Source organism: Camellia sinensis, chromosome 5 (assembly GCF_055761805.1).
Source record: "Camellia sinensis isolate YWXY chromosome 5, ASM5576180v1, whole genome shotgun sequence".
NCBI lineage: Eukaryota > Viridiplantae > Streptophyta > Magnoliopsida > Ericales > Theaceae > Camellia > Camellia sinensis.
The window spans coordinates 203,606,014-203,894,371 of NC_138965.1; the positions used below are offsets into that span (position 1 = coordinate 203,606,014).

At 37.3% G+C, this 288,358-nt stretch overlaps 1 protein-coding gene and 2 pseudogenes across 2 annotated transcripts; 1 reads left to right on the forward strand and 2 right to left on the reverse strand.

Moving 5' to 3' along the window:
• Positions 1–52,033: 52,033 nt before the first annotated feature.
• Positions 52,034–242,843, reverse strand: LOC114312371 (transcription factor MYB106 pseudogene; annotated as a pseudogene).
• Positions 163,592–166,280, forward strand: LOC114287980 (high mobility group B protein 6-like; annotated as a pseudogene).
• Positions 242,844–265,775: 22,932 nt separating the features above from the next.
• On the reverse strand, positions 265,776–279,615 carry LOC114287229 (uncharacterized). Of its 2 annotated transcripts, none has more exons than XM_028230509.2 (4): positions 278,960–279,615; positions 276,475–277,522; positions 270,317–271,175; positions 265,776–266,266 (listed from the first exon to the last, which is right to left on the reverse strand). In XM_028230509.2, the coding sequence occupies exons 2-4, from the start codon at positions 277,441–277,443 to the stop codon at positions 266,220–266,222; spliced, it is 1,875 nt and encodes a 624-aa protein (XP_028086310.1). In that variant the 5' UTR covers positions 277,444–277,522; positions 278,960–279,615; the 3' UTR covers positions 265,776–266,219. The 2 variants fall into 2 exon arrangements, with proteins under 2 accessions (XP_028086310.1, XP_028086317.1); XM_028230516.2 differs by having other exon boundaries at positions 278,837–279,170.
• Between the last annotated feature and the right edge of the window lie 8,743 nt (positions 279,616–288,358).

A 288,358-nucleotide genomic window follows, 5' to 3' on the forward strand; every position in this document is an offset into this window, starting at 1 on the left:
ACGAATGACAGTTTGACACAAATAACAATTTGACACGAATGACAGTTTGACACGAATAACAGTTTAACACTAATGAATTAGGCTTGAGGCCGTATGATGTGTTTGGAACCGCAGTTACTTAACTTACATATGTCTATGTATGTATGTATTAGTAGAAATCTAAATTGGGTCCAAGGCTGTTTGATGTATATTGTTCCAATGTATATTCTTTATTTGATATTATTCACTGGGCTTTTACTCACTCTCATTCATGTGTTTGTAGGTGAGCCAAGAGAGGTCCAGACCCAGCCTCAGTGAAGTCTGTTTGGAACAACCTAAGTTTGAAGAGTCAGCCTTGCGTCTCACGCACGAGACACGTCTTCGCCCTTCTACCATTCTATGTTATTTTGTCATGTTGGCGAGGACTTTGGTGTACGTCTGTATATAGCTTTGTTTTGGCTGACTTAGATTTGAATGATCCTGTCTGTATAGAACTTTATGTTACTATACTTTCTGTTGTGAGTTATTAACATATGTATGTTTGGAATGTTATGATGTGCATATAAGCACGGCTCTATGGACAAAGTTTTAAAATTGCTTCTGTTTAGCCCCCGTTAACTCTGTTGAAATACGCCTGGTTTGGTTTGAGGCCGTAGGTAATCTTATGATTACTGGCCGGTTATGTCCTTAACCCACAGGGGCGGGTTCGGGTCATAACAGAGTGGTATCAGAGCATGAGTTAATAACTCACAGACTTGTCCAAAAGAGCAATAAGCGTCTAGATAAGATCTAGGATGCATTCATGTGATAAGTATGAAATTGGAAGCATCGAAAGCATACTTAAATGTTTTGATATCAACGATTATGTGCTATAAGTTTGTGAATTGCTTACATTGCAAAATATTTGAATATGTATGCTCTTTAGTATATGCATACCTGTGAATCTTCTACATAAAGTATAATGCAAGTTTAATCAAATGTTGAGAACATGTGATTATATGAGATATGAAATGTTGCACTAATGTGTACAACAAGTTTGTCTTATTAGAATGCACATACACGAACATATGAATCATGAAAAGTTGTTTATGTGTATTCGATTTTGCAAATGGGTGTCTATGTGAAATATGAATATGATTTGAGTACGTGATCACTTAGTAAACGTTCAGCGTGCGATATACGATAAGTATGCGATCATCTGTTACGTATGTGATTAATTGTGTCTTGACGATACATAAAATGAGAATATAACAATGCACCTATGTGTATCTGTGTTTATTTCTGTATTGGGCGTTCCAATATTTGGCAAGGCTTAATAAGAGTTTGTGTAGAGTATGGGTAAAGTAAAGGCATACGGGTTGGAAGGTTTTCCACAGCCCGACTTGATAGATGGGAAAGAGTAGTACAAGAAATAGCGGAGATCTTAAGACAACAGCATCAGCTGTCGCTACGGTAAGAACCTTGCCACCACCAGTGTAAGAAACACCGAGGAGTTGTTATCAGATTTTTGGGGCTTGTTATAGGTATGGTAAAGTGGACCATACGGTAAGGAACTGTCCCCGAACTGAACAAATGTGAATAAATCTTCTACCTCAGCTAGATTCGTACCAATGGTAGGAATTGCTAATCAGGATAGAGTAATCACACTCATCCTAGAAAGCGCTCTAATATCGCGACTGTTATCCTAGGTACCTATACTGTTTATAAACGAATGCTTATGTATTGATTGATTCTGAATTAGTACATGTGTACATCTTTGCTTGGGATATTATTTGACTCGGATCAGCATGTTCTTTCATACCTGCTGCATGTGTATCTAGATTGGTTAAACCCACATGATCGAGACCGTATTTATTGAAGGTATATGCCCTGTTTGAGAAATTGTAAAATACGTATTGGGATATTGATTGACTCTCTACATGCACATGTACATCCAAACCTATACTCAGGGTGATTTGTTATATCACTATCCTCAATGACTAAACCACTGGAATTATAACTTCGTGATTGTGTGGCCGAGTTGAGCACCATAAATAATGAACTCTATGAATTGTGAGGTCATGCACTTTGATCTGTAGAAAGTTGATTGGACTATGTGATTATATTGAGCTCGACTCGTAAACCTATGCTTTTGTGACTGATTTAGAACTTTTGCATAACATACCCTATCTTATGTACAACCGAGGAATTTTGTTTAATGTGTTACTGTGCACCATGTGCTTGCATGTAGGACTTATTTGGGAACTGCTGTATTAACTATGATACATACCTCTCGATATGAACAACTGCATGCATACGCAACTACACCTGAACTTATGTGAACAATGCCGTATTGTACATGACTTGAGATATTTTGGTATAAACAGTTTTGATGAATGACTTGATATGACTTCGAGAATTGATGAACTTAGGACAGTTGTGGAATTATTAACCATGTACCTAAGCAAACGAAGTATGCCTTACAGAACCAAATGTACCCTATGTGAGAAAACTTTGATATGATTCGATCCGATAGAACCTTGTCTAATTTGGCCTGATAGAACCCTTATTGGATATAATTTGATGAGACCTTTGCCTGATTTGATTTGACAAGACCTTTTGTGGGCTATCAACAGATTGATCTAACCATGAACACCATTGAGAACCAACCTTCAACTATTGAGAACATATGTGTTATAAATGAATCGAATTGTGCAAATCCAGTGATTGGGAGTTTTAAGGAACAATGCTTGTGCGTTGTCACATTCTTGTTTGTTTGATGCTATAGGAACTGATGACGGCAGATTGATTTGACTATAAGCAGTACTGAACATTTATCTTTGACTGATCATAATATGTTTTGTATGGGAGAGTAGTTGCTTCAGTGTTATCAAATTTTGGGAAATCATGTTATGGTGAGTGGTATTGTGTTTGTTTTTATGACATTCTTGGGACGTCCTTTTGTGCTAGGGGATGTTAAGCCTACGTAGCACCTTTGTTGAGATATCTCTTTTGCCACCGACGGTTTTGTACGGGTGGATTTGTCTAATCGATCTCGGGTTGGCCACCGACGGGCGTGAACGGGTGTACTTTGATTCCGAGACGATTATTCCTTTGTTTTGTCCGAAATGTTATCCTTTGGTGTTAAGTGAATGTTATTAACATCTAAGAAGATTTTAAAAACCCTGATTGTCCGTAAGTGTGTGAATTCAGTACGCCATGTGAATAACTGCTCATTGCCATTATATTCTATGATTGGGGCTCTAAGGATGTGTAAATTGTGTTTAACATGTGATTGACTGTTTTTGAGATTGTGTTTGATGCCATGGGGATTAATGTATGAATTGCCTTATGCTTTTGACGACTACCAGATAATGTGGAAAGACTCGATGGAACAGAGAGTTGAATATTAAACCAAACTGTAAACTGTAAACTGTTGAATGGATTGAGAACACGTGTATCATGTTAGAAGTCAACTACTTCGATGTTATTGAACTTTGTAATTGGTACTATGGGGATATATGAGTTACGTCTGTCGTGTGGTTGATTGTTTCGTTGTTATCTTTGTTGACTCGGGAATCAGTGTCCGGATTCACTTTAAATTCCTATAGACTTTTGATTGACCTTGGATAGCTGTGATGAGTCGCTGAACTAAATACCGAATCAGATTGTGAATTGTGAAATTATTGAAGAATGAATCGAACTTTTGTGACAAGGGAATAGACCGAACTCCTATGATAAAGTTAGCTGGCATCTGAAATAAACATGTTGGTAACCTACCTTGAAGAGGGCAATTGGTGAAACTGTGTCTAAATATTTTCGGTGTTAACAAGTCAAAGTTGAATATCAGATATTGGCGGAACTACTTCGACCTCTTTCTATTTCGGAATGGAAATAAGGATATGTGACTATGAATTTCATTATGGGACTACCTTGAGCACTCGAAATGTAAATCCCGTTTGGGTTATTGTATGTAGAATTACTAAATTACTCATTTCCTCCCTGTAAAATTTTTGTGTGATGCTTGTAGACCAGCCATTGTTTACATCAATAAGATTGCTCGTCTGCATGAGGTTCCAGTATCTATTGTTTTAGACAGGAACCCTAAAATGTGTTTGAGTACTGACAAGCCTTCAAGAGGCATTGGGAACTAAATTGTGATTCAGCGTTGCTTTCCATCCATAAATTGATGTATAATCAGAAAGAACTATTTAGACTCTGGGAGAAATGCTCCAAATGTGTACTTTAGATTTTCGGGGAATCAGAAAAATCTATCCATCGTTGGCAGGCTTTGCTCATAACGACGGCTTACACTCTAGTTTCGGTATGGCACCATACAAGCTTGGTGTGGAAGAAATGGTAAGTCTCTGACTGATTGAGAACTGAGTTTTGCTTAATTTTGGGACTAAGTAAATGACTATCAAAAAGGATTGGAACCGTTAAATGAAAAGTGTTCCGAATTGTTTTCGACCGAAGGTGAAATAAGTTTGGAGGACCAAACTTCTTAAAGGGGGGAAGACTATGATAACCCTGTCCCGAATTATGTTAATTGGTTCTTATTATGCATATGATTACGTGTTTGATACGATTTTGTGTACCATTTATGTGAATATATGTGGTTTTGAATTTCTATCTGTTCATCGTAGGAATATATGTTTGATTGTCTGCTTTGGGAATTAAATTGAAGGATCTATCGGCCACCAAAACTGAAATTGACTACACCATTATGATTAGCGTAATTTTAGAGCCTACGGTGAAATTTAATTGGAAATTGATTCGGAATGAAATAATTAGATTCGAAACGATTAAATTAGCCCCAATTACTTAGCCTTAATTAAATTGATTAGGCCAAGGTATATAAGTGGCCTTATATTATTGTTATGAACTCACTTTCTCTCATTTGGCTGAGATTTCTCTAGAGAGAGAGAGAGGGCTGGTTTAAGAGGGAGAGAAGGAGGAATTATGCATTTTGGTTCAAGTTTGTGAGACTGAAAGGCTAAGCTCAAAGTTTAATTACCATTTGCGAAGATTAAAGCTCCTAGGTGAGTAAATTCATGAAATTGAGTTTGTAATCATGTAAATTCAAAGGGAATATGTGATCAAGAGCAAGAGTTGTGTTGATTATAATGAATTGGGAGCCTATATGAACATGCATGTGCATAATTGTTACAATTTTGTGTGTTCAAGCATGTGGCATGTTAAATATGTAGAATGGAGCACCAAATCTCACATGCATGCGTGGTTTTCCTAAGTTCCATGATCATAAGCTTTATTTGTACCATTTGAACTCAACTTGGAAGCCTAGCCTACATGCATGTTTGTTTTTTTTGAAGAATTGGAGCTCATGTGAAATTTGAAATATATGGGTTTTGTTCTTGCTAAGGAAATGAGAGTTGTTTGAAGATTAGATGTTGATTTTGAATAATTTGATGTAATAACCTTACACTCTCATGCAATGTAATGTTTTTATATGTTTTTGGGACCAAAATCATGAGTTGAAGCCTTTAGACATCGAAATTGAAGCCCAAGAACAATTCTGGGTTTTCCAGAATTTTGATGTCCGCTCGAGCGGGGAAATCGCCGCTCGAGCGTGAATTTCGTGCTTTCAGCGTTTTCTGCAGACATGGTGTCCGCTCGAGCAGGGAATTACACGCTCGAGCGGGGAGCTATGTAGACAGACCTTCCGCTCGAGCGGCCGAGTTCACGCTTGAGTGTGGATTTGACATAACCAGAACTTTTGCAGACCTCATGGGTCCGCTCGAGTGGGGGAGTCCACGCTCGAGCGGGGACCTTGTTTTCTGAAATTTTGAAAATGCATTCTGAGTTTTGTTTTCCGTCCTCTTTCACTTCTAAGTACTCTTAGGCATGCATTGAGTATTGTAATTGAATTAAAAAGATAAGAATGAAGCCTAAAGAGGAATATGTGATTTAAAGAATGAATTGAATTATTTGTGACCCATATGTGTTATGTGATATGTAGGGTCAAGCTCCAGGGCAAATCCACAAGCCGATCACTGTGAGTAATATCGATATTTTGAAGTTTGTCAATTATCCAATTGCTTATTTCTTTACAAGTTTGCTAGTTTGAATTATGGACAACCGATTGACATAAATGATTGGGCCAAAGGCCGATTGACATGAATGATTGGGCCGAAGGCCGATTGACATAAATGGTTGGGCCAAAGGCCGTTTGACGCAAATGAAAGTTTGACATGCATGAATGGGCCAGAGGCCAGTTTGACAGGCATGAATGGGCCAGAGGCCAGTTTGACATGCATGAATGGGCCAGAGGCCAGTTTGATATGAAAGTTTGAAAGGCCTAAAAGGCCAGTTTGATATGGAAGTTTGAAAAGGCCAAAGGCTAGTTTGACACGAATGACAGTTTGACATGAATAACAGTTTGACACTAATGAATTGGGCTCGAGGCCGTATGATGTGTTTGGAACTGCAGTTACTTAACTTACATTTGTCTATGTATGTATGTATTAGCGGAAATGTAAATTGGGCCCAAGGCCGTTTGATGTATATTGTTCCAATGTATATTCTTTATTTGATATTATTCACTAGGCTTTTGCTCACTCTCATTCATGTGTTTGTAGGTGAGCCAAGAGAGGTCCAGACCCAGCCTCAGTGAAGTCTGTTTGGAACAACCTAAGTTTGAAGAGTCAGCCTTGCGTCTTACGCACGAGACACGTCTTCGCCCTTCTGCCATTCCATGTTATTTTGTCATGTTGGCGAGGACTTTGGTGTGCATCTGTATATAGCTTTATTTTGGCTGACTTAGATTTGAATGATCCTGTCTGTATAGAACTTTATGTTACTATACTTTCTGTTGTGAGTTATTAACATATGTATGTTTGGAATGTTATGATGTGCATATAAGCACGACTCTCTGGACAAACTTTTAAAATTGCTTCTGTTTGGCCCCCGTTAACTCTGTTAAAATATGTCTAGTTTGATTTGAGGCCGTAGGTAATCTCATGATTACTGGCCGGTTATGTCCTTAACCCACGGGGGCGGGTTCGGGTCATGACAAAAATTCAATCTGAAAAACTCAAAGGACTTTCACGAGCAAAAAATGCACCCTTACCACTTATTGAATAAGTAACCGTCACTACAACATAGGGGTGCAACTCAGATGGACTCAATCCGAGCAACTCGTGCCTAGCCTGAGTTTTTTAAGGCTTGGGTAACAATATATTGTAATCTAGGCGGGCCTGGGCAAATTTTTGATACCCGAATTGTAATTTAAGCCGGGCTTGGGCAAATTTTTATTATTTATTATAAAAATTATACAATATATGTATAAATAGGTGGCCCTTAGATTTTATTTTGTTGCTGGGCTTTGACGCTTAGATTAGAATCCTATATTTGGACCATTAGATTAAAAGTAAAGACTAAACCCTACCTATTATTTTCTTCCCTTTCTGTGTCTTAGACTCTCATTTCTTCCTCAATGAGTTGAAGAACGGCAGAGAGAGAAACAAGGACCACGAAGTTTAATCAGGAAAGGATTCCATCTATGTAGATGTTCCTGCTCTTAAGGATTCCAAGTAAGCAATCTAATTATACTCTTGTATCTTGATTAATATTTTACTAGTCTGGCTTGTATACTGATAACAGACTGCTTATCCTAGCCTTCATCCATGAATTGCAATAGTTTAATCATGAAGATGCTGATCATTTTGGACTATGGTTTAGATCACTGAAATGCACCATTGCCAATCCTCTATTTTAGATTTGGATGTATTCTACTGCTACATTTGTGAAAGTTCGAATAATGATAAAATTAATTGCTTATTACATTGTGATGGTCAATGCTTAATCAGGGTATGCATCTATACAAATCATGTTCAACTTAAGTTTTTTTTCTAGTTTCTCCTATTAATATAAAAGGATAAAAAAGGGGCTTATTGTTGTAATATCATCATATTTTTTGTGAAATTTGGGCAATTCGGGCTAACCTGAACTTAGATTATGAAGCTTGGTCCAGGCTTAAGCAACCAAGCTTGGGTTGATGGTCGGGCTTGAGCGGATTTGGGTACTGCCAAACACAATTCAGGTTGGGCCTGGGCAACCCTCCAACCTGAGTGAACCCGTCCGAATTACACCCCTACTACAACATATAAGAGTTTGGTCTCTAAAAATAAAAAATTTTGTTCCAAAAGATATTTAGGGGCCAATTTCTATAGTCATGAGGATAGTCATTAAAAGGTCGTCTCGAAAAATAAAAAATAAGGCTTTTAGTGACAAAATTTTGAAAATATCACTAATAAATACACTTTTAGGGACAAGATAATTTGGTCTCAAAATAGTTTATTTTTTAAGACAAAAAATTTAGTCCGAAAAAGATAATAATTCATCACTAATGTCTAATTTTCATTACTAAAAATATAATAACGATACTTTTCGCAACAAAAATATTTGGTCACTAAAAATAATTTTGTTCCTAAATTTTAATCTCTAAAACCTTAATTTTTTGTAATGCATAAATCGGTAAATGAAATCTGAAATTTTCATTCTTAAAAGAAAATCCCAAAATGAAGATTGAAAACTTTTATTTTACTGTAAATAAAACTTTTTTTTTTTCTTCCCCAAGGGGTTGCATTTGTTGACAACTGATTTCCTCTGTTATTTTGGGTCGTTATGCTTTAGTTTGGCCCTTGTATAACTTGTTAGGGGGAAATTACCCACAGGTCCCATGTAGAATATGTGGATACCATTTAATCCCATAACTTTTTGAGTACACCCAAAAGTCCTTTCCTCTCTCTCTCTCTCTCTCTCTCTGTTTTTTGCTTCCCTTCCTCTCTCGTTTTTTTTTCTGAATTTTTCTCTCATCGTCTTTGTCATGGACGACGACCGGTGATCATGTCTTTCTCCATTGATCGGGGTTCACTGATAACCGCCAACCATCGAAATCAACTCGTGACTTCACTCTCACCGACGACGAAGATAATATATTTCCGACGAAGAAGATGAATGGATCTACTCAGATCTGTATCTGAGTAGATCTACATCAGATTTGGCTAGATCTAAACAAAAAATAGTTGCCGGAGTACAATCCTCTCTCTACATGCGCCTTTCTCCTTCGATCTCTTTTTTTTTTTCTCTGCTATACACTTCTGTTTTTCTGTTCTAATAGAGAAAATTTTCGAATTCTGAACAAGTAGTTTTCGAGTTTTAGTTACAGGCGGTGAAAACTGTAAAATTTTGCAGTTTCAAATTTTTTTGGTGCTGGAATGAATCATGGTATAAAACTGTAAAATTTTACAGTTTCATAATATGTTTTTCAGTTTGATTAATAAGAATAAATGCTTAATAGATTTTTGTTTTGAAACTGTAACATTTTACAGTTTCAAAACTTACTTTTCAGTTTGATCACTATTTAGAGATTATTTGCTTGAACCTTACAAAAATTAAAAAATAACATATATTTTTCCCATTATTGCTGTTTTTTGTCGTTTCATTTTTTTTCCTTTTAGTTTATCAATATTTAGCACATTTTGCTATGTTTTTTTTTGCTATAATTTATCCATTTATTCTTTTTTTTTTTTCCGGCAATATTCTAGACATTCCGGTGAGTCTCCAGTGATGTTCTTAACGTCCAGTGAACGTTCTGAACATTCTGGCGACTTCCATTAACGTTCTTAACACTCCGGTGAACTTCCGGCGAAACTTCGGCGACTTCCCGGTGATACTCCGGCGATTTCCCGACGATGTTGAACATTCCGACGAGTCTCCGGCGACCGTTTGACGGAAGTCCTACGGTAGTAAGATGTGAACAGTGTCTGTAAATTAAAAAAAAAAAAGAAGATTTTTTGGTAACAATTAAAAATGTATTGGACTAATTGGTGCAAGTATTTTGTTTTGGGATTAGCTGGGTTTTGAACTTGGTACATGGGACTTATCAGTAAGTTCCCCATTTGTTTTTGAAGGATTAGGAGTTAGGATTGGACTATTAGTCCCATTGGACTAATAGTCCATTGTTTGTTTTATTTTTTTGCTTCAGACTAATAGTCCATTGTTTGTTTTATTTTTTTGCTTCGGACTAATAGTTTCCCTGGACTATTAGTCTCACAAATATGGGACTATCCTATCCCATGGGGGGATAGAACCCATGGGATTGGTATCCCATGTGATTATTTTATGAAATGTCCATTTTACCATCTATGCTATTACTTAGCAAACAATTAGAAAATGATAAAATAGTCTTTTGAACATTTATAAATTATTTTTTTAGTGTTGTTAATTTAAAATTATATACTAAATAAAAAAATTTAATTAAAAATTAAAAATTTAATTTAATTAAAAATAATAAATTATAAATTATGGCCTTATAAATTAAATTTTTTTAGTGTTGTTAAAAAAATTAAATTTACATATTAAATTAAATTATTTTTTTAGTGTTGTTAATTTAAAATTGTATATTAAATAAAAAATATAAATTATAAATTAAATTTATTTAAAAATAATAAATTATAAATTATGGCCTTATAAATTAAATTTTCAACAACACTTTGAAAATTTAATTTATATATTAAATAAAATTATTTTTTATTGTTGTTAATTTAAAATTATGTATTAAATAAAAAATATAAATTATAAATTATATATTTAATTTAATTGAAAATAATAAATTAAAATAATTAAAATATTGTGCAAAAAATAAAATAAATCAAATTTTTATTTAATCTAGTTAAAAATGATTAAAATGGTAAAGCTATGTTTGATATTGCTATTACTTAGTAAATAATTGAAAAAGATAAAATAGTCATTTGAGCATTTATCCTTCTCCATAATATCCCAAACAAACATTGGATAACTAAAAATAGTTACATCTAATCCTATGACTAAACAAATATATGATACAAATTTAGTCCAAATGTATCACAGGACTAATAGTCCCGGGACAATGTATCCCAGAACTAATAGTCCGATAGATTACAATCCCCCTTATCCAGTCCGTCCAAACAAACGCACTCAGATTATAAAATTTTACTTCTCATGTTAACGGGTTAAATTTTACCAAGTTAAAATTAGTTTGGAGTTTCTTCTTCTTCTTCTCCTTCTTTTTTCTTGTTCCCACAATTTTATAGCCAATTGGATTATGTTTGATAAATTTTGATAAAAAAGATTCAGAAGTAGTAACATTTTAAAGTTTGAAAATCAAGTTTAGTAAATAAAGGTATTTTAGTAATCATGATGTATATAGCATATAGTGGCAAAATTTATTACCATATTCTTAATTTATCGAAATCTTACTATAAGAGATTTATAAAAAAAAAATTTCCCATGTTAACAATTCGATTAATTTATTTTATTAGTTCTTTTGAGTTAGGCTTTCTTTTAAAAAATTAAATTGACCCAATTGCAATTGTTGGACCCCTTTTTTTTTCGAGGCCTACTTTGAATATTTTAATTTTGGGTCATGTATAACTCAGAGTGCAAAATTTTACTATTCAAGGAAAAAAACGAAAAAAAAAAGAAGCTAATGGTTGAAATTTTACTGTTGACAAAAAATGTACCCTCTTGCTGTTTTTTTTTTTTCCTTCCAAAATTTCGTAGTTAACTAAATCTTATTTAATAGATTGCGATAAGAAAATTCAAATTATAACATTTTAAAGTTTGAAAATTAAGTTTAGTAAATAAGGATCTTTAAGTAGTCATGATGCATAGTGTATACGACAAAATTTATAACCGTTTTCTTAATTTATCAAAATCTTACTATAATAATAATAATAATAATAATAATAATAATAATAATAATAAACCTCTATTTTGATGATTCAATTCATTTATTTTACTGATTATTTTGCGTAAGTCTTTCATAAAAAATAAAAAAAAATTAAATTGACCAAATTATCATAGCCATTTGATTTCATCATATTTATTTTTAAAAAACAAATAATTTATTTGATATTTTTGCAATTATCAAATCAGTTTGATTTTTTTATTAAATAAGTCTATTTGAACATTTGAACGAGTGGAGTGGACACACACGGCGTCCACTAGACCTGTAGTTTTAAACTAGAGGAGAGCCTCCTGACAAAGAACTGGAGGAAAAAAAAAAAAAAGAAAAAAAAATTGATATATGATTCAAGTTCGATTATTACATAAAGGGAACTACACTTAAAATAAATTTAAATTATATATTTTTTATTTTAGCTTTTCGATATTTTTCTATGTTTAAGATCTTAATTTCTAATATTACTGAATGCCTTATTAGCTTTTAATAAAATATCACTTTTTGTTAAAAAAAAACAAAAACCTTTTTTTTTTTTTTTTTTTTGTCTTTATGATTTTTTTTTTTTTCCCTTTCTCTTGTCTTTTATGGTGTTTTCTACCTTTAATTCGTTCAACAACTTTGCAAGTTGTAAATTAATATGCACTCTCTAGTAAAGGGACTTGTAGAGACAGCTCAAACAATGCCATTTTGATTTCATGGGTAAACTTCACTTTTCACCAGTAGAGTTTTGTTGAAATTACTTGGGTCTCTATTATTTTAATTTAAACAATTTAGTTCATACTTTTCCCATTTTAATTTAGTCCTTTCAATCAAATTTTCATTATTTTTTTTTTTCCAATATGTATATCTCAATAGACTGACAAGTATTTCAAAATTATTAATTTTAACATTCAATTTGAATGAAATGCCCAAATCGAAATTAGATGTAAAGTATAGGAACTAAATTGTTCAATTTAACCAATAAGATGCAAAGTGTAAGAGTTAAAAATTTAACTTATCCTAAATTCATTTATGAGTTTTGCTACAAACTCAAAAATAAAATATACAAAAAAAAAAAAAAAAACAAAAACAAAATAAAACAACGTCCAAATAGTATACATTAGTGTGTTTGGGAATGGAAAAATTTGGTACATATTTAACCTTTAACATAATAAACAAAGTGATTGCTCCGAAACTTAAACTAATACCTCAAAATTATTAGATCAAAATTTTCTCATTGAACCAACGATCACCCTAATTACAGCCATACAGCTGTTTTTATGGTCACAATATGCTAAAACATTATGGATATGTAGAATTACTCATTCATTTACCCTTGTGGTTAATTTCTTGTCGTCATGTCCTTCCTTGCAGTTAGTAAATAAAGAGACCTGAAGCAAAAAGATGGTGACTATTCAAAGGGTGTGTTTGATTGGACGGACTGGAAAATGGAGGATTAGAATCCATCAGACTTGAGCCCTGGGACTGTGAATCCCCTGGACTATTTGGTCGGATTGGATATGTATGCTGTGTTTGTTTTTTTATGGGATTAGATGTCTGGATAAGACTATTTTCAGTGAATCCAACGTTTGGTTGGACGGACTGGATAGGATAAATGAACAAAAGACTATTTTACCCTTTTCAATTGTTTACTAAGTAATAGCAATATTAAACATATCTTTAATATTTTAATTATTTTTAATTAAATAAATTTGTTTTTTTAAATTATATAAATAAATAAATAAAATATCAATAAAATTTGTTTTAAATCATTACTGTATAACAAATCATTATTTTTTTTACATGCAAAACTTTACTGTGTTTGTTTATTTACACAATAAAATAAATTTATTTTTTTACACAATTAAATAAATAAATAACCACTAAATTTGATTTAATAAAATACTGTATAACCTGTATAAAAAATTTATATTATTTTTTTAATTAAAATTTTAAATAAATTTTAAATAAAACACCTATTAAAATTTAAATAATGAAATTAAATAAATTATAAACAAAATTTTAAAATAAAACATCAATAAAATATCTATAAAAAATTATTTAAAAAAATTAAATAAATAAAACATCAATAAAAAGTTAAATAAAATTATTTTATTTTTAAATTGAGACATTTAAATTTTATTGAATTTTATTAAATATAATACATAATTAAATAGTAGAGGGTCAAAATGGTCATTTTCGCATCTAATCCCAACAGTAGATATCCCCCCACATTCTATCCCACCCCTCCCAGGACACAATAGTCCCCCATATGGGGGACATGGAGTCCGGCCGGACTCCATGTCTGGCGGACTAAAAAAAAATCAAACGGCGGATAAGAAACACTATTTGGATTGCAATCCAAATAGTGGATAGTCCCCCATCCCCCCAATCAAACATGCCCAAACAACGTTATTTCGGTACCAAGGCATTGCCACCAAAAATAGAAAAAAAAAAAAGAGGAAGAAGAATATGTCCTTCCTTGCACTTAAATGAAGAGACCTAAAACAAAAAGATAGAGACTACTCAAACAACGCTATTTTGGTACCAAGGCTTTGCCACAAAAAGAAGAAGAAGAAGAAGAAGAAGAAGAAGAAGAAGAAGAAAAGGAGGAGATAGAGAAACAATCAGTGTGTTTGGTTTTAATTTTCTGAATTCAATTTTTTAGAAATTGAGTTTTTTACTTTTCGTATTTTTTTGTTTTTAGTGAATATTTTTAAAATTTTATGCAATTTTTTTACTTTTTTAAATGCACCTTACTTACGTGTATCTAAAAAATAAAAATATTTTAAAAAATCAATAAATAGACAGGAATATGAAAAATGTACTGAATTTTCTTCTTTTTTTTTGTATTTTTTGATTTTTTTTTAAATTTTACTTTTTAAGTGTATTTATATTAAGCGTATTTAAAAACTAAAAAAAAAACTACTTAAATATTTTAAAAAATAAGTGAAAACAAAAAATCAGAAAAATAAAAAAAATTAATTTTCCAAAATGTGAATCATGAAAATAGGAACCAAACAAGCTTAATGCAATTTTGGTACAAGGCATTTTCACCAAGAAAAAAAAATAATAATAATAATAATAATAAAGACTTTTGGTACCAAGGCATTGTCAGAACAAAAGAAAGGAAAGCAAAACGAAGCAAAACCGACCAAACCAGGAGCAATTGTTGATCGGCTTGCAAAGATTGATTACTCACGTGGTGTTTCATATTTAATGTAAGGCTGAATTTGATTAAGATAAAAAAGGTGGGAACTAAAAAAGGAAAGAAAAATATTTTTTTCAAGTTAATCGAATATCGTTTATCCATTCATCCACACACATTTGTATCTACAAAAATAAATAATAATTGTAATTTAAAGTATTAAAATGAATAGAAATATGAGTGGATGAATGAGTAAACGATATACGATTAACTTAATTTTTTATAAGTATATTTTACTTGATATATTCTAAAATATGAATAATTCGAATTATCAAAATGAACCCTGAAAATAACTTAATTAACTGCACAGCAGTCTGCTGTGCATCCCGCACAGCAGCCCCACCAATTCCTTTATAGGTTCGTGTTGTGACAAAAGGAGCAAAGTTGACGACTGTAATGGGGAGCACCACTGTGTACGTGTGTGTACATTGCGCATTTGAGTTTTGGAGAGTAGGATGGGACTAGACGCAACGTGCAGTACTATTGGGAATAAATAGTTTAGGAGTTTGTGTGTAAGGGCGAATGATATGTGTTTTTGTCAATTAATTCAATTATTTTATTGGGTTTGTTACTCATTCACTGAGTAGTGATAATTCTTTTTCCTTTTTACTCTTTTTATGTTATTGTTAGCACCATAATGTGTAATTTTTATTATTTATTATTTATATAATTACAGAACATGTGGCATCCTCGTATTCATTTGAAAGTTAAAAGAAATTATAGAGATAATGGAGAATATGAAGGACAAAGTGGATGAGTGGGAGGACAAAGTGGATGAGTGGAAGGACACATGGCAAGACAAGAATGAAGATGGAAGAAATGGGTAGTTACTAAGTAGTTATTGCTGTATTTTTTCTTTTATAAATAGTCATTAATGGCTACATTGTAAAAGATCCAGAACTTAAATCAAAGACAATTGATTTCAATATTTCTTATCATTTTCTTTATTTTAGGAGTAGTTTAACATAGATTTATATTTCGAAGCATTTATTTTCAGCATTTCCATTTCGAAGCATTTTATGCACTTTCTTTTCGAAGCATAGGAGTAGAGGTAAGTATTTATTACTTTGATTGTTCACTCAATCATTTTTCTCCGTCCCTTTTTCTTCTTTTACTTTTTCTTTTCGCTACACTTGACAAATTTAAAGTCCTCTTCGTTGAGGCAAAAGAACTGTCAACACAATCGCTTGATAATTGGCTTGAATTTAATCTGTAAGGATTTTTCAATCCTTGCTGGCACGCTTGCATTTATGATATTTTCCTTCGTAGGAAAAATAAGCCAACATTTTTTGGCACGCCCAGTGGGACAGTCAAGTGTAAGAAATGACAAACTATTTGGATTTTGCCATTCGAACTTGTCAATATGAAATATATTGGCGTGAAAGAGAAATTTTGAATTTTCAAGAAGAGATCCATTTTCTTGATAAAATAAACTTTCATCCCTTACAATATTATTTGGTGGAAGAAAAAAGACACCATTTAATCGGAGAAATTCATCAACTTGATATGAAAATTCGCCAATGGAATGATGAGTTATCAACTCTCACTACCAAGTCTTTAACTGAGGCTTTAATGGCCGGAATTGGTGAATTTTTTCAGAATTTTTCCATGGTTAAAAGTAGCAAAAGCAAAGAGTTGATTTCATCAATGGCTTGGAGGGTTCAAGAGTCCTTTTTAAAATAGCCAAATTATGAAATTAACACAACAACAAAGCATGCTCTTGAGCCAAATTTGGCTAAGAATGATGTTCCATGTATGACTCGGGGGGTCAAAAAACCAAATTTTAAAGAGTCAAGTCATGAAAATAACATATCTATGGGTGATTTTCATAAGCCATTAATGACTAACATGGAAAAACAACCCACTTTGCCAAATAATTATGAAAACCTATTCGGCAAAAATCATGTTTTTAAAACAAACATGGTCAAGAATAATGAACAAGCCACTGTTCATGAATTCAAAATTTTTGACATTTTTCAAAATGTCAAAAAGTATGAGTTTTCATGGTCACACCATACCATGACTTTTGGTGTTCAAAATCCTTTTTGGATTTGTGGTTCACATCAAAATATAATTTTGATGATGTGGCTAATAAAATTAATAAATTGTTCTTATGAGTTCAAAGCACTAAGAACAATGGATGACCATTTAAAATGCATGAATTTGGTTAGAAAAAGCTTGTGCATTTAAATAAATGGTTGAGAATAGCTTATTTTTCAAATTGATGGCTAGTTGTTTTTATGTACACAATCAAAGTATCGAAGATACATTCGAAGCATCAAGAGTTGTTTCGAAGGTTGATTACTTCACTTTCGAAGCTGTATACAGCTTTGAAGATACATTCGAAACATCAAGAGTTGTTTCGAAGGTTGATTACTTCACCTTCGAAACTGTATAAAGTTTTGAAAACTTTCGAAATGCGTATATCTCTTCAAATATATGTAAAATGACAATTAATTAGTTGTCGAATAATGCCTGTTTTTGGCATGATAAGTTGGTTCGAAGAACAACAGTTTTGATGTCTTCGAAGAATTAATAACTGGTTCGAAGCACAAAATTAATATTTTCATTAATTATGTATGAACCAGAACATACAAAATGTGAATAACTACAATGTTGGCCAAAAGCTGCTTCGAAGGCTCTTTTACCATAATTTTGTAAGCTCCAAAGCACTCCATCTTGCATTAACAGCTTCGAAGAAACAATAATGGTGGTTGTGAACCTTCGAAACTTTGCCGAGTATTTCTAAGGATGTAATTTTTCCTTTGTCGGCACTTTCAACCTTCGAAAGATGATTTTGGCCCTTTGTACCACCTTCGAAGCTTGTTACTAGTACGTAATAGCTAGCATTCGAGACATCTAGTCATAATGTCATACTCATTCGAAATACTTCATTGGTGTTATTATATCATTCGAAGGACTTTGTTGATATTATTCGAAGTATTTTATTGCTTAGATTAGTCATGTGCTTGGTTCGACCCTTCAAAAATTCAAGTAAATATCATTTTTAAGGGCCGCGGGGGTAATGTTAGCACCATAAATCTGCAATTTTTATTATTTATTATTTATATAATTACAGGACACGTGGCATCCTCGTATTCATTTGGAAGTTAAAAGAAGTTATAGAGATAATGGAGAATATGAAGGACAAAGTGGATGAGTGGGAGGACAAAGTGGATGAGTGGAAGGACACATGGCAAGACAAGAATGAAGATGGAAGAAATGGGTAGTTACTAAGTAGTTATTGCTGTATTTTTTCTTCTATAAATAGCCATTAATGGCTACATTGTAAAAGATCCAGAACTTAAATCAAAGACAATTGATTTCAATATTTCTTATCATTTTCCTTATTTTAGGAGTAGTTTAACATAGATTTATATTTCGAAGCATTTATTTTCAGCATTTCTATTTCGAAGCATTTTATGCACTTTCTTTTCGAAGCATAGGAGTAGAGGTAAGTATTTATTACTTTGATTGTTCACTCAATCATCTTTCTCCGTCCCTTTTTCTTCTTTTACTTTTTCTTTTCGCTACACTTGACAAATTTGAAGTCCTCTTCGTTTAGGCAAAAGAATCGTCAACACAATCGCTTGATAATTGGCTTGAATTTAATCTGTAAGGATTTTTCAATCCTTGCTGGCACGCTTGCATTTATGATATTTTCCTTCGTAGGAAAAATAAGCCAACAGTTACATCTATTTTGACAGAAATTAAATACAGAATGAGACACAACCCTCTCATAATAGGCGAGGCCCACATGTGTGGGACTTACATATATGTGAGATCCACTCTTTATAAGAGGGCTGTGTCTCATTCTATATTTATGTATTTATTGATAAATTATTTCTTTTTATAATGAAACCTATGCACCTAAGGAAGTAAACTCAAGGTTATAACCCTATGTACATTTTATTTTCATTTTTTCTGTTTGGATAAAAATTAATTAATTAATTATTTTTTTTTTGGACTTTTTTTTGAACAAATTCTTACAAAATTGCATTGTGGGGGTAGAAAACTATAACGGTTTTTCATCTAAAATAACTCTAAAACATTAATCTAAAATTTTTAAAATTTTAATTCTTAATTTTAGTAAATACACATGGCATAGGAATATTGGTCCATCTAACAATATCTATATATTTAAAAATTTAAAACCTCAAAATAAAAAGTCAAAAACAAAATTTAGCCATTTCTAACTCATTTCTAATTTGAAAGTAGGCCAAGTTTGAGAATTTGTAAAAAAGTTAAAAAGTTAAAAAGTTACTCAAAAAGTTAAAAAGTTAACACTATTCACCAAAAATCAATAATTATGGCTGCACAACTCCCAATTCGAATTTTTCCCTACAAATCAATTTTTACAATTTTTTATTAGACATTTTTTCATAAAAAGTCAAAAAGTTAACCCAAACATCCATATTTTCAACCTTAATTTTTAGTCCAAAAAGACAAAAAGTGCACTTATAGGACACCCCAAACAACCCCAAAACTTTTTTAAAAAGAAATTTCAATCAGTGTGTTTGGTTTGAGTTTTCTGGATTAAGTTTTTTGAAAACCGAGTTTTTTTTATTTTCGTATTCTTTTGTTTTTAGTGAATATTTTTTAAATTTTAAATATTTTTTTACTTTTTAGATGTATCTAAAAAGTAAAAAATTTGTGAAAAAATATTTTAAAAAATTAATAAACGCATAGAAATACAAAAAATGTACTGAATTCTTGTATTTTTTTTTGTATTTTTGATATTTAGTGAATTTTTTAAAAAAAAATTTTTATAATTTTTTTACTTTTTAGCTGTATTTATGTTAAGTGTGTCTAAAAAGTAAAAAAATTACTTAAAATATTAAAAAAATTCAATAAAAATAAAAAAATAAGAAAGTCGAAATTTCTGAAAAATATTTTCTGAAAAATGAAAACAAGCAAGCTAATGTAACTTTAGTCTTAAATAATTTCACATTTTAAAAATATTTACTTCTAAATTTTTTGTTATATTTTTAAAAACTAAATAATACATGTGGCGTCTAAACAATTAAGAACTTATTAGGCGTCAGCATATTTACAACACATTTATTAATTAAAAAACAAACTTTTGCATGACACATATAAAAAGAAAATTATACATATATATATATGTTCAGTGTATATTTTTACGTTACATAAAAAATTGCATGGGTCAATTCAGTGCTTAAAAATACATTAAATAATTTTTGAGATATAAATATACTTTAATATTCATAAAATAGATATTAGACATATTTTAAAATTAAATATATAATTTCTTAATTAAAATTTTAAATTTTTCATAAATATACCAAAATAATATATGTATATATATTTTCTATTTATGTTATAAAAAAATATTTAAAAATATACTTACAAATTAAAATTAAAATAAATATATTGGCCAAATAACTTGTCGATTGAATATAAACCAAGATAATTCTTTAAGGATTAGGCTTGAACCAAGTGTTGTTGTCATAAAAATTGGCTCGAACTTGGTTTTTAGGCTATTTTTAATATTTAATTCAATACTGAAACCCCCAAAGAAATTCAAGCTCGTCACAACTTGAGAAATTATGATATAATGTAAACATAAAGTTCAAATTTATTATTATCAAATATTTTTACTAATTAACTGATCAATTTTTTAGATTAGTTGTAAGGCTAGGGTTAGAATTTGGTTCATAATTTAGGGTATTATATAGCTTTTCAACTAACTATTCATTTAATAGTTCTAAGCATAAATATACATTTTTTTTACCCAAGTTCAGTTTTTTTTTTTTTTTTTTTTTTTTTTTTTTTTTTTTTTTTTTTTTAATAAAGATGCATAAACGTGTAAATATTTTTATTTTTATTATAAAAAATATTTAAATTAATAGATCAAATGTTCATAAGTTGGACATATATCAAAATAATATTTTTTATGATTAAGTCAGGGTGAAGTTGGCAAAATCGACTAACTTAAGTCAGTTTGTAATATCTAGCCTAACTCTACAAGCCAATCCTAATCCATCTATACCTAAAAGTTATGACATGAGACAAATTATAATTTTATGTCTAAGAACATCTCTAATGATTGTTGCTATAATACCATTTTTATTGCTATAATTTGACAATGAATAGTATTATTTTGCCAAATTATAACAATGATGCTCTAATGGTCACTTATTATTTTGGCGATTCTCAACCAACTTTCCCTCCTAGTCTATAGGTGTTGTTTGGTTATAAGTTTTTTTGTGATTTTATTTTTGTTTATTTTTTTGTCTTTTATGACCTTTTTTTAGCTATTTGTAAAAAAATATATATATTTATATTATTCCCGACTAGACAAATATAAAAAATGAAAAAAAATTGAAAAATTAGAAAAAATAAATAAATATAATTCAATTTGAAAAATTAGATAGAAAAATAAAATTTGAAAAATTATTTGGCTTTCTACTATTTCAATTCTGTTTTTTCAATTGAATTTGGAGCCACAAATATGTTCATATTTGCTGATGTGGCATGTTTGGCAATTGCTATTTTACTTACCAAATTTGAGAACATATATGACATATGCCATATTTGACAAGTAAAATAGCAAGTCATTGGAGACCTACTTTTTATTACTATTGCTAAATTATAGTTTTGGCAAGTGTTTTGAGAGCTCCATTGGAGATGCTCCAAGTACGTAAACTTTTAAGCTTTACAAATAAGACAATGAGCAATTAGTATATTGATAAATATGATTTATTATACAATCAAGTGAACTCTATCATAGGATAAGTTAAAATTATAAAACTCATAAGATGAATTTTGTTTATATTTTATCATAAAAATGTAACGTTTGCAATTTCTTTAATTTTTACTCATTAAACTATGACATGTATTTTTCATTAAGAATTTAGAATACATATTAACAACATAAGAATAAAAAAAGAAAAAACTAATTTTTGAACAAATTTTATGTTATTATTTAATTTAAAAAATTAATTTTTAATTATTTATCTATACCCATGCATAGTGCGGGGTATTATGCTAGTTTAAATTTATTTATAAAAGTGATTATTTTCTTCCACTCTTCTTTTTACCACTTTCACTTTCTACCATTTAATTCTCTCTAACCATGACTAATTTTCGTTAGGTAGTTGAGAGTTAAGAGATGACTTAACTAATATATTTTGTAAGTTTTCATTTGTCTATATTTGAAAGCACAAGTAAGACAGCAAAACAAACCAATCTAGTTGTGTCATCTTGTTATAAGTTCGTTCGTGATCACCTCGTCATGTAAAAAAATAAAATTTGAATACATTGGAAAACTCAATAAATTTTTAAATTAAAAAACTTATAAACATTGTAAAAAATCAAATTACATAAGTTCAAATCCTGTTCGATTTGTTAAAAACTCACTCAAAATTGGCTTGTTATATAAATAAATTAAGCTTAAATATGATTTAAAACCCATTCAATTTTCAAATCAAACTTAAATAATCACTACACAACTAGAATATATTTATTTATAACCCTAACCACAATACTACCATAAGGGTTTGTTTGGGAAGTGAGTTGGCTTTTTGACTTTTTGATTTTTTTGACTATTTTAGCCTAAGGCTAAAAAGTCTCGTCTGGAAAGAATTTTTGATTTTTTTAACTTTTTTGTGAAAGGAAGAATGTAATAATTATGAGTTAAATGTGATATTTTATCTTATTAGACTAAAAATTTTATTTTATTTTTTGTGACTAAAATAACTAAAAAAAAGCCCCAAACTTAAACTTCTCAAACAAAGCCTAAAAAATTTCAATTGTTTGGCCTAAACAAGTTTGCCCCTTTATTTATACGTTCACAAATAACGGCTTGTGTCTCTTGTCTTGACCCCTTGCTGCGTAGTTATTGGGTGCCTTAGAAGATATTTTATGTGATGTTTTTTCAATTTTGATTAACAACAATGATTCATTCCCCCTTTCCTCCCACCCCCTTTGACCCCCTCTCTCTCTCATTGGTTACATTTTCTTTTTCTTTTTTTTCCTACTCCTCCAATCACCACCCGCCATGTGACAAAGGGGGTGAAGGGGTGACCCCCAAAAGGGGGTCCCAAGCATTATTCTTTGATTAATTAATATGGTGGGATTCAGTGGCGTAGTCAGGAATTTAGTGAAGAGGGACTATAAATTAATGACAACATTAACTATTATTTTTTCATAATAAACAAAAATGAGATATTACTAAACTTAAATATTAAGAGTTCATTTGAATAAATGTGAATTTTAAATTAAACAATTTTAGATTAAATTTTATACAAATATTGGGGAGTAACTATTTTATAAGTGGATTGAAAAATTAAAAAAGAAGATAAGTTGAGATAGAAGATATATTTTAATAGAAAAATTCTATAAAGCATACTGCAAAAAAAGTATCTATCATATGTCGCAATTATGATCCTCATGGTCTTTAGTTATAACACATTATAGTGTTCGATATAATTTAGTTATAACTTCTTGTGGTTGTTATTTTGGTTATGACTATATATCATGTAATAGTTAGTTATGACTCATTCTGATATTAGTTATGATCTGATGTAATTTTTTTTATTTATTTTTTATTTTCTATAATTGAAGATGTGTTGCTTGATTATAATTTATATAATGGTCATTTTAGTTATGCATGGAAAGAAACACATGGAGGATAAACTCTACATGGAGGATAAATTTCATATGTCAAATGTAACTAATAATTCAATAAATTCTATATCTTTATTGAAATTAATTATGTTTGTATGTCAATAATGATAAGCATCACCATTATATTGAAATTTTCATAAATAATAATATGACTTATTATAGTCTCTTTATTTTCAATCAAAATAACTATTATTATTCTCATAATTTTAGAAATGTCATTGGCATTTCACTTTAAATAATATTTTTATAATTTTTTTATTTAAAATGTTTTCTTTATGTTAAAAAAAAAAATTCCCAAAACCCAGGAGGGCACGTAACCTCCCTGGGCCCTACATAGCTACGCTCGTGGCATTATATTTCTATTGATAAAAAAAAAATGAAAAATCAAGATGTAATATTTAGGGTGTATTTGGTAACGTTTACGTTTTCAGTTTATATTTACAAAAATTTTATAAACTAATTTTTGTTTATTTTTAAAAAAAACATAAACTACAAACGCGTTTGGTATTTGACAAAATGCTTAAAAAAATTTAAAAATATAAAAAAAAGTGAGAAATGGCAAGTGATGGCAAGTGGCGGTGGAAGACGGTGGTGGAAAGTGGTGACGGTGGGTAGTGGGTAACTAGTGGTGGTAGGTGGTGGCAGGTGGGTGGATGGGTGACAGTGGCGAGTGGTGCGTGGTAGCGAGTGGGTGGTGGTGGTGGCGGGTGGTGGCGGCAGGTGGATGGCGGATGGCGGGTGGTAGTGGTGGTGGGTGGGTGGGTGACGGTGGCGGGTGGTGGGTGGTAGCGAGTGGGTGGTGGTGGCGGGTGGTGGCGGCAGGTGGGTGGCGGATGGCAGGTGGTGATGGGTAGTGGTGGGTGGGTGGTGGTGGGTGGTGATGGTGGGTGGGTGGGTGACGGTGGCAGGTGGTGGGTGGTAGCGAGTGGGTGGTGGTGGTGGTGGTGGTGGCAGGTGGGTAGCGGATGGCGGGTGGTGGTGGGTGGTGGCGGGTAGGTAGCGGGTGGTGGTGGTGGTGGTGGTGGGTGAGTGGGTGACGGTGGCGGATGGTAGGTGGTAGGTAGCGGGTGGTGGTGAGTAGGTAGCGGGTGGTGGTGGTGGGTAGATGGGTGACGATGGCGGGTGGTAGGTGGTAGCAAGTGGGTGGTGGTGATGGTGGTGGTAGTGGTGGTGATGGGTGGTGGTGGCAGGTGGGTGGCGGGTGGGTGGTAGGTGGTGGATGGTGGTGGATGGTGGGTGGTGAGTGGTGGTGGTGGCAAGTAGGTGGCGGGTGGTGGGTGGTTGCGGGCGGATGGCAGGTGGGTGGTGGTAGTGGTGGCGATGCGTAGATGGTGGTAGTGAGTGGGTGGTAGGTGGCAGGTGGTTGGTGGCGGCGGCGGATGGTGGCTGGTGGGTGGTGAGTGGTGGTGGCAGGTGGGTGGTAGGTGGTGGTGGCGGAAGACGGTGGTGGAAAATGGTGGCAGGTAGTGGCTAGTGTTGGGTGGTAAAAAAAAAAACTAAAAACTCAAAATGGAAACACATTTTTTGTGTTTTTATTTTTTGGCCAAATTTATAAACTGAGACCACTGATTTATAAATCAAAAATTTTACCAAACAAGTTTTTATTTGAGTTTTTTAAATTTTTGTAAATATAAATAGAAAACTGAAAACGTAAGTGTTACCAAACGATACCTTAGTGTGTATTATAGTGGGTATTTTTTGATAAATCTTCTTTTTAAGTATTTTATTTCATGTAATTCATATTTTTTTTTAGTATTCTATTATGTTTAATGTAATATGATCAAATCATCCTTTCTAATTTTTTGCATATATTTCTATTTTGAAACTAATATATAACTATAGTCACTCATTTTATGAAAAAAATTTATCTCTCATTCTAAAGAGAAAATCTTTCTCTTATTCCATAAAGAAAATCTCTCTCATATACTAAGGAGAAAATATCTCCCTATTCCATTAAAAAAATCTCAAATTATAAACTTTGAATCTTTTTATAATTTGAAAATCTTAAAAATAATGCAGCAAAAAATCTGAATGAAAATCAAGATATAATGTGAATATTCACAATAAATAACAAATATATAACTAACTTTTGAAAAAAATAAAAAAATATACTAAAATACAATGTGAATGTTCACAATTAACAATAAACATGCAACTAACCTTCGAAAAAATAAAATTCATACAAAAATACAATGTGAATGTTCACAATTTATAATTAACATACAACCAGCCTTTAAAAAATAACTCATACCTATATAAACATTTACACTGCAACATGAAACATAAAACAAAATTAAAAACAGTGAAAATCGACACAAAAATGATTGTTCAACTAACAAGTACAGTAACAAGAACAACAAACATATAATTAACTTTCAAAAAAACAAAACTTATATCAAAATATAATGTGAATGTTCACAATTTACAATTAATATCCAACTAGTTTTTTTTTTTAAAAAAAAAAAAAAAACTTAGACCAATGTGAATATTCACACTACAACGTGAAAACATAAAATAAAATTAAAAAAAAGTGAAAATCAACTATTTTGATTGTTTAGTGGTAAAAAAAATGATTGTTTAACAAACAAGTATAGTTAAAAAAAAACAACAAAATACAACTCTTTTTTTTTTTTTATCAGCAAAAGAACAAGAACTTTATTGATGAATTAAGAGGTTATTACATCAATAAAGGAATAGGGAGGATGAGTGCAAAAAGTATCATAGTGAACCAAATCGATCCCAACTAGGTTGGCACCGATAAGGCCACCAAATCATATGCTACCACCACATCAAAAGTTGATAAGAAACCAACCACAAACAGAACTACAACAGCAATTTACAACCCAAAACCAACCCACAACAGGTTAGCAACAGCAAATATAATCTAATCATAGCTAAGATAAAATTACAACCCAAATCTAACAAACAACAACACAACAGCACATCAGTAGAGAAACTCAACAGCAACAGCAACCTAAGCAGATCAACAACAACAACAACAAGACCCAACAGCATCCAAACAGAGCATCAATAATAGATCGACACCAGTACACACGTCCCACATAGATTAGTAGCAACCCCAGCAGAGCGGCATCACCAAAGCATCACCCATTATACATATATCAACCCAAACAGAGCCTCCTTTAGACCTTAGATAATATTCCTCACATATTTTATGTTTGAAACAATCTTTTGAATGGAGAAACAACACCCCACATCAACAGACTTCAACCACCTGGCCACTCGAATTTTCATAAGCTCACATAAAGCATCAATATCAGGTTGAGTATTATTAAATAAACAATCATTTCTATACATCCACAATGACCAAATGACAGAAACAAAAATAACCCTTCACACTCTCTTTTCCTTTTTCCTGAGTTTCCACCCCAACCATCATTGCATTAAGCCTTCAAAAGATCCAGGTAACACCCATTGAATTTCCCACCAGGCCATGATGTTTGACCAGATATGCCACACAAATGAACAGAATAAAAAAAATATGATTAGAGGTTTCCTCCTCAACTTTGCACAGCACACACTGCCAAGTCCCATTACCTCTCAAAACTCCAATTCTGCTGAGGAATGCAGATGTTTTCAACCTACATTTCCAAGTGAGCCAAGTAATGAATTTAGCCTTCGGAGGAGCAAAGTTATTCCAGACGAACTTTGGATAGCTGAGGATAGACCCATCACTTTGTTTGCACCAATTATACACAAATCCAACTGTGAAAATCATCGACTGGTTAACTTTCCACCTGATTGAATCCTTTTGACTAGCCACAAGTCATGGTCCTACTCCCAGCAGATTTGACAACCTTAGCACCTTATCTTCTTCCCATTCAAATAAAGGCCTTCTAAAGTTAAAGCACGAATTATTGCTATTATCTCTGCAACCAATCTGCATCTTCAAGGTGATCTCCTTATTTAAACTCAATTGATACAACCTTGAAAATTGAGACTTAAGGCTTAATGTTCCTAGCCAAGCATCCTACTAGAATTTTACCCTATTCTTATCACCAATTCTAAGCTCCACATTTTCCAGGAAAAAATTATACAGCCGAGGATTTAAATAAGACACAACAAGGACTTGTCTCCAGATAGCAGAAACAGAAACCAGAGCATTCACTGGAGGAAACAGTGGCCCCCCGATACTCCATACTTGGCACAAATCACAGATTTCCACAGAGCCTCATCTTCAAAGGCATATCTCCGCCACCACTTAAGAAGTAGACATTTATTTGTCAATCTAATATCTCTAAGACCAAGACCTCCTTGTTTCTTATTCATCTGCACTACTTTCCATTTTACCAAATGAATTTCCTTTTAGACTCATCCCCTCTCCACAAAAACGTTGCTTGAATCCTATCAAGTTCCTTAATAATGCACTCTGGTATCTTAAACAAGGATATATAATAAACAAATAAGGAAGATAACACCGCTTTGATGAGAGTGACCCTACTAACATAGGATAACAACCTTCTCTTCCACCCAGCTAATTTCTATTTATACTTGTCTACCACTGGCTGCCATGTTTGCTTCCGACCTGTGTTGGCTCCAAGTGGTAACCCAAGGTACTTTAAAGGTAACTTATGACTCCGACAGTTAAGTATGTTTGCAAATTCCTCAACCAACCCATTATCAACTCCCATCCCACATATCATGCTTTTATGAAAATTAATCTTCAACCCCGAGACCATCTCAAAACATCTTAAGATTCGTTTAATAGCCACAATGTCTGCCCTTTCAACCTTACAAAATATAACAGTGCCATCTGCGAACTGAAGATGGGATGCGATGACCTCACTGTTACCCACTGCCACTCATTTTCCTCAATTCCTTAGCTCTTGACAACAATATGTTCAAGCCTTCAGCAACAACATTGAACAAGAATAGGGAGAGAGGATCACCCTGTCTTAACCCTTTCTGCGGACAAAATTCAACTGTTGGTGAGCGATTTACTAATATGGAAATTCTAGCAAATTTTATACACTCATTCATCCATTGAATCCATCTAGATCCAAAACCAAAACTACCTAACATCTACAACAAATAATTCCAATTAATAGTGTCATATGCCTTTTGAAAATCCAGTTTGAGAATAATACCTTTCTTCTTAGATGTTTTCCACCAATCCACCACCTCATTAGCTATAAGCACACCATCTAGAATGCTTCTTCCCCCTACGAAAGCAGATTGGGTCTTATCAATCACAGTAGGCAGGACTTGTTTCATTCTATTGGCCAAAACTTTAGATAGCACCTTATATGGGGAATTTATCAAACTAATGGGTTTGTAATCAAGAAGAGAGGTTGGATTCTCCTTTTTGGGGATAAGAGCAACAAAAGAGCAATTTACCCCATACCCTAATTAACAATTGCTATAGAACTCCTTCATAAATTTCATAATGTCATTTTTCAAGAACTTCCACCTTTTTTGAAAGAACATCATATTAAACCCATCCGGGCCTGGGGCTTTGTTTCCATCACACTCTTTTACAGCAGCCCATACTTCTTATTCTGAGAATTCTCTCTCCAGAATAGTATCTACTTGATTAACAACAATTTTCTTAAAATCACCTCCAATACTTGGCCTAAACCACTAATGTTCAGTAAATAAATTTTGGAAGAGATGGCAAGCTGCATGTTTGACCCCAGTAGTTTCATTCACCTCAACCCCATTAACCAAAACAGAAGTAATCAGGTTTCTGTTATGCTTCTTGGTGGCCATAATGTGAAAAAATCTAGTGTTTTTATCTCCTTTCAAATCCCAATCCAACCTCGATTTTTGTATCCACAACCACTCCTTTCTTTAGCTAAGCTTCCATATCAAACCCCTGACTTCCTTTTCTCAACCCTCTTCTTCCTCAGTCAACTCCCCCACTTCAGATTGTAAATTCATAGAATGTAACTCACATTCAGCTTCTTTCAATTATGATTCTATATCACCAAACACTTCCACATTTCATTTTTTGAGAGCTACTTTTAGAGTTCTTAGCTTTTCCATAATTATATAACAAGCTCAACCATTTACATTGGATGAATCCCAAACTTTTTTTGCATCACCAAGGAACTTAGGATGTAAAACCCAAGCATTGATGAACTTGAAAGGCTTCGGGCCCCAATTCCTATCATCTTCTATCGGCAAAATGGGGCTATGATCCGAAAAAAGTCTTGGTAACCCCCAAACCTTGTATCTATACTATTCCAGCCACTCTGGGTTAACCAAAAACCTATCAATCCTGCTCCAACTTTGAGAATTACCCCAAGTATATTTCCTGCCTAACAATGGAATATCTATCAATTCAAGATTGCTAATAAAGTTGCCAAACTCACCCATTCCTCTGTCTCTTTTTATATACCCTTTTCTTTCACTAATATTTTTTTACTTCATTGAAATCTCCCCCTAGGCACCAAGGATTAGGAAATATCGACTTCAAATTGGATAAAGTACCCCATAACCTTCCCGTATTCAAATTTTCATTAGGAGCATATATGTTACCAATTACACAATTAATAGAAGAATGCATAATACCTGCCAAAATGATGAAATTTCTGGAATAGCAGCACTCATGTAGTGAGAAAATCATAGGATTCCTGATGCACAAAATCCCACTTGCACTTCTCTCCGCGCCCACTTCCATGGCCACAGAGACCTAACAACACTTTCATCAATATTTGATCTTTTTGTTTTTTGCAACAAAGCCATATCCACATTTTTTAGCCTCAGAAATTCCTTTACCCTACGCTTTCGATCAGCCCTTCCCAAGCCGCTCACGTTCCAAGATAGAATCTTTGTAAAGATACAGGTATACACTAGAACCTCCTACCATGTGCTATAGTTAAGCACCTGGCACCACCCCTTTTGCCCTCATTCTCTCAATATCTTCAACTTCAACTTCTTTCCTATTCATTGCCAGTCCCAAAGTCTTACCCAACTGCACTGTGGCCTCTGCTTCCTGTCTGATTCTCTTTTGTTTCCATAAAACGTTACTAATAGATAAAGATGATGAGGATGCCATTGCTGCAGCTCGAATAAAAGCACCTCGTTGAAAACCATTTCTGAATGATATTCCTTTGTGCCTTTTTCTTTTCCAGATTTTGCCCAACACTCTATTTTCATTGAGCTTGACCTCTTCTCTGCTAGCCAAACATAATCACTAGATTGATGCACTTCCCCTTCTTCTTCACTTAGGCTTGACTCATCATCTATACTATCACTTGCCTCAGCTTTTTCATTTGGGTTAACCTCCTCAACAACAGTGGCCTTTGCATTTTCAGGCCCCTGATGATTCCTATCAAAATGGGCTTTATCCAAAACCACTTCTAAAGATATGTTGGGCCTATTTAAATCCCCCACACTTAAACTTCTGATGAGCCCATTGGGCCCATTAGATGTCTCCAGTACCACACTTCCTCATCTGCCACCCCTGTTAACCTCCTTTACTAATGGTGCCTGTAAACAAACATTAGGTACTGGATTAACTACATCATGATTACAAATTCCCAACTCAATACCTGTTTCATTAACCATCGATATAGAGTTTGAAGTACACGTGTGCTTGTGACCTGCCCCCACTACCATATCATTAGACTTCTTGCTATTTGCCATGTAATGTCTTCTCTCCACATCAGCCACAATATTTTCCACGTCATTACCTTCATTCCTGCGTCCATGGTAAGTTGTAGAACAATGGTCACCACCGACCATGGCCATAGGCGACAGCTCTCCAACTTCGACTACACGAACAGAGTGGGTTCTACCATATTTTTCCAGAGCAACCAATATATTAATACGGTCTAGTTGAGATGTACAGATTCTGATTTTTTCGCATTTCAGAGACTTCATACTTAATACATTATGATCAAGCTCCACAACTTCACCACAAACATCATCAATTTTCTTGAAGTTATTAACATTCCAGAGATTTGGAGGCATACCAAAGCAACTTAACCAAACTAACCTTTCATTATCCAACCTGACATCTTTGTTCCACTCAGTGATGGAATCACACCACTCCAATACCCAGTCTCCTAAACTGTTCAGTGATTGTTTCATATCTTCTTTGAATTTAAAAGTGATAAACGCATTTCTCCCTTCGCCTTTTCTGAGTTATATGTCCTTTAATCCTCTATTACGACATTCAGTCTTAAAACCATCGAAGTTACAGTGAGCTTTAAGTTTGATTACTGCACTCTATAATAACTAGCCAATGGCATATTCATCTGCTTTAATTATGATATGATTACCACTTTCAGACCTCCCTCCTTTCAGAACCTCCGCATAAGAACTTCTCCCTCCAATACCAGCGCCAATTAGTTTTGAGACCCCATTTGGTTTATGTGCTCCTAGTCTTAGATGGCTCTGATCATTTTCTTTTTCAAAATCAACCTTTTTAACCGTCAAAGATTTATTACCACATCACACTCCATTGGCTTTCTGAATTGCAATTCTCGCTGCAACAAGACAGTCATATCGTACAAAACCAAATCTGGTTTTCGTCGCTTTTCGCCGTTTCTCTGGGATGTACACATCTTTAACAACTCAAAAGTTTGAAACACATGGTGAACAAACCTTTAAGATTCATCGAGTCCGGGATCTCATCAACAAAGATCGTGTGGAGGTGTGCCGCCCCTCCGTGTCTATCTTGTCGACGATGGAATACCGGATTCCACCCACCTTGCTGCCGCTCCATCTAACTAACTTTTAAAAAAACTTCCAAAAAAACAAAAAACTTATACCAAAATATAATGTAAATGTTCACAATTTACAATTAACATACGACTAACCTTAGAAAAACTAAAGTTGCGTTTGGTAGAACTTTTTAAATATGATTTGAGGGTAGGAGTTGTATTTTGAGTTTGTGAGTTTTGAAATTATGATTTGAGTATGAAAAATTTGTTTGGTGAAAGAGTTTTGAATTGAGTGGGAAATTTTTGATGTAGCATATGATATTTGATACAAAAACTTACAACTTATAACCAAACACACAACTCAAAATTTTATTAAAGCTCATAAAAAATTTTAAAAAATTCGAAAAATATATTTTTCGAATATATAAAAAATACATGTGTGAATTGTAAAAAAAAAAATATTTGCACTATTCCGGTCAACCGGCCAGATGACCGGTGGGATGTCCGGTGGGATGATCGGTTAGCCCAAATTTTCCTCCCTTCGACCGAGTTTTCAAAATTGAACGTGGAATTAACTTTTGAAAATTGTAAACAAACGTCATGTGCGAAATAAGCTCTGGAACTAACGTTCCAGAATTGTACTAAACACAACCTAAATTCATACCAATGTGAATAATCCCATTGCAACATAAAACAAAATTGAAAGAAAAAAAAATGACTTTCAATTGTTTAATGGTAACAAAAAATGATTGTTCAAACAACAAGTATAGTTACAAATAACTAATAATATGTGAATATTCACATCTTGCAAAATATATAATTATGTTCATATCTATATTCCAACACTTATTTCTCAAACTTTCAAACAATGTGAAATATGAACATTCACACTGATTAAAAAAAAAAAAACTTTAAAAATAAAAAAATATCACCCACATCATCATCTTCATCATTATCTTTATCATTATCACTATTATTAACAATTTATACAATTTCACCATTCCATCAATCCAAATCAAATCAAACCAAACCCACATTTGAAGAATATATTTATAACAAATTGATTGGATATAAACAGAGTTTCGACTTACAACAATGGAGAAACATAAAGTTTCGAATACAGAGTAACAAAAGACGAACACTGAACTTTGAACACAAAGTGACAATGGAGGAACACAAAGCTTCACCACTATAACGGAGAAACATAATATTATTTCACTACCATATGTAAATTAGAGTTTCTAAACCCTATCAAATAGAGAGTTTTGAAACCATAGCACAATGAAACAATACCACAAATGTAAATGAAACTGATCAAAAAGGTAAAACATGAATAATGGTAACTACCAAATTAGAGGTAGCAACAAAAGGGAAATGTATATATCATTTTTCTATGTAATATATATCACCAATAGACATAAGGGTATAATAGTCTAACAAACAATATAAATCAAGAAAAAACGACCTCATGGAATAAAAGTACAAATATATGAGACTAACTAGGTTATAATTTTTCTTGGTGGACTTATTGGATTAGAACACCTCTAAATAGAATTTATCAATAAAAAAACCCATTATAGACACTTATTTATAAATCTCTTTTCACTTACTTATATTCTATTTAGTCTAAATTATTATTTTTTATATTCTAATAAGTCCCATGAGTGATATAATTATCAAAATACTCCTAATAATAATATGCACATTGATAGTGTGAATGTTCATATGTTCACATTGTCATAATATGAATATTCACACGTCAATGTGAATATTCTTATTGTAAAATATGAATGTTCACATTACCAACTTGCAAACCGTTCAAAAAATATTTGTAAGGACAAAATTGTTCATAAAATACCTTAAATATAAGAATTAGGATTTGGTGGATCAAATGTCTAAATAATATGACTTATTGCAATATAAGAATATGTTATGGACTAATTAGGATACAAGTATTTGAAAAATTATTTCTTGATAAATCTCTCTATTAACTGAATTTGTAATTGCTTATGCATAAGTATCTATGTACACCATCATGACCTCACAACCTTGCCATCACTACCACTACTACAACACATTTCTACCGTCGCCATTCCCACAGCCCACACTACTATTGCTATCACAACACTTCCACAATTACTGCTACCATCACCCATCCACCATCACCACTACCTCTACATTGTTGCCACAAGCGTTACCATCATTTTATTACCACCACCACACTATTACATCGATCCTCACTGTCACTACCACTATTACTACCACTACCACTATATTTCCATCACAATTGTCCATGTAGCTCCACATTCACCACAATCTTTCACATTTCCTTCACACTTTTATTTTTCTTTTCAAATTTTTTACCTAAATCAAAATTAATAATTTAACTTATTGATTTATTATTGAAATTAATAGATTAATTGCAAATTAAATTTATTATTGCACCACAACTCCTAATATTACTTTTTGTTTTATCATTATACTAGCGTATGCCCGTGCCTAAAGGCACGGTGTAAATAATTTTAAGATTAAAATGTAGTTATAATTTATACGTATTATGTTGAAATTTATAAAGTTTGTGTCATTTTTTGTTAAAGATACTGAAAAAATATATTGAAATATTTTTCTTCTTAAAGAACTTATAACAATTTTGCTTGTATTACACGCTCTACAAAACTCAAATAAAATAACAACTCTCCCTAATCTTAATGCAAATTAAGAAACAATCATATAAGATTTAAAGTTATATTGCATATCAAAATACAAAAGGCAGTAAAAAAAAGTGTAAACACTGAATAAAAAACAGAAATAAAGTTATACTGTCATACACCAAAAGGGTAGGTTAAAACTTTACAAAAAGTGGGTTAAAGCTTTACAAAAAGTGGGTTAAAGCTTTACAAAAGATGTATGCTTTACAAAAGATGTGTCACTAACATGTCATACACCAAAAATTATATTGTCATACACAAAAAATATGTATGCTTTACAAAAGATGTGTCAATAACATATCTTTAAATATGCGTTTGCCCAAACTTCCTCCACATTACTTTTTAAAAAGTCTTTGTATCAACTTTTATGTATCCCCAATGAGGAATATGCACAACAATCTGGTAATTTGTGGAAACAAAAAAAATATAAATTAGTACATTTGTTGGAAATATACATGTAAAAATACTTTCAAATTGAAATTACCTTATTACATCCCCATCGAAGCAAGGTAGTCGTATTTCTCCTTTTAAGCTCCATGGATTTTTCGATCCAATCCTACAAAAGTCCAAATTTCAAATTATTATTAAATTGAAATTTTTTAAAAAGTTATATAATCAACAGAAATAAATCTACGTGGTTACCTTCTAAAAAAACGTCATTTAATCTGCATAGAATACTACAGCAATACTTCAAGATAAACAATATTTGTAGTAGAATCCAAATTATCTTTAGGGAGGAGAATACTTATACGATCAAAGGATGTACATCTACACAATGCCACATATAATTGCCCATGGCTAAACACTGGTATACGCAAATCAACCCCAACAAATTTCACAGATTGTCCTTGAGATTTATTAATGGTCAAGGCATATGCCAATTGGACTGGAAATTGACGTCTTGTCATTTGGAAAGGCATTTCTGAAGAAGATGGTGTCAAAGATATCCTTGGTATGAATGCCAAATTGCCAAACTTTTCTCCAGTTAAAATTTGAGCTTTAATTATGTGAGTGCCGCACCTAGTAACCATCAATCTTGTACCATTACATAGTCCATCTTTCGGTGCAATGTTTCTCAACAATATTATAGGACAACCCACTTTCAACTCTAACTTAAAAGTTGGCAACCCAGGAGGATCCAATGGATTTAAATATTCATTAGGATATCTATTTGTAATGGTAGGATCAATTTCAATATCTTCAGACATTTTATCTGCTGCAAGATAAGTATATAATCTCCCTGGAAAGATATTCAACGCAGTAGTATTAATGTCACTGACATCATCGTTACGCGCAGACAGAATTGTGCGTTCAGTTAAAAATGTTGGGGTTGACGTCTCTATCATATTCAATTGTGGATAAACTGTAGAGAGTAATTTATTCAAATCTTGACATTTGTGTATTGTTGATGGAAGGTTAACGATTTCTTGAGGATTGGTCCCAATCTAGAAAAAAGTGAAATCAATAAAAAAGTAAGTGTAAACACAATTTATTAATTTAAAATAATCTATATAATACAGGTTAAAGTAGTGTTACCTCCATCAAGAAATTTGCAAAATTAGCATTTTCATGGCCTTCATGATTCAAGCGCATATTCAAATCCAAAGTCAAGATATATATATGCTTCCATAGAACAGAGTGTCTTAATGATGCATTCAAAATTTGCTCACGAACTCTTTTAGGTATAACTGGTAAAATTTGTCGAAAGTCTCCTCCAAGAACAACAGTAATACCCCCAAATGGTTTTTCACTATCACAAATATCCCTCAATGTACGATCAACCGCCTCAACACAATGTCTATGTTGCATAGGAACTTCATCCCAAATTATGAGTTTTGTTTCTCTAAATAACTCAGCTTGTAATGATTGTTTGCTAAACCCATAAAGTGAATTTTCCAATACATCTAACGGAATGGAAAATGTTGGATGTGCAGTGCGACCTCCTACCAATAACAGTGATGCAATTCCAGACGAAGCCACAGTAACAATGATATGCCCAATGCTACGACATTTTAATGCAATCGTATTGTATAGAAATGTTTTCCCTGTTCCTCCACCCCCCATTCAGAAAGAAAACAGTTCCTTTATTTTGGAAAACTGAAGGAGTGATTGTATTATAAGCATTCCGCTGTCCATTATTGAGACAATCAATAGTAATTTGTGGATCTTCATGTTGTGCCTTACTCTGCAGTTGTTGATGTTCAACTATCAAACGATTACCAACTACTGCACTCCAATTTGCAGTAGGTTGTGGCATGGGTGGGAAGTCAATTAAACTTTTTCCTGATTCATGAAGCATTTGATTCAAAAGACGGAGACCATAATCTTCAATTTGAGCCTCAGTTGGTTTAGAAATGACAAACAATGTACAAATCTTATGTGCAAGATCATCACATATATGCGTTGAAAATTGATTCCATAATGCACATGGATTTAGTGGAGAACACTGGGTGAGAATAATACTAAACAATCTCCTCAATTGATATCCATTTTTTATGACTGCAGCCTCTTTCAAGCATTGTATCCATTCTTCATCATCTTCTAAAAGCCCCCTTGCAACACATGCTAATTTAAATGTATCATGCACAACATTATCGACCGCGCTTAAAAACTGAAACGACTTTGGTCCTTTGACAACGGTTAGTAATAAACGTAGATAAAATCTTTCGCCACAATTAGGGCTAGCAAAGTACATTCTACCAATTGCATATCCCCTTTCTCTTGATTTCCATCTCTTTTCTGACTTGAGCCAAACAAAATGTTGTGGAAATTCTTGATAAGTGAATGGACATTCATCTTCACTAGCAGCACAATATGCAAAGAAGCTAGTAAGAGTTGACATTTGTTGACCAGCTCTAGGTTGAATTGTTTGTAATGACTCTTCTTGGTTAAAAACAACACGATGCATTCCAGGTAAATGAAATGCTAATCGTACAACTGTTGGCATCTCTGCATGCATAGGATGACCAAATATTCACCAAGCAGATTCTGGAGGTCCAATATACCTTGTATCGAGATATTGTTGAATCTCATTTATCATTCCTAACACCATCGTTGTACGATCATAACCCTTATAAATGTACTTATGTATATACTTGACACATCTCATTCCGGCACAAACTTCCACATTTATATGACAGTTGAAAAGTTTTGAAAGAAATGCATTGTATGGTACGACATCCCTGTTATCAACTTCTTGCCCTCTCACAGTATGTACTTGACCATTATTGCGACGACGATAGATAGGGTATCCATCTTAATCCATAATTTTTGTTTCTGTGAATGCTCGAGGGTATCTCTTAGTGCATCTACCATTTTCCATACATGGTGCTTGCAGATTTCGAGCACCACATGGTCCATGTCCCATACAACATTTGATAGTTTCAAAAAGCATAGGATCATCTTTTCGGTCTGGAAATTCTGCACAGACCAATTTGTCTACTTGAGCACATGTCCGAATTTTGTCTGGACTCTTGAGAAATAAAAGTGCATGCATATGAGGGAGGCCTCGTTTTTGAAATTCAATTGTAAAAACATGTGCAACTTTATTTCCAAACACTTTATTTGTTTCTATCTTCTTCATCAAACATTTTCTCTTCAACTCAAAAACACGGGCAATTAAATCAGGATGATCAATAGGTTTTTGATATGGTAATAATGCTGAAGTAATTTCTGGCCAATTGGGATTTGCAGTCATGGTAAGAAAAATATCTGGGTGTTGGTTGTATCGTGTGATAGCCATTGAATCTTGAAAGATTTCAAACATATGTCTAGGACTACTAGTAAATGAAGATGGCAAAACAAACCTTTGACCAATTTGTCTAGGTCGCACATAATCTGGATCCATATCTGACAACTCTTGGTAAAGCTCAGCCCGAAGTTTTCCTTGATTAAGCTTGTAGTATGTCAATCGATTTTGCTCAGTTGCAGCCCAAGCATCTACCAAAAACTCTTGAAATAGTTTCCCACCTCTCAAAATTGTTGAATACTCTGTGGGTCATTCAAACAAACGATAACTATAAAAATTCATTTGAGTAAGTCGATCAGTTGAAGGTCGATCATACTGAACATTCCACAATTTTAACTCAGGTTCCCATCCAAGCTCACCATATGGAAATAATAGAACAAAATGTAATGGCAAGTATGCTGGGTGACATTCATTAATTTTCATTAACTCATTATTTCCTCGGAAATGTAAAATAATATCTCTCATTCCATTTACCTCTGTTCCATCACCTGGTATTACAATTGCAATCTCATCTGTAGTTGGTAGGTTATATCAACGTCGATCAGTTGTTGAACTGTAATGAAGATGAGCAGGTAGATTGTGTCCTGCCGAGTCTAATTGATATAAAATGGCATGAGCCTGGCGATATTTATCTACAAATGCATTGACTTGCAACAAACTATCCTGAATAGCTTTGAGAACATCCCTTCTCAAGTTAGGATTTCTACGATTACAAATTTCTAAAGCTGAATAAGGGTCATAGATATACAGCTGAGCATAACTCGCATCCTGCCCTGGTTGTGGTTGTAGTGATCCTGTTCGATGTTGCAATTCCCCATGAATTGTGAATGATGTAGGGCCCCTTCCACTGAGTACTCTAGGATCTAATGTAGCACCAAGACTCGTAAAAGCATTGGCTGCATTGTACACTCGAGTATAACTTCGAAAGGATTTTGATTGATCATTATTCCCATCATACAATGCCTGAAGTGGTGGAGGGGGTGTAACAAGTAAAGGTAGCCTAATCTTTCCTTCCAAACAGCAAGTTCCGAATAAGGGACGCTTTATAGATGATTTTGTCAATTTTTCATCCATCCAATGTAAGGTTGAACAATAAGGACATAACACATCCATCTTGCCAAGATAATGGCGGCAAGAATCTTTGTGTGCCCGGGCCTCAATTGATATACTCGTAGGCAAATCTTCTAATTCATCATCAGTACATAGATCTTGTTGAAAAAATCGATTTATAGGAGTAGACCTACGAATATTTGTGTATAAATAAGATTTTGTAAAACAAAATGGTATGAGTAAAAGTATGTATTTCAAGATTAGACATAGTAGTTTATCAATTCCTTTTTGAATTTGAAGATGTGCTTTGGCATAGAAAACGGACATGTAGAATGATGGGTAACCATTGTTCGTTTTTGTGCCGACTGAGAATCTTCAGTTATTGTTTCCCACTCCAAGTGAGTGCGATCGCGACGAATTGGTGTTAAAGAATGTTGTCTTAGTTAAACACATTCTTCTAATCCCTCTTGCTCTCGTTGCAAGCATTGAAATTCAATTTTTTCACGCTCTCGCCGTGCCCGTTGGGCCAATGCAGCTTTTGATATTACATTATCATTTTGTGCCTAAAAAGAAAATATTTTATCATTGAAGCAAAAGATGTGAATATTTTGTGCTTAAAATGAAACTATCTTCTTATTTCTTCCCTTTCTCTTAATTTTGTTTTCTATTTTATTTGTTTTCTACTTTTAATAGTGTTATCTTTATTACTTTTTTTCTTATTTCTTCCCTTTCCCTTTCCCTTTTCCTTTCCCTTTCTTTGTTTTCTATTTTATATATTAAATAAGAAGTAAAAACCTATCTTATTTAGTTTCTCCTTTCTTTATATATTTTTTCTTTATTTCGTCGTTTCTTTTTTCCTATTTTCTTTATATAAGTAGCAACTCATGGATGGTACATTATAAATGCACATGTATCCATGCAAAATAAGAATAAATAAATTTGAAAAACACATACAAATAATAACAAGTTACAGGAAAACATATTACAATCATTCTACAAAAACAACATAATACAATAAATTCATTTTATACACTCATATATTTTAACTATTCAAAATTTTGATTAGTTTTGCATCATATTTTTAAAAAAGAATATATACCACATGACATGCATTTGTCATTCTCTTGCCGGAAGGAGCCATCTTTTCTTTTCCTTTAGACATTGGGTTGACATTTTCTTTATCTTTTGCCTAACAAATATAAATAAAATATTGAAAAGATTAAAAAAATCTTATATAAATAAAATACATATAATGTTTGACTTGATTTTGTACTTGCCGCACGAACACGGATAACATTAAGGTCGTGCTCATCACAGATGACCACACCAACATTTCTACATGGAGTTGTAGGAGGAGGCCTACAGAAATAGATTGTGAACAAATTAAAATCTATATAATAAAGTGGTAATAGTAAGAGTAAAAAATTCAAGATTGTCTTGGGTAAAAAATTCTTTTTATTTTTACCAATTTGGTGTTAAAGAAGGTTGTCTTGGGTTAATACATTCCTTCGATCTTTCTCTTTCTCGTTCTCGTCGCGGGTGTTGTCCCAATTGGTATGCAGAACATGGCTATTGATTTTTTTCACGTTCTCGCCATGCACGTTGGGCCAATGCAGCTTTTGATAAAACATTATCATTGTGTGCCTAAAATGAGAATATTATATAAGAAGGTGCATAAAATGTGAAGATTAACTAACTTACTTCCCTTTCATCATGTATTTTTTCTTCCTTTTAACTAACTTTTCCTCTTCACTCGGTTAAGTTGTTAGTCATATAAGAACCAATGCATGTATTTATGAAATTTAAAAAGGAAGGGAAAAATAATTTGAAAACACATTAAGCACACAAAACTGCAAACTCACTATGCACACACTTATTGATTTTAAGACACTACCCATCTCTTTACAAAATGTACGTTGAAAAGGTAAATATTAGATCATTGGGTACATAAAATGTGAATATTAGCGTGTAATATCTTGTACATTCCTTTTCTCTCTTTTTGTTGTTTCTGTTATATTAAAATACATTTTTGTCTTTTTCTTCTTTCCTTAAGAACTTCTTATAAGAAAAATAAAAATTAAAAAAAATTCTATTATGTAGTTTCCTTTTCATCACATATTTGTTCGTTCTTCTTATTTTCCTTTTTCGTTTTCTTCTATTATATTTTTATTATGCTATGTTGTAGATGCAACATATTGTACAAATGCAACATATTTTTATCATACAAATAGACAAACATATTAAAAATTCAAATTAATGTTCATACAAATGCATTAGCATGTTGTACAAATGCTTACTTTAACATGCTTCAGAAAAACATTTCACATTCAATAAAAAGAATTGAATAAATTTTTGAAAAAGAAACTTTTGAAAAATGTACATAAAAAATAGTATATGACACTACGCAATTCTTAAAAAAATCTATATAATATTCGAAAAAGAAACTTTTAAAAATTGTTGAGAAATCATACCATGAGATGTGCATTTTCCTTTCCTTTGCCATAAGGAATAGCTTTTTTTGTTTCCTTTGATATTGCTTTGTCTTTTTCCTTTGCCTTTGCCTGTAAAAAATAAGTAGAATATATTTATAAATTATTTTTAAAATGATAAGAAAATACATGTCCAATGTTCAAGTGACTTTTATGCTTACCTTATGAATGCGAATAGTATTAAGGTCACGCTCATCGCGAATAACAACATTAACATTTCTTTTTTGAAGAAATCGAACCTATACATACAAAAACTTTAGAGTAATAAATAAAACTTTATACACATAAATAAGAAAATTAGTAAAGGGAGGAGATATTACGGTTCGGTGTAAGTCCCCATCCACCTATAAAGTATGAGGAAAAAAAATAATTAGAATAGTGATGTTGTCCATAACTGTTGTACTTAAATTTATTAGAGAGGTACTTAAATTTATATGAAGAGAAAAAAGAAGAAAAAAAACTTACTTGACCAAAAATAGTGATATTGTTCATAACTGTTGTACTTCAACCTAAAAATTTTAGACACAAAGAAACAAAAAATTAGCAATAATAAAAGTTAACATGGATTTCATTGGCAATGAAATGTTATTTCCAAATATGTTGCTACCAAATCGAATAATAAAATTCAAAATTTTATTTAAATAAATAACTGCCATGAATAGAAAATACTTAACGGGTTACAATCAAGAGGAAAAAATATATATATATATATATATAAACTTCTAAGAAAAAGAAAAAGGTCAACAGATACCAGAGGCACGTACCTTCTCTATTTAGAAGGGTACAATTTTTTTTTAAATTTTTTTTATAACAAAATGTTAAATACATTTGTTTGGGTTAAGTTAAATACTCGGTGAATTTGATTCAAAACAAAAATCCTTATGTTAAATACTTGCGTTAAGTTAAATACTTGTAAGTTTAATACATTTTTTTTTCATGAAGACAACTAAAGTAATACGCACACACATAAGGATTGACCAGAATTATATTCCCTTAAAAAGGTGCAAAAAAAAAAAAAAAACATAGAATGTTAAATGAAAAATAGAATATTACACATAGATTATTCTATGTTGTGTTCATGAAGAATATTATGTTGAGTTTATACCAACATAGAATACTATACTCCTTTAAAACGGTGCCAAAAAAATAAATAAAATAAAATAAACTCTCTCGCCATATTACACATAAATGTTAAAATGGCAAGTCTTTCAAATTTTTCTTTTAATTAGGAACTCTAGATATTCACAAAAAAATTAAATGAAAAATATTTATCATCTATACATTAGAATCACACAGCAAATAAATATTACATTTGAATGGTACAACTAAATAAATATATTGCAAATAAAATGTTAAATAAAATTTTCTGAGTGTCAATTTAATTTTTTTGTTGCAGGAAGATCAACTAAATAAATCACCCTTACTTTCTTTTTAAATAGCTCCAAACAAACAGTCCCTTCCCCCTCCCCCTCTCTCTCTCTACATTCTTTGCGAAACCCATAATCAAACTCACATTTTCTGAGTCAAACCAGCATTTAGAATAGATGTTTTTTAACAGTCACATTAAAATGATAAATTAAAACTGGAGCACAATAAAATGGTCTAAATTTGAACTTTTCTCTTTGTTAACTGACTTCAATTTTATAAAGATGAAATTAAAACCAAAATCACACAACAAATATATTACATTTGAATGGTACAACTAAATAAATATATTACACAGCAAATAAAATGTTAAATAATTTTTTTGAGTGTGAGTTTAATTTTTTTGTTGCAGGAAGATCAACTAAATAAATCACCCTTAATTTTTTTTTTAAATAGCTCCAAACAAACAGTTCCTTGCCGTAATAACCTATCTCTATATCTATCTCTCTCTCCCTACATTCTTTGAGAAACCCATAATCAAACTCACATTTTCTGAGTCAACCTAGCATTTAGAATAGATGTTTTTTAACAATCACATTAAAATGATAAATTAAAACTCGAGCACAATAATTGTCCGAATTTGAACTTTTCTCTTTCTTAACTGACTTCAATTTTATAGAGATGAAATTAAAACTAAAATTAAAACCCATTATAATCATAAATATTTTGAAGTTCACCATTTATGACTTGGAAACTCCAAACATAAATTTATGCAAAAAAAAAAAAAAAAAAAAAAAATCACTACATAAGAAAGCCATTTTATAAGCAACAAAGTAATACACACATATGCATTGACCAGAATTTTTGAAATGCAACATATTCAATTATACTCCCTTAAAAAGGTGGAAAAAAAAAAGGAACATAAACTCTCTTGCCATATTACACATAAATGTTAAAATGCCAAGTTTTCCAAAAAAAAAATTAAATGAAAAAAAATAGTCCCTTTCTTTTTAGAATGGTACAATTTTTTTTTTTTTTTTACATTTGAATGGTACAATTTTTTTTTATAACAAAATGTTAAATACTTGTTTAATACATTTTTTTTTTCATGAACACAACTAAAGTACAATACTATACTCCCTTAAAATGGTGCAAAAAAAAAAAAAAAAAACATAAACTCCCTTGCCATATTACGCATAAATATTAAAATGCCAAGTCTTTCAAATTTTTCTTTTAATTAGGAACTCTAGATATTAAAAAAAAAATATATGCAAAAAACAGTCTCTTTCTTTTTATAATCACACAACAAATATACTACATTTGAATGGTACAAATTTTGTTTGAATTTTTTATAACAAAATGTTAAATGTTACTTACACACATATATACATTGACCAATTTTTTTTGAAATACAACATAGAATACTATGCTCTCTTAAAACGGTGCCAAAAAAAAAAAATAAATAAATAAACTCTCTTGCCATATTACACATAAATGTTAAAATGCCAAGTCTTTCAAATTTTTCTTTTAATTAGGAACTCTAGATATTTAGTACCATAAAAAAAATATGCAAAAAATAGTCCCTTTCTTTTTAGAATCGCACAACAAATATACTACATTTAAATGGTACAAATTTTGTTTTTAATTTTTTATAACAAAATGTTAAATACATTTTTGTGGGTTAAGTTAAATACTTGGTGAATTTGATTCAAAGTAAAACGGATTATGTTAAATACTTGCGTTAAGTTAAATACTTGTAAGTTTAATACATTTTTTTTATCATCTTTACAAAAAAAAAAAAAAAAAACATAAACTCTCTTGCCATATTACACATAAATGTTAAAATGCCAAGTCTTTTAAATTTTTCTTTTAATTAGGAGCTGTAGATATTCAAAAAAAAATAGTTCCTTTCTTTTTAGAATCACACAACAAATATACTACGTTTGAATAGTACAATTTTTGTGTAAAGGTATATCGTAGTGATGTCTCTCTCTATATCTTGCATACATGTGTGACCTATTAAATGAAATGTTCTTTCATTAAAAGGGTGACTAAATCATGGTTGATTGCATCTATTTTTGAAAAATTAAATTGAGCATGTAGAGTTCTTCAACTGAGCATTCCAGTGATTAATGATGTGCTTGATGGTTTAATAAGTTGAATAGAAATGAATAATGCCTTTTTGTCAAACAATCGTATGGGCGCCTAAGCCTAGGTTTTTATTTTGTAAAGAATAAATAAATAAAAGGGAGAATAGAAGATTTTCAATAAACAAAAGATATCATCACATAACTACGATGAAGCAACCCGACTATGCCTCACTAAGGGCACAATGCAAGTAGCAGTGCACACATGATTTTCAATATCAAGTTAATCTACAAAACTACCCACTACTGCTATATCAAGCACTCAAGCCTCCAAGAAGAACCAAAAAATAAATAATTGTGAAGGTCCTTGGGTTAGGGTATGAGAGAGAGTACTTGACTTCTTTCTAATAATGCAGCAAAATTGACCAAATTTAAACAAATCTTGACCAAATTTTAAAAATTTAAGATAGACCAATTTTATTAATAGCGACGTAATCTGCTAAATGTTTTATACTTCAATTTACCCACCGGAGTTAGGACAACCAATCCTAATCCAAGCTTTAAGTTATAACAACAACAATAAGGAGTCAGGACAACCAAACCATGATGGTTATGATTAGTAAATTACTTAACTTACTCTCTCTCTCTCTCTCTCTCTGTTCATCAAATTTGAGTGAAAATTTGATTAAAAGCTTGATCTGATATGAATACTCCAATCCTTACTCTCTTTGCATCTTCAAATCTTTTCAAAAAAATTCCAAACTTATCCTAAAAACCATCTCCTATCCATACTCTATTTTAAAATTTTATCAAAAAAGATTAAAAGTATTATTATTGGAGATTTGGTGAAATTTTTTGTTCATCCTTGAGACCAAACCAAATTTCTGCTTAATAGTTCAAATAATTGACAGTAATTCTTTGATGAAAAAATAATTTCTGCTTAATGTTTTTTTTTTATTAAAAAAATTGGCAATAATTCTGATTAAAAATTGACAAAAATTTGGTGATGAGAGACATTTCCTCAATGTTTAATAGTTCTGAGAGAAATTTGGTTCACAATAATTCTGCTCAATGTTTAATCAAAATTGACAGAAGGCATGATGTAAATAATTTTAAGATTAAAATGTAGTTATAAAAAATATATTTAATTTTTTTTTTCTTAAAGAACTTGTAACATTTTTGCTTGTATTACGTGTTCTACAAAACTCAAATAAAATAACAATTCTCCCTAATGTTAATGCAAATTAAGAAATAAACATATAAGATTTATAATGTTCACCAATATTGCAAATCAAAATATAAGAGCAAGCAAAAAAAAATTGTAAACACTGACAGAAATTAAAGTTATTGTATACTAAATCTATATATTAAAGCACATCAGTATAATGTAGGCATTCAACTCATCTTGGTAATGAAAAAAAGAAAAGAAGCAGAAATATGTGATATTCTACCAAATTGCTATCAAAATGCTAGCACATATTATGTCTATGATACCAAGAACCCTTTTATTTACTCTCCATTTGATACTGTCAAGTGTATTAAGGGCCTGAAATGCAAAAAAATTTGTAGAGTGATTCCAATTTCAAGTGTAAACATAACAAATTGGTTAGACCAACTCCCCGAAGCTATTTGAAATGAAAATCATTCAAAAGCACACAACACCTCAGAACTAAATACTGTCAAGAAAATGTAAATAAATTAAAACCCATTTAAAAAATAAAACCCATCAAGTATTAATTCAAATTCAAAACCTTTTAAAAAATTAAATCCATTTAAGAAACATAATGTTAAGATTAAATTGGATAAATTACATTTTAATCTAGATTATAAATTACATTAAACTGGAAAAATCTATTATTGCAGATTAATCTATCTATTATTGTAAAACATTTACAAATGATAATATTAAATTTTTTTTATAAATAAATCGTAAACTAAAAGCAAATTGAATAATTTAATTCCCAATGGAAGCCAAACAACATATTAAAGAAGTAGGATACCTTTAATGGTTTAGCCAATTTTCTATGAACAACAGCTGATTAAAAAAAAAAAATCAAATAGATCTTTGTGTAAGATCTATGTGTAAAATCAAATAGAGAGAGGAGCACTAAAGATCTTTACAATTTTCTTATTTGTATAATCAATTTTGCTCCCCAAAATTACTATATGTGAGAGAAAGATTTCAGTCAACACTATTACAATGAACACACAACAGGTTCTAATTTCTTATTTGAAGTCCTTTGTTGTTCCAATTCTACGTGCACTGAACATATAAAGCTGATCAAGAAGGCTTATTCTTTCCAATTTTGGCTACTTGTATTTCAAGCATCTCCTTAAATATAGCTAGCTATGAGACCTAGGATGGTTTTGAGTGGATGTTTTTTTTTCCCCTCCATTTTAGCATTGGATGCTATCATGAGCTAAATTTATATTAAAGAACTGGTAGTTTTGGGTCCAAAATATAAAAATACCATATGGAGGTGGAGTGTGATCATAGAAAGGGAAAACATTATGGAGTATACAAACAAATCAAATTAAGTAAACAAACAAATCAAATTTTTTAAAACTGAATTTATGCACAATTTGTATATAGAGAATCTTTTTATATAATATACCTAATATTTTCTTAGTTGATGATTCAAATTATTATTATTATTATTATTATTATTATTATTATTATTATTATTATTATTATTATTATTATTATTATTACTTACAGTGCTTTTTGAAGAAAATGAGAATCAAGAATTCTTATTCTATAGTTTGTCTATAAACTGAATTCAATGCTTTTCCGCACCAATTTTCTACGCCAATTTTCTAGTGTATTTTCTGTGTACTAAAGCACATCAGTATCTGTAAAAAAATTGACCTTTTTTTATTAACCTTTTTTTATCTGTAAACACAAAACTAATGTGTATTAACCTTTTTTTTTTTTGGAACACCAAACAAATTTCTGCTTAATGTTTTTTTAGTGATAAAAAATTTCTGATTTTGGTGATGAACAGTTGACAGTAAACACATTGAGCAGAATTTTTGTCTCTCATCACTGATTTAAATAGTTGACAATAAACACATTGAGCAGAATTTTTGGTGATTTTGGTAATAAAAAACAGAGCCAAATGATTTTGGTGATAAAAAACATAGCCTTTGCAACTACAAAAAGCATATACCATGATATATCATCCATAAAAGTAAACCACAAATTTTAAAGAGCTCCATAAAATGTGCAAACAGATTAACAAAAAGAACATTATAGACCTCTTTGCAGGTTCATAAATGTTTTCAACCATGAAAATGTCATACATGATATGACCTAATTAAGTTGAGACTTACTTGCATATCACCTATAGAGCATATAGGTTGTGAATTTACATAAAACAGCAACACGTATCCACATGCTTCTTAATGGAAACTTGTTGAACCTTGTAACTGATTAATTTATGTCATAATACTATTGGGCATTGTTTGTAATTGGAGGAATGGGATTTGCCACACACACACACACACATAAGAGCATATCACAAATCAAGCATATATGTATTGGTGATCAAAGTTTAAAGATTATTCTTCTAGAACCTTGATATGGGAACAAAGTAATTATTCCTCTGTGCTATCAGAGAAATATGTTATTGCTCTTCTGTGTGTGTGCTATCAGAACCTTGTTTGTAATTGGAGGAATGGGATTTGCCACACACACACAGAAGAGCATATCACAAATCAAGCATATATGTATTGGTGATCAAAGTTTGAAGATCATTCTTCTAGAACCTTGATATGGGAACAAAGTAATTATTCCTCTGTGCTATCAGAGAAATATGTTAGTTGCCTAATGTCATACCTTCGTAAGGTAGTGTCTACTCTTCTTCAGTTTTACTCAATAGCAAAAAAATAACAAAAGAAATAACAAAAGAAAAAAATTCACCTGTATATATCAGTTGGCTCAATAACAAAAGAAAAAAAAATAAGAAAAAATAAATGAACAAAACAGTCCCTTTATTTTTGAAAACCATTGATAACATCTTGCCTTTAACAGTCAATTTGCTTTTTATTTTTTATTTTTTTGAGAACATCTTTTCTTTTTGTTGAGGTAGGAAAATCTATATCAGCAAGACAAAAAAGTGAGTGTGAATATTTACTATGATGTCAGATTGAAATTAGGACATGAAAATGTAGTCTGATAAGGGGAGGGAAAAAGATGTTAAATAAAGAATCAAATCTCTATTACACCCTTTGTTACTTGTCACTAAGTAGATTGATGGTGGAAGGAAATGAAGTTTGTACAAAGTGCTTACAATCCCTCTAGATATAAATGTAGAATATACATCTTTTATCTATATATTTGGGATGATAAAGTAGGAGCTTGAAATGTAGATTTAATGAATTTGGATCCATACCTGTTATATTTGCAACCTATATATATGTTTGCATATAAAATTTACTAAAATTTAAAACCGAAGAAAAAAATGGGAGCCAAACAGGGGTGGTTAATATCAATATGCTTCAAGGATTATATAGAAGCTTAGCTTCAAGGATTATATGCTGTCTTACACCAGTATAGAGAACTAATTATAGAAGTATAGTGGTCTGTTGAATATTTTCTAAACTAACCGAGCAGGATGTCGAGCAGCCGAAGTGATGTCACAGCCGGAGTGAACAACGGTAAGAGTGGTCAGAGTGATCCACAGGAGCTCTGATGAAGGCAAAAGCTGAGAGAGGAAAAAAAAAATTCAAGAAGAAGTTAATAATACTTTTCCATATATCTATAGATTGGTCTGTGCAGAAGTTAAAAAATTCAAGAAGAAGTTAATAATATTTTATGTTTGAATTCAAGTAAAAGAAAAGAAAAGAAAATAAAAGAAATTTTGCTGGAAAGAAATTCTATAATATTCAAGTTAACTGCTGGAAAGAAGTTAATAATATTCAAGTTAACTGTTGGAAAGAAATTCTTAACTGTGTAAAAGAAAAGAAATATGTTGATTTGCAGAATTTCTTTTGATTTGCAAAAAAGAAATCTGTTGCAAACCGTATAGCTCAATAAAATCTGCAAACACCATAAAATCTGCAAAAATCTGCAAACCGTATAACTCAATAAGCATTCAAGATCCAATAAAATCTGCACACACCATAATAACTCAAATCTGCACACACCATAATAACTCAAAAATAAAATCTGCACACACTAAAATCTGCACACACCATAATAAAATTTGCACACAATAAAATCTGCACACACGGGTAATCCAAATCCAAACCGTATAACTCAAACCATATCACCCGTATAACTCAAAAACACAAAAATAGAGCAAGGAAGACAGATGGCAGACATAGGGTATGGGGGAGACAGAGAGTAGATACTGATACAAACACAAACAAATCAAATGAACTGTGTTGGGCGGGAACACCCATTGATCTAAATCTCACATTTTCAAAAAACTTTGTGACTTATTATATAGATAAGAACAACACTTTGATGACTACAGAATTTGATGAGTTATTAACACTTTGATGCCTTAAATAAACTCTGTCTTTCAATGGATAACAAACTAAAAACAGGAAAAAAATAGCAGCCAAAGTGATTAACACAAAAAAAACAGGAATTGTTAACATGAGTTATTAACACTTTCTTTAAAAAAACAGGAAACAGTTGCCAATAAGCAAGATGAACTAACCCAGCCGGAGTGATGAACTAACCCAGCAGCCGATAAACTAACCCAGTGCCAAAGTGAAACAGTTTCCGATAAACTAACCTAGTGCCAAAGTGATGAACTAACCTAGCAGCCGAAGTGATGTTGAGCCGGAGTGAACAACGGTGAGAGTGGAACGGTGTAAGCTCTGATGAAGGCTCTGATGAAGACTGTGATGAAGGCAAAAGCTGAGATTTTAAAAAAAAATCAAGAAGAAGAACGGAGAGGAATAGAGAGATAGAGAGGGTAGGCAGAGAAATAGAGAGGGAAGGTGGGTAGACAGAGGGTAGATAGGGAGGCAAATCATTTGTGATGGGAAGACAGAGGTTAGATACAGAGGTTAGATACTGAGAGAGAAGCGTGGAGAAACAGCCATGTTGGGCGGGAAACAGAAATGTGGAGAAACAGAAATGTGTAGAATTGATCTCAGCCATTGGATAGATATTACAATTGATCTCAGCCATCGGATCAAAATATATCTCACATACATTTGAAGACATTTTCAAAATCCCTCTTGCCTTATTATATAGATTAGGACTAAACAATAATACTAGAGCAAAAATTCTAACATAGAAAAATATTTTTAAAAAAACAACTTATCACTTAGATTCATTATTTATATTTTAAATAAATCTAAATTACACATTATTTTTATTATTATTATTATTATTATTATTATTATTATTATTATTATTATTATTTTATGTTTGAATTCTCGAACCCTAATTACTCACAACTAAAAAACGACGGAGAACAATTAACCACATTCAATGTGCTGTTCCAGTAAGTCTTGTTCTCTTCATACTTCGAATTCTCATGGAAGAGATCAGTAAGCCCTTCCATGAAATTCAGAATCAATATATTCGCATTCTTCAAAGTCTCTGCAACATAAACATCATCGTTCGAATACGCAACCATGTCATGAACCTCCACTGCGGCACTCTCGATTCTCTCTTTGATCTCCGGCAAATTATTCGATTTGTTCACGAGTTGATCGATTACCGCTAACGAATTGTTAGGAAACGATCCAGTGTTTATGATCCGAAATGGGTTTTCCGCGAAATTCAACGTGGATGTCGGCAACTCAAGGCCGCCGGAGACGGCGTTATCTTTCGGTGACTTTAACCATGTCCCTTTCCAGGCTGTTAGTACGTCAAGACAGACTGGCGGAGACGGAAGTGGTGACGGCGGCGACGGAGCTTTGTTGAGGAGGAGGTGGTGGTGGTGGTGGAGATGGGTTTGGAAAGGGTTGGTGACGTGGAGTTTGGATTCTCGGACGAGTCTGGCTTCGGCTTCGAGCCGGGCACCCTCCCACTGAGCCATGTGGCTGACGTTGGCGGCGCCTTTAAGCTGTCCTGAGTAGAGGGCTTGGCTCTTGGGCTTGTGAGTCACTGGATCAATACCCATTTTGGTTAGTCTTTTTTAGAGGTGTGTTCCAGTAATTTTTGATTTCGTTGTCTGTTCTCCTAGCCAAGTGAGTCGCTGTGGTTGACCATCTGTTCAAATTGTCAATCAATTTAGAAATTATTAGAATGAGGCTACATATATAAATACATTTTTTATTAAAATAATTTATTACTAAATAAAAAATGTCACGACCCAAACCCGCCCCGAGAAAGTTGGCATCGTAACCGGCCAGTAATCCTAGATTACCACAGGCCTTTCTATACAAAACATACATAACCGGGGCTTGCGGAAGCGAAAACAAAACACTAATAGTCCAGAGAGCTGTGCATTTATATGAACATACATTACATGCCAAAAATGTTAATTTACCCACTACATTACATCACATATAATCAAAAATTCATGTACAAAACATAGGCTCACGCCACATGTACAACCAAAACCAAGCTTCCTAACGGCCTTCGAGGCCTAGCCCCATCTCGGAGGCACCAAAACACTGGGTAGGCTTCAAAACGGCGGCTCGGCTTGGACTCCGCCTAGGCTTGACTCCCAGAGTGCTCACCTATAAATACATATATACAAACAATGAGCTAAAGCTCAGCAAGTAACATTAAAGTAAAGGAGTAGTGAACGAATTCCACATTTCATATATCCATAAAATAAATCATTCATAAACATAATCATCTCATATCAGAACATACATAATGGCATACTCCATAGAACATAACATTTGTCGTCCAACGACTAGAGTAACCGGTCTCGGACACCGATTAAACACATACCGAGATCTCGTAAACTGGTCCACTTAGGACTATCTATGGATGCCATACTAGATTCGCAAACTGGACATTCGTTCACAGAAAACATTTATCATTTCAAAACCATAGCATAACGTAGCACTTTTAAATATAGATCATACAAACATATCTTTACAGAAATGTTACTCACAGTGGGTTTTCAAAACCGATTGCACGGTCTTCGCCTCCTGACCTGCAATTATTAACATTATAACACATTTCTTCAATACACATTATCATTAAATCACTTAATTCATGCCATTCTATTCTCCCCTTATTAAATTTCATGTTCATGAGGTGCCAAATGATGCCAATAACATGTGCAAATCATGTAATTCAACTTCTCAAAATTTCCTAAAAAAAAGGTCCCCGCTCGAGCGGCGAAACCCCCGCTCGAGCGGACAGCAGACTGTGATAAAGATACTGGATGTGCGAAATCCCCGCTCGAGCGGTAAAACCCCCGCTCGAGCAGACGGCGACAATTTGGGTGAAAAACCAGTCCAAAAATCTGCTAAACCGTGAGTCTCCCTTTAGCAAAATCAATTTTCCAAAATCATAAAATTCAAGGCTTAAACACTTGAAGAACAACTTAATTTAAGCTTCAAAACTAAACCCACGTGAATCACATAAGAGATCAAGCTTTGAATTGAAATGAAAATTCATAACTATGCACCCAAAAGCTTCATTTCCCAAATCCATGGAGTTTCCTCCCCAATATGCCAAATATAAACATGAATCATAAATTTATGCCTTGTATGCTCAAATTAAACATAATTTCCCCTTCAATCCATTTACTTGCCATGAGATCAAAGATGATTCAACCTTATTTCAAGAAATTAGAGGGAAATTCTTACCTTAATCACTGAATTGTAGAAGATTTAGCTTGATTCTCTTTTTTCCTCCTCTTCTTCCCCTTTCTCACGAATTCCCTCTCTCTCTTCTTTCCAGATTTTTTCTTCTCTTTTGTTTTTGAGTCAAACATAGGTCAACATCCTTATCTTAAGTCATATTTAAAAGATTGTGCCATAAACTCAAGCCAAACGGGGCTTAACGAATCAGACGAAATTCAGTCCTCAATTTATCGTCCCAACGGGTTCTAAAAATTCCCGGTATCACATAGGCGTGTTCAATTTCGTTTTCCGAACCCATTATGGCCGTCAATTTCAGTCCCGAAGTTGTAGTCTCAATAGATATATATATATTTTTTTTTCCAATTCAAACAGATATTCTTCAATTAATTTCATATGAACACATAATGAAATACGGATATTTGTGACATGCGTTTCGGGGTCATTACAAAAAAGCAGTGTGTTTCAAAAAAAATAAAAAGAAGTGGTGTCCACATTCACGTTCCATCAGTTGAAAATATTTTTTTAATAAAAACTTAGTAAGAAAATAATTTTCTGTGGAGAAATGGTTTGGAAATACTCTTCTGATTCTGGGGGACGTTCGTGATCCGCTGATAGTCACCTGAAAAGGAATAAACACTCAGGTCGGGGGTGCCGGAATTAGCACTCCGGCGGACAAGTTAGTCTCAACACTCAAGGTTACTTATATTCTAAATTAAGCACAACAATTCTCACATACCTTTCTTAGTCTATTGTTCCTTTATTTATACTCGTTTCTTGGGCCTCGAGGCCAAGTCCACTTTTTACTCATTATCTTTTTATTTACTCGGCTCCATAGTTCGGTATCTACTCGGCTTATCTACTTTACTCGACTTCTTGATCGTGCAGGAAAGAGCCGAGTAATATCTGTCTTCTAGAGTACTCTTCTGATTCTTCCAATTATCTGGCCCCCACAATTGCCCCCCAAACACTCCTACTAGCACCAGTTAGTCGGTGTGTTTGGCTTCTAGTTTGGGAAGTCAAAAATTCGACGGTTAATCCTCTCCCCGATACGTGTCAGAATGCGTACATGCTTTTTGATCATTATAACGCTTTTCCGCCTCATTCGTGCTTCTTTCGCATTTATCACGATTTGAAACGTCAGTCCCTTCAAATGTACGCTTTTTCGAATATTTGAGCCCCCTTATAGCGATCCCGGGTTTACCCTTGTTGTACAGTGATCCGGACATGTGTCCGTGGATGTTGGTTGTTGTTTATTATCATGTTTGTATCCTCTTTACTTTGTATATTGAGTTATAGGATGTGTTGGGCAGGTTTGTGACAGGTGGGTTATGTTCGGGAGCCTAGTGTTGCTGCCCAGAATTTTGGACCTTCGCTCGAGCGAGGAGTTGGTCGCTCGAGCGAGAGTGGGGTTCGTGTTTGGTGGGTCGAGCCAGAGTGGCTCGCTCGAGCGAGCGGTTGCATCTGGTTCTAAACCTGAGAGCTGTCTTTCTTGGCTCGAGCGAGCTTCCTTCGCTCGAGCGGTCTGGGTTTTTCTTCGCTCGATCGAGAACTTCTTGGCTCGAGCGAGAGTTTTCTGTGTCTGGTCGCTCGAGCGACCAATCCTTCGCTCGAGCGAGCGTGTTTTATATCAGCGTACAGCAGCGTCTTAAACATCACTTTTTCACTTCTTTTCTTTGATCTAACCCTTGATCCGAGTCTCTCTCTCTCTAAACTTGCACTCTCTCTAAGATTTGATCTCCCTAGGGTGTGAATCTAGCCTAGGGTCTTTGTTAAAAAGATAGAGGGCGTTGAGAGCTTCGGTTTAATCTGAAAAAGTTTGGATTTGGAGCAAGTTGATCTTCGAGTCTTCATCTCCTTTTTGGCTAAAACTTCAAGGTAGGGATATCCTACTCCTCTCTATGGGTTTTGTCTTTAAATTTTGGCATTTTGAGATGATGGGGTTGGTTTGGTAATTTTGTGAAAGTTTGGGGCTTTTGTGCAATTTTACAAAAGTTGGGGTTTTAATTCATAATAAACCTAGATGCATGTTTGGCATAGAAAAATGGAATGATTGTTGAATCATTGATGAAAATGGGACCTAAGGGTTGAAATGTTAATTATGGGAATTGACCTAATTACATTGTTTAATTAATTGGGATAATTAATTAGGAAGAATGAAGAAATGAAATGTTGATTGAATATCCATTGTGCATTTATTTTCTGTTTAGAAATAACTGCTTTGGGCTATCGGTGGAGGATAGTCGTGATTGTTGTAGACAATGCATGATGATTAGGCAAACTGAAAACTAATCAATGAAATGTGTCATGGAACTTGACGGTTGATAGAATACATTAACTGTATGTATTGGGTGATGTATATAGAACCATTGTGTTTGTATACGTTATGTGTAGAGGAGGAGATAGGGGATGTACTCCGCGGTTTAGGGGAAGATAGGGGATGTACCTCTAAACCGGATAGTGTTGGGAGAAGATAGGGGATGAACTCCGTAGATACAGCTCATATGCTTGTCTAGAGAAGTGAAGATAGAGCTTATATGCTTATCTTTGTGAAGTGTGGATATAGCTTATATGCTTATCTGTGGATATTGTGGTTATACATATCTGTGTAGAATGTGGATATAGCTCATATGCTTATCTGTGAATGTGGATAATGTTTTTATACATATCTGTTGAAATGATGATAGAGCGAGCATGCTTATCCGTTGAAAAAGGAAAAAAATGAAAGGTAACTTGGACTCGTAAGTTGTATGACATAAATGTGTAATTTATGTGAATGTATCTGTGTTAGCCATCTATCAATTGCTAATATTTTAGTCATTGTTCATGGTTGGTTTAGTGTGTTTCTACTGGGCTGTGGCTCACCCTATATAGGAATATCATTTTCAGGTACAGGTAGCATGCCACCTCCAAGGACATAGCTGGGAGGCTAGAGGCGGACATACTTTTGTCGCTTAACTTTTGATGTATTACATGTAACTTCAAGCCTAGGGCTTAATGTGTAAACGAGTTAGTACTCTTTTGTTGTAACCAAGTGTTAACTTGGAAAGCTGTAAGCCCGTAGGGCATTTTGTTTTGATGTTAACATGTAATACTTATGTAATGGAACTCTAATGAATAAAAGAATGTGGTTAGTTTATATGTAAATGCATGTCTTATCTGATGGGTTTAATGTTGTTATTTTGAGGGCGTTACACCCCTGGACTGCCAGTCGGTATCTCTTCTGTGACTCACATTTTCTGCAACTCCTCTCCGTCTCTTTTTGTCTCCTTTGCTTTTCGTAAGTTTTCTTCTCTTTTCTTTGTAATCCTACTTTCCGTATTTATTTTTAATTTAGAATATCCTTGGGTCCTTACGAGAATGGCTAAACATTAGAAAGACCTCCTTTTCGAGGGTCAAATTTCTGGGTTCCGACGACATTTCTCTATCCCTGACGATGTCCATCTATCTCTAGTAACGGACAATACCCTTGATATGGAGAGAGAAGACCAAAATACCATCATTTTTCCTCTCATTTCCATTGCGGAGGGTGGGGTTCGTTTTTTCCTTCACGTATTTCTTAGGGCCGTCCTCTGCCATTGGTGTATGATTCCTTCCCAACCCAATGTGAACTTCTTTCGAATCATAATGGGAATCGTAGTGTTGAACCAGCGCCTTAGGATCAACCTTGGCATTTCAGCGATTCGACACTGCTACGCTTTAGCCAAATCCTCCGGTTGGCTCGGGCGCTATTTTCTCAGGGCCAAGGACACCGACCATCACTTGGTTACTATGCTTGCCAGCTCTGGCAAACGAGTTGATGATGTAATGGTCAATGTCCGTGGCAACTGGGAATTCGGCAAGGGCGAAGATCGCCTAGACCCTATTCCCAGAAAGAGGGGCGAACCAGGTTGCCGTGTAACCCCTTGTGTTTATTGATCTTTCTTTTATTCGGCTTTTTCTTCAAGTATAATTCTTTGTTTTTGCAGGCAATAAGTTGAAGACGATTTTGACCTCGGCTGACGACACAGTCCTTGCGGAAATTAGGACTGCACTAAAGTATTTTGGCCGTCTAAACGTACAGAATCAAGGAAGATCCGCCCATATACTCTTGCGGTACGAGCCTACTTATACTACGTTCTCGGCTGCAGACAACATTTCGATCCCGACCGGTGAACATCACCTTACGACTCTAATCTTCCCCAACTTCAAGACCCTTAGGCAAATTGGTCTCGAAGCTTCTGATTCGGAACAAGACGTAACGCCGGTGGTCGAGGTAGTTGCCGAACCAACGAGAGAGTTTGCTGCGGAGGCCGAAGAGGTTGACGAAGCTCTAAACTCAGCGTTCGAGGCAGCCGGTCTTAACCAGCCTAACTCGCCGTCCACTTCAGGTCGGGCGAAATTTTCTTTCGGAGATATTTTTAAAAATTTGAAAGACCTACCTGGCTCTTTTTCTGAAGGTATGGCCGGGGAAAATCTTATGCAGATGGCGTGAAAGAGAAATGCCGAACGAATGGCCGCCTGAAAGAAAGCCGAGGTCGCCCGTTCCGAACCTGCCCCGATTGAGTCTTCACAAACCGTTATTGGAGGAGAGATGGCTCAAGTTATTGTGGTCGAGACGGAGAAGGAAGTCGACCAGCAGTTTACAGAAGAACGGCTGATTCCAGAAGGGCGGGCTAAAAAACGTACTGCCGAGGGAAAAGTCAGCTCGGAGGATAGCCCTGCTAGCAAACAGCCTCGATTAGAGGAATCGGACGTGGTTCCTTTCGTTGTTCAGCCAAGGATAAAAAACACGCCGATCTCTGACGCATCCGCCATGAAGGATCCAGCCATAGCGTTGAGCTTGGCCGCCTAAGTTTCGTTGCCGGCTGACAAGACCACATTTTGAGGAGAGTCGGATTTGGTAGCTATAGCGTTAGTTGCCCAGTCGGCCCTTCTGGTATGTGACTTTTTCTTGTTTGGTTTGGTTTTCATACCATATTTCTTGGTATGTGCTGATCCCAACTGTAGACGTCCCCCGAACGCCCCGGGAGGGTTAGCTCCCGTTCTGTTCATTAGGGGTCACTACAGCTCGGACTCTTGAATGTCACGGTTCCTAATCTGAACCAAAGAGTCTAAATCCGGCAAATCATTTTGAGAAACTGATTTTTGAAAAAGTAGTGCCAAACATGGACTGCTTTGCCAGATACAGAGTCGCCACCTAAATATTTTATTTTGGGAAATTTAGGAAACCCTGACTCGGTGCCAAAAGGCCACGTGTCCGTCATCACCAAAGTTGCCTCGGCTTGGGAACTTGGGTACGATTGGGGAAGGTCACTTCGTGAGCACCCCCGCTCGCCCGGTCATAGACCGGCCTCTACTAACCATGATATCAATTTTTGAAAACATTGTGAGTTCTTATTCCGGTTATTAGCCTAGGTTACTATGTGATGCTTACAGCATATAAGTATAGACCGGGTCGCCCAGATTGGAACAAAACATTTCATGCTTGTTTTTGAAAATGGTTTGCTACCCGCAGGTAGGCTTGAAACATTTGATGATTTATTCCAATTCAGATAACCCAACCTTCACCCACAGGCATTCAGGCAGTTATATTACATAAGCACATAGCCTCATGGTAAGCATGCTATTCATGGCAACACTCACACGCATGCAAGGATGCTAAAGCATAAAGCTTACCGAGTACTCCTAGCCAAAATAGAAACCACATTAGAAATCATGCATGATCCTAAGTATACAAAAATGCTTAATGCAACACATGCAAAAATGCAACCTATAGTAGGCTCGGCTATTCTAAACATGGCATATGGAATGCTACAGCTAACATATATTCAATTTGGAATTGAAAATACAATGCAGTTAGTATGATGCGCCGAGCCCGAGGCATGCAATACAGATGAATGATGCAAACATGCTGTCATACTGTATGCTAATTGAAATATGCCCTAATCTAACCATCATAAGCGGATAAATAAAAGGGAGAAAGACGTGGGGTTGGAAGACATACAACACACTCACGCACACTTATTACAGTTGTGCCCTCACTCGGAGGGTCTGAATAAATAATACAGTCCGAATATTACAGTCCCGAGTAAAAGAATATTACAGTCCAAAATATGACAAAATCCTAATTAATTAATGAATTAACTAAGAAAGTAAATGAAACTGGCGTGCAGGCCAGGGACTGCCTTGCTTCTGATGGATGATGCCTGTCCGGATTGTCTTGCGCAGAAATCCACCGGAATGCCCCAATTAGCCTCTGTTTACACTTGTTCTTGAAATGCGTGTCAAGCCCCAAAAAGTTGCTGATTCCTGATTTTGCTGCAACAGAGAGCAGGAAAGGGGCATAGCAATGTATTTGCACAGATATATGCATGTCTCGATCCTCGTGCCACCAATCACGCATACCGAGGCATGATGGCCGAGGAATCGAAATGCACAACTCAATATAGAATGAATGCACATGAAACTATAGCTAAAACCTAACTCCATCATGGATAATCCGGAGCGTCGGTGACTGGGGAATTGAGACACATTCCGTCACTCGGAGTACGAAATGTACCTCGTTTCCCGTGCCCGGGCTAACTCTTATTCCGGACATGATGCAGTATGCATGATATGCGTGAAATGCAACTAAGATACAATCCTAACATATACAATGCTCTGGAAATGAAACGCCTCGAAATGCGTGCACACGGGCACGCAAACCAGATGCCTCGAAATACGTGCACACGGGCACGCAAACCGAGATGATACATGAATGCAATGAAAATGAGATGCCTTGAAATGCGTGCACACAGGCACGCAAACCGAGGCAATGGTAAATGCAATGAAAATGAGATGCCTTGAAATGTGTGCACACGGGCACGCAAACTGAGGCAATGGTAAATGCAATAAAAATGAGATGCCTTGAAATGCGTGCACACGGGCACGCAAACTGAGACAATGGTAAATGCTATGAAAACACAACATGGACTTATAGTAACATGAGGGAACCTCAGCCACACTCACATAAGAAGCCGGTTGATGAAAATGAAGTGCCTCGAAATGTGTGCACACGGGCACGCAAACCGAGGCGATGGCAGAATGCAATGAAAATGAGGTGCCTCGAAATGCGTGCACACGGGCACGCAAACTGAGGCGATGACAGAATACAATGAAAATGAGGTGCCTCAAAATGCGTGCACACGGGCACGCAAACCGAGGCAATGGTAAAATGCTATGAAAACACAACATGGACTTATACTAACATGAGGGAACCTCAGCCACACTCACATAAGAAGCCGGTTGATGAAAATGAAGTGCCTCGAAATGCGTGCACACGGGCACGCAAACCGAGGCGATAGCGGAATGCAATGAAATGACATGGAAATGACAAATGGGCTTATACCAACATGAGTGAGCCTCAGCCACACTCACATAGGATGCCGTCGGATAAAAAAGAAGTGCCTCGAAATGCGTGCACACGGGCACGCAAACCGAGGCGATGACAAAATATGATGAAACGACATGGAAATGACAAATGGGCTTATACCAACATGAGTGAGCCTCAGCCACACTCACATAAGAAGCCGGTTGATGAAAATGAAGTGCCTCGAAATGCGTGCACACGGGCACGCAAACCGAGGTGATGACAAAATATGATGAAATGACATGGAAATGACAAATGGGCTTATACCAACATGAGTGAGCCTCAGCCACACTCACATAAGAAGCCGGTTGATGAAAATGAAGTGCCTCGAAATGCGTGCACACGGGCACGCAAACCGAGGCGATGACAAAATATGATGAAATGACATGGAAATGATAGCAATCATTCTAATGGAATTTCAGCAGTAAAATATGGAGGAAAACAGTCCCGAAATGAAGCGAAATGACATGAAATGCATGGAATTGTCCCGAAATGCAACATTAGGCACCCGAAATGGCCTATAGCTATGCCAAACATGCACAATATGGACATGCAATGCAAAGACAGAAGCTAGACAGTCCCAAAAAAGGCACTTTCACAGTTATAAGCATGGCCAAACAGCAAGCATAGGTATGGCAAAAATAGCATGCAAGAATAAGGGCCAAAAGAGGGGTAATGAAGCAAGTGATACAAGCAAAACCCAAACTGAAAACTTTCCTTCTACAACACTGAAGAGGGACTAAAAATATGAATATTTACAGTATATGGCAGACCTCAAATCAGTATACAAACATGATAGAAATGTGATGCGAAATAAGGCTCGAAAGTGGCTATAACATGAGGTATACAAAATAATCACCAAAAAGCCAAAGACCCTTAATAAAACATGTAGAATGGACCAAAATAAGCACTTTTATAGAACCGTAAAATGGCCAAAAACAAAAGCATGGTAGGCTAACTAAACATGCAAGAATGGGGAATAAAAGAGGGATATAACATGAAGTGACCTATGGAGGCCCCAAACCATGAAAGGACCTAAATGAAACATGAAGTATGGACCAAAATAAGAACTTTTTCAGAACTGTAAAATGGCCAAAAACAAAAGCATGGTAGGCTGCCATTGCATGCAAGAATGGGGAAGAAAAGAGGAGTATAAAGGTAGGTACAACATGGAAACCCCAAATGGTGTTGAGCCCTTCTTCAATGTTGAAGAGGGGCTCAAAATAAGCCTAATATCAGTTTACAAGATGCTCGAAAATAAATTTCTCATGGGCCAAAAATAGCATGCAAAACTATGGCATACAAGAGGGTCAATGAAGCAAGTGTATTATGGAGGGCTCAAACAGGGTTGAGCCCTTAATGAAAAGTGAAGATGAGCTCAAAAGAGGGCCCTTTTCAGTTAGGGCCGGAGCTTGAAACAAAAAGCAAGTGGGGCTTAGAAATAGATCAAGAAAAAGGGTCAAAAGGGTAAAAGTATTACTTACCCTTGAAGACTCAAACTTTTGTTGCTTCTTGGATGAATTTGCAGCTTCTTTGGCCTTTGAGAAACCTTCCTTGTTGCTGGAAATGAGGTAGTGGTGGTAGAGCTTGGTGGTGTAGAAGGAATGATGGTTAGGGACTTAGGGTTTTTCAAAGAATTGAGAAGGATGAAGATGGAGTTGTGTATGGAGGCTTGAAGGAGAGTTTTTCCAACCCCAACAAAGGAGGCCACCAGCTGGTTATAAGGGTTCAAAAGGGGGTGTAAAGGTGGGGGAAAAGGAGAGCAAAATTCCCCTACAAAATATCCCCCGGGTAAAGATCTTTTCTGGGGGATATTGCCCCACAGCTGTAAAGTGCACAGTGCAAGGAACACGGCCGGCCTAGACTTTTGTTGCAGGTGGCTGGCCGGCCACACCCCCTAGCCGGCCGGCTAGGGGTCAAAAGGTTCAATCATATTTTCTGGCCGGCCAGCAACTGGTGAGGTACTCCTATGTGTGTACAACACAACCATGTGGTTAAAATTCCAAGAAAGTGGGTCCAAGGGGTTCAACATTGGCTCGGAAAGAGGGGGTCAAAAGGGTCAAGTTGAATTACTGGCCGGCCATGAACTTTTAGGGGCCTCTCATGTGTGTAGATCACAGATATGTGGTTGAAAGTTCAAGAATGTGGGCCCAAGGGTTTCAACATTAGCCCGGAAGAAAGGGGTCAAAAGGGTCAGGTAACCTTAATGGCCGGCCACCAACTTTTAGGGGCCTCCCATGTGTGTAGATCACAGATATGTGGTTGAAAGTTGGCAACATTAACTCCAAGGTGTTCAACATTAGCCCGGAAGTTGGAAAAACGGGTGCCGGGAGGCTCCGGAGGAGAGATAACTAGTTGCTGCAACAATTGCTGGCCTCCCACCCTTTAGTGACCTCTCCAGTGATAAAACAGAGGTACCTGCCAAAAATGAACGAAAACCGTTGCAAAACGAAAGCTCGGGGACCAAAACACGCAGTTCGGGGTCCCGAAAATGGGCTGTTAAGCGCCGAAAGTGGTATTTGACCACGAAGTGGGTTTCTCAGACCCCAGTGTCCCTCAAAAGGGAGAAAATAAGAAGTATGCCAAAAATCAGAGCAATAGGAGATGGTTAAGCGGTCCCGAACCGAGGCACACGGCCTACGGTCCCGAAAACCGGGAACCAGACTCCGAAATGGGCAAAATGGCCTACGACCACCAAATGTAGCCTACGGCCACTGAGAGATGGTCTACAGGACCTCTCCCTTCCCTCAGGAAAAGAAACAGAGAAAACCGAGTCTGGTTCGCAAACCGAGACAAGGCACAGAAGAGGGTTCGGAAGTCCGGAGGCAGGGCTCACGGCCGCGACTCTGAAACTTCTGAACGAGCACATTATGCAATATCACCAAGCACTCAATCGGTGACGTCTGAGTCTTAAGGTCGGTCAAAAATGGGGTGTCTACACCAACTCCTTGTTTTGCAAACGGTTGGAAGGATAGTCGAACTAGGCCGTCGGCATCACAATGCCATTGAAAGAATTGACAGCTTGAAGTCTGAAGCTGAATGTGAGAGAAGTAGGGCTGAGTTTGAGACGATGAGGGCCGCAATGGAAAGTGCTCGAGTCGAAGCTGAGAAGGAGAGGGCTCGGACTGCTGACCAATTAAGATCCGAAGCCGAGGGTAGAGCGAACGCGAGCGAGGAATCGTTCAAGTTAGTCAAGGAGGCGCTTGCCAAGGTGGAGGCCGAGTTAGAAGTGTTGAAGAAGGCCAAGGAAAGAGCCGATTCTGAGGCTTCTGTAGCGTTCGAGGCTGGAAAGAGCGCCGCCTTTAAAGATTACGTAGAAGAAGTCCCCAAATTCGAGAATGGGGATTCAAACATGGGTGGCTCAAGGCTCTTGCTGCCGGTGGAGTTACATTGGCCTTGCCAATTCCATACGAGCAAGTGGACGTTGAGCTACTTGAGTCTGATCCCGAGGATTGATCTGGGAGACACTCTAATTTTATTAATTATTTTCAATTTCAATGTATGTTTTTGTTTAGTGGATTTCTGTTAGTACAAGGTAATTTTTATGTATAAATTAGTTACTTCTGCGCTCAATTTGTTAATGAAAATTTCCTTTCCATTTCACTATTACTTGTACGCAGTTTTTGATATTAATGAAGAGCTTTGCCTTTCATTACTGTGGCACCGAATAAGATTAGTTCATGGGCATTCTATTAGTAAATCGACTTATGGGGCGGCTGGGGCGCTCAAGCCGAATCGATTGATGAAGCTTCCCTTGCCCCAGCTGGTTCATGAACATTAAACGCCGAATGACACGAGCTTATGAATATTGAGTCGCTTCATGACTGGGCACTCAAGCCGAATCGATTGATGAATCTGCCCTTGCCCTAGCTGGTTCATGAACATTAAATGCCGAATGACGCGAGCTTATGAATATTGAGTCGCTTCATGAGGCGGCTGGGGCACTCAAGCCGAATCGATTGATGAATCTGCCCTTGCCCCAACTGGTTCATGAACATTAAACGCTGAATAACATGAGCTTATGAATATTGAGTCACTTCATGAGGCAGCTGGGGCACTCAGGCCGAATAGATTGATGAATCTGCCCTTGCCCCCGTGAGACAGCAAACTTAAAAATCGATTTAAGTTTATGGATTTGATCTACTTAAAATGAATTCATGAGGTGCTGAATATTATACTGATGAATTGATTTGTGGAACGGCTGGGGCACTCAAGCCGAATAGATTGATGAATATGCCCTTGCCCCACTTGGTTCGTGAACATCAAACGCCGAATAACACGAGCTTATGAATATTGAGATAAATCTGCCCTTGCGGACGTTAAGACTGCCGAATAACAATTTTTGATGGGAGCACATGACTCGATCGGCGCTGGGCCATTGAGGTTTTCAATATTAATGAGATTGCCTCGGAGGTGCTGCCCTCGTAGGGAATAAATGAATGGACGTCCTATTTATGTGCTCATTGAACAACTCAGCCCAACTCTTTAAGGAAAATTAACCAAGTGCGAATGTCGAATAGACTCTTTTTTAACAACAAAGGGGAAGCGAGGACGCTAGTTGAGCTGGGAGGAGACATGGATCAAAGTGGCAATCCTTCACGTGCGGGAGGTAGGATTTCAAGGGATCGGGAGAGACGCCAATCCCCTCGTCGTCGAAGTAGGTCGCCTAGGAGGGACAAGTAGCCACATGGCAAATCCCCGTAACCCCATTCTGGAAGGGAGCCCGACGCGAAACCACGCCCATTGAGTTTTGTAGTCTTTATGGGGAATAGACCCATGACAGAGGCGGACTCGATCATTTGAGATCCAAATATGGTAGTCGAGTTTGCTCAATAGATTTTCTCATCCGAGGTCCAGCAGTCGATAGTAGGTCGGCAGGACTTTGAAGTATTTTGTAAAGGCATTCACGGTGCGGTGAAGGGGCTCTACATCGCCTACGAAATCAGCATGCGTCTCCGTGCTGCCCGCTGAGAAATAGAGAAGAAGGATGAACGCATTCGAAGCTTGGAGGCTCGCGCGGAAGCGGCCGAGTAGGAGCTAAGAAAGGTCAACGCCGTTCAGACACAATCCGCTGGACAGGCTAACCAAATCGTGGACGAAAGGGTTACCCAAGCGGCTCATCAGTACCGCGCTTGCCGACCGCGATACGACGAGCATGTTCGCAATTGAAAAAGGCTTTCACGAAAAGGGGAGGGCCTATGAAAAGGGCTTTCACGAAGGCTGGAAAGTAGGAATACAGAAAACCAAGGAAAAGCTTGCCGAGGAAGTTTGCCGATGTGAAAATCGTGGATTTAAGCACAGTTGGATCAAGACGCTTCAGGCCGAGGAAGCCCTCCGAGCAGCGGGCATCCATTCGACATTGCCACTCTACCAACGTAGCCATTTTCCGTTTTCCACCTTTGAAGTCGAGCAGAGTGAAGATGAGGTCGAGCAGAGTGAAGATGAGGGCAACGCCGTATAAAAACACATTGTAACGTTCGAACGCAGAGCGCGTTCAAAACTATGTAATTATTGCCTGATTGAATAAAATGTTTTATTGTAATTTTCATTCAGCACTCCCGTGTTTGTATATTGTGTTTCATTGCATAAATTTTTTGAATAAATGTATAAACATTGAATATTTATTCGGCATACATGTATTTCGTGTTTCATTGTATAAGCATTTCATTCCGAACGTTTACATGCTTTAATGTGTAAACAGGTTTTGCCGGCTTGTCATGAGTTCTTCATCAAACATGGTTCCGAATTCGGGGCATTTTATCAGTTCAAAGTCGTAATGCGCCAACGAGGCTCCGTATAGGGAGGCTTAACCGGCCCAAAGGTGTCATGCACCAGAGGGGCTCCGAATCTGGAGACTTGTATAGACCAATCGTGATATCCACGAAGGGCGCTCTGAATCCGAAGGCTTAATCGGCTAATTGTGATATCCACGAAGGGCGCTCCGAATCCGGAGGCTTTGTCGGCCCAAAGACGTCGTGCGCCAATGGGGCTCCGAATTCGGAGACTTGCATTGGCCAATCGTGATATCCACGATGGGCGCTCCGAATCCGGAGGCTTAATCCGCTAATCGCGATATCCATGAAGGACGCTCCGAATTCGGAGGCTTAATCGGCCAATTGTGATATCCACGAAGGGCGCTCCGAATCCGGAGGCTTAATCGGACAATCGTGATATCCACGAAGGGCGCTCCGAATCCGGAGGCTTAATCGGCCAATCATGATATCCACAAGGGCGCTCCAAATCTGGAGAATTTGTCAGCCCAAAGACGTCGTGCACCAATGGGGCTTCGAATCTGGAGACTTGTATTGGTCAATCGTGATATCCACGAAGGGCGCTCCGAATTCGGAGGCTTAATTGGCCAATCGTGATATCCATGAAAGGCGCATCAAATCCGGAGGCTTAATCGGCCAATCGTGATATCCACGAAGGGCGCTCCGAATCCAGAGGCTTAATTAGCCAATCGTGATATCCACGAAGAGCGCCCTGAATCCAGAGGATTTGTCGGCCTAATGACGTCGTGCGCCAATGGGGCTCCGAATTCGGAGACTTGCATCGGCCAATCGTGATATCTACGAAGGGCGCTCCGAATCTGGAGGCTTAATTGGCCCAAAGAGCTCATGAACTGAATCACGCGATAAAGAAATATGAAACTTCACATTGCAGAAGTGAAATTTGTACAAATATCAAGTCCCACAAGTCGGGTCAATGATAGAATTTACGTAAATATATTGAATTCAAAGGCCGTGGGAGATACCGTCCTGACATATCTTTCAGCCGGTACGTCCCCACTCCCAAAATAAAATCAATCTGGTAGGGGCCGTCCCAGTTTGGACCCAGTTTTCCATCGGTTGGTTTCCTGTTGGCTAGAAGCACCTTCTTCAGGACCAACTCTCCTGGTGTGTAGCGGCGCAGCTGAACGCGTTGATTATATGACTTTGCCAGCTGTTGCTGGTATCATGCCATGGACGCAAGGGCTCGGTCTCTTCGTTCTTCGATTAGAATCAAATCCAAAGCTAGCATCATGTCATTTCGGCCCGTATCAAAAACTTGCGACTTGAGGGTCAGGTGGCCGATCTCCAGGGGTAAGATCGCCTGGGTTCCAAAGCATAGGGCAAACGACGTTTCTCTGGTTGATCTTCTTAGAATAGTTCGATGGGCCCACAATACGCTCGGCAATTCTTCGAACCATTTGCCTTTGGCTTTCTCCAGTCTCTTCTTGATGCCGTCCAAGATGGATTTGTTAGAGGCTTCAGCTTGACCATTGCTTTGGGGATAAGCTGGCATAGAAAAGTAAGGCCGGATACCATACTTGCTGCACAGCTCTCGGTACACGCCACAATCAAACTGGGTGCCGTTGTCTGAGATAAGAGCTCTTGGAATGCTGAATCGTGTTATGACGTTTCTCCACACAAAGCGCTTAACATCAGCATTCCGAATGTGCGCTAATGCCTCTGCTTTGACCCATTTCGTGAAGTAATCTGTTGCAACGATCAGGTATCGCTTGTTCCCTGGGGCCCTCGGCAATGGTCCTACGATATCAAGCCCCCACTGGGCGAACGGCCAGGGATTGGTGATAAAGTTCAACTCTTCAGCAGGCATATGGTTTAACAGGGAGAACTTCTGGCACTGTTCACACTTTTTTGCATAACATTCGGCGTCCGCTCTCATTGTTGGCCAATAATACCTCTGCGTTGCAGCTCGATGGGCCAAAGAGCGTTTGCCAGAATGGGCACCACAACTGCCTTCGTGTATTTCAGTCAGAAGCTCCTGGACTTTGTCTAGGTGCACACATTCTAAATATGGGCCGGAGAGGGATTTTTTATAAAGCCTTCCTTGCAGATCCAAGTAGTATCGCATGGCTTTGTTTCACAGCTTGTGCGCTTCTTTCTTGTCCTCTGGGAGTTGTTCAGAAGATAGGAATGCAACGATGGGATCCATCCAACTTGGTGCAGATTCTATGACATTGATCTGGACTTCCTCCGAAGGGCCAATGCTTGGCTCTAGAATAAAACCTATTTCGATGGTCTGTTTAATCTCTGAGTTGATTGCGGAGGCTAGGCAAGCCAAGGCATCTGCATGGGTGTTCTAATCACGTGTTATTTGGTTCAACTCATGATGGTCAAATTTTGCCAACAAGGAATTGGCCGTTTTCATGTAGGCCATCATACAGTCATTTCTTGCCGCGTACTCCCTCTTTAGCTGATTGATCACCAGTTTTGAGTCGCAAAACACAAGCAAACGTCGAGCACCCAGGATATGCGCATTCCGCAAACCGGCTAGAAGGGCTTCGTATTCGGCTTCGTTATTTGATACTTCGAAGCCGAGCTTGACGGCCTGCTCAATTATTGCGCCGTGGGGCCATGATTTCAACTCCGGCTCCACTGCCCCGCTGGTTGGATGATCCATCACAATACAACTACCAAATGTCCCCAACATAAATCCTTCAATTCGGCTTCGGTCGAATTTCATTAGACTTGAAGTCGGCAAGGCCCCCAGTGAATTCGGCGACAAAGTCGGCAAACACCTATCCCTTGATTGAGGTTTTGGGTAGAAACTGAATATCGTACTGGCCGAGTTCTAGTGCCCACTTTGAAACACGTCCAGATGCTTCCGCACTGCGTAGTACTGATCGGACGGGGTAATCTGTTAGCACCCCAATGCTATGCCCCTGGAAGTAATGCATCAACTTTCTTGCCGCCATGACTAGGGCTAAGATGATCTTTTCCAGCGGAAGATAGCGTGTTTCGGCATCAACCATTTCCTTGCTCACGTAATACACTGGCCGTTGCTCCCCCAACTCTTCCTTTATCAGTATGGCACTGACGGCTCGGTCAGAAACTGCCAGATACAAAATGAGTGGGTCGCCAGCAGAGGGTGTTGTTAGGAGTGGTACAGAGCGGAGGTAGGTTTTCAGGCCGTTGAAAGCGACTTCACATTTGACGGACCATTCAAAAGCCTTGCCCTGTTGTAGTGTATGAAAGAATTGTCGGCAGCGACCTGTGGACCGGCTGATGAACCTGTTGAGTGCGGTGGCCATCCCCATCAACTTTTGAACCTTTTTTACTGAACGAAGGGAGCCGAGCTCCAGGATTGCTGTGATTTGCCTTGGGTTGGCTTCGATTCCTCTGTGGTTGACAATGTAACCAAAGAAACCAGAGCCGATACCAAACGCACATTTGGAAGCGTTCAACTTCATTCCATATTTGCGTAGGATGCCGAATGTCTCTTCCAGATCAGCTATATGATTCTACTCTTCCTTGGACTTGATCACCATATCGTCAATGTACACTTCCATAGTGTTGCCGAGTTGCTCCTTGAACATGGTGGTGACTAGTCTCTGGTAGGTTACCCCTGCATTCTTCAGCCCAAAAGGCATAACCTTGTAGCAATAGGTACCTTTTGGGGTGAGGAATGCAGTTTTCTCTTGGTCCTCCAGATGCATAGCGATTTGATGATAACCTCTGTAGGTATCAAGGAAGCTCATACGCTGATGACGTGCTGTAGCATCTACAAGTTGGTCTATCCTGGGAAGAGAAAAATAGTCTTTGGGGCAGGCTTTGCTTAGATCCGTAAAATCGACGCAGACTCGCCAAGTCCCATTTTTCTTCTTCACAACCACAATATTAGAGAGCCATGTGGGGTAAGTCACTTCCTTGATTGCTCCGGCATCAAGTAATCGGTCTACCTCTTCAACGACGGCGGTAGTGTGCTCTGCGGCTGATTGTCAGCTTTTCTGAATGATCGGCTTGTACTTAGGGTCAACATTCAAACGGTGCTCCGAAACAGATGGGTCTACGCCCGACATTTCATATGGAGTCCACGCGAATGCATTAAGATTGCTGAACAGGAAGGATACTAGCTGCTGTCGGTCGGCTTGACTCAAGGAGGCGCTGACCATGAAGAACCTCTCTGGATTGCCGTCAATCTCAACTCGGTCTAGGTCTTTCGTGGCTTTCTCATTTAGGAGTCGCCCAACATCGTCGAGGCTGTCTCGATCTGGCACCTCAATGGAATTAACTTGCAACTCCTTTGGCGTCTTTCCGGAAAGGAGATAACATGCCTGTGTCGATTGTTGGGAACCACAGATTTGCTCAATGTCGTGTTCTGTCGGGAAGCACAGCAGCTGATGATAGGTGCTTGGAACGGCACAAATTGTATGCAACCAAGTTCACCCCATGATGAGATTATACGGCGAAGGAAGCTTGACGACCAAGAATTCCACATCCACTGTTCGGGAGCCCCCTCGAACGGGTAGTGTGATTTTCCCCAACGGATACTCTGGATTTGCGTTGAAGCTGAATAGTGGACAAGGGCCCGGGGACAGGTCTGATTCGTTGAAGCTGAGTTCGATGAAGGTCTTGTGGTACATAACCTCCGAAGTACTCCCCTGGTCTATGAGAACGTGCTCAACGGTAAATCGGTTTACGCGTAGTTCAATGACCAGTGGATCAATATGGGGGACTGTTATGTCGATAAGATCAGAATCGTCGAAGGTAATACTCGGAGCTTCACGTGGCCTTTTTGCTGGCATTAGTTACTTTTGGGGTATTGGGTGTGGCTGAATTGCATGCACGGTTGGAGGCGTTGGCAAGCTATATATCATATGAATGACGCCGGGCGGGGGCGAATCCTGTCGCAGTGCAACTGTTTTGGTTGCACTCTTTCGGGCATGTTACTAGAGCCGACCATCTTGTGCCAACTCCTCAAGGTGGTCTTTCAAAGTAAAGCAACTGTCGGTGTCATGACCGTGATCTTTTTGATATTCACACCGCCTATCTAGTCTTCTCGTATCGGGAGGTCCCACCACTTTGGACGGCCATTTGAAGGACGGAAGGTGTTGAACTTTGGACATGACTGAGCTGGTTGGTTCGTCCCTTTTTCTGGGCTCCGGGGATAATGAGTCGGAGTCGCTATTAGCGTCTTGTTGTCAGGCTCGAGGTCGTCGACCACCTGCTTCTAGAGGTCGTTCCGGATCTTGGCGCACGGCTTGTTTGGATTTTGCCACTTCCAAGGCCAAATCCTGACGGAGACGCTCGTTCTCAGTGATTATATTCTCCAACCTTTGCTCGTTTTACTTTGCCTGTTCCATGATCGCTTGCATTGCCTCATACTCTGGAGTCGAAGGTGAGGCGAAGTGCAAAGCGCATCTTGCTGGGATAATCTCCAGTCCATGCATGTGTTGTTAGAGTGAAATCGTCCATCTGCGTGGTTTCATCAGTGACTATTGGAGGGTTCTCCGTCACGCCCGCCATGGATATGCTTGAGTATTCCCACAGACGGCGCCGGTTGTGGAGAAATGATTTGGAAATACTCTTCTGATCCTGGGGGACGCTCATTATCTGTTGATAGTCACTTGAAAAGGAATAAACACTCCGGTCGGGGGTGCCAGAATTAGCACTCCGACGGACAAGTCAGTCTCAATACTCAATGTTACTTATATTCTAAATTAAGCACAACAATTCTCACATACCTTTCTTAGTTTGTTGTTCCTTTATTTATACTCGTTTCCTGGGCCTCGAGGCCAGGTCCACTTTTCACTCATTATCTTTTTATTTACTCGGCTCCATAGTTCGGTATCTACTCGGTTTATCTATTTTACTCGGCTTCCTGATCGTGCAGGAAAGAGCCGAGTAATATCTATCTTCTAGAGTACGCTTCTGATTCTTCCAATTATCCGGCCCCCACATTTCCTAAATTTGATTTTTTTTATTATTTATTACTCAATATCCAGCTCAATGAATAGAATAATTCTGAAGAGCAATCCTACTCTTTAATAGCTGGAGACCAATTAAAGTCATGGCAAAAAATTTTATGAACTAATTCTAAAAATTATTTATATTTCAGAAATTTTAAATTTGAAAATATAGAAGGAGCGCATCCCTAACCTGAGGTGAGTAACAGCTTTTAAATTAATATATTAGCAGTTGTACAAGTGGTGGTGGTGGTGGGATACAAATCATTATTTATCCAAATCATTATTTTATCATTAACTATGAAAAGCATTTTTTGTTTTACAAAATACTAAAAAATATTTGTTTACCTAAACCACATCTTTATATCTACTAGTAAAAAAATTAAGTGAGAAATTCCTTAATGGTTGTAGTGATAGTGGTTTGGTGTGGTGGTGGTGGTGGTGATAGTGATTGTAACTGTGGTGGTAGATGTGGCAGTGGTTGGGTTGGGGGAAGGATAGTACTGGTGTAGATGGTGGCCATGGTGAGAATACAGCAGCCCATGTCGATACTTATGCATAAGGAATTATAAATTCATGAATTATTTAGGAAGTTGGCTTTTTGTCCCAAAAAAAATCCAAAGAGCCAAAAAAAAGCAAGTTATACTTCTCAGTCATTCACATTTTTTATGTAATTAAAAAAAAAAAAGAGTTATTCTTGCCAATTTGGCAATTTGGCTTTTTTTTTAGCGATTATTTATTTATTTATTTATTTTTTGAGATGGAAAAAGTTGGTGTGTTTGAAATTATTTTTTTAAGTTAAACAGATAGTTATGAGAAAAAAATAAATATGATATGATATTTTTCCTTTTTAAAACTTTTTCATAACATTTTTAACAAACAAACAAAAAAAAAATACAAACCAAACAAGACATAAATTGTTTCATTTTATAAAAAACTAAAAAAGTCAAACTCCAAACCACACCTCAGTCAGCTTTAAATAAAAATTCTGCCACTTAATATTTTTTTAACATTTAACCTACATTTTAAGAGGTGCTACTGCTTTTACGAATTGTAATTTAATTGATTTTTATTTAATATATTCAAGCTGAATTTTTTTTTTTGTTCGGCAATATTCAAGTTGAATTGACATATTACACATCAAACAAAGAAAAAAATATATGAGTATACTTATATACTTACATTAAATTATTGTCTATGGAGTTATGTGAATTGATTAATAACTTACTTTATAAAATACTATACAATTTAACTTCAAATGATATGAACTCTTCAAGATTATGAGTACGTAGCATTACTAAAAGAAAAAAGAAAAAATAAATTGCATAAATCTTAGTAATTTTTTTTTTTACAAGATAGTGGTTAGTATGTTAATAGTTAGATTATAATACAGTTCAACTTCTCTTCATATATTCGAATTTGAAATCTCATTCACCGTAACACCTAAGTACTCTCTTTATGACCACTTAAACAACTAGGCAAGATCAAACTCTAGTGATTAGATGGTCATGATCTTCTAAATCATTTTTGGCTTTGTTTTTTCTTTTCATTATAAACTTGACTCTATAATCATTAATTGCGCCATAGTAGGGTTAGCATTCATGGTAGTCAAAAAATGTCCTGTTACTACTCATGTGTTCTAATATTTCTCACGCAGTCTCTCTGTACTTAGGAAACACATGCATTAGATCAATGGAACCATAAATAGTGAAAAGGCCACAGACTTGAATATAACTATGAAGAAGGAATTAAACCAGCGTAATTCTGAGGTAAGATGTAAATGATATACACAAAGATACTTTGAAGCAGCACTCACACGCTTCGCGAAGCCAGCTATTTGAAAACTCATGATCATGCAAGATGATGCAATAAGCAATAACAGATGCAATAAGCAAGATAACGAGATAATAACATACGAACGAGCAGCTTCAAGCTTAAAACCAACACAGGTTCCTTGCAACAAGATCTAGAACACACTTTAACCACGCCAAAACACGAGACGAGGAAAGAAAACACCGCTCACGGTTGCGCCTCGTGCGTCTTGAGAAACTAAAAAATGAAAACCGCTCGGGGTCGTGTTTCACACGTCCCGAGATAAAAATCACTCAAGGTCGCGCTTCACGCATCCTGAGAAACAGAGGAATGAAAACCACCTGGGGTCGCGTTTCACCCATCCCGAGGTAAAAGCCACTCAAGGTCACATTTTACACGTCTTGAGAAATAAGAAAAACCGCTCGGGCTCGCACTTCACGCGTCCTCAGATAAACATGCCCAAGGCCACGCTTCACATGTCCTGAGATACAAAAAAAACCACTCGGGCTCCCGTTTTACGCGTCTCGAGATAAAACACGCTTAGGGCCATGCTTCACGTGTCCTGAGAAACAAGAGAAACAACTCGGGCTCGCATTTCACGCGTCCCTAGATAAAACACGCCCAGGGCCACGATTCACGCGTCTTAAGAAACAAGAGAAACCGCTCGGGCTCGCGCTTTATGCGTCCCGAGATAAAACACATCCAGGGCCACACTTCATGCATCCTGAGATACAAGAAAACTGCTCGGGCTTGTGTTTCGCGTGTCCCAAGATAAACACGTCCAAGGCCACGCTTCACGCATCCTGAGATACAAGAAAACCGCTTGGGCTCGCGCTTCACGCGTCCTAAGATAAAACACAGGGGGCTGAATGTGCGAGATATATGCACAAAATGAATAAGTGTGATAGATGCACAAAGTGAACATGTGCGATAGATGCACAAAGTGAACAAGTCAATACAGTGACAACACATATTCTACGCAACATAAACAACCGACGTATGATATTAATTGAAAATCATGTTCTATGCAAGAAACAAAAGCAACATCACCTCTAAAACATCAATAGTAGCAGCATCATTCAGAAATCAGCAACCTCTATGTATTACAAAATCAGCTGGAACAAAGTTTGACCTGGTGCAGCTTGAAAATGATTTCAGTCACTGAGTAGGCCAAACTTGAAGATGATGCTTTAATCCACAATGCAATTCTCACTATCACCAGATCACAAAGATCATCTAAGTTAGGCTAGGCATTATTGAAAATAGAATCATTCTTTAATTTCCATATAGACCAGAACACCGCAAAGGGGATGATTCTCCAGATCTTCTTCTCCAACTTTTTCAGCTAACTCCTGCCCAGCAAACTAGCAGGGCATCCATTGATCCTGGTATAGTCCATTGAAAACCCCGCCAACTCAAAATCTTGGACCAAAGTAACCAGATAAAAAAACAATGCAAAAGCACATGGTTATCCATTTCCACTTCCACAATACAGAACACACAATGTAGATTACTAAGGTTGTCCAATATACCAATCCTTTGAAGATAATTAGATGTCTTGATCCTTCTCTTCCATGCAAGCCAGCTAAAGAATTGAAATTTAGAGGGGGCCACATTCTTCCAAATAAGGTCTGTCACCCTGTAGATAGGACCAAATGAGAATTCACACCACTAATAAGTGGATGAGACCGAAAACACTCTTGAAGAATTCGCATTCCATATCAATTTATCAGGCACATTAGCCCTTAACTCAGGGGCAGTAAACAGCAGCTCTTTCAATCTACCTACCTCCTTCATTTCCCATTCAAACAAGCTCCTTCTAAAAGATGAATTCTTGTCTTCATGTTGAACTCTACATCTCAGCGTAGATACATATTCAAATTTATGTTTGGCCAGAAGAAAAAGTCTAGGAAACTCATCTTTAAAGCAAACATTACCTGCCCATTTGTCTAGCTAGAACCTTGTCCTCAAACCATCACCAAGGACAAGTTTAGAATTAGATTGAAAAAAGCCCAGCACTTCAGGCTTGGATAATATAACACCCACAATATCTTCCCATATTTTAGACACCCTGCCCCCTCTCACAAGCGCAGGTGACCAAATATCACTAAACCCATAATACTTTTTGCAAAGCACCTCTTTCCAAAGGGGTTTGACCTCTGCTCCAAACCTCCACCACCACTTTAAAAATAAACAAACATTCATCAAATCAACTCTTCTAACTCCCAACCCACCTTGCCTTTTACTTAGAGTAACATCACCCCATTTGACTAATTGAACTTTCCTTCTAAGGTCCGAACCACCTCAAAGAAAAGTTAATTGAATTTTATTGATCTCCTTGGCTACCCCTACTGGTATCTTAAACAAAGAGAGGTAATAGAAAGGTAAGTTGGACAAAACAACTTTTATTAGAGTTAGCCTACCTGCAAAAGAAAGGTATCTTCTTTTCCAAGAGGCCAATTTTATTTTAAACTTCTCAAGCACAGGCTGCCAAGTCTTTTTTCTACTAGGACTGGCTCCCAAGGGCATCTCCAAATATTTCAAAGGTAATTTTTTATGAAGACAATGTAATTTGGAAGCAAACTCTTGACATACAACTGTAGGTATACCCACCTCGCACACCACACTCTTATGATAATTGATTTTCAGGCCCGACATAATTTCAAAGTATCTTAATATTCTTTTGATATTTAAAACCTCACCCCATTCAGCTTCAAAGAACAGAATGGTGTCATCAGCAAATTACAAGTGAGTGATCTTAAGATCACTAGATCCCACTGATGCACCCCTAATCAAACCCAACTGTTTCGCTGTCTCCAACAATATATTAAGGCCTTCTGCCACAATGTTAAATAAGAAAGGCGATAACGGATCGCCTTGTCTGAGCCCTCTTTGTGGTTTGAACTTAGAAGTTGGGGAACCATTCACCAAAATAGAGATCCTTGCTGAGGTCACACATTCTTGTATCCACCGCACCCACTTAGAACGAAAACCAAAATTAGATAGCATTGAGAATAGAAATCCCCAATTTACTGAATCGTATGCTTTTTCAAAGTTAAGCTTTAACAGTATCCCCTTTTTTCTGTCCTTCTTCCACCCATCAACAATCTCATTTGCAATCAAGATCCCGTCCAGAATATTTCTGCCTCCTATGAAAGCAGACTGTGAATCACTGATTATCCTAGGCATGACTTTCTTCATTCTATTGGAAAGCACCTTTGCAAGGATCTTATACAAAGAACCAACTAGGCTGATGGGTCTGTAATCTGTAAGACCAGAAGGGTTATCAATCTTTGGGACTATAGCTATAAAAGAACTGTTTATACCTTAAACTAACTTAGCATTCTGATGGAATTCATTCATAAATTGGATCACATCAACCTTAATGATAATCCAGCATTTTTGGAACATGGTGAGATGAAATCCGTCTGGACCAAGAGCCTTATTACCCTCACAATTTTTAACTGCTGCCAACATTTCAGTTTCAGAAAAATCTAATTCCAGAAAATCTAAAATTTGGTCCTCCCCAATGGTTTCAAAAGGGCTTAATGGCCTAGGCCTGATACACCAAGAATCAGAGAATATATTGGGAAAATGATTTTTCATTTCAGCACTAACATCTTACGGATTCTCCACAACAGAACCATTAACCAAAATAGAGCATAAGGCATTCTTGTTCTTTCTACTATGTGCCATAATGTGAAAAAACTTCGTGTTTCTATCACCTTTACTTGCCTAATTTAGCCTTGATTTCTGGAGCCACACCCACTCTATCATTTTGCTCAGTTTCCATGCTTCACCTTTAGCTTCCCTTCTTCTAGCAGCCTGTGATAATGATAGTGCCCTTGCAGCTTTTTTAAGCATTTGAACCCAGCCCAGCCATTCAACATTGATTCCAACCAGCATTTTTCCACCACTTTCATGAAACTTGGGTGAAGGATCTATGCATTAAGAAATTTGAAGGGTCTAGGGGCCCAGTCTCTCTCATCCTTTATTAGTAGGATAGGGCAGTAATCTGACCATTTTCTAGGAAAACCCCACACTTTGAAATTAAAGTTATACAACCACTCTGGTTTTACAAGGAATCTATCTAACCTACTCTACCTCTCCCTTTCTTGTGAATTACCCCAGGTGAATTTCCTTCCAAACATTGGTAAATTAGCTAACTCCAATTGGTCAATCATTTCATTAAACTCCCTCACCCCCTATCCCTTCAGAGCAACGCTATCTTTCTGAAATAATCCTGATCTCATTAAAATCTCCCCCTAGACACCAAGGGTTTGGAATTTAGTTTTTTTGTTTCAATAAATTCATAGATTCTAGTGGCTACCTTCATGTTTTAATAATTCTCAAATTTTTATTTTTGAAAAAAAGGGAAGTGAGACATGGCACACTCTATCTACTTTGTTTTTTATGCAATTTCATGTCAAACTGAATAATTTTGGGTTGAAAATCTACCATTGCTTTTAAAAATATTTTCTAAGTGATTCATCAATTTTATATAATTCACTATAAAATGGATTCAGTTAGTTGAAAATCTACCATGGCTTTGAAAAATATTTTTTTAAGTGATTTACCAATTTTATATAATTCACCCTATAACGGATTCAGTAGTGAAGACAATTGAAAATAACTTATGCATAAAATGAAACATTAGGTCTATGTTGGACTATTATGTCACATGATTGATTTAATACTAATTTGTGCCGGCATTCAAATGAAAAAAAGAAGTTAATTATACTTTTGATCCCTGTAGTTTGGTTCAAATTTTATTTTGATTTTTTATACTTTATAAATCTAATTTTAATTTGGTTATTCTGCTTAAATTGAAAGTTAAAATTAATGATTTTGAATTTATCAATCGTGCAAAACATTAACCAAATTTGAATAGAAGGATTAAATTGAAATTTGACTTAAAGTGTATGTTTCTTTGTTATTGTTTGTCTAATTAATTTTTTATACTTCTAGTGTTCACCTCACTGTAAGCTAAAATTTTGATTGGAGTAATACTATAAAATAAATAAATAAGAATAAATTTAATAGTTGTGGATAACCTACTTGTTGTTGTGTTTTTAAATAAAAGGTTGCAATTGTAAAAAAGAAAACAAGAAGCACTGTTCCAGACGTTCGGGTAGATGACAAGCCAATATTGGGTATTAGTATATATAGATGGGTTGAGGACACTTGAGGGCATTATAGGCATTTTAGTGTTTAGCTTTGATGACATCATCAGGTTTTGTGAAGTGTGTAAATGGCAGTCAAAAAATGGGAGAATCTTGACATTGTCAGATAAAGTAGGAAATGTTACTGTAATTATTGAAATTACAGGGGAGGTCTCTGTATATGTCAGAAACCTCAGGAGAGGTAAGTGTAATATAACCAATTTTTTTTTTTTATGTATATACACTTAAGGGTTAATTTCATTATTTAACTAACTAATTTAGAAGTTGGCTAAGTCCTCCCATTTCTATCCCACACCTCCATGAGTTATCCCATATATTAGGGATTACTAGTTCGACCAGACTATTAGTTCGGCCTTCACAATTTTAACCAAACATTGGGCTATCCACTTTGTTAGACATGGAGTTTAATCCCATACATTAATCCCACCAAACAAACACCCCCTGAGATTGTTTGGTATAGTTATGAAATTGTTTATATATATATATATAATTTAAAAAATTTGTGTCAAAATAATTAGTTTATGAGACAGAAATAAACTTGAATAATTTTTAAAAGAAGTTGATTATTAGAAAGTAGTTGAACTTGCTAGAAATTGTAACAAAGAGACTTATAGATAACATGGTGTAATGATCATAATTTGAGGGTATTGAGGTCTTTTAATCAACTAATCTGAACATTTTTCAATCGGTTAATTCTGTATTACATCCCCTGATGAGACTCAATAGTCTTCTTAAATATATAGCATGAGAAAATTGTCAATTCAAAGACTCATTTTTATATATGAAGTTGGAATTTAGAATTGACTCGACACAAGTCTATTTTGGAAAGTAAGTTAAAAATTAATTTTTTAATTTTTTTGACTTCTTTTAAAAAAAAAAACGTATAAAAAAAATAGAAAAGTGATGTGATTTAAAAAAATCAAAAAATCAAAAAACTAACTTCCAATCAACTTCCCAAAATAGGCCATAGTTTAATCGCATGATTTTATATCCCAAACTAAATACAACAAATAGCTAAGTCTTTTCCAATTGAAGACTACTACTAGTCTGTTTGGTGTAGTTTTTAACAAGTTGAATGCTGAGAATCATATAGTAGAATTTAAATAGACATTTTTTTCTACTTTTCAATATTCATATATATATATATATATATTAATTTATTTAAGCTATTTTTCCTTAACAAACCTATATTCATGAGACTCAATAATAAGAGTGGTGCTACATCCCCTAATATATCATCTCCATATTGACCTCTAATGAGATGGAAGAGAGAGATAGAGAGTGGAGGAATGAGGAGTGTGAGTCCCTCGTCATATGGTCATTCCATGTCATTGCGGGTAGATTAGGAATACTCAATTAGAGTTTTCAAATATTTTTCTTATAATAATAATAAGGAGAAAAGGAAAGAGAAAAACATGGCACACCATATCTACTTTCATTCTTATGCAATATTTTGTCAAACCTAATAATTTTGGGTTGAAAATCTACCAATTCTTTGAGAAATATTTTCTAAATGTTTTACCGATTTATATAATTCTACTAACAAATAGATTCGGTAAAAAGTCAATTGAAAATAATTTTAAGCATATAATTAAATTGTGTGCCTATGTTATATTATTTTATACTTGTCGGATTACCAATTTAATACAAATCAATGATATTGTAGGCACTCAAATGAAAAAATAAAAAATAAGAGAGAACCTCAATAGTTATCCTTATATTGAGATGGTCTGCTTAGAAAAAAAAATATTTAAAAAATTACTAAGAATTTAAAATGTGTTGAGTTTTAATTTTTAGGTATATTTTTTAAAATTCATTATACAAAACGTTTTCACATGAAAAATATTTAGAAAAATGACATTATTTAAATGTATTGTGAGGATAGAGAGGGAAAAAAAAGTGATCAAAGATAGATATCAAACTATCAATTTGGGTGAATTAATGTATTGTACAATAATCTTTTTAAAGACAAAACTATCTTTTTATTCTTTTCTTTTTTAGAAAATATATCATCCGTCTCAACAAATACAAAAGACGAGAAACAAAGAATATTTTTTGAATAGAAATAAATTAGATGATATTATGACATATTATTACATCTTAACATGATAGTTGTTGATTGTAATATTGTGATATTAAATGTATTAATCAATTTTCATTTGAGTTGCACTGTGGAAGGTGGCTGCGAAGGTAGTGGCATTTGAGCTGCAAGTAGAGAACCCGCTCGATGAGGTGACTATATAGGATTTCTTGAACGGTGGTCATGGTGGCACTTGAGGAGATGACCGTAGCAATATGGTACTATTTGAATCCAATTAGTTGGCCATTGTTGTACTTTATTGGTTGATTGGAGTTGTTGCAATAGACTATAAATTTGTTTTGGTTTTCTCCTATATCTCATTCCTCTATATTTAGATTTTGTAAGGTAATTTGTGGGGAAAAAAATAAATAAATAAACAAAAAAAGTAAACAAAAATTTATTTAATATTGTATTCACTTCTCTAACTTTTTATTCATTTCCCTCCACAAATCTTCCACAAATTCAAAATATAAAATTAACAAACATTAATGCCTTATAGATTTACCCAAAAAAGCAACTAATCTTAACAAATTGCATTTCAATAACCAAGAAAACCCTCCATTTTTCTACATTGGAACAGTTCATTTGCATTGTCTCCACATTTAAAGAGCAAATATAGTTATAAAACATTTAAACCTTATTATGAGCACACAAGATTTGTGTGACTAACTAGTTCATGTGAATTAGACCTCGGTTAGTTTGACTAATTAACCCCAAATTATTTAGTGTTTTATGATCAATACAACTCTTTTAATTTTGTCAAGTTAAAAGAAGTTGCAATATGAAATATGAACTTCTGAAGAACCTAAAATACCAAAAAGATGGACAAGCATGAGAGAGTATGGCCAATAATTGGTTTCATAAAAATAAAAATAAAGGAAAAATTTTGATATACAAATAAATTTTTTTACAAAATAATGTCATAGATTTGAATTCGTTCATTTCAAAAGAAAAAAAAGAAAGAAAAAGAGACCAATATTAAACTGATTAATTATTTTAAAAATTCCGTTGACATAGACAAAATGAATCAATATATGATAACGACATTTTTAAAATAATAAGTTAGGTCATTTGGTTTTAAGTCAGTGATACAAATTTGCATGACATTTTTAAAATAATAAGCTAGGTCTTACAGTTTAAAATGAATTGATATAAATCTCCAAAATCATATTCTATATAAGTGATTTTTTGTTTCTTTTTTTTTTTTGGTATACTCCTTATGTTTCTATATTTGTCCAATATACAAAGAATATAGGATATCAAAAAAGAACATAGTAAAATCGATTATGGATTCAAAATTTATTGATTTAGTTCCACTATGAGCTAGTTGGTATTTCAGCTGAAAATGAAAGGATAAAAAATAATACATCAATATAAATTTTTTTAAAGACCCATTTTTATATCTGAAAATGGAATTAAGAATTGACTAGATACATAGTCTAATCACATGATTTTATATCCCAAACCAACACAATAAAATAGAATTGTAGCTAAGACTATTTCAATTGAAGACTATTATCACTATGTTTGGTGTAAATTTTAACATGTTGAAACTGGATAATCAAAAAATATGAATAAAAATCACTTTTTTGTTTTTTTGTTTTGCTTTTCAAAAACTATATTTTTTTTCATTTTATTCAAGCTATTTTTTTTTCTTGTGAAATGTAAGCAAAAGTGACACCAAAATTCTTGCACAAATTAAAAAAAAAAAGAAAAGAAAAGAAAAGAAAATTATACTAGGTAGCCCATAAATTGCACCAAATCGTTCCAATATGAGATTCCAATTAACAATGGGTTGATGATGGCATCTTTAGTTGTATGTATTATTTCTATCAATAAAATCATGTTCTTTTATTTGACAAAAATAAAAAATAAAGTCAGTATTTGTAAACAATATTAGGAAAATTTAGCCAAAATTCTCTATGCCCAACATGTTACTGTGTAAAGGACAATCTAAACTATTTTATTTCTTAAACCTCCTGAACAAGAACCATGTTCTTCATAAAAGACAAATTAATATTTTTTTTTCTAGACAATTTTACCCTGAATATATATGTCAGAGATTTGAATCAAATCTAATAATTATTGATGAATGATCATTGTTTTCCATTGTTCAATGATCAAATCTAGACCACAAGGAATAAATTTATCTTTGAGAATACTATTCCAAACTAGTTGGCCAGAGAGAGAGGGTCGCCGGAGTGGAAGGGGGACTACTGGAGAATTACAAGTAGAAAGTGTACGGGAGGAGTGGAAGGGGGACTATTGGAGAATTACAAGTAGAAAGTGTACGGGGTGAGGTTCAAAGGATATATTTGAGATTATGGTAGGGGTTAAAAGAAAATTAAGGAGGGAAGTAATTTTGGTGATGGAAGGCCAAAGAAGCAGGAGATCTACAATAGAAAGGTAAGGGCATTTAGTAGCCCTCAATTTTTACTGATTGACGTTTTCAAGTGTAGTTTTTTGAATTTTCAATTCATATATTTTTTTTATAGTGAACACTTTTTTATTTTTTTAACCAATTTTTATTTATTTGTTTAGTTTTTAAATTTTTATATCTACTTGAGTCAGATCAAAAAAATTAAAAACTTAATCACAATATTAAAAAAATTTACAAAAAAAATGAACTAAAAATTTTAAAAAATATTTTTGGAAACTCAAAATATAGAGTACTTTTATTGATTTTTACAAACAAATAAATAAATGTCACAACATATGAAGATGTATCTAATTTTGCTGTATTTAACAAAAATTAATTAAATATAAAAAAAATTATTAAAGACAAATAAAAACTCATTTAAAAAATTAAACCAAACACAATCTATATTTTTTAATATCAGTGAAGGCAATGTGAATTTAGGTACTAAATATTGTTTGAAATAATAATAATAATGTAATAAGTAAATGAAATGTGAATGCAATGCAATGTGACAACGACCAAAAGGATCACACAATGGTCATCCTTTTTTTTATTTCTTCTTCCATGATTCACAAATGTCATCTTACAAATATTAAATTCTAAAAAAAATAAAAATAAATCTAACATCATTCAGTGCCAAAGCCATCTCTCTCTCTCTCTCTCTTTCTCTCTCTCTCTCCCCCCCAATTATGGGTTAGTTTGGAATGTAGATTGATTTTTTGACTTTTTAGTTATTTTAGCTTAAGGTTAAAAAGTCTCGTTTGGGATAGACTTTTTAAATTTTTTGACTTTTGTGAGAGAAAAAATGAAATGATTATGGGTTAGATATGACATTTTATCTTATTTAATTAAAATAACCTATTTTGTCCTATATGACTATTTTAGTCCAAACACTCATCCCATACAGGACCTTTATTAATTAGTTTATGGTACCTTTTAACAATAAGTTGTTTTATTTATGTACATAGACTTCAATAAAAAATAATTAAATATAATTATCTTATATGAAATGAGATTAACACATTTTGTGGAAGAGAGTTGAGTTTTTATCCAGTTTAGATTTAGATGGAAACGTATGGTTCAAATTAGTTTTAATAATATGAATAATGTTTTTTTTTTAAAAAAAATTCTTTCATATGCATCATTTATAAAAAAAAAATTAAATCAATTCACAAGTTCATTTCTACTTTACTAGTCCATTAAACCTCTCTCTTTTTCCCTCCGATTCATTTGTGCTACCACCTTATATTTGGATACATGTAGTCTATAGAAGGCATCACTTGATATTATCACATGATATTCTACATTAATTATAAATTTTCATTCTCCATCAGAATTCGAGGTTAATTTTTTAATTACTTTATTATTGACTCTTTTTCCGTCTCTAATGAGGTTGTTTTTATTTTTATTTTTTAAAATTTACCTTCTTAACTCTACTTGACTAAAAGAAATCCCCCCCCCCCAAGGCCAAAATAGAGAGTTTTTAGTTTTTTTTTGGGGGGTGTGGGGGGTGGGGGGGGGGGAGGGGGTTGGATTCTTCTATACTAGAAAGAATGGAATAGCAAAAATTTCAACATAATCTTTTTTAAAGAAAAAAAGAAGAAGAGAGAGGATGAATTACATTAACCTCCCTGAGATTTGGAGAAAATATAATAAGACATATAATTTTGGATTAATCACACCCACTCCCATTTAGTGAGGCTAAAAAGATCATAATTAATGTAAACAGTGTGTAGACACAAAAATAAACAAAGTGGAATATGCATTTAAGTGTAAAATAGATAACAATAATATCATTTTTTTCATTCATATGACTAATAAATTCATAATGAAAAAAAGGTTAAATATTAATAAATTAAAACTTTATGGGAACTCAATGTGATTATGCAAAACTTGGAATGTAACGCCCCAAGAAAATATACATGATGATAACATAACATCCATTACTCCATATGACAAACCGAAATAAATCCCCAATGTTTGCATTAAAAGATCATGAGGTTCAAACAAAATAGTTCCACATGCGGATATACATTCAATGAATTCTAGCACATGAATCTATAGCATGTAAAATATTTAGTCAAAAATAAATAAATGCCCTCATGGGCTTACAAGTTCCAAGGCTTAAGCCCGGTTACACAAAAGATGGTTTCTCGAATCCATACAATTATAGCCCTTGGCTTACAAAAAAATATAGTCATAACAAAAATAGAGCCTTGTGCTCTCAACATATACATCCACGCCCTAGTTTGGCGGATTCACCATGTCTTTTCCTGCACCAAGATTCCCATAGGGTAAGCATAAAGCCCAGTAGAAAATTCTTAACAAAGTATATACATTTTATACAATTCTCATGAAATGGAATGCACATGCCATGTGATGCCTTTAAAAGAAAATTTCATCTTTATTCCTTCAAAATCCATATGCACAATATGATATTGGAATTTTAACAATTTCATAGTTTTACATCAAATTCACGGGGCGGTAAATACGACTCAGGTAATCTCTAGGTTGGTGTTTGCAAGTAGGCATAACTAGCACTACCAAATCCCCACTTTACCGGTAGCTAACTGGAAGGCACATGGTACCTACTTCGCGCGTGTTTTCAGTTTTTCACCCTGAATACTTAGGCCAACTTAATCAATTTCATCTACACCCCCTATCCGGACTTACCAATGTATTTACCCCACAACAAATCAATGAAATCTCATTTCACAACATTTCCCTTGTCAAATGCAAACTTTCATTTTCTTTATTCAAAAATTTGGAATAACTAAAAAGATTGAAATGTCAATGCAACAATTACCCATGCAACGTATCAATTATCCATGCAATGCAACAATCTTACATTTACAATACTTCCACACAAGTCTTTCATTCGTGATCACAATTTCGATTCCCCCTTTCCAATGCAATTCACAAGATCACCATATATCCATATAAACCCATTAAGAGCAATAAAATTTCCACATTTAAGTATTCTCAACAAATTAATTATTTCATAGTTATGGGACTTTAACGACAATTCTCAATCAACAAACCCTTTTACACTAAGAAATTCCTCATTTCAACATTCATCAATATTATAACATCACCATATTTCTCAAAAGAAAATCTCTAATTTTTTAGGGTTTCCATAAATGAGATTTCCTTCTCATAGACATTTTATTATCTCAAGAAAACATTTTCCAATAATGACATAACCCAAAATCTCAAGGTTTCACATAAAACATTTTGGAAACCCACATTAAAAGAAATATCATATTCAACTTATGAGTTAAAAAAACAAAGTTTCCATACTTTCCAAGGTTTGTTCTAAATCAACAAAATCTTGCAAAAATGTATATATAACTCTAAGAAAATCCCTACCTGAAATTTGAAGAAGAATGAGATGAAACCCTGAAATTCAATCGTGTTGAAACTTGATCTCCATGCCCAAAACGTAGCCCTCGAGAAGTTATCCAACTTTGGTGAAGGAACAAGGATCAAAATCCCAATGGATTGGAAAGGATCAAGAGTTTTTGGTGTTTGGTGGAGGCTTTTAAAGAGAAGGGAGAGGAAATGATATTTTTAGAGAGAAAGAGAGAGAGATGTGTAAAAAGTGAGCTTCACTCAGCCCAAGAAGAGAAAAAAATAGAATTTTTCAGATTCAGCGGGGTCCCGTAGGTACGACACTCACCCCTGCACATGCGGCACTCTCCTGCACCTCCACTCCGCACTTGCATATAATGTAGTAGCCAGACTCAGAAACCCCCCTCTTACTGCACGTGCGGCCTTCTTTCCCGTACGTGCGGCCCGTCTTCCACACATAGGGTTCTCACCCCGCACGTGCGGCCCTGGTCCTAGGTAAAAAAATTTCAGCAACTCTACTCTAGACACCTCGGATCTAACCTCGCACCTCTCGAAGCACGTGAAACTTAGAATCGAAGTAAATGAGAATGAGAATTTTGAGAGTAAGTTTAAAAAAAAAAATAACAACCCAATGGTTAATCAAAACCTTGCACTAAAACCCGACACTATAACGGGAGTAAACCCAACACAATTCAAGAGGGCGAGACGAATAACGTACCTGGTCATCACATGGAAAACTTATTTTAGTTTTTTCTTTTGGGTTGAAATACCAATAAATTCCGAATAGTGATCTTATGAACTGTTTGGTTCTCATTTTTTTTCTTATAAACCTAAAGGTCCGATTCTAGTCTGAAAGAGCCAAAATGTGGGTTTTCTCATAATGTTGAAATTATTAAACGTAACACTTTAAAAAAAAAAAAAAAAAAACTCCCTAGTGTAATTTTTCCAAACATAACACTCCAATGTAACACATTAAAAAATTCTCTAGTGTACTTTTTCCAAATGTAAAACTCCAATCAATATAACACATGAAAACTTCTTAATATACTTTTTCCAAACATAACACTCCAATGTAACATATTAAAAACCTTCTTAGTATACTTTTTCCAAATGTAAAAACTCCTTAGTGTATTTTTCTCAAACATAACACTCCAATCAATGTAACACATTAAAAAAACTCTTTAGTATACTTTTCTCAAACGCAACAACGTAACATTACAAAAAAAAATTCTTAGTGTATGTTTTTCAAACATAACATTCTAATCAATGTACTTGTGTACTTTTTTTCAAACTTAACACTCTAATATAACACACTAGGTGCTCGTTTGGCAATGACTTTTGTAGTTGACTTTTTGACTTTTTCGACTTTTTAGCCTGAGACTTTTTTGTTTGTTTCGTTTTCTTGTTTGTGTCATGCCCCAAATTTTCATTACTTGAAAACATTACCAAGAACCTTAAATTTAGGTCCATTTTTTTAATGAAAAATATCTATTACCCTTGAGTAATAGAAACATAATAGTACATGTTCTCTCTCATGATGAATACAACAATAATAATAATATATGCCAAGCTCCTGCTACGGATTTACAATTAAATAATTACAAACATCAAAGTATAATGAGATTACACACAAGAGATACATGAACTTCCTAATCCTTCAACCAATTAATCCGAATTCTCTTGCTGTAAAAAAAAAAAAAAAAAAAAAAATGAAACAACAATGGGTGAGCACAATTGCCCAGTAGGAATCTCATAGTTCTATAACAATAACCATCCTATAGATAGAAATGATCATGTATGCAGGGTGATACCATATAGTAGGTGACGTTTTGTAATTTGAAAATATCATACGTAGAGTACCTTTTCCTCAAAGTTTATTTGAACATTGTAAGGGAAACCTTCAACCATCAAAACTATCCCTTTTTATCAAAAACACTATAAAATCCTTCTTGAAAACAAATATATTTAAGGAACAACATCATTTTAAATTTGTTAACACATTCCAAAATATTCCTCATTTAATTTCCATCTTAACATTTCTCTTTTTACTAGTTACATTTATTATAACTTCATAACCTCAAGTTCAAGTTCCTTTAATACTCCAAAACATCCCACATACATGCTATTCCCACCAATCTATTCATATTTGCTATAACTACTCAATGTAGAAATCCAAATCTCCTTTATATTTAATAATTGTTATCCTACACTCAACTACTACACATCTAACAACTACATCACATCCACACTTGCATCAGCAAGTATAATTCAATATATCACAACTACATCATATCCACATGTGTGTTATCAATCCTAATTCAACATATTACAAGGATAATAAACCCTTTTTAATTCAATTTCTTCAAATAATTTCTATATGCATTCCCTTTCCATGCCAAATTACATATTAATTATAATTTCATAAGTTCATCTCAATTCACACATATTATCATCGACTCAACACATTTCTCAACACATTCCATCTTTTGCTGACTTGATATGGCGGGACAGCGGGCACCCAATCCATAATACTTTCCACCTTTTGCCGGCTATTATACGACGGGAAGTGAACTCCCAAAAACCATTTTCTCAAAAGGCATTTTCTTCCAAAAACCACATTTTTCCAAAAACCATTGTTCAACTTTTTAAAACCATCTCCCACATTTGTCGGCTATTATACGGTAGGACTGTGTGGACACACAAAAATCATTCTTCCACTTTTTCCGGCTATTATACGGCAGGACTGTGTGGACCCCAAAAACATTTTCCCACATTCGTCCAGCGATAAGCCTAGACAGGGCAATTGGGCATCTTGAATTGAAACTACCCCCACATTTCCCAGTTATTATATGTGTTCGGTCCCTTTGTTGTCAAATCCGCGAACAAACTCTGTTTTATAGAGTTGTAATTTTCCCTTGTTTTTTGGTATTCCCGCTCGAGCGGGACCATTTGCGTTCGAGTGGAATGTGCACTATCTCAGTAGTTGGGCGTGTCTGCAAAAATACTAGGAAATGTATTTTGCACTTAAGCTTGGGTTCCAACGCTTGAACGGAAACCTATTTATTTGCACGCGTGTTTTAGTGAACCCGCTCGAGCGGAATGTTCTATGCTCGAGCGGAGTACGCGGCCCATGTTTTCTATATATATGTGTTTAAGTCTTATTTTAGGGTTAAGTCTCCTAGATCTATTTTAGGAGCTCTAGGGTTTTGTTTTGGGGCTTGTTTTGCTAGTTTTCCTTGATGTTTTGACTGAGTACTAAACTCATGTTTTGACAAGCACACATTAAGGAGGTTGATTGTTCATATTCAAGAGTGTTCTTTTTCGGTGGAATCTGAAGATTCAAGCGTGGAGTGTCGAAGGAGTTTCATATTGTGCGTGGTCGTTGTGTCATGACCCGAACCCGCCCCTATGGGTTAAGAACATAACCGGCCAGTAATCAAGGGATTACCTACGGCCTCAAACCAAATAAGACACAACTCATCAGAGTAAAGGGGCCATACAGAAACAAATTCAAAGACTTTTGTCCATGGAGCTGTGTTTACATGGCACGTCATAACAATCCATACATATACATGTTAATAACTCACATCAAAATATGTAATAACTCAATGCATGCTTCAAATCCCGATACATTTTATTGTTACTCGGATGCATGGCAAACACTGATTTATGGGCTTCATCTAGAACTCTCTTCTTTAGTTCCGGTATATCCGGGACACACATTCGGTTTCGAAACCTTAACACTTCATTTTCAACACTAAACTTTGCTTTTGGACTTGTCTCAAATTCATTAATCACTTTCTTGAGGGATTCATCCTTTTTTTGTTTCTGTTTAATCTCATTAATGATTGTCGGTTCAGCGAAAATAGCGGCTATCAATCCGCCCTGTTCACACAGTATTACTTTAATCTCAGACTTCTCAAAATCCTGCAAGATCTCTTTCTGTTCAGTAAGCAAACAAGCCATACTCCCCATTGATTTTCTACTCAAGGCATCAACAACTGTATTGGCTTTCTCGGGGTAATACTGGATTTCAAGATCATAATCTTTTATTAATTCAAGCCACCTCCTCTGTTGCATGTTTAACTCCTTCTGTGTAAAGAAGTATTTCAGACTTTTGTGATCCGTGTAGACTTCACACTTTACCCCATACAGATAATACCGCCAGATTTTCAAAGTAAACACAACTGCGGCCAATTCTAAATCATGTGTTGGGTAGTTCTTCTCATGGGGTCTCAACTGTCGAAAAGCATAAGCAATTACTCGACCATTCTACGTTAACACACAACCCAAACCTTTATAAGATGCATCACTGAAAATCACAAAATTTTCCGTACTTGATGGTAGTGTCAAAACTGGTGTAGTGGTCAATCTTGTTTTCAGTTCATGAAAGACAGTTTCTCTTTCGTCATCCCATTCAAACGGTTGCCTTTTACGTGTTAGTTGGGTAAGGGGTATAGCTATTTTTGAGAAATCCTTCACGAATCTCCTGTAGTACCCGGCTAAGCCTATGAAACTGCGGACTTTTGTCACATTGGTCGATGTAGGCCAATTCACAATTGCCTCTATCTTCTGTGGGTCTACCGAAATCCCCTCTTTGTTGATCACATGTCCTAAAAAGATGACTCCATCCAACCAAAATTCGCATTTCTTTAGTTTAGCAAATAACTTCTTTTCTCTAAGTATCTGTAACATAGTCCTCAGATGTTGTTCATGTTCAAGTCTATTCTTGGAGTATACCAAAATGTCATCAATAAAAACCACAACAAATTCATCAAGTTAGGTTTTAAAAATTCGGTTCATTAAGCCCATAAATGCTTCCAAAGCATTAGTTACCCCAAATGGCATAACAAGAAATTCATAATGGCCATACCTTGTTCGAAACGCGGTTTTCTCAACATCTTCTGCTTTCACTTTCAACTGATGATACCCAGATCTCAAATCAATTTTAGAAAATACTTGTGATCCCTGTAACTAGTCAAATAGGTTATCAATACGAGGTAGGGGATATTTATTCTTTATTGTTACCTTGTTCAATTCTCGATAGTCGATACACAAACGCAAGGTTCTATCTTTCTTTTTCACAAACAACACTGGAGCACCCCATGGTGAAGTGCTAGGTCGGATAAACCCTTTGTCAAGCAGGTCTTGCAACTGTTCTTTCAGTTCTTTCATTTCAGCAGTAGCCATTCTGTAGGGAGTTTTAGAAATAGGCTGGGCTCATGGCATAATTTCAATCGTAAACTTTATCTCCCTGTCCACCAATTCCCCGAGTAATTCATTTGGAAACACATCTGGAAATTCTCTAACAATAGGGATACTATTCAATTCAACATTCACAGATTGTTCAGATAGCACACAACACAATTAACCCTGGCATTCTTTCTTGATTAATTTACATGCTTTCATTGCAGATATCAAATAAGGTGGAGGCACTACCCCGTTACCCACAAACACAATTTCTTCCTGTTCCGGTGGTTTAAACACAACCCATTTTGTTACACAATCAATGGTGGCACAATATTTAGTTAACTAATCCATGCCCAGAATTATATCAAAGTGCCTAAAGTTCAAGGGCAACAAATCCACATACAAAATAGCATTCCCAATTCGCATGTCACAAAAACGATATACAGATTCACACAATACAGATTGCCCGGATAGAGCAGATGCACATAGCAGATATGGCAAAAATTCAAGAGGTCTACTCAGTCTAGATGCAAATGCACATGTTACGAAAGAGTGTGTTGATCTGGAGTCAATTAACACAAAAACATCCTGGTTACATATAGACATAGTACCTAAGACAACTGTGTTAGCATTCCGTGTATCGCCTAGAACAAGCACGAAAACTCTCCCTTGCCTCACGGTATCTCCGGTGGTAGTAGATCTTATAGTATTTCCCGGCTTCGGGATTGATGCAGTTGAGCTAGCAGCTAGCTTTCGACTGTTCTGATTACAATCTCTGGCCATATGCCCTTGTTTACCACATTTAAAACAAGCTCCTGACATACAGTAACAAACCCCACGATGCCTTTTACTACTGGGATGTATCTCGGGAAGAATTAGAAGTACTCGAGGAGCCTGTATTCTGCTTCTTCAGAAATTTCTTCTTCGAAAAGAAGCCTTGTCTTTTACTACGTTTCCAGTCTGTTGTTGATTTAGCCTATCTAACTATGTTAGCTTCTGATATTATGGCCCGGTCTAGCACCCTAATATAGATTTCCAACTTCAGGACATTCACCTTTTCTAAAATATCGCTTCGAAGCCCACCTTCAAAATGCCTCGCTTTCTTATAGTCAGTATCGATCACATGTGGTGCAAACCTGGCCAATTCAGTGAATTTGGCCTCATACTCAGCCATAATCACACTGTCTTGTTTAAGTTCCATGAACTCCGATACCTTCCTGTCACGGACACATTGTGGGAAGTATTCGTTGTAGAAAATTTCCAGAAATTTCGCCTAGCCCACTTCTTTATGATTCTCACGCATTAACATCGACCATCTTCTTGCCTCATCTTCTAGTATAAAGGTGGCTAGAAGCACTTTCCGTGTCTCCGAACAAGGGAACGCTTCAAATAGCTTTTCGATGCCGAGGACCCATGCTTCGGCTTTCAATGGATCTAATCTGCCATGGAACTGTGGCGGTTTCATTTTCTTAAACTCTTTGGTGAGGGCTATTATTCGGTCATCATTCTGTAAGTCTGGCACGGGTGGTGCCGGAGGTGGAGGTGGAGGATGTGGTTGCTGCCACTATTGTTGTTGCCTCAATGTTTTTGCCATTTCCTGAATCAATCTTTCCATTCTATCCATTCTGGCAGTAGAGGATTCCTCTATCTCATCACCTCTTGTTCTCACCATCTGATTAGACATGCATTATTCTTTATACAAAAGTTTCACAAGTATGCATATAATAAAGAGCATACATATTCACATAATTTACAATGCAAGTAGTTCACAAACATATAGTGTACAAGCATTTATCACAAAGCATTTAAGCACATTCTTGATGTTTTCAGATTCATACTTATCACATGAATGCCCATAGATCTTTTCTAGATGCTTATTGCTCATTTGGACATGTGTGTGAGTTATTAACTCGTGCTCTGATACCACTTTGTCATGACCCGAACCCGCCCCTATGGGTTAAAGACATAGCCGGCCAGTAATCAAGGGATTACCTACGGCCTCAAACCAAACAAGACATAACTCATCAGAGTAAAGGGGCCAAACGGAAGCAAATTCAAAGACTTTTGTCCATAGAGCTGTGCTTACATGGCACGTCATAACAATCGATACATATACATGTTAATAACTTACATCAAAATATGTAATGACACAAAGTTCTGTACATGCAGGATCATTCAAGTCTAAGTCAATCAGTCCCAAAGTTTATGTACAAAAGTAACCCAACGTTTTCGCCAATATAACCAAACCATATCAAAAGAACAAAAAAGCGAAGGCAAGTCTCGTGCGTGAGATGTTTGGGCTGACTCTTCAAAACCTTGACTATTTCTCACATACTTCACTGAGGCTGGGTTTGGATCTTCCTTGGCTCACCTACAGACACATGAATGAGCGTGAGCGAAAGCCTAGTGAATAATATCGAACAAAGAAGATACATGAACGGTATTTAGAACAACATACATCAGACGGCCTTGGGCCCAATTCATATTTCTATCTAATATATATATATATATAGGTTAAGTGAATGCGGTTCCAAACACAGCATACGGCCTCAGGCCCAATTCATTCATATCCGACGGCCTTCGGCCCAATCATTCGTATCAAACAGCCTTCAGCCCAATCATTCGTATCAAACGGCCTTCTGCCCAATCATTCGTATCAAACGACCTTCGGCCCAATCATTCATATCAGATGACCTTTGGCCCATTCATTCTTTTATTCATGTCAAACGGCCTTTGGCCCATTCATTCATGTCATACGGCCTTCGACCCATTCATTCTTTCATTCATGTCAGACAGCCTTTAGCCCATTCATTCATGTCATACGGCCTTCAGCCCATTCATTCTTTCATTCATGTTAGACGGCCTTTGGCCCATTCATTCATGTTATATGGCCTTCGACCCATTCATTTTTTTATTCATGTCAAATGGCCTTTGGCCCATTCATTCATTTCATACGGCCTTCGGCCCATTCATTCTTTCATTCGTGTTAGAGCAAACATTTGTCCACAATTCAAATTAATAGACTTATAAGACTTATAGGGAAATAAGTAATTGGACAAATAACATACTTCACAATATCTTTACTAAGATATTACTCACTGCATTCTTCCGGTGGATTCACCCTTGAGCTCGACCCTACACATTACATAACACATATGGGTCACAAACGATTCAATCCGTTCTTAATTCATACATCCCTCTTAGGCTTCTTTCTTATTCTTTTAATTCATTCATAATGCTCAATGCATGCCTAAGAGTGGTTAGAAGTGAAAGAGAACGGAAAATGAAACACAAAACACTTTTTCAAAATTTCTGAAACAGGGGTCCTTGCTCGAGCGTGGGTTCCCCCGCTCTAGCGGACCCCGTGGGTCTGCAAAAATACTGGTTGCCTCATTTTTACGCTTGAGCGTGGCTTCAGACGCTCGAGCTGAAAGTCATTCTACATAGCTCCCCGCTCAAGTGTGAACTTTTTTGCTCGAGCGAACATCAATGTCTGCAAAACGTTCTGGGAGCTCGCATTTCACACTCGAGCGGACATGCCAAATTCTGGGTTTTCCAGAATGGTTCTTCAAGTCCAAACTCGACCTCCAAAGGTCCAAAACTCACATTTTTTTGTACAAAACATGGAGAGGCATTATATAATATAAGAATACAACCAATGTGAGGTTAATTATTCAAAATCATGATCTAATCCTCAAATAGATCAACATTTCTCTTGCATGGTCCAAACTTATGCACTCTAACTTCATACCAATTTCATAACTTCATCAATCATGCATGCATGTCAATTTTTGACTTCATTTCTATTTCAAATGGTGCAATGGTGTTCAAAATCATGAAGCTACACAAAATTACTCATGCATGTAAGGTTTGGTGCTCAATTCTTCATATTCAACATGCTTCATGCCTGAACATACAAAATCATAACAATTATGCACATGCATGTCCATATATGCTCCAAACTCAACAAATTCAATTCAAGTTATGTTCTTGACCACAACTAACCCTTGAATTCACAAAGTTACAAACTAAAATTCATGAATTTACTCACCTAGGAGCTTTAAACATCCAAATTCTAGTCAATTCTTGAGTTAATCTTCAAGATTTCCAAGCTTCTTGCTCAAATCTCCAATTGTTTCCCCCTCCCTCTCACTAGCCGACCCTCTCTCTCTTTTTAGAGTAATCTTAGCCAAGTTGAATAAAAAGAGAGGAATTGAGTGTAAAATGGCCTTTTTAATAGCCCCTTTTAATCAAATTCCATGAACACTAATTAATTGAGCACTATTAAATTAATTAATCTAATTAATCTGATCCGAATCAATTTTCAATTAAATTTCATCGTAGACTCTAAAAATTACGCCAATCACAATGACGCAGTCAATTTCTATTTCTGTGGCCGATAAGGCCTTCAATTTAAATTTCAAAGCAGAAAGTCAAACAAAGTTTCCTACAGTGAGCAGATAGAAATCCAAAACCACATATATTCATATAAATGGCACTTAAAATCATATCAAACACATAATCATATTCATAACTAAGATTAATTAGCATAATATGGAACAGGGTTATCACACGTTGATTCGACAATAGAAGTTGTGGATTCAACTTCAACCTAATCAATTCTGAGTCGAAGGTTGCGGTGAAAGATATACAAAAGATTTGAAGACAAATTGAAAGCGTTTGGGTAATTTGTTTGTTATCTTTGTTATAGCGATCCCGATTTTTCCTCGACATTTATTGTATTTCGAACTCGAGTTTCCGTGGTTGTTGTAGTTGTCTATGTCTTATTTCCATCCTTTAATTCCTTGTATTTGAGTTGTGGGATGTGTTGGGTAAGTTGGAACAGGTTGGTTGTGTGTTGAAAAAAAAAGGTTGCTGCCCAGGATTTGGCTTCTTCGCTGGAGCGAGGCTTTTTGCACTCGAGTGAGCCTTGGGTGTTTGCTTCTTTGCTCGAGCGAGTGTTTGTGTGCTCGAGTGAGTATTGTGGGTTTTCAGGTTTTTTCTTCAGACGTAGTTTTCGCTCGAGCGAGCTTTCTTGCGCTCGAGCGAGCCTTGTATCTTGTGTCTCTTCATTCGAGCGAGCAATATTGCGCTCGAGCGTGCGTCTGCATCTTTGTTAGACCTGAAGGATGGCATTCTTCGCTCGAGTGAGCTTTCTTCCGCTCCTCGCTCGAGCGAGCCCTGTGTTGTTTGTTCCGTCGCTCGAGCGAGAACTCTTGCGCTCGAGTGTGCGTCTGCGTTGGTTCAGACCTGAAGCTTCTCATTGTTCGCTCGAGCGACGACTTTTGCGTTCGAACGAGGTCCTTTTGTGCCTGGTTGCTTGGGCGACCACTCCTTCGCTCGAGCGAGCCCTGTTTATATTAGTTCGCAGTAGCGTGATTCTATATCACATTTTCATCCCATTTCTTTCCAAACCCTAAATCCAGCTGTCTCTCTCCACACACACACACTCCCTCTCTACCAATACACCTTGTTTTAGAGGTTCTCTACCCTAGTCCCTTCGTATAAAAGTTAGAGCTTGGCTTGGGCTATCTATTGATCCGAAAAAGTTTGGTTTTGGAGCATCTTCAAGTTTCTCTTCCTTCTCCTTTGAGGTAGGGATAAACTACTCATTTTTATGAGCTTTAACATAAATATTGGTTATTTTGTATAAATGGTAGGATTTGGAAGGTTTAGGTGAAGTTAGGGTTTGGGTGTTGATTTGTGAAAGAGGGGTTTTCAATTTTTAACTCCATATATTTATGTGGGTCTTAAAAATGGGATTATTGGTGTATAATTGTTGAAATGGTGAGATTTGGACCTTTGGGTCAATGTTTTGGGATTTGGGGGAAAACGCCCTAGTTTGGAATTAAATAACTAATTTGTATAAATAGTGAATTCATTGTGGAAATATGAAATTGGTTTGGAAATTATGACATTGGGAAGAATTGTTTTTAAATGGTGTGGTTGGATTGAATAATCACCCACCTATGGAATAGTTGATGAATTATCTGTTTGATAAATTTATTTATCTGTTTAGAAATATCTGTTTTGGGCTATCTGTGGAGGATAGCCATGATTGTTGTAGAAACTGAATGCAGATTAGGTAAATTGAAACTAATCAATTGGATTATGTCATTGAATATGATGGTTGGATTACAACGTCGAATATGTAAATTGTTGGGTCATTGTATATGCCAACATGTTAATACATATATATCTTTGTATGGGAGGAGATATGGGATGTACTTCATTGTGTGGGAGGAGATAGGAGATGGACTTCATTGATAACTAAGTTGGTCGGAGTGTCATGGGTGAAAATACCGAAATCTTATTTATTTATGGGTGTCGGTTCCCTTGGACATAGTTTCGTAAAATGGCAAGTGAATGGAAGTGCATGATTGATGTTTATGATTGAAGTGTTAATAATATGAGTTGTAGTCTCATTTTAAATTGATTTGGATAAATAAAAGGAAATGGGTTGAAATGTGGATGTAAATGTTGATTGGGTATGGAAAGTGTATAAGTTGGTCTTATGTGTTAAACATTTATCGGATGCTAATGTTTTAGTTAATTCTCATATCCTGTTTAGCATATCTCTACTGGGCTTTGGCTCACCCTACATGGGACATAATTTTCAGGTACAGGTGACATGCCGCCTCCAAAGTCATAGCTTGGGAGGTCTTGGGGCTAAAGTTTCTGTTTTGTTGTTTTCATTTGATGTATAAATGCTTTTCCTTCCAAGCCGAGGGCTTTAAATTGTAAAGGGCTTCTGACCCTCCTTTGTTGTAACTAAGTTATACTTGGAAAGTTGTAAGCTCGTAGGGCACATATTTTTCGTTGTTAAAAGTTAGAATTATATGCTATAGTTTCAAGATAAACATTTATGAAAGCGTAATGCATGTAATATCTTTTGTAGCATTAACTCTGATGAATGAGAATAGAACCTTTCTATCATGTCTTATGGATCTTGTGAATGGTTTGGGTTATGTCATATTTTGAGGGCGTTACAACTTGGTATCAGAGCGTACCGGATTTGAATACTTTGGGTACGTGGGAAGTGGTTAGTACCACAATGGGGTTGTCTCACTTATTAGAGACTTAAGTGTAATGTTATGTGCTTATGTGATAACATGTTTATGTGACTATATGGGTATGAGATTTAGTTTCTAAGATGTTGACCGGGTCTATGGGTTTCTGGGAGCCCTGTTGGAAAGGCACTTGATCACTGCCGTTTCTAACTGGAACTCTAGCAACGCCACGGGACGGTCACTATCCGAAAATAAAATTCGTAGGTGTTTATGTGATTATGTGCTTAAGTGGAGTGAATTACAGTTGTCCATTGTATTAGGTTATAGCAATTCCGGGTTTACCCTTGTTGTATAGTGATCCGGACATGTGTCCGTGGTTGTTGGTAGTTGTTTATTATCTTGTTTGCATCCTCTTTACTTTGTGTATTGAGTTATAGGATGTGTTGGGCAGGTTTGTTACAGGTTGGTTGTGTTTGGGAGCCTAGTGTTGCTGCCCAGATTTTTGGACCTTCGCTCAAGCAAGGAGTTGGTCGCTCGAGCGAGAGTCGAGTTTGTGTCTGGTGGATCGAGCCAGAGTGGCTTCGCTCGAGCGAGCGATTGCGTCTGGTTCTGGACCTGAGAGTTGCATTTCTTGGCTCGAGCAAGTTTTTCTTGGCTCGAGCGGTCTGGTTTGTTCTTCGCTCGAGCGAGAGGTTTGTCGCTCGAGCGAGCTTCTGGGTGCAGACCTGAGGGTTTGAGTTGTTGGCCCGAGCGAGAGTTCTTTCGCTCGAGCGCACTTCTGAGTTTTTGGCTCGAGCGAGAACTTCTTGGCTCGAGCGAGAGTTTTCTGTGTCTGGTCGCTCGAGCGACAAAGTCTTCGCTCGAGCGAGTGTGTTTTATATCAGCGGACAGTAGCGTTTTTGAACATCACTTTTTCACCTTTTTTTTTATCAAACCCTAGATCCGAGACTCTCTCTCTCTAAACTTACACTCTCTCTAAGAATTGATCTCCCTAGAGTGTGAATCTAGCCTAGGGCCTTTATTAAAAAGATAGAGGGCGTTGAGAGCTTTGTTTTAATCTGAAAAAGGTTGGATTTGGAACACGTTGATCTTCGAGTTTTCATCTCCTTTTTGGCTCAAACTTCGAGGTAGGGATATCCTACTCCTCTCTATGGATTTTGTCTTTAAATTTTGGTATTTTGAGATGTTGGGGTTGGTTTGGTAATTTGGTGAAAGTTTGGGGCTTTTGTGCAATTTTACAAAAGTTGGGATTTTTTTTTCATAATAAACCTAGATGCATGTTTGGCGTAGAGAAATGGAATAAATGCTAAATCATTGATGAAAATGGGACCTAAGGGTTGAAATGTTAATTATGGGAATTGACCTAATTACATTGTTTAATTAATTGGGATAATTAATTGTGAGGAATGGGGAAATGAAATGTTGATTGAATATCCATTGTGCATTTATTTTCTGTTTAGAGATAACTGCTTTGGGCTATCGGTGGAGGATAGTCGTGATTGTTGTAGACAATGCATGATGATTAGGCAAACGAAAACTAATCAATGAAATGTGTCATGGAATTTGACGATTGATAGAATACATTAACTACATGTATTGAGTGATTGTATATAGAACCAATGTGTTTGTATACGTTATGTGTAGAGGAGGAGATGGGGGATGTACTCCGCGGTTTAGGAGAAGATGGGGGATGTACCTCTAAACCGAATAGTATTGGGAGAAGATAGGGGATGAACTCCGTAGATACAGCTCTTATGCTTGTCTAGAGAAGTGAAGATAGAGCTTATATGCTTATCTTTGTGAAGTGTGGATATAGCTTATATGCTTATCTGTGAATGTGGGATATAGTTTTTATACATATCTGTTGAGAATGTGGATAGAGCTTATATGACTATCTGTTGAAAAAGGGGAAAATGAAAAGTAACTTGGACTCATAAGTCGTATGACATAAATATGAGATTTATGTGAATGTATCTGTGTTGGCCATCTATCAGTTGCTAATCTTTTAGTCATTGTTCATGGTTAGTTTAGTGTATTTCTACTGGGCTGTGGCTCACCCTATATGGGAATATCATTTTCAGGTACAGGTAGCATGCCACCTCCAAGGACATAGCTTGGGAGGCTAGAGGAGGACATACTTTTGTCGTTTTTACTTTTTGATGTATTACATGTAAATTCAAGCCAAGGGCTTAATGTGTAATGAGTTAGTACTCTTTTGTTGTAACCAAGTGTTAACTTGGAAAGCTGTAAGCCCTTAGGGCATTTGCTTTTGTTGTTAACATGTAATACTTATGTAATGGAATTCTGATAAAATGGAAGAATGTGGAACTTTACATATCAATGCATGTCTTATTTGATGGGTTTAATGTTATTATTTTGAGGGCGTTACATAGGTTGTGAGTGAAATAGCTTTGGTACATTTGTGAATGTGCTAATGTCTTTGTTACCTTTATTAGGATGTCAGGATGAGGTTGTGGTGGTAGGCGTGGTAGGCCTAGGAGGCAAGAGATGCCTATACCAAATGAAATTCCGACGCAAGAGAAGGGAGTTGGTCAGGCCAACGTGGCCGAGCCAGTAGGTTAACAGGCTATGGGCGCCTTAGCCTGCAAAATGGCAAGAGCATTGAGGGAATCTATGGACATTCTCAAGGTTGAGAATCAAGTCCAGGCCCATGTAGCTGAGGTAGGGCCGTCTTTTTTGAAGAGGGGAGACGCAGGTTTGAGAGCCACTGAAGGCTGATGAGTGGCTAGAGCAGATGACGAAGATGTTTGAGATGCTTGGCATCGAAGATGGGGGTTTGCGAGTGACCTTATCGTCCTTCCAGCTGAAGGGAGATGCGGGTCAGTGGTGGAAATATGTGCAGGAGCGCATTAAAGGGACTTGGGAAGCCTTTGTTGAAGCTTTCCAGGACAAGTATCTGTCGGCTATTGTGAGGGAAAAGATGAGGGGCCAGTTTTGTCAGCTCATGCAGTTGAATATACCAGTGGAAGAGTTTGAGGCCACTTTTACCAGCCTATCTAGGTTTGCACTAGAGTTAGTGGTGACTGAGGAACGTCATTGTCTGGAGTTTGAGAAGAAGTTGAGGACCAGACTCATGTTTCGAGTTGCCGAGTCCATGATTAGGGATTATGGGCGCCTTGTGGAGGCTGCTGCCCATCTTGAGACCATTATGCATGCAAAAGAGGAAAGGATGAAGGGCTCCAGGAGGAGTGAAGATGGCCAGGGGGACGGTAAGAGGCAGATGGGTTCTAACCTTCAGCAGCCCTAGGGAGTGCATTTGAAATCTACCTTTCTAGTACTGAGTTCGAGTTCGAGTTCGAGTTCTGGGAGGGGCGGTCAGGGAGACATCACTTGTTACAAATGTGGCTTGTTGGGCCACAAGTCTCCAACTTGCCCAGAGAGAAGAGAAGGGCAGCGAGTAGCATCATCTTCGTCCCGTTCTCAGGGCCAGAGTCACAGCAGAGGTCAGTTGCTCACTTGTTATCAGTGTGGGCAGGCGGGGCATCTGAAGAGGTTTTGCCTGCAGTAGGGTGGCACACCTAGTGCGTCTGGTTCGAGGCAGACACAGAGTCACCAGCCAGCACAGTCAGTTCAGGCCTCGAGGGCTAATCAGGGAGCCTCTTCGGCTTAGTCTGTGCAGCGGTCTTTTGCTCTGAGGGGTGAGCAGGTGGATCAGAGGCCTATAGGGCACGTGTATGCTGTTACAGTGCCGGATCTTGTACCTGCTCCATCAATAGTGAGAGGTACCTTTTTGTTTTGTAACTCGATTGCTAATGTGTTAATTGATACGGGTGCATCCCACTCTTTTATATCTTCTGCATTTGCATCTGTTTTGGGGTTGGAGTTGGTGCAGTTAGCATCTCCTATTTGTGTTGTATCACCCATTGGGGGCGAGATGGCTTTGAAACAGGGGTGTCGGGTCTGTGATATAGAGGTTGCCGATCGCCGACTTCCATTTTCTTTTGTATTGATGGATATGTCTGGGTTTGATGTGATTTTGGGTATGGACTGATTATCGTCATATCAGGTTTGTTATAGATTGCTACCGTCAGAGGATTACTGTATGTACCTTGAGTGGTGATTGTTTTCATTTCTTAGGAGATCGGGTTGGTAGGGTTTTACCACCAGTGTATGATTCGCGAGGGCGGAGTGAGCTTAGTTGTCTTCTCGCTAACTTTATGAGTAATGAGTGTGACGAGACCTGGACTGAGTTGCCAAGGGTGATTTGTGAGTACTCGGATGTCTTTCCCGAGGATCTTATTAGTTTACCACCTCATCGAGAGATTGAGTTCTCTATTGACTTAGTGCCTGGCACGGCACCAATTTCCATGGCATCGTATCGTTTTGCCCTAGCCAAGTTGAGTGAGTTGAAGATTCAACTCCAAGAGTTGCTAGATAAGGGTTTTATTCGCCCTAGTACTTCACTGTGGGGAGCACTGACCCTCTTTGCTAAAAAGAAAGATGGGGCTTTGAGACTTTGCATTGATTACCGAAAGTTGAACCGGGTTACGGTTAAGAATAAGTACCCTATGCCTCGTATAGATGATTTGTTTGATCAGTTAAAAGGATCCCGTTGTTTCTCTAAAATAGACTTGAGATCGGGTTACCATCAATTGAGGGCCAGGGAGGAGGATATCCTGAAGACGGCATTCCGTACGCGGTATGGCCATTATGAGTTTCTAGTGATGCCTTTTGGGCTTACCAATGCACCAGCTATATTTATGGATTTGATGAACCGGATATTCCGGGAGTTCTTAGATTGCTTCGTAGTTGTCTTTGTGGACGACATTATGATTTATTCACCTTCTGAGGAGGAGCACGAGGAACACTTGCGGGTGGTGCTTGAGCTGCTTAGAGCCCATAAGATGTATGCTAAGTTTGGGAAGTGTGAGTTATGGCTAAGAAAGGTTAAGTTCTTAGGCCATGTAGTATCCGGGGAAGGGGTGACTGTAGATTCATCCAAGCTAGAGGCAGTGCAAGATTGGGTACAACCTAAGAATGTCTTTGAGATCCGTAGTTTCTTGGGGTTGGCCGGGTACTACCGTTGATTCATAAAGGATTTCTCCAAGCTAGCTTCGCCGTTGACTAGATTGATACGGAAAGGGATGAAATTTATGTGGAGTGAGACTTGCGAAAATTCATTCCAAGAGCTTAAAGTTAGACTTACCACCCGCTCCAGTCTTGATTATTCTAGAGAGGGGTTTGAGTTATGCAGTGTATTGTGATGCCTCACGAAAGGGTTTGGGTTGTATGTTGATGCAAGGGGGGAAAATAGTAGCCTATGGCTCGCGGCAGTTGAAAACACACGAGAGGAACTACCCTACTCATGACCTAGAGTTAGCAGCTGTGATATTTGCCTTGAAGATTTGGAGGCACTATCTTGATGGAGAGAGATTTGAGGTGTTCTCAGACCATAAGAGTCTGAAGTATCTGTTTACACAGAAGGACTTGAATTTGAGGCAGAGAAGGTGAATGGAATTCATAGAGGATTATGACTTCGAGTTGCATTATCATCTGGGAAAGGCCAATGTTGTGGTTGATGCCCTAAGTAGGAAGTCCATTAGTGATGTAGCTTGTATTGCTATCCGGGAATGGGAGATGTTGGGTGCTCTTAGCAAGTTCAACTTGTTTCTGGGTGAGTCAGTTGAGTCTACGGCCTTGTTTTCTATAGTTGCACAACCTATGCTTGTGAATCGAGTGTTAAAGGCACAGAGGGGTGACTTTGAGGTAGAATTCCTCCGGGAAAAAAATCTCTAGTGGGAAGGTAGAGAAGGGTTTGACTGTGTATCCTAACCTGAGTGTGAGGTATCGAAACCTCTTGTTTATGCCAGAGTCTTGCCGAGAGGAAGTACTCCGAGAGTTTCACCATTCACACCTTGCAGTGCATCCGGGAGGCACAAAGATGTATCATGATCTGAGTCGCCAGTTCTGGTGGAGAGGGATGAAGAAACATGTGGCGGTGTTTATGTCAAAATGCCTTACTTGTCAACAAGTGAAGGCCGAGCATCAGTGGCCAGCGGGTTTGTTGCAACCCTTGCCTATAGTCGAGTGAAAATAGGAGCACATCACGATGGATTTTGTCGTAGGCCTTCTGAGGACTCAAAGGGGTAGTGATGCCATTTGGGTGGTAGTTCACCGGTTGACCAAGTCAGCGTACTTCATTCCTATACGTGTAAGAGATTCGGTAGATTACCTTGCCGACTTGTATATTCGGGACATAGTGAGGTTGCACGGGGTCCTAGTGTCAATTGTCTTCGATAGAGACCCGCGTTTTACTCCTAGGTTGTGGCACAGTTTGCAGAGTGCCTTGGGCACTAGATTGACTTGTAGCACGGCTTACCATCCTCAGACTGACGGGCAGTCCGAGCGCACTAATCAGATCGTTGAGGATATGCTTCGAGGTTGTGTCCTTAATTTTAAGGGGTCGTGGGAGAGACACCTACCCTTAGTGGAGTTTACCTATAACAACAGTTTCCAATCAAGTATTGGTATGGCACCGTTTGAGGCCATGTATGGCCGACCGTGTAGATCTCCAGTGTGTTGGGCCGGCCGGCCAGCCGGCTATTAGTTTCTTTTGCAGATATTTTGTGATAGTTGTGCCAGCTATTTGCACAGATGCATGCATTTGCACCCACATGTAGGGTTGGATATCCTTGTAGGGAATTCATGTTTTCTATATATAGGAGACCCCTCTCTCATGCTTTAAGGTTAGAAAATTTTGAGATCAAAATTTTTCCTCTCTCTCTAGCAAATTCCTACACGTTTGCCTACAAATCCTTAACCTTTGCCTATACACCCTTAACCAAACCTTCTTATCTTTGAGCTGAGGTACTTTTGAGGTTGGTTTGAGCTCTTAAAAGGTGTGTTGTCTTGGCTTTGTTGCTTGAATTTCTTATTCTCTTCAAAAGGTATAAGGCTTTACCTATTTGCTTGTTTTCTCTACTATTATTCTTGTTGTTTTCTAACTGTTTTTGGGCTATAAAAACTTTATTTATGTGGGCTGAAACTTGGGTCCTAAGGCCATTAAAGGTTAAGGGGTGGTTTGCCCTTCTTTATGCCTTGTTTTGGAAGCCTTTGCCCTTGTGTTTCCTACCCTTTTACTATCTTTTTCTAAGCTTTTAAACACTGATTTTCAGAGCTTTTCAGTGGCCAAAATCATGTTTTGCAGTCCAAATTTGGAGGGGTTAGCCTTCCCTTCTTGTGTCTTTCTTACTAGCCTAGTTTGTGCCATGTTTTAGCATGTTAATCTAGACTTTTTTAGCTCAATTTTAGTATGTTTTAGGACTGTATTAGACCTATTTTAGCACTATTTTGGGCTGTTAGTTGCATTTGAGCTTTGTTTTGTATACTTGTAGTGTAATAGTCCTTATAAGTTTGGTGTTCTAGGCCTTAGACACCATCTCCTTTAAGTTGATAGCATTTATTTATGCTTTTCTCATTTATTTTCAGCACTAATAATTTCTACAACCTCCCTCCTTTCTTGGCTTTTTGTTTTGTGTTAGAAGTGGTTCAAACAACTTGTTTGTTAAAAGCATGAGATTGAGATGTCATGCTTAGTGGTTTAAACCCTTAGGGGCTTCGTTACCAACGGTACGATGTCTCTTTCATGCCTAAGACAACTCTTGGTTTGAGCCTTCTCTCCATTAGAGGACTTAAACTCACCCTTTGGACTCAATTGGTTAAAGAATGGTTGGTAATTAAAATGGAGCAATTAAAATTGAGATTAACATGGTGAAAAATAATAATTTGGTTGTGTTCAATTGGACGTTAATTGCACACATGGAATGTGGACCATTTCATACTTGCTAGTGATGAAATGATTCAAGTCTCCAAGGGCATCACTTCCCTTGATCTTTCATGATAGGGAGATGGTTTTAGAGTCTCATTTTGTTTCATTTACTAAACTTGCACACTTGGTTTCACAAGCCATCATGCAATGAAGTACACCCATTGATGGTTTGTGAACCAAACTTGCTACTCCTTTGATTTGTTCATGAAAATGAGGGGTAAGTTGTGCAAACAAACTCTTGAAATACCCTGTATATACTATGTTTTTCCTCTGTTGCAGTAAGGAGAACTAGGCAGCAGTGGCCAGTATGCCACTTTCCATGGCCGGCAGACCACCATTGATGGCTGGCCGGCCATCACTGGTGGCCGGCAACCTTCATCACTGGCTGGCCAGCCACTGATGCAAATTTCAGCAGAATGTTTGTGAGGCAGGGCAAAGTAATTCTGGAAGTGGGCAACAGTGTTAGTGTTCTATTGGGCAACAGTGTTAGTGTTCTATTACGCAACAGAGGCTCTCCGGAAACAACACAGTGACTTTTCGGGTGGAACCGAGCACGTGCATGAGCATCCCTCGCATTCCAAGCCTATCTAAATTTAAATACTTAGCTTAGCTATCCATTATAACTAATTAATTGTAGCTAGTTAATTTTTCCAAGTGTTGTAACTAATTAGTTAGCTAACTAATTATTCAATTTTGTTTTGTAATTAGTTAGTTAACTAGAATAGTTAGTTGATTCATTTGTTGTAATAATTAGTTAAGTAGTTTAGTTAGTTTCATTTGTTTTGTAATAATTAGCTTAGCGTTAATTAGTTAGTTAGCTAGCTCATTCGGACTCTCCTTCGTGAGAGCGTAATGTTGTAATAATGTGTATGTCTTCTAACCCCACGTCTTTCTCCTTTTTATTTACTAGCTTACAATGGTTAGTTTAGGGACATCACGTTTTGTTTAGCATACTTCATGTTTGCATCTATTTGTATTGCGTACATCGAGGCTTGGTTCATCATTCTAATTGCATTAGCATTGCTTGGAATACTAGGTGGGCCTTTACTCACTTTAGCATAATTGCATGAGTGTGATTGTTGGTATGTTTAGCATGCTTGCATGAGGCTAAATACTTAAATGCTATAACTGCTTGAATGCCTGTGAATGGAGGCTTCTTGCTTGAATTGGAATAATTTGAGTAATGTTTATATACGATCACTTTTTCAAGTGGTACATATTCGAAACAATTTTCAAAACAAACATGAATCGAAATGTTCCAATTCTTGCCAAATTAGTCTATACTTGTGTGTGTGCGCATCAAAATTATGCATGCATGTAAACTTTGGTGCACAAATCTTCATGTTTAATATGCCTTATGCTAGATCATGCAATCTCATGGAAATTCTTGGCAATTCTATGCATGCATGAACATATGGACCTCAAATTCTTCATAATATCTTTGAATTCACTCAACTATACATTTACACCCATGGTTTTGAGTTCAATTACTCACCTAGGAGCTTCAACTCTTCCAATTATAGCCAATTCTTGAGTTAATCCTCTTAGTTCTTGAATTCTTTTGCAAAATCTTCAAGAATGAGCCCCTCTCTCTAAATTCAACTCACTCTCTCTCTAGAGTGTATTTTTCTGATTTTGAGCTCCAAGAATGGTGAGCTTAATTGTAATTAACCTTAATTAAGGCTAGTTAATTGTGTCTATTTCCATTAATTTAACCTAATTAATTTGGTCCAAATCAATTTTTAATTAAATTTCACCGTAGGCTCTAAAAATTACGCTGATCACAAAAATCCAGTTAATTTCAGTTTCTGTCGCCTCTACGGCCTTTAATTAAATTTAATAGCAGAAAGTCAAACAGATCTTTCTACGGTGAACAGATAGAGATCTTAAAACACATATAATCATATAAATGGCACTCTAAATCATATCAAGCACATAATCAAAATCGAAAATAAGATTAATTAACATAACACAGGACAAGGTTATCACAATCTTCCTCCTTTAGGAAGTTTGGTACTCCAAACTTATTTTACCTCTGTCCGGAAATAAATGTGGATAGCGTAATCGCATCTCATCCTCTTTTTCCAGTGTAGCGTCCTTTCCATAGTGTTCTTTCCATTCTACTTTCATGATTGAGATGGACTTATTTCTCAGCTGTTTTATTTGCCGGTCAATGATTTGTTCTAGCCATTCTTCATATTCCATATTCTCATCAAGTGCTATCCGCTGATATTCAATTAAATGGAATGGATCTCGGAGATAACCCCTCAACATTGATACATGAAATACGTTGTGCATTTGTTCGAATCCCGATGGCAAAGTAACCCTATAAGCAACTGGACCAAGTTTTTCAAGAACTTGAAACAGCCCAATGCAACGAGGTGATAATTTGCTTTTCTTACCAAACCTTAATTGGCCTTTCATCAAAATCACACGAATGAATACATGGTCGCCAACCTCATACTCAAAAGGTTTTCTTCGAATATCCGCATAATTCTTTTGCCAGCTCTGTGATGTCTTGAGCCTTTGTTAGATTATTTTAATCTTCTTCGAAGTGTCTTGCACAATTTCAGGTCCAAGTAGAGCCCTATCCTGACTTCTGTCCAACAAATTGGTGATCTACACTTTTTACCATACAAGGCTTCGTATGGTGCCATGCCAATGTTGGAGTGGAAACTATTATTGTATGCAAATTCTGCTAGTGGCAAATAATCTTCCCAACTCCCTTGAAAATCCAAGGCACACATTCTAAGCATGTCCTCTAAGGTCTGTATGGTCTGTTCTGATTGTCCATCTGTTTGTGGATGGAACGCGGTACTAAATCTTAGTTCTATTACCATAGCTCTTTGCAAACTTTTTCACAATCTAGATATAAATTTCGGATCTCTATCTGAGACAATTCTCACGACCCAAACCCGCCCCTATGGGTTTAGCACTATAACCGGCCAGTAATCCGAGATTACCGAAGGCCTGCTTAACAGTAATACAGTAATACAGAGTACAGGGGCTGGCGGAAGCCAATACAGTAAATAAACAATGCCCAATGAGCTGTGACAGTCTGTATGCAAAAAGACTTTTATTCAAAGATATATACAGTCAGACAAAACAGTATGTGCATATATACAATCATTCAGTCAGGGACATTCAGTCAGGGACCTAATCCCTATTATACAGTACAGTAACAGTCTATACAGTTATGCAAAACAGATACAGAGACAGACGGGGAGATTAAAAACACCCCTAAGCCGTAATTTGACCGGCTCGGAACCTCGCATTGAGGCACATAGGTTGGCTCGACAAAATTGGAGTTTATCCCGACGCTTCTAGTTGCGGTCTGGTGCCTGTACACCTACATATATATGTGAGCAGTGAGCTAAAGCCCAGTGAATAACACAATGCGTAAAGGGGTTAAGAATGAATGTCCTTACAGTAATGAAAAGAGTTCATTAAATCAGTATTTCAGTCGTTCAGTCAGTGCAGTCATATGTGGTACATCCATTAGCATAACAGTACAGTAAACAGTAGGTCTAAAAAGACCGAGCAGTAAATGATGGTCATCAATCAGTAACAGTAGTGGTTCCAACGAGGGAACCGATAGAGATCTCTGTAACAGTAACAGTAAACAGTAGGTGCCAAGGATGCCACAATACAGTTCAATATACAGGACATACATTCATTCAATTAACAGTATTCAATTCAGAAACAGTACAGTTCAGTTGTTCAGAAAATAATCATTTTTGAACATATCTTTACACAATTGTTACTCACAGAGTTTTGGGCTACAGTAAAGCTAGAGCGCGTGCCCAGTCGCCAACCCTACACAGTTGGGAAAGATAACAGCTTAATCCCTAATGCCTCGGTGTGTTTCTACATCTATATCCTCCTTAAGATGTCTTAAACTAGGCCTAAGGATGCTTAGAATGAGATGCGGATGTAAATATGCACTTTTAAAAGCATTTTCAGACTTTTCAGAAAATAGGGGTCACGCTCGAGCGTAGGTTACTCCGCTCGAGCGGACATGCAGACAAAGGTTTCCACTCGAGCGTAGACTTACCCGCTCGAGCGTTCTTCAAAACAGTCAAAAGTGCTGGATAGGCGAAAATCACGTTCGATTGGGCGCTTGACACCCGCTCGAGCACGAGACACAGTTTCCCGCTCGAGCGTCACTTTTTCCGCTCGAGCGGACTTGAAAACAGAACAAAAATGCTGGGAGCATGATTTCCACGCTCGAGCGCCAGTCACCCCGCTCGAGCGTGAGTCCAGATTCTGGAAATTCCATATTCGAACCTCAAGCTCAAAACCAAGTTTTCAAGCCATAAATTCGATCCTCTTGGGCCAATTTTCCAGAAAACACATCAAAACTCATACTTTAACATGATTCAAAGCTCAATTTGTAAAATCAAAGCCCAATGGTGTTTCAAATAAATCCAATTCGAAACCAATTTTCATGAACAATATTTCAAACATGACATGCATGAGTTTAACTCAATTCAAAGCTTCAATTTCATGCTCTAGTGAGCCAATTCTTCCAAGGACAAGATGAAATCATGGACTTAAACACAATATGAACATGCATGTAACATTTTACCATGAAATCAACTCACAACTCAACAATTCAAACATGCATGCATGGAATGAGCTTCAATTTGACATGCTAGGACTAGAACATGACTCAATTCATCAATTTAGATATGAACAATGCAAGAATCCACTTAAACACAACAATGAGAGGTTGAATTCCTCACCTAGAGCTTCAATTACAAGTATAGAAGTCCAATTAGGCAATTCTCCTATGATCCCTTCAAGTCTTCCAAGCCAATTCTCTAGAACAATTCAACTCTCCCTCACTCTCTTCCTTGGTCGGTTGAAGGCAACAAAAAGGCTGATGAGGTGTGTTTTGATACAAAGGAATGAGTCTCAAGAGTGCTAAGCTAGTGGTCCACTAGTGGTGGCAAAATGGTGAATAAGGCCAACTATGCAATTAAGCTCATTTTAATCTAATTTAATCATACCTAATCAGTTTTCAGGTAATTATGCTATAAAATCACATCAATTACGATGATCATAAAACACTAATCGATTTCCGGTTCGGCCGCCGATAAGGCCTTCAATTAGCTGTTCAAACATAAAAACACAAACAGATAATCAAACAATCAACAGATAGACATACAATTGAACAGATATACTCAGTCAATTCAGTTTCAATTTTAGTCAGTCAGTTCAGTAGTTTATTCAGTTCACTCATCAGTCATAATTAGTTCAGTTTAACGGTAATCAGTAGTTTATCGGTAAACAGTAGCGAGGGTTGTTACAGTCTCCCATCCTTAAAAAGAGTTTAGTCCTCTAAACTCGAGTTACCTTCATTCTAAAAGAAAACAGGATTCAGTGGAAACAGTTCAGGATATCTTTTAGCCATGTTATCTTCCCTTTCCCAAGTGGCATACACGCCACCATGGTTTTGCCAGTCGACTTTCACTAACGGGATCTCTTTGTTTCTCAACTTTTTGATCCGTCGGTTTACAATCTGAATAGGCCGTTCCTCAAAAGTGTAGTCGTCACTCAGCACTACACGAGTTGGCTCTATTACATGGAAAGGATCCCGGAGGTAGTCCCTCAACATAGAAATGTGGAAGACGTTGTGCATATGCTCCATTTCAGGAGGAAGCGCAACTTGATACGCCACCGGATTGATTTTCTCGATAATCTCGTACGGTCCGACATATCTCGGGGCTAACTTGCCTTTGACTCCAAAACGAGTCTGGCCTTTCATCGGTGTCACTTTCACAAAAACGTGATCACCCACTTCATACTCTCTGTCTCATCTTCTAACATCAGCATAACTTTTCTGTCTGCTCTGAGCGGTTTTCAGTCTCTGTTGTATCAGTTTCACTTTCTCAGTTGTTTCATAAACAATCTTGGGCCCAAGCATAGGCCCATCTCCAACTTCTGCCCAGCAAATCAGAGATCTACATTTTCTGCCATACAATGCCTCGAAAGGCGCCATACCAATACTTGAATGGTAGCTGTTGTTGTAGGCGAATTCAGCCAATGGCAAATGACTTTCCCAGTTTCCTTGAAAATCAAGGACACACATTCTCAGTAAATCCTCCAGAGTCTGGATGGTTCTTTCTGACTGGCCATCGGTCTAAGGATGATAAGCACTACTCAATTTCAATTCAGTACCCAATGCAGTCTGTAAGCTTTGCCAAAATCTCGACGTAAACTTCGAATCCCTGTCAGAAACAATGGACACAGGCACTCCGTCCAGTCTAACAATTTCATCAATATAGAGTATAGCCAACTTGTCCGCATTATAAATTGTCTTAACAGGTAAGAAGTGAGCAGATTTAGTCAGTCTATCAACAATAACCCAAATTGAGTCCATACCTTTGCTAGAGCGAGGTAATCCAACGATAAAATCCATGGTAATATGTTCCCATTTCCACTCTGGTATCGGTAAGGGCTGCAATAAGCCTGTGGGTCGTTGATGTTCGGCTTTGACTTGTTGGCAATGAAGACATTTTGACACAAAATCGGCAATTTCTTTCTTCATTCCTGGCCACCAGAAATTCAGTTTCAGATCTTGATACATTTTCGTGTTCCCTGGATGGATAGAAAATTTTGAATTGTGACCCTCTTGCAGAACTCTTCCTTTCAATTCAGTATCATTCGGTACACACAGTCTTTCTTGAAATTTCAGTACATTATTTTCAAATTTGAAACCCGGTCTTGGTTTAGTTTCCCCTTTCTTCGATGATCTTCTTCAAGAAGTCATCCAATTGCTGTTTCTCTTTAATCTCTTCAATCAGTGCCGGTTGAGCAGAAATAGCAGCTAAGGTTCCACCTTGTTCTCGTATAACAATTTCAATTTCAGATTTTTCAAGGTCACAAAGCAATTCTTTCTGCCCGGTAAGCAAACAGGCTAAATTTGCAGTTGATTTCTGACTCAATGCATCGGCAACGGTGTTGGCTTTTCCCGGATGGTACAAAATCTGTAGGTCATAGTCTTTAATCAGTTCTAGCCATCTCCGCTGTCTCATGTTCAGTTCTTTCTGTGTGAAGAAATATTTTAAACTCTTATGGTCAGTATATACTTCACATGTTGCCCCATAAAGGTAGTGACGCCAGATTTTTAGTGCAAATACTACTGCAGCAAGTTCCAGATCATGGGTCGGGTAGTTCTTTTCATGCGGTCTCAGTTGTCGGGAAGCATAGGCAATTACTCTCCCGTTCTGCATTAAAACACACCCCAAACCCTTGTGAGAAGCATCACTAAATATGGTATAACCATCCGTACCTGAAGGTAAGGTAAGAACTGGTGCAGTCACGAGTCGAGTCTTCAACTCTTGGAAAGCTGATTCCCTTTGGTCAGTCCAGTCAAATGATATTCCCTTTTGTGTCAGTTGAGTTAATGGTAAGGCAATTTTGGAGAAGTCTTTGACAAATCTTCTGTAATACCCGGCTAGTCCCAAAAAGCTTCGGACTTTTGTCACATTTGTCGGTCTAGGCCAGTTCACTACAGCTTCAATTTTCTGTGGATCAACAGAAATTCCATCTTTGCTAACAACATGCCCCAAAAACATAACATGATCAAGCCAGAATTCGCATTTAGACAGTTTAGCATAAAGTTTCTGTTCTCTTAGGGTCTGTAGGGCAAGTCTCAGATGATGTTCATGTTCTTCTATACTTTTGGAGTAAATCAGTATGTCATCAATATATACAACAATAAAGTCATCAAGGTACGGTTTAAAGATTCTGTTCATTAGGTCCATAAATGCAGCAAGTGCATTGGTAACTCCAAAAGGCATAACTAAAAATTCGTAATGTCCATACCTCGTTCGAAAAGCAGTTTTATTAATGTCTTCTGGTTTAACTTTCAACTGATGGTATCCGGATCTGAGATCGATCTTAGAAAACACTTGAGCACCCTGTAACTGATCAAATAAGTCATCAATATGTGGCAATGGGTATTTATTTTTCACAGTTACCTTATTCAGTTCACGGTAATCAATGCACAGTCTCAGTGAGCCGCCTTTCTTCTTCACAAATAAAACAGGAGCACCCCAAGGCGAAGTGCTAGGTCTAATGAACTTCTTATCTAACAGTTCCTGCAATTGCACTTTTAATTCCTTCAGTTCAGTTGGAGCCATTCGATAAGGAGCTTTAGATACTGGCTGCGTTCCCAGAATCACATCAACGGTGAATTCGATCTCTCTATCAGTCAAATCCCCTGGCAGATTATCTGGGAAAACATCTGGAAACTCTCTGCAGGAATACTGTTCACCTTAGCATTATCATCAGTAGATACAGTCAATACAGAACACAGATATCTCTTACACCCCTTTCTAATTAATTTTACAGCTTTCACAGATGAAATCAAATACGGAGGAGGTACTACTCCAACCCCATTAAACACAAATTCGGGTAAACCCGGTGGACGGAAAACTACTTATTTCGTTACACAGTCTATGGTGGCATGGTATTTCGTTAACCAGTCCATTCCCAGTATTACATCAAAATGATCAATGTTTAGAGGCAGTAAGTCAATAAACAAATGTGCATCACCAACAATAATTTCACAAGCAGGGTACATATATGCACAGGTCATAGATTCCCCAACGGGTGATGATACAGCTAACAGATAGTTCATAAGTTCTAAGGGTCTATTCAATTTTCGTGAAAAGGCATGCAACACATATGAACGCGTAGACCCCGAATCAATCAGTACATAAGCATTTTGGGTGCAAATAGAGAGAATACCTGACACAACGGTCTCGGTATTCTGCACGTCTCCCGGGACTAGGGCAAACACTCGGCCTTGCCTCATGGGCTCTTTTCCGGTAGCTCTGGGGTTCGGTTTTCGTGCAACAGTTGATGCTGCCACGCTTGGTGTAGCTTTACTACTGGCCTGTGGAGCAGAGGGGCAATCTTTCACGATGTGGCCTATCTTGCCACACCTATAGCAAGCTTCAGATATTTTGTAACAAACTCCCTTGTGATTTTTACCACATTCAGAACAGGGCAGTATTGAGCGGTTTCCTTGACTGGACGTAGTCGTTGACCCCGTATTCTGTTTCTTATTCACTGGGTTATGCTTGCCTTTCTTAAACTTGAAACCCTGTCTCTTACCACGCCATTCAGACGCTGGTGTTTCAGTTTTCAGTGTTTCGATGTTCGACTCAGCCATTAAAGCTCGGTCAAGGACATTCACATAATTCGGTAATTTCAAAACATTTATTCTGTCAAGAATTGCAACATTAAGGCCGCCTTCGAACTTTTTGGCCTTCTTGTAATCGATATCCACCATATGCGGTGCGTATCTCGCAAGCTCGGTGAACTTTGTTTCATATTCAGCAACGGACATTGTGCCCTGCTTCAGCTGTTCAAACTCAGTCACCTTTCTATCCCTAACACACTGAGGGAAATACTTCTCGAAGAAGGCTCCCTTGAATTGAGCCCAAGTCATAACCGTATTTTCATTACGGATGAGCATCCACCACCTTCTAGCTTTTTCTTGCAGAGTAAAGGTGGCCAATAGCACTTTATGTGCTTCAGAGCACGGAAAAACCTCAAATAATTTTTCAGTCTCAAGAACCCATGCTTCAGCCTTTAACGGTTCAAGGCCTCCCTGAAAGGATGGCGGTTTCATTTTGCTGAACTTGTGGGTGAGAGCTATTATGTCCCCATCATTAACGTTAGTATTCTGTTCCGGTACAGCCGGAGGAGGATGTGGGGGCTGTTGATTCTGTTGCTGGTCTAATCTTTCAGTTATCTGTTCCATCATCCGTTCCAGTCTGGCCATTCTGGCCTCAGAGGATGAGGATTCAGTTGCAGTGTTTGCATTATCCATTTCACTATAAGCAGTTGTCACAATTATCAATATAGGCAGTCATTGTTTACACAGATTCATACTTTAGCATATATTCAGTCAGTCATATCACACACTTATCATGCTCATGTAATGCCCTAATCACTTTTCTAGGACATCCTATAGCTCATTTGGACACGTGTGTGCGGTATAACTCGTGGTAAGTACCGCTCTGATACCACTCTGTCACAACCCAAACCCGCCCCTATGGGTTTAGCACCGTAACCGGCCAGTAATCCGAGATTACCAAAGGCCTGCTTAACAGTAATACAGTAATACAGAGTACAGGGGCTGGCGGAAGCCAATACAGTAAATAAACAATGCCCAATGAGCTATGACAGTCTGTATGCAAAAAGACTTTTATTCAAAGATATATACAGTCAGACAAAACAGTATGTGCATATATACAATCATTTAGTCAGGGACATTCAGTCAGGGACCTAATCCCTATTATACAGTACAGTAACAGTCTATACAGTTATGCAAAACAGATACAGAGACAGACGGGGAGATTAAAAACACCCCTAAGCCGTAACTTGACCGGCTCGGAACCTCGCATTGAGGCACATAGGTTGGCTCGACAAAACTGGAGTTTACCTCGACGCCTCTAGCTGCAGTCTGGTGCCTGTACACCTACATATATATGTGAGCAGTGAGCTAAAGCCCAGTGAATAACACAATGCGTAAAGGGGTTAAGAATGAATGTCCTTACAGTAATGAAAACAGTTCATTAAATCAGTATTTCAGTCGTTTAGTCAGTGCAGTCATATGTGGTACATCCATTAGCATAACAGTACAGTAAACAGTAGGTCTAAAAAGACCGAGCAGTAAATGATGGCCATCAGTCAGTAACAGTAGTGGTTCCAACGAGGGAACCGATAGAGATCTCTATAACAGTAACAGTAAACAGTAGGTGCCAAGGATGCCACAATACAGTTCAATATACAGGACATACATTCATTCAATTAACAGTATTCAATTCAGAAACAGTACAGTTCAGTTGTTCAAAAAATAATCATTTTTGAACATATCTTTACACAATCGTTACTCACAGAGTTCTGGGCTACAGTAAAGCTAGAGCGCGTCCCCAGTCGCCAACCCTACACAGTTACAGATTAACACACACTAAGCTACACAGTTGGGAAAGATAATAGCTTAATCCCTAATGCCTCGGTGTGTTTCTACATCTATATCCTCCTTAAGATGTCTTAAACTAGGCCTAAGGATGCCTAGAATGAGATGCGGATGTAAAGATGCACTTTTAAAAGCATTTTCAGACTTTTCAGAAAACAGGGGTCACGCTCGAGCGGACATGCAGACAAAGGTTTCCGCTCGAGCGTAGACTTACCCGCTCAAGCGTTCTTCAAAACGGTCAAAAGTGCTGGATAGGCGATAATCACGCTCGATTGGGCGCTCGACACCCGCTCCAGCACGAGACACAGTTTCCCGCTCGAGCGTCACTTTTTCCGCTCGAGCGGACTTGAAAACAGAACAAAAATGCTGGGAGCATGATTTCCACGCTCGAGCGCCAGTCACCCCGCTCGAGCGTGAGTCCAAATTCTGGAAATTCCATATTCGAACCTCAAGCTCAAAACCAAGTTTTCAAGCCATAAATTCGATCCTCTTGGGCCAATTTTCCAGAAAACACATCAAAACTCATACTTTAACATGATTCAAAGCTTAATTTGTAAAATCAAAGCCCAATGGTGTTTCAAATAAATCCAATTCGAAACCAATTTTCATGAACAATATTTCAAACATGACATGCATGAGTTTAACTTAATTCAAAGCTTCAATTTCATGCTCTAGTGAGCCAATTCTTCCAAGGACAAGATGAAATCATGGACTTAAACACAATATGAACATGCATGTAACATTTTACCATGAAATCAACTCACAACTCAACAATTCAAACATGCATGCATGGAATGAGCTTCAATTTGACATGCTAGGACTAGAACATGACTCAATTCATCAATTTAGATATGAACAATGCAAGAATCCACTTAAACACAACAATGAGAGGTTGAATTCCTCACCTAGAGCTTCAATTACAAGTATAGAAGTCCAATTAGGCAATTCTCCTATGATCCCTTCAAGTCTTCCAAGCCAATTCTCTAGAACAATTCAACTCTCCCTCACTCTCTTCCTTGGTCGGTTGAAGGCAACAAAAAGGCTGATGAGGTGTGTTTTGATACAAAGGAATGAGTCTCAAGAGTGCTAAGCTAGTGGTCCACTAGTGGTGGCAAAATGGTGAATAAGGCCAACTATGCAATTAAGCTCATTTTAATCTAATTTAATCATACCTAATCAGTTTTCAGGTAATTATGCTATAAAATCACATCAATTACGATGATCATAAAACACTAATCGATTTCCGGTTCGGCCGCCGATAAGGCCTTCAATTAGCAGTTCAAACATAAAAACACAAACAGATAATCAAACAATCAACAGATAGACATACAATTGAACAGATATACTCAGTCAATTCAGTTTCAATTTCATTCAGTCAGTTCAGTAGTTTATTCAGTTCACTTATCAGTCATAATCAGTTCAGTTTAACGGTAATCAGTAGTTTATCGGTAAACTGTAGCGAGGGTTGTTACAACAATGGACACTAGAACCCTATGTAGGCGAAAAATCTCATCAACATATATAGTAGCCAGTCTATAAGATTCAAATGTTGTTCTAACAGGTAAAAAATATGCAAATTTAGTCAGTCTATTAACTACAATCCAAATAGAATCCATACCTCGAGGACTTCGAGGTAGACTAACAACGAAGTCCATGGTCACATACTCCCACTTTCATTCTGGAATATGGAGAGGTTGAAGTAGACCGCTTGGTTTCTGATGTTCAGCTTTAACTTGCTGACATTGAAGGCACTTGGACACATATTCTGCAATTTCCTTCTTCATTTTGGGCCATCAATAGCTTTGCTTCAAGTCCCGATACATTTTCTTGTTACCCGGATGCATAGCAAACATCGACTTGTGAGCTTCATCTAGGATTCTCCTCTTTAGTTCAGAAATGTTTGGGACACACATTCGGTTTTGAAATCTCTACATTTTACCATCAATGCTGAATTTTGATTTCGGATTTGTCTCAAACTCATCAAATATTTTCTTGCGGAACTCATCCTCTTTTTGTCTTTGCTTAATTTCATTAACAATTGTTAGCTTAGCTGAAATGGCGGCTATCAATCCAGCTTGTTCGTGTAACACAACTTTAATCTCGATTCTCTCAAAATCTTGGAAGATTTCCTTCTATTTAGTAAGTAAACAAGCTAAACTCCCCGTCAATTTTCTGCTCAAGGCATCAGCAACTGTATTGGCTTTCCTGGGGTGATACTAAATCTGAAGATCATAATCTTTTATTAGTTCAAGCCATCTTCTTTGTCTTATAGTCAACTCTTTCTGAGTGAAGAAGTACTTCAAACTTTTGTGATCCGTGCAGACTTCGCATTTTTTCCCATACAAGTAATGCCGCTAGATTTTCAAAGCAACTACAGCGGCCAATTCTAGGTCATGTGTCAAGTAATTCTTCTCACGCGGCCTCAACTGTCGAGAGGCGTAAGAAATCACCCTTCCATTCTGTATTAATACACAACCTAAACCTTTATAAGAAGCATCACTATATACCTCAAAGTTTTCCATACTTGAAGGCAATGTCAAGAATGGTGAAGTGGCTAGTCTCATTTTCAATTCTTGAAAGGCAGACTCCCTTTCATCAATCCACTCAAATGGTTGTCCTTTATATGTGAGTTGAGTAAGTGGTTCAGCTATTTTCGAAAAATCTTTCATAAACCTTCTATAGTACCCAGCTAAGTCCATGAAACTACGGACCTCTATTATATTTGTCGGTGTAGGCCAACTTACAATTGCCTCAATCTTCTGTGGGTCTACCAAAATCCATCTCTGTTAATGACATGCCCTAAAAAGATAACTTCATCCAACCAAAACTCACATTTCTTTAATTGAGCAAACAATTTCTTCTCCCTAAGTGTTTGCAAGATGGTCCTCAAATGTTGTTCATGCTCAAGTCTACTCTTTGAATATATTAGAATATCATCAATGAAAACTATAACAAATTCATCGAGGTAAGGCTTAAAAATTCGGTTTATAAGATCCATAAATGCTACAGGGGCATTAGTTAGTCCAATGTCATATCAAGGAATTCATAATGACCATTTTTTAGATAGGCTGAGTGCCTGGCACAATATCAATAGTAAACTCTATCTCCTTGTCAACCAATTCTCCTAGCAATTCATCTGGGAATACATCTAGAAACTCGCAAACAATAGGGATACTGTTCAATTCAACATTCACAGATTGTTCAGACAACACACAGCATAAGTAGCCTTGGCATCCTTTCTTGATTAATTTACATGCTTTCATTGCAGATATCAAATAAGGTGGAGGCACTACCCCATTACCCACAAACACAATTTCTTCATGCCCCGGTGATCTAAATACTACTCGTTTTGATATACAATCGATGGTGGCACAGTATTTAGATAGCCAGTTCATGCCTAGGATTACATCAAAATGTCTAAAGTTCAAGGGTAATAGATCTACATACAAAGTAGCATTCCCAATACGCATATCACAAAATCGGCATACAGATGTACACAACACAAATTCCTCGAATGGAGCAAATACACATAACAAATATGATAATGATTCTAGAGGTCTACTCAATCTAGATGCAAATGCATAAGTTACAAAGGAGTGTGTTGATCCGGAGTCAATTAACACAAAAGCATCCTGATTACATATAGAGATAGTACTTGAGACAACAGCTTTCGTGTTCCATGTATCGCCTGGAACAAGTAGAAAGACTCTCCCTTATCTCACGGTGTCTCCGGTGGTAGTAGGCCTCATGGTGTTTCCCGGTTTTGGGATCGATGCAATTGAGCTAGCAGGTGATTTTTCACTGTTCTGATTACAATCTCTGGCCACGTGCCCAGTTTGACCACACTTAAAACAGGCTCCCGATACACAGTAGCAAACCCCACGATGTCTTTTACCATATTGGTTGCACATTGGGGACGTATCTCTGGAAGAATTTGAAGTGCTTGAGGAGCCTGTGTTTTGTTTCTTTGAAAAGAAGCCCTGCCTTTTACTTTTCCAATCAGTTGATGATTTAGCCTACCTGGCTATGTCAACTTTTGATATTATCGCCCGGTCTAACACTTCGATATAGGTCTCCAGCTTGAGTACATTCACCTTCTCTAAGATATTATCTCGAAGCTCTCCTTCAAAATGCCTCACTTTCTTGTAGTCGGTATCGACCATATGTGGTGCAAATCTAGCCAACTCAGTAACTTGGCCTCATACTCAGCTACGGTCATGCTATTTTGCTTAAGTTCCATGAATTCTAATGCTTTCCTATCACGGACACATTGTGGAAAGTATCTGTCATTGAAAATTTCCAAGAATCGTACCCAACCAATATCCTTGTTACTTTTGCGCATTAACATCCACCACCTTCTTGCTTCATATTCCAGTGTAAAGGTGGCTAGCAGTACTTTCTGTGTTTCTAGACAAGGAAACACCTCTAACAATTTCTCTATGCCAAGGACCCATGCTTCAACCTTCAATGGATCCAATCCCCCATCAAACTATGGCGGTTTCATTTTCTTAAATTCTTTGGTGAGAGCTATTGTCCGATCATCATTCTATATATCTTGTACAGGCGGTACCGGAGGTGGAGGCGGAGGGTGTGGTTGTTGTCACTGTTGTTGCCTTAATGTTTCTGCCATATCCTGCATCAATCTTTCCATGTTATCCATTCTAGCAGTAGAGGATTCCTCTAATTCATTACCTCTTGTTCTCACCATTATCTTATTAAACTTGCATTATTCCTTATGCTAAAATGTTCACAAGTATGCATATATGAAAGAGCATACATATTCAAATAATTCACAATGCAAGTAAATCACAAAACATTTAGCATAGAGTCATTCATTCCGAAACATTTAAGCATATTCTTGATGTCTTCAAGTTCATACTTATCACATGAATGTATCCTAGATTTTTTCTAGATGCTCATTGCTCATTTGGACAAGTGTATGAGTTATTAACTCGTGCTCTGATACCACTTTGTCATGACCCGAACCCGCTCCTATGGGTTAAGGTCATAACCAGCCAGTAATCAAAGGATTACCTACGACCTCAAACCTGATTAAGCATATTTTCAATAGAATAAGGGGCCAAGGCGGAAACAGACTTAAAAATTTTTGTCCAATGAGCTGTGCTTATATGGTAAAGTAAAACATTTCATAAGTAGTCCATAATAACTCACACATATAGACAGAATTAACATCTTGTACATCCAGGAACTTCAAACAGGTAGTCACCCAAGCAAAAGTTAATGTACATAGGTGATCCAACGTATTCATCAAAATAACAAAAGGGAGTAAACAACAGTATAAAGACAAAGTCTCGTGTGTGAGACATTCAGGTTGACTCCACATATAGCGATCCCGATATTCCCTGTTGTTATTGAACTGTAATCCGGACTCGGTTTCGTAGAATTGTTGTTGTCTTATCCTCTTTTCCGTCCCTTACTCTTTATCTTAGAGTTTTGGGTTGTGTTGGTCTTGTTGGGAATAAGTCGGTTGTGTTCAAAAACCTAGAATCTTTGCCCAGTTTTTAACCTCTTCGCTCGAGCGGGGGTTTCGGAGCTCGAGCGGGAAAATCACCTTCCCAGTATTTCCTCTGTAGTGTTGGACGCTCGAGCGTGAGGTTTGACGCTCGAGCGGGAGTTTGTGTGAGACGCTCGAGCGGGGAGTTGGACGCTCGAGCAGGGGCCTGTTCTGCAAAACTTCTGGATGGTCGTATCCACCGCTCGAGCGGGGGTTTGGCGCTCGAGCGGGAGTCTGTGAGTGAGGCTCGAGCGGGGGTTTCCACGCTCGAGTGGGGAGACCTGTATAACACACCGAGATTCAGCTTTTTGAATCACTTTTTGATTTCCTTTCTCTCTCTTACTTTTCCGAAAAAGCCATTGGAGAGCACCTCACTCTAAAACCTAACTTCTCTCTTAGGATTGATCTAGCTAGAGTGTTTTCCTCACCTTGGGCCTTTGCAACAAATGTGTTGATCGTCGAGGGCTTCGTTGTGATCCAAGAAATTTGGGATTTGGAGCACTTTGATTTCGGGTCATCTTCTCCATTTGAGTTCTCCATTTGAGGTAGGGATTTCCTTGTTCTTTTTCAATACTTCGTCTATAGATAGACATGTGGTAGTTTTGTATTGCATGAAAACCATACCTATGTTGGGTTTGTTTGAAAATCATGAGGGAACCTAGAGTTGGTTGATTAAAAATGGATTTATTGTCTTTGGGTGTTCATTGGACTATTTGTGGCGTGAAATAGCATGTTGTTGTTGAAATATAGAAAAAACCTAACTTAATGATTATGATTTAATTTGCATAATTAGTTTGGAAGGTTATGGAAGGAATGGAATTGATTTTGGGAAAATGAGAAAAGTGTTTTTGGAATAAGTGGTGGAACATATTGATTTGGAAAATTATGAAAGTTGATTTTGAAAGTGAAGAATGAAACTTTAACTCTATGTGAGTCATGGAAAATAAATATGGGAATTGAATTGTCGTGTATGCATTATACCATTGTTAATGGAACATCGTATGTGATGAATTGTTAAGATACATTAGATATGTATGCTTGCTTGGGAAGAGGTAGTTATGTGTTCATATACTTTAACACATGGTTTGCATCTGGATGGTTTATGTATATGTGTTATACATGTTAGTTGTGCCTTGTTGCATTTGGTTGGTGGTGTTATACCCTGCGCTTAAAATCAAAGGTACCGTTACCTTCCAGCTAGCGCCTGGAGAACTGTCTGCGCTAATAATCGAAGGTACCATACCCCTCCAGCTAGCGCCTGGTAAACTGACTTGTTGTTGTAAAAGGTGTATCTTTGGCTTACTATGCACATAGCTAGTAGAGCAAAGTTTGGTTGTTGTTGTAGTTTCAATGTATTTGAGAACATCATGATTTGTGTTGGTTACAATCTTAGAGGACCGAGTTGCCTCATTGGTTTATCTTATGCATGTATAGTTATGATTGAATTGGGAATGCACCAAAATGCCTTTTGTCTTTTGGTAACGTGAAAGAGACCGAACACCTTAGAAACTTGTTTTGAAAAAGGCGCATCTATAGTATGTGTGGAAAATGGAAGTGGGTAGTGGGCTTAGTGAATTTAATCCCTAAGGAATTGTTAATGCTATGAAAGATTGGGAATGAGGTTTAATGAAAGGAAAAGAAAGATGAATCATTTATAGCATTGAATGAAATGGTTTTTTTCGAGAAAAGTTTATACGTATATATATATTTTGTATAAACTGTCACATTACTATTCTTGTATGAGATTGAGCGTTCATGATCATAGCTATCTGTATGTTGTTATTGTTGAGGGCCATGTTGAGATCCCTACTGGACTATATGTTCATCCCACGTTGTTGAATCTTTTTCAGGTATTAAGCAGGTTGAGCTGCAAGATTTGGATCTACTTATTTATTGGCCACGGGGCCTATGTTTGTTGGCGGAATGCCATTGTTGAAAAAGGGTTACACCCTTCGTCTTGTACCTTAAGTGATGTAAGCCCAAGGGCAATTTATTAAGTGTGTTCATGTAATATTTATTTTGCATACGAATGAGAGCATTGTTAATCACTTCTACGGATTGAATGTATGAGTTTATTTCCGCATGTTATCCTTGAAATTGAATTAAGTTAATGAATTTGGTAATGACTTCGAGTAATAAAAAGTGGGGCGTGACACCACAAAACTGACTTCCTCTCTTTTTCTTCACTGAGGTTGGGTTTGGACAACTCTTTGCTCACCTACATGCATATAAATGAGAGTGAGCGAAAGCCCAATGAATAATATCAAAATAAAGAAGTTACGTGAATGAAATTCGTAACAAACATATCAAACAGCAATAGGCCCATTTATGTTTCTATCTAATACATCAAACGGCCTCAGGCCCAACATATCAAATGGCCTCGAGCCCAATTTATTATTATCAAACGGGGCCCAATTCACTCATGCCAAACGGCCTTTGGCCCAATCATTCATGTCAAACGGCCTTTAGCCCAATCTTTTATGTCAAATGGCCTTTGGCCCAATCATTTATATCAAACAGCCTTAGGCCCAATTTATCATGTCAAACGGCCTTTGGCCTAATCATTCATATTTGTGCACATTTCATACTTGAGATCATAAGCGTATCATAATCATAATCATATTCCAATGGCCTTATTCATTCATTAGCACAACGAATATTTGATTCAGATTAACAAATCCATAGAACTCATACAGAAGTAAGCATTTGGAAAGTAGCATACTTTAGCACATTCTTACTAAGATATTACTCACAATGTTTTGTCGATGGATATGCCCTTACGCATGACCCTACACATTTCATAACACATTAGGTCATAAGTGATTCAATCCATTCTTAATTTGTTTATTTTTCTTAGGTCTCTTTCTTACCCTTTTAGTTCATTTACAATGTTTAATGCATGCCTAAGAGTGCTTAAAAATGAAAGAGAACGGAAAACAAAACGTAATGCAACTTTTCAAAATTTCTGAAATAGGGCTCTCCACTCGAGCGGACTCCTTTGGTCAGCAAAAGTACTGGTTGCATGTGATTTATGCTCGAGTGAGATTCTCGATGCTCGAACGAGGAGTCTTTGCAAAATAGGGTTTGCTCGAGCGTAAAGTCTGCCGCTCGAGCCACTGTGCAATTTCTACAAAACTTCTGGGAGCTAATTTTTCACGCTCGAGCGAGACTTTCCTCACTTGAGCGGACTGGTCAAATTCTAGGTTTTCCAGTAAGCTGTTTGAGCTTCAAAACACAACCCCAAACGCTCCAAAGTTTGCAAATCAATGCCAAAACACAGAAAAACATTGTATAACATAAAAACTTAGATAATTTGAAACCAATTGTCCCAAAATCATGGTCCATTTCCAAATGCTTAGCCAATTTTAAGACTTTGCATTCAAGCTTCATGAATCATGCATGCATGTTAATTATTGACTCCAATTCTACTTCAAATGGTGCAAATAATGTTCAAAATCATGAAGCTCATCAAAATTATGCATGCATGTAAACTTTGGTACACAAATCTTCATGTTTAATATGCTTTATGCTAGATCATGCAATCTCATGAAAATTCTTGGCAATGAACAAATTGACCTCAAATTCTTCATAATATCTTTGAATTTACTCAACTATAGATTTACACCCATGGTTTTGAGTTCAATTACTCACCTATGAGCTTTAACTCTTCCAATTATAGCCAATTCTTGAGTTAATCCTCTTAGTTCTTGAATTCCTTTGCAAAATCTTCAAGAATGAGCCTCTCTCTCTCTCTCTCTCTCTCTCTCTCTCTCTCTCTCTCTCTCTCTCTCTAAATTCAGCTCACTCTCTCTCTCTAGGTTATATTTCTCTGATTTTGAGCCTCAAGAATGGTGAGCGTAATTGTAATTAGGCCCATATATATATACTTGCCTAATCAACCTTGATTAAGGCTACTTAATTGTGCCTATTTCAATCAATTTAATCTTTTTTAATTAAATTTCACCGTAAGTTCTAAAAATTATGCTGATCACAAAAATTTAGTTAATTTCAGTTTCTGCCGCCTCTAAGGCCTTTAATTAAATTTTATAGCAGAAAGTCAAACAGATCTTCATACGGTGAACAGATAGAGATCTAAAAACACATATAATCATATAAATGGCACTTAAAATCACATCAAGCACATAATCACAATTGAAAATAAGATTAATTAACATAACATAGGACAGGGTTATCACAATTACCCTTTGATAGTACATTTTTTGGAGAATATCAATGTCATAACTGTACTTTTTATGTTGTTAATGAATTTAAAAGAAGGGTAAAATAAGAAATTTATATTATTTTTGTACTTGAATTTTGAAAAGAGACTAATATTTTGGGATAATGAAAAATTGGATAAGGGACTAATATTTTGAGATGAAGGGAGTATTAATTACCAGTGAGTTAAAATTTTAAGGAACTTAATTTATTTATCTAAATCCTAAATTTAATCCTATTTAATTGTGTTTGTGTAACTTTATAAGTGCATTTAATTTTTAAAAATTACTTTTACACAAAAAAGAAAAGGAAAAAAAAATACTCTACTCTAAAAGTAGACTTATTTTTTTAAAAGCTAAATGATGTGTTTTCATAGATCAGAGATGAAAAGTACAATCACATGAAGTTACTCAGACTTGGCTATAATAGGACAATATTTTCTAGTAAAAATTGAAACACAACAGTTTCTGTTTTCGAAAACATGAAAAACAAAAACGAAACAAATTAAAACACAGAAACTACCAAACATAGTATAAAAAAAAGTACTTGGTCATTCCAAAAACAAACCTGACGTAGACTCATGAGGACTCAAACTGTGATGATGAAGATCAATAACCAAAACAAGACTCAAATTCTCTGAAACACACATAGGTTATTGGACTTTCTTAGTTATGTTGTTTCGACTCTTTTTCTTGTTCCCAATCTTCGATTCACTCCCTGTTTCCTTCTGATTCACATTCTTAACTCCACTTTTTTTGGCTCTCAAACTTTCACAAAGTTGTCCCTGAACAACAACCTTATTCTTACGATCCAAATTAACATTGTCAACCTTCGAAGAACAATTTCCACAAACCCTGTTTGGCTGATCTTCCTTTCTCCTAAAAACCTTCCTGGGGTCTGGGAGCGAGTCTAGACCCATGAGTCTTGCAACTACTCCTGGGGTCTTCACTTGGGTTTTGAAATCTTTTTTTGGGTTTTCGAAGGTGGTGGCGGGGTCTTTGATGAGATCAAACTGGTGGGTTGGGAGGCTGTCAGTGCAGAGGAGACGGCGGAGGATGCCGGAGTACCACTTGGAAGTGGAATTTCGTGACTCAATCATGTTTGAGAGAGAGAGAGAGAGAGAGAGAGAGAGAGAGAGAGAGACTATGTGGAAAGGCGGCAAAAATTGTTGTGTGTTTTGAAAGAGAATTAGGTAAAAGGTGGTAGGGGTGTCACCAAAAGGCAACAAAACTATAAAGTGGTACAATATGGAAGGAGGAGTGATCCGCGGAGTCTATCCTAATTTCCATAATTTGAATGGTTCTTATTTTAAGACTTATTAGGTAAAATATTTATATAAAAAATTAAGATGATTAGATATTAATTGTTATATATTTAAATTAAATTTATATTATAAAAAATAGATAATTATTTTTAAAATTATATTTGTCGTCTATTTTTTTTAAACAAATATGTTTTAAATATATACCTACTGATATTCAATTATCTTAATTTTTTATATGAATATTATAATTAAAGACTTTTAAAAAATGAACAGTTCAAATCATCGGAATCAATTATAAAATAGGACTACTAAATCCAAACGCTCTCTCAAATTAAATAACAACTTTAAAAAAAGCCAAATCCTTTCTAATACTATGACATGGCTTATGTGTTAATTATTTGTACACAAAAAAAAAAAAATTATAGATAAAACATGTTGAGTTATTTTTTATAGGTAGTTAAATAAATGTATAAATTGTAAATACACATCCGAGATTTATTTAAAATACGAATTATTTCATGTGATTTTAAAAATTATATCACGTCCCTTGAAGTTTTTTACTTCATAACAAATGGTCATTTTACCAATATATCATTTAGTCACAGCTATTATTGATGTCAACAATATATTTCAATAAGTAATTCAACCAATTTTATTATTATATGGTAGATATAGCGATCCTGGATTTACCCTCGTTGTACAGTGGTCCGGACATGTGTCCGTGGATGTTGGTAGTTGATTATTATCTTGTTTACATCCTTTTTACTTCGTATTTGAGTTGTAGGATGTGTCGGGTAGGTTTGTTACAGGTTGGTTGAGTTTAGAAACCAAAACTAGCTGCCCAGATTTTGACCTGTCCGCTCGAGCGGGGGTTCTAGAGCTCGAGCGGGAATTGCACCCGTCTAGTATTTCCTGTGCAGGGTTGGACGCTCGAGCGTGGAGTTGGCCGCTCGAGCGGGGTTGTGTGAGTGCCGCTCGAGCGGGGAGTTGGAAGCTCGAGCGGAGACCTGGTTTTGTAAAAGTTCTGGGAGTGTGTATCCGCCGCTTGAGCGGGATTGTTGACGCTCGAGCGGGAGTCTGTGAGTGACGCTCGAGCGGGGTGTTTGACGCTCGAGCGGGGCGACTAGGTTTAAGTTCCATGTTTTGACTTTTCAAATCACTTTTTCACTTTCTCTTCTCTCTCCTACTTTTCCAAAAACACCATTGTTGAGCCTCTCACTCTAGAGCTCTACCTGCTCTCTAGGTTTTGATCTAGTAGGAGTGATTTGCTTATCTTTGGCCTTTACAAAAAAGTTGTTGATCGTCGAGGGCTACATTTTAATCTGAAAATTTCAGGATTTGGAGCACGTTGGGTTTTGTCGTCTTCTCCCTTGGGGCTCCGAATTTGAGGTAGGGATATCCTACTCCTCTCTACGGATTTTGTCTTTAAATTTTGGTATTTTGAGATGTTGGGGTCGGTTTGGTAATTTTGTGAAAGTTTGGGGCTTTGTGTTATTTTACAAAAGTTGGGGTTTTATTTATAATAAACCTAGATGCATGTTTGGTATAGAGGAATGGAATAAATGTTGAATCATAGATGAAAATGGGACCTAAGGGTTGTAATGTTAATTATGAAAAATGACCTAATTACATTGGTTGATTAATTGGGATAATTAATTGTGAGAAATGAGGAAATAAAATGGAATTGTTGAGATTGGGAGTGCATGGGGTTAAAGGGTGTAGTTGAATTGTTTATCACACACCGAATTGAAATGTTGATTGAATATCCATTTGTGCATTTATTTTCTGTTTAGAAATAATTGCTTTGGTGGAGGATAGTCGTGATTGTTGTAGACAATGCATGATGATTAGGCAAACGGAAACTAATCAATGGAATGTGTCATGAAATTTGACGGTTGATAGAATACATTAACTGTATGTATTGAGTGATTGTATATAGAACCAATGTGTTTGTATACGTTATGTGTAGAGGAGGAGATGGGGGATGTACTCCGCGGTTTAGAGGAAGATGGGGGATGTACCTCTAAACCGGATAGTATTGGGAGAAGATAGGGGATGAACTCCGTAGATACAGCTCATATGCTTGTCTAGAGAAGTGAAGATAGAGCTCATATGCTTATCTTTGTGAAGTATAGATATAGCTTATATGTTTATCTGTGAAAGTGGGATATTGTTGTTATACATATCTGTTGAGAATGTGGATATAGCTTATATGCTTACCTGTGAATGTGGATATTGTTGTTATACATATCTGTTGGGAATGTGGATACAGCTTATATGCTTATCTGTGAATGTGGGATATAGTTTTTATACATATCTGTTGAGATGATGATAGAGCTAATATGCTCATTTGTTGAAAAAGGAAAAATGAAAAGTAACTTGGACTCATAAGTCGGATGACATAAAATGTGATTTATGTGGATGTATCAGTGTTGGCCATCTATCAATTGCTAATCTTTTAGTCATTGTTCATGGTTGGTTTAGTGTATTTCTACTGGGCTGTGGCTCACCCTATATGGGAATATCATTTTCAGGTACAGGTAGCATGCCACCTCCAAGGTCATAGCTTGGGAGGCTAGAGGCGAACAGATTGTTGTGGTTTTAGTTCCTTTTTGATGTATTACATGTATATTCAAGCCGAGGGCTTAATGTGTAGATGAGTTAGCACTCTTTTGTTGTAACCAAGTGTTAACTTGAAAAGCTGTAAGCCCGTAGGGCATTTTTGCTTTTGTTGTTAACATGTAATACTTTTATAATGAAACTCGGATGAATAGAAGAATGTGGTTATTTCATTTGTCAATGAATGTCTTATTTGATGGGTTTAATGTTATTATTTTGAGGGCGTTACAACTTGGTATCAGAGCGTACCGGGTTCGAATACTTTGGGTACGTGGGAAGTGATTAGTATCACAATGGGTTTGTCTCGCTTGATAGAGACTTAGATGTAGTATCATATGCTATGTGCTTGATTGATAACATGCTTATGTGACTATGTGGGTATGGGATTTAATTTCTAGGATGTTGATTGGATCCTTGGGTTTCTGGGAGTCTTGTTGGAAAGGCACTTGATCAATGTCGTTTCTAACCGGAACTCTAGTAACGCCTCGGGACTATCATTATCCGGAAATGAAATTCGTAAGTACTTATGTGTTTATGTGCTTACGTGGAGTGAATTACAGTTGTCCATGCATTAGGATGTGAGTGTTTGGTTTTGGCACATTTGTGAATGTGCTAACGTTCTGTATCACCTTTATTAGGATGTCAGGACGAGGAAGAAGTGCTAGGCGTGGTAGACCTGCGAGGCAGGAAGTACCGTTACCGGGTGAGATTCCGGCAGTGCAGGAGGGAGTTGGCCAGGCCAATGTGGCCGAGCCAGCGGGTCAGCAGGCTATGGGTGCCTTGGCCAGAGAGATAGCAGGAGCTTTGGGTATTCTTAGAGCTGGGAATCAGGCAGCTGAGGCAGGGCCTTCTTTCTTGAAGAGGGAGTTTTTCCGGTCTAATCTGGATGAATTTATTGGGGATCCGAAGGAGCCACTGAAGGCTGATGAGTGGCTAGAGCAAATGAGTAAGACGTTCGAGATGCTTGGCATCGAGGACGGAGCACTGAAAGTGACCTTGGCATCCTTCTAACTGAAGGGAGATGCGGGTCAATGGTGGAAGTACGAGAAGGCTTGTGTTGGTGGTACATGGGAGGCGTTTGTGAATGCTTTTCAGGAGAGGTTTTTGTCTGCAGTAGCTAGGGAGAAGCTGAGGGATCAGTTTAGCTGGCTTAAACAGCAGGGCTTGTCAGTGGCCGAGTTTGAGGCTACTTTTACCAGTCTGTCCAGGTTTGCACCTGAACTGGTGGCGTCTGAGGAACGCTGTTGCTATGAGTTTGAGCGGAAGTTGAGACGGGGCCTCAAGTTGAGAGTTGGTGGGTCTTACATCCGAGAGTATAGACACCTGGTAGATGCCGCTGCTCATATGGAAATTATGATGCAGGAAGAGGAGGAAGAGCAGAGGGGCTCCAAGAGGGGCCAAGATGGCCAGGGTGATGGCAGGAGGCAGAGGGGTTATAACCCTCAGCAGTCTCAGGGAGCAGTTTCTAGATCGACCTTTCTAGTGCCGAGTGCAGGCTCGGGGAGAGGCAATCAGGGGGAGTTTGCTTGTTACAAGTGTGGCCAGCTGGGTCACAAGGTTTCAGTTTGCCCGCAGAAGGGTAGGGGTCAGAGAGCTGCTTCTTCTTCAGCCAGACCGCAGAGTTAGAGTTTGGGCAGGGGGCAGCCCTTGTCTTTTTATCAGTGTGGACAGCCTGGGCACCTGAAAAGGTTTTTCCCGCAATTGAGTGCCACTTCGGGAGCGTCTGGTTCTAGACAGACGCAGGGATTTCAGCCAGCTCAGTCTGTGCAGGCCTCGAGGGCCAATCCGGGGGCTTCGTCGTCCCAGTCAATGCAACAGTCGTATGCTCCTAGAGGTGAGCAGGTAGACCAGGGGCCTACAGGGCGCGTGTATGCTGTTACCGCGCAGGATTTAATACCGGCTCCATCGGTAGTGAGAGGTACTTTTCTGTTTTGCAACTCGGTTGCTAGTGTGTTGATTGACACGGGTGCATCTCATTCTTTTGCATCTGCTGCATTTGCATCTGTTTTAGAATTGGAGTTGGCACAGTTAGCATCTCCTATTTGTGTGGTATCGCCTTTGGGTGGTGAGTTGATCTTGAAACAAGGTGTTAGAGGTTGTGATATAGAGGTCGCCGACCATAGGCTTCCTTTTCCGTTTGTTGTCATGCCCATGAAGGGTTTTGATGTTATTTTGGGTATGGACTGGCTATTGTCATACCGGGCTGTTATCGATTGCTACCGCCAGAGGGTCACGTTATGTACCTTGAGCGGGGAGTGGTTCCATTTCTAGGGAGACCGGGTTGGTTGTGTTTTACCACCGGGGTATGATTCGCGAGGGCGAAGTGAGCTTAGTGGTCTACTTGCAAGCTTTGAGAGAGGTGAGAGTGGTGAGACCCAGCTTGTATTGCCGAGAGTGGTTTGTGAGTATTCGGATGTCTTTCCCGAAGATCTTGTTAGTTTGCCACCTCACCGAGAGATAGAGTTCTCTATTGATCTAGTGCCCGGCACGGCGCCGATTTCTATGGCACCTTACCGTTTTGCTCCAGCAGAGTTGGTTGAGTTGAAAGTTCAGCTCCAGGAATTGCTAGATAAGGGTTTTGTTCGCCCTAGTGTTTCACCGTGGGGAGCACCGGCCCTCTTTGCTAAAAAGAAAGATGGTGCCTTGAGATTGTGTATAGACTACCGGAAGTTGAATCGGGCTACAGTTAAGAATAAGTACCCTATGCCCCGTATAGATGATTTGTTTGACCAATTGAAGGGTTCCCGTTGTTTCTCTAAAATAGACTTGAGATCGGGCTACCACCAGTTGAGGGTCAGGGAAGAGGATATTCCGAAGACGGCATTCCGTACGCGGTATGGCCATTATGAGTTTCTGGTGATGCCATTTGGGCTTACCAACGCACCGGCAGTCTTTATGGACTTGATGAACCGGATTTTTCGGGAGTTCTTAGATCGATTTGTGGTTGTCTTCGTGGACGACATTCTTATCTATTCGCCTTCTAAGGAGGAGCACGAGGAACAATTGAGAGTGGTGCTTGAGTTGCTTAGAGCCCATAGGCTGTATGCCAAGTTTGGGAAGTGTGAGTTTTGGCTGAGTGAAGTCAAATTTTTAGGCCACGTGGTATCCGGGGAAGGAGTGTCTGTTGATACATCCAAGGTAGAGGCAGTGCAAGATTGGGCATAGCCTAAGAGTGTGTTTGAGATCCGCAGTTTTCTGGGATTGGCTGGGTATTACCGCTGGTTTGTGAAAGAATTCTCCAGGTTAGCGTCACCGTTGACTAGACTGACTCGGAAGGGAGTCAAGTTTGTGTGGAGTGAGACTTGTGAAAAGTCATTCCAAGAGCTGAAGGTTAGATTGACCACCGCTCCGGTGTTGATTATTTCGGAGAGAGGGTTAGGTTATGCGGTTTATTGTGATGCCTCACGAGAGGGTTTGGGTTGTGTGTTGATGCAAGAGGGGAAAGTGGTAGCTTATGGCTCACGTCAGTTGAAAATACATGAGAAGAATTACCCTACACACGACCTAGAGTTAGCGGCTGTGATCGTTGCCTTGAAAATCTGGAGGCACTACCTTTATGGTGAGAAGTTCGAGGTGTTCTCGGACCACAAGAGTTTAAAGTATCTGTTTACACAGAGAGACTTGAATTTGAGGCAGAGAAGGTGGATGGAATTCATTGAGGATTATGATTTTGAGTTGCATTATCATCCGGGAAAGGCCAATGTTGTGGCCGATGCCCTTAGTAGGAAATCCATTAGTGGTGTAGCTAGTATAGTCATCCGAGAATGGGAGATGTTGGGTGCACTTGGGGAGTTTGATTTGCTACTGGGCGAATCCGTTGAGGCTGCGGCCTTGTTTTCTGTTGTTGCGCAGCCTACACTTGTGACACGAGTGTTAGAGGCACAGAGAGGTGACCTTGAGGTGGAATCCCTCCGAGAGAAGATCTCCAGTGGGAAGGTTGAGAAGGGTTTGGCGATGTATCCCGACCTGAGTGTGAGATACCGAGACCGTTTGTTTGTACCGGAGTCTTGCCGAGAGGAAGTACTCCGAGAGTTTCACCATTCGCGCCTTGCGGTGCATTCGGGAGGTACTAAGATGTATCGGGATTTGGGTTGCCAGTTTTGGTGGCGGGGTATGAAGAGAGATGTGGCTGTTTTCGTATCGAAGTGCCTTACTTGCCAGCAAGTGAAGGCCGAGCATCAGAGGCCAGCGGGTTTGTTGCAACCCTTGCCTATTGCCGAATGGAAGTGGGAGCATGTCACTATGGACTTCGTTGTAGGTCTTCCGAGGACTCAGCGGGGTAGTGATGCTATTTGGGTGGTTGTAGACCGGTTGACTAAGTCGGCGCACTTCATTCCTATGCGCGTGAGAGATTCGGTAGATCATCTTGCCGACTTGTATATTCGGGACATAGTGAGATTGCACGGGGTCCCAGTGACGATCGTCTCAGATAGAGATCCTCGTTTTACTGCTAGGTTATGGCAGAGTTTGCAGAGTGCCTTGGGCACTAAGTTGACCTTTAGTACGGCTTACCATCCTCAGACTGACGGGCAGTCCGAGCGTACTATTCAGATCCTCGAGGATATGCTTCGGGGTTGTGTCTTGGACTTCAGTGGGACGTGGGAGAGGCGCTTACCCTTGGTAGAGTTTGCCTACAACAACAGTTTTCAGTCTAGCATCAGTATGGCACCGTTTGAGGCCTTGTATGGCCGACCGTATAGGTCTCCAGTGTGTTGGGCCGAGGTGGGTGATGCACCTTTGTTGGGCCCGGAGTTGGTTAGGGAGACGACGGAGAAGGTTGAGCTTATCCGTAGGAGGCTTGTTACAGCCCAGAGTCGTCAGAAATCTTATGCTGACCACAGGAGGAGGCCTTTGGCGTTTGAGGTAGGTGATCATGTCTTTCTGAAGATATCACCTAGGCGAGGCTTGATGAGGTTTGGAAAGAGTGGGAAGTTATCCCCTCGGTTCATAGGTCCTTTTGAGATTCTTGAGAGGATTGGTGAGGTTGCTTATCGGTTAGCCTTACCACCGCAGTTGTCCGGAGTGCATGACGTGTTTCATGTGAGTATGCTTCGGAAGTATGAGCCGGATCCATCGCATGTGTTGGATTGGACCGATTTAGAGGTAGATGAGGATGCCTCGTATGAGGAGAGACCGGTTCGGGTCTTGGATAGGCGGGATCAGGTCCTGCTTGGCAAGACCATTCCTTTGGTGAAAGTCTTGTGGAAACATCACGGAGTAGAGGAAGCCACTTGGGAACGTGAGTTGGAAGTCCGCGAAAAATATTCGGACTTGTTTGTTGATATGTAATCTTGTATTTAGATTTTGAACTATTGTTGAACTTAAGAGCTTTTATATATATCTTAAGTTATGAAACATTGAAAATGTTTGGTTTATTGGAAGTATGTTTTGGAACTTGCCTTATATGGAAGTTGAATGTAACACTATATATGTTGAATATATTGTTGAAATTGGAAAGGAAATGCGTAATGTTGATGCATGTTGAAAGTACATATGTTGTTTACATATTGTGAAATGCCTCTTGTTAAAGGGATGGAATAACTGGCAATGGGTCGAATTGCTGAATGTTAAAATGTAACATTGTTTAAAATGGAGGAAAACTTATTTTTGAAAACTTGTGCTTAATCTCGGGGACGAAATTCTTTAAGGGGGTGAGGTTATAGCGATCCCGGATTTACCCTCGTTGTACAGTGGTCCGGACATGTGTCCGTGGATGTTGGTAGTTGATTATTATCTTGTTTACATCCTTTTTACTTCGTATTTGAGTTGTAGGATGTGTTGGGCAGGTTTGTTACAGGTTGGTTGAGTTTAGAAACCAAAACTAGCTGCCCAGATTTTGACCTGTCCGCTCGAGCGGGGGTTCTGGAGCTCGAGCGGGAATTGCACCCATCCAGTATTTCCTGTGCAGGGTTGGACGCTCGAGCGTGGAGTTGGCCGCTCGAGCAGGGTTGTGTGAGTGCCACTCGAGCGGGGAGTTGGAAGCTCGAGCGGAGACCTGGTTCTGTAAAAGTTCTGGGAGTGTGTATCCGCCGCTCGAGCGGGATTGTTGACGCTCGAGCTGGAGTCTATGAGTGACGCTCGAGCGGGGTGTTTGACGCTCGAGCGGGGCGACTGGGTTTAAGTTCCGTGTTTTGACTTTTCAAATCACTTTTTCACTTTCTCTTCTCTCTCCTACTTTTCCAAAAACACCATTGTTGAGCCTCTCACTCTAGAACTCTACCTTCTCTCTAGGTTTTGATCTAGTAGGAGTGATTTGCTCATCTTTGGCCTTTACAAAAAAGTTGTTGATCGTCGAGGGCTACATTTTAATCTGAAAATTTCGGGATTTGGAGCACGTTGGGTTTTGTCGTCTTCTCCCTTGGGGCTCCGAATTTGAGGTAGGGATATCCTACTCCTCTCTATGGATTTTGTCTTTAAATTTTGGTATTTTGAGATGTTGGGGTCGGTTTGGTAATTTTGTGAAAGTTTGGGGCTTTTGTGTTATTTTACAAAAGTTGGGGTTTTATTTATAATAAACCTAGATGCATGTTTGGTATAGGGGAATGGAATAAATGTTGAATCATAGATGAAAATGGGACCTAAGGGTTGTAATGTTAATTATGGAAAATGACCTAATTACATTGGTTGATTAATTGGGATACTTAATTGTGAGAAATGAGGAAATGAAATGGAATTGTTGAGATTGGGAGTGCATGGGTTTAAAGGGTGTAGTTGAATTGTTTATCACACACCAAATTGAAATGTTGATTGAATATCCATTTGTGCATTTATTTTCTGTTTAGAAATAATTGCTTTGGGCTATCGGTGGAGGATAGTCGTGATTGTTGTAGACAATGCATGATGATTAGGCAAACGGAAACTAATCAATGGAATGTGTCATGAAATTTGACGGTTGATAGAATACATTAACTGTATGTATTGAGTGATTGTATATAGAACCAATGTGTTTGTATACGTTATGTGTAAAGGAGGAGATGGGGGATGTACTCCGCGGTTTAGGGGAAGATGGGGGATGTACCTCTAAACCGGATAGTATTGGGAGAAGATAGGGGATGAACTCCGTAGATACAGCTCATATGCTTGTCTAGAGAAGTGAAGATAGAGCTCATATGCTTATCTTTGTGAAGTATAGATATAGCTTATATGTTTATCTGTGAAAGTGGGATATTGTTGTTATACATATCTGTTGAGAATGTGGATATAGCTTATATGCTTACCTGTGAATGTGGGATATTGTTGTTATACATATCTGTTGGGAATGTGGATATAGCTTATATGCTTATCTGTGAATGTGGGATATAGTTTTTATACATATCTGTTGAGATGATGATAGAGCTAATATGGTCATCTGTTGAAAAGGGAAAATGCAAAGTAACTTGGACTCATAAGTCGGATGACATAAAATGTGATTTACGTGGATGTATCAGAGTTGGCCATCTATCAATTGCTAATCTTTTAGTCATTGTTCATGGTTGGTTTAGTGTATTTCTACTGGGCTGTGGCTCACCCTATATGGGAATATCATTTTCAGGTACAGGTAGCATGCCACCTCCAAGGTCATAGCTTGGGAGGCTAGAGGCGAGCAGATTGTTGTGGTTTTAGTTCCTTTTTGATGTATTACATGTATATTCAAGCCGAGGGCTTAATGTGTAGATGAGTTAGCACTCTTTTGTTGTAACCAAGTGTTAACTTGGAAAGCTGTAAGCCCGTAGGGCATTTTTGCTTTTGTTGTTAACATGTAATACTTTTATAATGAAACTCTGATGAATAGAAGAATGTGGTTATTTCATTTATCAATGAATGTCTTATTTGATGGGTTTAATGTTATTATTTTGAGGGCGTTACAGTAGATCATTTAGAAATTTTATTTTTTACGATGATTGTTTCTTACTCATTAAGTTTTTAAAATTTATTTAATTATTTCCCTTTTAAAAATCAATATGACAAATTTTTAAAATTCATATATTTTTATTCTAAAATAGTGAAATATTAGAATTATGTCATTTTTTTATTTATAACAAAGCATAATTTTGATTATTAATTGTTAATACAATAGTTTTAATTTATCTATACTATGTGTTATAGTAAAGGAATATTTGAAACAAACACTTAAACTTATATATAAAATTTTATTTACAAGAGACAAAATATAAGAAATTTAAATATAATTATCGTATTTTTAATAAATTATCTATTATTTTATCTCGCGCATAGCACAGGTGGTATGCTAGTTCTATCACAACGCAATTCATGTTATCTCTATATGTAAATCATTTATTTTGTAAAATTTATCGAACAAATCATTCGTGTAAACAATTAAATTAATAGAGTATTGGTAGATGATAAAATCATATTATTATTATATAATACAAGTAAAAGTGTTGTAGCCTCTTTGAAGTTGAAAGTCTCACTCTAATTTTCTCAATTTTTCTAAATTTTATAACACTTAAAATACACATGTCATTCTATGATTAGCTAAAAATATAATTTATATAAATTAAGGTAGTTTTTAAATCCTCTAAATCATTACCAAATTTATTAGTATTGCTTCCTTAAATTTTGTGATTATTATTCCTAGAATGACCTTATTCTAATTGGAATCATAATCTATATGATTATACATACCAAACTTCAAAGACTTCTATAATTATATTTAAAAAGTTTAGGAAATATAACAATGGGAAGAGTGCTGCATATTAGGTCCTCGATTTTTGTTTTTTTTCTTTCTTTAAAACACAATCACAACATAATTCTTCAAGTATATGCGGAAAAAATAGAAATACAAAAAGAATTATTCAGAGATTTTATCTTGAAAAACAAGCGAATTGTGCAAATTAAATTATGAATATGATCCACATATTTTAAATGACGCATGGATATTCATATTCTCTAATTAATACGAGTTGTTGTTGGGTTATTTTAGCCAATTTCTTTGTATATATCTTTTTTTTATTTTAATAATTTTTTTTTATATTTATTGTTGTATAAATGAAAAAAATGCAAAATACAAAAAAATTATTTTTATACCAGGCTAAATCTAGCTCTGGTACAACAAGAGCACCAAGCTCCCTCCTAAAAATAAAACAAAAGTGATGATAACCTTGGGTTTGACATCTTTATAATAATGATGTAAGGGAATCCTAAGGAATTTTAACTACAACGTAAGAGGAATCGAAAAGAGTTTTTACTATCAATATAAGAGAATTTACTTAGTATTTTTACCGATCATGTGGCTATTTGAAAATCAAAATATGTATGTGTATTTTTTTTTCTTAGTTTAAGTAATTTTTTAAGCGAAGACCAATCAATGGAGTACATTTTTTTAGATTGGAAAAAAATTATAAAATGGAAGAGACGTGAAATTTTTGTAACGTTATGTCTATATAAATTTGGAAATAGTAGAAGGAGTAATTGATTAAGAGTCAAAATTAATTAAATTAAAAGTGCAGAGAGCAAAATGATATATGAGATAAAATGTAGGGACTACTAATATAATTTGTTTCTGTTTTATTGATTTCTTATTCATAATTTAACTTCTTTTTAATGTTTTTTTCCCCTGTTGTCTAGTGGCCTTTTATATTCGGCAACTATTGCAAAAAGTTTTGAACGTATGAAATGAATGCAATGACATTTCATCATCAAACAATTTTCATTATTACTTTTCATTTAAATGGATGAAAAATTAGTGTATATTTAATTGCAAGGAAATATCATTTTGCCCACTAAACTATCACGTGTTTTTCACGTAGACCCCCATACTTTGATTTATTTGAATTTAGTATCTGAACTTTCCACAAATTGATCAATTAGACCCCTGTCGTCACCTTTCGTCTACAATTGGATGGAATGTGCCTACGTGACATTTAAAATTTCATTTTACCTCCCAAACTATACCTTAAAAATCAATATACTTTAAAAATTAATTTACTCCCCACATTAGCACATTCTGTCCAATTGTGGACGGAAGGTGACGACAGGGGTCTAATTGATCAATTTGTGGAAAGTTCAGGTACTAAATTTAAATGAATTGAAGTATAGGAGTCAACGTGAAAAACGTGTGCTAGTTTGGGGGGGAAAACGATATTTCCTCTTTAATTGCACTATTATTTGGATTGATTTGCATTTAATTTTGAAATAATTTAATTTGTTTAATTGATTTACAATTTATCATTATATTGTCAATGTTTCACATAATTTTTAATCTTTTGTGTTTATTAAGCACTATACAGTGATTTTTATTGTATTTTATTAAGATAAAATGAATATGTCAAAAATATATATGCATTAGCCATGCAGATCACGGGCTTAACACTAGTTAATAAATAAAGTAAAGGGTAAATTGCAAGCATACCCTTGAGATTTACTTAAATTACAAATTACTCCCTATAGTTCTACAAATTACATTATAGCCCCTAAGGTTTTTAATTTCATAACAAATAGGTCCTTTTATTAATAAATTATCAAGTTAATTAACAGTTTTTAATAATGTTAAAATTTTATTTCAATTAATAATTCAGATAATTTTATTATTGTATAGGTTTACAGTTAGAAATTTCACTTTTTCAATTAATTTTGTTAAATAAAAAATTATGACAGGGAGGTATATGTAATTTTCCAAACCACAGGAGGCAATTCATATTTTAAACAAACCTCAAGAGGTGTATTTGTAATTTATCCTAAAGTAAACAACAAAAATTAAGTTGAAAGGATACAACCTGCACGGTGAAATTTGTCTATTGTGAGCTTATTTCGATAATTCAAATCATTCATCTTGTAAAACCCTTCGAGTAGATCATCTATGCCAAAAATCAAGTTAATCGGATATTAATATCCATACGATCGAATCACATTTTAAAAAATAAAAAATAAACTGTCAATTCTTGAAATGATGCATGACATACATTTTTCAAAAAAAAATTTGTTCCAATAATGTGGCAAACAATATTCGATTAACTTAATTTTTTTGTATAAATTATCTACTCAACAGGCCTTGTAACATAAATAATTCAAATTATTAAGATAGATCAACAATAGGCAAACTACAAGATACATTATAGAGGAAAATCCTTTTGCTACCCAAACTATCACATGTTTTTCAATTTGACCCCCATAGTTCGATTTATCTCAATTTAGTACCTGAACTTTCAACAAATTAATCAATTTAACCCCTGCCATCACATTCCGTCTACAATTGGACGGAATGTGCTAACGTGACACCAAAGTTCATTTGGAATTTCATTTTACCCCCTAAACTATACTTTAAAAATCAATTTGCTCCCCAAATATAAAAAAAAAATTAAATTTTAAATAATATATACTTTGCAAAAAAAAATAATAAAAAATATATAAATTCTCATTTTGAATTATTTTGAGACTATAAAGCATAGATAATTTGACAAACATGTCGCACCCATACTGGATGCTTACAAATAGAATTTAATTATATGATTAGACATGTCTCTTTTTTTTTAAACGTAAAAAAAAAAAAAAAAAGGATATTCTGAGGTGTCATCACTGCATCGGTGGACTCATGTCCCATGGTAACTAGTTTCCAGCCTGATTTAACCCAACTTAAAGGAAGGGACTCACCGCCTAACACCAATGCAATTCAACCATATGCCACAAATAAGTTTAAAATTCAATCGAAAGATTTCTACATAGCGTCACTAGAATTACCCAGCATTAGCCATGTCCTCTAGATTAATTTTAACATGAATAATTGGCTTCAAATCTTAAAAGTTAGATGGAGTGGACCCCATGAAAAGGCCGCGTTGAACCTAATGGACTTGTGATACAGTGTTGAGTTCATTAGTATAATACCAAAAAATTATAGTGAACATCATCAATGGAGGAATTTTTGTGTTAATGAAGAGGCATTTTGTGAGGTGGAAGTGATTGGCTTTTGTCATGGTTTGGGATCTAATTAATTGCTTTTTTATATTGATAAATTAAACTATTTCTTTTGAGATTTTAAAAATAAAGAAAAATTTACTCACAAATCTCATATAGGGGAATGTTGACCCATTTAGTTCTAAGAGTTTTCTTATGAACCAATTAGTCATTTTTATTTTAAAAAATTGTATTCGTTTGATATGATACCATTTGAGTATAAGTAAATGCCTTTTTATGATCTATTTTTCTAATTTTTCCAATTTATTTTTGGAATGAGAATGGAAATGTGAGGTGTAAAAGATTCTTTTTGAAGGAATTGGTAGCTGAAGTGTTGGTGTTGAACATGGAAATATACATTTCTGTTAGTGTGGTTTTTCGGTGTTACATTGGAGTATTATATTAGAGTGTTACGTTTGAAAAAATACAGTAGGGAGTTTTTATGTGTTACATTGATTGGAGTGTTGCATTTGGGGAAAAAAATACACTAAAGAGTTTTTTTTTGAAATGTTACATTGCTATGTTTGAGAAAAAGTACACTAAGAAGTTTTTTAGGGGTCGTTTAGTTTTTGAATTAGGTTAAAAAATCACAAAAGGACAAAAAAAAGTCAAAAAAGCTAAAAAGCCAAAAATCACAAAAAGACAAAAAAGAAATTGCCCAAAACAAAGCTAAAAAGCCAAAAAGCCAAAAAAGCCAAACTGTAACACTCGTATCCTTTAATCCATTGGAGAGTGTATTTAATTCCCTTATTTTCATTTTTGGGAGTCTTTGGAGTTGTTGAATGCTAGTTTTGGAGGAGTATGATTCGATTTAAACTCGTTGGGTTTGTTTGTTTGCGCTTGTTCTCGTCAAAAAGTTCCTTGGGATCTTAGAAATTTTATTATGGGGTCGACACCAGCCTTGGTGGTGTCGACACTTGCCTCTTGTTGCTGTCCACAAGGACCGACACCAGTTTGGGAAGGATCGACCCTTGTATATTGCAGAATCTGGATATTAGTTGCTAAAATTTAGGGTCGACCCTTCCTGTCCAAGGGTTGACACCTTGCTTGCTGCCAGCATTGTATTTTCTTGCTGAAAGGTCGACACCACCACACCAAGGGTCCACCCTTGCGTGTTTATTTTCAAACTTGTGGGTCCGAATGGGCCCTACCTTTGGGAGGTTTTGGGCCTATTATTTTATTGACCTTATGGCTATATTTCTACTACTATAAATAGACCCTAACCACTTCTCTCTCATTATTTTTTCTCTCCTTCATCCTCAAGGCCGCGAGTTCTCTTTTCTCTCTAAAACTCAAACTTTTTCACTTAAATCTCTAAATCTACACACCTAGAGTGATCTTTTCACCTTAGTTCTTTGAGAAAGGTTATAGATCTTGTCAAGGGCTTCCTTTTGGTCCAAATGGTTCATGGTTTCATCGCCATTGATTTTTGGGTTGTCATCTCTTGGCTTCAAGAGGTATGGGTTTCTAGTTCTCTTCCAATACTCTCATATATAGATAGATTTGTGGTATTTTCTTTGTATAAATATAAAAGTTTATATTTTTATGTATATTGTGATTAATCATGAGATTGGGGGTTAGGGTTTGAAGAGTTGGGGTTTACTTGTTAGGTTATGGTTTGGGTCATGAGTTTGGGTGTAAAAGTAATAGAAGGGTTGGAATAAAATGTGTTTTTGTGAAAATCTTTAACTTCTCTTAAAAAACCCTAGTTTGGGTTATGAAGATGGTTAATGGTTTTGCTTCAATTGGTAGTAGAATCATGAAATTGAGGTATTAAATTACACATATACAAGTTTAATTGAAATTTTAAAGAGTTTGCAAATTTATGAAAAAGTTGCAATTGAACCCTCAATGTTGATGTTTTAAATTATGTTATAATATGAAACCAAACTTGGGGGAAATGAAATTACTAATGGTATGAATGATATGCGTTTTGTGTTGAAATGGTTGTGTTGAATTTTGTTGTGTGTTATGTGAATTGTATTGGGTTATGTTGTGTTGAGTTGAGTTCAGTTGTGTTGAGTTTGGTTGAGTTGTGTTGTGTGGAGTTGAGTTGTGTTGGGTTGTGTTGTGGTTGGTACCTGCGCAGGAAATTGAAAAATGATTTTTTTTTCGGTGCCCACGACCGTCCGTATCATAGCCGATAAATATAACGATCTAGAATTTTTCCCTCCGCTCGAGCAAGGAGTTGACGCTCGAGCGGAGATGAGAGGTTCCCAGCATTTTTATAGACGGTCCGAAATTCTGAGAGTTGTGAATTCCCGCTCGAGCGTAGGAGTGGTCGCTCAAGCGGACGGCTTTGTTGGTCTGCGCGCTCGAGCGTGGAAAGCGACGCTCAAGCGTGGAAAGTGAGATTGCCCTTGACATTTTTATTAGTGTATTTGGAACCTCCTTATCTTATTTTTGGGTATTGATTGATGTGGCAACATAATGGTAAAGTATGAGTGAACCAAGAATTTAATTCGGATAATTTTTCCTGCAAGAAACCATCAATTTGTTGTCCTTTTCTTTTTCTACACTTTGAATTTGGATGTGAGGTTAGAACCATTGGAAAGCTTACTTCTAGGGCTTCGATTTGGACACAAGAACGACCTAAAATAGAGTCCGGATGAGAGAGTTATACCCATTTGAAGTTTTGGAATCTGTGATGGAAGCAGGTACGCTCGAGCGGTAAAAACGACGCTCGAGCGGACTGCGTGAATTTAGCAAGTTTAAAGGCACTTTTCTAGATCATTCTTCACACTTGCATCTCCTCTCTTCATCCCTCTCATCCTAGGTCGAAAACCCTAGAGATTTTGGCTCAAATGCTTTCCATTTCCCTAAGAATTGGCCAAGATCTCTTACCAAAAAGTGAAGAAGGCTGGGAGCTCAACATTTTCTACCGATCGAAATTCAGATTTGTGAAGGAATCTCATCAAAGCTTTACTCTTCTGCTTGATTCTTGAGATAGGGGTCCTAGTTATTCTTCAATACTTGCATTAATAGATAGATTTGTGGTTTTTGATTATATAAATGCAAAATCCATATATTTGAGCATATAGTGTTATATCATGGAATTTGGGGGTTTAGGGTTTGAAGTGTTAGGATTCAATTGTTGGGTTAAGATTATGGATTATGAACCTTGGGTGTATAATCAATGGGAGAATTAGAATAAAAAGTAATGGTTAAAGAAGTTTGAATTTTTCTTGAAAATAATATTTCGTGAAAACCCTAAGTTGATTCATGATAATAATTAATGATTTTGCCCAAATTGAAAGTAGAATCATGAAATTGAGAGGTTGAATTATATATATACAAGTTTAATTGGATTTTGGAAGTGTTTGAAAATTATGTTAAAAATTAGCGAATGAACCTTTATTATGGATATTGTAATTCATGCTATATTATGAAATGAAATTTGGGGAAGAACATTGGTTAATGATATGGATGACATGAGCCTTGGGATGAAAGGATGAAATGGAGATTTAAGAGTTCACCTTGAATTATGTTGAATTACATTTAGTAGTGTTGAATTGAACCATTTTGAATAGTGTTGATTATGTTGAGTTGTGTTGAATATGTTGAGTTGTGTTGAATAATGTTGAATTGAATTGTGTTGGACTATGATGAATTGTGTTTGAATCATGTTGAATTGTGTTGAGTTAAGTTGTGATGGGTGTGTTGAGTAGTGTTAGGTGTGTTGAGTTTGAGTTGAGCTGTGTTGGGTTGTGTTGGGTGGTGTTGTGTTGGTACCCGCGCGGGGAGTTGAAAAATGATTTTTCGGTGACCACAACCGTCCGTATAATAGCCGATAAATGTGGGGGATGGTTTTGAAAATTGAAGAAAAAGGTTTTTGGAGGCCCACGTCCTGCTGTATAATAGCCGGCAAATGTGGGGGTGGTTTGAATTAAAGGTGCCCAATTGCCCTGTCTAGGCTTATCGTTGGACGAATGTGGAAAAATGTTTTTGGGTGTCCACACAGTCCTACCGTATAGTAGTCGACGAAAGTGGAAAAATGATTTTTGGGTGTCCACACAGTCCTACCGTATAGTAGCTGGCAAAAGTGGAAAAATGATTTTTGGGTGTCCACACAGTCCTGTCGTATTGTAGCCGGCAAAAGTGGAAAAATAGATGGTTTTCGAAAATGTTTTGGGTGCCCACATCCCGCCGTATAGTAGCTGGTAAATGTGGGGGATAGTTTTAAGAAGTTGAAAAATGGTTTTTGGAAAAATATGGTTTTTGGAAGAAAATGGTTTTTGGGAGTTCACTTCCTGCCGTATAGTAGCCGGCGAAAGGTGGAAAGTGTTATGAATCAGGTGCCCGCTGTCCCGCTGTAGTATGTCGGCAAAAGGTGAATTGTGTTGAGATATGTGTTGCCAAGTGTGTTGAGTTGATGATGTTATTTGTGACTTGTGATGAATCTGTGAAATTGCAAATTGATGTGTAATTTGGTTTAAAGAGGAATGTACATAGACTTTATTTGTAAAGAATGAAACCCAAAAATGAGTAAGGGGATTATGGATTGGTGATGGTGAACTTAATGAATTAGTTGTGTCAATAAAGGTAAACTATGAGTATTGTTCTGTAAATAAATTAGGGAACTTAAACTTGAAGTTATGGAGTTCTAAATAAATATAATGAGTAGAAAGGAAGAATGAAAGAAAAAAAGGAACATTAAAAATGGAAATTAAATGAGAAATATTTTGGGAATTGGTTAATAACCTTTAAATGATGTTGTTTCTTAAATATGGTTGTTTCACAAGGATCTATGGTTTTCTAAAGTTAAGGGATGATTTTTAATAGCTGAAGGTTCTTTTTAAAAGTGTTTAAATAGTTTTTGAGAAAAAGGTACTTTACTTATGATATTTTGAAATTATAAAATGTCACCCTACTTTATGGTATCACCCTTGCATGCATGATCATTTCTATCTATGTGTTAGTTATTGATTGAGAACTATGAGATTCCTACTGGGCATTAGTGCTCACCCCTTATTGTTTTATCTTTTTACAGGAAGAAAATTTTGATTCATAGTTGAAGAGTTACGAAGTCCATAAGTCTGTTTGTGTAATCTCGTTGTGGATGTGAAGAAAGTAATTGTTGCATATTGATATTTGTATTTATTTATTTGTAGCTTCTCTGTAGGATATTGTCATGTATCATTGTTATTATTGTATTCATTGAGAGAGAGAGGACATGTATTATTGCATTTCTATTACTCAAGGGTAATGGATGTTTGTAAAAAAAAAAATGGACCTAAATTACAGGCTTCGGTAATGTTTTCGAGTAATTAAAAATTGGGGCGTGACAGTAAATGTGGGGGATGATTTTAAAAATTGAAAACTGTTTTTTTTTCTATGCCCACGATCGTCCGTATTGAAAAACCTAAGTGATTCGTGATTAGATCAAGATTTAATTATTCCGATTCCCAATGAATTAAAACTCACAATCTAAATCATCAAGCACTTATGAAAGTGATTTAGATTGTTGTTTTCAAAAATCAATAAATCGACGCAAACATTTTTACGTGGAAAAACCACAATTGAAGCACCTTCAATTGTGATAAAAAAAATCATGGGCGAAACACCATTAATCAATCCACTACTGAAGAAAGAAAGATTACAAAGATAACAAACAAATTACCCAAACGCTTTCAATTCGTCTTCAAATCTTCTGTATATCTTTCACTGCAACCTTCAACTCGGAATTGATTAGATTGAAGTTGAATCCACAACTTCTATTGTCGAATCAACGACCATGCACAGTATCAAATCCTTCGACACTCCACGCTTGAATCTTCGGATTCCACCGAAGAAGAACACTCTTGAATATGAACAATCAACCTCCTTAATGTGTGCTTGTCAAAACATGAGTTTAGAACTCAGTCAAAACATCAAGGAAAACTAGCAAAACAAGCCCCAAAACAAAACCCTAGAGCTCCCAAAATAGATTTAGGAGACTTAACCCTAAAATAAGACTTAAACACATATATATAGAAAACAGGGGACATGTACTCCACTCGAGCGTGGAATGTTCTGCGCTCGAGCGGGGTCACTAAAACACGCATGCAAATAAATAGGTTTCTGCTTGAGCGTTGGAACCCACACTCGAGCGCAAAATCACACTTTCTAGTATGTTTGCAGACACACCTAACTACTGAGATAGTGCACATTCCGCTCGAGCGCAAATGGTCCCGCTCGAGCGAAAATACCAAAATACAAGGGAAAATTACAACTCTATAAAACAGAGTTTGTTCGCGAATTTGACAACAAAGGGACCTAACAATATCCCCCTTTGTCAATTTCCGGACAAAACTCTTTTAACAATTTTCCTAAAAACAAACGCACTAGACAACCTCACGAACACAACCTATTGGACATGAAAAAAAAAAAACAAAGCTGTAACCATACAAAAGGTTGAGTTGACAATAATTTAGAACAATCCACCAATAGAACAATCCATCAATCATCCACATGTGAAACAGCGAGCAACACACCAAAAAAAAAACAAAAACTGTGGAACTCCATAAGAAGACAACAAATGTATATGAGATAAATTAAAGCCCACAAAACCAACAACTGTAGCAGTTATATCCAAAAACCAACTGTATCCACAAAAATACCACCACCAAAAATTCTCCCCCTTTTTGGCCAGGAGACCAGTCCAAGAAACAAAAAACTCAATCAAGAATCAGTTGGAGGAGGATGAGGCTATTATAGTTGAAGCAAGGATATAATGTGATCAAGCTGAGTAGCAGTCTGGGTGGCAGACTGCTCCAAATGTCCAAGACGGCCATCGAAGGCATCAAGGCGAGCATCCAAAAGATCCAATCGCTGAGTCATAGCCTCCTCAAAATGGCGAAGCTGGGCACGAAAAGTTCGGAGGGGAACATCAGCCTCCTCAGCATTGGTTGTCGCTGCATTAATCTTCGCCTCCTCGACTAGAACATCCGTTGTACCTGTAAAAGGACCAGCCCTAGAAGACTCTCCCTTGACATGTGCACGACTCTGAGAAATAGTCTTCTCAGTGAACGGTTTAATAGGGAAGGCATAGTCATCGTCCTCTAAGATTAGGACTTCAAGCCGGGACAAGAGACAATTGATTAAACAACCATAAGGTAGGCCTAATTGCTTGTTTCCAAAAACAACAATCATCTTACGAAGAATGAGGGTGGCTAGATTGATAGAAATATGACGAGCAATACAAAAAAGAACAAACCCTTGTTATTGATTGATTTCAGAAGAGTGAGTGGTGACAATGATATTAGCACAAACAATAAGATTAAGCAGCTGAAACTAGAAGGAGTTCAAATTGTTTAATCAAAGCTCCCTTGATCCAGTTACGAGGAGCACCACACAAGACCCCGCCCACCTCATTAAAATCACAAGTAGGATGAACAGGAAAAGGATAATGCTCTGGAAACACATGGTAAATACCAAGGCGCTCTCTAATAAGATTGGGTGAAACAGAGATGGACTTAGAATTGACCCACGCCCAAAAGGAAGGACTAACATCGTCTATACACTCAATATTATAGTAGTCTAGGTTTTGGCGTCTAGAGAAGGACAAAACTAAGTCTCCTCCTAATGGATTGAACAAATGATAGATGGGAATGGACTCGAACGAATCCAGCTAGACATGACGTTCGAGATGAACTGTCCTAGATGCAAAGGACTCTCTGAATGACTTGGGTTTTTGGGCAAAAAGAAATTTATCGGGGTTATACGAAGGACTTTCGACGTTTAGGAGCAGACATGGTGATTCCAAAGACAAAACAACTAAAGCCCAAACAAGACAACCCCAAAGCCAAAAAAACAGAACAATTTAGACAAACACAAAAACCATTAGTAATGCAATAGATCCAAAAGACAATAATGCACTAAAATAAGAGTAATAATCAGAGATATAAAACCAAGTTTCCAAATACACAACTCTACAGAGTATGAACCATAAAAACAAAATTAACATAATAACTCAGAGAATCAAGAGGCACACATGACAAAATAACAGACTGTGCAAAAAGAAATAGGGAAGAAAACAAGTGTAACATAGATAAAATATGCCCAAACTCAACATTAAGCCTAATAATACTCTGTGAAACTGTGTGAATCAAGTGTAAGAAGAAAGACCTAAGTAGAAACCAAGCCAAAATTCAAACACCCAAAACAACCTCCATAAGTGCCGAACAAAGGACAAAACAAAGAGAAAGGAAAGGAAAGATTTACCTGGGTTGAATCAGTGAAGGAAAACAAAGGAGGAGATCCGAAGCAAAGCCCAAAAGAGTCATATCCACAAACCCTAGGTGAGAGAGAGAAACCATTCGCAAGGAATGAAAAAAAAAATGCGACTGAAACGGCAGGAAAGGATTTTATACTTAGGGCAGTCCGCTCGAGCGTGATACACAACGCTCGAACGGGTTCACTTATGCACGTCCAACCGCCCGAGCGAAGAAAAGAATGCTCAAGCGTTAAATAGCTGCTCTCAGAATCTCACGCTTACTGCAAAAATGCTGGATGAGGTAAAACCGTGCTCGAGCGCAAAGAGGTCCGCTCGAGCAAATTAGAAAAAAACAACAAAGACCAAAAACACCTTTATGAGCAGTTTAAAAACATCTCATACGACCAAGAGAGAGACCTAAAACAAAAAGAAGGTGAGCACAATCATAAGTATGTGACACTAAAATGAGGTAATCCACAAATCATGACGCCTGAAAACTCGCAAATTTTTGACATTAATGAATACAAAATCATGAGCAAATCCGATAAAAATTGATCAATGAGCACAAGCAACATGAGAATGCACAACTCAAAAACAAACATGTGAGCTCACGTACTGAAAGTGTGTGTGTGCAGTCCTTGAGAGGCCACGCAGCTAGAGTTAATCCTCATAGTGATCAGATGGCTGGACCTCTGGCAAGAGTAACTAACCATCATAGAGAAAAGTCAAACCACTAGGAATCAAGGGGTATTTGTTGAGTAAAGGCGGAGGCTCCCCCTCAATCAATGAGTTCCATTTTTGTTTTTTTTTTATTATGTGACTTTTCTTTTCTGTGGGCACTCACGGGTGGCTTGCACACTCAAGAGTACGGAGACCAAATCAGAGAAGCATGAAATCAGAAAGGATGGCCTGGTTGGTGCCACTGAGGTAGCCTTTTCCTAATGCTTGGACTGCAATGAACTGAGGGAGGAACTGTGGAAGTGAAAAACAATAGTAGATGGTTAAGAGATTCAACATACCCATGATATGCTAGTATAGGTCAATTACTCTAATAATGTAAAAGTTACACTATTAATAGTCCATAGAGAACTTTGATCACTTGTGCAAAAACCCCTGCAACAGTTTATCTCAAGAACGCGTACAAAATCAGTTCATAAAGTCAATGAGCATAGGCATTCAACATGAGCTATGAACAAAGAAAAATGAAATCTTGTAAGCAACATAAGAGGTGTTCATATGAGTCTAAATGTAGGGATGACAGGAATCAATGAGAATGAGATTAAAGCATCCAAGTACACATAAAAGTAATCACTCACACCCCTCAAGAACAGGTAACACCCTAGTAACTGAGCACTACACCCAAGGCCTTTCTAAGGAACTCAAACCTAAGAAGATCAAGTTCTGATTGATTCGGGGTCTACACATTCATATATATCGCATGCTTTTTTGTGAAAATTAAATAGACCACTGGAACCTATAAACTATCTGCTAGTTGTATCTTCACCTGTTGGGGGATCCATGACTTGTGCTTATATGTACCCTGCATGTGAGATTATTGTTGGAGATGCGCATTTGTATATTGATTTACTGCCATTAAATATTGATCATTTTGATGTGATATTGGGAATGGACTAGTTAACGAAATATCATGCTACCATAGATTGTGTAACAAAACAAGTTGTTTTTCGTCCATCTGGACTGCCTGAATTTGTGTTTAACGGAGTTGGAGTAGTACCTCCCCCATACCTGATTTCATCCATGAAAGCTTTTAAACTGATTAAAAAGGGGTGTAAAGGGCATCTATGTTGTGTATTAACTGTACCTACTAATGCTAAAACTGATGTGAATAGTATTCTTATAGTCAGAGAATTCCCAGATGTTTTTCCAGATGATTTGCCAGGGGATTTGAGTGATAGGGAGATTGAATTCACCATTGATGTGATTCTGGGTACATAGCTAGTATCTAAAGCTCCTTACAGAATGGCACCGACTGAATTGAAAGAGTTGAAAGTTCAGCTACAAGAACTGTTAGATAAGAAGTTTATCAGGCCTAGTACTTCATCGTAGGGCGTGCCGGTCTTATTTGTGAAAAAGAAAGACGGCTCATTGAGACTCTGAATTGACTACCGTGAACTGAACAAGGTAACAGTGAAAAATAAATATCCATTGCCTCGTATTGATGATTTATTTGACCAGTTACAGGGTGCCCAAGTGTTCTCCAAAATTGACCTTAGATCTGGATACCACCAGTTGAAAGTCAAGACAGGGGACATTGAAAAGACTGCTTTTGAACGAGGTACGGACATTATGAATTCTTAGTTATGTCTTTCGGAGTTACCAATGCACCTGCTGCATTTATGGATCTCATGAACAGAATTTTCAAACCATTCCTAGATGAATTTGTAGTTGTGTTCATAGATGATGTTCTGATTTATTCCAAAGGTAGAGAAGAACATGAACATCATTTGAGAATTGCTTTGCAGACCTTAAGAGAACATAAACTGTATGCTAAACTGACTAAATGTGAATTTTGGCTTGATAACGTGATGCTTTTGGGACATGTGATTAGTAAAGATGGCATTTCAGTTGATCCGCAGAAAATTGAGCAGTAGTGAATTGGCCCAGACCGTCTAATGTTACAGAAGTCCGAAGTTTCCTAGGCTTAGCCGGATATTACAGAAGGTTTGTCAAAGACTTCTCCAAAATTTCCCTACCACTGACTCAATTGACTCAAAAGGGGATATCATTTGACTGGACCGATCAGAGAGAATCAGCCTTTCAAGAGTTAAAGACTCGACTTGTGACTGCACCGATTCTTACCCTACCCTCAAGTACGGATGGTTATACTATATTTAGTGATGCTTCTTATAAGGGTTTGGGATGTGTTTTAATGCAGAATGGTAAAGTTATTGCGTATGCTTCCCAACAACTGAGACCGCATGAAAAGAACTACCCGACCCATGACTTGGAACTTCCTGCAGTAGTATTTGCACTGAAAATCTGGCGTCACTACCTTTATGGGGCAACATGTGAGGTGTACACAGACCACAAGAGATTGAAGTACTTCTTCACATAGAAAGAACTGAACATGAGGCAGCAGAGATGGTTAGAACTGATAAAAGATTATGATTTACAAATTTTGTACCATCTAGGAAAAGCTAACACTGTTGCCGATGCATTGAGTTGGAAATCGATCAGAAATTTAGCCTGTTTACTCACCGGACAGAAAAAGTTGTTATGTGACCTTGAAAAACTTGAAGTTGAGATCGTTTTGCGTGAACAATGTGGAACCTTAGTTACTATTTTTGCTCAATCGGCACTTATCGAAGAGATTAAAGAGAAACAGCAACAGGATGACTTCTTGAAAAAGATTATCGATGAACGAGAATCTAAACCGAGGCCGGGTTTCAAATTTGAAAACAATGTACTGAAATTTCAGGGAAGGTTATGTGTACCGAGTGATTCTGAACTGAAAAGAAGAATTCTGCAAGAGGGCCACAATTCAAAATTGTCTATCCATCCAGGAAATATGAAAATGTACCAAGACTTAAAACTGAATTTCTGGTGACCGGGAATGAAGAAAGAAATTGCTAATTTTGTGTCGAAATGTCTTCATTGCCAACAAGTCAAAGCCGAACATTAACGACTCGCAGGCTTACTGCAACCCTTACCGATACCGGCGTGGAAATGGGAACATGTCACTATGGATTTCATTGTTTGTTTACCTCGCCCCAGTAAAGGTATGGACTCAATTTGGGTTATTGTTGATAGACTGACTAAATCTGCTCACTTCTTACCTGTCAAAACAATTTATAATGCAGACAAATTGGCAATACTCTATATCGATGAGATTGTTAGATTGCATGGAGTGCCTGTGTCCATTGTTTCTAATAGGGACTCGAAGTTTACGTCGAGATTCTGGCAAAGCCTACAGACAGCATTGGGTACTGAAATGAGACTGAGTAGTGCATACCATCCTCAGACAGATGGCCAGTCAGAAAGAACCATCCAGACTCTGGAGGATTTACTGCGAATGTGTGTTCTTGATTTCCAAGGAAATTGGGAAAGTCATTTACCTTTGACCGAGTTCGCCTACAATAACAATTTTCACTCGAGCATTGGTATGGCGCCTTTCGAGGCTTTATATGGTAAAAAATGTCGATCTCCGATTTGCTGGGCAAAAGTTGGAGATGGGCCTTTGCTTGGGCCCGAAATTGTACATGAAACTACCGAGAAGGTGAAACTAATTCAACAGAGGCTGAAAACCGCACAAAGCCGACAGAAAAGTTATGCAGATGTTCAAAGGCGAGACAGAGAGTACGAAGTAGGTGATCATGTTTTTGTTAAAGTACACCAATGAAAGGCCAAACCCGTTTTGGGGTTAAAGGCAAGTTAGCGCCGAGATATGTCAGACCGTACGAGATTATTGAAAAGATTAATCCGGTGGCGTATCAAGTAATGTTTCCTCCTGAAATGGAGCATATGCATAACGTGTTCCATATTTCAATGTTGAGGGATTACCTCCGGGATCCCTTCCATGTGATTGAGTCTACCCATGTCGTGCTAAGTGACGACTACACTAATGAGGAACGGCCTATTCAAATTGTAAACAAACGGATCAAGAAGTTGAGGAACAAAGAGATTCCGTTAGTGAAAGTTGATTGGCAAAACCATGGTGGCGTATATGCCACTTGGGAAAGGGAAGACGATACAATCAAAAGATATCCTGAACTATTCCCTCTAGATCCAGTGTTCTTCCAAAATGAAGGTAATTCAAGTTTGGAGGACCAAACTCCTTGTAAGGAGGGGAGACTGTGACAACCCTCACCACTAATTAGTGCTAATCTATGATTAAGCATGTTAAGTGACTGATTGACTGAAATTCTGACTGATTGTTTGAGTGTATTAGTTTGAATGCATGTCTATCTGTTCCTCATTGATTTATCTATTCATGTTTTAAGTTTTGAACTGTAAATTGAAGGCCTTATCGGCGACCGAATCCGGAACTGATTAGTATTTTGTGTTAATTAGAATTAATGTTATTTTATGGTAAATTTAGTTGAAATTTGATTTGGTATGATTAAATTGGATTAAATAATGTTAAATTACATTAGTTGGCTTATTTACCAAAATGCCATTAAGTGGACTTTGCTAGACCAATTGTTTAGTCTTGATTTACATGTGTTGGCATCACTTTTCATCATCCTTCTTGAGACCCAAAATTGTAGGAAAGAGTGAGAGAGAAGAAAACTTGGCTTCAATTGAGATTTTACTTGGAGAATTGGAAGATTTTAGGGAACTTGCAAAATTTGAGCTTCTATACCTTGAATTGGAGACTTGAGGTAGGAGACTCACCCTTTTAATTGTGAGTTTAGTTGTATCTTGCATGTTTCATGGAAGTTTGGTGGTTAGAGTTTAGAATTAGTTCAAAATGTTGAATTGAAGCTTAAATCATGCATGCATGTACACATTGTTGAGTTTTGAGGTTGATTTCATAGAAATCCTCACATGCATGTCTTTATTCTAGCCATGGTCCATGAATTCATCATGTTTTTGGAATTTTTGACTCATTTGATTATGTATTGGAAGCTTTGAAGTTGATTAAATTCATGCATGTTACATGTTCATCATGTTCTTGAAGTTTTGTTTGGAAATGGGTTCAATTGAACTACCTTTGGGCTTTGATTTTGCAAATTGATCTTTGAAACATGTCATATTATGAGTTTTAAAGTGTTTTCCAGAAAATTAGTCCAAAAGGATCGAATTTGATGCTTTAAATGTTAAGTTTCATACTTGGAGACAAATCTGGAAATTTCAGATTTTGGATCCACACTTGAGCGTACACTCTGAGTTCATGCAGTCCGCTCGAGCGAGTAAGGTAACGCTCGAGCATGAAATGCGTGTATCCAGTACTTTGCATGTGTTTACAGTCCGCTCGAGTGAGGGAATGCACGCTCGAGCGAGGATTTGTGTCTCACGCTCAAGCGGGGGTCGAGCGCCTGTCGAGCGTGAATTTCATGCATCCAGTACTTTTGTAGTCTGCTCGAGCGAGGAAAGTCACACTTGAGCGGAGCTCCTTTGTCTGCATGTCCACTCGAGCATAGAAAGCCACGCTTGAGCGAGACCCCTATTTTCTGAAAATTTTGAAAAGTGTTTTAAAGTGCATCTTTGCATCCTCATTCCATCCTAGGCATTCCTAGGCCTAGTTTAAGGCATCTTAATGAGGATAATGCTATAGAACCACACCGAGTCAACATGGGGACTAAGTTATTGTTTCCCAAACGTGCAACTTAGTGTGTGTTCATCCTATAACTGTGTAGGGTTGGCATCCGAGGATGCTCACTAGCCTATCTGTAGCCCAGAACTCTGTGAGTAACGATATTGTAAAGATATATTCAATCATGAATATTTTCTGAATGATCACTGTACTGCTTTCTGAAATGATATTTCTTACTGAATGAATGCTTGTCCTATTTGCGAACTGTATTCATGGCATCCATAGCAATTTATTGTTACTGTACTGTACTGCTACTATCACAGAGATCTCTGTTGGTTCCCATGTTTGGAACCACTACTGTTTACTGATATAATGGCCATCAACTGACTGTTCGGTCTGTTAAGACCTACTGTACTGTTTTGCTATGGGATGTACCACATATGACTGCTATGACTGAATGACTGATATACTGTTACAACTGACTATTTTAAATACTGAAAGGACATTCATTCCTAACCTCTTTACGTATATGTTATTCACTGGGCTTTAGCTCACTGTTTATATATATACATATATATGTAGGTGTCCAGGCACCGGATCGAAGCTAGGAGCGTTGGGTTAAACTCCCTTTTTGTCAAGCCAGCCATTGTGCCTCACTGAGAGGTTCTAAGTCCTTCAAGCTAGGGCTTTTTGGGATGTTTTAGATTCATCCTTTCTGTCTCTGTTTTTATATAGACTGACTGTACCTGTACTGTACTGTTCTAATAGGGATTAGGTCCCTGTCCTGGATGATTGTATATGTATGTATATACTGTTTTGATTCTGAATGTGAATATGTATGAAAAGCATTTTTTTTCGCATACAGGCTGTCACAGCTCATTGGACATCTTTCATTACTGTTTTGGCTTCCGCCAGCCCCTGTACTCTGTATTACTGTTATTACTGTTATTACTGTTAAGCAGGCCTTCGGTAATCACGGATTACTGGCCGGTTGTGGTGCAAAATCCATAGGGGCAGGTTTGGGTCGTAACATTGTTACACCCTAAATGATGGTTTATTTTAATTGAAAAGTTTGTGTTTGATTGTTAGTTGTAATTTTTACTTATATTTTATTAGGTGAAAATAGTTTAAATAAGTTGATTATCTAAAAGTTGAATTCTACTATTTTATTATCAGTTTTAACCTATAATAAACTGCAGCAAACAAAACGCAAGGGAGTATTTTGGATTTATTTTTTTAGTATTTTTTTGATTTTTAGTATTAAAAAAATCATTTAAATTCATACAAAAATTATACGTTTACATTCCACTTGACTAGAAAAATGAAAAAAAGTAAAAATAAAATTTTAAAATGTCTACTAAAGATGAAATTTTTGACTTTTTGTACATTAAGAAATAAAATTATTTAAGTATTTTTTTTTCTTAAACAAAATTTAGAGTCCCAACTATCATAGGGGTGAGTTTGGCATCTAATTAAAAAAAAAACACATTTTACCTATAAAACAAAAAGATCATATTTTTATCATTTTTAGTTATTGCTATAATATCTTCATATATTAATTTAGGAAAAATTACCCAAAAATTCCATTTGGGAAAATGTTGCTCTATTTAATCCTGGAAGTTTTCTTTCAAACCAATTAGTCCTTTTATTTATGGTATATTGTGGAGTTTACTTGTTTACCTTTGAATGTTATTTTGGTTGTGATTTTTTCCTAATGTTTGGGTGGGTTGGTTATGGTATGGTGTTAATTTTTCCATAAAGCCAAGAAACTTCTGTTCTCTCTCTAGCCAAGAAACCTCTCCTCTCTCTCTCTCTCTAAAGATATATAACCATCTCTACATCTCTCTCTTTTTTCTCAAGAAACAAACAAACAATGGATCAGAAAGTTCTTCAATCGGAAACCCAAAACAATCACAAACTCGACATATAGTGATTCTGGTTTTAACCCATTACTTATTGCATTCTGGACTCGGGTTGGTTTGGTTTTGAATAGTTATTCATATCTCCTTCCCTTGTCTTCCCCTTTATTTTGGTTATCGGGTTATAGTCGTGTGTTTGAGACAGGTTGGTTGCTTGTTTTTCCAAACCTTTGTTGCCCAGATTTTGGCTCTTCCACTCAAGCGAGCATTCTTGCGCTCGAGCGAGCTTCACAAATTGTGCTCGTCCACTCGAGCGGCAATTCTTGCGCTCGAGCGGGATTTGCCACTTCTCAGTATTTCTTTTGCAGTTCTAAAAATACTTGGAAAGTGCTTTGGACGCTCGAGCATCTAGTCCCACGCTCAAGCAGGGACCTTCGTCTGCAAAACTTCTGGAAATATGTATTTTACGCTCGAGCGCCAACTTTCACACTTGAGTGGAACTTTGTGTCTGACGCTCGAGTGGGGCTTTCCATGCTCGAGCGGACTGCGCATATAACAGTCCGAGAAGATGATATTTTGAGTCACTTTTTCATATATCTCTCTCTAAAACCTTCCAAAAAACTTGTTCTTGAGCCTCTCTCTCTAGAATTAACCTTCTCTCTTAGATTTCATCTAGATCCATTGATGTTTTCACCCTAGTGCCTTTGAGAAAAAGGTAGAGCTCGTCAAGATCTGCATTTTGATCCGAATAGAAGTGAGTTTCGGCGTTCTTGGAATTTCTCTCTTGTTTGACTCATCTTCTTCCTTTGAGGTAAGGATCTTTTCTACACCTTCATATGTTATTTAGCTTAGTTATTTGTATCTCGCATGACAATGATGTGAATTGAGGGTGTTGTGAGCAAACCCAGGGTTTGGGTATATATATGGAAAGAGGGAATGTTGTTAAACATGAAATACATGGATGTGGGTTGTGAGAATGAAATGATGTTAGGTCACAATGGTTGGGAATGATATTTGGGTTGATAATTAGAAAAGGAGAAGTTTTTCCCTAAAATGACTATCATGATTATTTTATAGAGATAATTGAAATTGTCTTTGAAAATGTGAAATTGAGAGAGAGTATTGTTATGAATGGTGGGATAAGTTATGTATTAACTCACTCTTTGGAAATTTGAATAAATTATCTGTCATGAAATTGGATATCTGTTTAGAAATAAATGTATTGGGCTATCGGTAGAGAATAGCTATGATTGTTGTAGACATTGCATGAGGATTAGGTGAATTGAAACTAATCCCTTGTTGTTTATCATTGAATATGACTATGCTTATATACATTGTATATGTATGATTATGTGGGAGTGGAAAGAGGATGTGCTCTAATGTTTGATGTTGTGTTAAATACATTGCATATGTATAAATGATTGTTTGGGAGGAGAAAGGGATGGACTCCATTATAATTAAGTTGGTCGGAGTGTCCTGGGTGAAAGTCTCGAAATTATAAATGGGTGCCTAGCCAGCGGACGAAATATCTGTAAAATGGCAATTGTAGTGCTTGTATAGCCTACATTTATATGGGTCCCATTTGACGGCTGCCCGCAGACGGAATTTCGTGAAGGAAAAGTTTGAAGTGTTCATGCATTGTTGATGTGATTGCAGAACTAATGAGTTGATGTCTTATTTGGATTGTTAAAGAGATAATGAAATTGGTCTATGTAATGAAATGAATGGAAATTGGTACCTTATGATTATATTAACTGTGGATGCGTTTATCACTGACGTTGTGTATGTATAGTGTACTTATACCTTTGCTAAATTTCATATATTGTGCTAGATGATTTCTACTGGGCTATAGCTCACCTTGTTTGGGAATAACATTTTTAGGTGTTAGTGACTTACCTCCACCAAGGCGATAGCTTGGAGGATTATTTTAGGGGCAAGAGCTTCTTTAATTTGAATTGTATATTTTTGTAAAGCCTAGGGCTAAATGTGTATGAGCTAGCCTCCTTTCGTGCAATCAAGTCAAGGCTTGGAAAGATGTAAGCCAATAGGGCATTTAGTTATGTTAAACTCTTCTGTATTATTAACTTTATGTAATGAAATGACTATTTACTCTGATTTATGTTACCTTTAACATATTTTTAGGTTGCATTTATTGTATTATTTTGGGGACGTTACACAACAACTCTCTCGTAATGGATTGTGGAAGCTGCCTCAACGACTCTTTTGAGCTCAAATCCATCGCACGCCAACTTCACTCCGTCATTTCTTCAAGAACCCTCTCTATCCCTCGCTTATTCGATCACCACCACCAGCCACCACTTCCACCGCCGCAACAACCTCCACAACCTATCTCCAAAAAATCCTCAAAATTTTCTTGCTCGTTTCACAAACTTCTTCGATCCATTTTAGGCCCCAAACAAGCGAAAGCAAGATCACAAGACCCATTTTTTGTTATTTTCGACGGGTCAGGCCCGCTTTCGACCATTCCAGAAGGTCGGAGAGTGGCAGCGGCAGCAGAATTTTTTCGGAGTTTAAGTCGATGGTGGCAGCAGCGGTGATAAGAAAATCGGCCTTTGAGTGGTTCACCGCCACCACTTCAAACGGTATTTCATGTGCTTGAAAGACCCAAAAAAAAAACTTTATATTATTGTGTGTTCATATAGTATGTTTCCAATTATGTGTGTTTTTAGAATGTTGTTAATTATTATTTAATGAGTTTTAGTTGATTATAATGGTTTTCAACTTTGGTTTGTGATATGTGAATTTTTTTTTTGGTAAGATTTGTGAATCTTGGTAATTATATATATATATATATAAAGTTTTTTTCTTACATTAATTTTATATAAATTTTTACCAAAGTTGAAATTTTTTTTTTTTTAACCAGAATGATACGGTAGCAACGTTATAATCATTAACAATCATTTTGGTAAATTATTTATTTTCAATTACTAGACCCACAATGCAGTTACGTTACTTTGTACAATTTTTTTGAATATATATTTATTTGTATTATATTACTCAAATTATTTGTATTATATTAATCAAATTATACTTATTTGTATTATATTAGTCAATTTTTTACTTTGTACAATTATCATTTCATGTGCGTTTGTTCAGAACTAAACCTCTCTCTCTCTCTCTCTCTCTCTCTCTCTCTCTCATAGCAACCATTACAGCAGAACCATCATCAAATGAGGCCAACATTTTGGCCTCAGTGAGTTCTCAACCCTCTCTGACTCCAATTATGCCGCCATTGGAGGACTCTGCTGGAAAAGAAAACCATGAGAGCCTCTCACAACCTCAATCTACCAAGAAAACTAGGAAAGCGGGGACAAAAGCAAAACAACAACAACAACAAAATCAATCTTTTGAGAAGGAGTTGCAAGAAATGCAAGAAAAGCTTCAACAGTAGAGGATTGAGAATGAGCCAACTAAGGAGCTATTGAAGGCAAGAGAGGAGACTTTGAAGATAAAGGAGGAGGAGCTTGAAGCAAGGGGAAAAGAGCGAGAAAAGCTTCAGACGGAGCTCAAGAAGTTGTAGAAAATGAAAGAGTTCAAACCCACCGTGGTTCTTTTTTTTTTTTTTTCCCTCTTCAATACGATGTTTGATTGCTGAGAAAATGTAGGGAAAATGAAGGAACTTTAGAAAGGGTAATTTTCCTACATTTTCTCAAAAACTGAACCCAGATTGATGGTTCAGAGTTGATGATTCTTGGTTTAGTTTTCCCTTCTAAATTTTTCTACATTTTCTCGAAAACAGAACAGAGAGAAAGAGCTAGAAAAGAAAGACAAGAAGAAGAAAGGTTGCCGTCAAATGAAAAGGTCACGTCCACCTTATATCCTATGGCTCAAAGATCAATGGAGGAAGAGCATGAAAGAAATGGATCCGTTGAAACCGAAGCAACCAATGCCTGCGTTTTTCGCATTCACAATTGAAGCCATGAAGCTGTTAAAGGAAGAGTAGTATCTTCAGTTGAAAACAAAGTAAATTCAGTAATTTTCTCTATATTTCTCTCTCTTCCCTTCTTCTTCTTCTTCTTCTTCTCTCTCTCTCTCTCTCTCTCTCTCTTTAATCTTTGTCTCTTTGAATTTCTACTGGAAAGAAAAGGATCCGTTGAAATCGAAGCAACCAATGTTTATGTTTTTCATGTTCACAAATGACAGGTTGCGAAGATCACAGGTGAAGAATGGAAGAACATGACAGAGAAACAGAATAAGCCTTATGAAAAGGTTCAATTAACTCTGTCTTTCTCTCTCAATCTCTCTCTCTCTCTCTCTCTCTCTGTGTGTGTGTGTGTCTCTGCAACAGCAATTTCATATGTTGGGAACTTGCAGATTGCAAAGCAAAACAAGGAAAAGTATTTGGAAAAAATGGAGGCTTACAAGCAGAGGAAGGAGGAAGAGTCTGCCAATTTCAAAAAGAAGAGGATGAGATGATGAAAATTCACAAGCAAGAAGCCTTGCAATTATTCAAGAAGAAAGAGAAAACCGATAACATAATCAAGGTTTGGCCTTATAACAATGAATTGTCGATACCTTCTTATGAAGCTTGGCTTTTGTGACTGCTAAATTATGTATGCTCTTGTTACAGAAAACGAAAGAGAATCGCCAGAAGAAGAAGAAGAAGAAGAAGAAGAAGATTGCTGATCCCAACAAACTGAAGAAGCCCGCATCCTCATTCCTTCTATTTAGGTCAGTCATTTTAAAATATGTTATAAGCACCTATATATATACCTAACAATATTAAAAGTAAATACCTAAAATTTTGGTCATTTTATTTTTATTCACAATGATGCTGGAATTGCTAGTAGTCGCGGATTAGCCCTATGGAGGTGAATCAAAGAATTAGTAGACATTAACAGTAACAAAATGTAATGAAATTTGCTTTATATTTTCTTATACTATGTTATTTTTGTTGATAATACAGCAAAAAGGCAAGGAAGAACTTGTTGAAAGAGAGGACAAGAATTAACAACTTTACCTTTAATGCCCTCATTTCAGTGAAATGGAATGTGTGAAATTTAACTGTCTGTTTGGGTAATTCTTTTTTTGAAAATGTAAAAAGAAGTACTTAAAATTTTGGTTTTGTACTTGTAGGAATTGAGTGAAGAAGATAAGCAAACCTAGAATGAAAAAGCTGCAGGAGCAAAGGAGCCAAGATGGAATTGGACGAGTACAACAAATCTGCAGCAACAGAGGAGGAAAACAACAACAACCCACAACAGTGAAAAGCAAGCTTGAATATTGATGAAGGAGGCTCTACTTCTGTCAACGTGTTCAAAACTATTTCTTTTCGTGTAAACATCTGTTAACTACTACTGACCCTCCAGGCATGTTAACATCGTTGATTTTTACTTTTTTTTGGCCATTTGAATGTTGAATCTGTAGTTCGAGATTGAATTAGTATGATGATTCAAAGTTGTTTGCAAAATCAACAAAGTTGTGTTTTCTAAACATTCTAACTTGTATGTTGTATTAATTTGATGATTCAGATCAAAGTAGTTCCCAAATTGATGAAATTGTTTTCCAAACATTCCAACTTGTAAAAGAATCTTCCCAGGAATGTTAAGACTACTATACAACAAAAGCCAAGACAATTCTTTTCGTGTTAACATCTGTTAACTAGTACCTTCCAAGGAATGTTCAAACTATATAACAAAAGCTAAGTCAAATCTTTCCTATGCTTTGGGTCTTTTGCATATATCTAAAGACTTATCAAGATTAAAATTGTAGATTTGCTTTGTTCAATCTGATGCCAAACAAGAAAAACTCACAGCTAAAAACTCATCATTTAGGCTTATAAATTTAGATTTTTCAGTAAGTATATGGACACAGCCATAAAAAAATATGGGTTCCACACTCTGATAATATGCATAACAAGATTATGTTATTTTTCATCGTTTTAATTGTTCGTTTTTCCACTATTTTCTACTATTTTAAATTTGAAATTAACTCAAATTTTTATTTTTTTTCTTAATGTTGCTTTAGAAATTCACTATTTTGAATTTTCTCTAGTATTTCCATTATTTTGAAATTAACTCATTTCTTGTGACTCTTGAAATGGGTGAATTGTGTGGTGAATTTATGAATCTAAATGATGTGAGTTTTTCGATTCCACGTATCTTTAGGAAGAAATAGTTGTGGATGTAGTGGTGGGTGTCCAAACAATTATCATGTAGAGCATTTTTAATGGAGTAGTTAAAATTGTGGGTTAATTAATAAAAAATAATAAAAGTAAAACTCAATTTTGTGTGTTAAGAGCATCTGTAACATTTATTCTTTTTTGTTTTCATCAAATTTGAGTAAAAACTTCATTTGATATCGAGCGTTCTAATAAAAAAATTTCATTTTTCGTCAAACTACCGATTGATCAGGAAGATGTCCAGCTCGTGGATCGGTTAGTGTAAATTTATGGAAACTTTTAAGCTAGTCGTCTAGTATATGATTCTAACGGCTATCTACAATAACAATTTAAATTTGATGATTAAATTTGATGAAACAAAAGAGGAACGTTGGAAAAGTTCTACGTAGAGTTAAAACTTAGATCTTGTGGGTCAAGTTGAAAGCCATTTTTTAGGAATTTCAAATATTTTTCGTAATTAAAATGCTTTACATGGGTATGAAATTAAAAAAAGAAAAAAAGAGAAAAAAATGTTAATGGCATCCCTCTTTCTCATGTTCGCTATAATAGGTGGTATTGAAACAAACTGTTGACACCATTAAATGTAAAAAAATAAATGCAATTAATCGATAAAACAAAGTGTTGACTTATTTAGTTTATTTTATTTTTTAAATGTCATTTTCTTTTTGGAAATTTCAATTGGCATCCATTTTTCTCATGTTCACTATAATAGGTATCGAAAGAAACTGCTGATGCCATTAAATGTAAAAAAATAAATGTAATTAATCAATATAACAAATTGTTGACTTATTTATTTTATTTTTTAAATGTTATTTTTTTGAAGCGAAAATTAAAAATTAAAAATCATCCATTTGAGAATTAACTAGTTTAGTTGGATTTTTTTTTACTTTTTATGACAAGACGGGCAAAAATAAAGAGAATGATATGACAACTTGTATTACTTTTTCGCAAAAAACCAAAGTCCAAAACTTTGGGTTATTTTGGAAAAATAAGTTAAAGAAGAATTTTTTTTAAGGTTCCAATTATTAAGATTTTATAACATAAAAGACATGTAATATTTTTATAGTGATTAGGGTCCCTCAACATTTTTCCAGAGAAATTTTGATCCAGAGAAATTTCAATCTAGAGAAATTTCAAACCAGAGAAATTTTTTGCTCAATTTTCTTTGATTTTCTTTCTTTTGAAATTTCTTTGGGGGTTGAATTTTCTCTAATTTGCTCACAAATTTCTCTGTGATTTGCTCACAATTTTTTTTGTATTCGACTAATTTTCTCTGTGTTTTAACCAAACTGGAGAAAATTATGACTTTTCACAGAGAAAATTTACACAGTCCAGAGAAAAGTCACACAGTTCAGAGAAAATTCAACCCGATTTGCTCACAACAACCAAACACAGTTCAAAAATCAATATCAAATGAAATAAGCAAAGTCGTGAAGAACAATTCGAGAAAGTAATTAATCTTCATACCGATTTCAACGCCAAAGGCCTTGCATCCTGGAGATAATGATGTTTGAGACAAAAAGTCATAGCATAGTCTCACGTGCATACACAACAAGCTGACGACTGTGAAAACCTTCATCGATCTCTCGGAGATTTCCATCTCACAAAGCTATCTCCAACACAACGCTACTGTCGATGCTGCTGTGGTTACTGTTGTTGATGTTCCCTATGACGTCGGCATTGCTTTTCACGTTGCCATTCTCGTCTCCGTCGTTCGCGGTGGCGGAGGCCAAGCTATCGATTTGATGTTTCTTGATCAAAGCTCGAATGGATGAAGCAAAGAGAAAGAGCCAGGTAAGAGAGTGACCACGAGGAAGAGAGAGAGAGAGAGAGAGAGAGTTGAGTGGGTTAGTGGTACAAAAAGGGATGAGGAACCTTAGACATTATAAAATAATATTATGGACCTCTTCCATGACTAAAAATAAGAGAGGGACCTTAGATTAATTTTCGTTAAGTTAAAAGCTAGCTTTTTAGTTTTTTTAGACTTTTTTATGTAAAATGTGTAAAGGAATAAAGAAGTGATATGACCCAAAATAAGTTAAAAGTCAAAAAGTGACTTTTTACCCACTTGACAAAACAAGCCATGTTTGACAAGTGCTAAAAACAAGTCATTTTTTCCATATATTTTTTTCTTTGGGTTCATTTGGGATGTTGGTTGGCTTTTTGGCATTTTGGTTTTGTTAGCCTAAGGTTAAAAGGCCTCATTTGGGATATTTTTTTTGGTTTTTTTTACTTTTGTGAGAGAAAAAATAAAATTATTATGGTTTTGACGTAATATTTTGTCTTATTGGGTTAAAAAATCTATTTTGACTTTTTATGACTATTTTAACCAAAAAGCCCTTGTTTAGCTTATGGCAAATGCATGCTTTGATTATTATTACTACTACTACTGCTACTACTTTTAGAATTTTTTATTTTGGAATGTAAATCAAAAAATGTCACTAAAGTTGTAAAAAGAAAAAAATAATACCCACCTAACTTTTCTCAATAATAAAAAATTGTCTAAGCCTTCGTTTCGGATGTGGATTAGCTTTTTAACTTTTAGTTTGGGGTTAAAAACCCTCGTTTGAAATAGACTTTTTGGCCTTTTTGATTTTTATGAGAGAAAAATTGAAATGATTATGGTTTTGGATGTGACATTTTGTTCTATTTGGCTAAAATAACCAATTTTGTCCTATATGGCTAGATTAGCCCAAACGGACATGCCAAACAGAGCCTACGGCATCAATTTCTTTAACAAGAAGATCTTTATATTAAAAAAAAAATATGAATTCGTAGATTAAGACCTTTGAACTGTCATGACTACCTATTTTGGCAGCATGGTTAAAAGTCAATTTTTTAAATTTTTTTTAATCATACCATCTCTTTATTTGTTTTACGTTTTTTTTTTAAAAAAAATTAAAAAATCAAATTTTAAACTCTTTCCCAAAGTATGCATAAAAATTTTCAATTCCATATATTTTTAGGAAGAAATAGTTGTGGATGGTGGTGTCCAAACATGTAATGCCCCCAAAATAAAATAATAAATGTAACCCAACATATGTTAATAACTGCATAAATCAGAGTAATAGTCCTTTCATTTCATGATATTAAGAGTACAAAAGAGTTTAACTGAAATAAATGCCCTATAAGCTTACACCTTTCCAAGTCTTGACTTGGTTACAACAAAAATGAGACTAACCCTTACAAATATAGCCATTGGCTATACAAAAATACATAGTCAAAACAAGAAGCTCTTGCTTCCCAAAAGTGCCTCCAATGCTATTGCCGTGGTGGAGGCATGCCATCATTTCCTGAAAATATTTTTCCCAAATAGGATGAGCCACAGCCCAGTAGAAATAATCTAAGACAATATATGAGGTTTAACAAAGATATAAGTGCAAGGTGTATATACAATGCCAGGGATAAAATATTCACATTTTATATAGTCATAGAATACCAAGTCCATATCTCATTTCATTTTCCCCCAATTTATCTTAATACATGAGCCAATTTCATTATTTTCAATACCCAAATGATACTACAACTCAAAGGTTCTACAATCACATAATTAACACACAAACATTTTGATCTTGCCATTTTACGGATATTTCGTCTGCGGGATCGACACCCATGTATAAGTTTCAAATTGCCATTTTACGGATATTTTGTCTGCGAGATCGGTACCTATGTATAAGTTTCGGGACTTTCACCCAGGACACTCCGGCCAACTTAATTATAATGGAGTCCATCCCCTTTCTCCTCTCTAACAATCATACATATGCAATGTTTATAAACACAAAATCACACATGGAGTACATCCCTTTTCTTCTCCCAAGTAATCATACATATACAATGTATATAATCACAGTCATATTCAATGAAAACCCACAAGAGATTAGTTTCAATTCACCTAATCCATATGCAATTTCTACAACAATAAAAGCTATCCTCCACTGATAGCCCAATACAGATATTTCTAAACAGATATACAATCTCAAGACAGATATATTATCCAAATTTTCCAAAGATGTGAAGTATTACATACTCAATCCCACCATCAATTCCAAGACTCGCTCAATTTCATGTTTACAAAACCAATTTCAATTATTTATACAAAATAATTATGATAATTGTTTTAGGGTAAAATTCCATTTTTCAAAATATCAATCCAAGTACCAAATCAACCATTTGATACCTCATGACTTCATTCTCACACTTCATGTTCATTTATTTCACTTTTACCCAAAAACCCCTCTTTACATTTCACCCAAATCCTTGATTTGTTCAAACTAGTCCCAAATCCCACCATTATTACACAACCAACAAATAACTAAGTTAAAAACCATATTAAAGTGTAGAAAATCCCTACCTCAAAGAGAGAAGATGAGCCAAGCAAGGACGAAACTTCAAAAAAATGACGAAATCCAACTTCAATAGGGTCACAATGAAGATCTTGAGAAACTCTACCTTTTTATCAAAAGAAGTAGGGTGAGGAGATCACTAGATCTAGGTGGAAAAGTAGAGAGAATGTGAGTTTTAGAGAGAGAGAGAGGCTCTTAACTTTAGGGTTTATGATGAAAAGATATGAAAAAGTGATGTAAAAAGTCATTTTGCGGTCTAATATACGTGCAGTCCACTCTAGCGGAAAAGTTGACGCTTGAGTGTCAAACACAACAATTTGTTCCGTTCGAGCATAACAAGAGGCCCACTCGAGCACGGAATACACACATTCAGTACCTTTGCAGACAACAAACAAAAAGCTCGAGCGCAAGAAGAGACGCTCGAGCGCCCACCCGCTCGAGCGTGGAAAACAATTCTCCAGTACTTTGCAGACGTGCAAAGTACTGAGTGTTTGCAAACTCTGCTCGACCGCAAGGAGGCCTACTCGAGCAGAAGATCAAAATTCTGGGCAACACAAGGTTTGAAAACTAAGTAATCAACCTGTTCCAAACACATTCAAAATGCCCAAATAATCAAATTTAAAGAGGAATAAAGAACAAAAGACAATGAACAACATTCAGAAACCATAACCCGAATCTGAAATACAACAGGTGATGGGTCAAAACTGGAATCGTTATAACCTTCCCCCCTTAGAGAATTTCGTCCCTAAAATTACAAATTAAGTCCAAAATCAACATTAGTTCATTCATAACAATGTTATTCTCACAAATCCATCACCATGACCCATTCTTCGGTCATCTATTTTTATCGGCTCGATACACAAGTCCTTTATTAAAATGAAATTTACAATTTACCAAAACATTTACAATGCTTAACCAAAATCCGAGTTTTCAAGAAATTTAAACCGCATGTGCAATGCTTTCAAAAGTGATATAATACATATGATATTCCATATTCTCAAACATATGCAATGTTTATAATAAATTCATGATTCCAAAATGTAAACAACATATACAATGTTCTCACATACTACCAATCATAATCGCAATACAATACATGTTCAAACATTAACAAATAAGTCTGGATACTTCTTTTGCACTTCCAATTCGCACTCCCAAGTTGCTTCCTTAACTCTGTGGTGTTTCCACAATACTTTAACCAAGGGAATCGTCTTGCCTCGCAAAACTTGGTCCCAAGTATCCAAGACCCTCACCGGTCTCTCCTCATATGAGGCATCCCCATCTACCTCCAAGTCAATCCAATCCAACACGTGCGATGGATCCAACTAGCATTTCCGAAGCATACTAATAGGAAACACGTCATGAACCCTAGAAAGCTGTGACGGTAGTACCAAACGGTAAGCAACCGCCCCAATCCGCTCAAGGATCTCAAAAGGGCTAATAAACTGAGAGAATAACTTCCCATTCTTCCCAAATCTCATCAAACCCCATATAGGTGGTATTTTCAAGAACACATGGTCTCCCACCTCAAAAGATAAGGGTTTCCTCCTACGATTGGCATAACTTTTCTTGTGACTCTGAGCCACCACCAACCTCTTACGAATAAGTGCTACATTCTCCGTCTTTGCTGAACTAACTTTGGGCCCAACAAAGGTGCATCACCCACCTCGGCCCAACACACTGGAGATCTACACGGTCGACCATACAAGGCCTCAAACGGTGCAATACCAATACTCGATTGGAAGCTATTGTTATAGGAAAACTCCATCAAGGGTAGATGCCTCTTTCACGAACCCTTCAAGTCGAGGACACACCCTTGAAGCATATCCTCAAGGATCTAAATAGTACGCTCAGACTGCCCATCAGTCTGAGGATGATACGCTGTACTAAAAGTCAATCTAGTGCCCAAGGTACTTGTAAGCTCTGCCACAACCGAGCTGTGAAACGTGGATCTCTATCCAAAATAATAGTCACAGGAACCCCGTGCAACCTCACTATGTCTCGAATATACAATTCGGTAAGAAATTCTACCGAATCTCTCACGCGCATAACTATAAAGTGCGCCGACTTGGTCAACCGGTTAATTACCACCCAAATGGCATCACTACCCCATTGAGTCCTTGGAAGGCCCACAATAAAATCCATCGTGACATGCTCCCACTTCCACTCGACTATAGGCAAGGGCTGTATCAAACCCACTGGCCTCTCACGGTTGGCCTTTACTTGCTGACAAGTAAGGCATTTCGATACAAACACTGCCACATCCTTCTTCATACCCCTCCACCAAAATTGGCGACTAAGGTCGTGATACATCTTTGTACCTCCTGGATACATCGCAAGGCGTGAATGGTGAAACTCTCTGAGTACTTCCTATCGACAAGACTCTAGCACGAACAAGCAGTCACGGTATCTCACACTCTGGTCGTGATACACATTCAAGCCCCTCTCCACTTTCCCATTGGAAATCTTCTCCCAGAGGGTTTCCACTTCAAGGTCACCTTTCTGTGCCTCCATTACTCGGTTCACAAGTGTAGGCTGGGCAACCATCGTAAACAAGGTCGCAGATTCAACAGACTCGCCAAGATGGAAGTCAAGCTCACCAAGAGTACCCAGCATCTCCCATTCTCAGATGGCAATACAAGCTACACAACTGATTGATTGCCTACTTAAGGCGTCGGCCACAACATTGGCCTTTCCCGAATGATAATGCAATTCGAAATCGTAATCCTCTATGAATTCTATCCACCTTCTCTGCCTCAAATTCAAGTCCTTTTGTGTAAACAGATACTTCAGACTCTTATGATCAAAAAACACCTCAAATCTCTCACCGCACAAATAGTGCCTCCAAATCTTTAAGGCAAAGATCACCGCTGCTAATTCTAATTCATGAGTGGGGTAATTCCTCTCATGTGTTTTCAACTGCCATGAGCCATAGGCTACCACTTTCCCCTCTTGCATAAAAACACAACCCAAACCTTTTCGTGAGGCATCACAATACACTGAATAATCCAAACCCCTCTCCGGAATAATCAAGACTAGAGCAGTGGTGAGTCTAACCTTAAGTTCCTGGAACGATTTCTCACAAGTCTCATCCAACACAAATTTGACTCCTTTCCTCGTCAGCCTAGTTAAGGGTGAAGCTAATCTAGAGAAATCCTTCACAAACCTCCGATAATACCCGGCCAACCCCAGGAAGCTATGGATCTCAAAAGCATTCTTAGTTTGTGCCCAATCTTGTACTGCCTCTATCTTGGGTAAATCTACAATCACCCCTTCCCCGAATACCACAAGGCCTAAGAATTTAACTTCCTTCAGCCAGAATTCACATTTTCCAAATTTAGCATATAGCTTATGGGTTCTTAGCAACTTGAGCACCACTCACAAGTGTTCCTCATGTTCCTCCTCAAAGGGTGAGTAAATTAAGATGTCGTTTACAAAGACGACCACAAAACGGTCTAGAAACTCGCGAAAGATCTGATTCATCAAGTCTATAAATACAGCTAGAGCATTGGTTAGCCTAAAAGGCATCACTAGGAACTCGTAATGGCCATACCGCGTACGGAATGTTGTCTTCGGGATATCCTCCTCACTTACCTCAACTGATGGTAACCCGACCTTAGGTCTATCTTAGAGAAGCACCAAGATCCCTTCAACTGATCAAACAGGTCATCTATACGAGGCATTGGGTACTTGTTCTTGACAGTTACTTGGTTCAACTTTCGATAATCAATACAAAGTCGCAACGCTCCATCTTTCTTCTTAGCAAAGAGAGCTGGCGCTCCCCAAGGTAAAATACCAGGGGCGGATAAAACCCTTATCTAACAATTCCTGGAGTTGAATCTTTAACTCACTTAACTCAACAGGTGCAAACCAATACGGTGCCATAGAAATCGGTGTCGTGCCAGGCACTAAGTCAATAGAGAACTCAATCTCTCGGTGAGGTGATAAACTAGTAAGGTCCTTGCAAAAAGACATCGGGGTATTCACAAACCACCCTTGGCAACTCGACTCAGACCTCATCACACTCATTACTCAAAAAGCTAGCAAGGAGACAACTAAGTTTACTCCACCCATGCAGATCATACACTGGTTATAAGACTCTATCCACCCAGTCTCCCAAGAAATAAAAGTTGTCACCGCTCGAGGTACATACAGTAACCCTTTTCCGGTTGTAATTTATAACAACTCGGTATGACGATAACTAGTCCATACCCAAAATGACATCAAAAGTAAACATGTCAAGCAATACAAATGTAAAAAGTAGTCGACGACCGGCAACTTCGATGTCATAACCCCTACACCCCTGTTCCAGAGTAACTTCACCACCAATAGGTGACTCTACATAAATAGGAGATGCTAACTGTGCCAACTCCAACCCCAAAACTGATGCAAATGCAGACGAGATAAAAAAATGGAATGCACCCGTATCAATCAACACATTAGCAACTGAATTGCAAAACAAAAAGGTACCTCTCACTACAGATAGAGCCGGTACAAAATCTGATGCGTTAACAGCATACATACGCCCTGTTGGCCTCTGATCTACCTGCTCACCCCTCGGAGCATAAGCCTGCTGCACAGATTGAGTCGAAGAGGCTCCCTGATTGGCCCTCGAGGCCTGTGCCGACTATTTTGGCAGTTGACTCTGTGTCTGCCTTGAATCAGACGCACTAGACGTGCCACCAAACTGTGAGCAAAACCTCTTCAGGTGCCCTACCTGCCCACACTGATAACAACTAGACGGCTATCCTCTACCTTGACTCTGGCCCTGAGAACGAGCTGAAGACGAAGCTGCTCACTGCCCTCCTCCTCTTTGCGGGCAAGCCGGAGACTTGTGGCCTAACTGACCACGTTTAAAACAAGTCACATCCCCCTGACCACCTCTCCCAAAACCCAAATTCGGCACTGGAAAAGTGGACCTCGACTGAGCTCCCTAGGACAACTGGGGGTTAGAACCCCTCTGTCTCTTACCGTCTCCCTGACTATCTTGGCTCCTCCTTGAGCCTCTCATCCTCTCCTCCTCGGCCTGCATAATAGTCTCGAGATGGGCCGTCGCCTCTAGGATGATCCCATAGTCTCTAATCATGGACCTAGTTACTCGGAACATGAGCTGGTCCTCAGCCTTTTCTCAAACTCCAAACACCGGCGCTCCTCTATCGCCACAAGCTCAAGTGCAAACCTAGACAAGCTGGTACAGGTGGCTTCGAACTCTGCCACAGGTGTGTTCAACTACACTAGCTTAGAAAACTAGTCCCTCAACTTCTCTCTAACAGTGGGAGGCAAAAATTTGTCCTGGAAGGCACTGAAAAAAGCCTTCTAAGTCCCTCTAATGCACCCATGCGCATACTTCCACCATTGACCCGCATCTCCCTTTAGTTGGAAAGAAGCCAAGGTCACCCTCAACTGGTCGTCCTCGATGTGAAGCATCTCAAACGTCTTCATTATTTGTTCAAGTCACTCATCTGTCTTCAGTGGCTCCTTTTGATCAGCCAAAAACTCATCCGGATTAGACCGGAAAAACTCTCTCTTCAAAAAGGATGGCCCTGCTTTAGTTACCTGGGCCCGGACTTGATTCTTAGCCTTGAGAATGTTCATGGATTCCCGCAAAGCTCCAACCATTTCACGGGCTAAGACGCCCATGGCCTATTGACTTACTGGCTCGGCTATGTTGGCCTGACCAACCCTTTCCTCCTATGCCGGAATTTCATCCGGTATAGGTATCTCGTGCCTTCTAGGCTTACCACCACCATGTCCACGTCCTGACATCCTAATAAAGGTAATGAAAAAGGTTAGTACATTTACAAATGTGCCGAAGCTAACTCACTTGCGTCCTAATATGTTGGACAGTAGTAATTCATTCCACACAAGCACATAATCACGTAAACACATACGAATTTCCTTCCTAGATAATGATCGTCCCGCGGCATTGCTAGAGTTCCAATTAGAAATAGCAGTGATCAAGTGCTCTTCTAATAAGACTTTCAGAAACCCGTAGACTCAATCAATATCTTAGGAACTAAATCCCATACCCAAGTAATCACATAAGCATGTTATCATACAAGCACATATCATTCGCACTTAAGTCTCTAGTAAGCAAGACAAACCCATTGTGGTACTAACCACTTCCCATGTGCCCAAAGTATTCAAACCTAGTACGCTCTGATACCAAGTTGTAACGCCCCCAAAATAAAATAATAGATGCAACCCAACATATGCTAATAACTGCATAAATTAGAGTAATAGTCCTTTCATTTCATGACATTAAGAGTACAAAATAGTTTAACTGAAATAAATGCCCTATAGGTTTACACATTTCCACGTCTTGACTTAGTTACAACAAAAATGGGACTAGCCCTTACAAATATAGCCCTTGGCTATACAAAAATACATAGTCAAAACAAGAAGTTCTTGCTTCCCAAAAGTCCCTCAATGCTATTGCCTTGGTGGAGGCATGCCATCATTTCCTGAAAATGGTTTTCCCAAATAGGGTGAGTCACAATCCAGTAAAAATAATCTAACACAGTATATAAGGTTTAAGACCTTTGATTTGTTATTTGGACTAATTGCACTTTAAGAGTTCGTTTGGGAATTAATTATTTTAGTTAATTTTTTAATTTTTTAAAAAAAATAAAAATAATATGATAACTTATAATAATTTTTCATACTTCAAAATTTTTTAATCTATTAACAAACAAGGCCTAAATGATCTTTTCGCAAAAGAGAAATTTACAATGTGCACCATTTTAAATGGTACACATTATAAAAAAGTTATGATTTTTTATGATGAATGTTATAATTGTTCGTGATGTGTGTTATGATATTTTATAATAAAGTTATAAATAGTGAATTTATGATGTACACCCTAAAGTTAGGCATGATAACATTATGACATTTTGTGGTTTTTGTTACGAAACTTTAAGATTTTGTTATAACATTTTGGGTTTAAATTATGAAATTTTATGAAAATTTATAAAAGACATATCATATACACCTTTTCAAGGGTGCACATTGTAACATTTCCCTTTGACAAATGGTAGTCTTGTGTTGTGTTGCTGTTTTTGATAAACTTGCATGAACTTAAAGGTAAGTCTTATAGACCAACCATTTCTCTCATTAAATATTTATTATTATTATTATTATTATTATTATTATTATTATTATTATTATTATTATGAAAGCTACTCCAAAAAAATAAAAATGAAAATAAAATAAAACTTATGAAAGCTGCTTTACGAGAATTTAATGTTCTTATAATGTCCGTGGTTTTGGCTGGGTCGACCCTATTTATTTCAGTCGACTAAGGAGTGTTTGTTAAACCCTAAATGATGGTTTATTTTAATTGAAAAGTTTGTGTTAGATTGTTGTAACGCCCCCAAAATAATACGATAAATGCAACCCAAAACAATTATTAATTACTGCATATATCAGAGTAAATAATCCTTTCATTACATAAAGTTAATGTTACAAAAGAATTTAATACAATTACATGCCCTATAGGCTTACAGCTTTTCAAGTCTTGACTTGGTTACAACAAAAATGAGACTAGCTCTTACAATTAAAGCCTTAGGCTATACAAGTAATGAAACAAAACATAGAAGCCCTTGCTTCCCAAAAGAAGTTCCTCCAATGTTATTGCCTTGGTGGAGGCATGCCATCATTACCTGAAAATATTTTTCCCAAATAGGGTGAGCCACAGCCTAGAAGGAATAATCTAACACAGTATATAAGATTTAACAAAGGTATATGTACAATATGTATAAACAATGCCCGTGATAAAACATCCACATTTTATATAGTCATAAGATACCAAATCCAATTCCATTCAATTTATTCCACCACATAGTAGACACCCCATTTTTTACCGTCCTCAAGACTTGGACGTCATCGTTTGAACACTCGATGATCATCCATGCTTGTGTTCGTTTTTAGTTCTCAGGGGTCTCGGTCGCGCACCTTGCCTCAAGATCTCTCAACCTATCTATTTTGTGCTTGGTTGTGGACCAAGCACTTGTGTTTTTGCTTCTGAGGGAAGAGGGTGGCTCGTTGGCCATCCCCTCAACCCATCGGCCAAGGCTTGATGCCATCGGCCTTGTGTTCTTGCCATCGGCCAAAAGTGTTGGCCGATCGGCACTTTTTTTGGTCGGTCGGCACTTATGTTGGTTGATCGGCCATATTTTCTGGCCAAGCCCTGTTCAACTGCTTTATGCAGATATTTTATGCCAGCTATCATAGCTGGCATGCACAATTCACATCCTCCATACACGTATGGTGGGATTTGATTCAATCGATTAGCTTGCTCAACAAGCTTAGGAATTGAACTTCTATATCACTCTCTCTTTATATCTCCCTCTCTCTATATTTGTGTGTGTATTTATGCTCAAAAGTGTATTTTGTTCATACTTTTGCACTAAAGCACCTAGTTGAACACCATCCTTTGGTTGCTGAGGCCCTTAGGAGTTGTTTTTAGTGTTCTTGAGCTGGTTTTGGTCAGAGGAGGCTGCTGGAGTTGTGTTCTTGAAGGTGGTCTTCAAGGGTGAGCTTTTTGTTTTAAACCCCCATTCTTGCTTAAGCTTTTAGACCTACTTTCTTATTGTTTTAAGCTTAACTCTTAACTAATAAAAGTTCTAATTTTTTATGCTTTAGATCTTTGTTTAAGATCACTTTTTGATTTGGGGTTGTTTACCCTCTCTTAGGCCTTGTTAGGCCTTGTTTGGAGCCATCCCTTTTGGCCTTTGCTCTTGTCTTTGCATGACCTTTCTACCACTGAAATCCAAAAGATTTTCAGTGATGGAAAGGTAGTTTTGAGGTCTTAAATAGGAGAGGGTCATCCCCTCTCCTTGTTATCTTGTATGCTAGTATAAATGGCTTATATTGGTAGCATGTTTGCTTAGCCTGTTTTAGCTCCATTTCAGCAAGTATTTGGTGTTATTTTGCCATGTTTTACCTCTGTCTAAGGTTGGTTTAATGGCTTCTTCCATGTACCGTGTACTTGTCTTGTAATCCTCTCTATTGCCTTAACATGCATCTTGTGTTTAGACCATCATGCTTGCATATTTTGACTCAACTCAAATGAGCTTTTAGTCATGTTTTACCATGCTTCAGCTCTGTTTCATGTTGTTTTGATCATATATACCATGCTTTGTATAGCCATAAAGCATTCTAGCTTGTTAGCTTTGAGGGTCTAAGTCACATGTATGCATTACTTGGCTCATTTCAATGATTTGGCATCATTTGTTATGTTATTTCAGCCCATGTTTCATGCTCATACACTTGCACTTATCACTCCTTTAATGCTTTAAAGAGTTGATGCCTTATGCCTCATGAATGGACTACTGTGTATACCTCCATGCTCAGGTCTTTGGGATGCCATCTAAGTGGGTTTCTGGGCTTATTTTGATATGCCATAACTCTGCTTCTCATTGGATAATTCATGCCATGTTTGGTTTTGATAGGTGTAGTGTAACTCCCCTTTGTAGCCTTGCATGCCTCATGCCTTTTGGAGTTGTATTCTAGCTTGTGTTGGCTAGTTTCGAGCATGTTTTTGGTCTTATCTTGACCTGCCTTGGGACTGTTTTAAGTGCCCTTGGCCCTTTGGGGCTTGCCTTGCATGGCCATGGTTTGAGTCCCTTGGCTAGCCTTAAGCTTTGGGCTTTCTTGTATGCTTTGCTTGCTTTGTTTGGTTGGTTTGACACCTTTCCATGCATGATTTCAAAGCTTATAATGTTTGTCACATGTCCATATTTGTCCCTTTTTAAGTGCTCTTGAAAGTTGCCCTTCTATGCCTAGGTGTTGGACCATTGACATGTGCATGTTTGTTTTGCATTTTCATGCTTCCAATTCATAACTTTGGCCACTGATGTTGGACATGGCTGAGGTCTGTCCATCTTTAGTTTAAGTCCATTTACCATGTTGTTCAAAGTTGCTACTTTACATCATGATTACATGGTTGTTGCGGGCTTTTCATATTGCATGTTGTCACATGCTTGCTAATTGACATGTCGTTGCATGCTCATCCATCTTGCCTTGCATGTTGTCGCATGCTTGTTACATATTTAGTACATTATATGTTGTTGCATATTAGTTCCATTGCATGCTTGCTTGCATGCTTAGTTTGCATATTAGCATTGTGTGTGCATTGCCTTGCCTCTTGATCACACATGATAGAGGTTAAGGTCCCTTATGTGTTTTGTGCATTTCATTTGATATTGAATTACACACTTGACTCTTTTGGCCATCATGTATTGAAATGCGCAATTGATGGTCTGAGGGTCGAGAACTACACTCCTTTGAGTCTTAAACATGATAAAGGGTGTAGTTACAAACATTGTCTTATAAATGCATTGCCATACTCTGTTTGTCCTCTGCTGCAGCAAAAGAGCATTTTACAGGAAGGGGTCGGCTACAAGCGTTTGACCGATGGCTTCATATTTGGTCGATGACCTGTTTATCTTAGCCGATAACCATGATTTCTAACCGATGGCCTCCCACAGTGCCCACGGAATGAATCAGAAGTATGTTGGGAATTTTCACACTTTGCGGAGGTACAGAGCAATGCAAACAGAGGCAACATGAGGCACGACAACGAATTTCCGAACAAAACCGACCGAGCATGCATTTGTCCCTCTCCCCGAGGCCTCTTTACTATTTTTCGTAGCTTAATTAATTTGTTAATTATTTAAGTATTGTAATAATTAGTTGTAGCTAGTTATTCATTTGATTGTGTAATAATTGATTAGCTTCTTAGTTAGTTAATTAGATGGTTTGTATTATTCTTTCGGTCTCTCCCTCGAGAGAGCCAATTGGTGTAATAAGCGTGCGTGTGTGTGATGCATGTCTTCCAACCCCCATTTCTTTCTCCATTTTACTTAACCGCTTACGATGGTTAGTTTTAGGGCATATTTCATTCAGCATACCTTATGCTCGTATGTTTGTATCCATTCATCTGTATTGCATGCACCAGGCTCGGCGCATCATACTAACTACATTGTATTTCAACCCCTACTTGAATACATGTATCGAATTGTCGCATTTCATATGCCATCTTAGAATAGCTGAGCCTATTCTAGTTGTATTTTGCCTGTGTTGCATTACCCATCTTGACATGAATTAGGATCATGCATTGATTACTAACTAGTTCTTTATTTTGGCTCGGAGTACACTGTGAGTGTTTATGCTTTAGCATCTTACATGTGTGTGAGTGTTAACATGACAGCATACTTGCCATAAGGATATTTGCTTATGTGATATAACTGTCTAAATGCCTGTGGGTGAAGGTTGGATTACTCGAATTGGAACGATTCATTAAAATCCGTGTTTTAGCCTACTTGCGAGTGGCAAACTTCAAAACCATTTCCAAACAAACGGATATGCGATGCTTTGTTCCAAATTAGGTGATCTAGTCTATACTTGTGTGTTGTGCGCATCACATAGTAATTCTAGCTAATTAACCGGAATAAGAACGCATGTGTTTTCAAAAACAAGATATCATGCTTAGTACAGGCCGATCTTTGATCGGGCGAGCGAGGGTGCTCATTGCATGACCTTCCCCTCTCGTACCCAAGTTTCCGAACCGAGGCAACTTTGGTGATGACGGACACATGGCCTTAGGCAACGATTCAGGGTTTCCTAAATTTCCCCAAAAATAAAACATTTAGGTAGCGACTCTGTATCTGGCAAAGCAGTCCATGTTTGGCACTTCTTTATAAAAATCAGTTTTCCAAAACGATTTGCCGGATTTGGACTCTTTGGTGATTTATCGGTCTTGCATTGCACTTTGCGAGATTAGATTCAAAACCGTAACATTTGAGTCCAAACTGTAGCAGCCTAATGAACAAAACAGGATTTTTCCCGGGACGTTCGGGCAGGTCTATACACATGAGCCATTTTCATCATATCTCAATGACCCAAATGAAACTACAACTCATTAATTCTGTAATCACATCATCAACATATAAACACTTTTAACTGTCATTTTACGGATATTTCGTCCACAGGATCGGCACCCATGTATAATTTTGGGATTTTCACCCAGGACACTCCGGCTAACTTAATTATAATGGAGTCCATCCCCTTTCTCCTCCCAAACAATCATTCATACATATGCAATGTATTTAAACACATAATCAAACAATGGAGCACATCCCTTTTCCACTTCCAAATAATCATACATGTACAATGTATATCAACATAGTCATATTCAATGACAACCAACAAGGGATTAGTTTCAATTTACCTAATCCTCATGCAATTTCTACAACAATCATAGCTATCCTCCACCGATAGCCTATTACAGTTATTTCTAAACAGATATTCAATCCTATGATGAATAGTTTATTCAAAGCTTCCAAAGGTGTGAGATAATACATATCCAATCCCGTCATTTATATCAACAATTATCAAATTTCACATTCACAGTGTCAATTTCAATTATTTATACAAAATAACAATTTATCTCAATTAGGGCAAAAACCCCTTTTTTCTAAACATCAACCCAAGCATCGAAATCAACTATATTAATGCAATATGGTTTCATATTCAGACCCCAAACCCACATATTTCACATTACTCAAAAACCCTCTTTTCATTTCATATCCCAAACCCTAGGTTTGTCCATAAAACCCCCCAGACAACCATTGTTACACAATATACAAATAGCTAAGTTAAAAACCATAACAAAGTGTAGAAAATCCCTACCTCAAAGAGAGAAGATGAGCCAAGCAAGAGTGAAACTCCAAGAACACCGAAACCCACTTCTATTCGGATTAAAATGAAGATCTTGAGACGCTCTACCTCTTTCTCAAAGGCATTAGGCTGAAAAGGTCAACGGATCTAGATGAAATAGAAGAGAGAATATGAGTTTTAGAGAGAGAAACTCAAAATTTAGCTTTTTGGGAAGTTTTAGAGAGAGAGAGAAAGAAATGAAAAAGTGAATAAGAACATCATCTTCACAGACTGTTATACACGCAGTAAGCTCGAGCATGGAAAGTGATGCTCGAGCGTCAAACACAAAGTTCCGCTCAAGCGCAAGAAGCAACGTTTGAGCGTGGAATACACATTTCTAGAAGTTTTGCAGACGAAGGACCCCGCTCGAGCATGAGACTAGACGCTCGAGCGTCCAATGCATTCTTCCAGTATTTGCAGAACTGCAAAAAAATACTGAAAGTTGACAAATTCCGTTCGAGGGCAAGAATGGCCGCTCGAGCAAAGGAGCAAAATTTGTGAAGTCTGCTCAAGCGGAAGAGCCAAAATCTGGGCATCTCAGGTTTGGAAAAACACGCAACCAACCTGTTTCAAACACACAACCACAACCCGATAACCAAAATAAAGGGGAGACAAGGGAAACAAGATATGAATCACTATTTAGAACTATACAACCCGAGTCCAGAACACAATAAGTGACGGGCTAAATACAGGAATCACTATAACCTCCCCCCTTAAAGAATTTTGTCCCCGAAATTACAAATCAAGCTCAAAAACATAATTAAACCATTCACAACAATGTTATTCTTATAAGTTAACCACCACGACCCATTCTCCGGTCATCCATCCTTATTGACTCGATACATAAGCCTCATATTGAAAGTACATTTTACAATTTCCCAAACATGTGCAATGTTTAAATCAAAGTCCAAGTTTTCAAAACTCTACATAGCATATACAATGCTTCTAAAAGTGACATAATACATATGATATTCCACATTCTCAAACATATACAATGTTTATAATAAACTCATGTTTACAAAATATAAACAACATATACAATGTTTTCACATTCTAATCATTATAATCGTGATACAATACATGGTCAAACATCAACAAATAAGTTCGAATACTTCTCTCGGACTTCCAATTCACATTCCCAAGTTGCTTCCTCAACCCTGTGATGTTTCCACAATACTTTTACTAAGGGAATTGTCTTGCCTCGTAAGACTTGGTCCCGTCTATCCAAGACTCTCACCGGTCTCTCCTCATACAAGGCATCCTCATCTACTTCCAAGTCGGTCCAATCCAACACATGCAATAGATCTGACTCATATTTCCAAAGCATACTAATATGAAACACGTCATGCACTCCAGAAAGTTATGGCGGTCACACCAAACGGTAAGCAACCTCTCCATTCCGTTCAAGGATCTCAAATGGCTCAATAAATTGAGGGGATAACTTCCTACTCTTCCCAAATCTCATCAAATCCCATCTAGGTGATATTTTCAAAAAGATGTGATCTCCCACCTCAAAAGACAAGGGTCTCATCCAACGATCGGCATAACTTTTCTGCCGACTCTGAACCATAGCTAACCTCTTACGAATAAGTGTCATTTTCTCCGTCGTTTCCCAAACCAACTCTGGACCCAACAAAGGTGCATCACTCACCTCGACCCAATACACAGGGGATCTACACGGTCGGCCATATAACGCCTTAAACAGTGCCATGCTAATACTCAATTGGAAGCTATTATTATAGGCAAACTCCACGAAGGGCAGGTGCCTCTCCCACGACCTCGTAAAGTCAAGAACACACCTTCGAAGCATATCTTCAAGGATTTGAATGGTACGCTCGAACTGCCCGTCAGTCTGAGGATGATACACAGTGCTAAAAGTCAGTCTAGTGCCCAAGGCACTCTGCAAGCTCTGCCATAATCGGGCTGTGAAACACAGATCTCTATCCAAAACGATCATCACAGGGACCCCGTGCAACCTCACTATGTCCCTGATATACAAGTTGGCAAGATAGTCTACCGAATCACTTACACGCATAGGTATGAAGTGCGCAGACTGGGTTAATCGGTCAACTACCACCCAAATGGCGTCACTACCCCGTTAAGTCCTCGAAAGACCCACAATAAAATCCATCGTGACATGCTCTCACTTCCACTCGGCTATAGGCAAGGGTTGCAACAAACCCGTTGGCCTCTAATACTCAGCCTTCACTTGTTGACAAGTAAGGCACTTCGATACAAACACGACTACATCCTTCTTCATACTTCTCCACCAAAACTGGCGACTCAGATCATGATACATCTTTGTGCCTCCAGGATGCACCGCAAGGCGTTAATGGTGAAACTCTTGGAGTATTTCCTCTCGGCAAGACTCTGGCACAAATAAACGATCACGATATCTCACACTCTGGTCGGGATACACATTTAAGCCCCTCTCCACTCTCCCACTGAAGATCTTTTCCCTAATGGTTTCTACCTCAAGATCACCCCTCTGCGCTTCTAACACTCGATTCACAATTGTAGGTTGTGCAACTACAGAAAACAAGGTTGTAGATTCAATGGACTAGCCAAGATGCAAGCCAAACTCCCCAAGTGTACCCAACATTTCTCATTCCCGTATGGCGATACAAGCTAAGCTGCTAATAGATTTCCTACTCAAGGCATCGGCCACAACATTGGCCTTCCCCGGATGATAATGCAACTCGAAATCATAATCCTCTATGAACTCCATCCACCTTTTCTGTCTCAAATTCAAGTCTTTCTATGTAAACAGATACTTCAAACTCCTGTGATCAGAAAACAACTCAAATCTCTCACCATACAGATAGTGCCTCCAAATCTTTAAGGCAAATATCATCGCTGCTAACTCTAGGCCATACGTAGGGTAATTCCTCTCATGTGTTTTTAACTGCCATGATCCATAGGCTACTACTTTCCCTTCTTGCATCAAAACACAACCTAAACCTTCCCGTGAGGCATCACAATATACTGAATAACCCAAACCCCTTTTCAGAATAATCAAGACTGGGGCAGTGGTGAGTCTGACCTTAAGTTCTTGGAACGACTTCTCACAAGTCTCATTCTACACAAATTTGACTTCTTTCCTCATCAATCTAGTTAAAGGTGAAGCTAGTCTAGAGAAATCCTTCACAAACCGACAGTAATACTCGACTAATCCCAAGAAACTACGAATCTCGAAAGCATTCTTAGGTTGTGCCCAATCTTATACTGCCTCTATCTTGGATGAATCTTTAGTCACCCATTCCCCAGACACCACATGGCCTAAGAACATAACCTCTTTCAGCCAAAACTCAGACTTTCCAAACTTAGCATATAGTTTGTGGGCTCTAAGCAACCCAAGCACTACTTCTAATTGTTTTTCATATTCCTCCTCAGAGGGTGAGTAAATCAAAATGTCGTCCACAAAGACGACTACGAAAAAATCTAGGAACTCATGGAAGATCCGATTCATCAAATCCATGAATACAGCTAGAGCATTGGTTAGCCCAAAAGGCATCACTAGGAACTTGTAATGGCCATACCGCGTACGGAATGCCGTCTTTGGAATATCCTTCTGCCTTACCCTCAACTAATGGTAACCCGATCTCAAGTCTATCTTAGAAAAACAACAAGACCTCTTCAACTGATCAAACAGATCATCTATACGAGGCATTGGGTACATATTCTTATCAGTAACCCTATTTAACTTCCAGTAATCTATACAAAGTCGTAACGCTCCATCTTTCTTTTTAGAAAAAAGAGCCGAGGTGAAGTACTAGGGCGAATAAAACCCTTATCTAACAATTCCTGGAGTTGGATCTTCAACTCACTCAACTTAGCAGATGCAAACCGATATGGTGCCATAGAAATCGGTGTCGTGCTAGGCACTAAATCAATAGAGAACTCAATCTCTTGGTGAGGTGGCAAACTAGTGAGGTCTTCGGGAAAAACATCTGGGTATTCACAAACCACGCTTGGCAACTCAACCCAGCCTACATCACACTCATCGTTCAAAAGGCTAGCAAGGAGACAGCTAAGTTCACTCCGCCTCTGCGGATCATATACCGGTGATAAGACTCTATCCACCCAGTCCCCCAAGAAAAAAAAGTAGTCACCGCTCAAGGTACATACAATAACCCTCTGACGGTAGCAGTCTATAACAGCCTGGCATGACGATAACCAGTCCATACCCAAAATAACATCAAAACTAGTCATATCAAGCAATACAAATGCAAACGATAATCGACGACCGACAACCTCAATGTCACAACCTCGACATCCCTATTTCAGAATAACCTCACTACCAATAAATGACTCTACATGAATAGGAGATGCTAACTGTGCCAACTCCAATCCCAAAACCGATGCAAATGCAGACAAAATAAAAGAATGGGATGCACCCCTATCAATCAACACACTAGTAACTAAATTACAAAACAAAAAGGTACCTCTTACTATAGATGGAGCCGGTACAAGATCTGGCGCAGTAACCGCATACACACACCCTGTTGGACTTTGAGCTACCTACTCACTCCTAGGAGCATAAGCCTACTGCACAGACTGAGCCAAAGAGGCTCCCTGATTGACTCTCGAGGCCTGTGCTGACTGTGCTGGCTGGTGACTCTAAGTTTGCCTCGAACCAGACGCACCAGGCGTGTCACCCAACTGTGGGCAAAACCTCTTCAGGTGCCCCCCTAACCACACTGATAGCAAGTGGGCGGCTGTCCTCTACCCTGACTTTAGCTTTGAGAATGAGCCGAAGACGATGCTGCTCGCTGCTCTTCTCCTCTTTGCGGGCAAGCTGGAGACTTGACCCAACTGGCCACATTTGAAACAAGTCACATCTCCCTGACCACCTCTCCTAGAACCCGAACTCAGCACTGGAAAGGTAGACCTCGATTGTACTCCCTGAGACTGCTGAGGGTTAGAACCCCTTTGCCTCTTACTATCTCCCTGACTGTCCTGACTCCTTCTGGAGCCCCTCATCCTCTCCTCTTCGGCCAGCATAATGGTCTCAAGATGGGCCTCCGCCTCCACAAGGCGCCCATAGTCTCTAATCATGGATCCAGCCACTCTAAACATGAGCCTAGTCCTCAGTCTCTTCTCAAACTCCAAATAACGGCATTCCTCAGTCGCCACCCACTCAGGTGCAAACCTAGAGAGGCTAGTGAATGTGGTTTCGAACTTTGCCACAGGTGTGTTCAACTGCACCAGCTTAGAGAACTGGTCCCTCAACTTCTCCCTAACCGTGAGAGGTAAAAACTTCTCCTGGAAGGTGGTAACAAAAGCCTCCCAAGTCCCTCTAATGCGCCCATACACATACATCAGAGTAAATAGTCCTTTCATTACGTAAAGTTAATGTTACAAAAGAGTTTAGTACAATTACATGCCCTATAGGCTTACACCTTTCCAAGTCTTGACTTGGTTATAACAAAAATGAGAGTAGCTCTTACAATTAAAGCCCTAGGTTATACAAGTAATGAAACAAAACATAGAAGCCCTTGCTTCCCAAAAGAAGTTCCTCTAATGTTATTGCCTTGATGGAGGCATGCCATCATTACCTGAAAATGTTTTTCCCAAATAGGGTGAGCCACAACCCAACAGGAATAATCTAACACAATATATGAGATTTAATAGTTTCCGGTAAAAATTAGAACGCAATAGTTTCTATTTTCGAAAACATGAAAAACAAAAATGAAACAAATTAAGACACAGAAACTACCAAACAAAGTATAAAAAAAAGTACTTGGTCATTCTAAAAACAAACCTGACGTAGACTCATGGTGAGGACTCAAACTGTGATGATGAAGATCAAGAACCGAAACAGGACTCAAATTCTCCGAAACATACACAAGTTGTTGGACTTTCTTAGCTATGTTATTTCGACTCTTTTTCTTGTTCCCAATCTTCGATTCACTCCCTGTTTCCTTTTGATTCACATTCTTAACTCCACTTTTTTTCGCTCTCAAACTTTCTCAAGGTTGTCTCTGAACAACAACAACCTTATTCTTATGATCCAAATTAATATTGTCAACCTTCAAAGAGCAATTTCTACAGACCTTGTTTGGTTGATCTTCCTTTCTCCTAAAAACCTTCTTGGGGTCTGGGAGTGAGTCTAGACCCATGAGTCTTGCGACTACTCCTGGGGTCTTGACTTGGGTTTTGAAATATTTTTTTGGGTTTTCAAAGGTGGTGGTGGTTGGGATGGTGGTGGTGGGGTCGTTGATAAGATTAGATGGGTGGGTTGGGAGGCTGTCGGTGCAGAAAAGGCGGTGGAAGATGCCGGAGTACCACTTAAAAGTGAAATTCTGTGACTCGGTCATGTTTGAGAGAGAGAGAGAGAGAGAGACAGTGTGGAAATGCGGCAAAAACTGTTGTGTGTTTTGAAAGAGAATTAGGTAAAAGGTGGTAGTGGTTTCACCAAAAGGCAACGAAACTATGAAGTGGTACAATATGGAGGGAGGAGTGAACAATATGGAGAGAGGAGTGATCCGCGGAGTCTATCCTAATTTCCATAATTTCAATGGTTCTTATTTTAAAACTTATTAGGTAAAATATTTATAAAAAAAATTAAGATGATTAGATATTAATTGTTATATATTTAAATTAAATTTATATTATAAAAAATAGATAATTATTTTTAAAATTATATTTATCGTCTATTTTTTTGAAACAAATATGCTTTAAATATATAGCTACTAATATTCAATTGTCCTAATTTTTTATATGAATATTTTAATTAAAGAGTTTTAAAAAATGAACTGTTCAAATCATCTGAATCAATTCTAAAATAGGCCTACTAAATCCAAACGTTCTCTCAAATTAAATAACAACTTAAAAAAAGCCAAATCCTTTCTAATACCATGACATGGCTTATGTGTTAATTATATGTATACAAAAAAAAGTTATAGATAAAACATGTTGAGTTATTTTTTTTAGATAGTTAAATAAATGGATAAATTATAAATACACATCCAAGATTTATTTAAAATATGAATTATTTCATGTGATTGTAAACATTGTATCATGTCCCTTGAAGTTTTTTACTTCATAACAAATGGTCATTTTACCAATAAATCATTTAGTCACAACTATTATTGATGTCAACAGTATATTTCAATAAATAATTCAACCAATTTTATTATTATATGGTAGAGCATTTAGAAATTTTATTTTTTATGATGATTATTTCTTACTCATTAAGTTTTTAAAATTTATTTAATTATTTCCCTTTCAAAAATCAATATGAAAAATTTTTAAAATTCATATATTTTTATTCTAAAATAGTGAAATATTATAACTATGTCATTTTTTTTTTATAACAAAGCATAATTTTAATTATTAATTGTTAATACAACAATTTTAATTTATCTGTACTATATGTTATAGTAAAGGAATATTTGAAACAAAACACTTAAACTTATATATAAAATTTTAATTACGAGAGACAAAATATAAGAAATTTAAATATAAATATCGTATTTTTAATAAATTATATTTATTTTATCCCGTGCATAGCACGGATGATATGTTAGTTCTATCACAACGCAATTCATGTTATCTCTATATGTAAATCATTTATTTTGTAAAATTTATCGAACAAATCATTTGTGTAAGCAATTAAATTAATAGAGTATTGGTAGATGATAAAATCATATTATTATTATATAATATAAGTAAAAGTGTTGTAGCCTCTTTGAAGTTGAAAGTCTCACTCTAATTTTCTCAATTTTTCTGAATTTTATAACACTTAAAATACACATTTCATTCTGTGATTAGCTCAAAACATAATTTATATAAATTAAGGTAATTTTTAAATCCTCTAAATCATTACCAAAATTTATTAGTATTGCTTCCTTAAATTTTGTGATTATTATTCCTAGAATTACCTTATTCTAATTGGAATCAAAACTATATGATTATACATACCAAACTTCAAAGACTTCTATAATTATATTTAAAAAAGTTTAGGAAATATAACAATGGGATATTTTATTTTATTTTTGTTTTTTTCCCCTTTAAAACACAATCACAACATAATTCTTTAAGTATATGGGGAAAAAATAGAAATACAAAAAGAATTATTCAGAAATTTTAGCTTGAAAAACAAGTGAATTATGCAAATTAAATTATGAATATGATCCACATATTTTAAATGATGCATGGATATTCATATTCTCTATTTAATATGAGTTGTTGTTGGGTTATTTTAGCCAATTTCTTTGTATATATCTTTTTTTTTAATAAATTTTTTTTATATTTATTTTTGTATAAATGAAAAAAATGCAAAATACATAAAAATTATTCTTATAGCCGGCTAAATATAGCTCTAGTACAACAAGAGCACCAAACTCCCTCCTAAAGATAAAACAAAAGTGATGATAATCTTGGGTTTGACATCCTTATAATAATGACGTAAGGGAATCCTAAGGAATTTTTACTACAATGTAAGAGGAATCGAAAAGAGTTTTTACTATAATATAAGAGAATTTACTTAGAATTTTTACCGATCATGTGGCTATTTGAAAATTAAAATATGTATGTATATATTTTTTTTCTTTGTTTAAGTAATTTTTTAAGGGTAAACCAATCAATGGAGTACATTTTTTTAGATTGGAAAAAAAATTATAAAATGGAAGAGACGTGAAATTTTTGTAACTTTATGTCTATATAAATTTGGAAAAAGTAGAAGGAGTAATTGATTATGTGGTAGCCGAATAAAAGCAAACGCAGATAGGCCAAGTGTATATCTTCCCAATCGGTGTATAGTATGCACTCAGCCCCGCCCCTGACGTTTCAGATGCCGAATAAGTTGATCAAGGGGCCGTTTGAAAGTTGGAATACGGCATAATGGGGGGGCGAATGAACAAGTACATGACAGATCGAGAGTGGGCCCTTCCTAGAAGACCAGGAGCGTATATAAATAGAAGAACGATGAACAAGAAGAGGTATGTGAGAATTAGTATGCTTAACTTAAGATACACGCAATCTAGAGAGTATATACTAACTTATCCGTCGGAGTGCTAATTCTGGCACCCCCGACCGGAGTGTTCATTCTTTTTTAGGCTACTAGCTGAGGATCTCGAGCGTCCCATTGGTTCCAAAGAGTATTTCTGAACCACCTTCCCCACAATTGGCGCCGTCTGTGGGAATACTCAACTACATCCATGGCAGGCGCAATAGAAGATCCTCCGATTATCGCTGACGAAACTACACCGAGAAATTATCTCACCCCAACAAACATGCTGGGACCAGAGACTATCGCCGCAAGACGCGCCTTGAACTTTGACTCACCCTCGACTTCAACGCATGAGACAATGCAAGCAATCATGAAACAAGCAAAGCAAAACGAACAGAGGTTGGAGAACATGATCGCTGAGAACGAATGTCTCCGTCAGGATTTGGCCTTGGAAGTGGCAAAGTCCAAACAAGCTATACCCCAAGATCCGAAACGACCTCTGAAGGTAGGTGGTCGACAACGTCGAGCCCGACAACAAGACAATGACAGCGACTCTGACTCATTATCCCCAGAGCCCCAGAAGAAGGGACTACTCGAAACTACCAGTTCCTCTGAAGAGAGTCCACGTATAAGGTAGAAGCGAAAACGAAATGGTTTAGACGAAGAGGACCAGCATGATCCCTTTGTGTGACGGATCGCAAAGGCAATACTACCTAAGAAGTTCAAAGCCCTGTCGTTCACCTTGTACAACAGGAAATCAGATTCCACGAATCATATCCGTCACTATAAGCAAGCCATGACGTTGCATGGAGACGACGAAGTTCTCATGTACAGAATATTTCTGAGCAGTTTGGGACCGTTGGCAGTCAGATGGTATTATAAGTTGGAGTCGGCGTCGATTAAGAGTTTCCATCAATTATAAAAATCCTTCAGGGCAAGATTCATCACCAACGAGGTCTAGCCAAAACAAGCTGACTCTCTCTGGGCAATGCAGATCTACCCAGGAGAAACCCTAAGAGTGTACTCGGCGTGCTATTGGGAGTGCTTTAATATTGTTGATGACGCTTGCAACGACTCCATGGCCATCACCGCCTTTAAAATGGGTTTGCATCCTGACAATGCTCTTCGCAGTTCCTTGACTAGAAGGCCCCCCAAAACAGTCTGGTCGTTGATGAAGAAAGTCGAGGAATACTACAAAGTAGAAGACGATGCCTTGCGGGTTAAAGTCGGGAACAAGGCCAACAAGACGGCCTGAAATTGTTCAGCCGAGTAAACTCTGTGCCATCTCGGAGTCCCGAACCACGGCATCGGGCTAAACGAGAAAAGAGACGGGATTCACACCGATCAAACGACCAATGTTCCCACCGAGCTAGCAAACAACTTCAAGTAGATAGCAGGCGCACAAGGCGCGCAGACAAGAAATCTACGGAGTTGTCGGAGCTGATCAGCGTGGTTATGTCTAAAGTCCAACACCTTCTATTCTTCAAATGGCCACCCAAAATGGTGGGACCTCCCGACACGAGACGACAGGATAGGCAATGCGAGTATCACAAAGACCACGGCCATGATACTGAGAGTTGTTATGCATTGAAGGATCACTTGGAGGAATTGGTACAATATGGTCGGCTACAACAGTACGTCCGAAAAGGCAACTCAACCAAAGCAATAGCCTTAAGGCAGGATTCACCTCCACTCGACGTGATCCACATGATATACAGCCTACCAGTGACATCCGCGGTACATACGATTCAGTCGCATCCCGACCCTCAAAATCAACTCACCCCGACTAAACGGCCCCATGAAGCTGTAATCATTGCCTTCTATGATTCAGATTTGGCCGGAGTGACACTTCCTCACATCGATCCTTTGATAATCGAGTTACGCGTAAACCGATTCATCGTTGAGCACGTACTCATTGATCCTAGGAGCACATCGGAAGTTATGTATTACAAGACATTCACCAAACTCGGCTTCACCAAATCGGATTTTTCTCCAGCTTTTTATCCATTATTCGGCTTCAATGCCAATCCAGAGTACCCGTTGGGCAAAATCACGCTACCAGTTTGAGCAGGCTCGCGAACAGTGGATGTGGAATTCTTGGTCATCAAGTTGCCCTTGCCGTATAACCTCATCATGGGCCGAACTTGGCTGCACACCATGTAGGCCATGCCAAGCACCTATCATCAATTGCTCCGTTTCTCTACTGAACGAGGCGTTGGACAAATCCGTGGTTTACAGAAATCGACACAAGCATGTTATCTCCTTGCCGCGAAGACACCAAGAGAGCTGGAAGTGAATTCTATTGAGGTGCCGGATCGAGAGAGCCTTGACGATGTCGGACGGCTTCCAAGCAAAAAGGCCACGAAAACCTTAGATCGAGTTGAAATTGCCGCGAATCCTGACAGGTTCTTCATGATCGGTACCTCCTTGAACGAAGTCGATAGACAGCAGCTAATTACCTTCTTTCTCGGCAACCTTGACGTGTTTGCCTGGTCACTATATGAGGTGCCGGGGGTAGATCCATCTGTCTCTCAGCATCGTTTGAATGTCGACCCCAAATGTAAGCCGATTATACAGAAAAACCGGCGGTCAGCCGCAGGGCACACTGCCGCCATTGTAGAAGAGATTGACCAGTTGCTTGACGCCGAAGCTATCAAGGAAGTGACCTACCCTACATGGCTCTCAAATACTGTGGTTGTGAAGAAGAAAAATGGGACTTAGCGTGTCTGTGTTGATTTTACCGACCTAAACAAAGCTTGCCCCAAGGATTGTTTTCCCCTACCCATAATTGACCAACTTGTAGATGCTATGGCACGTCACCAGCATATGAGCTTCATTGATGCCTACAAAGGCTACCATCAAATTGCCATGCATCCGGAGGACCAAGACAAAATTGTATTCCTCACCCCAAGAGGAACCTATTGCTATAAGGTTATGCCTTTTGGGCTGAAGAATGCAGGGGCAACTTACCAAAGACTAGTCACTGCCATGTTCAAGGAGCAACTCGGCCACACTATGAAAGTTTACATTGACGATATAGTGGTCAAGTCCAAAGAAGAGCAAATTCATCTAGCCGATCTGGAACAAACATTCGGCATTCTACGCAAATACAGAATGAAGCTGAACGCTTCCAAATGTGCGTCTGGGATCGGCTCTGACACATTCTTGGGTTACATTGTCAATCACCGAGGAATCGAAGCCAACCTGAGGCAAATCACCGCAATCCTGGAACTCGGCTCCCCTCAATCGGTCAAGGAGGTTTAGAAGTTGATAAGGATGGCCGCCGCACTCAACAGGTTCATCAGTCGTTCCACGGAATGCTGCCGACAATTCTTTTAGACACTACAGCAGGGTAAAGCTTTTGAATAGACCTCCGAGTGCAAAGCCGCTTTTAACGATCTGAAGGCTTATCTCCGATCTGTTTCACTTTTGACAACACCATCAGTAGGCGACCCGCTCAATTTATCTCTGGTCGTCTCTGATCGGGCTGTCAGCGCCGTATTGTTGAAGGAAGAGCTTAGAGAGGAGCGACCAGTGTATTATGTGAGCAAGGCAATGGTTGACGCCAAAATCCGTTACCTTCCATTGGAAAAACTCATCCTAGCCCTCGTCATGGCAACAAGAAAACTGATGCATTACTTCCAGGGGCATAGCATCGGGGTACTAATAGATTACCCCCTTCGATCAGTACTACGTAGTGTAGAAGCATAAGGGCACGTTTCGAATGGGCTCTCGAACTCGGCCAGTACGATATTCAATTTCTACCTAAAACCTCAATCAAGGGGCAAGTGCTTGCGGATTTTGTAGCCGACTTCATGGGGGGTTGTAGACGCGCCCGCGTGGGGCCCCGCTACTACAGTTTGGACTCGATTTGTGTCACGGTTCTTAATCTGAACCAAAGAGTCCAAATCCAGCAAATCGTTTTGAGAAAACAGATTTTTAGAAAAAGAAGTGCCAAACATGAACTGCTTTGCCAGATACAGAGTCGCCACCTAAATATTTTATTTTGGGGGAATTTAGGAAACCCTAACTCGGTGCCAAAGGCCACGTGTCCGTCATCACCAAAGTTACCTCGGCTCGGGAACTTGGGTACGATTGGAGAAGGTCAACTATAAGCACCCCCTCTCGCCCGATTCGAAGATCAGCCTCTACTAATCGTGATATCCGTTTTTTGAAAACGTTATGTGTTCTTGTTCCGGTTTATTAGCCTAGAATTACTATGTTATGCGCACAGCACACAATTATAAACTAGATTGCCTAATTTGGAAATAAACATTGCATATCCGTTTGTCCTGAAAAACACTTTGGAATTTGCTACTCGCAAGTAGGCTAAAATACGGATTTCAACGAGTTTTTCCAACTCAGACAATCCAACCTTCACCCACAGGCATCCAAACAGTTTATCACATAAGCATCTAGCCACATGGTAATCATGCTATCATGGCAACACTCACACACATGCGGTATGCTAAAGCATAAATGCTTACCTAGTACTCTAAGCCAAAACAGAAACCTGTTAGTAATCACATGCATGATCCTAGTTCATGTTAAGATGGCTAATGCAACACATGCAAAATGAAACTAAGATAGGCTCGGCTAATCTACAATGACATGTGAAATGCTACAACTAACACGTATTCAATTTGGAATTGAAATACAAATGTAGTTAGAATGATGCGTCGAGCCCGGTGCATGCAAGACAAATGTATGAAATGCACGCATGCATAGCATAAGGTATGCTAATTTAAACATTCCCGAGTCTACCATCATAAGCGGGTAAATAAAAGGGAAGAAAGACATGGGGTTGGAAGACATACACACACTCACGCACACTTATTACATAATTGCCCTCACTCGGAGGGTCCAAATAAAATATTACAGTCCGAATAAATAATACATTAATTATCACAGAATCTCTAATTAATTAACAGAATGAATGCAAAAAAGAAAGGTGGCCACAGCCCCCGCCTCGGGATGCGCGAATGATGCATGCTCGAACCCGTCTCGCCCGAAAAGTCCGTACCATACCACTGCCACCTCTGTTTGCACTGCCCTGCTTCTCTGAAAATCGCCAAAGTTCTGGGACAGGTCCTCTGAACATTGTGGAACACCATCGGCTGGAGGAAATGTCCACCGGCCATTGAAAATATCCATTGGCTGCTGATGAAGCTATCGGCCCAGGAAGGATTGCCGGTCGGCACTGAACACTACCGGTCGGCAGAAAGTTCCTGCAGAATCTGGTTTTGACAGCAACAAGGACAGACAGTGTATGGCATGGAATTTCAAGCAAGTGTATGCATGGCTACCCTCCCAATCATGTAACGGACTCAAGGGAGTATGACCCTTAACCCCCGGGCTATCAATCGTGCATTTGATGCATGATAGCCTAAGGAGCCAAGGTTACAATTCAATGTAAAAATGCATGCAACACATAAATGAGGACCAAGATCCTATCATGCCAAAGTCAAGGGCCCCGGTGACCGAGGGTTGAGATGTGTTTTGTCACTTGAAGTACAAACACCCCTCACCCCTCACACTTGGTTTGACACCCCAAACCAAGCAATGCTATGCATGTTATACAAATATGGCTCAAAATGTAACATGATACTAAGATGCAAAACATGTCAAATGTGATGCAATCTATCATGTTAAGTATGCAAAATGCTAATCATATGAGATGCAAATATGATGCAAACATGGACCAATATGCCATAAGGCTAGCATGGGACAACATGTAATGAACCAAATAAGCAACAAGCATATGATAAGCATGCAATGGTGGACTTAAACCATAAATGGCAGACCTCGACCTCGCCATAAACAGTGGCCAAAAAGATGTACAAGAGCACAAATGATGCATGCAAGCATGCACACATCAAGGTCCATCACCTAAGCATGAAAAGGGACAACTCTAAGCATACTTAAAGGCGATATAAAAGGGCATTAAACCAGCATGCTAAGCTCTAAAAATGAATAGAGGATAATGCCAAATCAAACAAAACATGCAAGCAAGGCATGCAACAATGACCAACACTTGAAGCCAATAAAGGGGGTCAAACCAAAGCTATGTCAACCAAACCTTAAAGGACCAAAATGACCTAAAACAGTCTCAAGGGACTCCAAAACAAGACTAAAGCATGCATAGATCATGGTCAAAACATGCCAAGGAATGGGTCCAAAACAAGGGCATTCGAGGCCACCAAAAGGGAGCATCACTCAATACTTATCCCAAGCAAACATGGCATGAATTTTCAATGCAAAACAGAGTTCTAGCATGCGAAAAGGGCCCTCAAAACCCACTGACATGGCAGCCTAATATCTAAACACATGGGCATGCACAATGACCATTTCCAAGGCATAAAAGGACAACCCTTTAAAGCATGAAAGAGATGATGAAGACAAACATACAAGCTTGGATTAGGGACTGAAATATGATCTACAATGATGTCAAATCATGAGACTAAGGTAAGCTAAGCATGCTAGAGACTCACACACTCAAGGCTTACAAGCCAAAATGCAAAGCAACTATATCAAGCATGCTAAACAAGTCCAAATCAGTGGCCAACAGACCTTATTCAAGACAAAATATGGCCAAGATCCTCACAAAGCAAAGCCAAAACAAGAGGATATGCTAGGCTAAACATATAGCACACTTCTAGGCAAGATGGAGAATTACAAAGTAAGTATAAAATGCATGCTAAGGGGCAACAAACCACCATTGGACAGAGATATAATATGACCCAAAACACCCAAAAAACTTTTGAAATGGGACCAAAAATAATCAAGCATGCATGCTCCCCTTTTAAGCCAAAACAAGGGTAAAAGAAGGACAAAGGGGAGAGGGGTGTCCCTCCCCTACACAAGACTTCAAAATCACTCCATCACCACTGAAAATCCACTGGATTTCAGTGGTGAGGAGACCAACACAACAAAGTAACCAAAGCTTAAAGAAAAGGGCACCAAAATAGGCCAAAATAGGCCTAAGGGGAGGAGTTCGACCCCCAATGCCAAAACACCCTTAATGAAAGATGTTAAGCACAAAAATACAAGACCTTTTCATGTTAAACACAAAGCCTAAATCAGCATGCAAGACAGGTAGAAAACTAGTGCAATATTGGGGAAACTAAAGCAAGTGTCTCACCCTTGAAGAAACCTTGAAGAACAGATGATCCAGCCACTCTCTACTGATCAAAATCAGTCCAAAACCTCAACAAACAAACCTCAAAGCCTCTCAATCTCGGAGCAAGGTGCAATGGTGTGTGTTTTAGTGCAAAAGTAAGGTCAAAATGCACTTTTAGGCTTCCAAACACACCCTAAGGATGAGAGAGAGGGTGATATAGAGAGAGAGAGGGTGATATATCAGATGTATAGATATAGAAGCTCTGGTTTTTTGGTTCAAAAGCTCTAACCCTTAACAAAGGGAGAGGATCATTGCTTAAATAGGCAGAGGGCCAAGACTAAAGCTTCTTAAGGAAGCTAAAGGAAAGGGGCAAAGGGTGCAAAGGAGCCTTGGCTTCTTGGAAAAGCTAAAACAGCTGGCCAAGCTTCTTGCCAAAGGGTTCAAGCTTCTAGAAGGAAAGGGGGGTTCAAAGGCTCACACCATCCAAAAACTGCACGGGGAGGAGTGATGGTGCATTCTAGTTGGCACAGCTGGCATGCACCATTCCTCAAGGGTGCAAAAGAGTCACACCGGCAAGGAAAATAGGTCGCCGGCAAAATAAAGTGTCGGCCGGCCAAATACAGTGCCGACCGGCCATTGATTTTAAGAAATCATGGCCGGTGGCACCCCTAATCAGCCGGTGATTCTAGGGGAAGGCCGGTGGATGTGCGGATGGCCAACAAGCCATTGCCCGCCCTTCAAGGCAAAAACACAAGTGTTTGGTGCCAAAACCAAACACGGAACAGCCGAGTTCGAAGATCTTGAGGCAAGGCACATAGCCGAGACCTCCGGGAACTCCAAACGAACACAAACAAGGAGGATCACCGAGTGTTCCAACGGTGACGTCCAAGTCTTGAGGACGGTCAAAAATGGGGTGTCTATAGTTGCCCCTCTTTGACAGAACTCGAAAGTCATAACAATGACGGGAGTGAATGTCAAAGCCCAGAGACGACCCGTTTTTGACACGGCCGAAGACTTAGACAAACCTACAAGACAAGCAAGATAAGCCCCCGAAGGCAGGGGCAATATGCAAGACAATGCACAAAGCTGAACATAACTTATGATCATGCAAAGAAAGCTGTAACGAAGCATACATGCGGCAGTTTTAAGCTAGCATACACCAAACCACACTACAATGCAGAAAGGATGTAAGAGAATTAAGCAATTCTCGATACGTCTCACCCGAAGGATACAATACCTGTGCGGCTCGTCTGGTTGCACCCACCTCAAATGAACCGTACATACAATATCATACCTGCAAAGAAAACGAACTTAACAGATACAATATCGGTAGCAACATGCATAGTAGTGTGCTCGAAATGCGTGACAACGCAAAGCAAGTGGGAAGCATAACAATGCTGTGAAGGCACAGATATGTAAGTGGAGCACGCGGTCTACGCAGGCAATGAAATCGATCATAAGCATGCAGTCTACGCAAGTAATGAAATTGAACATAAGAATGCGGTCTACGCAAGTAGAACATGCGGTCTACGCAGGTAATGAAATTGAATGCAAGCATGCGGTCTACGCAAGTTATGAATTTGATTAAACATGCGGTCTACGCAAGCAAAACATACAGTCTACGCAAGTAATTAATTTTGAACAAACATGCGGTCTACGCAAACAAAACATGCGGTCCACGCAAGTTATGAATTTGATTAAACATGCGGTCTACGCAAGCAAAACATGCGGTCTACGCAAGTAATGAAATTGAATGCAAACATGCGGTCTACGCAAGCAAAACATGCGGTCTACGCAAGTAATGAAATTGAATGCAAACATGCGGTCTACGCAAGCAAAACATGCGGTCTACGCAAGTAATGAAATTGATTGCAAACATGTGGTCTACGCAAGTAATGAAATTGAATGCAAACATGCGGTCTACGCAAGCAAAACATGCGATCTACGCAAGTACTGAAATTGAATGCAAACATGCGGTCTACACAAGCAAAACATGCGGTCTACGCAAATAATGAAATTGATTGCAAACATGCGGTCTACGCAAACAAAACATGCGGTCTACGCAAGTAATGAAATTGATTGCAAGCATGCGGTCTACGCAAACAAAATATGCGGTCTACGCAAGTAATGAAATTGAATGCAAACATGCGGTCTACGCAGGCAAAACATGCGGTCTACGCAAGTAGTGTGTACGAGAAGAGTTGAATGTACACATGTAAGTAAAAACATGTTATCCACGATGTGGGAATGTAAAGTACTGTAACACAGCATAATCGAAGCGATTTGTGGAAATCCTCAGGACATGAAAAGGATACGGGAAGGGACGTTCTTCGTACGTACCGAGCATCGATCGCCGAAGTTGTGGCCTGAGGTCAACTCGAAGGTCCATGTTTAAAAAGTATGCTTTCTCGCATTGTTTCGAGTGATGAAGATGCCAAACCATGTAGTTGACCCGAACAAAGGCGCAGAAGGCGCGTTGACCGCAAGGGGAGTTTTACAGGTATCAATTCTGACACTTTGCTACCCTGCCATTCTATGCTTTACTTTCCTTTTTACTGGTAGTTTAAGCACATTGTACTGCCTCAGGCAGGTTTTATTCTTTCTCAAAATCACACATTTTGCAAAACACGTGATGGGAATGAAACAACCATTTTGTTCAAAAGATGTTGCGTTTGTGAATTTTCTATGCATTGCATCGCAAGGTAACACACCACAATGTGAACGAAATTGAACCTGTTTTGAATATTGAGTACTTGCATCGTAATAATCAGGTAGTGAACCGACTTACAACTCGATAAGCAAAAACAAAGGCATGATATAACCAAACATGTGTGAGCACAACTCAATAAACAAATCGAAGACTTAAGGAGAGTGAAATACAACTCGATAAGCAAATGTACAATAACCTGATAAGTAGACAAGTGTGACACCGCAAGAATCGATCACCGGGGGGGAATCGGAGGTGGTGAAGTTCCCCAATCCCTAGCATAAACAACTCAGGGGAACAAGGAGGAAGACCGTCGGCCAGGGGTAGAGGCCACCGGCCGCGAGAAATGGCCATCGGCCGGGAATTTGTTCGGTCGGCAAAAAGAAATGGCCGGTCGGCACAATATTTGGTCGGCCGTACATGAATGAGGGAATCACCAGAATGTCGACACCTGTCCTCCACCCAACCTTATCTCCTACAAAAAAAACCTCAACTTCGTAGTTTTTCTCAATTTCACACTGATTTGCTCAATGGAAGAGTTTCTTGCTCAAAATCTTACATCTTGGATTGCTAGCTTGGATGGCTCGGAAAAGTTGAATTTCCAGGGTTTCGGCATAAATGCACTATTCACTCTGGGTCGTACCCCGTTGCACCTTCCGTTTCTTCATGTCGCGGCGAGGTTTTGGAATCCGATAACGCACGTCTTTAGCTTCGCTGGGCAAGAGATATGCCCTACCTTCGAAGATTTTCGAGCCTTAATGGTGTCCGAGCGCGACGAGGAGCTCCTGCCCCAACTTAATTTTGGCCATGCCCAATCCTTAGGCGAATGTGTGGACTCAGTATGCGTGACGCTCGGTCTCTGATTTGTGACGAGACGCTGGACATTCCGAGTTTGACTGATCGGTTTTCTGATGCTGGTGATCGCAACAACCATCACTGGCAAGGCTTCCGGCGACACGCCCTCTGTTTGTGCATGTTATCTCATTTTCTATTTGTCTCAGGCTCTGAAGGGTCTAGTGTCCGGCTGACCGAGGTTGCCCAAGGCTTGAAGGAGGGCAAGAGCTATATTGCCATGATTCTGGCTGAGACGTTGATGGGCTTAGACGCCTTTTATCGTCATGAGACAACCAGATTAGCGGGGAGTCCACTACTACTACAGGCAATGTTTCTCACCCAATCTCACATATGCATTGCTCACATCACTCGGCCCTCAAGCTTGGTCTTTTCTCACAAAACCCTATTCTCGCTTTTCTCTCCTCGTACATCTCTCTATTCTTTATTCTCTCATTTTCCATCCCTCCCCAGGTATGGTTGATGGACAAACTGCAGGTTGTGGACTCTTGCCCAGCATATTCAGCTCGCGGCTACTTCTTCTGGCACCATCTAGTCAATGCCCTTGATGACGGATGGTGGTTCGCTTGGATGTGCCGCTTGTCCGCAGACCGTATTGCTTGGCGGTGCCCTTGGCTGAGCCTTCCGGCAATGAGTTACAACATGTCCCGGCAGACTGGGATTCAATTGATTGGTCTCACTCACTGTGTATTCTACTTCCCATTCCAGATTTGACGCCAATTCGGCCATGATCAGACCTGCCCGCTAGAGGGGATAGAGTATCCTGCTACATTTCCAGCCCGAGGCGCACAGCTTGCTCGGCAGGCCATCGCGTGGAGGACGAGAGAACTCCTGGCTCCCGCTCCCACTTTCAGTTATACTTTGTCGGATGAGTGCTTGGATTGGCTCAATGAAGAGGCACAGATTGGGCCCAGCTTGGCATCAGAGGCTTCGACCAGCTCTGGGAGGGGACGCAGGAGCACCTGACTTGACTATGCCCCGGATTTATTGCTTTATTAGTACTTTCAAGTTTTCTTTATGAACGTAATAAAAAGCAACTTTGATTGTATGCAAGAGCAGGAGAACTCTGTTTTGAAATCAATGAAATTGAAGGTTGTGGTACTGAAAATTTTTCGCTTTGGTCCAGAAATGGTCAAAGTTGTTAAAAGATTATTTTGAACAAAGTCAGCTTTTATTAAAACTTCTCAAAATCATTTTCGATGTGGATCAGAACTAGACACGCCTGAGATCTGTCACCGAGATGCACAACCCCGGATCCCTGCAACTGGAAAGTTGCCCCTAGTCTGAAGAGCACCGCGGCACTGCGCAGCAACGGAAAGTTGCCCCTAGTCTAAAGAGCACTGCACTGGAGATCATAACCGGGCCCTTGAATGCTAAATAGACAAAGATAGCCGAGACGATCAAATAGACAAAGTTGATCGGGAAAGTGGGTTATGGCTGAACTCCAGGATGAAGTTGCCTACGTATCCCAAAGATGGGAATCAAGCCTTAGTAGTTCAGGCTTAGGTTCACTCGTGTATTTTCACTTTCTTTTTACGCTCTAACTTTTGCTAAGGTCACCCTTTGCGGGTTTTCAACCTTGCGAGCTCAGTTTTTATATTTTCCAATTTTCTATGCTCTAACTTTTGCCTAGGTCGCCCTTTCGGGTTTTCGGCCTAGCGAGCCTCTCAAGGGTAATATTTCTTCAACTTGTCCATGTTGATCGGTTGGGAAAATTCCAGGCCATCTAGGTCCATCAGGACCACAGCTCCACCGGACCAGATAGCTTTGATGATGTAGGGACCAGTCCAATTGGGTCTGAACTTGCCCCTTGGGTCGTGGATGGGAGCTCGGTTGTCTTTGAGCACCAAATCTCCTTCCTTTAGGTTCTTGGACTTAACCTTCTTGTCAAAAGCCCGGGCGATTCTGCGCTGATAACCTTGAACATGGTATAGTGCTTTCAGTCTTCTCTCATCAAAGAGCATGAGTTCCTCAAACCTGCTCTGCTGCCAATCTGCTTCGGCTATTTGGCACTCAGCCAATACTCGTAATGACGGAACCTCGATCTCAATAGGTAGGAAAGCCTCCATCCCATAGACTAATGAATATGAGGTCGCCCCGGTGGAAGTTCTGATCGAAGTCCGGTAGCCCCACAGAGCGAACGGCAACTTATCTGGCCAATCCCGATAGGTTTCCACCATCTTTTCCAATATGTGCTTGATATTCTTGTTGGCAGCCTCAACCGCTCCATTGGTCTGCGGCCGGTATGTGGATGACTTATGAAAAGCCACATTGTATTTTTCCAACAAGTCTATCATTTCCTTCTTGAAGTGGGAACCATTATCTGAAATTATCTCGTTTGGGACCCCGTAACGACAGATGATGTTGTTCCTGATAAACTTTGCAACGTGCGACGCCTTCAACACGGCATATGATTGGGCCTCGACCCACTTTGTAAAGTAACTGATCGCTACCAGGATAAACTCATGCCCATTCGATCCCTTCGGGGTAACAGCCCCGATCACATCGATTCCCCAAACTGAAAACGGCCATGGGAACGTCATGTTGTACAGCTTTGACGGCGGGATGTTCATGCGATTTGCATGGATCTGGCATTTGTGGCATCGCCGAACAAAGCCGATACAATCCTCTTCCATGGTAGACCAGTAGTAGCCCTGTCTGAGGATCTTTCTGGCCAGCATTACCCCATTCATGTGTGCCCCGCATTCTCCTCCGTGGATGGCCTCCATCAGGCGCTTCGACTCTTCAGCTTCTACACAGAGCTTATGCATTCCCAGATGACCTCTCTTATACAGCTTTCCCCCGCAGATGATGAACTGAACAGCCATTCTTCTGATTGCCCTTTTATCCTTGGCATTTGCCCCTGGTGGATACGCCTCCTTCTCCAAGAAGTTCCAAATATCGTAATACCAGGGGTTGTCGTCCTGAGCCTCATCTATGGCGAAAATTGACTCATATGCTGGCGCAAACTTCTGGTCAATAATGACTGGACGCATCGGGACTCCGGACGGGATGTCTATCATGGAAGATAGAGTTGCTAGTGAATCTGCGAACCTGTTGCTCTCTCTTACTAGGTGGGTGAAATTTAGCTTCTCAAACCGAGGAATTAACAAATCCAAGGTCTGGTGGTAAATTATCATCTTTTCCTCTTTGACTTTCCAGTCTCCTTTTGCTTGAGACACAACAAGGTTCGAGTCCCCAATGACGTCCAACCGTCTTGCCCCTAGTTCTAGGGCTGCTTCTAGGCCAGCAATACATGCCTCATATTCTGCTTCGTTGTTCGAGACTTTGAACCGGAGCTTGAATGCTAAGGGGATACGGGAATCGTCAGGCGCTATCAGCAACACTCCTATCCCATACCCGTACTGGTTTGACGCTCCGTCAAAGTACATCATCCAAGTTTCATCTTCGATGTGCAGAATGGCTTCATCTGGGAATAGGTACTCAACTGCTTCATCCCCCTCAACCGGGTGGTCGGCAAGGAACTCCGCTACCGCTCTTCCTTTTACTGACTTGCGTGTTACATACTTCAGATCAAATTCAGAAAGCAACAGCAGCCAACGAGCTAGCCTACCCGTAAGTGCCGGTTTCTCGAAAAGATATTTAATGGGATCCAAGCGTGAAACCAACATTACAGAGTGAGCTAACAGGTAGTGCCGCAGCTTCCTGGAAGCCCATACCAAGGCCAAACAAGCCTTCTCCAGCGGAGTGTAGCGGGTCTCGTAATCCAGCATCTTCTTGCTTAGATAGTAGATGGCCCTTTCCACTTTGTCCTCTGACTCTTGTGCAAGCATGCAGCCCATGGTAGTCTCAGTTACTGAAAGGTACAATATCAACGATTTCCCCGGCTTTGGTGGTGACAACACGGGCGGGTTCTGTAAATATTCTTTGATCTGTTCAAAAGCTGCTTGACATCGGCCGTCCCATTGGAATTTCTTTCCTTTCTTCAGGAGACCAAAAAGTGGTTCACAAGTCAAGGTTAGTTTTGAAATAAACCGTCTTATGAATTGCACTTTACCAAGAAAGCCGCGCACCTCCTTTTCAGTCCTTGGTGGTGGCATTTTTGAGATAGCCTTGATTTTGGAAGGGTCGACTTCGATGCCTCTTTGTGTAATCAGAAATCCCAGCATTTTTCCCACTGTAACACCAAACGTACACTTCTGAGGATTTAGTCGCAGTCGGAATTCTCTGATCCTTTGGAAGAACTTTTGCAAGGCGGTGTAGTGGCCTTTTCTTTCTTTGGACTTGACAATCATGTCATCCACGTACACCTCAACCTCTTTGTGGATCATATCATGCAATATTGTGGTCGCAGCCCGTTGATATGTGGCCCCAGCATTCTTCAACCTAAACGGCATCACTCTATAACAGTATGTCCCCCACGGGGTGGTGAAAGCAGTCTTCTCCCGGTCTTCGGGTGCCATCACTATCTGATTGTAACCTGAGAAACCATCCATAAATGAGAGCAAAGCATGCCCCGCTGTAAAATCCACCAACTCATTAATATGTGGCAAGGGAAAGTCGTCTTTCGGACTAGCTCTGTTCAAATCCCTGAAATCCACGCATACTCGGATCTTGCCATCCTTCTTCGGCACCAGAACAATGTTGGCCAACCAAGTCAGGTATTCGGATACTAACAAGAAGCCTGCATCGATTTGCTTGGTGACCTCTTCCTTAATTTTGATGGCCCAGTCCGGACGAATCCTTCTGAGCTTCTGTTTGATTGGTCGGGCCTCGGGGTCAAGAGGGATCCGGTGCTGTACAATCTCAGGATCGATTCCAGGCATGTCTTCGTAGGACCATGCGAAAACGTCTTTGAAATCTTTTAATAAAGCGACTAAACGTTCGCGTTCCTCCGAAGACAACGTGGACCCAATCTGGACCAGCTGCGGGTCCTTCTCAGTACCAACATTCACGGTAGTGATTTCATCCATTAAGGGTTTAACAAATCTTTCCTACTCTTGATCAATTAATCGTTGCAAAACCGGAGGAATTTCTTCCTCGCCGTTTTCATCAAAATTTTGAAAATCCTGATTTAAGCAATAAATCAAAGGCACAGAAAAATACTCAGAAACCATATCCACATCATTCTCATTAGATACTTCCAAGCCGCCCAATTCTTCTGTTACAACAGACTCAAAAGAGAAAGAAAATGACAACCTAGACAGGACTGTGGCATCCAGGTTATCACCCCCAAGAATACCGGACTCAGACTCAGTCGAGCTGGAACCTGATTCCGACTCACAAGACTTGGTGGAATCAGATTCCGGCTCACTACCTGACCCGATGCTGCTGGACAAAAATCCTTCCTCGTACTGCCAAGTGAGAGAGGGTATGATGGATGCATCCAAAATAGTTGGTGGTAGGCCCGCAGCCGTTTCATTCTTGATCATGCATACCGAGGAGTTTTTTCCCAAGCACTTCTGTTCGATCGGAGGATCTGAAAGTAGACATGCCAGCGCTACCCCCATTTCGTTTTCAGCGTCCTCAGACTGCACTTCCTTACTTTGCTCAGCCTCGGCTACTGGGTCTGCCTGCCCTTCGGCGATGTCATTCTCAAGTAGCTGCAGGTCAAAGAAAATCTCAAACCCCGGTACGCGCTTCCTCTCCGCGTTCAGCCACGGCTCTAGGAAGCCACAAAATGGAAAGTCCTCCCCCTCCCGAACGAAGCGTCCATTTAGGGTACCCTGAATGGGCCGGTGCATTAAGTCAAAAGGCCTCCCCATCTGTTTCGCTCTGGCTCTTCCGGCCATTTCCTTTCCTTTCCTTATCCAGTCCTCTTCGGTGGGTAGATAACCCAATCCAAAGGTATGAGGGTTGTGTGGCACTTCAGCCAATGCTGCGACGCCCTTCCGGCCGCTCTTGCCCAATCCCATCTCGGGGATGTGTTGGAGCTTGTTCATGAGATAGACTGCTTGAGCACTGACATATACCCCTTCATTAGCTGCCATGATATTCTGTACAACCTGAGCCTCAGCTAGGGTGAAACCTGATATGAACACATCCTCCATGCCATGCTCGATTTCTAGAACAGGCGTGGATACCTCCGGCGGCGGATGAATCGATGAATTTCCGAAGACGATGGCTACTCCCTTCCCATAGGGGTATTTCACCACTTGGTGTAGGGTGGAGGAAACTGCCTTTACCTGATGCAGCCACGGCCGCCCCAAAAGAAGGTTGAAAGTTGCAGGAACCTCCAAGACATGGAAATCTATCTCATGTTGTCCCGGCCCAACCTTTGTTTGAATCTTAACTATTCCCATTACTTCCCGGCTTGTATTGTCATACGCCCGAATCACCTGGGCCGTTGGCACGAAGTCCGCGATTTTCAAACCGATCGCGTAGGCTGTCCTTGCCGGACAGACATTGATAGCGGACCCTGTGTCGACAAGCACCACTAGTATCGATTTATCTCTACACTCCACAGAGATGTAGAGTGGCTTGTTATGGTTCGCACCCTCAGGTGGCAGTTCTTTGTCAGAAAAGGTCAACATCGGGGTAGCCCCTCCAGGAAAAACCAATCCGACCAACTGCTCCGGCGTAGTCTCTATCGAAAGTTTGGCCTTGTCCATGGCTGAAAGGACAGCCTGCCTATGTACTCGAGAAGCCATAAGCAGCCCCCAGATGGAGATGTCTGCTTGTATCTTCTTCAATTGTCTTAATACGGCCTCATCCTCGAGTTGCTTTTCTTTTGGTTTCTCTGCCTCCCTATCCTTTCCAGACGCCTCTGGCTGTTCTAGGTGTGGAGGCTTGAAATACCGTCCACTCCTAGTCATATGATCGACTTCGCCAACATACCAGGTATCATTCGGTTGGTTACTTCCCCAATCTTCATCTGTGTGGGCAAGACATAGATCATCGTCCTCCCACCACATTCCATTTGCAGCCGACAGGCACCTGTCCGGTTCTGGTATGACTGTTTTCATACTCGCAGTACCTTCTATCCCTATGCTCGCGGCATTTTCCATTTCTGTGTTTATAGTAGTCTCAGTCCCCACATGGGCTTTTGCCTTCCTGATTCTCTCGGAATCTTCAAATCTTTCTTGTTCTGACTGTGTCAATGCAACCGACTGTTCGATAATCCTCATACTCGAAATGCTCCAATCCTGAGCGAAATTCTTGACACCGGCGCTCTCCGGCGATGCATTCTGTTCTTTGACCCTCCCGACTGTTACTGACATTCCTGCCCCTGTCGGGCCTTGTTCTGGCTGAAACTCTCCTACCACATCTGGCTGATCGTCCAACCATCCCGTGGCCTCTATCGATTCCTCATAATCGAACCAGTTGACGACTGAGTCTCCTGGATCTTGATTACTGTAAAACTGGAGCTTAGCGAGGTCCTCTTCCACAGCCGTTAAATCATCTGTTCCTCGTCCCAGACTGTCCCCTTGGATCACACACAGCTCCCCCTCTGTTGGTAGCTCCATATCTGACCTGTCCTGGCCTATTAACAAAATGTAGTCACTCGGACTATAAGCATTCCTAACACCACTCCCAGATTCCGCAGACTCTGGCTCAACAACCCCCTTCTCCTTTGGAGTCTTCTCTCTCCTGTTCTCGATAGTCACCACCGTTGGCTTAGGTTGGGTTACGGAGATGTCCATCATGCACAAATCGGTGCAATCGGGAAGGAACACTTCCGGCTTAGGCAGGTGGGAAGGAGTGATATAGATGCTAGGATCGTAAGGCACGACCCCAGCTTGGATGAAGTTGACTCTTTTGGGCGATGGAGCTTGGTTATGTGTAGGGAGAGGGTTCGTAGTAACGTTGGGTTTCTCAGGAGGCAAAATCACCCCATTATCAATGAGATCTTGAATCTCATGACGTAATCGGAAACACAGATCGGTGTCATGACCGTGCTGTTGGTGAAATGCACAATACTTGGCTGGATTGTGGGCAGCGGGGAGTCTTTCTGGTAAGGGCCGCGGCTCTAGGGGCTTCAAATGCCCTTTTCTGATTAAAACCCCCAAAGCTTTGGACAGGGGCATATAAAGCGGAGCGAAGGTTCTGGTGTTTTTGGGAGGGTATTTGGCTGTTTGTGGGTTGCTTCCGGACGCACCGGAGAATGGTGTGGCTGCCATAGTTCTCGGGGGAGGGTTGGTGGTGACCATACTCACTTCGGAGGTCCTGGTAGTTGTAGTGCCACTCGGGCCTGCGTTAGTGTTACGATTGAAAGTCCTGCGGGGTTCCTCCCGGTCATTATCAATCAAGCCTTACTTTAAGGCATCCTCAATCTGCACCCCCATTTCATGTAAATCAGAAGAGGTAGGGAAGGGGAGTACAATCATCTTTTGCATCAACTTTGGCTGAAGATTGCGCACAATCATCCAAATCTGGTCTTTGTCCGTGGGCCTTAAGGTCATCATCGAAGCCTTAGCCCGCCATCTGGTCACGAATTCTGAGAAGCTCTCTTTGGGTTCTTGCCTCGTTGTCTCGAGATCCCGGGTCGTAATCTCGATTTGTGTATTGTATGAGTACTGCAAGATGAAGGCCTCAGCCATCTCGTCCCAACTTCTCTTGACGTCATCCTCCAATTTGGCATACCATATGGCCGCTACACCCGACAGGGTCCGGCCAAATAGAGACAGTTTCTGCAGTCTAGTGAGGCCCATTGGCCTTAGGATATCTGAAAACAACCTTAGGTGCACCATGGGGTCTCCGGACCCATCAAATCGATCAATGTGCGGCATTTTGAATCTGTCAGGCAGCGTCACGGCTGCGTCGGTATACACATCTTCGATGTCAGGGATGGTCTTGACTCCCTGGGATCTCTTAAACATCTTTTCCAACTTACTCAATTTTAAGGCTGTGGGGTCCACTTCGAACTCAAAAGGAGAGTCCGGTATATTGACAGGCGTGGGTGCCTTGGATAGTTGTGGCGGAATCGGGGACGGAGCTGGCCCCGCTGGGATGTCTGTATCTTCTTGGACATTCCGGGCATTCGGTGTTTCTTCGGGTATCGGAACCCTTAGTGGGGGAGGGACTTGCTGTGATGCAGATGCTCCGGTTTGCTGCTGCAACCTTACGATTAACTCTGCTTGTTCATTCATAACTGTGGCCTGCTGTTTGGTGAACTCTACCTGTCGGACAGCATCCTGCTGCATCACTTTCATGCTTTCTTGGAGTTGGCGCACCATCTCCTCTAAACTAGCCATACTGTTTTGTCCTGACTGAATTATCGGTATATGTTCCCTCTCTGTGGGTGAAACAAAACCCTGATCCCTACTGTACACAGGTGGGGTAGATAAAGCCCTCTGTACTGACTGTTGAACTGATGCCCTCTGCCTAGCTGTCCTCCATCTAGTAACCGGGGGTAGAGAGTGGTACACTGGTTGTCCGTCTACCAGATCCTCAGATCGATGGAGCTGACGACCTAATCCAGAGTGCTTGGGGAATATCTACCGGGTTGGAAGCAATGGTGCTAAACTACCCTAGCAAAAAGATAAATAAAGCAGTAAATAAACAAACAAACGGACAGCACAATGGCGTAAAATAAACACATACAACGCACAGTTGGGTATTCATAATACACAATTGGTAAGTCGAACACACTGTTCCTCGATACTGATAATTGTTCCCCAAAATTACTGTCCCCAAAACTGAACCTGATACCCGCAGATAACTGATTCTCATAAACTGATACTGATGCCCTCAGGTCTAATACTCAAACTTACAAACTGATATGTATGTTCCCTGTAGAGATACATTCTAAAAGCACATAGCAAGTAAAGAGAGCCAAAACACCCCTATGTTGGGGTAGGGTTTCCCTGTCCTATTTTGTCAGGAGCTAGGGTTCCACTATGCACGCAGCAGTTTCAAACAACCTATAATCGGGTAAGCAACCTGTCCTAGTTTGGAATGGTCACTACGGATTTCAATATGCACTAGGTCGAATGGTCAAAAAGGGTGCCCCGGTAAAAATCGGGGATTGTGTTCCCATACTATCAGAGCCCATAACCGGTCAGCCTTATGGTCATGCCTTGACAAGACAAGCCTCCAGCAAACCGTTCAGGAATGGCATATGGCAAACACTGTGTTCCTAAGCGCACCAATGCACATGCAATGCAAAGAGACATATAAATAAAATCAAAACAGGATATCACGAGTTCGAGTCGAGCTCTCTAAATCCCCAGCAGAGTCGCCAGAAACTGTAGACGCGCCCGCGTGGGGCCCCGCTACTACAGTTCGGACTCGATTTGTGTCACGGTTCTTAATCTGAACCAAAGAGTCCAAATCCGGCAAATCGTTTTGAGAAAACAGATTTTTAGAAAAAGAAGTGCCAAACATGGACTGCTTTGCCAGATACAGAGTCGCCACCTAAATATTTTATTTTGGAGGAATTTAGAAAACCCTGACTCAGTGCCAAAGGCCACGTGTCCGCCATCACCAAAGTTGCCTCGGCTCGAGAACTTGGGTACGATTGGGGAAGGTCAGCTATAAGCACCCCCTCTCACCCGATTCGAAGATCGGCCTCTACTAACCGTGATATCCGTTTTTTGAAAACGTTATGTGTTCTTGTTCTGGTTTATTAATCTAGAATTACTATGTTATGCGCACAGCACACAAGTATAGACTAGATTGCCTAATTTAGAAATAAACATTGCAAATCCGTTTGTCCTGAAAAACACTTTGGAATTTGCTACTCGCAAGTAGGCTAAACTACGGATTTCAACGAGTTTTTCCAACTCAGACAATCCAACCTTCACCCACAGGCATCCAAACAGTTTATCACATAAGCATCTAGCCACATGGTAATCATGCTATCATGGCAACACTCACACACATGCGGTATGCTAAAGCATAAATGCTTACCTAGTACTCCAAGCCAAAACAGAAACCAGTTAGTAATCACATGCATGATCCTAGTTCATGTTAAGATGGCTAATGCAACACATGCAAAATGAAACTAAGATAGGCTCGACTAATCTACAATGACATGTGAAATGCTACAACTAACACGTATTCAATTTGGAATTGAAATACAAATGCAGTTAGAATGATGCGTCGAGCCCGGTGCATGCAAGACAAATGTATGAAATGCACGCATGCATAGCATAAGGTATGCTAATTTAAACATGCCCTAGTCTACCATCATAAGCGGGTAAATAAAAAGGAAGAAAGACGTGGGGTTGGAAGACATACACACACTCACGCACACTTATTACATAATTGCCCTCACTCGGAAGGTCTAAATAAAATATTACAGTCTGAATAAATAATACATTAATTATCACAGAATCTCTAATTAATTAACAGAATGAATGCAAAAAAGAAAGGTGGCCACAGCCCCCGCCTCGGGATGTGCGAATGATGCATGCTCGAACCCGTCTCGCCCGGAAAGTCCGTACCATACCACTGCCACCTCTGTTTGCACTGCCCTGCTTCTCTGAAAATCGCCAAAGTTCTGGGACAGGTCCTCTTAACATTGTGGAACACCATCGGCTGGAGGAAATGTCCACCGGCCATTGAAAATATCCATCGGCTGCTGATGAAGCTATCGGCCCAGGAAGGATTGCCGGTCGGCACTGAACACTGCCGGTCGGCAGAAAGTTCCTGCAGAATCTGGTTTTGACAGCAACAAGGACAGATAGTGTATGGCATGGAATTTCAAGCAAGTGTATGCATGGCTACCCTCCCAATCATGTAACGGACTCAAGGGAGTATGACCCTTAACCCTCGGGCTATCAATCGTGCATTTGATGCATGATAGCCTAAGGAGCCAAGGTTGCAATTCAATGTAAAAATGCATGCAACACACAAATGAGGACCAAGATCCTATCATGCCAAAGTCAAGGGCCCCGGTGACCGAGGGTTGAGATGTGTTTTGTCACTTGAAGTACAAACACCCCTCACCCCTCACACTTGGTTTGACACCCCAAACCAAGCAATGCTATGCATGTTATACAAACATGGCTCAAAATGTAACATGATACTAAGATGCAAAACATGTCAAATGTGATGCAATCTATCATGTTAAGTATGCAAAATGCTAATCATATGAGATGCAAATATGATACAAACATGGACCAATATGCCATAAGGCTAGCATGGGCCAACATGTAATGAACCAAATAAGCAACAAGCATATGATAAGCATGCAATGGTGGACTTAAACCATAAATGGCAGACCTCGACCTCGCCATAAACAGTGGCCAAAAAGATGTACAAGAGCACAAATGATGCATGCAAGCATGCACACATCAAGGTCCATCACCTAAGCATGAAAAGGGACAACTCTAAGCATACTTAAAGGCGATATAAAAGGGCATTAAACCAGCATGCTAAGCTCTAAAAATGAATAGAGGATAATGCCAAATCAAACAAAACATGCAAGCAAGGCATGCAACAATGACCAACACTTGAAGCCAATAAAGGGGGTCAAACCAAAGCTATGTCAACCAAACCTTAAAGGACCAAAATGACCTAAAACAGTCCCAAGGGACTCCAAAACAAGACTAAAGCATGCCTAGATCATGGTCAAAACATGCCAAGGAATGGGTCCAAGACAAGGGCATTCGAGGCCACCAAAAGGGAGCATCACTCAATACTTATCCCAAGCAAACATGGCATGAATTTTCAATGCAAAACAGAGTTCTAGCATGCAAAAAGGGCCCTCAAAACCCACTGACATGGCAGCCTAATATCTAAACACATGGGCATGCACAATGACCATTTCCAAGGCATAAAAGGACAACCCTTTAAAGCATGAAAGAGATGATGAAGACAAACATACAAGCATGGATTAGGGACTGAAATATGATCTACAATGATGTCAAATCATGAGACTAAGGTAAGCTAAGCATGCTAGAGACTCACACACTCAAGGCTTACAAGCCAAAATGCAAAGCAACTATATCAAGCATGCTAAACAAGTCCAAATCAGTGGCCAACAGACCTTATTCAAGACAAAATATGGCCAAGAACCTCACAAAGCAAAGCCAAAACAAGAGGATATGCTAGGCTAAACATATAGCACACTTCCAGGCAAGATGGAGAATTACAAAGTAAGTATAAAATGCATGCTAAGGGGCAACAAACCACCATTGGACAGAGATATAATATGACCCAAAACACCCAAAAAACTTCTGAAATGGGACCAAAAATAATCAAGCATGCATGCTCCCCTTTTAAGCCAAAACAAGGGTAAAAGAAGGACAAAGGGGAGAGGGGTGTCCCTTCCCTACACAAGACTTCAAAATCACTCCATCACCACTGAAAATCCACTGGATTTCAGTGGTGAGGAGACCAACACAACAAAGTAACCAAAGCTTAAAGAAAAGGGCACCAAAATAGGCCAAAAAAGGCCTAAGGGGAGGAGTTCGACCCCCAATGCCAAAACACCCTTAATGAAAGATGTTAAGCACAAAAATACAAGACTTTTTCATGTTAAACACAAAGCCTAAATCAGCATGCAAGACAGGTAGAAAGGTAGTGCAATATTGGGAAAACTAAAGCAAGTGTCTCACCCTTGAAGAAACCTTGAAGAACAGATGATCTAGCCACTCTCTACTGATCAAAATCAGTCCAAAACCTCAACAAACAAACCTCAAAGCCTCTCAATCTCGGAGCAAGGTGTAATGGTGTATGTTTTAGTGCAAAAGTAAGGTCAAAATGCACTTTTAGGCTTCCAAACACACCCTAAGGATGAGAGAGAGGGTGATATAGAGAGAGAGGGTGATATATCAGATGTATAGATATAGAAGCTCTGGTTTTTTGGTTCAAAAGCTCTAACCCTTAACAAAGGGAGAGGACCATTGCTTAAATAGGCAAAGGGCCAAGACTAAAGCTTCTTAAGGGAGCTAAAGGAAAGGGGCAAAGGGTGCAAAGGAGCCTTGGCTTCTTGGAGAAGCTAAAATAGCTGGCCAAGCTTCCCCAAGAAGCTTGGCCAAAGGGTTCAAGCTTCTAGAAGGAAAGGGGGGTTCAAAGGCTCACACCAGCCAAAAACTGCACGGGGAGGAGTGATGGTGCATTCTAGCTGGCACAGCTGGCATGCACCATGCCTCAAGGGTGCAAAGGAGTCACACCGGCAAGGAAAATAGGTCGCCGGCAAAATAAAGTGTCGGCCGGCCAAATACAGTGCCGACCGGCCATTGATTTTAAGAAATCATGGCCGGTGGCACCCCTAATCAGCCGGTGATTCTAAGGGAAGGCCGGTGGAATGTGGGGATGGCCAACAAGCCATTCCCCGCCCTTCAAGGCAAAAACACAAGTGTTTGGTGCCAAAACCAAACACGGAACAGCCGAGTTCGGAGATCCTGAGGCAAGGCGCGTAGCCGAGACCTCCGGGAACTCCAAACGAACACAAACAAGGAGGATCACCGAGTGTTCCAACGATGACGTCCAAGTCTTGAGGACGGTCAAAAATGGGGTGTCTACAGGGGTGTTGCCGACTTCAAGACCGATCAAACTCAACCCAAGTCGAATTAGAGAATTTACATGGGGTACAATTGATAGTTGTATTGTGACGGGTCATCCAATCAACAGGGCAGTGGAGTCGAAGTCGTGATCATGGCTCCCGATGGCGCAATAATTGAGCAGGCCGTCAAACTCGACTTCGAAGCATCAAATAACGAGGCCGAATACGAAGCCCTTCTAACCGATTTACGGAATGCACATCTTCTGGGTGCTCGGCGTTTGCTTGTATTTTGCGATTCAAAACTGGTGATCAATCAGCTAAAGGGGGAGTACGCGGCCAAAAATGACCGTATGGCGGCTTACATGAAAACGGCTAACTCCTTGCTGGAAAAATTTGACCGTCATGAATTGAATCAAATAACACGTGATCAAAACACACATGTAGATGCCCTGGCTTGCCTAGCCTCCGCCATTAACTCAAAGATTAAACGGACCATTGAAGTAGGTTTCATTCCGGAGCCGAGCATTGGCCCTTCGGAGGAAGTCCAAGTCAATGTCATAGAGTCAGGACCGAGTTGGATAGACCCCATTGCTCCATTCTTGTCTTCCGAACAGCTCCTGGTGGACAAGAAAGAAGCGCACAAGCTGCGAAACAAAGCCCTGCGATACTACTTGGATCCGCAAGGAAAGCTTTATAAAAAATCCCTTTCTGGTCCATACTTGGAATACGTGCATTCGGACAAAGTCAAAGAGCTTCTGACTAAAATACATGAAGCAGTTGTGGCACACATTCTGGCGGGCACTCTTTGGCTCATCGAGCTGTGACACAGGGGTATTACTGGCCGAAAATGAGAGCCGATGCCGAGTGTTACGTGAAAAAGTTGTGAACAGTGCCAGAAGTTCTCTTTGATTCACCTTTCTGCTGAAGAGTTAAGCTCCATAACCAGCCCTTGGCCGTTCCCTCAATGGGGACTTGACATCGTGGGACCGCTGCCTCGTGCCCCGGGTAACAAGCAATTTCTGATCGTCACGACTGATTATTTCACGAAATAGGTAGAAGCAGAGACAGTAACGCACATCCGAGATACTGACATAAAGCATTTTGTATGGAGAAATATCATAACACGGTTCGGCATTCCCAGAGCACTTATATCAAACAACAGCACCCAGTTTGATTGCAGAGTCTACTGGGACGTTTGCAGCAAGTATAGTATTCGACCCTACTTCTCCACCCCAGCTTATCCACAAAGTAATGGCTAAGTTGAAGCCTCCAATAAAACCATTTTAGACGGCATCAAAAAGAGGCTGGAGAAGGCGAAAGGCCGATGGGTTGAAGAACTGCCGAGTGTATTATGGGCTTATCGCACAACCCCGAGACGGTCCACCGAGGAAACGCCGTTCACTTTGTGCTTCGGAACACAGGCAATTATCCCCTTGGAGATCAGCCTCCCAACCTTGAAATCAAAAGTTTTTGATATGGGCCGAAACGATATGATGCTGGCTTTGGATTTGACTCTGATTGAAGAACGAAGAGACTGTGCCCTTACCACCATGGCACGGTACCAACAGCAGCGTGCTAAGTCGTATAACCAACGCGTTCAGCTATGCCGCTATGTATCAACCGAATTGGTTCTAAAGAAAGTGCTTCCAGCAGCCAGGAAGCCGGCTGATGGAAAGTTAGGTCCTAACTGGGACGGCCCCTACCAGATTAACTCAGTCGCGGGAACGGGGGCTTATCGGCTCAAAGACATGTTTGGCAGGAGTCTGCCATGTCCTTAAAACTCCTCGCATTTGCGTAAATTCTATCATTAGACCCGACCTGTGGGGCATGATATTTGTTTTGAATGATCCACCATGTACAGATTTCACTTTTGCAATGCAAAGTTTTGTTTTTTCTCATTGTGTAACTCAGATCAAATCCTCCGATTAAAGCCTCCGAATTCGGAGCCCCATCCAAGCAGGTCACATTTGGGCTGAATAAGACTCCAGATTCAGAGCGCCTTTCGCAGATATCACGATTGGCCAAGACAAAAAGCCTCCGAATATGACTCTAGATTCGAAGCGCCCTTCGTGGATGTCACAATTGGCCAAGACAAAAAGCCTCCGAATTCGGAGCCCCATCCGTGCAGGTCACATTTGAACCGAATAAGACTCCGAATTCGAAGCGCCCTTCGTTGATATCACGATTGGCCAAGACAAAAAAACCTCCGAATTCAGAGCCCCATCCGTGCAGGTCATGTTTGGACCGAATAAGACTCCGGATTCGGAGCGCCCTTCGTGGATATCACGATTGGCCAAGACAAAAAGCCTCCGAATTCGGAGCCCCATCCGTGCAGGTCACATTTGGGCCGAGTAAGACTCCAGATTCGAAGCACCCTTCGTGGATATCACAATTGGCTAAGACAAAAAAGCCTCCGAATTCGGAGCCCCATCCATGCAGGTCATGTTTGGGCCGAATAAGACTTCAGATTCGGAGCGCCCTTTGTGGATATCACGATTGGCCAAGACAAAAAGCCTCTAAATTCGGAGCCTCATCCGTGTAGGTCACGTTTGGGCCGAATAAGACTCCAGATTCGGAGTGCCCTTCGTGGATATCACGATTGGCCAAGACAAAAAGCCTCCGAATTCAGAGCCCTATCCGTGCAGGTCACGTTTGGGCCGAGTAAGACTCCGGATTCGGAGTGCCCTTCGCGGATATCACGATTGGCCAAGACAAAAAGCCTCCGAATTCGAAGCCCCATCCGTGCAGATCACGTTCGGGCCGAGTAAGACTCCAGATTCGGAGTGCCCTTCGTGGATATCACGATTGGCCAAGACAAAAAAGCCTCTAAATTCAGAGCCCCATCCGTGCAGGTCATGTTTGGGCCTTATAAGACTTCGGATTCGGAGCACCCTTCATGGATATCACGATTGGCCAAGACAAAAAGCCTCCGAATTCGGAGCCTCATCCGTGCAGGTCACGTTTGGGCCGAATAAGACTCCGGATTTGGAGCGCCCTTTGTGGATATCACGATTGGCCAAGACAAAAAGCCTCCGAATTCGGAGCCCCATCCGTGCAAGTCACGTTTGGGCCGAGTAAGACTCCGAATTCAGAGGGCCCTTCGTGGATATCACGATTGGCCAAGACAAAAAGCCTCTGAATTCGGAGCCCCATCTGTGCAGGTCACGTTTGGGCCAAATAAGACTTCGAATTCGAAGCGCCCTTCGTGGATATCACGATTGGCCAAAACAAAAAGCCTCCGAATTCGGAGCCCCATCCGTGTACGTCACGCTTGGGCCGAGTAAGACTCTGGATTCGGAGCGCCCTTCGTGGATATCACGATTGACCAAGACAAGCCTCCGAATTCGGAGCCCCATCCGTGGTCTCGTTTGCGCCGAATAAAAACTCCGGTTTCGGAGCGCCTCGCAAGCTGTCACAACACGCGGCGACAATTGAAACATTCAAGCATTCAGAATGAAATGTTTCATTAACTTGATCAACTGGCATAAGCCATATAAACGTAAATTGAAACATGCAACCATTCAAAATGAAATGTTTCATTAAATTGATCAACTGGCACAAGCCGTATAAACATAAGTTTTCACATACAAGCATTCAAAACGAAATGAGTTCTTAAATTGATTGATTCGCACAAAGTGTATTAATACAAGTTGAAATACGCTAACATTTGAAATAGAGCGTCTTATTAAATTAGAAAATAAATACATAGTTTGCACTCAATCTACATATGAGCATTACAAGGTTTGCTTTTATTCGGCGGCTCCCTCATCATCACTCTTCTCAACTTCGAAAGCGGAAAAGGGGAAATCATCTCGTTGGTAAAGCGGCGACGCCGAATTCACACCTGCTGCCCGGAGAGCCTCAGCTGCTTGAAGTGCCTTGATCCAACCGTGCTTAAATCCACGATTTTCATATCGGCAAACTTCCTCGGCAAGTTTTTCCTCGGCCGTCATGAAAGCCTTTTTCCTAGGCCCTGGACTTCGCAGTCTCAATCGCAAACATGCTAGCCGTGTCCCGATCGGCAATGGCATGACTTATTAGCCTCTGGGTCACCCTCTCTTCCACAACCGAGTTAGGATGACTGGCCGATTGAAATTCGGCAGACTTGATTTTCCTTAGTTCACGCTCGGCCTTCTCCGCGCGAGCTTCTAAGTTCCGAATGCGTTCATCTCTCTGTTCTATATCCCGCCAAGCGGCGCGAAGGCGCATACCGATTTTATAAGCGGTGTACAACCCCTTCACCGCCCATGAACGCCCTCACGAAAAACATCGAAATCCTGCCAACCTACCATCGACTGCTGGACTTCGGGTGAAAAAATCTGTCAAGCGAACTCGACTGCAACATTTGGATCACGAGCGATTGAATCCGCCTTTATCATTAGTTTATTCCCCACAAAGATCGCAAAACTCAATAGGCGCGGTGTCGCATCGGATTCCCTTCCAAAACGGGGTTGAGGAGATCTGCCTCATGGCTGCTTGTCCCTCCTGGACGACCTACTTCAACGACGAGGAGATTGGTATCTCTCCCGCTCCCTCGAAGTCCTACTTCCCGTGCACGTAGGTTCGCCACTTCAATTCATATCTCCTTCCAACTCAGCTAATGTTCTCGCCTCTCCTCTGCTGTTGAAGAAAAGTCTATTTGACATTCGCACTTGTTTAAACTTCCTCAACGAACTGGAATGAATTACTGACTTTGAGCATATAAATAGGACCTTCATGCACGAAGCACACGCCCCATTTATTCCCTACGGGGGAAGCACCTCTAAGGTGATCTCATTAATACTAAAACCTCAATAGCCCGACGCCGATTGAATCGTATGCCCCAGCCATCCCATGAACCTCCGTTATTCGGCGTTCTAGTTCATGAACTAGCTGGGTCAAGGACAGATTCATCAATCTAATCAGCTTAAATACCCCAACCATCCCATGAACCTCCGTTATTCGGCGTTCTAGTTCATGAACCAGCTGGGGCAAGGGCAAATTTGTCAATCTAATAGGCGTATTTGCCCCAGCCGCCCCATGAACCTCCGTTATTCGGTGTTCTAGTTCATGAACCAGCTGGGTCAACGGCAGATTCATCAATCTAATCAGCTTAAATGCCCCAGTCATCCCATGAACCTCTGTTATTCGGCGTTCTAGTTCATGCCAACTGGGGCAAGAGCAAATTCGTCAATCTAATCAGCGTATTTGCCCCAGCCGCCCCATGAACCTCTGTTATTTGGCATTCTAGTTCATGAACCAGCTGGGGCAAGGGAAGATTCATCAATCTAGTCAGCTTAAGCGCCCCAGCCCCCCTATGAACCTCCGTTATTCGGCATTCTAGTTCATGGACCTGCTGGGGCAAGGGCAGATTCATCAATCTAGTTGGCTTAAGTGCCCCAGCCGCTCCATGAATCGATTTATCAGCACAATATTCATGAGTTCATTTTATTCGGCTTTCCAGTTCATGAACCAGCTGTGGCAATGGCAGATTCATCAATCTAATTGGCTTATGTACCCCAGCCGCCCCATGAACTGATCTATCAGCACTTCATGAATTCATTTTATTTAGATTCATCAATCAAATTCATTAATCTAATTAGCTAATAAGTTTGACGTCTCACGTAGTCTTGACATTTTGTTCTAACTGCTGATTCTTTTAATTATGTATTCATATAACAAACAATATATGCAATAACTTGAGAGCATAGAAAATTTTCATTAATAAATTGGGCGTTAATAGCGGACATTTTACACATGAAAATTGGTTGACATCCAAAAAAGATGAAAATCTACCAGCAAAAAAAAAAAAAAAAAAACCTACAAAAAACTGTGCATCTAAGATGCCTACCAAAAATGAAAATATGCCTTGATCATTCCTTAAGTTCAGACGCCAGCAGGTCAACATCCACCTGCTCGTATGGAATTGGATGTGCCAATGTCACATTCATAGCAGCGAGGGCTTTGACCCAGCCATGTTTGAAGCGCCGATTCTCAAACTTCGACACTTCATCTGTGTAGCTTTCCAAAGCGGCCTCTTGCCCAGCTTGGAACGCTTTGGAAGTCTCAGAGTCGGCCTTTTCCTTTGCCTTCTTTGATTCCTCCAAGTCGGCTTCCAGCTTGGCGATTGCCTCCTTGGCTAACTTAAGCGCCTCCTCGCTGGTCTTTGCCCTTTCCTCGACGGCAAGCCTTAACTAATCGAAATTTCTAGCTCGCTCGGCCTTTGAGTCAGCTCTGGCGCGTTCCACTGCCATTTACGCTGCCTCATAATAGGCTCTTTGAGAGGCCGCCACAACCTTGTTCTGTTCATTTTCAATTCTGACTTTCAATAGGTCGATCTATTCTATAGCATCGTGTTGACGGCAGCCGATCTCGATTATCCTGCCCACTGCCTACAAAACAAAGAAACAGTCACAGCAAACAAATAATTAGAAAAATATTTACAAACGTGCATATGTGAAGATGGAAGATTACAGATAAGACAAGTAACGTATCGATAGGGCCAACTGAGCGGCCAAAGCAATTAGCATCAGATCTGGCTCCGCTCGAAATACGGCTCTGTCGACTGGTAGGGATATCGAGGAGGCCATGCTCAAGGCCACAGTCGGGTCCCTCAAAGTCGAGGAGTCTGAGGAAATCGGCATATTTCTGACCCTTGGTTGAATCGTGAATGGAAGGACCAAACCCGACTCCTCAACTCGGAGTCGTTTATTGCTTTGGTCCTCGTCGTACTCAGCCTCTCGATCGGCGGGGCACTTTTCGCCCATTTGCTCACCTTCGTTGCCCTGCCCCACCTACTCCATCTCGGTCGTTTCAGGGTGAGCCATCTCTTCGGCAATAAAAGGCGGAGTGGACTCAGCGACCATGGCCGGTGTAGACTCAGCGACTGCGGCGGGTGGAGTTTCCGATCGAACGGCCTCGACCCTCCGCCTGGCAGCCATCCTCTCGGCGTTCTTCTTCCGCGCAAGTTGCAAGAGTGATTCCCCAGCCATATCCTCTGGATAAGCGCGGGGAAGATCTCCTAAGTTTGTAAAAATGTCTTCAAAGACGTCCCCTCGACCGGACGTGAATGGAGGGTCGGACAAATTCAGTCCAGCCTCCTCAAACGTCGAGTTGAAGGCTTCATCTACCTCAGCTCCTAATTGGTCCGGGTCCTCAGCGATCTGATCGGCTACTTGTTCTTCTGCGTGTTTCGAATCAGAGACTTCTAAACCGACCTCCTTCAGACTTTTAAAGCTGGGGTGGACAAGATGAGGGCGGTAAGATGATCTTCATCTCTTGGAACTAGAATATGGTCTGTTGTCGAAAATGTTGCGTAGGACGGCGTGTAGCACAAGAGAATATGAGCTGCCCTTCCTTGTTTCCTAAGATTTGGACGGCCAACGAACTGCAGAGCGATTTTAATATCGGCAAGTACAACGTCGTCAGCCGAAACCAACACCTTCTTCAACTCGTTGCCTGCGCAAACAAAACGTTAAGTACATGAAAGGAGAACCGAATACACATGCGAAAATAAAAGCAACTAGAATGAGCTATACGGCCACCTGGATCGCTTTTTCGCATTGGCACGGGATCTAGGCGATCTTCACCCTCACTGAATTCCCAGTTGCCTTGAACAACGACCATCACGTCGTCAACATGCTTGCCAGAGTTGGCAAGCATGGTCACTAAATGATGATCGGTGTCCTTGGCCCTAAGAAAATAGCGTCCTAGCCGGCCAGTGGACTTGGCTAAGGCATAGCAATGCCGAATCGTAGGAATGCCTAGGTTAATCCTAAGACGACGGTTTAACTCTATGATCCCCATTATGATGCGAAAGAAATTCACATTAGGCTGGGAAGGGATTAGGCCCCAATGTCGAAGGACGGTTCTCAAAAACGGATGAAAAGGAAAACGGAAGCCACCTTCAACAATCGATAGGAGAGGAAAGATGATTGTGCTCTCATCGGTCCTCTGCATATCGGTGGTGCTGTCTTCCACGAGTGATAGATGAACGTCATCGGGGATGGAATAATGGCGTCGGAAGCTGAAAATTTGATCCGCCGAAAGGAGTGCTTTCAAATTTTTTGCCATCGTAGCCAGCCTAAGGATTATGCAAAACTAATAGTAAACAAAAAAATGGTATTAGGAGTGAAAGAGAAGAAAACTTACAGGGAGCGGAAAGGATAATGAGAAACAAAAGAGAGTTGTAGAGGTCGCGAGATGGAGGAGTTGTACTAGAAGGAAAACCAAAAAATCTTGAGTATTCGAAGTATACATTCGAAGAGACAAAGTTTTAAACCACATTAAATGGAGGAAGCGTACGAAGAGGCGGGAACTTGTAATGATGACGAGAAAACGTATGCATTCTGACACGCTTTGGAATGAGGTTAACCGCTGAATTTTTGACTTTTCAAGATTGAAACCAAACACGCTGACTAAACAGTGTTTGTGGGGTGTTCAGGGGGCAATTGTGGTAGCCGAATAAAAGCAGACGCAGATAGGCTGAGTGTATATCTTCCTAATCGGTGTATAGTATGCACTCGGCCCCGCCCCTGACGTTTCAGATGGCGAATAAGTTGATCAAAGGGCCGATTGAAAGTTGGAATACGGCAAATGGGGGGGTGAATGAACAAGTACATGACAGATCGAGAGTGGGCCCTTCCTAGAAGACCAGGAGCGTATATAAATAGAAGAATGACGAACAATAAGAGGTATGTGAGAATTAGTACGCTTAACTTAAGATACACGCAATCTAGAGAGTATACACTAACTTATCCGTCGAAGTGCTAATTTCGACACCCCCAACCGGAGTGTTCGTTCTTTTTCAGGCTACCAGCTGAGAATCTCGAGCGTCCCATTGGTTCCAAAGGGTATTTCTGAAACACCTTCCCCACAAATTAAGAGTTACAAAATTTAAAATTAAGAGTCAAAATTGATTAAATTAAAAGTGCAGAGAGCAAAATGATATAAGAGATAAAATGTAGGGACCACTAATATAATTTGTTTCTGTTTTATTGATTTCTTACTCATAATTTAACTTCTTTTTAATGTTTTTTCCCCCCAATTGTTTAGTGGCCTTTTATATTCGGCAACTATTGCAAAAAGCTTTGAACGTATGAAATGAATGTAATGATATTTCATTATCAAACAATTTTTATTATTACTTTACGTTTAAATGGATGAAAAATTAGTGTATATTTAATTGCAAGGAAATATCATTTTGCCCCCTAAACTATCACGCATTTTTCATGTTGACCCCCCATACTTCGATTTATTTCAATTTAGTATTTGAACTTTCTACAAATGGATCAATTAGACTCATGTCGTCACCTTCCGTCTACAATTGGATAGAGTGTTCTTACACGGCATTTAAAATTTAATTTTACCCCCTAAACTATACCTTAAAAATCAATTAGCCCCCCAAACTATACTTTAAAAATCAATTAGCCCCCCAAACTATACTTTAAAAATCAATTTGCTCCCCACATCAGCACATTCCGTCCAATTGTGGATAGAAGGTGACGACAGTGGTCTAATTGATCAATTTGTGGAAAGTTCAGGTACTGAATTGAAATAAATTGAAGTATGGGGGTCAACATGAAAAACACGTGATAGTTTGGGGGGGAAATGATATTTCCTTTTTATTTGCATTATTATTTGGATTGATTTGCATTTAATTTTGAAATAATTTAATTTGTTGAAGTGATTTACAATTTATCATTATATTGTCAATGTTTCACATAATTTTTAATCTTTTGTGTTTATTATGCACTATACAGTGATTTTTATTGTATTTTATTAAGATAAAATGAATATGTCAAAAATATATATACATTAGCTGTGCAGATCACGGGCTTAGCACTAGTTAATAAATAAAGTAAAAGGTAAATTACAAACATACCCTTGAGATTTACTTAAATTACAAATTAATCCCTATAGTTCTACAAATTACATTATGGCCCCTAAGGTTTCTAATTTCATAACAAATAGATCCTTTTATTAATAAATCATCAAGTTAATTAAAAGTTTTTAATAATGTTAAAATTTTATTTCAATTAATAATTCAGATAATTTTATTATTGAATAGGTTAATAGTTAGAAATTTTACTTTTTCAATTAATTTTGTTAAATAAAAATTCTGACAGGGAGATATTTGTAATTTTTCAAACCACATGGGACAATTCATATTTTAAGCAAACCTCAAGAGGTGTATTTGTAATTTACCCTAAAGTAAACAATAAAAATTATTTTGAAAGGGTATATTGAGGGGCGAAAATTGAAAGCAGCCCCCGAAACATTGTAAGGATGGCACGGGTAGCTTTCTTGTGTCAAATAAGACCTGTGGGGACATACGGGACGTAATTAGCACATTCACGTTGGGAGTTGGCGTGAAAAACGACGTAAACTTAGCCGAAAAGGCCTTCAAGGGCCGAAAATTCAAATGAGCCCCTGAAGCACTCTACGGATGGCACGAGAAGCTTCCTTGTGTCAAATAGGACATGTGGGGACATGCGGGACGTAATTAGCACGCGTACATCGGGAGTTTGTGTGAAAAACGCCGTAAACTTAGCCGAAAAAGGCCTTCGAGGGTTGAAAATTGGAAGCAACCCCCAAACCACTGTAGGGAGGGCACGAGTAGCTTCGTTGCGTCAAGTAAGACCCGTGGGGACATACGGTACGAAATTGTCAAGAAGTGTTGATGAGTGTAAGTTGGTTTAATCAGAAGACAAATCTCAGAAGGATTTTGTAAAAAGTTTCTACCTTTGTATTAATTAATCCACCAAACGTCAGTTTATTACAAGGGACACAGCTAGTTAAATTGGCAGGTCTGTTTGAATGCATCTAACAATTTTGTTAGAGATGTCCTGCCACATATCTAAAAACTATTCAACAAGTCTGGATTGTCCCGAGACATACTTCAAACCAAACCACTAATGTGACGAAAAACTTTATGTGTGCATCAGTGTTGATCCATCTTTATTAACTAGTTAAAAAGATAAAAGATAATTCGTTTGGTGTGTTTGGTGATTCTTCATTTGTTGAGAGGTAAACAATAATACATAGATTCCTAGGACTACATAATTATCAGTAGTTATTACTTCTAGAACAATAAAAGATTTTTCTTATAGCTGAAATAAAAGCACAAATACAGAAGTTTCAGACCATAATAATACAATCTGAAATTCATATGAGCCTTCTTGATAAGTCAACCAACCCAGCCAAATTTTACAAAGGTATATGGTCACTACACTAGCCTAGCTGATACAACTATATATTACCTGCAAAAATCATCAAATAGTATCCAAATGAACCATATGGATGTGAAACTTCTCCAAAATTCCCAATTCTGGGGAATATCATCATTTTGCAGCCTTCTCAGCTGGTATATGCAACACATGGTTAATATATATAGTGATAAATTACATTGATAGTCTATATGTTTTGGCCGTTATATTATTTTGATCCTTATAATTTTAATTAACTCGATTTTGATCATGAATTTATGCTTTTGTCTTAGTTTAGTCTAATTGATAACAACCGTGTGACGATCCTGACATGTATATTATTTTATTGAGATAATTTGCCTAATTATGTGTTTAAATTTTGTGCATATATGTTTGCATATGGAATTTTGTTAGAATATTTACTTAAGTAGACTTTGTTCTATAAGCCAACGTAAATGTTACACAACATTGAGTTTCCAAATGCATTAAGTTTTATTCTAATATAATATTGTACACAGTACAAAACTTTCCACATTTTCACATATTGTCATTGTGGAGATTTAGATGTTAGATTTTAAGTGTGAGAAACAAATCTTGGAAATGTGAAATTTACAAGTTACTGGGTAATAAATGCACTCTTGAAATTGTATGATGCTGCGAAACACATGGACTGTATAGACCTCATCTATTGCAGGATCACTGTTGTGGCTGAACAGCAGTCATGTTGAATTGGAATTTTAAGTGTTTTGCTCAACAAAAGAATGGTTGTGAAGTTGAATAAAAATTCAGAAACTTTTGGAGCTAAAAAACGAGGCCGGTGTCATAATCTTTTCATGGCAACTGTGAATCTATGGTGATCATTCAACTTTAACCTTCCTCTCAGTTTTACATTTTTTTGATATGGTATGTATGAGCATATATTGTGGTGGAAACAAAATGATAGGTAATTATTCACTCTGCATGGATTTTAAATTTTTTTATTTTTCTTCTTTATGATTAGACCTTTGCCCTCCCTAGAATTTGTTTTACTGACAGCCTCATGTGGTTCATCCTTTTTTTGTTTATGCTTACATACATAATGCCAAGTGTGGAGGGAAGGGCGCATCAAGTGGGCTCCTGCCCCCTCAAACTGTCACGACCCCATTCCGCCCCTAGTAGAATGGTGTCGTGATGGCCAATAATCCAAGATTACCAAAGGCCAACTTACAAAGATTCACACACAATCAGAGTATACATATGGGGCCTATATGTGCGGAAGCAATATATTTTAAATCTAAATAGTCCATAAGAGCAGTGCATAAATCAAATGAAATGTCATACACTTTAACATGGTTTACAACTTGAATACAAGTAAAATAAAGTACATAGTACATCTTGATCAAAAGGCTTCTCAAGCCGACATAAACAAAAGAAATAAACTACAAGCTGAGAAGCATAATCTTCAAGAGGCTAGAAAAAGTATGAATCCAAAACAAGCTCGCAAGATACACCTAGGCGTCACCGCCTTCCTACCCAACACCTACATATATATAAGGAGAGGGTGAGCTTGGATACTGAGTGAATGGTATAAGTAATAAAGGTTTTGCATGAACATTATCCGAGATCTTTTCCAAAACAATACATAGCATAACTTTACAAATCAAAGGGATGAAGCAAGTTCATCTATCAAATCTTTCAAAGCTTCTTGGATGTTAATAACATCTACATAATACCAAATGATGACATTCCGGACAAACAAACCCACGCGGAAAATCGTCAGTGGCAAAACAAGGGTGCAGTTGCATTATAGTCCCCTGGCACTAAGGACTTTCAAAACAAGGGTGCAGTTGCATTATAGTCCCCTGACACTAAGGACTTTCCCAGAATGTCATCAAAACAAATATAATACTAGATACAAAACTAGGGACAATCATGCATGCTTGATCAAATACTTTTCCAAAACAAAGCAAAGCAAGGCTTGTATTAAAACATTATAACATAGCTTTATTAAAAATACCACGCACATAGCTCTTCAGACGTCGGGGTTAAAGCAATGGTCCAAGTCCTACAAACACATGGCAAAGTCTACTGAATGTACTTCAAGAAGACAGAAAGAATGCTCAAAGATGGATATGAAATGCACTCTCAAGACAAGCCTTACATGAATGCAAATGATCTCGGCATTTCCTTCAAAACTAGGTCAAGTCAAAGCAAAACATACTGGAAGTTAAAACATTGTTTTTCATTTCGGGGAAAACATGTTGGGTACCAACCAAGTCTTCGCCGAGGTCCCACACCTCTTCGCCGAGGTGTGGTTACCAAGGCTTCGGCGAACGGCTGTCTGCCGAGGTGTTCATGCAAGATAGACTAATGGTGCAAGTGATCATGCAAGGTAGGCCAAGGTGAGGTACAATGCTTGGCCTAAGTGTGAGATCTAGGTAAGAGTGGTCTCGATGACCACACCTAGGGAAAGGTGAAGTCTGGAAATCTGGGTTTCCTTCCTTGAAGCACATGAAGAACATAAAGAACATGAATGCTAAAATCATAACTTCTTTATTTAAAATATGAGATTTCATGCTATGAGTTCAAAAACATGGACCTTGGTACCCATACTTGAAGATCTTAAGAAAGCAAACACAAAAACATGGATCTTGATACAAACTTTCGGATCAAAACATGGTTTTCTTTCAAGAACACAAGAACATCATTCTCTTTTTCTAAAACAACTTTTAAATTAATGCATGGCTCATGAATCATGCTAGATCATGTAATGCAATCAGATCAACATAAAGAATAACAAGAGTAAATCAAGATTCTAACCTCAAAACACGGATTAAACGACTCAAACTCTAAAGATCAAGCTTGGGATCTAGCTCTCCCTCACTCCAACTGCCTCTCCTCTTCCTAGAGCTTCTCTCTCTACCATGCAAGAGATATGATACAAAATGATATGTTTCTAACTCTGCCAGCTGACTTAACCCTCTGCTGGGACACGTGGCAACGGCTGATTGGATCTCCTCAAAAAGGTAATAGATTGACAAGACAAGAGCATGATAAAGTGTAAGCAACAAGTAAGGTGACATGGGTACTTCGGCAGGTAATGATCTCGGCTCGGACAAAGCTTCGGCAAGTAAGGTCTCAATGATCTCGGCTAGGAAGGACAACACTTGGCCTAGCTGTGCCACACTTTGGCCTAGATGTGCCACACCTCGGTCTAGGTCGTACCAATCCAGGGACAAGATCACTAGGTGCAAGGATCAAGGACCTAGGATGCTTAGATGATAACATATCGGCCTAGATGATACACATCTCGGCCTAGGTAATGCACACCTCGGCCTAGATGATGACATCTCGGCCAATATACCTAGGTGATGGTGGAGTTGAACCAAAGTGGTTCCAAGATGGTCCTAGGTGTAAGAGGTTCAAAGGTGTGACCTAGGCTTAAGATGACCTCGGCTAAACACACACCTAACAAGGAACAAATCATACAACAACACTTAGATAAAACAAACAGGACTTCATGAATGCAACTTAACAAGACAAAATCCTATAAATGCATGTGAGCATGACTAAAGCAAAGTAAGGGTTGTTACACAAACGTTCGTACATACTTTTTGTTGAAAAATTTTGTTTACAATGGAACTAATGGTTGTCATTTCTGTTGTGTAGATGGCTTTTGGCATTGACATGTGGATCTTCTATTTTTTTGTCCGGAAGATAATTCACATTTTTGCAAAGTTGGGAAGTTTTTGGTCGTCCCTGGCTTTTTGTGTGGAAATTGGATGAATCGTACATATAATTTTTGGCGGGGTACATAGTATTTTTGGAACTTGTATTAATTGCTCTGGTGATATATATAGATTACCTTTTGTCGTGGTACATATTACCATGGCAATTTGTACCATGCCAAATGGTCATTACAATGCATAGTATAGTAACAATGTTTTGTGTATAGAGGACATTGTTTTGGTAACATAGTTGGAATGTTTGACGTTATTATTTGTAATTGGAATATATTAGTTGGTTTGTATATAAGTTTACATTGTAAGGTGTTCTTTTTTGTTTGATGGTTATGAGTGAAACATGCATTACGGAATAGGTGATAATATATATATTGATTTGTTTGTATACCTATTACAAGTTGCAGTGGATATATACAAGTTTTGAAAAAATTTATTAAAATGAAAAAAATAAACAAAAAAAAATGACATTTTTGGTGACAAAAAAATTGGTAGCCAAAAAAAAGAAATATATCTTTTGCCGACTAAATATTTAGTAACTAAAACGAATAGAAAATAGTTTTGGCAACTAATTGTTTAGTAGCTAAAAACTGAAAACACTTTTGGCGACTAAACTGTGCAGTAGCTAAACTAGAATAACCTTTCCGCGACAAAATCTTTAGTAGCTAAAAATGACACTATTGGCGACTATTAATTTGGTCGCTATATATAATTAAACTTTTTGGCGACAACAGATTTAGTAGCTGAAGATGTGAGTTAAATGAATTGTTGCACCCTTTGGGCGACTAATATCTAAGTCGCCAATATGAATCACCAGCGACAAAAGCACTGTTAGTCGCTAATAGCTGCTTCTTTTGCCTACTAAAAATTAGTAGCCATTATGTTGGATTTTTAGCGACTAAAGCATTTTTTGTCGCTAATAGCTGCCTCTTTTGCCTACTAAAAGATTAGTCGCCATTCTGTTGGATTTTTAGCGACTAAAAAAATTTTAGCCGCCAATACCTTCACTGACAATGCATCCGCGACAAAGCCAGCGACCAAAATTTTTGGTCGGCAAATCATTTCGACAACTAAAATCCGTGCTTTTGGCGACTAAAACATTAGTCGCCAAAAGTGTATTTTTTTATAGTGTAAGTTAAAACTGATAATAAAAAAGTAGAATTCATCTTTTAGAAAATCAACTTATCAGTAAGGGAAATATCACCCCTAAAAACATTATAAGCAACAAAAATAAAAAATAAAAAAATCTTACTCCACTATATATCAAAACCAATCAAAAGTCTTTTCGTCACCTACCCACCTCTCTCTCTCTCTCTCTCTTATATATATACTAGCAAAAAGAATCAAAGAAGGACATATCGAATTTAACCTACCTTGGCAGAATTGAGTTGCATTACATTCGAATTAAAACCAAGAACAAAGCTCAATTGCTGGCTTTCACCCTCTCACCAAGGATCCTATAGAGTGTTTTTTTCTTAAAGTTTTCTAGAGTGGTATATTGTGTGGTTGAGATTTAATGTTAAAAAATTGATATGACTTATCATTAAATCTCAACCACACAATGCACCACTCTAAAAAACTTTAAAAAAAAAAACTCTAGAGGATTGTTGCTCTTCACCTCTTTGTGGAGTCCAAGAGATAGATGCAGACAAGTATGCAGCCTTTCCAAATTTGGAGACGAAATCAATAACATTCTGAAACTCTGCCTAGAGAAACAATTACAAAATATTAGTTTCGGACATATATTAAAATATGTATGAGTATGGCAGACAAACTGAAAGCTTCAGGAATTAATCATGAACTCATGATATAATTAGATTTAAAAAAAAGGAAAAAAGAATACTGATATGCAAATAATAATAAATAAATAAAAACTAACACAAAAAATTTATACTGAATGAATGGAGACGTAAATGTGTGTGCATTCATTTTAAAACAAGAAATATTAAAGTGACTAATAATTTTTAAAATGTCACTGTCAAATCATCTTGTGAGATGTTTTGTGAAAAATCTAGAAATCTCCTAGATGTTGATTTGTGATTATGTATCAATTTTAAGCAGAATATAACAATCCCAATCAAACAATCAAGACAAAGAGACACAACGATTTTACGTGAAAAAAACCACAATTGGATACCTCCAACTGTGATCAAAAAATCACGGGCAACAACCACAAAACAATCCACTAAGAAGATTTAAAGGAATTACACAGGTATGCTCTCAATTACCTAGCGAATCCACGCCTAATTGAACCAACCTCTATGTGCCTCTTCCAACCCGTCTTCACCTCGGAATTGTTTTTACGATGAGCCACCCCGGAATCCACCAAAGCTTCAGGCTCGAATTCTTCAGAATCCACCGAAGAACAACTCTCTCTTTTGTAGAACAAAACACAACCTTTGATGTACTCTCTTTAAACCATGAGTTGAATACTCAATAAAATATCAAAGAAAAACTCACAAAGTATCCCCAGATATAAACCCTAGAACCCAAAAAGAAGATCTGGAGTAGTAGTCTTAAAATCTGACCCAACACGCGAATTTATAGAATCTGTCCCGCGATCTCCGCTCGAGCGCCCAACAGCCCGCTCGAGCGGCTTCAGCAAAATATGCGCGTGATATAACAGAGGTCGGCTCGAGCGTTAGAGAACCCGCTCGAGAGAGAAATCACACAGCTCAGTACTTTTACAGGCGACCAAAACTTCTGAAACCAGGGATTCTTCGCTCGAGCGGGGTAATGTCCGCTCGAGCGGACAGGCAACTTGGAATGCATTTTTGCATTTTGCTTCGGGGGCGCTGCCCCTCGACCCCGCCGTGGCGCTGCCCCAGACCCGCCAAGGGGCGCTGCCCCCTCGACCCCCGCGAGCTGACCGGGCAGCTCGATCCCCGTCATAATCAGCGAAGTGGCAATCTTGAAAGCATTAGTATCACAAACTTCTCTGAAAGGCACAATTCGGGTTGGATTCGCATCTAAACACTCATAGCCTCATTGAACTAAAAGTACGAAAATAAATACAACTGAAATGAGTTTTGTCAAACGGGATTGCCAAGAATAAAACCTAACAATCTCTCCCTTTGGCAATGCCGTGACAAAACACACCTAACAAATAAAATCCTAAATACCCCAACCCATTACAGCCAACAAAAGCCAACTTCTTTCTCAAGGTCATGATCTGCAAAACAGTTATTAGTGCCACAATCTCCAAAACAACTATTAGTCCCACAAGAGTATATATATAAAAAAAAACAATAGACATATAACACGATTTTCTTGAAACATGAGATAGAAAACATGAATAGATGAAAACTAAGACTCATGAACAACAACTCTCAAATAACAAAAGCAAGATCATAAACCACACAAACAATGATATGACGATGTAAATATCAGGAGCGTACAAGAAGGAAATAATTTGCAAACAGTGCATAAAAACATGCAAAACAACTATCGCCAATTTCCCTTACCAAACAAATCAAAGTGTTCATGCTAACAAACTCTTGCAATGATAAACCAAACTCCCTTACCAACCCAAATCAAGATGAACCAAACTCCCCCTCACTAAAAACAACCACAAACACTGAAAACAGTGAACAAGAAGAAAATGACAAAAAATAATATGGTGGAGCAAGCAAAGAATTTCAGATTAGTACCTTAAAACACATAAGATTATCCAAGAAGCACAATTACTAGTAAACACAATGTGCACAGTCTGTAAAAAATTCCTCATGAAAGAAAGTGATGCATTGTGTGAAAAGCATAGATCCCATGATAAAAGTGTGTGTGTGACTCTTAGAGTTCGACAAACACTAGATTCAATCCTAGTAGTGATATGAAAGCTGGACCTCCGACAAGAGAATCTTAAGCACGACAAAGGAAAGTCAAACCACTAGGAATCAAGGGGTATTTAGTGAGTAAAGGCGGAGGCTCCCCCTCAATCAATGAATCTTTTTTTTTTTTTCTTTCTTTTGCATATTTTGTCTTCTTCTCTTTCTTTTTCTTTTTCATATTTTTTTTTTCTTTTTCTTTTTCTTTTTCTTTTGCACAATCATTGGTGGCTGACACGCTCAAGAGTATGGAAACCGAACCAGAGAAGTATGGATATAATAAGAATGGCCTGGTTAGTGACTCTGAGGTAGCCTTTTCCTCATGGCTAGACTGCAAGGAATTAAGGAGAAAGCCATGGAGATGCAAAAGGATGGTAGGTGGTTAAGAGACTCAACATCACCCAAGATATGCTAGTATAGGTCAATTCCTCTAGAAAAGCAAAAGATACAATGCCAGAAGTCCAAAAAAAAATAATCACTAAGGCGGAAGACTCCAAAATTTGTTAATCCAAGAGTGTGTACAGAATGAGACATGCTAATCAAAAAACACACACTCCAAAATGAGTAATGACCACAGAAAGCACACATATATTAACATGTAATGGATCTTCTCATCAAATCCAATATGCACCAAGGACCACTCAAAAATTTCAAGCTTGCAAAACCATACTAAGAAAATCGTTTTGGGATTTTTTTTTTTTTCAAAAATAAAGCAAGACAAAAAAAATGAACAAGCACACATTTTTTTTTCATTAAAAACAACACACAAAAACCCAAAAGCTAAAACAAATAAACAAATTAATACAAGTCAAGTTTTCTCACCCAAACTGCTTTAGTACGAATAAAGTTGTGAGAATTGCAGTTCTTGGGTGGTGTCTTGACGTTGTGGTTCCTTTCCCCTGCAATAGGAACCCGTCTCGACATGGTTTCCAACTTCCTATGCCTAGGTCTAGGCAAATACACTTTCCCATACAACTTATAACAATAAGGGCGAATATGACCATGCATACCACAATGATGACAAATAAAAACAGGGTGTACAGGGTGTACCTTTTTTTCTTTTACCTTACCAACTCTAGGAAGTTTAAGAAGTCTATCATTATGTTGAATTTTTTGTTCTCTCTTTCCTTGAGTTCTTTTATCATGAGATGTTGAAGCACTCTCTTTCTGCTCTTTCTTACCACCAAAGCCAATGCCACTCTTGTCACAACTCATTTGTTGAGACCCAATGATATCCTCCAAAGTCTTTGATCCTTTGTTCCAAAGACCAATGGTAGCCATAACACACTTAAGCTCTTCCTCTTTCTCGATCATTAGTTCTTCCAAAGCAACTTGTGACATCTCGAGAGATTCAATCTTTTCTTCATACATGGCATAGGTTTGCAGCAGCTCATTCCTCTCTGTCTCACAAGTCAACAGTTTTGCACAAAGAACTTGTCGATCATCAGCTACCTTGATGGAATTAATCCTGGCCTCGGAAATCTCCTTCTTAAGTTTGACATTCTCACTTTCACATGCTTTGAGTTTCTTTGTGAGTTTGTCATTCAATTTGAATAAGTTAAGAGACTCCTTATACAACTTTTCATAAGCTTGCTCAAGCTCTTCATGGTCACTCTCCGAGGATTCATCATTAGTGATATTCTCAACTGACATCTTCGGAGAATCTGTTTGTCCTTCAGCTTCGGAAGCTGCCATGAAAGCAAGGAATTGTTTATGTCCCTCTTCGCCTTGATCTCCGTTGTCACTTTCATCTTCATCAGATTCTGATTCATCATCCCAAGTGATGGCGAGGGCTTTCTTCTTCCTCACCGAGTGGGGCATTCTTGAGCAAAGTGGCCAAATCCTTGGCATTCATAGCATTGGAGTCTTTCAGAGTTTCCTTGCATCTTTCCTTTCTCCTTCTTGGCTATAGAATTAATTTTGAGTTTATCTTTGCCTTTAGATTTATGAGTATGAGTAGATTCCAAAAGATTATGATTCTTTTTCAAAAAAGATTTTTTAAATTGTTTAACAAAAGCAGCTGTAATCTTGGAATCTATCTCATAATCCTCATCAGAATCCTCTCTAACTTTATGAGCACTACTAAAAGCAATATCTTTTTGTTTCGTTTTGAAATTCCTCTGTGCCTCATAAGTTTGGAGATTTCCAACCAACTGATCCAGCTTGAGGTTGTCAACATCTTGAGCCTCCTCAATAGCCGTAACTTTGGTTGGAACCGATCGGGCAAGGATCTCAAAATTTTTCCTACAACTTTGGATTCTGGAATTTTTTCACCTAAATTGAAGCTGGAATTTACAATGTCACTCAACTTCGTATAAAATTCATCAAAGGTCTCACTATCTTTCATTGAAAGGTTTTCGAAACTAGATGTGAGCCTTTGAAGTTTTGAGCGTTTAACAGAAGGTGTGCCCTCATGAATAGTTTGTAAGATATCCCAAGCCTCTTTTGCGACTTCATAATTACAAATACGACTAAATTCTTCAGGTGTGACAGCGCAAAAGAGAGAATTGATGGCTTTACTATTCCAGCTACTATTTCGGTAATCAATTGTGTCCCACTTATCAATTGGTTTGGGGAAAGTTACTCCATCAACAGTAATTGTTGGTTCAGTCCACCCATTCATGACGGATTGCCAAACTTTTTCATCAATAGATTTTAAAAACGATCTCATCCGAGCTTTCCAAAAAGAATAATTGGATCCGTCAAGTAAGGGTGGTTGAACCATAGAATTTTCCTCACGAATTGAATCCATTATCACAAATCAAACAAAATCTCGTTCTAAAAGAATTTTTTTAAAAAAAAAATAGAACGACCTGCTCTGATACCAATTGAAAAATCTAGAAATCCCCTAGATGTTGATTTATGATAATGTATCAATTTTAAGCAGAATATAACAATCCCAATCAAACAATCAAGACAAAGAGACACAACGATTTTACGTGAAAAAAACCACAATTGGATACCTCCAACTGTGATCAAAAAATCACGGGCAACAGCCACAAAACAATCCACTAAGAAGATTTAAAGGAATTACACAGGTATACTCTCAATTACCTAGCGAATCCACGCCTAATTGAACCAACCTCTATGGGCCTCTTCCAACCCGTCTTCACCTCGGAATTGTCTTTACGATGAGCCACCCCGGAATCCACCAAAGCTTCAGGCTCGAATTCTTCAGAATCCACCGAAGAACAACTCTCTCTTTTGTAGAACAAAACACAACCTTTGATGTACTCTCTTTAAACCATGAGTTGAATACTCAATAAAACATCAAAGAAAAACTCACAAAGTATCCCCAGATATAAACCCTAGAACCCAAAAAGAAGATCTGGAGTAGTAGTCCTAAAATCTGACCCAACACGCGAATTTATAGAATCTGTCCCGCGATCTCCGCTCGAGCGCCCAACAGCCCGCTCGAGCGGCTTCAGCAAAATATGCGTGTGATATAACAGAGGTCCGCTCGAGCGCTAGAGAACCCGCTCGAGCGAGAAATCACACAGCTCAGTACTTTTACAGGCGACAAAACTTCTGGAACCAGGGATTCTCCGCTCGAGCGGGGTAATGTCTGCTCGAGCGGACAGGCAACTTGGAATGCATTTTTGCATTTTGCTTCGGGGGCGCTGCCCCTTGACCCCGCCGTGGGGCTGCCCCGGACCCGCCAAGGGGCGCTACCCCCTGGACCCCCGCGAGCTGACCGGGTAGCTCGATCCCCGTCATAATCAGTGAAGTGGCATCTTGAAAGCATTAGCATCACAAACTTCTCTGAAAGGCACAATTCGGACACAATTCGGGTTGGATTCGCATCTAAATACTCATAGCCTCATTGAACTAAAAGTGCGAAAATAAATACAACTGAAAGGAGTTTTTTCAAACGGGGTTGCCAAGAATAAAACCTAACATTTTGTATAAATTTTTTGTGTTGCAAATCATTTTAAAAAGAAAAAACTATCAAGAGTTGGGTTTATCTTTTCACCTGTTACCAAGTAGAACGTGGAGTTGGATGATGGTCTGTTCTTCCTACAAACTAAACTTGCCTCGCTTGATATCAGGTCTCAGATAGTTTGTCCATCTCAATCTACAACTCTTCCCACATCTCTGCAGCCCTGCATAGGTTTTCATCTTATCATTTCACTCAAAAAAAACATTTTAGTCATCACAATTTTCTTTTTCTTTTTTTCTTTTTTTATTTTAGACAATTTCCTAAGAGGTAGGGGTGGGTACAGGTCGATTGCGGCGACGGAACCTCTAATTCACCATCCGTCCGTCAGATTGGCGGATTAGAAAAAATCAATCCACATTCGTCCGCCAATCCGGCGGATATGGGTTGAGCGGATTGGAGGATGGATGCGAATTGGTTTAGCGGTTTAAAATTTTATAAATTTTCGACATAATTCAACTTGTGTACTTCCTCAAAAGAAAAAAAAAAAGTATTACAATCATTGCATACCTCATCTAAAGAAAAAAAGTTTAAAACTTTAAAATATTACGATCACTGTATGCCTCATCCACATATTACAATCACAGCATGTCTTATCCACATAAAATACTACAATCTGTAATTCTTAAAATATAAAAACAATTCAAACCACTAAAATCAAGAACAAACCAGTAGTAGAAATTGTATGCCTCTGTATTGTTACATCTATATCTGTTTTTGAAAACAAAAACCAACCAACATATGTCATATTTTCTATTTATTATTTTTAGAGTTAAATTTAAAAATTAAAAAATATAGATAAATAATACATTTATTTTTTTCAATTCAAAAAATATATTCAAGTTGAAAAATCTTTTTTAACAGAATATATTCAACAAAATATTTTAAAAAAAAATCAATTGAAAACACAAACAGAATATCTAAACAAATTAAAAATACAAAATCTTATAAATTACTACGAATGCTCGCAGTTTGGCGATTCGGTTACAGCCTAATGAATCTCAAATCCGCCATCTGTCCAAAACTAAGCGGATTAGAAAAAATCAATCTGCAATCGTCCGCTTGTTATCACACATCCATCCAAAATGTGACAAATTAGTTCAATTTGATCAATTTAAACAAATCGACATATCCGCTGCTCACCTTTAATGAGAAGTGAGAAAGAGAAGTTGCAAAGCTAAAGAAGCGCTGTCAATGCCACGCTACTCTCCCCAACCTCTGACAAAAGTCGAATTTCTAACCTCTCATATGTTACAGGCCGATGATAACCGCTAGGCTAGAAGCTTGTTGGTTTAGTAATCACATATTTGATACTTTAAAGAGGCATGTTTGTCTGCAGATCACCGTTTTACATAACAGTATGGAAATACATATAGATCGGCGATACAATCATTATATATCAAATAAAGTATCGTATTAGCTGATATTTAAAATCTCGATCCATATATTACCTGCTTTTGGGAGTAAGGCATGTCAGCTTCTACTACTATATATAAAAATTAAATATTTTAGTCTTTAAAAATAAAAATTTTATTATAAAAGACATTTAGGAATTAATTTGTATCGTCATAAGAATAATCATTAAAAGATTGTTCCAAAAAGTCAAAAACAAGACATTTAAAGACAAAATTTTAAAAATGTCACTAATAAATAGAGTTTTAAAGACAAAATAATTTAGTCTCAAAATGATTTATTTTTTGAGATAAAAAATTTGATTCCAAAAAATAATAATTCATCACTAATATCCAATTTTTGTTGCTAAAAATATAATGACAACACTTTTCATAACAAAATTATTTAGTCCTTAAAAAATAATTTTATACTTAAATTTTAATCTATAAAACTTTAATTTTTTTTTTTTTTTTTTTTAAGTGTTCCATGGCCATATTCTTCAATAAAAGCCAAAAGCTTCTGGTCTTCTTCAGGAGTCCATCATATTAGACCAAACAGGTGTGTAACTAGCTTAAAGCCTTTAAGCTATCTTTCCACTATAGTTGCCTTGCCTAAAGAGCAGTGACAAAACTCCTTTTTCCAATGTCCGTGAGAGAGAGAGAGAGAGGGAGAGAGAGAGAAAAGATAGGAGAGTGATGTGGTTGGGTCCTAGAAAGGTAAGTCACAATTTATAAGAATGAAGAATTAAATATGTGGAGTTGTGTTGTAGTACTGTTATTTCAAATTTTAAGACAAATAAAATTAGTTGTCTTCACATTTTGTTATTTGTGTTATTTTTATTTTTATATTTTAATTAATTTAATTTTAAATGTTATGTTAAATCAGTGCAATTGATAATGTCATTGATGTTTTTGATTGAAAATAATTATTGATTGATTGAAGGTAAACACCACGTTGAGTAAATTTATAATTTTATTATCAGGACTATTACACATGCTACTTATATGCATGTATTTCATATAAAAAAAAATATTAAAAATTGTAATTAATTAGATAAATTAAAATAAAATCATAAATATAAAGTAATTTTTTAATATTTCTATTTTAAGGAAACTGGTATGCATAAACTCAAAAGGTAATCTAAGTCGTCTAAAGATGTAGGCAGGTTAACTTTCCCTAGAAATGTATGTGGTGCACTCTTCAAAAAGATACACTATAAGAATATTATGTTATTTATGTCGTCTTATAATAAAAGTTAGGAATTGATGAATATATCCTTAAAAGCAAAATTGCAAACTATTGCGATCAAACTTCAAGATTATGTTATGGATAGGTTATTGTCTGATATAATTGTTTTCCAAACTATTTTAATAAAAAAAATTGTAACATACGGATGTGTTTCATATGCAAATTATGATATTTGTGAGTTTAACTATCACAAATATCTTAACTCAATTACATAGAAGCCATCACTAAATATAAAAAAATTAAGTTTTAACCAAACATGTGTAACCAAATAATTTTTAGATCATAACTAAAATAATGGTATAACCAATATCACAATGTATCATAACAACTAATACCACGATTGATCATAACTAAATACACAAAGTTGATAACTAAATATATATATATATATGTTGGCACTATAAATCTGTAATTTTTATTATTTATTATTTACATAAATTGCGGGACATGTGACACCATCTGACTCATTTGGAGGTTATGAGAAGTTATGAAATTCGGAAAGATGATAGAGAACAAAATGGAGAATATGGAGTATGAATTGGAGGTTAAAGAAAATTATGAATACATGGAGGGATATGTGGCATTATGGGAATGAAGATGGAAGAGTGGGTAGTTTTAGGTGGTTATTGGGTAGTTATTACTGAAAGTTTTTTCCTACAAATATTTGCCTATGAATAGTCATTCATGGCTACATTGTAAAAATCCAGACTCAAATTCAGAAACCAGTTTATTTACTTTATTTTTCCTTCCAGTTTTTTCAGTTCTTTACATTTCTGCACTTCATTTCCTAGGAGTAGTTTCAAATAGCTTGTCGCTGTAAATTTCTACGAGACTGGGTCAAATCATTGTAAGTTTTCATTTTACTTAATGAAATTCAGATTCTGAAATTATTTTTCACTTATTGTTATTTACTAAATTCTCCTAAACAAGTCACCAGTAAAAGTCATCTTCATTGAGGTTGAGGGAACTATAACACAATCGTCTGATAATTTGTTGGCAATTAATATTCTGTAAGGACTAATTGATCCTTGCTGGCACATTTAAAATTACATTATTAACCTTCAAAAGTCAAAAAATTAACATATATTTTTGACACACCCGGTGTGACTCTCTAAAATGGCTTGAAGAAGGCATAAAAGAAGAAATGATAAACGAATTGAATTTTGCTATTCCAATTTGTCAAAATGAAATATATTGGTGTGAAAGAAAAATTTTGAATCTTCAAGAAGAGATCCATTTTCTTGATGAAGAAAATTTTCAAGTTGTTTCTTCACTATCATATTATTTGGTAGAAGAAAAAATACACCATTTAATTGGAGTAATTCATCAACTTAGTGTGAAAATTTGCCAACGGAGACATGATTTATCAACCCTTAATGTTAAGTCTTTAATGACTAAATTTTGTGAGGTTGTACAAAATGTTTTTAAGTCTTTTATGACTGAAAATGGGGAAGAAATAATTTTATCAATGGCTTCGGGGGGGTTAAAATACCCATTTTTAAATAGTCAAATTATGAAATTAATATTACAAAAGAGTATGTTCTTGAGCCAAATTTAGCTAAAAATGATGTTCTATGCATGGCTTGGGGGGTCCAAAAACTAATTTTTAGAGAGTCAAGTCATGAAAATAGTATACCTATGGGGGATTTTCATAAGCCATTAATGGCTAACATGGAAAAACAGCCCACTTTGCCGAATATTTATGAAAATCAATTCGGCGAAAGTCATGTTTTTGAACCAAACATGGTCAAGAATAATGAACAAGCCATTGTTCATGAATTCAAAGTTTTTGACATTTTTTAAAGTGTCAAAAAGTATGAATTTTCATGGTCACACTATATCATGACTTTTGTTGCTCAAAATCCATTTTGGATTTGTGGATCACATCAAAAGTTGACTTTGATGAAATGGCTAACAAATAATATTTTGTTATTGCAATATATTTGGCCAAAAATATGGTTATTAGTTGATCCATAAAACCATCACTATTTGGTTTTGTAGTTACCTTCGAAGCATGTCCCAAGATACTTCAAAACATCTTATTAAAAACATGTGAGGGTTGTTAAACCTCTTTTCAAAGGATAAATGGTCGTGTTGTTATATGTATTCATTGAAATATCATTTTATAGCCACTAATGGCTAGTTAAAATGTCAAACTAATTTCATAGTAATCCAACTCTTTGTATTTGGTTCGAAGAGATATCGTGAACACTTTCAAAGGACGATTTTGATCCTCTAGCAACATATGTGACTTTCGAATGATGGTTTTGTCATCAATAAATACCTTCAAAATGTAACATGGGACGAGAAAGCTTTCTAAATGTGTACTTCCTTCAAATATATGTAAAATGACAATTAATTAATTGTCAAATAATGCCTATTTTTTGCATGATAATTAGTGGCTTTTCTAATAAACATTTTTATAGCCATTTGTTACATAAAAATGTAACTAATATTCTACAGATGTTGGCTCGAAGAACTATAGCGATCCCGGTTTCCCCTCTCTTTATTTACTGTATTCCGAACTTATGTCCCGTGAAGTTGGTGGTTGTATGTCTTGTTGTCATCCTTTAATTCCATATGTTTGAGTTTTAGGATGTGTTGGGCGTGTTTCGAACAGGTTGGTTGAGCCTTAGTCCCTTTCCTTGTTGCCCAGATTTTTGGTTGTCCGCTCGAGCGGACCATTTCACGCTCGAGCGGAGTTTTTACACTTCCAGTATCTGTGCCTCTGCAAAACTTCTGCAGATGTGTTTTTCACGCTCGAGCGGGTTTCCTTACGCTCGAGCGGGTCGCGCTCGAGCGAGTCTGTTGGCGCTCGAGCAGGGTGTTCATTGTCTGTGAAAATACTGGGAAAGGAGAATCTACGCTCGAGCAAACTAGTTTTTGCGCTCGAGCGGATGTATTTTATTCTTGTGTCTTGGAGCTCGAGCGGGCCTTTTTGCGCTCGAGCGAGTCCAGTTTTTTGCGCTTAACGCTCGAGCGTTCTATTATCCGCTCGAGCGGGTCATGCATATATCAGTTGGCAGCTGGGCATTTTTGAATCACTTTTCACTTTTCTTTTCTCTCTCTTACTTTCCCAAAATATCTTTTGAGAGCTCCTCTCTCTAGAATCTCCCTTCTCTCTTAGGATTGATCTAGTTAGAGTGTTCTCCTAACCTTTGGCCTTTACAAAAAGTGTGTTGATCGTCGAGGGCTACGTTTTGATCCGAAAAGTTTGGAGTTTGGAGCACTTTGAGTTTGGTCTTCTTCTCCGTTTGAGCTCTAACATTGAGGTAGGGATATCCTACTCCATCTTATGAACTTTGTCTTTAAATTTTGGCATTTTGATATGTTGGGGTTGTTGGGTGATTTTGAGAAGGTTTTGGGGTCTTTGTGTAGTTTTCAAAAGATGGGAACGGAACCTTAGGGTTGGTGTTGTGAATATGGGAAAAAGCCCAAATTGTCATGATAAATTGATTTGTATAATTAATTTAGGGAAATGAGAAATTGAATAGGAAATATTCAAATTGGAAAGGTACGGGAACAAAGGGTGTTGTTGGATTAATTTATCGCTCACCTAGATAAAATGTTGATACTTTATCCATTTGGTGCATTTATTTTCTGTTTAGAAATAACTGCTTTGGGTTATCGGTGGAGGACAGTCTTGATTGTTGTAGACAATACATGATGATTAGGCAAACCAAAACTAATCCATTGGGTATGCTATCGAATATAGCGGTTGGTATAATACATCAAATTTTGTATTGGTTGATTGAATTTGTATATGATAATTGTTTATACACATTGTTTTGTGTGGGAGGAGATGGGGGATGTACTCCACGATTTATTGGAAGATGGGGGATGGGCCTCTAAACCGAATTTTGTTTGAGATTGATACAGCACTACAATGTGTATCATTTGTGAATTATAGAAGTGTTTTGTTTGACATTGATATAGCACTAAAATGTGTATCATTTGTGAAGTATAGAAGTGTTTGTTTGATTTGATATAGTACTAAAATGTATATCATTATCGTTTGTGAAGTATGAAAGTGGTTTTATGTGTTATTAATACGGCACCAAAATGTGTATCCATAATGAATTTCAAAAGTATTTTAGTGATGAGTTATAATCTCATTAAATTATTTGGCCAGACTCTGAGCCTTGTTTTCAAACTTAATGTCGAATAAGGAATGGAAGATGAAATATAACATGGGCATGATTGTCATGAAACTGTAATATGATATCAGTTGGAATATAAGTGTGGACCATCTATTGAATGCTATTATTTTAGTCATTGTTTATAGCTGGTTTAGTATACTTCTACTGGGCTATGGCTCACCCTATATGGGACATCATTTTCAGGTACCAATGGTATGCCACCTCCAAGGACCTAGCTTGGGAGGCTAGAGGCAGACAGACTGTTTTGTTGTTTTGCTTTCTTTGATGTATTACATGTAAATTCAAGCCAAGGGCTTAATATGTAATTGTGTTAGCACACACCTTTTTTGTAACCAAGTGTTGACTTGGAAAGTTGTAAACCTATAGGGCAGTTACTTTTGTTGTTAACATGTAATACATTTTGTAAGAATACTCTGATGATTGTAATATAATATCTCTTTCTCGTATCTTGAATGTATGGTATTATGTGTTTATTTTGAGAGCGTTACAACTTGGTATCAGAGCGTACCGGGTTCGAATACCTTGGGTACGTAGGAAGTGATCAGTATCACAATGGGTTTGTCTTGCTTGTTAGAGACTTAGATGTAATGTTATGTGCTTATGTGATAACATGTTTATGTGACTACTTGGGTATGGGATTTAGTTTCCGGGATGCTGATTAGATCCTTGGGTTTCTGTGAGTCTTGTTGGAAAAGCACTTGATCAATACTGTTTCTAACCGGAACTCTAGTAACGCCTCGGAACTATCATTATCCGGAAATGAAATTCGTAAGTACTTAAGTATTTATGTGCTTATGTGGAATGAATTACAGCCATCCATCGTGTTAGGACGCTAGTGAGATAGTTTCGGCACCCTTGTTGTTGTGCTAATACCTTTGTTACTTTTACTAGGATGCCTAGACGAAGGAGTTGTGATTTCCTTCCCTCCGCTCGGGAAGAGTTGCGGAAACAGTTTGTGGACTTACGCCAAGGTACTACACCTTTGGTACGGTTTGAAAGATGGTTTGCTAACCTATTGAGGTTTGCTCCAGAATTGGTGGAGACGGAGGAATTGCGTTGTTCAGAGTTTGAGAGTAGGCTGTGTGACGACATTCGTGAAAGGATAGCGGGGTCTTGGCATAGTAGTTATAGTGTGCTTATTGAGACAGCGATGCTAACTATGGGGAAAAATAGGGAAGAGCTCATAGTTGAGAATGTTGGTCGGATTAGGGAGGAGGCCATCTCGGTAACTCCTGCGGTTTATAGGTACTCTAAGCCCAGTAAGAGGTGGAGGCAAAAGTATGCTCAATCCCAGGCTAAGTTCTTTTCTTTGTTAGGGGTTTCGGACTCTTCTGTTGGGAGGCCCAGAGAGGTTCAGGTTGTCACTTGTTTCAAATGTGGTCTGCTGGGCCACAAGTCCCCAGCTAGCCCACAGAGGAAGAGGGCTAGGTTGATAGTTCGACCAGTAGTTGCACCACCAGAATCTTTTAGCCAGCCAGGTTTTGGGCCGATCAAATCTTAGTGGGGAAGCAGTTGTTGGGGTCTCTATAAGCTCAGACTTTGAACCAGTCTCGTGCTAGGGAGCCGCTTATTTGTTGGGTGTGTAATCGGCTGGGTCATCTCAAACGTTTTTGTACCTAGCTGGGGGCATCTTTGGGGGTTTTACAACCTAGTCAGGTCCATCCATATTCGACTGGACAGGGGCAATACCGTTTTGGGGGACAAGCAGGCCAGACTTCGAGGGCCTTAGGAGAGTCGAGTTCCTAAGTCCCACTTGGGGAAGTCCGCAGTTGTTCCAGGTATGGCCAGTTGGGGCACATCAGTAGTTCTTGTCCGTGGCTTGTAAGCTCGTAGGTTATCTTGGGTTGGAGATGACCAACCTTAGCGGTCCAGTGAGGGATAGTAGTGGTGGTATTTCCGATGGGGTGGTTTTGTTTTGACTAATCCGTTTTGTAATCATTGGGTTCTGTCGTGTAACCAATGTGTTTTGAAATTGTTGGAATATCAAGGTTGTTTGTTTCTAAATATATATATATATATATATAGTCATGTGTGCCTGTGCTTATCTATTTTCTTGAAATGGGCAGATTATAGCATGTTATGGCTCTAAAAGTTTTATTAATATAATAAGTTGTTGTGAGACCATAAAATTTTTGGTAATAATGCATTTAGATGCGTGTGATTTGGTTTTGGAAAACGAGGGTAGATGAGCCATGTTTTCAAATCTGGAAGGATTACTGAGGGATGCGCATCTTAATCAGGATCACTAGGGGGCGAGAACAGTTATACTTGCCGGGTGTTCGGAATTTCATTAGTGTTATCTAATTGGTTTTATGTCTGTGAAAGTGATGTTGGTCTACTGTCGCGAGAACTCCTCGAGGGGATGTGAAGTGTGCGACTAATGCTAGGTGTAGTATGTATTTAACATGGCACTTTACGGGGGCATGGCGCATGATCTTGTTAGGAATAGACTTGTACCTTCGTGGTAGGTAACGTGCCGAATTTACATGTGTACTGATTGGTCGTTTCGATAAAGGGAGTGTTAGTCCCTATATAAGGGTGTGGTTGTTGGCATCGAGAAGTGATGTGTTGTGAGCAGCTGGTGCTATATCTCGGGTAGTAGTATATGGGTGTTTCCTAAGTTTTCGGATTCCTTTATTATGATCGCATATGATAGGTTTGTACCTTAGCACTGGTTAGGTCAGGAGATGCTATCGGAAGGGTTGATTGGGTGTATAGCCCGTGGTTAGGGTGTGACCCGTGGATAGAGTCACAGTGGTATTGTGTTTACGGATGAAGATTAGGGATAATAGCGAGGAGGGTGAGGACTTTTACACTTCTGGAAGGTTGGGGAGGTGAGTCTTTGAAAGCCTCGTCGGCGACGTGTAACTGTGCCGGGCTTCGGTGCAAGACAGTTGTTTAGTAGTAGTAATGGCAGGTTGTTGAGCACGGAGACCTAGTGTCTTGGTTGTACTCTCGGAATGAGTGACAAATAGGTTGTGGAATAAAGGGTGGACCCCATGGGTCATTGGCGAATGAAAGTGCTATGTTTTCTTGTGTTCGGTACGAACGGTTACTTGGTAATGTTAAATGTCGTGGTGTAGCAAACCCTGTCAGTTAACTTGGTACGAGGGAAGGAGTATGCAAATTCTATTACATCGAGTTCAGTTAAGGTGGTGAGTGAAATCTCTAGATGACGAAGTTTTGCATAGTACGATGCGTATCAATGTGTGGTTCGTATGTTGTTAGTAGATGATGTGTAGAAGGGGATTAATCTTAGGGAATCCCAGCCGAATGCCTTGATAAGGCTATAGTGTGGTTACTGATGGAATTGCGTGGTTTGAGGTTTGGTAAAGCTGGGTCACTTTGATATAAGTGTCCGCCGTCCGGTTTGGATTGTGATAATACAAGTAAGGAAGTAAGGTTGTGTAGAGTGAGTAAGGCACTCTTTTAGAGTCGTTTTGACTCGTTCGGTCCTTGTTTATGCTTTGTAAGGCACGGGGGTGTGCAATGCTATCCTTTGTGTCGTTGCATTGTTGGGGATTTCAAATGTTTAGGAGTCCCTATCACGAAAGTACTGTTTTTGGGGAGTGCGTCATCGCCGTGAGTATGGCGGGTTTTGTGGGTTGGTTACGTTGTGATTCACTTAAAGGACATTGAGTACTCTTCGTAAACTAAAATGATTTTGAATTGAAACGTGAGTTTGCGATCCTTATTTTCGGAAAATAATTTGAGGAGAATCTCTGAGTTCGGTTGTGGCTAGCTGTAAATGACATGTTTAAGTGGTGACGGTATAAGTCTGAATACCTTTAAAAAAAACAAAAAAAAAACAAGTGCTTTGAAACAAACGGAGCAAATATAGCAAATTCTTTAATCTGAATGGAATATTTTGCGGGAAGTTAGATTTGACCTAGCCTGAGTTGCTAGTTACATGTTGTGTGTCTTTGGCAAGACCTTGAAATTTTTGGGTATAATATGCTACAATGTTGTTCTTTACCCTTGCTTCGCCTTACATTCCTATTTTGTGAAAGTCGACTGGAAGCCTTGTGCACGAATGTTTTCATGTTTCCTATGTTGGAGTAGTAAGTACTAAATACTGGTCTGGGCATTGTTGGTTGGCGAGATGTAACGAATGTCTTAGAACACTGTAGTTGTTGCGTGTGGCTTACTATTATCATCATTATCGGGTCTTGGAGAGCAGGACCCTTCCATTTACTGAGGTGTTCTGGAAACATAACGGGGTTGGGGAAAACCACTTGGGTAAGTGAATTTCAGGTCCGAGAGAAATATCCGGATCTATTTGGGAATGTTTGAGCATATGATGTATTTTGTTGTATTGTTAAATTTTAAGAGCATTGAATATGTCTTAAGTTGAAAAACATTGCATATGTTGAATGTATTATAGAACTGGAAATGTATCATGAACATCGACTATGATATGGAATTGTGAATCATGCTTATTGTAAATTGCCTCTTGAATAGAGATAGGGTGACCGATAATGGGTCAGGTTATTGAATGTTGAATTGTAATATTGTTGAGGAATTGGTTTAACTTAAATTGTGGATGGTCATGTGTTATAGATAACATCGTGTTTATGAAAAATGTTTACAAAACTTTTAAGTTTCGCATGGAAAATGCAAAATTTGTTTCAGAATGCCAACGTTGAAAATTTGATTTTCTTTGAGAAATGCCTCATGAGCAAGAGAATAATTTCCCTTATATTTATACAAAAGATTTGCGTTGGTTGTTTTATTTGGAATTAAAATTTTTGAGAAGTGACTTAGCTGGGAGCGCTAGTCGGGTGTTTTGGTGATTTGTCTCGGGAAGAGTTTGGTTCTGTTGAGGTCTTTTGTGCTTGAGTGTTGTCTTTGGAACATGTTTCCTTAGTTAGCCCTTTCTTTTGTGAGAGTTAACCGGAGGTTTCTTGTGAGAATGGTTTCTTTCCTAAGTGCTCGGATGTTAAGTGCTTTGTGGTCGGTTGGCCTTGTAATCTTGGTGTATTCTTAATTTCAGGGACGAAATTCTTTAAGGGGGAAAGGTTATAGTGATCCTGGTTTCCCCTCTCTTTATTTACTGTATTCCGGACTTACGTCCCGTGGAGTTGGTGATTGTATGTCTTGTTGTCATCCTTTAATTCCATATGTTTGAGTTTTAGGATGTGTTGGGCGTGTTTCGAACAGGTTGGTTGAGCCTTAGTCCCTTTCCTTGTTGCCCAGATTTTTGGTTGTCCGCTAGAGCGGACCATTTCACGCTCGAGCGGAGTTTTCACACTTCCAGTATCTATGCCTCTGCAAAACTTCTGCAAATGTGTTTTTCACGCTCGAGCGGGTTTCTTTACGCTCGAGCGGGTCGCGCTCGAGCGAGTCTGTTGGCGCTCGAGCGGGGTGTTCATTGTCTGTGAAAATACTGGGAGAGGAGAATCTACGCTCGAGCAAACTAGTTTTCGCGCTCAAGCGGATGTATTTTATTCTTGTGTCTTGGAGCTCGAGCGGGCCTTCTTGCGCTCGAGCGGGTCCAGTTTTTTGCACTTAACGCTCGAGCGTTCTATTATCCGCTCGAGCGGGTCATGCGTATATCAGTTGGCAGCTGGGCATTTTTTAATCACTTTTCACTTTTTTTTTCTCTCTCTTACTTTCCCAAAATATCTTTTGAGAGCTCCTCTCTCTAGAATCTCCATTCTCTCTTAGGATTGATCTAGTTAAAGTGTTCTCCTACCCTTTGGCCTTTACAAAAAGTGTGTTGATCGTCGAGGGCTACGTTTTGATCCAAAAAGTTTGGAGTTTGGAGCACTTTGAGTTTGGTCTTCTTCTCCGTTTGAGCTCTAACATCGAGGTAGGCATATCCTACTCCATCTTATGAACTTTGTCTTTAAATTTTGGCATTTTGATATGTTAGGGTTGTTGGGTTATTTTGAGAAGGTTTTGGGGTCTTTGTGTAATTTTCAAAAGATAGGGTTTCAAACATATAAACCTTTATGTATGTAATATATTGGAAAATGGACTTGGTATTGGATTATCGATGGAAAACAGAACCTTAGGGTTGGTGTTGTGAATATGGGAAAAAGCCCAAATTGTCATGATAAATTGATTTGTATAATTAATTTAGGGAAATGAGAAATTGAATAGGAAATATTCAAATTGGAAAGGTACGAGACCAAAGGGTGTTGTTGGATAATTTATCGCTCACCTAGATAAAATGTTGATACTTTATCCATTTGGTGCATTTATTTTCTGTTTAGAAATAACTGCTTTGGGCTATCGGTGGAGGATAGTCTTGATTGTTGTAGACAATACATGATGATTAGGCAAACCAAAACTAATCCATTGGGTATGCTATCGAATATAGCGGTTGGTATAATACATTAAATTTTGTATTGGTTGATTGAATTTGTATATGATAATTGTTTATACACATTGTTTTGTGTGGGAGGAGATAGGGGATGTACTCCACGGTTTATTGGAAGATGGGAGATGGACCTCTAAACCGGATTTTGTTTGAGATTAATACAGCACTACAATGTGTATCATTTGTGAATTATAGAAGTGTTTTGTTTGACATTGATATAGCACTAAAATGTGTATCACTTGTCTTGATTGATTAAATTTGTATATGATAATTGCTTATATACATTGTATTGTGTAAGAGGAGATGGGGATGTGCTCCACGGTTTATTGGAAGATGGGGGATGGACACCGGATTTTGTTTGAGATTGATACAGCATTAAAATGTGTATCATTTGTGAAGTATGGAAGTGTTTGTTTGATTTGATATAGTACTAAAATGTATATCATTATCGTTTGTAAAGTATGAAAGTGGTTTTATGTGTTATTGATACAGCACCAAAATGTGTATCCATAATGAATTTCGAAAGTATTTTAGTGATGAGTTATAATCTCATTAAATTATTTGGCCAGACTCTAAGCCTTGTTTTCAAACTTAATGTCGAATAAGGAATGGAAAATGAAATATAACATGGGCATGATTGTCATGAAACTGTAATATGATATCAGTTGGAATATAAGTGTGGACCATCTATTGAATGCTATTATTTTAGTCATTGTTTATAGTTGGTTTAGTATACTTCTACTGGGCTATGGCTCACCCTATATGGGACATCATTTTCAGGTACCGATGGTATACCACCTCCAAGGACCTAGCTTGGGAGGCTAGAGGCAGACAGACTGTTTTGCTGTTTTGCTTTCTTTGATGTATTACATGTAAATTCAAGCCAAGGGCTTAATATGTAATTGTGTTAACACATACCTTTTTTGTAACCAAGTGTTGACTTGGAAAGTTGTAAACCTATAGGACAGTTACTTTTGTTGTTAACATGTAATACATTTTGTAAGAATACTCTGATGATTGTAATATAATATCTATTTCTCATATCTTGAATGTATGGTATTATGGGTTTATTTTGATGGTGTTACAAGAACAACGGTTTTGGTGTCTTCGGAGAATTAATAATTGGTTCGAAGCAAAAAATTAATATTTTCATTAATTATGTGTGAACCAGAACATACAAAATTTGAATAACCATAATGTTGGCCAAAAGTTGCTTCGAAAGCCCTTTTGCCGTAATTTTGTAAGTTTCGAAGCACTCTAGCTTGCATCAACAACAGCTTCAAAGAAACAATAATGGCGGTTGTGAACCTTCGAAGCTTTGCCGAGTATTTCCAAGGATGTAATTCGTCCTTTGTCGGCACCATCGACTTTCGAAGGATGATTTTGGTCCTCTATACCACCTTCGAAGCTTGTTACTAGTCATAATTCGAGACATCTAGTCATAATTTCATGATCATTCGAAGCACTTTATTGATATTATTATATCATTCGATGCACTTTGTTGATATTATTCGAAACATTTTGTTGCTTAAATTAGTCATGTGCTTGGTTCAACCCTTAAAAATATTAAAGTAAAAACATCATTTTTAATGGCCGCAAGAGGTAATATTGGTACCATAAATCTACAATTTTTATTATTTATTATTTATATAAATTGCAAGACATGTGACACCATCCTACTCATTTGGAGGTTATGAAAAGTTATGAAATGTGGAAAGATGATGGAGAACAAAGTGGAGAACATGGAGTATGAATTGGAGGTTAAAGGAAGTTATGAAGATATAGAGGGATATGTGACATTGTGGGAATGAAGATGGAAAAGTGGGTAGTTGTAGGTGGTTATTGGGTAGTTATTGTTTTAAGTTTTTTTCCTAGAAATATTTGTGACTACATTGTAAGGATCCAGACTCAGATCCAGAAACCAGTTTATTTACTTCATTTTTCCTTCTAGTTTTTTCAGTTCTTTACAATTAGTGACTTTTTTGTCATGATTTTTATAAATTGTTGCTAAAACTTACAATTAGTGACGTTTTTCTGTGACGAATTTTTTAAATTGTCGCTAAAATTTATTAATTAGTGACACTTTTTGTGATTACTTTTTTAAACTATCGTTAAAACTTATAATTAGTTATATTTTTGTGACAAAATTTTCATATTGTCTCTGAAAATTAACAATTAGTGACGTTTTTTTTAATAGTGTTTAATGAAATATGTCACTAATTATCATAGAACCTATTGGCCAATAAGTCCACTTATTAGGATTTATACGTAAGTCCCCCTGAAAATTTTATGAAGTTTATATTATATATTGTTGGCTTTTTAGTTTTTGAAGGTTAATAATGTAATTTTAAGTATGCCAGCAAGGATCAATTAGTTCTTACAGAGTATTAATTGTCAATCAATTATTAGATGATTGTGTTATAGTTCCCTCAGTCTCAATGAAGAGGACTTTTACTGGTGACTTGTTTAGGAGAATTTAGTAAATAACAAGTAAAGAACAATTTCAGAATCTAAATTTCATTAAGTAAAATGAAAACGTACAATGATTTGACCCAGCTTCATAGAGGTTTACAGCAACAAACTATTTGAAACTACTCCTAAGAAATGAAATGCAGTACAGGAACAAACTATTTGAAACTACTCCTAAGAAATGAAATGCAGTACAGGAATTGAAGTGTCCAATTATTAAGACCTATTGGTAATTTATCTAAATTTTTATGCTGTATTAAACATTTTATAATAAAGTGTACATACTTTTTTTTTGGGCTGAAAGTAGCCCCTCTCTAACATTAGATCCTAGGGTAAATTATAAATACACTCCTGGTATTTGTTTAAAGTACAAATTGTCTTCTGTAGTTTGAAAAATTATAAATACACCTTTGTTAAAAAAAATTATTTAATAGAATTAACAAAAAAAATGAAATTCATAATTGCTCTCTTATAAAATAATAAAATTACCTAAATTATTAATTGAAACATATTTCTAATATTATTAAAAATTGTTAAGTAACTTGATGCTTTATTAATAGAAGAACGATTTATTATAAAATTAAAAATCTTAAGATGTGAAATTTAATTTTCAAAATTATAAAAAATAATTTATATTTTAATCAAACCTGAGAAGATGTATTTATAATTTACCCTAGATTCTATGGGCAGAAAATGGTCCCCTCCAACTTTCAACAATTGTGATGTACTTTTATAAGGAGTGTGGAGTACAAAACAATAGTAATAAGGGAAAATAACGGATCAATGACAAATTCGGCGATGGTTGACCAACGAGTGGAAACTTTAAATTCAATAGGAAAGAAACAAAACCCATTACAAACATATAGAAATTACTCATGGAGGCCTTGTTTGGCATACATTAATTTAGTATATTTTTTATTTTTTTATCTTATTTGAATCACATTATTTTTTATTTGAATAATATCACATTTCTATCACATTGTATATCTTTTTGTAAAAAGTTAAAAATATATATTTATTTAAATCATCCTAAACAATCCCTGAATGTATCAAAATGTCTTCTTCTTCTTTTTCTTCTTCTTCTTCTTCTTCTACTAATCAATTGCTAGCGACCACTACCCACCACCCCAAGCTCATCTCTAACCCCCCTCCGCCACTCTAAACCCTTCTTCCAGCTTCCATGAAACTCTGAACTCCTTCCCTACCCACCCTGGCCACTCCCCTACCCTTCTCCCGCCATCATCCTCTACCCCTTCCTCTACAAAATAATATGAATAAATGTGAATCTTTCACGGAAGAATAATGCTAGAGACTATTTAAAATGTAATTCTTAAATTTGTCACAATGCATGTGTAGACCTTAGTTAATTAATTACTAAACAAATGAACAACTAACATGCAACAATCCATGTCATTTGGGATAAATTTAGGACTCATATTTTAGGAGTGTTAAGCATTTTTTGTTTTGGAATTAAGATTTTGTTAAATAGTCTACAATTTTTAGTTTACTATTCTTTTGGATTTCCTAATTTGTGTTTATTTAAAGAAAAATGATTCATCCACACAAAAAAAATTTCCACAATTCCCTCATGATGTGGCAAGCAAAATTTAAAAAGTTAACCTACATTGAAATATTCTCTCAAAACTCTCCTTACATACATTTTGACTTAATACCTCATTAGAAAGATTGTGAAGAAAAAAAATTATATGAATATAGCACTGCTAATTTACTCTCTTTCAATATATAATTATCACGTCTTTTAATTTATGACTCAACCTTTTTCAACAGATAAGTTGTTAATGTAATTATGGTAATATTTATAATTTCTCACCAATATATTAAAAAAATTAATTAAACTCATTAAACACCAAATTAAAATCAATATAAATGGGGGCTGGTGAGCATTGGAGGAGTGTGGCAGAGATGGTGTAATTGTACATACGCATTACATTGATCGTACATTGGAGAGTGAATGGTGAGTGTTTAGAGTAACCAACACAGTACAAGCATTTAAAGCATTATTTAATTCTCAAAATTAAAAGCAACAGACTAATATCACAGAAAAGGAGTACCATTTTATGATACTTCTGCATAAGCACATTCAATTCAATTCTCTAGAAAACGGCTAGAGGGGAAAAAAAAAAACTGTGTGCATTATACTTAATTGAGGAAATTTTTTTGTTGTGATTCAAAGTAATTCTACTATGGACACAAAAATTAGAGGGAGATGCTGCTGTCCAATTGGAGGTGCTATTGGATCCTCGTAAGCTCACCTCGATGATGCAAAGAAAATGTCTTGTACCTCAAATTTTATGGCTCAAATAGCCAAAACGACGTCGTTTTGGCCATTTTTATATTGTTCTGTACTCAAAATTTAAGTTACGTAGCATTGTCGATGATGCAAATCATTTATGTTGTGAGTTTCTTAGAAAGATCATTTTTACAAAAAAATCAAATTAATCAAATAACTGAAGACAGTTTATGAGATTGCATTTGTTGCTATATAATTAATGGTCTATTTTCAAAATTACAATTGACATCTATTTTATATATATATATATATATAACAAAAGTAATGTAATGATGTGGATACACAGTTGTCCAAATAATTTAATTTTTCAGTGAGGATAATCTTCTCAATCGGCCTTACAATATGAACGTTTTGTATCATTGAGGTGAGCCATAAAGATTAACAATACCTTTAATTACCAATTGAAGAAAAGCCTCTCCCAAAATTAAAATACAAAAGAAACACATAATATACATGAATTTACATAAATTGATATGATTTTATATTATTTTTTAGTTGTTCCATTTTTAAAACAAACTTAATTATTTATATACTTTTAATATCTGACTCCGTAATTAATCGATGTAATCGAAATTTCACTCATTTCCATAATATGCTTGAGTCCATGACCTTTTACAGCAATCAAATGCTGGGTGGTTTACAATTTTCACTCATTTCACTCATTTCCATAATATGCTGGGTGGTTTACAATTTTACAGCAATCAAATCGGCTGGCTTTAGAAGATGTGATTGCAGGATGGTAGGTTTTTTTTTTTTTTTTATGGGTAAATTATAAATTTATTTTTTGAGATTTATTTAAAATACAAATAATTTTTTGTAGTTTGAAAAATTACAAATATCCCTTTATTATAATTTTTTATTTAACAAAATTAACTAAAAAAATAAAATTCATAATTGCTCTCCTATACAATAATAAAATTACCTAAATTATTAATTGAAACATATTTTTAACATCATTTAAAATAGTTAATTAACTTGATAATTTATTAATAAAATGGACGATTTGTTATGAAATTAAAAACCTTAGGGGGTGGAATGTAATTTTCAAAATCACAGGAGGCGATTCGTATCTTAATTAAATCTCAGAGGGTGTATTTGTAATTTATCCTTTTTTTTCTCCTGGGAAAGGAAATTCTAATTATCTAACAAATTTTAAGATTTATGTAGATTTGGTGGAACATTTTTGCAAATAAAATAAAATTATTGTCAAGCGTTTAAGGTGACTTTTAGTAGATTTTTTATTTATTTATTATTACTAGTTGTTTTGGGTTAAACTAAACTAAAATCTTTATTTTTATGTATCAAATATAATTTTTTTTTAATTTATTTGTTTCTCTATATTTTTTTTGATATTTGTGTAAATTTACAGATTTAATTGATAAATTCATTATTAATTAATGCATTCTTTTATATTTTGCTCATTATCTTTTCTTTTTTGTCTTAATATATGCAAATTAATTTGTTAATTTCTTCCTTTCAAGCTTGAAATTAGCTATTTTTGTAATTGAGCTGACTTTGAGTTTTTCAATTATTATTTGTTGGATCTGAGTTTGAGCTTAATTTTTTAAACTCAATTAATTCTTAAAAAATCAAACTTGAACATTTCAAAATTTGACTCGACTAAGTTCATTTGCGGTATTGAGATAAGGCCCCGTTTGTTTGGGGTTATAGGGAGAGGATTCAGATTACTAATTCCTTAGTATTACTAATGAGGTGTTTGTTTTGAGAGATTGGAATGAGACTATTAATCCCTTGGTATTAGTAATCCCCTTGAAAGGGAGATTAGTAAGGAGGAGGTAGAGATGGTATTAGAAAAATAGCGAGGGGATTAGAATTTTTTTTATTTTTTATATATTGAGAATTTTTTTTAAATATAATGTTTAATTTTTTATATTTTTTTACTTGTTTTATTATTTTATATAAAAATAATTTAATAATTTCTCACTATCAATCCCCTCACTATTAATCTCCTTACTATAAATTCCCTCCATTCTATCTCTGAAAATAAACGGACCCTAAATTTAAGTTCTAAGCCCCTCCAAGAATTTAATTTTATATATATATATATATATCATCAACAATAGGAGGATTGAGAGTAGTCTTGTCATTACTTGGCAGAGTTACGTCTTGCAAATAGTAAACAATAACAAAAAGGTGGTAGGAAAATGGGTGAGTCTTCACTGTCGTCAATAATTATCAGTGGCGTAGTTAGGATTTTAGATTAATGGGGTCATTAACAACTATCATCATATTATTATGTCAATATATTTTTTATACAACCTATATCAAAATCAAATTTGATTCTCTAATTTTATATGTTTTCAATCATATCCACAAAATAATTCAAATTTAATAAATTACATATAAAACAAAAGTTGAGAAATTAATACTTCAACAAAATCAAGCAAAGGTCTACATTTTTCATTTTTTTAAATTGCTATATAATAACCTTATGACGTATGCTATCAAATATATTTTTTTTCCCAATATATATGGCCAAATAATCATTGATTCAATCATCACTTTGAATAAATTAAAAAAATTATCACTTTGCATTAAGCAAAAGATCTTTTCACAATTGTAGTTGTAATTGGTTGAATTGATGATCATGAAAATTATAGTTGTTATTTTCACTACAATTATTTATAAATTTTCTCCAAAAATTGTATTCTGATGTGAATTAGGAATCATATATGCGTAATTTTAAACACTAAAAACAAATTTTTAAAGTGTATTTATAATAAAGTTAAAAAGGATTAACAATTCTCCCTTTTTTCTCTGGGTTTAATTTGTAAATCTCAAATATTTTAGACAAATTCCATATTTATTTTTAAAAAAAATTCAAAGTTGAGTGGTGTCAAGTGACACCACTCACTATACACTAATTACAGTACATTTAATTTTATTTATTTTTGGTTAGGTAGTGTATTTAATCATGTTTTGAATATCAATATATAATCATATGAACTGTTCATTATGTGACAGTACATGTATTTTAAATAAATAAGTCATTTTTTTCTAGCTGAGCCTGTTTAGATTAGAAGTGATGATAAATGATGCAAAGAGGGAAAAAAATAAAACTTTTTGAGTTTGTTCATATAAAATTAGTGCAAATTATAAGATTTTTTTTATTGAGTTTGTATAAAATTAGTGCAAATTATAACTTTTTGAAGTGATGGTGAATTGAGTTTGTATTTAATAAGATTTTTTTTTTTTTTTTAACAATCCATATCAACCAGCAAAAAGACTAAAGAATTTGCACCATTGGACAAAACATGATAGAGTACATAAATAAATAAATAAAGAGAGAAAATGAGTGCTATGCATCACCATTGAATTTTATGGACCCACTCATAACAATCGTACAAATAATGTCATGTGAATTAGGGATGGCAATGGATAATCTACCCTGCGGGTATCTATAGAGACCCAACCCAAATACATGGATTTTTCCCTCTTTTTCTTATCCATTGGGTAGGGTAGGTGATATTCTTTAAATATCCACAGGGGATGGGTTGGGGATGGATACCCACTAATTTCCCCATATGTTTTTTTTTTTTTTTTTTTTAAGATTCACAACTAAAACTAAATATACATTCAATCTTTTTTCTTTTTTTTATTTATTTATTTTTTCAGGTTCACAACCAATTTTTTTTTTTTTTTTTTTTTTAAGATCCACAACCAAAGCTAAATATAACTCCAATCTTTTTTTATTTTATTTTTAAGGTTCACAACTATTTTTTTTTTTAATTTTTAAGATTCACAACAAAAGCTAAATATACATTTAATTTTTTTCTTTTTTTTAATTTTTTTTAAGGTTCACAACCATTTTTTTTTTTTTTAAGATTCACAACCAAAGCTAAATATATATTTAATTTTTTTTTTCTTTTTTTTAAAAATTTTTTTTTTAAGGTTCACAACCATTTTTTTTTTTTTTTTAAGATTCACAACCAAAGCTATACATTCAATCTTATTTTATTTTATTTGGCTCAACAATAAAATCAAATACACATTAATTAACATTGTCACATTATTCTTGTCAAATTTTATGCATATCTAGAATTTTTTAAATTTATTTAAAAAAAATTAAGGACATTGTCTAGTGTAGGTTTCGGTTTGCTTTTCTATGTTATTTTATTTTGTTGTGTATTGTAATTTTCAGAATGGTTTGCTTGTTCTGAAATTTCAATTAACGAGTATAAATCTATTTGTTTTATGTTATCACACAATTTATACAACATATATATATATATGAATGTATTTGAAAATAAGGAAATTGTAGAGAATCAAAACAAGCATGAGTTGTGATTGGTTAGAAATGATGGGTACATAGATTTATTTGCTAGAAAAACAAAAAGGGGATACAAAGTCATACTAAATAATTTTTTTTAAATTAAAAGAATTTTTCTTAGTTATGAACAGATTTAACTGAAATCAGCTTGTTTCCCAATGTTATGCTTCATTTATTTAGATAGAAAATATTTTTTAATGAAAAATATTTTTTATAAAAAAAATTCAAAATATATTTTTTTATATTTGGTGGTGGTGGTGATGGAATGAAGGTGAAAGTAGAAATTGTTACATAGTGGTGGGGTGATGGCGACAGTGATGATGGTAGTGGCTATGGTGATGGTAGTGTGACAGTGAAAGTGAGAATAGTGGTGATGGTGTTGTGAAATTAGTAAAAATTTAATTGAAAAAATATTTTTTGTTTTTTAAAAGTAACAAACAACAAAATTCGTGGGGGACTAAAGGAAGAAGATGGAGGATGGATTGGGTGTGGTAATGCATAGATATCTTAAAATGAGTGGTTCAGATTTGTTAAAGGTATAATTAGATTTTGGATAAATTAAAATGAATTGTTCAAATTTGCTAAGAGAAAGATGGTTTAATGTCTAAATTGTCCGTGGCTAACAATTCCTTATTTATGCCTTGATGCAATTTAATATGAGTCTTATAATACTTTCTTCAAACAAACTTTTTGATTTTCTCAAAATTATATATTTGATTATTATAAAACAAACTTTTTAATTAATTAATTAATGTGTATTTGATTTTGTTGTTGAACCAAATAAAATAAAATAAGATTGAATGTATATTTAGCTTTTGTTGTGAACCTTAAAAAAATAAAAAATAAAATAAAAAAATAAGTTGTTAACATTAAATATATTTAAAAAGATTGAAGGTATATTTAGCTAAAACCTTTATAAAAAAAAGACAAAAGAAAAACAAGAAGGTTGTTAACATTAAATATATTAAAAAAGAAAGAAAAAAGATTGGAGGTATATTTAACTTTTGTTGTGAACCTTAAATAAAAAATAAAATAAAAAAAAAATTGTTAACATTAAATATATTAAAAAAGAAAGAAAAAAGATTGAAGGTATATTTAACTTTTGTTGTGAACCTTAAAAAAATAAATAAATAAATAAATAAATAAATAAAAATTGTTAACATTAAATATATTAAAAAAAAAAAGATTGAAGGTATATTTAACTTTTGTTGTGAACCTTAAAAAAAATAAAAATAAATAAATAAAAAATTGTTAACATTAAATATATTTAAAAAGAAAGAAAAAAGATTGAAGGTATATTTAGTTTTTGTTGTAAACCTTAAAAAAAAAAAAAAAAAAAAAAAAAAAAAAAAAAAAAAAAAAAAAGTGGTTGTTAACATTAAATATAAAAATTAAAAATGGGGATTAAAGTGGGTTAGGAAAAATCCATACCCATTAAAAAATGGGGAGGGTGGTACCCATGGGGAATGGGGAATGGGGAATGAAGAAAATTTATTATAGAGGAATGGGAATGGAAAATTAATATCTACCCCATTGTCCCCATTGCCATTCCTAATGTGAATCCGTGTAAAAAAAATCCGGTTACATATATATATCATTTTACATTAAGGATACAATTTCTCCTGTTTATATAATTAATTGGAACATATTGTTGGCTCAATTGGTCCCATCACAAGGTCCACTTTTTTTTATCATTAGATATGTTCAACTTCTAGAACTATTAGTCTGATGTGATAATCATAGTCAAATAATTTTATAATAATTGTTTTGTAATTTATTTTTTAAATCACACTTGTCGTTCATTTGTTTGATGATAAATCATATAATACAATTTCAGATTAATTTTTTTCATGAATAATTTACTCATATAATTGCAGAAGATGAGCAAATCATACAAATGAACTTTATGATGGATCCAAATGGATCAACAGTAGGGTCTAATCCGGTCCGGTCCACTATAAAAACTGAAGACAAGTCATAACTTTTATTGAGGATCCATAAGAATGAAGGGTTGTAGTATGCATCAAACCTTGTACATTTAGAGCAATGTAAAATGATTTGGTTAGAAAGCACTATAAATTAATGGCTTGTATTGATCAAAAATATGAAATCCACCAAATGTAATTCACTTTGCATGCTTACAACAATTACAATGATAGTGTGGCTATTATATTGGGCTGTAACTTTTAACTAGAGAGAAAATAGATCATAAAATCAGATATAAAGCACAATTGTTTTTCTTAACATTACCTGAAAGAAAAGTAAGAGGGTTTCAAGTACTTGTGAGGACCGAGAAATAGAAACTTAATTTCAAAATAAGTGAAACTATTTTTCTTTTATTTTTCGGTTTTTTTTTTTTTTTTTTCTTTAAATTGTTGCCCCTTTTTTTTCAACAAGAAAAGTTACTTGACATGTTATCCTTTTCAATTTTCAAAACTTCGTAAAACGTAAACAAAAAGTAAAAAATAAATATGTTACCGAATGTACCATTAAGGTTCTGTTTGATTACATTTTCGTTTTCATGTTTCTTTTTCTGAAAATCAAAAATAATAATAATATGCAAATAACATATGATCATTCACAATTGTTTGTTGAACATTTGCCCAAAAAATGTTTTCATGTGAAAGTATTTGTCAATTGCATTAACAATTAACAATACAGCATATAAACAATAAAACAAAATCATTACTTACCATTCATTCATACATGGGTAGCAGGTAGTTTGATCAAAATCCCCTAAAGGGTTTATGTACACAAGCCCTTCGAATCACTCAAACAAAAAACAAAAAACAAAAAAATCAAAATATTTTTTAGAAGGAAATACTTCACATCCTCTAAACTGTATCTTTCCTTTTCTTTTTCATTTTTTTCCTACTATTATTTGGCTGCAAATTTAACATGAAAAATAAAAGAACAAAATACCAAAATATACAACACAAGTTTTAAACACAACCAAGAATTGTCCCACCCAATCTGCTTCCAATGGGACTGAACCAGACAGCATCGGCTGCTGGGAATTCGAAGACGCCAAAATGCACTGAATATCATATAATTCATAGCTACTTCATTCATTGTTCAATGTTCCATAGACAATCTGATCATCCAAAATTCATGGCACGTCCTCCATCAGCTGCACATTATATGCATGCTTCATGTCTGTATCAAATCAAAGTTCAAAACAACGTTTAGTTGGGCACCGACAATAATTACACATTAAAAACTAGCACCATATTAAATTTTCATCCGTTTATGAATGCACTCGCATATGAATTATGATATAAAATTCAAAGGAAGAAAATTGAAACAGAAGGTAAATATGATAAGCCGAACCAGAAAGACCTTAACTCAACAAAGCCTTTTCCCAATTACTTGGGGTTGGATGCATGAATCATGTTTCACCGTTAATCTCAGTTGAACCACAAAACTAACAACTAATATTCAGAGATAAATGTGAACAATGTAGTCCCGATCTAATTGTTTCAAGTTCAAACCTCGGACTACAAGGGAGATCTGAAAATCTGAAGCAATGTGAACAGGAAGTGAAACTGCAAAACAGTCACTCCCAACATTTCAAGTATAATAAGCCTACATAAGAATCCGGCAACAAATAGCCTTTTTGATCAAATAGATTGTTATACATGGGAGCTGCCATAAGAAAGAGGCAATAGATATCTGCATCCAACTAAGTAACATAAAAAAATAATAATAATAACACAGAAGATTTAAGATAGGATAGGAGTGAGATAAATAATTTGTTGTGACATTATATCAGTTTAAGACACCTAACAACCTGCAAGATGACACAGCAAAGAGACAACTGATTAAGACAAATAGTGCATCTGGGAATTAGAGAACACTCTTCCATATTTTCCAAATCCCAACATGGTTAAGCAGGCAACAAAATATACCATCACTTCATGTATTCCAAATCCCAACATGGTTAAGCAGTACCTATTCTTTATTTTTTTTGCATTTTTTGTTGCTGTTGTTGACGACGACAACAATGGTGATGATGAAGGGGGGTTGGCAATGGGCGGAAGAGGGCTAGGGTTGGGGTGGAGGCCGGTGTGGGTTAAGGAGGCTGGGATGAGCACAGGAGGAGTGTACAAGGGCTGGGATTGGGATGAGGAGAGTTGGGGATGGGGTGGAGGTGGGGGTAGGCAAAGGCGGATTGGGGATGGGGTAGACGATGGGATTGGGAGTGGGGTGGAGGAGGTTGGTGTGGGGGTGGCGATGGTGTGGGGAGGTGCGTGGGATGGCAGGAGAGGGCAGGGGAGGGGTGGGGATGGTCTGCCAAAGGGGTGGCAGGCAGTGGGGGAAAAGGTGGAAGAGGAAGAGATAGGAGGAAATCGAAGAGAGGAGGGGCATACATGAAAAAAAAAAAATTGGAATCATGATTTTGTAATTAATTTGCACTTTCCATTCTTAGTGTAATTAAAAAAATATTCCCCATCTTTTAGTAAGTTTTTTGCCCCAGTTTATCATTTTTTGGTAATTTTCCCATTGTTTAAAAATATGAAAATATTTAATTATATATATAACAAATAATGAATCAAAACACTATAATATAGATGCTCTCAAAACGTGCTCTTGCTCTTGACCTACTAATTTTGAAAATTGATGCTCTCTCGCGCCCACACCTCATACGATTTGGTTATTCATGGTGTCAATATTTTGCACAAGGTTCATGTACAGAAAAAAAAAAAAAAAAAAAAAAAAAAAAAAAAAAAAAAAAAAAACCTGATGTTCAGTCATGCTTCAAAGTTAAAGAAACAGAAATCACAGGTTCTACACTTCTAACGTAATTAATTTAATTCTCAATCACCAAAGCATGCAGATATAATAACATTAACACCTTAGTATCAAAAGTAATCATTTCTGTAGAACAGATGCATTAACATTCAACTATCATGCCAGCCCCCCAAACACACAGTAAACCTTCCACAAGACACCCTGTATGCTGGATTTTGATCATTCTTCTGATACACAGCTAATTTAGCCTATCCTCTTATTTTCAATTTTACGATGTCTTAAACTAAATATCATACCATATGTGCAATCAGACAAGCATTTAGTATTTATCATCTATCAGAAAATTTTGGCCAAAAAAATTTCAAATGTCCCAAAACAATGACAAGTTCTTTCTAACATCATTAAATAAAGGGGAGAAAAGAAAAATGTAAAACGCACTTTGATACTTATCAATTCATATGATCATTTCTTTTTCTTTTTTGTTTTTTACAACAACAAAAACAAAAAAAAAAAGTCAAAGGAAAGAAAACTTGAACATTATTTGGTGGCAGAATTTCAAGTAGTTCATCCAAGCAGAAATGATGTTAATAAATTATCAGGAAACTGAATTTGTAAAATCAAAATGTTAATATTTGTTGTTGATGTTGGAATGTATGAGTATTTATGATGTCATGAGCTCCACCTAAAAGATGCATAATAACCAGCCTTTAATGAAATAAAGACAACAACACACATTGTATAACTAACCTAACCAAACCAAACCAAGCCTTAAGTTCCATCAAATGGGATCAGCTGCATTAATCCTCCTTCTCCACTCGACTCTATCCAAGGTCATATTGTTAGTCAAATTAAGGAGATTCATATCTCTATTTATTACAATAGTCCACGTCAAATAAAGACAACAACACACATTGTATAACTAACCTAACCAAACCAAACCAAGCCTTAAGTTCCATCAAATGGGATCAGCTGCATTAATCCTCCTTCTCCACTCGACTCTATCCAAGGTCATATTGTTAGTCAAATTAAGGAGATTCATATCTCTATTTATTACAATAGTCCACGTCAATCTAGGTCTACCTCTTCCCCTAATATTACCATCTACCGTCATTGTATCGCATCTCTTCACTACTGCCTCTGTGAGTCTCCGTTGTATATGATCAAACCACATCAATGTATTCTCTCTTAACTTATCTTCTATCGGTACTACTCCTACCCATTCTCAAATATACTCATTCCTAACTCAGTCTTTTCTAGTCTTGCCACACATTCACCTTAGCATCCTTATCTCTACAACACTCATTTTTCCATATGTTCTTTCTTAGTTGCCCAACATTTTATCCCATGCAACATCGCTGGTCTAATATTCTTTCTATAGAATTTCATTTCTAATCAAATGGATACTCGTTTATTGCATAGTACTCCAGACTGATTCCTCCACTTAGACTTTCCCGCCTTACTTCTGTGGATCACATCCGCTCCAATCTCCCCAGTCGTTGTGATAATCGATCCTAAATAACGAAAATGATCACTCTTAGGCAGTCTTTGATTCTCAATCTTCACTTCTCCTCTGCTTCCATTGTGATTGTTACTAAAATTACACTTCATATACGCTGTTTTAGTTCTACTTATCCTAAATCCTTTAGATTCAAGATGATGTGTCATTGTGTATGCAAATGATATTTTGTTAGTGGATGAGACTAAAGAAGGAGTTAACACTAACACAAAAAAATAAGGACTTAAGGTTGATACTTGGTGTAACCCTATAAAAATTGAAAATTCACTCTTCTCTCCAGCAGGCGATCTAATAGTGGTCACCATATCTTCATACACATCCCTAATCACATCAATGTAACCTTTTGTCACTCATTTCTTGTCTAACACCCACCAAATTATATTCCGAGACACTTGGTCATATGCTTTTTCAAGATCAATAAAAACCATATGAATGTGTTTTTTCTTTTCTCTATACTTTTCTATTACTCTTCTCAAAATAAATCGCTTTCATTGTTGACCTACCAGGCATAAACCTGATTCTCTAACACCTCTGTTATATTTCGCAATTGATGGTCCATCACTCTCTCCCACACTTTCATTGTATGACACATTAACTTAACTTCATTTCTCTGTAGTTGTTACACACATTGTATAACTAACAATACATAAAAAATTAAAAAATAAACAAATAAATAAACAAATAAATAAATAAAAAAAAATCTAACATGATCAGTAGGTTGTGAGCATCCAATGTAAAACTATTTTTATTAATTGTAAAATTCAGTTTGAACAGCAAACAATTTTATTGATCAGATGGAATTGGAAATTAAATAAGGTTTATTGTTGATTAAGAACAAAAACAAATTGGGTTGAAATTTTTTATTGATAGATGCAAATGACCAACTATGCTAATTGGACTAGACATTTACAAAGAACAAAAATGTTGTGTCATCGTACCTCTCATAGAAGGTTTATCATAATTATCATTCCTTTCATCCTCCTTCCATTCATCGTTGCCCATTTCATCCCTTCCATCATTTCCGATATCACTTTCACTTGCCGTCTCCCATTCAGAATCATCAGTCTCTGGGCCATAGATGTCACCACCATCACCATCACAATGAACAGCCCCATGTTTAATAGCGGCCTCCCTAAATAACCAAGCAGCACGCATCTGCTTCTTGACTAAACGCTCAGCATAGTCCGGGACCTTATTTTGTCTCAAGGAAAGGTCAGGATCAGTTGACTGAGAGCACTCATTTATGAAAAGAATCGCATCTAACAAGCTCTCTTTAGCTAACCCAAGCATGTCATAAGCCTGAGCTCTTCTCCATAGGCTTTTGGCATGACGATTGACAGGGTTATGAAGACAAAGTGCACGCGTAGCATCACTTATGGCTGCCAAGGGTTGCTGCAATAAAAGATGACACTGAGCTCGATTACTGTACAACACAACTCTCTCTTTCTTGGATCGCATTGGACACAAGGCCAATGCTTCAGAGTACTTCAATGCAGCTCCAGATATGTTTCCAGAGGAGAATAGGGAATTTCCTTCAAGCTTTACCACTAGTGCCGCTGCCTGTTTAATATGGAGATCCTCTTTCGGCATATTCTTTTCCCATTTTAATCTCTGTCTAGAATTCAATATTTCCTCAATCTGTTCTTTCGTGCGGCTGCTCAGAGAGTTACGTCCCGTTCCTTGTGATTGGATACATTCCTGAAGAACATTAACAATCGAATCCCCAAGCTTTTTATGATCCCCCAGAACTGAGATCTCTGCAAGGTCCACAAGTGCAGGCACTGCCTTATCAACCACCTGCACACAAAAATTATGAAGTATAAAAATTATTTAGTAAAAATTACAAGAACAAAATTTAAATATGTAGGCATAAATTATATTTCCCAGAACAACTTTCTCTTAGTTAACATGTATAGTCATTTAAAAAGATGCTATGTAGAGCTCTTGGAATTTGAAAAGGACTCTATATCGACATATTTTCCCTCCATAAATTTACTTCAAACATAATAAAAATGGATTGTCCATAGAATCACACAGAGAATACAACAATAACAAAAGTAAAAACTTTACAATAGGGTAACTACTTCATGTTTGACTTCGCAAAAGACCCATAATTCACGTCTTCTATTACACACTTTTGACCTAAATATGGTTGGGTCTTTAGTGGAACAAGGAGGACATAGGTGTTAAGTGGATTAGTATCTAAAAACCAATTGTTGATAAGAAAAGATGTGTACATATACAATAGAAAGGGACGGCCGATCAATCATTATAGCCGCGTTCACAAGAAAAATTCCAAGGTACAATGCTTAACAGATTCTAAGATGTTAAAAAAAAAAATTCACCCTTAAACTAAGCAAACCCTAATTAGAAAAATATTAAAAGTTGCATCATTTATCATGAGGCCAATCCCTCTTCCTCTCAATTTGGCTCCCTTCTCTCTCTATCCCTAAGCATAACTGTAATAACCCGATCCTCTTATATGTTTCTGGTATGTTTTCTAGTATGCTTTCAGTATTTTATTATATGTGCAATTATATACTTAATGTGAAATTCCATGTAAAGTTAAGTTTAATTGTGTGAAATATATGATTATGGGATTATATCTGTCAATTATGAGAAAAATCTGTTACAATTGTGACGTTTGGATTAGTAATTGAAAGCATTAGAAGCTTGATAACCCGGAATTGACTTTATAATTATGATAAGCATGATTTTTAGGTCATAATATGAATTTTTGTCAAAATTTGATTCGTAATGATTAAATTGATTATTTTGTGGTCAACTCTTAGATAACCCTTTTAAACTCTTAACTTGGCAATTCTATCATATAGAAATATCTCCTGAGAGAAGGAGAGAGTGAGAAAAGGAGAGGAAGAAGAGGAGGCTCAACAAGAGGGAAACTTGAAGAATTGAGAAGAGTTTTAGAGATTTGAGTCCAAGGTAGGTTTAATCCACCAAGAAAATCCTCTCTAATTGATTTGAGTAGAAACTTTGGATGTTCATGAAGGCTAGGGTTTCAAGAAGGAGCTTGTGTGTGATAGTTGGTTAATTGGAAGGAAGATTCTTGTATTTTAGTTGTTTTGGATTATTTTGAGCTTTGTGAAGGAGAATTGCATCTTATTCTTTGGTTTTATATGTTGAACTCATATATATATTTAGTTGGTTATATATATATCTTTTATACATCAAATATAACCACAAGAAAAGGGTTATAGTTTAATCAAGCTTGTAATTCATGTTTATTGTGGTATTACGATCTGTGATTCATGTTATGGTGATGTTATGCTATAATATTGAGTTGATTTCCTCATTTTCCTTCCTTGTGATATGGTTGTCTGTCTTGTTGGATGTTTGCCTTGAATCGCATTGCACAAAACAGAGGCTGCGACCGCGCGTGCGGGGCTCATGGCTGCACATGCGGAAAGCACCACCGCACGTGCGGAGCTCACAGCCGCACGTGCGGAGCTCACAGCCGCACGTGCGGAAAACAAGGGAATTCGAAGTTGAGGTTCTGAAATAAATGCACATGCAGAGGAGGACTCCCGCACGGGCGGCCCACCTTCCCGCACGTGCGGTGGGGGACTGCCGCACGTGCGGCCCATGGGGAAAAATTCTGTGTACTTCTTTTCTTCTGTTTGACCCTCTGGGATAGCTAAAATGTGTATTTGAAGCTTTTAAAATGCTTGTAATTAAATGAAGGTGACACGAATCAGATATTGATTAAAAAGGAAAAGATTAAAGAAAAGAGATTAATTTATGAGTTACATGTTGTGTGTAGGTCACATACAGGAAAGGAATACTGCTCTCCCACAGCACTGTGAGTAATAGTAATGTAGTGATATGTTTCATTTGCTTCTGATAGTTATCGTTAGCATATTGTTACTCGTGAATGGGTTATATCTCTATACGATGAACAGTTGGAAAAGTTTTAGTGTGATATTGAGCAATGGTATCCTTATGGACCTGAGGCCGTTCCGATATAAACTACTTCTTGTTGACAGCCCTAGGGCTGAGGGAGGTGGTGACATGCCGATGTCTCATCGACCCTAATATGATTTGAACCACTTATGACTCATGGCCTATGGCCAAGGGAGGTAGTGTACATGTCGATGTTCTACCTGCCCTCTAATGTTCCAAACAACTGTTGATGTATTGGACTTGAGGCCGTTCTGTACGATATTGGGCCTGAGGCCGTTCTGTATAACATTGGGCCTGAGGCCGTTTTATATAAATATTGGGCCTAAGGCCGTTTTGTATGAATATTGGGCCCAAGGCCATTTTGGAAATGAATGCAGAACAAGGACAAGCATGTGAAAAATATGTGCTTACATACGGTGTGATTTTTGTTTATTCATACGAATTGCCTACATGCTATTATTCACTGAGCCCCGCTCACTCTATGTTATGTATGTTTATGTAGGTAATCAGCTCGAAGACCAGTCCTAGCAGCTTTTTTGTCGACCCTGCTGTGTCCAATCTATTAAGTGAAGCTTATTTATTTTTGTGGAGTTCCTTTCATGGCTCATAACTTTGGGGTCACTAGCATTTTTGTCAAATGTCGATAAGATTGTATAACTTTCACTCTTGAATGTTTTGGTTATACCCCTAGATATGGGGTTAGAATTGTGTATGTATGTATATAATTGTCACTTACGTATATACTACGTTATGTGTTGAGTTATGTGATGAAATGTTTTGTGATCCTGGCATTTAAACACTGGCTCAATGGATGTCATTTTAAATTAATAATTGCTTCCGTTCGGGCCCCTTGTTATACAAGGAATACATACTATTTGATTATTTGGTTTTGAGACTCATTATCAGGTCGGTCACGCCCAAACTTTTAGGGACGAGTTTGGGGTATGACAATAACTGCCGTCGGCAAACATGGTGGGAAAGGAGCTGAGATGACTGTGGATGTTGGAGGGGTTGGGGTGGTCGTGGAAGAAGACCAGCAACAGCGGCAGTCGGCCATGGCTAAAGGTTAAGGAATTAGGGTTTGGAGGAATACAGTCTTGGAGAAAGAAAACAAGGGTATTTTGGTAGTTTCATTGTAGGACAAAATCATAATTAATAAATAAATAAATCATTAAGTGTGTGCACAAAGAGGAACTGGTGTGTGGAAAGAGAAGCTCCCTTTGAGTGTCCATATGCATGTTGATAGACATGCCTGACAGTGGTAAGAAGCATGAATTAGTTACAGAAAAAGAATTCCAAAGATAATGTTTACTCATTTTCCGTATGTTCATAAAAGGCAAGGGAAGGAGTTGCTCAAAAAATTTTAAAAAATCAAGCAAAGGTGGAACTTTTTCTTAGTGCTTCCAAGGTGTGAAGGTGTGAAGTGGTTGTTGCATTTCAATTACTATCAGTTTACCACTACTATGTAACAAGAAAACTGGGATGAGGACACTCATCATTAAAACTGACATAATATTGGAAGAGATGAGGCAAAACAGATGAGACAAGGATTGTTTGGAAGACGCGGATTGTTTGGGAAGTTGGCTTTTTGGCTAAGAACGCCAAAAATCACCCCCCCCCCCCAAAAAAAAAAAAAAAAAAAAAAAAACCCAAAGTACCAAAAACACCAAAAAGCCACTAAAAAAGCAAATCATACACCTTAGTCATTCATGTTTTTCCATGCAACTAAAAAAGTCATTCCCAAACACATTAACTCTTTTTTACCTCATAAAAAAACCAAAAAGCCATTAACAAAGTCAAACCCCAAGCCACACACCTAAAGAACTAACAAGCTATCACTAAGTGACCACAGTTGGCTAGAAGAAATATGTCATAAAGACACATGAAAGTACCTCAACTTATTACTCAGCTAAATTAAGCCAATACGAGGTGCACCCAAGTGAAATTTGTTTGCACTTCCGCAAGGAGACATTAAATGTATTTGATGTACTTTGTACATCAACTCATAGGACCTTCCACACCCAGGAAAGTTGGACAAGCCATATATCAGATGAAGTTTACAATACCGACAAGGAACCCTCCCAATACCAGCCATAATGAAAACTGCAATTCCTACATTACTGAAAAGCAACATACTACATAAATGTGGAAATTTTTCCACGACACATCTGACTAATCCCTTAATTAATGAGCATGTAAACAATATTATCGCTCGAAAGCTAGGTTTGGAAATTCCAGGTTGTACAAAAATTAACTATAGTTCCAGGTTCTTAAATTCAAACAAGTCAACCTAATTTGTCTAAACATCATTAAAAACCATACAATTATCGTATCTTTAAATAAGGAACCTGTATAACAATTATTGTTTTATTAGGTAATTATTTACAACTTATCTGACAAAATTTACACCTGATCAGCTCTGGTCAACTAATGCTTTTCAAGATCTAAATATGTGTCTGTTCAGAGTCAGATAGGTGAACATTATGCTAAGAGGCTCTCTAACGTGGTGGCCACCCTAAACAGTCTGTTTGGCTTACTCTAGTTAGAACAAAGAATTATCTTGAACCAGTTCAGGTTATCGCAGTACATCAGCACCAAATGTGTTGGTAACTCTGAAATAAATCTGGATTAATATAGTAAAAAACAAGACTAGTAAATGCAGAGTGAAATTTCACATAATGAGAGCAGCATATGCATTTGACTAGTTGATACAGTAGAACTGGCAAGCCCCACAACTCTTTTCTGACATCTAGATATTTTATATTCAGTAATCTTACAGACAATAACTCTCAACTACCGATTAAACCACAACCCTATCACATACCTCGCATGAGAAGCCTGTGGTTTGATGGGTGGTTGGTTCTATGCCTGTAGAATTATTGTTAAATCATTTGTCACAGCCCCATTATTTCCATGACTAGAATAAACTATACATCAACTACAAAACTATACAACTTTAATTTCTTATAATTTGAATGAATGTAATTTCTGCAACTATAAAACTTAAATGTCTAATAATTTGAAGTTATCAAGAAGGGGCAAAGAGATCAAATCTACACATAGCAATCTTCGATAAGCAATCAAAATTAACCTACTCAACTTTAAAACTCAGCAGGAAGAATTCCAATGTCATAATCTAGAATCTCAAAACAAATTTAAACAGAACAAATATTACCTTATGACAGGTACTTGGATCTTGGAGCAACCACAAAAGACAGTCAATAGCCATATACTGCCAATCATCTGATGAGCGTGCAATATTACACAGCGCTTCAATAATACCCGTACAGCTAGCAACCGGTCCCCTACCAAGCTTATGATGACAAATTGTTCGTAATAAACCAATACCAGCTGGTGACGTTTCATTAACCAGTCCACCCCACATGCCCGGAAGTTTAATTAAAAATTCTGGTTTGCATATCGTAGAAAGAAACTCATGTTTGAAAGCAAAGCAATTAATAAGTTGAAGGGACCAGCACTGCAACTGACTAGCCCATTCCTCTGCCTTCCTAGACTCCATTTCAACACCGCCCATTCCACGGGTAAGTAGGTCACAATGATAACTTAACCTTCTGTCAACATTCTGACAAAAGTGAGAGTATACAATTTCGAGTGAACTCATAGCTAGTTGAATGGAAAGCTCAAGGATTTCACCGTGACTTGCTTCAGCGGGAAAAGTGCTCGCATATGTAGCCAAATGGCCAAGAGCTCGCACCGCCACCCTTTGTTCAACCCAAGTTAACCTCCCTCTTAATAGTTCAACTAAGGGTTGGATAACCCCAGCATGCACTGCACTTTCAGCAAATTCTTCCATGTTCATGGTGTACGATCCAATAATATGCGCTGCATAATAAGGAATGTATACATTTTGGTCATGAGAGAGCCAGCGGCGATTCTTTAATCCCTTCCAAATTAGTGCTGCCATGCACTCGAATATTCCGAGCTCAATGAACTCGGGGTCATTGGGATGTGCCATGGCAGTGTTCCAAAGGCCGCTGATAGGGAGAACCTGGCCGTCATCGTCCTGTGAAGGAAGGTCTCGGAAGAATTTCATTATACTTGATCTGCGCTTACTTGGGTTCCCTTCCTTCATAACACAAAAAAAACATCCTGGGTACGGGCAGTCAGGGGATGCTTTATCCATGTTTGTTGTGTAATTAACTACTCAGAATGAAGTTACTTCCTTTGTAGGACAACAAAAAATCATTTCAAGTACTTCAACACTGCATTAAATTGACAAATTAATTTAGTATCAATTTGCAAAATAGATCATAACATAAGAAATAAACAAACTATGTAACTGTGGCAGCAATAGGAAATATCCATAATTTCGGGAACATAAAAAGGAAATAAATTTTTTGGATGAGTCCCAGATGGAAACACAACATAATTTCAACCATTTTATACACATTACTGTCAAAACATGCAATGAGTATAAAGAAATCAGGTTTAAATTGTACTTTCCCACATTTAAGCCAGTTTTACCTTAATAAGACTGATTTCACCTTAAACATGCAGGCGAATGATTTCACCTTAAACATGCAGACGAACTGACAGTAAACAAATAATGGACACCATGAAAACAATTTCATATTGCTGTTTCCTGTACTTTTGCTCTTTACATTAAAACTGATTTCATTTCTGTTATTCATATGCATATATTAGTAAAGATATGAATAGTACAAAAAAATCAAAATTATGATTTCCCAAATTGTCCCAGATGTTTCCAGAATGATAATCCACGCCCTTTTTGCACATCATGTGTGACGCTTCCCCAGCCACACTTTTTTTTTTAATCTTACAAGATTCTTGCTCAATCTTGTTAATGGTAATGGATTTTTTTCCCTTTTTTGCAGTAATTTCAAAACTCGTGTATCACAAATTCCTTCACAAGGCAAATGATTTCTTGTACATTCCTAACAAGTCCGTGCAATGAACATGAACAAGGATCAAGCAAATGACCAAAAAAGCTATAAAACTAAACTGTGCATGCAATTACAGATACATAACTCTGAGAAATCCAATTGGGTTGTGCACACCCGAAATTCATATTACCCCAAAAACCTAAATTGCTAAAACACTAAAGCATCCAGTTTACAGCTTCATCAAAGAAACCATAACTTGGAAGACATAAAAAACGAAACTTTAAAAAACAAAAAATAAAAATAAAAACAAAAAATTGTTTATATACAAATACAAGTTCAGAATAAAAATAAATAAATAAAAGGAAGGGAACTAAAAATAAATAAAAATCAATCAGCAGTGTGAATCAACAGTAACAGTGCCTACAAACAATCAAACATTACTCACTGATTTACAAGAGAATTACAGTAAAAAGATGAACAGCATCGACATTTAAACAGTAGAATGAGCATCCCAGTACTAAAAAACCCAAATCTCTTTACTAGTTTGTATTTCTAAAATCAAATAGATCTAAAGGGAAAAAAAAGCATACACAAAAAGAAAGAGGAAAAAGGGAAATTCAAGTTCAAAAAGTACGGTTCAAACCCTAATCAGAGACAAAGCTCTCAACCCACCTACAAAAAAATGAACAGCAAGAGAATATTCAAGTTCAATGAGATTCTCCACATACATTTTCACAACAATAACTCAAAAGGGCATGAAATTAAAGAGAGAAAAAAAAAAAACAAATAAGTTACTTTGGAAGAATCTGGAACTGTAGAGAAGGGGAAGAAGAAGAATGGGTTGAAACTGGGAGGTTGTGAAAGCATCAGATAAAGCCCCAAGAAACCAAAAAAAAAATATGTTTTTAGTGCTGCCAAAAAACAAATCAGCTTTTTGAATCTGCTGGGTGTGTCTCTGTCTATACCGTTGAGACCCAAAAAAGGAGAGAGAGAGAGTGAGAGAGTAGAAGAAGAAGAAGAAGTGATAAGTGGGTAGAACACGAGGAGTCGATGATGGTGTTTTGGGCGATTCGGACAGGCTAAGAAGATCTTGTGATGTAATGAAAAGTTTATTTACTATTTCTTATAAAATGCAAATTATGCAATATGGAAATTAAAATTTTTCGAAATGGAGATGTAGGCTTCGCATTAACTCCATTTATTTAAATTTGATTTATTTGTGAAAAAAATAAATTTGAGTAAACTTTTTATGTTTATTTTTTAATAATTGTGGCAATTGCAATATTATTTTAATTTAACTTACAAAAAAATATAAGAATAAATTAAAATTAATGTTTTTATTATGTATTTTTGTTTTGGCAAGTAATAAGTAACTATTTTTTAAAATTATCAAAACATAAAAAGGTGCTTAACAAGCATGTATCACAATTGGGGTGGAAATTGTGCCCTCGTAGTGGCAAAGGGTGGCTAGAAAAGTGATCGTGCAAGAAAAAGGCCAAAAGTAGTCAAAAGTTATGGTTGTAACTTGTAAGGGACTAGAATGGGGTGGCCAGAATGGAAAGAGGTTTCGGGAAGAAGCTTGTAGTGGGAAAGAAGGGTTACAGGGGCGGAAGGGAGGAGTGATTGGTAGTCAAATGTGGTGGCAATGGCTACCAGAGGTGGTGGTTGAGGGTAGAATAGGGTTATGATTTGAAAAGTTTGAATGTAAGGATAAGGTCAAATTTAATATAAAGATAATCAAACAAAATTTTACATTTTTATATGTGGTATAATTAAAAATTGAGTGCAAAGAGAAAAGTGTTGTGTAAATAGAATGACCCAATGTATTTGATAAGAGTGCTGCTATTAGCCCCTATCAAAAATTTTTGAACCCCTCATTTCTTTGGATTCCAATCCTAAATCCTAAATTTTAATAATATTTTTTTGAACACCCACTTATTACCAAATCTACCCATATTCATAATATCTTCACAATGAAATGCACACTTACCTAATTTTTCATCCCTCTCCTTCCTTGACTCACTCAATCTTCAGAGTTTGGAGCTTTGGTCCAGTATAGAATTCTTGGACCCCAACCCTCCATCACTCTCGTCGCCGTCTCGGCTGTCAACGGAGCATTCCGACGACTCTTATTTTCTCTGAACGCTCTCCGTATCGCCGAATCAATAACCTCTCTCATCATCTCATCATCATCTTCTTTGTTGTTTTTTGTATGTTCGTCATCGCTGAGATCGATCAAAGATACTCTAATTTCTACGAGATTTGTATAACCGTTTGCAAGATGGGGAAAAACAAAATTATCGGCTGAATCGCCATCAGAATTCTGAATGTAGCCCAAAACAATTTGTTCATCACTGTGTAGCCGAAAAAATGTATTTTGTTCAGAACTGTTTTGTCGAACAATAATGATCCTGTTAGCAATGTATGTCCGAACAAAATTTGTTCATCACTGTGTAACTTGAATCTATTCCAATTCACAACTTAAAATAACATGAATTAAATTCATTCAAAATACATAACTTAGATCAATTCTAATTAACTCTTTTCCATTCTAAGTTAGTTTAACAAAGAAAATTACATAACTGAGTATCTGCATTAATGTTCGGAACCTATGTATTGAACGAAAGGATTATGTTCAGTACTGTATTACCGAACATAATTCTAACAGTCAGCAAACCAGTACCGAACAGCTCGAACGAAACAAGAATGACCGAAAACGACCGAGAATGTTAATGCAAGACAGATAAACTTATAAGATGATGAAGTATACGTTATACTTAAAGCAAAACTTTCAAGTTCAATAGCGCTGATGATGGTAATGAACATGACGCATTCAAGATTTAAGATAATTATGAAAAATAATAGATTTAGGACTTATGTTAGTTAGTTATGAAAAGTAATAGGTTTAGGGTTTACAAACATAGAATACATATAGTTGGAGTTGGGGGTGGGGGTGGGGGTGGGGGTTGGTGTCCAATATTATAAAGTATTAGTTCTTATTGATAGGTGGGTGTTCCATTTAATAATGTCTTTTAATGTAATTTTACTTTAAGATATAATTGTAATAAAAAAAATTATAAAATGGGAAGTCTAAACAATTTTGACAGATGCTAATAGCAGCACTCATTTGATAGTAGTGGTAAAGCACAATTCATGGCAATTTTGCCCTTATGTGTATTTGACAATCTTTTACTGCAGCAGAAAGTGCTAAAAAAAATTTATAATATTTGACTGCAAAAAATTGGTAAAACTAAACAATAACACCAAGGGCTTGGCATATTTGTCATCATCGGTGATATTTAACAAGCATGTGTCACAATTGGTTTCTAAAATTCAATCCCAACGTAGTTCATAAATAAGTAAATAAATAATTTTAATTTCATAATTTATTTATTTTTATTTCTTGCAAAGAATTCATCAACTTCAAAATGAATACTGGTTTTTTTTTCTTACCGGTGATGTAATATGTACATTTTTTTTTTCTTCTGTAACAATTGAACAACCAAGTTTTATTACACTACATTCTACTTTTTTTAAAACCTTTTTAACTCACACTGTTCAATTTTTCCTTAAAGCAAATCCATAATGCATACCTTTATACAAAAAATATTTAGAATTTATATTAAAAATATCACCCCTTTTTTCAAAAAATTATACATTTTATTTCGAACCTGTAACGTGGAAATAAGAAAATTATTTTTCATGAAAAAAAATGATTTGTATGCGAAGCTTTTCCAGACATGTAGACAAGGAGGAGGGAGTGTCACGCGCACGGGGCTCCACTAGTCATTAAAATGGCCAACCCCACTTTGTTCACTATTATTGCCCCTAGGCCCACGTCATAAATTATCTTTACTTTTTATTTTTATTTTTATTTTTTTTGATTCTTTAGACAAATTTTTTTGATTCTTTAGACAAATTTAAAAAGTAAAAAATTTTAAATTTAAAAAATAGTAAAACAAGTCAAAATAACCCTGCAAAATCTATGGATTCGTTTGATTTAATAGTTTTGGATAAACTGTTAATAAGTCTTAATAATTTGATTTAATTTTTATTAAATTTTATTAAAAATAAATTATAATAAAATCGTATTAAAAATAATTTTTTGTGACGATTTTTTACATATGTCACTAAAAATTAATAATTAGTGACTTTTTTTTGTTACGATTTTTATAAATTGTTGTTAAAACTTACAGTTACTAATGTTTTTTGTGACAAATTTTTTAAATTATCTCTGAAAGTTGAAAATTAGTGACTTTTTTGTGATAATTTTTTAAATTGTGGTTAAATTAGTGATATTTTTTGTGACAAGTTTTTCAAACTATCACTGAAAATTAATAGTCAGTGATATTGTTTAATAGTGTTTGATAAAAATGTCATTAATTTTCACAAGACCTATTGGATAATAAGTAAGTCCTCTTTAATTTTTGAAAAGAATTTTAAATTATATGTTAAAAGATAAATTATTAAAAAAAATTAAAAATCTAAAATTTATTTGGTTTGAGATTTAAGCTGCTACATGAGACAAATTTAAGTGACATGGTGCAATCACAATGCATGTACAAATCCTGATATTTCAGTTTTGTTGAACCACGCACCTAATCATAATTGTGAAAGGATTGGATCTCTAGTTGGGTGACTTCATTTGGGTTCACCTTAATCATTCAAATCATTTCATCTTATTTTGTAAAACATTAGTATGAAAATTCAACTTGATTGGAGATTAGTAACCACAATATTTAAAAGAATATATAATTATTTAAATTTTAGTTTTAATTAATATCCTTCAAATATTGGTTTAAAAATAATAAATAAATAAGGGTCCAACTCTTCTCCTGTTCATGATTAGATGGGAGAGGTCCAGTTTGGCCCAATGTGAGCCTACAATAGACATATTTTAACAATTCAAATCGTTTACCTTGTGAAGCTCCTCGTTGATTATATTGTTCATACAAAAATAAGGTCTATTAGATATCAAATTAATAACTACTTGTTTATATTATATTTGCTTGTATAAAAGAATTTAGACAAATATAATTCGATCAAGTAACCACTGATGTTTGATCGTTATGATATTTTGTATACTCAATGGACCCCCATAAGATGAAAAATTCAAATGGTTGAAATGAAACCAACTCACTGTGGACCAAATAATCCAATCATGGACTAGAGACAAGTTATTTCCCAAGAAAAAGAATTTTTTTTTTTTTTTTGAGGGAGAAATCCAATCAACGGTAAAATTTATAAATATTAATAACTAAATTCATAATTTTGTTACTAATAATCTGTAAATATTTTCAAAAACTCCACCAACCTGTAATTTTCCTTTTTTTTTTTTTTTAACACTCTTCAATCTTTATTAAGCTTTCCTTGCATGATGCATATAGATCTATGAGATTAGAGAAAGACTATGTAAATATCCGTGTACTATATGAATCTTATAAGTAAAGAGAAAAATAATAGAATTTTATATTTTTTGAGGCATAATTAAAATAAATAAATAAATAAGTCATAGCCAAACAGTACATGAGACATAACCAAATATATCAAAATAATATCATAACTAAATAAGAAAATTTATCATAAATAAGAAAATAACATAACTAAGGATATATAGGGAGTGTTTGAGAAGAGAATTGGGCTACAATAACAAACTAAAAGATAAAATGGTCAGAATAATTAATAAGAAAAAATGTCAAATCTAATCCATAATCATTTTATTTTTTCTCTCACAACCATCAAATCAATTATAAAAAAAATAATCAACTTTTTAAACACAACTATTTTTACTAACTAAGGCCAAGTTTGGCATGATTAAAAAAAGATAAAAAGTCAAAAAGTCACTATCCTATTTAAGTCACATCATCTTATTTAAGTCACATCACCTCTCTAACACATCACTTCAAACCCAACCCATATTTCATAAAAAGTCAAAAAGTACACTTATTTAGTCTTCCCAAACTAGGCCTAAATTAAAATAATTAAAATTTTAAATAACAAACTAAAATATTTTACTTTCCAAACAATATAATAGGGGGTGTTTATTGGAGAATTCTCCATGAGATTATTGCAAGTTATTAGAGTTCATGAATTCAAATAGAAAAATTGATGAATGTGCAAATTGCAATGATTAGATTAGCATAACTTTCCCATTAAAATCTGCAATAAATGCCTATTAATATATGTCCGTTTAGGAAAAGTACCGCTGACACTTGTCAGCCAGGTGCATGGAATGGGAATTCAAAACGAGTTATATTATACCCTAAATAATTTATTAAATAATTTATTAAATATTTTATTAAATCTCTTATATAAGTGTTATACTTACATAAATATGAATTTATTTGTAACACTATTAATGTGAAACATTTGATAAAATATTTGATAAATTATTTAGAATTTCTAACAATACTTTTTCAAAACAGCTAGCAAAATATTTTTTCAAAATTTTTAAAAAAGCATATTTTAAATATTCGAAAAAAACGAAAGATCTTATCTTAGGTTCTATTTATCATGACAAATGGGTAGCACGTAAAATCGGTCCCCTAGATCGGACTTAAAAGGAGTCAACCTAGGATTGAATCTTGAATTAAGTTTTTGTCAACTTTTAAAAAATATATATATATATTTTAAAAATATTTTAAAAAAATCAAATCGAACATCAAACTTTTAAAGGACTTGGCTCAGAGCTTTTCCCAAGGGTCGAGCTTACATTGACTTAACCTTAGGTCAGGCTCAAATTGATTTGGATCACTGTTCTTGAATTTCAGTCCAAGTAATTATCAAAATTAAGTGGCATTAAGAGACATAAAATATTGGATAAGACCAGAATACGAGGGTTGGTGGCCTAGTGGAGAATGCAGTGCATTCCCCAGCACTGAGTCAGGGTCGATTCTTGAGAGGGTGTGTTTGAAATCTCTTCAGAGAATACGTTCTGTACTCCCCTCGACAACATCTCTCCTGCTGGGGCGTGTGGTTGCGCTCCATTGGTGTCCTGGTGGTGGGTCTCTCACTTGGTAGGAATTAATTCCTTACTGACAACCGGTTATCCCGGGGTCAGGGCCCACGGAGCCGTGATGACACCACAGAACCTTTTTTTCCGGTTCAAAAAAAAATAAAAAGACAAGCGTTGCCAGCGAATATTGATGAACACTGACTCAGAGCCCAATCAATGTAAATGGGCTGGTCTGGGCTTTTGTTTAAGTAACTGGGCTTTGCTTCAAGCTTTGCAAGTTGTTGGATGCGTTGACCCAGGTTGACATCGGCTCTGCCCATTTGAAAGCTTTGGGTAAATTACACTAATCTAAATTATGTCTCTTTTACATAAGAAATTTGTTAATTGTATGATTGAAAAAAATGATTTTATCATTCATTTTACATAGAAATGTTACAAAAAATATCACTAATTATTAATTTTAGCGACATTTTTAAAAAATCATCACAAAAAATCACTAATTTCAACTTTCAGTGACAAGTTAAAAATTTTGTCACAAAAAAATGTTTTTTAGCGACAATTTAAAAATCGTGACCAAAAAAGCATTAATAGTCAATTTTTAGGGACGTGTAAAAAATTGTCACAAAAAATTATTTTAGCGACGATTTTACTGTGATTTATTTTTAATAAAACTTGATGCGAATTAACTCTAACTATTAGAATCTATTAGTAATTTATCTTTAAAAAAAATTATAAAAAAAAGAAAAAAAAAAAAAAAAAAGAGATAGCTTTACTTTTACTTTAGATATACGTGATCACATTAATACACGAGAGATCTATGCCATTAGTAGGAGATTTTGGCCAAAAATTCGTTTACGTATACAATTAAGTACGGAGTCATCACTCGAAATAGTGATTTTTTTGTAACCAGAAATGCTAAAGATGTTAATGTGTAAAAATTTTATAATGCAAAATTTTTAATAATTTTTTAAGGTCCTAACATTGCTCTTTTGTTACAAATGGGCAGCCCAATTACAAATTCTTAGAAGAAAGACAAAAGGCAAGAAATTGGGGGCATTCTATTCAAATTCAAAATATGTTTCGTAGGCCTAATTTAAAATTATAAATTTTTATTTTTATTATAATTTAATACGAATATACTAATAAGGACAATACATATTAAGTCTTAAAATAATTTTTTTTTCACAGTATATCCTAATCAATTATTTCTATCCAAATCTATGTATCTTCTTCCCTAAGAGATCAAAGTTCTTCTTCATCTTCTTCTTCTTCCTCCTCCCTCCAAAACTCCAATCCCTCCTACCAAAACTCACCATCATCATCAATATCATTATTTTTTATTATTTGGAAACTTTAAACCCTAGAAGAAAGTTTGAACAAAATCAAAAAATGGATAAGAGTAATAATCAAAATAGTTTTTTGAAGTAACCCATAAAAAATGAGGTAAGTATTCATATAAAGGGGTTTCACAATTTTTGTAAAGTACAATCAATTATTTTCTATATCGATTTTTTGACAAAAACTTGAAGGACATAATAGTTAGATTAACAATAACATATTATTGAAGTTGTTCTTATTTTGTCATTTAAAATAGTACATTATTTGAGAACTACTTTTTCTTGTTAGTGTCTGATACTTATGTGCTTATAAGTTTGATTTTTTACTTTTTTACGAGCATTTTGTGGATAATTTATAATGTTAATTTTTTTTTCTATATTGAAAAGTTTTATAATAATTATGTAAAAGTTTAAATTTTTTTTCTGTATTTATAATGCTTATGTGCTTATAAGTTTTTTTTTCCTGTATTTCAGAATTATTTTTTGTATTGAAATTTTTTTGAAATAATTTAGCTTTTTTAGTTATTTTATTATTTATTATTTGGGTTTACCTTGAGGGTAATTTGAAAAAAGTAATAGGTATCATGAGAGTACAATAAAATTTTAAATAATTAAACAAGGTGTATTTAAAAATTAAGAGTATTTAATGATTTTTTGAATGTAAATTGAATCCCGACACTAATAAAAAAAGCACTTTTTGCGACCGCTATAAGCCGCTCAAATAATAAAAATACAGTCACAAAAGACCTTATGCAACGGTTTATGCGACGGCAAATGAAGATCGCGAATGTGGGGTGACAAATATTTTTTTGCGACCGCAAAATAGCAGTCGCAAACTATTTGAGACCGCCTAACCTACTTATGCCGACTAATGTTTTGTTGTTGCGAATTTTTTTTAAAAATGCCTACAATGTATTAGCGACCATCTTGTTACCGTCGCAAATTTTTTTTTAAAAAAGTCCTACAATGTTTTAGCAACCTATATATATATATATATATATATATTCAAATATTATATACAATAAATGTAATGTGATATTTGCAAAAATTCTAATATTCATGTATTAATTTCCATCACTTCCCTCAACAAAATTATCTTTCTTCAAAAAAAAAGTGTACATACAAAATATAAACTTCTATACATGCAAAACAAATATTCATCAACCATCCTTAAAAGTATATATAAAAAATACTAATAGATTCAAGTACTCAAAAAATAATAATAATAATAAAATCTTAGTTTAGCTCTCAATATCACTAACTCAATCATATCAACTACTCCCTTAACACAACCTGCAAAAATATACATCAATATATTCTTGTCCCTTGGAACATCAACTAACAAAGCTAGACCTCTTAAAGCAAACAAATTTAAATATCAAATAACAAATAAATAAGCACAAATGTAAGTACTATGCTGCAAGAAGAAGAAGAAATAATAGAATAAAAAGTTTGCAAGAACAACGATCTTTTCATGATATTCTTTAACTTCAGTTAAAGACCTCCAGAGCTTTCAAAGGGTTGTCAATTATTTACTATTCCCCAATGAACCTCATCATGTCAAGTGGTGTTACTTGTTAATCTCATAAATCTCAAGTCAGTGCAACATAAAGTCACCAACTACAAAGACATCAAAAACCGGAAAGTTGAGAAAAATGTAGGACTCAAAATAAAGCTTAAGTTTCCCCCATAAAAAGAAGTAATACATAAGACAATACCTAACAATTCCTCTCAAAGATTAAAAAGCATCTTTGGAAACAACCAATCCTAAGACTCAGTTGTAAGGATCTCATTTAATACAGTGCACCCAAAATAGTAAAATCATCCAAAGTATAAAATAATATGAATGGATTATTAATCAAATTGCTTTACAAAATTTACATAATAAATGAATCGAGCTAA

Excerpts from the sequence above, each read along its gene's own strand:
- LOC114287229 (XM_028230509.2), bottom strand. The coding sequence starts at position 277,443 with ATGGATAAAGCATCCCCTGACTGCCCGTACCCAGGATGTTTTTTTTGT. Across the intron at positions 271,176-276,474 it reads ATCCAAGTACCTGTCATAAG|GTGGTTGATAAGGCAGTGCC; the intron begins GTAATATTTGTT and ends TTTTGTGTGCAG. Across the intron at positions 266,267-270,316 it reads TGATAAACCTTCTATGAGAG|ACATGAAGCATGCATATAAT; the intron begins GTACGATGACAC and ends GATTTGATACAG.